A 233,086-nucleotide genomic window follows, 5' to 3' on the forward strand; every position below is an offset into this window, starting at 1 on the left:
GATTTGGGGATTGGCAGAGCTTTGCTGTGCTATGAAGTGTTGCTCCAGGCAAATTTCTTTGGGCACTTCATACCAAAATGTTATGTGTTTCAGTAAGTTATTTAGTGTCAGATTATGACCAAGAAGAAAGGAGCTAGATATTTTCTTTTTAAATAGGTGGTATTAGTCAAGAAAATTATGCATAATACAACCAAGAAGAATTAAAGAATGAAATTGTAATCTGAAGTGAACAGGAGCAATATGTATTATATTCTTCATAATGTGTGTCTCAGGCTGATGTCTGAGATCAAGACCTTGAAGATGATACCTTGGTGTGCAGCCTGAGAGAGTGGTGTTGGCAGTGATGTGCCTTGCAGTTAATTCTCTTCCCTCCCCACTTTGAGACAGAGAAGAAGAATGCATTCATGAACATGGTCTGCTTTTGTTTTGGGAATCCAGAAGATGGGGAAAAGATAAAGAGGAGGACTGGATTGAAGCATACAAGAATTTTAGGAAATGTTGACACCACGAATATTTTAAAAATCCAGAAGAACAGCAAACAGCCTTTGTTTAGTGCAGAGAAGTTTGCTTGTATTAGCATTCAGTGCACCTTTCTGAACTCTGGACACCAGAAAAGGTGAAAAGCAGTCCTTTACCATTTTAAGTCAATGATTGAAAAATATAGCTATTCATGTTTTAAGTATAAAAACAGGTCTTATCTTGCTTATAAAATCTAGAAGAGTCCTTGTACCTATCTTTTCACTTCACCTCCATTTATAGGCAGGGAAGCTATTATGAATGCCTGAAGTACTGCTTAGTTTTTAACTCGGGCTGTTGTACACATGAAGAATTTTCTGTTGCATCATTTCTTCAGTTTATATGTTGGCAGAGAATCTTGTTTTCTCTGAGACACCTTCCCTTCCTGCTATTCCTAAAGATGCATTTTTAAGGAATGAAAACTTCCTTTGTCATAGCATCTGGAGCCATTTTTCCATTCCAGTTATGTTGGTGTTAAACTAATTGCTGATTAGCAGGTATAATGAACAAATGCAACTGTCAGTGTAATAGAAGACAGTTGGGGTTTTGTTTGCTTGTTTTTACGGCACTGATAAAAATCCCATTTCACAATGAAAAGTTAATGAGCATGACTGTTCTTCATTACCTGATATTACTAGGTGCTAAAAACATGGCTTTTGAACATACTACTTTAGTTTGACTAATTATTACTTTAGTTTGACTATAATATTAGAACTCGCTGAAATTTTATGTGAGATGAGAAACAAGATACACCAGGCCTATTTGAAGGTGAAAATTTACCGAAAATTCCCAGGATTTCCCATTTGCTTGTACAAACTCAGCATTCAGAGAAACAGTAGGTGCTTCCCTGCTGATTTTACCAGATACTTGAGTTATTAGACTTATGAAGATGAACTTAACAAAGATGACTACTTTCTTGAACAACGTGTTATTTTAGTTTGAATTGCACAAGGCCGTTCATAGTGGCTTGATTTTTCTGTGGAATTTAGTAGAAGCAGAGCCCACTTCATGCTGTATTTACAAAGTAAGCCCTCTATAAGGTTGGAATGCGTCCATCCAACACCCACAATACCATATTTTTCTTTGAATAAGGTGTCACTGTTTACGTTCACTTTCAGGAAGGGATGGCCAAAAGTTTGACTGACTTCTACAAGGTATATGTAATGCTGTTTGAGGTTTGATTACCTCGGAGTCCCCTATTTGAGCTTCTAGAGTTTTAATCATATTCTTCCTTGCGTATTTTTCTTTAATATCTGAGGGTTTTCATAGTGGTCTGCTCTCTTGTATTCAATGTCTGGGCCAATAGCTGGGGATAAGAACTAGTCTCATTTGCGAATTGTCAGATTTTGCTAGGAAATAACTTCTCAGACCCTGGGAAACGTGTAGACCCCTTCTCCTTTCACACTGCTTCATGGAAGACTGAGACACACACGTGTGTATAAGATATAAAAGAATAGAGAGAGAGAAGGAGAGAGAGGTGTAGAAAAGAACGCAGCCTTCCACAAGGGAATGTATGTATGTGTTACTTGGACTGATTTTTAGCTATATCAAAGCTAGCAGAGAACTAGATGATGATGGAAACTGGTTTCCTTTGCAGACATCGTGATTACTTAACATTCACTGTGGATTCTTTAATATATTAATAGTCTCTTTATCAAAGGACTGAGGAACATCTGTGTAGGGATATTACCTTTCAGCCTCCTGCCTTTCATTCCCCATTTCCACTGCAAGTACTATGGTATGATTGTTTTTTACTTTCATGGGTTGTATTGAAAAAAGAAGCCCATTAACATTTGCAAACACTAAACACATGCTGTTTTGAATCAGCTTTTTGTCAAAATAAATAGCATTCTAGATATGTGTTACGGCTTGCAAAAATCCATGCTTTCTAAATGGTGTTAATATAAAGGGATGGATTACAGGAGGGTTTTTTCCCTGATTGGAGATAATTGATGAGAAGGGTGGCAGCAGGGGGTCTGCTGCAATGGCAGTTGCAGTGCTGTGTTGAGAAGAGTCCAGCTGATCTCTCAACAGGAGTCTGAGGAACCCTGGAGCATCCGGCTGTGTGTGCAGTTCCAGTCATAGCTGGTCAGATATTCCAGGTACCATTTATTTTGGTAAGGCCGAATGGTCTCACAGTGTCTGTACCAGCTTCTTTTACTTAACAAAATGGTGGTTCATCAGTTTTATTGATCAAATTGTTTGCTAATGAACTTTACGGAGCACTTTTGTTAATTGGTACACCCCCATTTGCTATCCTGACTTCATAGAGCTGTCCAAAAGTTGTTCAGGCCTCTTAGGGCATTTATGGAGTCTTTGTTTTCCTGGATAATATTTCTTTCTTCCTCAGAGGCAAAGCCTCCTGAGGCAGGTAGATGACAAGTACATGTTCAGAAGGTTTAAGGTACGCTTAGTGGGGGCTGCATAGGCACTATATGGGTACCTGGCTCCGGTATGGCATGCAAAGCTCCGACCTGGGCGTCCAGCTCAGCTTGCACTAGGAACATGCGAGTGGCGCTGTAGGATTAGTCCACTAACCTGTATACTGAGCAGAGCTTAAGAACACTCTCTAGTTGTCAAGCACCATGCAAAGCTTGAAAGCAAATGAGTGTGCCCCATCTCTTGTACTGAAGCTGCTGCGGAAATGCCATGAGAAGAGGGCAAGAGAGAAGGACATTATCATCTGCTGTGTTCCTGCACTCGCCTAGTTGGGAGAGTCGTGGTGCCTGCTTTCAACATGAAACGTGACATTAAATAGTTCCGGAGCGAGCTCTAATCTGTCTTCTTCCTGCCCTTTTCAGGACACAAGCTGCATCTCTTTAGTTCTACAGGCAACTTGAGGTGAGCCCTGTTTCCTAGCAGGAGGTGTGCAGCATCAAGATGGCACTCTGTGGCTCTCTTTCTTGTGGGGGTCTCTCCCTGTCCGCCAGGCATGGCTGTGCGGGGATGCTGTGCTGTGCTCCTTGCTGAGCAGGTGAAAAGGAGAGGCAGGATGTCCATTAGCCTGTATTTAGTTTCAGACTGAATGGCAACAGTCACCTGAAGGACAGCAGAGCGCTGAGGGTACCTGAGTGGAGAGTGCAGGAGATTCTCGGCTCTTAGCACCTCCGTAAAGGAAGGAATTGAAACCATTGTCCTGACGGCACGGCAGGGTCACTGGTAATGGCTTCGTCCTGGCTTTGGTGGGACTCAAGGTTCACAATGCCAGATTTGGCTGCCACAGAACAGGCATTTTTTGGCTCCTGTTGGAACTTGGGCTGCGCCATGCAAGAATTTTGCCATTCGGTGGGGAAGCCTCCTCTGGAGCCTTTCAAGGGCACCCTCGTAGCGAGGAGCGGCAGCAGCATGCATGGTAGGCTCTTGTGGTGTTGCACCATTGACTGCTGTGCTGCCAGGGTGGTGGTGGGGGTTGGATGATGACACGCACAGCCTGGGATGATTATTTTTTGCTTATCTATTAGTTGCGTGTGATAGTTTGTGTATCATCAGTTACTTTGGAAGGAGTGGCTGCCTTTAGGTTGTGACGTGCTCTCCCCTCCCCCCATGATGGACGGGGGTTTTGTGTCTCTTTCAGCCTGATCCTGTGGGACTGCTCAGCAGCAGTGGTGACAGCGCCTGGCTAAGGCTACACAAGTCTGTTTCCAGTAGATGGCAATAGTTATTTGCATCTGAAATTCTGTGTTTAAAGAAAAGATCTCTGGGGCCAGCTGCTTACAGGGGAAGCTCGCTCTCTCTAGCTGTTCCTCTGTGAAGCTTTTTAGGCAAATGGCACCTGTGCTGTGCTACACCAGCATTGCCTCTGAGCTTGTCAGTGCTGGGCTCTCACCGTGCTGCATCGCTGCTGTAATTCCCACCTAGTGCCCACGGCCTGCTTACCCGCTCTTCTCCACACCGGCTTTCAGCGGGAGCCATGGGGGACGGGGCTGGCACCAACGCACGGCCTCGTCACCAGCGCTGCAAGCAAAGTGCCAGGGCAGAGCAGGACAGGCGGGGACTGTGAGATGCTCAGGGACAGAAATTAAAAAATATAACCCTGCTTTTTACAGTAAGCTACCTGGCTGCTAGATGGCAGGGAAATGTTGCTGCTGCTGTCCCCCATCCCGCCTGAAATTCAGTGATGTTCTCAGTCCTGCCCCCCCCCCGCCCAGGTGCTTCTGGCTCCTTCAGTTGAAACGCCTGTGACAGAGAGGGTCAAGAGAATGGAAATTGAGTTTTTTCATCTTAAAACAGCTGAACTGCCCTTTTTCAGGCTGCATCCCAAGCTATCTCTTCCCACCAGCCCTCAGGCTTCAAACTAGAAGTGGTGGTGCCCTGAGGAGCAGTTGGGAAGGTTAACAGAATGAAAATATTTGCCTCTGGGCATAGTTTTTGGCCAAATGTTTGTCCATGTATGTTGTGTAACACACAGACAGCAAGGCTAGGGATATTGGCAGCACAGGACACACATGTAAGAAATTTGGTGCATCCCAAATGTATCATTTTACTGTGTGCAGGCAGATACTTGATGTAGCCAGCTTTGTGTCGGGGAGAAGTGGCTAAACACCTTAAAATTCATCAAAATGCTTTCTGGATGGGAAAAAGATGCATTTAGGGAAAATAATTCAGCCAGTCAGTGTGTACAGCAATTTAAATGCGAGGGCACAGCACTGGAGGCTACTGGTTTTCCACCCCTTAGGAATGCCCTTCTCCAGATAGTTTCAAAACCCGCCTACATCAGATAATGTCCTGAATTGCTGTTTGTATGATTATGTAGGAGAGCATCTAAAGTGTTAAATAGTTCTTCACCAGCTCTCTGAAAGACTGATATTTTAAGTACTTTATGGCTTTTTCTTAATGCAGCTATGTTCTCAGTACACTTATAAAATCCCTCCTAACAAATAACAGATTGTAAGTCATTCAGTTTTTTGTTGCCTGTGTAATGTCTCCTGAACTAAAAAAGTCAGTTTAAAGCTCGAGCTTTTTGTTTCTCAGTTATACCTCAGGCTGCTGTTAATTGGTGCAGTTACATGTAGCATTTACTTTTACCGATCAAGATTGAAAATATTGCATTGGCCAGCCCTGCTGCCTCCTTCCAGGTGTCCTTGAGAGGACAAGTACCGAGGTACCTGGGGAATTCTTTGGCAAAGGTGATGTACTTTTTAAAATGCATACAATTTTTTTTTTAAATAGGACAGAAAAAAAATACTATTTTTTAAGCTATTCAGTTATACCAATATATTTAACCACAGTGCCACAACGAGGCTTTGTCAGCTATCCTGAGGAGACCAACGTTTCAAGGCAAGCGGGTGCACAAGAGGGACCCAGGGGACGTTCACTGTGCAAACAAGCCCTTGAGGCTCTGGGACTGGGTATCGTGTAGTGCCAGTGTCGTCCAAACCGCCATCCAGCCATCGCTCGTCAAGAACTGCATGTTTCTATGTGCAAAATCAGTATCATCTCCTACACAAGTTATGCCTGATCTGTTCACTAGCCAGATGCAGCTAAAATAAAACAGAGACACTTTACCAGTGAAACAGTGTTTAATATAGTTAAATTACTTAAATAGATTTCAATTTCCATGGGAAATCATAACTGTATCCATTTTTGCAAGATCCAGAGTAAAGAGTGTGTGAATACCCCTCGAAATGATCATGACACACTGTCAACAATCACAGCTAGAGATACTGGGGACTTGAAATTTCATTGACAACACAACTTCATAAGATGAATCAAAAGTTAAGAAGACTGCAGACTTTCGTAAAGCAGAAAGCAAACCTAAAACCGAGTGTATGGCATGAAGGTAATGAAACTCAGTGAGGGGGTAAAAGGGATGGAAGGTGGTGGGGGGGGAGAAAGGCGTAACAGCGTGATGCAACTTAAGTATTTTGCAAACCAGGAAAGATGTAAAGGAGCAAAAGTATAGTACAAGGGCAGACTTGGCAGTTTTACAGAAGTCAATATACTATACTTTTCAGAGATGTTTCCTAGTGGAAGGGAGAAGGAAAGGGGCGATGCCATTTAAGCTCACGTTTAAATGGCTTAATGCTCGGGTTATGCTTAGCAATATAGCAAATTAATTGACAGGCCCATGGATTTTCACTTATTCTCGTTGTCGAGTAGGAAAAAATAAATCACCACCACCGTAGTGCAATCATTAAGCTGTTAGTACTACAATAATTCTGCCCTGAGAAGAGTGGAAAAGAACTTTATTAAATGTCAAAAGATTGGAGTCATTTTTTAGTGCTAGCCAAATTCAATATCAAAACTCTCCCCTCATAGAATATAAAAAATATAGCTTTTTTTAAAATTCTTTTCTTTTTTTTTAATAAAATATCAAGGGATTTTTCTTTAATAGTTAAAAAAGGTACATAAATGATAACAGTGAACTATTCATAAACCCCCCACTAGTCATAAAGATGTCCAACACAGTATCAATGGCACTGTATTTTAAGGTCAACCACCTCATATACACACTTGCCATCATAACCTTTTTTGAAGATCACCTAATTCCTGAAAATTGAAAATCTGTGACTCAGTTTAAGTAAGTGCCTACTACAGGAAAGTCAACTCGATGCTGCAGTACATAGTTCCTTGTAACGTCAAATGGCAGTTATAATATCAGACAACTCTCATATCAGCAGGATTCTATTAAGACCAGCTATGAAAAATGATTTTTTAAAAAGAAAAGTTCAAATGAGCTTATTTTTTTTTCTCTTCTTACAAGAGCTCCTGTTAGAGTTAGTTAGAAGATTTGCTTAGAGCTCTTTTTTGACATGTTTGACTGATACCGTCTCAGTAGCTAAAACTCAAAGGTCCTGTTTCCATTTGTTAAGACGCCACCCTCCGCTTGAATGCTGCATGGAACAACTGTGTGACTACCGCGTTTTGTTTTTTCCTCTTCTTTGGGGTTGTAGATTTTTCTGGATTTTCATTTTAAAATGCATCTGATTCAGCCTGGAAACTCACCTGTTTGTTGTTGGTTGATTGTATAGTGATAATCTGAAAACTGCCAAGTCTGTGTTCAGAGTATTATGCAGAAAAAAAATACACAAAAGTCTACAGGTTATATACACCTCCCACCACACCTTGGTGTGGACAGCCTGCCTTCTGATTTATATATAATTTACAAAATATAGAATTTGGTATATCTGTTAGATCTCCATGTTTTCAATATTACAAAATAAAAAATACAAAAAAACCCACAACAAATTTCAGGGGAGTTCCCCCCACAAAGTGTCTCTTGTTTACATCTAGTCTTAACCATGTAAACCGATATATACCAAAGAAAGAAGAGCACAGAAGACTTTTTAATAAATATGGTTGTAGAGCCATCTTTCTTTATCTCGATCTTCCCCTTCATCAGATGTGCCAGCCCCACTCAGAAGAGCAGTCATTTAGCCATGTAGAAGAAGGGAAAAGAGGGGGCCAGGGCTATAATGTCTTTTCACACTAAAACATTACCGATGCCCTTCTAAAAGGCCTTTTTGTGTGCCGCAACAGTGGGTGTCAATTTTGAAAGCCCATTCAAAACAGCTAATAAAAGCACAGTGGTACACTTCAAATAGCTGGCAGTATGGGATGGAAACATTATGGGAGTGCAAATCCATTCCAAAATAATGCTTTGTAGTGAATCATACATTCCTTCAACCAAGTAAATGTTGTGTTGCGTCAATAAATACTTAAATAGCTTCTTATATCATCCTGTGGTAGCAGCCTTTTTTAAAAATTCCAAATTCATGTCTTATCTGTGAACTCTGTAGTACACATCTTTGGTCGACTTAGCACTCAGCCAGGAACAACTCCAAGGTGGTTTCTTTCGATTGCCTTTCATGATGGGTGGCCAAAGAGTTTGCTGATACCAGCTCTAGAGTCACGGTGTGAAATTTCAACTGCGCTGCGTTTTCAGCTTCACTGCCAAAAAGTGATTCTTCTCTGATTCACAATCTTGTGTAATGCAAATTCCATCTTTGAGTGACGCTGCAATCGGTGCTAACTAATTGGAGGCCCTTCATTTAGAAAGTAGGTGGTCATTTCTCCTTTGCCTTTGACCTTAATGACCCCTCGATATTCCAGCTGATAGTTGTTGGCTGCTAAAACCTGGTACATGTCTGTGGTTACCTGCAGAACAAACAAGAGTAAGCAGATGCTTGTCGTGCCTTCCACACAGTCTTTTCATTTGCTTTTGGAGTAATACACGGACAACATTTAAGTAGGATCAACTATTTTGTTTCTAAGTCAGTTGACTTTTGCATATCAATCACTAACAACTAAAAGGTTGGCACAAGCTGCAGAACAAACACAACCTTTAGAAACTGAGAAACTACAGAAGTCATACACGGTACACAACTGGGGGAAAACCACATTTTTCAAGGAGGTCACAGGGTAAAAAGAAACAAATGAGTCACATTTTTAAAAATGCACCTGGCAGTTCAGTCTACTCTACTCATTATATCACTGGAGTGGTAGTAGGAAAACAGGTTAAACATATTTAAAAAGTCCTCAAAAATGACTTAGAAATTACATAGTGGACGTACAATTTAGAAGGAGTCATTCAGGGGTTTGTTGTTATGAAGGAGGAGGTAGTGGGCAATGAGAAAGACCGAATGAATGGAATAATCTAGCCAGCATCCAAATTCTCTCTGCAGACGCCATTCAAAAATAATCACTTGTGCTGCAGAATAACAGAAGTTTAAAGACCAGATTTCCTGAGATATTTATTTATTACAATGTATTTTCTCACCCTTTTTCAGGTGGCTTTAAATATTTCCATTTCTGGCTTCCTATTGCTGTAACATTGCTGTGCTGATTTGCTTAACTAGAATGAAAATTGTTCACGGACCATCTCATAGGAAAGTTTAAAGGGTGTTGGATAAATATTGATCCAGTTAACTGACAGCTTAATTGGAAAGAAACAGCATGGCTTCCCATCCTGGGTTTTACATCAGTTACTCTATTTTTATATCCCTTCAGTACTTTCTCAAGGAATGACAATCTGTTACTGTGGACATTGGCTCAGCGAAAGCAGGACAGTGGAATTGAATCACTGGAAGGGTCACTGTCTGAAGGCCAAGAAGATGTTTGATTACAAGACAGTTTCCATTAACCCCTTAAACCATCCTCTTTCTCTAGTTATATATCCCCCTCCTGCTGATGCCTGGATCCTTGCTATCCTGACAACACATATGGCATTGTAAACAGAGAAGTGAACTACAGAAGTACACATCTGAATCAAGCCCTTGGACAATAAAACGACCTACAGTTGCATGTAGCCGAACAGCAAAGCCAGCAGCACGAGTGAGTAAGCATCACAGCAGGACTGTGCTCATAGTGCCAATGAGGCACTCGGGGAGGGAAACTCAGCTCAACACTTCCACCCAGAACTAAACTGCAAGTTTTTGACCAAAGGTTGAAAAGTTGGTCAAGATTAAAAGACAAAACTTGATGGTACCACTAGCATTCCCCAGTTGGCTTTTCTTTCAGTGCTGTGTAAGTAAATGTATGACATAAAGGAATAAAATGAAACCAAAATTCCAATTCTAATTAGGTTTCAAAACCCGTAAGTGACACAAAGCTGGTAATGTAAGTTTTCCAGTGAATTCCTTACCTGAATCCTGTCAGGCACACCTGTACTGTCCATTCGGCTGGCTACATTCACCGTGTTGCCCCATATGTCATACTGGGGTTTGCGTGCTCCTATCACCCCAGCTACGACAGGACCTATATTGAGGCCTGGAAGGAGAGGAGAAATCCCACAACACTCAGATCCATCACATGTGAACCACATGAAGCTTGAGGCAAGTTATTTTTCAGACAATAAAAAACATCCTGAGGTTCATTGGTTCTAGCTGTGCTTTACCCTGACATGTAAAGCTACGGCCAAACTGTGGGGAAAGAAACTTTTAAAGAGAAGTTGGCTTCTTTGATCCATTATGCCTGTCTGACTGGCAGCATGGGCTGGATCTGTTCAATCCAGAGCTACTTTCCAGTACCAGATAACAGGATAAGGTTTATTTGCCATCCGGCTGCCAAGCAAACTGCTCAGCTGGGAGTCAGCACACAGCTGCTGCAATGCTGAGTGCCTGTGAGGCAGCAGCCCGGCGGCCTTCCAGAACAAATACCACACTCGACATCCTCACATTTCTTCTCCTTTTCCGTCTCTTTTTATGCCCTGACTTGAAAGACAATTTAATGTCGAAGAATGGCAGAGCTGGGGACCACAGGGGGTGTGGGCAGGGAGCACATTACAGGCAAAATGAGCCCAAGCTCAACCACCGTGTGAGACCATGCTGAGGTAAGAGCTTCTCTGTGCCAAGGTCAGTTGCCCAACTGCTCCTAATTCTCCAGGGAGCTTCAGTAATAATGCTGCTACCCTAACAAAACTGCTCTGATGTTCATAGAGGCCAAAGCGGTCACTAGGCACAAGACAATTAACATCACTGTACAGCTAGGGCAACATCTACGGTTTTTACTCTCCATAAAATCCCCAGCTCAGGATGACCACTACCTATACTTAATCCTGTAAACACAGTGACATTACCTATCTTCATCTGGAAGTTGTTGAACGAATGTTCATTAATGTATTTCATTTGGTCCATTAACCTCATGGCAAAATCAGCCAGAGCTTTGATATGTGTCTTCCCTTCCTTGTCATAAGTGGAATCGTTGAGCCCTGATGCAGCCATATATGTACTGCCGATGGTCTTGATCTTCTCCAGCTGCCGAAATTGGTCTTCACTTATTATCTGTTTCACAAGAGCAAAAAAGTGAATAAACCTTGACAAACACATACATGCTGGTAATGTCCTTGCGACATGTCCTCCCTTGGTACAAGCACTACAAAGTACTGGACGGAGCCTCCACTACTCAAAGTATAGAAAGAAAGGGGATTAGATATTCGGAGGAGCGACAAGGGAATAGAAGGGATTTTAATGTGAAAAAATAAAAAGAATTAGACTTCTAGAGCGAGGAGAAATGGACTATGGCACAAGGATTCAATAAGCCACCTTCCTTCAGGAGCTCAGCAAAGCCCAACTAAACTCATTGATTCAGTGCACTCCTCTGTCCACCCAGATTTTCTGCAACTTACTTCATCAAAATCGGCAATGATCTCGTTGAGCAGTCTCAGACACTCCACCCCTTCATTGTTGGCCTCCAGCTCCACGTAAAACTCTGAGAAGTTGCTTATGGAGGCGAACATGACAGCCACGCACTCACAGGACTGGTAGTACAGTTCATCGTTTCGCCGCTCCTGAGCCAAGAAATGGGCTGCCACATCCTTCGGCAAAATGTTGTGGAGGAGGCGTCTGTTATAGGCCTGCAGCTCCTCCATTTCTTCTTTCTCTTCAGTGGCCTAGTTTAGGAGGGAGAGACAGTGATGTGCTTACTCTTTTGGTAACTGCTCTGGGGAGGGAAAAAAAAGTTGAAAATGAACTTGCAGGGAGGACAGAAACAGAAGAAAGGGGGAAACTGCAAAGGAGGGCAGAGCCAGAGAGATGCAGAAACTTGTGTTTTGCATGGAAGATGGTCCGTCTCTTTGTGTGCACATGTGTATGTAAAAGCAGGCACAGAATAACACCAAAATCCAATGTTGTTATATTTCTGGGCCCTGAATTGGGTAACCTGTACAAGGTCTGTTCCTTTTGGGGAACTCCACCACCATCCTACAATCCATGAAAACACACATTTGGCTTTCCCAGTCAAGCACAACAGGTTTCAGGAGGACAAAGACAGCTCATCATTGCTAAAGTCTGACTGCATGAGTGGCATTGAATTACAATCCTCTCCCTGCACCCCCACAAATGCTCATGTAGCTAAATAAAAGGACCCTCCTTTTCCACAAGGTTTGCTGAGGTGCACTGATGGTCGTGAAGTACAGTTACCATGGAGCCCATGAAACAGGCCAGTTTGACACTCTGGAGAGGACTTTTCACCAGTCGGTAAAGCCCATGTCTCCTGTGGTAGTGGGGGTATGTCTGGGCAAAGGGAAACATGAGGAGGATGGGTTGTCTTGTTTCTGCACTAATGGGTGTGGATTTGGGTTTAATGTTCAGATGGAACCAGAGCTTCAGGAAGGACGTACCTAGGATGTACCTAGGACACCTAGGATGTACCTAGGCCTAGGTGACTAAAATAAAACTAGCATTTAGAGTTCACTAGATTAATCAGACTTCAGAACCAGATTTGATTTCTCTTTGCAGATGTGCACGGTACCAGCATTACCTCAATTCATTGCTTCTGGTTTGTAGGTAAAGGTACAGAGGTGTGTGTACTGATCACCTCTCTCCCCCCCAGTACCTGATGGCAGCAGTATTTTCCCCCTTTGTTTTACTTTTTGCCATTTTGAATATTTCTGAGCAAAGGAAAAAACAGGGTCAGGCAAGGACTGGGGAAGGCGCAGCTGAGACAGAGGTTGCACAGAGCGGTTCAGCTTACGGGAGCCCTGGAGAGCTGTCCTGTGTACAGCACCCTCCACTTCAGCAGAGGCACCAGGCAAAACGTGCAGCCTTTTGAAATGGGTCTTCTTCAAATCTTTTTTTCCAATGACTTTTGTCATTGCTGGAGCCAAAAAAAGGAAAGACTTTCCCGGCACATTTGGGCCTTGGCGTGGACAAATGCAGCTCAGCCATACTCTCCAGCCCTCACTTCGTGAGGGGAGAAGGGATAACCTCCCCACATCCCTCACATACATGTTGGTGAAGGCACAAGCAATACTTGCAAAGCACTTACGACTTTGCTTGTGGGTACTGGTTTCTGAAACAGGACATTTGAAACTGGAAATGAACTTAAACAAGGAAAGACCCTTTAGAAGGTGATATGTGTGGACAGAACAAGGAAAACACTTGGCTCTACCTGGGGAAACGAATGCTTTGGCCAGCTAAGCCCAGACCTGGAACAGGCAAGTCTGCTCATCCCTTCCATTGTTTTACCATTTATAAATGAGGATAACAATGTTTCTCTGCTTCCCAAGAAGCTTTAATTAATTGGTGCTTTCTCAGTGCCTCCTACTCAAACCACTGAGACCTATTATTAGAATGATGTCCTGCCATCCGGAAGGTAAAAAATCTATATAAAACCTGCAGTCCTGTGGTCCCCCAGCTATGAGTCCTGGGCAAAGCTGAGACCTGTCCTGCTTGCTTGAGAATCACATACGATGCCCCAACATCACTCTTGGGCACAAGTAGTGAAAACAGTAACACTGAACTCAGGGACAGGAGCACAGTGTGGCATTATCTGTAGTGTGTTGGTTATCCAGTACTGCTGCCTAGGGGCTAATGAAGGCTGGATATCAAGCCAGTTCCCACTGCTTAACAAGAAAGTGAATGAAAATGCAAATGGGAATCTTTCACACCCCTGAACACAGCAAACTAAAGCTCACTGAACTCTGGGAAACAATTCAGCAGTGAATATGAGCTTATTATATTTACATATCGTGTTATATTACAGGTTCCTGCAACAGTGACAGGCTCAGTTGCCCAAATTCATTAACCTCAATCTTCAGATCTACAGCCCTTTACTGTGGGGACCATCCAAAGTGCATTTACAAAGAAACAAGGGGTTAAAGTAAATAACCAGGATGAGAAGCACTGAGCATGCAAAGTACCAAAGAAAAGCAGAGCATTACTAGTATGCCCAGTTATATACCAGATCCAGATTAAATTCAAACGCACTTTATAACACTCCTCAACTCGACAGTGAATAGCTCAGTCGTTTTATATTAACGCCAATGACTGTGTATTCCTCCAGCACAGCAAACACCCACTAACCTGGAGTTTCCAGAGGAAATCAAGCCTTGCAGTGGATTCCACTTGCTGGGCATGCAAGTACAGTGCCAGGACAAAGACGGTAATGATTACAGGGGTCACAATCTTCAGTGCGACTCGTGTCATCGCTGGAGAGCTGCAGCCAACGAGAGAGCAGAATTTCCCAGTTAGTCTCAGCGTGGAGGAACACAGCTTAGCCACGCTCTGCAGTTTCCACTTTAAGACTAACCAATCTCTGAAGAAAAGGCTTTTTTCTTTCCCCTCAAAGCACATGTTGGTAAAGGGACAAACAATACCTGCAAAAAGCTGAGGACTTTGGCTCATAGGTGGTGGTTTCTAAAGCAAGACTTTGAAATTGGAAATTTAATCCAACTTCTTAAAAAGGGCTAACATCAATATAAAAGCCATTTTTTTAAAGAATGGCCATACATGCTCAGCCACTATGCTTGGCAAAACCGAAATGCTGACAGCTCTTCAGACTGTATTCACTGTGTCTCCTGCACTGGCTTCCCCAGCCTCCTAAGTCTGGAACTGTTCTACCCTTACTGCTTCTCTAATTAGTCACTTCTTAGTGGCCTTTGTTTTATAAGTATTCTATAAGCTGAAAAGAGCACTAAGACACATTCCCATCCCTTCTGACAAGCAAGCAAATAAAAACTGTTAAATCTGAATTACAGAGTTATACAGTATGAAAATATTATTTCGATAAAACTGACTTGTAATTACAAGTAAGCTCTAGAAGATGCTCTATAAAGCAAGTTGACATAAGTCCCACAGGAAAGAGGATGCTCTGAGAGTAGCTATACATAGAAAAGGGCAATACTCAGTCCACTTAGGGCTTTTGCACTGTGTTGCACCAGCTCACAGCAATGCATAGTCAAATACCAGACACTGATGGTGAGTCAACATGCTGATATTGCACCTTGTGAACAGAAAATGCCTACCAACAAAACCCCATAAAAATATTTCATGCCAAAAAGTGACTTACCATGGTAACGTTGCATTTGCAGACACACTGAAAAAAACCACAAACACAGGGTTAGTAGAGTGTTTGGCTCCCTCCAGCACTCGTCCTTCTGTACATCATTCAACAGCACCTCTGCAATGTGGCACCTCTAACACTGTGTGGGGCTATAGCCCTTTTAAAGCAGAAAACTACAAAAAGATGGGGAGGGAAGGAGGTAAAAGGTGGTCTGAGCTACACTCAAAAATCCAGGGTGATGGTGCAACACGGTGAATGTGGTTATAGTATCTAAGAAGCATTAAGAATCAGAGAATCATTTGGGATTTTAATGTCAGTGTGGGATGCTTAGCAAATGCTTGTGCATCCATCACTACTTCATTAGGTCAGGCTGGAAAATTTGATCTAAAGAAGGAAGCTTTGGGCTAATATCTTGGAAGGATAGCTCCTCTCTTCCCCATTTATTGTAGCATGGAGATGCATTTAATTCCTTTAACTCTAGCACTACTCCCTTCTTCTGCAAGTTGCTCGTCTCCAGTGCTGTGCCTAGCTATGGGTACCGCACATGAGTGCACTAAAGAAAACCCTTATGCGGATTGCTATTGCTATTCACAGTACTGCAAAGTACTCGTATGAAGCAGAGCTGCTGGCGAAGATGGAGGGTGTGCTTTTCTTACAGTGAAAGGATGGAAAGGAGCTTTCTGGTAGGTAGTAGCTGTGTGAGTTCCTGACTGATTGATTGCTTAATGCTGCTGGGTTTCTTCTCAAGTGTGGGTGGAGTATTAGGTGGCTGAGAACCATGTACATGGATCTTTTAAAACACTATTTAAATGGAAAGAAAGAGATCAGTGGTAAAATTACTGTAGTGTCATTGATGCAATTACAGCTTTGCAGGCTACTAACGTGATATATCTTTAGCCTGAGAATCTCAGCTGTCTCGAGAGCTTCAGGCCACAGTTTTCTGGGGCTGGAGGGAACCTCTCGCTCCAGAATCAGAGATACAAATCATCAAAATCAAAATAGCCGAGGGAGCCTAACTGGGCATAAAATTAAAAAATAAAAGCATAGTGACTCTCTAACCTTGTTTGTTCCGAGACATTTTCTGCAGCTCTGAGCATGGAATTTCTTCTGACACAGATTTTGCAACCCACCGTTGTCTTGCACACGATCTATTGCATGGCCTCTTGGCCAGCTCCAGCACTGAACATGTGTGCTTGGATATGCACCCATTTTGGGAACCCTGGGGACAGTGACTCCCACACTGAAGGCTGGATCTAGTTAGAGTTGGAGACACTTCCCACATGCAGCATGATTCCCCTACTCCCCTAAATCACTACCTGGCCAAGGATGACTGACTGCCCCCCATTATCACTCTGTCTTACAATGGGAGCATGGCAGATCTGACCCTCTGTACTGAGGCTGCAACTCATTGTGGGTGTTACGCTTGCTCTAAAATATTCAGCAGAGACTACGAAATGCAGCAACCAGTATTTACAATAATGCTTCAAATAAGTGAAAATGCCCAATGCAAGCAGTAATGGCGTTACATTGGTAGGTTGATCCCCCATGGGACAGACATTTCCCGTAGCAGATGGCTCTTTAATTACTGGAAGGTAACACAGAGAGAAGCTTGTTAAATACACTTCCACTCAAGTGTACATTTTTAGCAGGAAAGGTGGTTGATTTTGGGGACAGCTCCCATAGGACAGGAGCATCTCCCTTCTCACAGCCACGATGCCAAGGACAGACAGCTCTCTAAATCACAAACCACAGCTCGAACAGAAATGATGGGCTTGATGAACAAATCACTGGGCAAAGCTCTTTGGGCTCCACTATGCAGGAATTCAACTTAGAAGATCATATCGGTCCATCACATCTTTAAAACCAATGCATTAGTTTTATCTTCTGCATAGGGAAAAGGTAATATGATAGTAGCTCTGTGCATCCAGTGATATTTCATGCGTCACCACGCTGGTGTGTCACTGCAGTCAAGTCTAGCAACTCCCAACATGCTATAATCAGCCTTTCAGTTGCTTGCATGCTGGGTTGGTTTGTACACAGAAGTGTGAAGTGACATCTGCATCACTTATAATTAGTCAAAGTACCATAATGGCTGCAGAGCAGACAGTAATTATGTAGCTACAACAGGCACCCAATTAAAGTAGTATGAGGTCATGTTGTTTTTTTTTTTTAATATCAGCTGGACAATAAGATACATCTCTGAACTATGTGCTACATGCTGAGCTCCCATTTCCCACAACACGCAAATGGACTGCCAGACATTGGGACAATAAATAGCTGTCCATGGAGATCTCTGGACAAAACAAGTATCATTTACTGAGAGATAATATAGCACCACAGAAAGCTATTTCTGGGAAAACATGCTAACCTTCTTCACTTTATTACTGACATTTTGATTGTGAAGTGACGTAATTTATACTCCTAAGTGCTGTAATTTTGCTTAGTGCTTGACTTACTTACAAGAATGAAATGATATTTGGGATATAAAATGCTTTTATTTCTCTAATTGTGTTAGAAAATGCTAAATAACTTCCGCTGTTGGAATACATAACATCTGTAAAAAAAGGAAGGAAACTTCATTCTCCCCACACCTCCACAGAAAGCTCCATGGGGTTTCCTACATAATTTCATTTGCTTGAGTTAACAAAATAATTTAAGTGATTACCACCAATGGCAGTAAAAGCCATACCTCCATTAATTATTACTGGGCACACAGGAATGCTAAAACTATGCAATATTTATGTGAAGGACAGAAGTAACCAGGTGCATCTGGCATCATGACCATCAAGAAATTTGAGCAACCACACAAGCTATTTCATAACATACAAGATAGCACTGGGAAGGACCATGGGAATCGTCTCAACCACTCTCCTGTCCAAGACAGGAGCAACCACAGCTATCATCCTTGACCAATGTTTCACCTAAATTGGTGCTTTCTAGATCTCTGATTGTTCTTTGCTGCTCTGGACTCTCCATTATTGTGAACTGCCTTCTTGCCCCAAACTGGAAAACATATTCCAGGTTAGGCCTTCCCACTCCTGAGTAGAGCAATGGTCTACTTCTCGTGTCTTACAGGCAACTCTCCTTATTATACATCCTAGCATCATATTCACCTTTAGACAACACCATGATTTTATTGACTCACATTCAAGTACAACTGTTGCCTACAAGGGGAAATCATCAAAACAAGTAGTTAACGCAACTCCCAGTGAGAAATGAAACTTGTGGAGGAGGGTGGGTTTGCGGATGTGCCAAATTTCCCTCCCTGGTGTGACCTTCAGGAGAAGAGTAACCGTGTCAGTGGAAGGAGGTTGCCACCATGATTAATGTGTGACCTGGTGATGACAAACTACCTTTTGTAAGTAAAAGGGCAACTGTCTACTCCCACTTAGCCCAGGCCCTTCTGCTGGGAATTGTGCTGAGACAAGCTGTGATACTGGCGTTTCAAATGTGGACATGTGTCCAACAGCAACTGGCAGGAGATCACTAGCCAAACATCAAACACCACCATTCCACCACCCCAACCTGGGTTTGATATACCAGATGTCTGAACATCTCGGTGGTTCATTATCACATCCCTGAGCCAGCTCAAGTTTGTTGGAGTTTTTTTTTTTTCTTTTTTGAGAAAAGATATTTCTATATTGGGACTGTAATACCAGAAGATGTGAGAATGACTAACTACAGCTCCCCATTTCTGGAAGAAAAAGAAATACAGATCCACTCTGATTCCAGTTATATTTTGTTATTAACAGATAGTTCATTAGTCAAGTTCCACATTAAAAAGATCTTAAAGGGACCTGTGTTCTCCTGCTCTTCAGAGGTGGAGAGCAGCATTGACAAAGCCTTTAGTTTACAGCCATGCCTTCTCTGGTATCATGCACTTCCCCTGCTTGCACCACAGCCTCAGCATTCCCATCTACCTAATGCCACACTGAAATCATTGGGTGAAAAAAATTAGGTGAAGATTTCAGAAGTGAAAGGCACTTACTAGGTGTTAGCTGTAACCAGGAGATCTGCATTGTCAAAAAGGTTGACCCCTGGCACTTCCACAATGAGAACATATATAAATTCAATGATTAACATAAGGATCAGTTTTCCAATACAGCTGATCTGAAGGAACACAGAGCAGGCCAGGAGACTCAATAAGACACTGTAGGTAAAGTACTGTATAAAGACAAAAAGGGGAAAAAAAACAGAAGAGAGATGAATGTCAGCTGGATAAATCAAAACTGAAAACAACGGAAACTAAACAGAGGGATAGAAAGGGGTTGGGAGTTATGTAGTTGAGCTTACTGAACGTGTAAACCTGGGGCTGCCTGTGGGATTCTCCCACATTACAGGAGATTTAAGTGTTAAAACTGAGCCGATGGAAAGGAAAACTCTTGCATTCTTCATCAGGCATTATTTGCTTTACACTCAAGAAGCATAGGGCTCGCAGCTGTATACCCAAGGTTGTGATGTAAGTTTGCCCTGGACATGGTTACTGAATTAGCAGAAAGCATCATCCAGTTATGCTGGAATACTTTGTGCTTTAAGGTCAAATTCTGGACTTGAATTCACATATCTGCACAATACACAGGACCAAGGATATTAGCAATTCACACCACCAGGACAGATACCCACTTGAAGCCAATCGGAAAGTATTGCCCCTGCTGATGTGACACACTGAATCCATTGGCAAGATACAGGCTGGACAAACTTCTACCAATGCCCAACACCATGATCGTTTTTTCTGCCAGCAGTTGCAGAAGTGTGCATATGTGTGGTAGTGGAGCCTTCTGCCACACCTGGGTGGTGGGGCAGGAACGTCTGCCAATCTGAGAGCTGAATGTTTAGCCTGCCAGTGCTTTTAAATGCGATTGCAGACTGCAGGTGCCATTTATGGCTCCTGGGAAAGCTAGCATAGATGTAAAACGAAGAGAGGCATGTTATTCAGCTCATCACCTTCCTGCTATCAAATCCGTGAAGATTTAAACTTCCACTCTGTCCGGACAGGCCTATTTCTGGCAGAAAAACTCTATCAGGTACCCGAGGCAATCCATCCTTTCAGTTAGAAGCAAGCCCTAGTTGAAGTAGAAATACACTTATGTTCTGAGCTCATTTATTAATAGTTCATTGTTGATATATTAAATTAGAGAAAATAACTTGCACAGCTTGTAACTTGACTCTTCAGTTTCTAGAAAGTGGGTGGATGTTCCCTGTGGCTGAGGGGTAGGATCCCACCATCTCCTGGAAGCACACTAGGAGCAACAGACAATGCCTGTACCAGATCCAACATCTGCCCTGCAGAGTGCAGAGGAGGGACTGCTCAATTCTTAGCCCACTGACTGGCAGGACCTGGCTCAAGGCTGCCATAGCATCCTCAGTATGCAAAATGGTTGTTCCTCATTGCTTAAAATCCCTCTCTGTCCTGAACCAGCACTCCTGACAAACTCATGATGGGCACAGACTGTTTCTAGGTCTCCGCTGTGCCAGATTTTGCTCCTGGGTCTTTCTGCAGACATACTAAGAGCCTTTGCAGGGTTGAAAGTCCCAGTAATGGTGGTCTCAGAAACCTCACTAAATCAGATAGAGACCGTATTCCTGTTAGGTTAAATGGGAATAGGTTCAGTGGGATATGAGGGCTTTCAGTAGCACCTTGGACATCTGGATGGTAACAGGTCAGCCATAACTCTGTCAGGTCCCCATAAATCCAGATGACCTTGACAAAAATTCTGCCCCCATCCTAAGCAGATTTTTGTCCTTTTCAGTTTCCAGTAGACAACACACGTAATGGCCGTGACCTAAAAACTCAGAGAAAGGTCTTGAATAGCTATGCAAAAAGATTATTTTTTTGGCAAAGTATTCTAGCAGTATGTAAAACATATTTGTTTGGTTTTTTTCCATTAGGAGCTTTTTTTTTTTTTTAAACAAGTTGTTCTGAAGAGGTAGGATCTGCATTTGCAAATTGAAGCGGACCACTATCAGGGCTGCTAACCTGCCTGAAACCAGAACCTACTATACCTAGTGAAAGAATATATAAGCAAAGTTTTTCATCAGGACATAAAACAATGGAGGGAAGGGTTAAATCTATGACTAGACACTGATTTTCAGAGAACTGATTTTCAAGTAACACTGAGCATCCACAAACTCCTTTGATATGACTTGCAGTTCTGCATGCCATTAAGGACTTCATGGAGACACGCCATTTCTCCTGCTACAGGCAGGATACAACAATTATAAAAGCCTACTGATTATTCAGCCCTGAAGGAACTTAAACATTAATGTGGACTCATGACAATAACTTAAGACACTTAAGTTTGTGCATAGTAGCCTGTGTCAGTCCTATAACGTCAGTCAGGAGCAACCTTGCTTTCCTCTGAATCACTGAGATTTATCACACAGGTTTTATAGCCCCTTCTCAGATCAAGCTCTGCAACCCATTTTTTTCAAGCAATACCTCTGGAAAGTTGCAGTTGGGCAAAGGACTGTCACAGAATCCCTGCAAGGTGCCCAGGCTGTAGTTGGAAGTCAGGTTGCTGATAAGGCATATGTCCACCCGGTCAGGAGTGATGTTGTATTCTGCAGCCGTGCAGCTGGCAAGATCCACAGTGCTGCACATGAACTGAAGAAAAAGATGGTATTAAACTCAACGGCATAGACAAGGAGAAGAAAACAAAATAATTTGCATCAATTAAAAAGCCCCTTGGAAATGGCTGTAGCAATGTGCAAAATATGTAAAATGAAATCACTGACTTATGTTTTACTCCATGTGCAATGGCTATGTCTCTTCTCCCCCAAAATATTAATTAATAAAATCCAGGCTGTGCACTCTAGAAGGCTAGTTTCGTGCTCAACTTCACGTACAACTTCATGTCTGAAGGTTCACAGGCAGAGGAGCTGTAGATATTACACATACAAATATATCCCACTGTCTGTGATAAGGTCCTGGTGTTGCTCTATTTCTGCTGATGGGAATTTCTGAGCTGATAACTTTCCCCTGCCATCTCTAAAGCTTCTGCTGTGGGTCCTTCTACAGGGCAGACTTCAGCAGCCAGGCTCAAAGGCCGATGTGCTATGTTATGCTGAGGAAGCAGCAGAGGCCCATTCTGATCTCCTCCACGTGCTGCTCCGTTTGTCCATTTTGCTAATTTTTACACTAAGCAGTTCACAAATGCAAAGAATCACACATTATGCAGAAAAACAAAGCTCCAATTTCTGTGTGGTGCTCAGCAACCCACACCAGCTCTTTGCAGGTGACTATGGGGGAAGGCAGCGGGATGTCGATGCCACTGAGCTAGCGCCTCCCATTCAAGTACCTCACCAGAGCATAAAATTGTTCCTGAATCTCCACTATGTGTATAGGGAAGCTGAGGCAAGAGCAAGTAGTGGTCTGATTTTTAGGTGTTCAGCACTGCCTCAGCTGAGGCCATAACTGAGAGGAGCAAAGGGCCACGTGAAGTCTTTGTAGCTCCCTCCAAGCTCAGGGCTTTAACCCCAGGCCCACCTCTCCTTTTTTTTCTGCCTCTCTTAAAAAATGAAATAGATGTATGCAGGGTAGAGAATATTCAAGTGTTTCAAATTCAGCCTTCAAGTCATTTGTACAAGTGAGAAATCAGCAGCCGCAGGGTCCTAGTGAACGGCCCATTCTCTCCGAGTCTGAAATCAGCAGCGACGTTTGAATGCAAACCTAGAACACCCTGGTCCCAAAAGTGCAACTCAAAGCAAAGTCTTCACAGTCCCTGTTAGGTGATTACTGCACTCGGAGCAGGATGCAGCGCCGTGCAGAAGGCTGGCACAAAGCCTACGCAACACTTAAGTCCCACTCAATATTGTGGGAGTTAAATGACGCATCGGCCTCGTGCTGGCCCTTCACGCAGGGGTACGCTTCAGGCTTGGCTTATGCACTCAGAGCAGAAGCATTTAAAGAATAAGAAAAGAACATGGGCACAAATTGGTGCCAGGCATATAATGGGCTATAGGGATGCAGCTGTCTGGCTCCCATTTCTTTTCTGTGCCTGAAAAGCAAAAGGGAACTGACCTCAGATGCTGTGAGCATTAGGCAGGATTACATTAAACCCAGTGGTTGTAAGGGTTACGATGCTGCAGAGCACCAATAAGAAAACGATGCAGAACCGAGTGGGTCAAAAGGAAATAATGTACATACCATGTTGACAAAGGCAGATAGAAAAACCAGGATAATGGCAAAGACTCCAACTAAGGTACTATTGGTCCTGGACTGTACAATCTTCCTAGAAAGAGTTTGGAGTGGAGCTGGGAAAAGCTGCATGTGGGGGGGAAAAAAAAAAAAAAAGATTAAATAAACATGTAAAATCGTTGCTTGTTTTACAGATTACAACCTGCATTTGAGCTGCCCCCATCCTTCAGCGCAGCATCTGTGCGGATGCTGCACAGGGGTTAGAGAATGGTGATGGAGGATGGCGGCTCCGGGACAAGGGCGAGCAGGAACGCGATCACCTCGTGGCAGCAGGCCGAGCTGGCTCACCAAATCTACTTAGTCCTTCCTAATGGGAATGATGGCTCCTGAGCCGAGATAGCATGGCTTGCAGGGCTATGCTCATCCTGTCGTGAGAAGCAAACCACAAGCCATCTGTAACTGAAATAGCCAGGAGCTCGAGCCTGTAAATTACTGGATCAAAACTTAAAAAAAGCAGAAATGAAAAAACACATGTCATATCCCTTTGATCACAAAGGCATATCATAGGACTTTCTGGTGTCATTTCAGAAACAGACTGTTAAAAAGCCCAGGCTAGTCTTGTGATCTGTCAGACCCTTGGTGAAAGGCGCTAGAGAAATCAGCTCGTCTTGTCTGGTCTATGGCACTTGGCACCACAGACACACAGGGCTAAAAATAACTGCTGGTGAGGACGATCACAGAGCTCCCCTAGACAGACTGTCCCAGTGATTCACTACTATATCAGAGCTAGAAGCTTTCTTCTAATTGCTTTCTGACTGCAGGCCACCAGTATGCTTTGCTTTAGGTGCTGCATTGTATTCTGAGAAGAAACAGCCTCTGTGTTAAAGCGGAGACTAACCAGGCGCCCTTTGCAGCAAGGATCACCCCTCAGCATCGCATGAGGCCTCCTTGCACTGCATTAGCTACAAGAGAAGTCCAGAAGACAATGAAACCGACCCCTTCTCTTCATGCACCACCACTGTCCCAGTGCAAGCTCAGGGCTGGAGCAATGAGAGATGGATGCCAGGAAACCCTTGCACACTGACACCCTCCCGCCGGAGAGCATCGGCCCCACAGTGCCCTTCCCCTCCACGCCATCGCACCCGGGCAGAGGGGCTCTGCTGAAGACTGCCAAAGTTTTTTCCAGAACCCAACTCTCCTTTGCCTACCAGCACGCTGCATGAATAACCAAGCCACTAGAGGGTATTTTTAGAGACACAAAGAAGCTAGCAGCGCAGCAACACGGCACTGCAATTTAACTATGACTAATGTTTCTATTAAAAGTCTTGCTTTTCCCTTTTATCCTTCACTCTTACATCTTCAGAGATGCAACATTTTGTCAGTGCATAGCTTCCCACGCAGCAGTCCTACAACGTAATTACGAAGTGTTTGAACGGCCAAAGCACTGATTAGCTGGTGACTTTTACAGAGGGAGAGAGAGGCTGTGGCAAGAGTTTTGAAGGAGCTGACTTCACCTGCTACCAGCACATGCACAAAAATCCAGCTAACTCCAGGCGAGAGGAGAGCACAAGGAAGGTTCTGTGGGGGATGGGAGGAAAGGGGAAATCAGGGTTATGACTTATTTGCACTGAATGAGGATTCATTGAAATTCACTGAAAACTTATGCAATCCTTCAGGCTCATGTAGCCACTGTAAAACAAAGCAAAACACCTCTCTCTCAGACATAAACCTTGCTGATATAGAAATCCTTGGCTCTGTTGATAAGCCATGAACCAAAATATCTCCTTGCCCTACCATGTCCAGCTGCTTCCATGCAGACATCGGCTAGCAGATCCCTACCAGCGCAGGGATGTGGGAAATGCCATGGGGCTTTCCTCTGCTCTAACCTTTATAGGATTTGGAGGGAGAAAGAGGATTTGTGCTGCATTTAGACAGTTTTCTCACTAGATTAGAGCAGGACAGGTTTTCCTGCCACCCCTTTGTTTAGGCCTCAAGGCCAAACTCTACAAAGGTATGCACGGACCTAACCTCCTTCTGTAATCTCCTGGGAAATCAGGCACCTAAATAAAACCCGGGAGTGCTTTGTTGTGGATCTTGGCTCAAGCCCCTGCTGCCAATGATCCCAAAAAAGCCTGACTTTGAACCAAGCCTGAGATATCAAGCAAAGCTATCAGTGAAAGACACTTAAATTCTAATGAAAACATGTTTTCTTTGTATTAACATTGGTTCTCATTACTTTGCAAACTAGGGAAAATTTTAGGTCAGTAAACAAGTACAGCTGGAAAAAGTCCTGAAGAGGAAACAAATGCCAAAAACCATAGGAGGTCAGGATTGCAATAGAGAGCGCAACGGCACAGCCATGCCGCACGTCTGAGGAACCTCTGCCTTGCGAACAACATTCATGGAGGCTCTATAACACAAGTAACGCTCTCCTCATTTCACAGAGGCAGGTAGAGACCAGGAATACTTGCAGCTTAGAGGACTTCTATGATAGAAATGGGGGACCTGTTTCAGCTCTGACAATTCAGCTCCACTCTAGCAATGTTCCCTCCATCAAAACATCCACAAGAAAAAAGAAAAGAAGATTACTTCCCCTCCCATTCTCCAATAAAATAAAATCCCTTCTGTCCTAGGAAAAGAAGCAGAACATCAGGGTGTTATAGTACAGTGAAAATCCATGCACTGTTGCTGGCTAGCCCATTGGTTTGTACTGTCCAACACCATTTACTCCTCTTAATAAGACTCAAATCTTGCCTAAGTGAAGAACAGGACAAGGTGATGAACTGGCAACTCTAAGCCTGCACATGCACTACTGAGAACAGGGTCTGAAAGAAAGGACGTGATCCATTTGGGCAGCCGAGATTCACGTTTGGGTTGCCACACAAGCTTGAGGTCACTCATTAGCCCTCTTAGAATCCCCATGTACAGAAAAATAACCACAGTGGGAAAAAGGAAATTGGATTGTCCAGTCGATTCCAGTTCATTCTGAATGGAAATGCATAAGTGCTGCTGGAAGACATTATCTCCCAGAAGACAGAGGCTCTGAAAGCATGCAGGTACCAATGAATACAGAAGGGGAAGGTAGGGCACTGTTGTACAGGTGGAAGTTCAAATTTAAAAAGCGATCCAACAAGTAGTAGTGTTACACTGAAAATAATCCACAACCTCCAGTCATTTGCATGACAAAAATACACTAAATAAAAACTGTACTTTGTAATAACAGCTGATCACAGACAGAGGAGTAATATTTCTCCTTTTTGTCTTCTTAAGATATATTGTGGACATGGAAAACTGCTTAGATAATTGCTGTTGTGTTGTGAGACGAAAAAAACTATGAGGTCTTTAAGTTCTGATTTTTCAATTTGTAATAAAAGCCTTTGAGTCATCTTCAAGTACATTAAGATGCTTCTGGAGTAAAAGACAATATCTCCAGGCAACTTGATGTTGCAAGTCCATTTATGTAACTTATTTCATAGTGATTTATTAGTCTATTTAAAAAGTACAGTTTTCAGAGGTATTTCTTCCCCTGCTTGAGAAAAATCCCAGACATTTTAGGAGCATCTAGACCAGCTTTGGGAGGCAAAGAAACAGGTAGGCAAGCTGCACCTATGTAAAGGTACGGAAAAAATTATTTTCTCATAAAGGATAACTTGAAATTTCTCTCATACGTGCTCCCAGGAACATGCAAGAAGTTGACTTCCACACAGCAGTGTAGATACCAGAAGTTAAGGGTTTTAAGAAGAAACACAAACTTGATAAGTTAGTAGCAAAACAGATGTCTGTCAGTGGAGTATTTGCGAAGGGACCCTGGTTCCCATGACCTTAGACTCTATTGGGAAGGAACACCATCTCGCAGTGGCCAAGTCTTCATGGAGCATCAAAGTAAAGAACTGGAACTCTCTTGTTTATTACAGCTGAAGAAACTTGGAAAGCCAAGCTGGCTGTGTTGGCAGTTCCAGGATCAACTTCTAGTCCGTAGAGAATTTTATAGTGGAAGATAATAATGACAGCAAAAGAAAATAAAACATGATCAAGCTGTCCAGAAAGAGCCTGCTGGCCACTGTCAAAGCCAGAGAAGCCAAAACAGGGAAGGAAAATCTCACATGAAAGCTGGAAAGAGGAAAAAAAAAGAGTCACTTATCATGTAACAGCACAGCAAACAGGCAAAAGTTATGCTTATGCTGATATCCTGGGGTGGACACCTGCTTTCCAACTTTGTGTGGAATGAACCATTGATATGTAAAACACATGCTCTCCTATCCCACATCCGAGTGTGAAACAAAACAAACAATGCTGACATCCCCGTGTCTTAAAATTTCATCTAAAGGATCTGCAAAAGTGCCTTTCTTGTGCATATGTGTAAAAATGCTTCCTAGAGCAATATGTGGAGTACAGAAATAAAGTAATACCCCTTAACCAAGAGCTGGGTAAACCCATTGCTTAAAAAACTCTGACTTGAAACACCACAATCTTTAATGACAGGAGCAGGCTGCAGCTACTGGGAGCTGCGGCCATCAGACAGGTAGCTGACAAGCTAGAAGTACCCGTCCCCTAAACAAGCCATCTCATAATCAGATGTTGTCAGCAGAGGCTAATTTGGAGCACTAAAAAAAGGGTAATCAAAAAGGTACTGGAGCTAGAAGGCCCGATATTTTCAATATTTGCAATCTGTGTACAGAAGGCACCGGCCACACTGAATGTTATACATAAGCACCTTGTGGGTCTGGGCCAACATGCTGAAAACTCACTTTTGGAAACACCAGGAGCTTCATAAAATCCCGTTAAATTCTGATGTTAGTCTGAATTCCCTCTGATGTCTTGTGTTTCCAGGGCCTGTGCACTGAGGCAAAGGCAGCCTAAAAACAGTTGCAGGCACCACTGAACAGACCTCTTCTACAGGAATTTGGAAGATCAAGGCAAAGAAAGCAAGACTGAACATCTGCCTAGGGTCACGGGGACTGAAAAATCCTGTGTGCCTTTTAAATTAATCATTAATTAAGATCAGTAATAATATTAAACCAAAAAGCCCAAACCAAACCCAAAACCTTTGAATGAGGACGGAATAAATGAGTGCTGCTGTCAGTGTGTGGAAGCAACCTAAGCCCGTAAAAGCCAGTGGGTGACAAACAGCATTGCGCCTTGAAATCCATCTGGTTGCAAGTCAGCCAGCTCGAATGCTTCAGAGGTCTGGGTCTGCCACAGCTCTTGCCCCAATATGTGCCCAGCACCAGCAGAGCTGGTGTGTTGGTGTGGCTCTGCATGGCTGGCAGTACACTGGGATGTTGCTGCCGGTGGCACTGCAGCATAAGTAGGCTCCAGCACAGCTCTGCACCGCCTTTCCAAGTCCTTTCTGGCTGTGACCAAAAGCTTTCCACATTGGTTGTTAAGTAACTGCTAATCACATTAACTGCTGATACCAGTTTACAAACTAATGACAATGCAGTAGCATCCTCACGTGCGATGGACACGCCACGTATAACCAGGCATCTTTGGGTTCCATTTCCCAGCTCAAGGGACCCAAGCCTTCCTATTAGCACTGTTATTTCTGACTTGTAATTCTCATTGCTGGTAAACAAGCAGGACCAACGGGATGCTGTGCTTATGAACTAGGCTCCCTTTAAAATTGTCATAAGCCCAAGGGAAGCCCCGTGAGTGAGTTGTTAAGTTCAAATATAACCTGAAGCTTCTTTCACTGGGAAGAGTTTGTAGCTCTTATTAAACAAGAAGGCAAAGCTTAATTCTCCAAATCTAACTTTCAAAAATCAAAAAGACATGAAAGGTGCAAGTCTGTCAAGAGCACCCACATTCAACTGTTGAAAATGGCACAGAGAAGATAATTAAAGTGAGGCAAATCATCTGCCTGACATAATCCATCATCCCACTGTTTCTTCTGCAGGAAACATAATGCTACTGACCTATTTTATTCCAGGCTCTGAGGAACAAAGCTGAGCTTGGGCTAAGGAGCCTGAATCTGAACGTATTCCATGTTCAGACACTGCTAGACTGGAAGGATCCCCAAAACTGCAAATACAATCAACTAGCATCAACATTTTAATAGGAATACCTTTGAGTGAAAAAGATGAGCACATCACCCTTCCCAAGGTGCTGACTGCCAATTTACCACAGACTGCCAAGAAGAATTAATATGGTTTTGGATTTCACACAACGTATTTCTTTGCTGATCAAAACCAGTTACAAGAAAGAGCCCACCGAATGCTGGAAGCTCTGTACACTCGTCTGAGGAAGGCTGATATAAACTTCTATATGTTTATGGCTTTTACTTCCCCCCAGGACATTTTTCCTTGATGATATTCTGCTTCTGATTATCTGCCTACTCAAACATGCATATGCAGCAGGGGCCAGTACACAGGCGACTCGGCAGGAAGTTTACAGGGAGGAAGCGAATGGTCAGTGTTTCATTCCACATTGCAAAATGTGTTCTTCTTATATCAATAGGAGAGTGCCTGCAGGGGACTTAATAGACATGCAGATCCACAGAGTGATTACTGAGCTAAAGAGATGCCAACCCTAACATCTGTTTGCAGTTCATTCTGTCTTATCAAAGGCTTTTTCTGTAACCCTTATCACATAGTGTGGAAAGGATGGCTAACAAAACATGCTGTTAGCTGAAGAAACAGATTGCTGATCCAGTTATCTTAGGCAAAGGACTCTACAAAGAAACCACATTACTCACCTTTACACAGGAGTAAATGACTGAAACAAACACCACTGTGGTCAGGATCAGGAAACAGGTCAGGTAAAAACCCAGCATAAATGTAGAGCTGAAATCAAGGAGATATTTTTTTTTAAATGCACACCATATAGAATAGCTACAGCTCTGTCTCCAGAACATGACATTTGTACAAGCTATGACACACTGCATGGGCTTTCCAGTTAGGATAGCAGTAGGACATACGAGGTGCCTTGAATACCAACAGATACTCTGTCCTATTTTGAATTACTCACACAGGCTGCAGAGCAGAGAATACTGCACCTTTTATAGCAATCACCTTCCTGCCGGGGTGACAGCAGAGGGACTGAGAAATACTTCATGTGCTAGAGGAGCTGATAGAACAATTTGTTATGGCAGGTCAGCCTCTGGCTGGCTGTGGGCAGGAGACCCCTGGGAAGGAAAGCGCACTGAGTACTGTAGTGCAGCTGAGTGGGAATAGTCTCAATGGGAATAGCTACCCGTCCTTGCTGTGCACGGGGAATGTCTGTGCTGCGCTATCTTCCGTGCTCTGTCTCGTGCATGGGATGGGAGCAACCCGTGCATGAGGAGAGTCAGGGGAAACAGCCTTAGCTTGGCCAGCTTGAGAGGTTCCTGTTCCTCCCAACTTTGAAGTACAAACAGGACCCCAGGGCCAACGTTGTACTGTGCTTTTTCACGTTTTGATCATGAAGATATTCAACAACAATTTCCCAGTGATTGGTCTCAGTGTGACAGGATAGGCCTCCTCCCAGGAGTTAGCCTTGTTCATAATTTAAAGGAATTATTCTTGTGATGTGACATTGAGGCCAACCACACCAAAGCCAGCTGGTCTCTGTGTTCTCTCATGGCTACCGAGATAATTGTACTTGCTAATTCACTGTTTGAGCCTTTGTGAAATTCATTAAAGCTATTCCTCTTTATCATCATAAATTATCACTGCCATTTTGTCTCTAGTTTCAGATTCAAATTCCATGTTGTGTCTTTCCTGATGCTCTGATGGTGACATACATACACCTGTGGGTTCAGTTGCTGCTTAACTGTTACCTTCAACAAAAGACCAAAACTATGCAATTGGAATACAGCAAAAACAAACCAAAAGGTGAAGGGAAGTTTATCTGGCCTGCAGTGAAAACATGGAATTTTATTTACTCTTGAACCAAATCATCTTTCAGACAGGCCAGGCTGCCTAAGGCCACTTCAGAACTTAGCAAAAAAACCAACCACCACCCTTATGGGCGGCATAGAAGGAGACTGAGCAGCATGACATTTACACCACGCTGCCATAAGGGATTGGCTCCTGCGTAATACAAAGGAGTCAGCCATATGGTTGCCACAGATTAGAAATTGTCAAGTTGTCATTTAAATGTTAAACTGGGTTTTATGGAGACAGCTTAGTGGCTGCTTAGGGAGTTTGATGAGCAACACAAAGGCTGGTAGAGGGCCTCTGCAGGTGTGAAGTCACAGCAGTAATATCCAGAGAGCCAAAGTGTAAGCCCTTGCTAAAACAATTACTCTCAAAGAACATTTTTGGACATAATTAACAATGTGTTAATTGCTGGGATTGATCTAGTTTCAATTTTGAGCCTCTTTCAGCTTCACTTCCAGTTTCCCAAAGCAGATCTGTCTGTTCACACAGTGCATTTGTACTGATGTTATTTTGCTGATTCAATCTTTCTGTGAGCAGATGTGAATGACCTCTTGCCTGGGAGAGTGAATGACCTCAAACATCAGACTATGCGTTGTTTCTGTGACCTTCCAAATATCTGATCTGAACACTACAAACCAATCTCTACTCTGAAAAGATCTGTGGTGTGAACAGAAGTAGAAAGCAGTTGTAATGGCATAAAATAGTACTGGAGCTCTCTTTACACAACTTTTTGTCTTCTTGTAATGAAGATGAATTTGGAGCATTTTCAGAGGTTCTGTGATCTTGTTCTTCAGATTAAAAATGACTAACTCCAAATTTATTTCCAACACAGCAGTGCTCAGTGAATGATATATTATTGCTACTAAATCAGAGCACAGGAAATACCAACATGTTTTAATTTTAAGGGATTTTTTTATGAACTCTTTGAGAAGAAATACCATGTCTGCAGAGCTCACTGCTGGAAAAGATCCAGTGGGTTACACCATGCCTTTCAGACAAAGCATTTCACTGCAGCGGTCCAAGAGCACTGTGCCCCACAGCCCTGAGGAGCTCATGCCACTCTTGCCTGGGGAAAGAAATGACTGCAACCCTTAAACCTGGAGTGAGCTACTCAAAGCTTAGGCATGTGTAGCTCAACTCCCTCTCTACCTTTCTTCTTGCACTGCTGCTCTGAGTCCAGAAGAATAAATGCATGAGAGGTTATGCCTCATCTGTGAAGCAGACCCTGCGACCTCAGTGCTCTGAGCAACGAGGCTGTGATGGGTTTTTCACCTCCCTGTCCCACTGCGTTCAGATAAGAGGACAGCCTAGCCTCGTGTTGTGAATGCGTACTATGCCTTAGTAGGCAATCCTTCCTACTTAGTGATATTTGTTTTCCACAGGCTTATAAACATGCTGAACTGAATTTCCTAAGATGGAGGGAAATGGTAAGAGAAATCACACTGGGAAAACAGAAATCCTCACGTGCCAGTGAGGAGGTTTTAATCTGCACTAGAAATGAGTGAAAACAATAAGCACCACTCATCACTTCAGCATGAATTATTTAAGGATTTTCTCTTCCCCTTGGTGCTCTGAATTCTCAAGAAAAAAAACAAAGAAAAGTAGGCCAGAATAGAGGAGGGGAGCAGATGGGAGCTAAGGGATGAAAAGGTACTCACTGTGGCACGATTATGATTTGAACAAAGCAGATGAAGAGGAAGACTAGGGAGGCACAAGCCACGTAGGCTCCAAACCTGTCATCCACCTGCTTGGAGTACTGCGAAAAATGCAAACAGGGTTATGTTAGTGGGAACTTTGGCTGGCTGCCTTCTCTCCATAAAAACTTCTGACTTGGCTTCCGTTTAGGTCCCTGGAAAGCAGCGCTGGTAGGAAACGACTAACATTACAAACTCTCCTTCTCCCTGGGCAAGCTGTAAGGGCTTGAACAGACCCACAGGCCAGGGAACAAACCCACGCAGCTGGGTGGAGAGAGGATTTGCCATCTGCCCCTTCCATGAGAGGAACAGAAACAGATTAACTGGGACCAGGATTGTAGGTCACTGTCGTCAGACCTAAACTTCTTCCATGGGAAGTTTCCTCCAACCGGTATGAATGTTGCTAATGAGAAAACCTTGTATTTTGTGTAGACGGCTTGGCTCATTCTAATGATAGTGCGAGGATGCTGCGGTTTTCACACAGTCACTCCTTCCAACTACTTGTCAACGTATCGGTCACATGGGAGCTGCATCCAGTTCCCAAAGATGCTTTATTTAGCTTGAAGCATGGTTCTCAGTACAGACGGTCTCAATGTTTGAATCACAAAACAAAAGGTGCTCAGAACAGGTGAACTGCTAATTTCCCTAGCAGTTTTCAGCTATAAAATTGAAGGGAAGGAGTAGGGGGAAATTACATGCTTGAGCTTTTATCCAGTCCCACACTGATTCATTGAATAGCTGTAAATCCTGCAAAGGTCTGCTTTTGCAATAGGTTGTAATTCCTGTCATTGAAAGAGTGTTTCTAAATAAAATGATAAAATAATTACTGCAAACTTATTACTGAAGCTTTTTCCATTGAATAATGAGTTTAACCTGAAGACCACTCAAGTATCCCAAGGATCTGTGCTTGGATTAAAAAAAAGAAAAAACATGACTTTGACTTTCTTTGGGCAACTAAACCCAGCAGTTTATATATAGCTGGGTTTATAACCCTTAATAATAGCATCCAGGTACCTCTGGACTTAAGTGAATTTAACTTTGCAGCCATCTAGAGCTGATGTTGTCTCTATTACATGGACAGAGAAATTGAAATGATCTTTGCCTCACAACAATGATATCTGAAACAAAATCGGGAAGCAATCAGCTATTGGGGAGCCCTAGGTCTGTTACTCCCCTTTCTCACATTTGTGAGATAGAGAACTCTACTTGTTGCTTAAAATGGGCTCCCAAAAATGACCAGAGTATGAATTGCATCCCAATGAACCCTAGTAGTACCTGGGGCTCCCTGGGGGGACAAAGGGTAGGGAGAAGCCCCTCCAGACGTGATTCGGAGCTCAGCCAAGCTGAAGCAGGTTTCTCCAGTGATCTGACGGAGATAAGGGGTGACCGCAATCTCAGTTTGGATGCCTCAAGTCAGAGAAACAAATCTGGCTTATTCTGGATTCCCTTTACAGCTCATCATTGCATATTCATGTGTGTCTGACAGAAACGGCTTGGTTTTCCTGCCCAGTGCTCCCTTCAGATGACCGTGACTTTCTAGGGACACGTATATTAAGGTTTCCATGAAGAAGCACGGATTTTTTAAGACCACAACCCCACCTCCAACACCTAAAACCTAGCTTTACCTGTAGATACAAAAGCTTGACCTTATGCAGGAGAATTAAAACTCATAACAAGCCTGACTAACACGTTGCAACGATTTTTAGACAACATTACCTTTTTCTCCAAGTCAGGCTCCCTGAATGTTAAGAGGAACTTGCGCACGTGCTCAGAACGTAACCGATCAATACTTCTGGCATCGATGGCACGGCCCAGAAACTCATCCACTTCATCTTCTGGGTTCATACTTTCCTGTGTATTCCTGCGGACGTCACGAAAAGGGAGCATAAGAGGACAAGATAATTTCCCCCTCTTCACCATATGTTATCATTTCACTGTATAACAAGCTGGAGGTTAATGGCATTTTGCTTATGACAGCTTCAAGTTGGAAAACAGATTATGAGCTGAGAGGAAAATTATATCGGCTCTAGAGCTCATTGCCATTCCTGAGTCCACCAGTGAAAGGATTTGATTTACTTGCCCTTTTTCTATACTACATCCATCTGTTTTCTTGCCTTGCAGTCTCTTTACCGTCCTTCATTCTCTAAAATTGGTCAGTAGTTTCCTTCCACTAGTCCTCTGACTTATTCTTCCCTGCACTGTCGTGCTGTCGTAGCTGTCAGTGCCTGAACTGGCAAAATGATTTATGTAACCAGTCGTATTTTTTACTTCCCAATAGTAATTTCTGTAAATATTTCTGTGAAAATTTCTGAACTTGAACAATTCTTCATTTTTGAGAAAAAATTGTTCGCAGAATGAACATGTGGGGAAAAAAATGGGGCCTGACACCCCACTGCCTCCCCTTCATGCAGTTATTTATGAGTATAAAGCATAAACCAGACAAAATTTTCTGTTTACAAGATCTTTACTTAACTCAAGGAAAGGTTGCAAAAGAAAAAGACAGCAAAAGAAAAAAAAAAACCAAATTAGATTCTGCTTTCTAAATATGTGGAACAAGATTTCTAAATTGCTTATAATCTTTAGTATCAGTGTGTTTCTGATGCTCAGCTACAGCTTCAGAAAAATGAGGCTGATTTTCAAAAACTTGAAAAAAATAACACTGAAAACTTAATTGCCCTGAGGCATTTTGCACTGAGGATCAGGAAACCTGAAGCACCTCCCCAAACTCTCTAGTTATTTTTAAAATCTAACAGGATTTTAATGACTTGATACTGTCACTTTAATGGCCTGCCTTAAAAATAGCTATAAGCAGATATTAAAAGCTAATCCTGAAGTGCTGTTTTTCTGCTCTGCTTGCATGATTGCCAAGGTTATCCACGGGATATGCCAATAGTTATCCATTGGAATATGCTCCCCACTTGCACTGGGGCATATTCCAGTGGATAACGATTTCTACGTGCAAACCCCATGATGGCACAGCAACTTATGGCTCACGTTCTGTGAGCTTCACCTTAGGCACTCTGGAGAAAAAATCGTGAGGTCTGACAAGCACGATGAAAAGCTACGCTGCTTTATTTTCTCGGTTTTATTTGTACTGCATAACAGTGCATAACGCACAAACACTGTGTTGCAGCCAGCGGGCCCCTACAGCTATGGCTGTGCTGTAAAGTGGAGACTGCTCAAAGCAGCTTACAAACCAGAATGTGACTCTGTTTTAAAAGTTAAAGGTCCCTTTCCAAAAGAAAGGCTCTCCAAAAGCTTTCTGCAAAACTGGACCAGATTTCAAGAAGCCCTCTGTACCCCAACTACCGTGTACCTCTTGCCAAGAGAAAAATAAATCAGGTCCATCTACTCATTTCCATTCCAACTCCCTTCACCCCAGCCAGCAAGTTGAATGTGTCCACACCTCAGCGGGGTCATGACAACACACCATCGGCTTCTATTTAGTGACAATATGGCAATTGCAAACCTAGTTTGTCTCAAGGTCTTATCTCTATTTTAGCCAATCTTAATATTTCAGTGGGGTCGGGGAAAAGAGTTTTTTATTTTTGGGCTTTAGAGTTATTTAATTCCTTGAACTTCATACATTCCACTTTGAAATTAAAAGTGGTTTTGTCCCTAGAAGGACAGGACATTCAATTTACTTCTAGATGCTTCCTTAGAGGCAGAACATCTCCTTGAGCATGCAAGATGCTGCTGCTTATTTTCATTCAGTCCTCACAATGTCTTCTGGACTCATACAAATGAGCAAGGAAATCATTAGGTTTCGTATTTACAGAATGTCTTCCAAGATCCTGCGAGTTATTTACACATTTGGGTCATTCACATTTAGTCATTTCATACCACGTACAAGAGATGCAATACATTTTGCCCTAGAACTGAAGCAAAAGAGTCAGCTCAGCATCTTGGTGAACCTCAGTTAAATTTCAAGTTCCAGTCCAAAAGCGTCACTCAGGAAGATGTGAAGAGAAGAAGAAATTGCCTGCTCAGGCTTTGGCCTCGGCTGCCTCCAGTTTTGTAACAGGTAATGACCTGTTGAGGGTATCTCTAATACTACAGTAACTTCTGTGGTTGCAGATTGTGTAGAAATACTCCTGCAGGTTTTAAATCGCCTTGCTGGGATATTCGCAGTGAGGCAGCCACCTTCACGTAGACTGCAGGGAAGCTTAGTCACCTTGCATATACCTAACTGCTTGAGTGACTTTTGCAGCCAGTTGTACCCAGACTAAATTACTGTACAGCAAGTTTGGGTACATTTGTATAAATGTAATTTTAAATTGAAATACAAAATTTCCCCGTGCTAAGGAGTGCCCTGGAGGCAGTGCCTGTAAGTCAGAGCTGAGGTACTGCCATAGACTAATGAAATTCATATGTGGAAATACTTATTGATATATTGATAGTGTGGTGGGGGAGGGAAAACCAAGGATTTCAGGCTGCCATGAAACGTACAGAAACACCTCTTAAAAGCACTGCTGAGATTTCTCCAAATGCAGCCAACAGAAAATTGTTGCAAGGGACAGGAACAGCGCGAAGAGAGCTTGGAGCAACTTTTGCACTCCGCTTGCAAATGTGAAAGCTAGCAATTAACCCAGAGATGCTGGCTTCAGAGTAATCCAAAAATGTTCTGCTGATTTAATTACTTTCTGCAAATGAAGAGTGTGACCACTGCCAAAACTACACGTACACCATAATTGTAAATGTTTCATGCCTAGATTCAATAACTAAATCTGCATTTAGGCACGTAAGTGTCGGGTCCTGTTTTCAGAGATGTGTGGTGCCTACGTCTTCCTTAACTGTAAGAGAAAAGTATTGATGCTCAGTGTTTCTGCACGTGAAGGCACTGGCTTGAGTGCTTGACATGGTTTAGGTATCTGATTTTAACCAATATCACCATGAACATTTTCTGCTAGAGGGTTTTTTTGGCCAAATCTTTGTTCTTGAGTTAAACAGATTTCTGGATCAAGAGAATCTGAGGCAAGTAGTAGCTTCGTTTGGTGCTGAACAGAACTGCAAAAATCCTGCAATCTATATAATAAGATGGCGTCACACTGAATCAGCACTGTAAATACACAGCTCTTAGCTATTGGCCGTAACAGCTCAAGTAAGCTTTTCAAACTATAGGATGGAGGAGAGACATTATGGTCCTTGGAGCAACAGTGGAGATGCCGTTCCTTGCCAGCTGGGTGACTCTTGTTGTGGACCAACACTGTGGCAGCTGAATTTATGTTTTCTTGCACAAACTATGAGGAGGGATGCTATTTCATTAGGGATACTTGAAATTTCTGTATTCCTAAGAATTATTTTGTTGTAATCTGTTAGCTCTTTTCTGTCCAAAGTATATCTAGCATCAACTGAGTTCCCAGCAGCCGTGGATGCAACAAGAAACCGTGGCGACTCCCCCTAGACACCTTGCAGCACCACGGAAACATCCCAGGATGCAGAGAGCTAAATGTTATGAAAATCAAGTTTGCAGTGAAGGGCAAGGGAAGGAGAGAATGACTTTTAATGTTGCCATGTTCAAACTTATCACTTCCCTTTACTTTTAGGGAGTTGCTCTCAATGCTCAACCACCACAATGTGAATTTTCCCAAAGCCGGATGCTTGAGGCCCACAGAAGCCTTTAGCTTTCCCAGCTTATAGAGGTCCGCTTAGTCCTGACCTGTGAAATTATTCCAAACACCTTCAATACAGGAAATGCTTTTGTTATGTCCAGCTATAGAAGTTAAAAAGTGAACACAGTTGGGTTTTTCTCCTCCAAAAACAATTTTTCAAAATATCATTCTTGTTAAATTGTTATTTTAACTAATTTTTTTTAAAGCTCTATACAAAAAAAATGAAAATGCTACTTTAATGTGGCTGTATTTTAAAGCATGAAAGTCTGAATTTACTTTTTCAAATAAGCTGTCATTTCTGAGTTCATTCTTATATATAGAAATAAGTAATATGTAATAATGAGTAATATAAAATACATACAAATAAACTCAGAAACTATATATATATTTCAATACATACAGAAATTTTTCTTATTGGAGATGTTCAACACTTAGACATACTTCACAGGAAGATTTTGTTCTTGGGATATTTTCAAAGCAGCAAATAGCGAAGAATATTAGGGGCAAGGGGAAGAGCAGCAAAAGCATTTTAATTACAAGCAAGTTAGAACCACATAAACAAATAAATGTTTTGAGGGCAGCGGCAGTTCTGAATGCACATCAGTCAATCCCGTGCCCTCGACTAGCTGTCCCTCCACGAGAAACCTCTAGGGAGTCCAGCCATTATTCTTGGCTGCTGGGCATTAATTTTTGTCTTTTTTTAATATGAGAAAAAAATCCCAAATGTGCAGACGTAACAGGGTATGACAGAAGTAAATTTGCTTACTTGTCCTTGGGGTCCTCAAAACCCTGAAAGAAAGGAAAAGGACACAAGGGTTAGGAAACAGGCTGACCTTGAGAACACAAAGTATCCTGAGAATGGCATTTCGCAGAGGAGTTTTCAGGGTGTTCATTTGTTAGGTGTGGATGGATAGCCTTACCCACCCACAGCAAGATTTTGTGCTGCTGTGTCATCAGGCAGACAGAGCAGTTTTAGAAAAACGCATGCCTTCAGATATAAATTTATGGAAGTGAAGATAAGGGAAATGCTTCAGCTGACTGCTGGCACGCTTTATTTCAGGTGTCTTCTTTTTTGCAGTCACCATTACAAATGATACAATGGAAATTATGCTGATATTATAACTGAGGATGTATTTTACTTGAAACAAAACTCAGAATTATAACATAGGCCAACTATTGTATTCAACAAGGTTGCACCTCTTTATGTCGAGGCTTGGCTAAGAGAGCTGGATGCATTTTGGTTTTCATCTCTTCAGGAGGAACCTCAAGGGCTTCCTTCTCCCCTCACTGCATGCACGCACAAAATATGTTTTCTTGAATAAGATTTCAGGAATTATTTATAATATTTGTAATAGCGAAAATGTTCACAATTCTTTCAGGGCCACCTGAACTGAGTAAGTGTATGTATTTATGGGTCATCCATAGTTTAAGTGGCTAGATGGCCTCAGAGAAAAATATGTATGGAGGAATAATTTTATATGTTTAGCATTAACATACCTAATAGACCAAATTGCATCAAAATGGCCATTTTGCATGGGCTGAGACAAAATCTGCCCTCTGACATCTTGGCTTAAATTTAACTGAAGTCAAGAAAAGTTGTATATTTGACAAGCAGGGTCAAATACTCAGGCACAGAGTTTGTACCCTGTGTTCCAAAACATAAAACAAATGTAGCTGGGAGATAGGAAGAATTCCTTTTGTTTTCCTCCCAGAGACCTCAGGCCAAAACTGCTCAGAGCAAGTGAGGACATTCCAGCTGCTGGACCTGCAGCTGCTACCAGGCTGGGGGCAGCAAACTGAGATCCATCCTGACTGTAAAAAAGGAAAAATCTTTGGGCAAAAGTCTTCCCACAGCCACCTTGTCCACCACCATCAGAAACAAGAATGTTGACTAGATACTAAATGAGAACAGATTTTGCCCTTGCAACTAGTTAGCAATGTGTCGATACAGCGAGAGGCAGAAGTAAAGCCAACACAGTCTCCCTGAACAGCATCAGCTTTGCAAGAGGGAAAAAGTGGGTTTTGTCACTCAGGTCAACAGCCAGGACTGTGATTCACTGAGAGAGCAATTTCCATTTTTAAATACTCCATTTCAGACTAAAACCGCACTTCTAAATAGAAACTGTAACTCCAACTTAACCCATCAGAAATTCAGATAAAGGAAGTCTCTCAGTCCCATGTAACAACCACCAGCAGATCCAGTGGGAAGAATGCTGATTCAAAGTTAGCATGTCCAGTTATCCAAGCCAAAAAAAACCATGTACTTTTTGATTTCACATTAAAGAGTGATGAAGCGATCATTCAACTTTTTGTTGTGTGGCTTTTTTTTTTCCTTTGCTTAATCATTTCACAGTTGTCAGGAATATCTGATTGATTTATTTATTTATCCTCTAAGCAATGCTACAACACAGTGCCAAAACTGAAAGCTCACTGATTAATCATGGAGACAAAATGCTCACTAATTTATCTGGTGTCACAGTCAGTTAGGCTGAAAAAAAAAAGAAAATCAGCTGAACATGAACAGCTACCAGCCAAGAAATAAGGGGAGGGAACCGATGAGAAAACAGCCAGTACTTGCTTATTAGATAGACATCAAGTTCACATTTTCAAGGTTAGCCGCATGGGAACTGGATGACTGACTGCAGTGGGAGAGTCCCCTAAAATGGTCTGATTTTCACGGACAGCTGCGTAACCAATTCATCCCACTGAAATCCTGAAACTAAACACAGATCTCATACTCCTGCCTTCTAGGTGCACCAGTTTGAGGATACAGGCCAACCAGGTCAAGTTACCAAAACACCTCAGCAAGCATATCCTCAAAAAATTCCCCAATATTTCAAGCATGGAAAAATATGTAGGCTGCATATTTAACTGGTCATTTATATGGGTGATCACTTGATCAACATGGAATTTGATTCTCCCCTGCTTCTCTCCCCCAGCAAAACTGTTATAAGGAAAGTCTTTAAAATAATACAGAATTAATTGATCTAGCTTTTCAATTTAAAATACTAAATTGTGCTTGAAACCCTGGAAATTATTCATGCTGGTAGCTCAAAGTAAATTGGTGTTTCAAAATTAAAAACTCAAAAAAGGCATACTTCAGGTAAAGCAAAAAAGGAAATTATTATTACATTTTCTTTCCTGGATCTTCACTTAACGAGGCTAAATATTTAAGAGTGACTTGAACTTCAATTAGAGAGAATCAGCTTAAAATTAAATGTAGTAGGAACCTCTTTAAGTTAAGCAAATTAAATGATTCACTTCAAACGTTCCCAATTCCTACGAAAGATTCTTCAAGTCGAATTGCCAAAAATGGAATTGTTATGGAGAAAGGTCTGCAGGATTATTTTAGGAAAAAAACCTTCAAACACAGCTTCTTAAAAACTGGTCATTTATTACAGGAGATCTTTCTTATTTGCATGGAAAGACTTTGTCAGGATACAGAGCAAATATACCTCTAGGATCTGGCTGTGACCAGAGATTTTCTTCCTTATCCACTAAAGCATCCGTGTCTCAATCACACACCGAGAAGCCTTTTAAGTGGAGGAGATGATTGCACGCACAGGGTCACGCTGCTCGCCCTATTTTGAGTTGGGATGGAAATTTCCCCCTGGGTTTTGGTTAATGTGTTTTCACCTCCTCCTACTTCGTGGGCATGCTTGGTCTTTTGAAAACTCTGCACTTCAATTATTTCCTTCCCCTTGCACGAGGCTTGGGTACTAATGACACATTGGTCTTTTTTCTTCTCCGCAACTGGCAAATAGTTTCGTTTCTTTAGGACTCAGATGCTTCGCTCCAATTAAAGCCCTTTGGCTCAGCATAAGGCTGCTCGCATGAATTGCAATGGTCTGTTACACACAGGATAAACACTAAGCACAATCAATCCTGCAGAAATACACTCTACATGGATTTGCCTTCATTCCTAAAGGACTAACACACTTGTGATCTAGTAGACAAATTTCCAAGCTCAAGCAGGAAAGTGAAATAACGGGGGCTGCTGGTGCGAGCGTGTCTGTAAAGCCACTCTCCAGCATCCCTGATTTCACTTGTCTCTGCTCGCCGCTGGCGGCTGGGTAGCTGGGCTGGGGCTGTACCCAGCCTGCTTGGGTATAGAGCAGGCTTTGAGCTGCACAAAGACATGTCAAGATTGGCATTTCTGCACACACATATACAGAAATTTGAACGCCCAGAAAAAATAGCTGACAAAAATGAGGTGCCTATCGTTTAGGAGAGGGGGAGTAAGGGGATAGGAAGAGAAACAGCCAATTCCTGGAGTTAAGTATATAAATCCCCTCTTGACTGCTTATGCATTTGTGCCCAGCAAACTGAAGCAGTGCCGATGGCTTTCTAGGGTGCTATGAAGAAAAGGCTGGGAATTGTCAGCACGGATGAAAATGGCAAAAGTGGTGATGGCTACAAGAATCAGCCAGATGGGAGTTCACAGGAGTTCAAGAATAGCTCCACAATCATGATGATGAAGTAGCCCTTGTTAAGGCCAAAATTCCTTTTCTCTAGAAGGGAACATAAGGCATGAGATATAGGTCTTACTGCAGCGCAGTACTAATGGACTGCTGCATATTGGACCTCATGCAATTTTTATTCAGTCTCGTTTTAAATATCCCTGATACTAGAGTTTTTCCCCTTCCCCCAGGAGGCTGCATTATTCTGCCACCAGATTGCAAATGTAAAGGTAATAGCATTCAATAATTGCTCTGAGACTAAGACAGTTCTCTCTCTGACTTCAGGAATATTAACCCAAACTTAGCTGAATCAGCTCCCTTAAAGGCACTAGTACCTACCAAAGAACAGTCCTGCTCCTTCTTCTTTTCTACATGAGATTCTTAAAAACCCATATTTTTTATGCCAGGTCAGGTGGCTCTGAATTTACAAGTGCTTACTTTTAATGACTGTCCTCAGTGGGAGTAGACACGTGCAGGAGGAAAAAAAGAGGGAATGTTGTATTACTGCATCTGTCCCTAAGGCTTACTATTTTATGGGGGATATTTTATGAATATCTATTGTGCTAAAAGCTCATATGACTGCCATCTCTCTGCTTGACTTCTAAATTAACTAAGCCCTTTTCTTTGAAGATTAAAACTGATTCCTTAAATAGAATGATAAAGTGTTTGTCAAAGCCATGACAAGCTGACTGCTATACCATAATGCTTCAAATCAAGAACCATTAGAAATAATAATTCTAACTTTGAGAACATTAGCTGCAATTATTAACATATTGTAAATATGCAAAGAAAAGTGGAATAGACTTTACATCCTTTTAACTTTTCACTGAGCTTGAAAAATAAGACAGTAGAGGGGCTGATGAGCTCTATGACCTTCTTAATGGCAACATGGCTGGGAAGCATGATTTCCACCTTAAAAACTTCGCTAACTCCAGCAAAGATTGTAGGAGCAAAAATGACAGAGAAACTAATTTTTCCTGCCTTTTCTTCATCTCTAGAACAAAGTTGAAATGGGACTTACATGATGTTAAAGCAGAAATCGAAAGAACTTTAGAGTTAGGGACAAAATGAGCTTTGTAAGAGGTCAGGCCACCTTGCAAAGCAAGGGTGCTTCACAGAGACAGTGACCATGGAAAACAGAAAAGGAGAGTGACAGGCTGAGAGTGGATGTAGTTAAAAACAAACCTGGTTTGGCCCCAACGCAAAACTAATTACTCACATCTGTTTTCAGCACCGTTATACATTCTGCCTTTGTCCCTGTGGTCAACAAGACAAGGCTACAAAGATAGATGTTGTCAGGTGTAAAAGCAGAAACAAAACTGAAGGACTTCAAAGCACTCAAGCCAGAAATAACGCAATTTCTATACCAGAGTCCAGAAAGAACTGGCACAGAAAATACTAAGCCTGACAGGAAAGATATTTAACAAGCATCTATGTGCAGAAAAACAAACTGGCAGAAAACCAGTTTATGAAACAGATTATATGGTGAGTGTGTCTGCTATAGCTGGAACACAGACTGATGAGCTCCAAAAAGAAAAGCTGAAGTGCTCCCTTTCTGCAGCCCACCCCACTTGATAAACAGACTTTCATTCCTCTGCACTGCTCACAGATGGTGAAACCCTCTACTTTGTTCCACTCAAAATGATTTCGTACACAGCCCCCAGCTGGTAGACCAGACCTGGCCAAACCCATGAATTTATTTGGCCCATCAGATTTATATCTACAGAACATAAGTGGTTGCTTTTGAAATAGGTTTTGTCCCCTTACTTTTAATTAACTTCTGGCTCGGAACTCACACCTCGGAGAAGTGCAGGGTGCTCACACTTCCCAGTTTTCTGTGAACTCTGAATCCAAATTTCTTCAGTTCAAAGGTCACGTTCTCAAGTGAAATGTTATGTGGTTCTCCGCCTCACTTGTGAAGAGTTACCAGAACTTGCAAAACAGAAAAAGACATAAAAATCCTAGAAATGCTCTGAATCAGTTCCTGGCTCCCTAATCTCTGTCCTTTCATCTCTACACTCCAAACAATGATAAACACAACAAAATTCTACAGAAAGTACTGTCAAATAGCCTTCTAATCAAATGCAGACAGATTGAATCCAAGCCTAACCAGTCTTAATTGAAATTGCCCACTGGCACTGGCCGGAGCTGCTCACCCTCTCTGAAAACCAGACCCAAACCTGCTGACCTGCATCCTTTTGTCATTAAAGCTTACTCTCCGCTTTCGGAAGCTTTGGAAATCATTCTGCTAAGTGCCCCAACTCCACCTCTGATGTCCACCTGTGCAACACTGCCACAAACATCAGAGGAAATGTTTCTGTGAATAAAGGGGAATTGGTATCTCTATTTCTGTAGGCTTAATTTAGTCCCACTCAGAAACTGCCTGACACTTTTTAGTAGTGTCTCGATCCAAAACGCCTTTTCCCATGTGACTACGATTTACTCTAGAAAAGGGTATTGAATAGTGGAAAAATTATCAGTGCAAGACTTCCAAGCAAATATTAAACTCTACCTAAGTTTCACAAAAGCAGATCAGCTGTTGCATCTTGCTGACTCTTATCCCTCTTTTAAAGAATTTAATCAAGGATGATTGCAAGCCCTGACCAACTAGAATAAAAGTTAGGTTTGCAGATTAGGATACAAAACTATATGAAGCCTCTGACAATTTGAGCAATGTACAATGTTTATATGGCTCCCGCTTATCTATATAAGATCACATGGAACATGAATCAGGCAAATCCTCTTTTCGGAAGAACCAAAGCAATTATATAGCATAACTGCAGGATAGGATTCTTCCCCTTGCTGTTTGTGAGCTATCTAAACCAAATTGGCTATACAAAACCCAGACTAGACTAACAATTTCCTCCCAGGTCTATAGCAATACGTGGAGATTACAGCAGAAAGGATTGCTCGAGGGTTTCTCCCTGCTTGATTACGAGTTCAGGGGATTCTGCATACTACAATAGTGGCGAAAAAATAGTGGGTCAAATTCTTCTCCATTCGGTGCCCCTGTCCAGCTCCGCTGACGTCAATGTTGCTATTACCAGATTTAGCAGATGATTGCTGGAAAAGAGGATAATGGTGACCTTCAGTTAAATGAAACCTTTAAAAGGAGAGCAAACCCTCGGTGCCTCATTCATGGACTCAAATCCACTTCTCTTTGATGGGGCTGCACTATTGACTGAGGAAAACTTGCCCTACTGAGTTTTATTTTAATTTTTTAATAGTTTCTGATGTTTAAACAGTAGAGTTGGCACAGAACCAGCTATTGTGTCTGCTCCTCTGATGCACCTGTTCCCCAATTTTGATTTCCGAGTAACAAGTAAATCTATTGTAAGGGCAACTTGGAGACATAAAGGGAGGAAGTGAGCTGTATTTGCGATGCAACATGCAGAGAATTGTTTGATTTAGGACAGGGTGAATAGGACAAAGAATTATATTTTATGGTTAAATGGCCAGGCTTGTAAATGAGTGTTGTTTCATTAGAAAGTAAACACCAAGCAATCAAATATCATGTAGAAGACTGTGCAGAGCTCTGAGCAGCGCCACAAGGAATCAGGCAGTGCCTACTTGAAAGAAGAGCTCGTTCTTTATTGCACCGGCCATATCCAGGATGCATTTTTATAACCTTGTCTCACATTTTTAACATCTGCATGCAGTCATATTTCCTACAAGTGTATAATCCCTATTTGATCTTATTTAAATTTTTACTTTGCAACTAACATCGACATCATACAGAATTTCATTGCAAATTAAATGCTTCATTAGTTGTACTCAGACTCATGACAGAAGCATGGTCAGACTGAAATCAGTATTGCAGATCTTCAGGGTTTCCTCTTTCTGTTCCTAAACTTCCTAATGTTAAACCTTTCCAGCAGCTGAAAAAACAAAAGGAAATCTGCCAGGCATCTACCACCGGGCTCAGTAATTACATTAGCCACTCTGCTCACATTTGATTATAAGGACTCAGAGGTACCTGTTTCTGAAGTAAACCTTCCCCAAAGCATGTATCAGTGAAACAAGCTAAGCTGCTCAGGCATACTAGCCAGTGTAAAATAAATACAATAGCTGTATGGTAGCCTTAAGACCCAACAGCAGGACTTTCCACAGCTGAGTAGATCTCATGACACAACTAATGCTTTTTTTTTGGAAGCCAGAGAGCATTAGGCTGTGTCAAGTCTGGTTGTAAGACCTCAAAAATGACCGACGTCTTCTGGGCAGCACTAATAAAACCTCAGTGGGAGTGCTGGGTTCAGTGCGGGCGCTGCCTCTTATCGATGAAATGGCAAGTGCTCAGAGGGGAACAAGAACAACCACTGGGCTGGAAAGCACCAACTAGGGAACAAACTTGATGAGGGAATCGGAGCTGTGCAGAGCCATGGTAATAGTCTTCAAATACAGAGAAGATAACTGTAAAGGAGGGAAAATTAAGCTGTCCTCTATCTACTGTGAATAGCTCACGTAGCACTGTGTTTTAAAATTGAAGTGAGGGAATGTGAAGCGAAACATCAAGAAAAATGTCAAAAAGGATGCCCAGCAAGACTGTGAGATTTCCATCCTTTGAGGTTTTTAAACAAGGGCTAGACAAATATCTGTCAGAAATGTTGCAGGTATAGCTGGCTCCTGTACAAGGGAGGAGATCAATGCCTTGAAGTTCTGTGCAGCCTAGATTGGAAACTTCGTAAAATCTTTATATCTATCTCATATTATTCTTATATTCTTTATTCCCTATAAATTCTCCTAATACAGATTTTTTTATGTTATTGTTTCTATATTTGCAAAGGATTTTGTGATGCCCCTCCAGACTGAAAAGCCCTGAATAAAATAAATAAAATGTTTTCAGGAAAATCAGGAATTCCACAAGCTCCTTATACAGCCTGTTCCTTGCATCTAAGCTTTTTCTTAACCTAGATCTTCCTTGCAGCAAATTAAGATGATTATTTTTAATCCTGCCCTTTGCAGTCATGGAGAATGATTTATCATTATTTTCTGTCCTTACAAACCTTCATGTATTTGAAGACTTTTGTTTCTAATCAGTATTCTCCCTTCTAGACTAAACAAACCCAATACTTCAACACTTCTTCGCAGGTCACACTGTTGAAACTCTCCTAATTTGTAATTTTCTCCACTGGACTATCTCCAGTTCATCCACATTCCCCTAAAAGATTGTAATCCCAAACTGGATGTGGTTTCCCAGCTACGACCTTAATAATGCTGAGCAGGGTAAAAGATGCAAGAGAATCATTTGTCATCTAGAACAGCCGTGTAATTTTGGAAGGTATCAACATTTGCCTTTTTGTTGTTGTTTACAACAAACCTCTTTCAGTTTACAGTCAACTACAATCCCCAAATTGTTTTTTTTTTCAATAGTAGTTTTGTTTTGCTGATGAAAACTGAGACATGAGTATTATTTCCAGAAGTCTAAAATCCATCAATATTTATAAAAGCACTCTGAAATCTATACTGGGAAACACAAAGTATTTCTTAGTGGTGTATAAATATTGTTATAGCTATAAATATACCTGTACTCGCAAATGCTTTCAAGTCTGATTATTTTCGACCCTTTTGCAATGAAAAAGAGACAGTGGGGAGACAAGGCTGGTGTACGGAGACTTGGGGGAACGCTGCTCCTTTGCGTACATCATAAGCAGTACAAAAGTCTGCATTTCCAGAGAGATACAGTCACTGGTCCTGGACTGACCACTTTTGTTTAGGAAACAAGAAAACATGCTGTAAAAAGCAATAAAAATAGAAAGCAGCTGTGCTGCTCCTCTGCTGTGCTCTGGCTCTGTTCATATCTGTATACAGCCACAAAGCTGATCCTGTCCAGGCTTCTCCGCCTGCCCAGGGCGAGCGAGGCAGCCCTCCACCCGCTCCACGCCAGCAGCATCACCCTGTCCAACAACACAGGCTCCCAGGGCCAGGGCTCCAGCAGAGGCTGCAAGCTCAGAGCAAGGCTCTTTGCCCTCCCATGCCATTTGTATCTGATCTTCCTCTGCTGCAGATTTACCAGTTTTTTAGGGGCAGCCACGGACCTGGCAGCCCAACTCAGCACAGTCCCCAGGACCGGCTTTCTCCGGGCAGTGGTTCCACCAGCTAATGGGGGTCAGAATCAGCAATGGGCAACATGGGTGTCTCCCGCTTGCTGCCTCCCCAGAAGCTCTGCACGACAACAAAGGCCACTGCTAAGCAATGGGAGGGGAAAAAGAAGGATTGGGGGTGGTCTGGAAAGCAGACCGGTGCATGAGGGAGATGGAGGGGCTTGTGGGCAGGACGGGATGAGGCGGCACAGTTGCAATCCCAGCTGACTTGGGCCCCAGTTAGCTAGGGTAGGACTAGGAAAATAACTCCAGTCTTCCAGGACACTTTAGATTACTGCTGCATGGACATGTGTAGGATGTTTTGTCTTATTTATATGTGTGTGTAAGTGCCTGAATAAGCTCCTGTGTGCCCAGGGGAACAACTTAGCCCAGAAGCATTGTGGAAAGTCAGCTGGACCCAGCAGAGGTTAAGCTCCAAGCCACAACGTGGAGAGAAGCAGGGACCAAAGACCTCCCCGTGCTGCCGGCCAGGGGAGTTTGCTCCCACACAAACCCCGCCGGATGCACTGCGGATGTGCCCAGACATGGCAGCATGTTGAAATGCCACAACAAAAGAGGAGGGGGGAAAAAAAGGAGTATTTGGCTACCTTTGATACTAATCTGCCTCATCCAGGACTACTGCTAATATATTCTAAGAATAGAGACAGCTACCAGAACCAGCATTCACAGGAAAGAAAAACGACCAAAATAATTCTGTTTTCTATTAAATATAACAGTTCCCTCCCAAAAATGCAATTCAGGGAACTTAATATTCTCTTTCGGGGAACTGTAAGTAGTGCCACAAACAAACTGTCTCTCTTTTTTCTGGAAATATGGTTGTCTTCATAATGCAAAATGTTCTAAGTTTGTGACAAAAACCTATGTCCTTTATAACCATCCATATTACTCCCTACACAAAAATGTATTCATATCTACATATCAATATAATGTAACTGCACATCACTGCAACATTACCTGGCTCCTGCATGAGGACTATCTCACAATTACCCTTATAAACACCTATTCTGAAATTACAGGGGTAAGGAGCTCCAGGTTTTAAAGAGAAAGGCAATGTTGCACTGCCTGCCTTTGGCATCCTACTTTGACTAATCCAACTTTACACGTTCATAGTTTCCAAGAAAAAAGGCTACATACAATTACATGCAAGAGGTCTGGGGGAAAGGTGGGTGATGTGGAACAAAGAGCACATTTTCAGGAGCTTTGAAAGCTGGTGTGGCTTACCAAGATCAATGACATGTCATCCCAGAGGAGCACTGAAAAAAGCCTTTGTAGTTCTGCTCCCCTTGTGTCAGTCTGTATTTTGTATTTCTAAGCAGGCAGTTTGCAGACAGTATGCATGTGCGTGCAGCCAGCAAGCACTGCGCATGCATTTAAGTATGCACAGCATCCATGTAACACAATGTTGGAGATCACAGACAAATAAAGTACTGTACAAAGCTGGATGGTACAGAGAAATGCGTATTTAAACTAGAAGTTAACACAGAGAGAAAGAGTTGAGACAGGAGATGGAGAAATTGTTCCTATGATCTAATCAATAAAATGTCCATCTAGCAGATATTAAAATGGTCTCTAGGCCACGCAGAGCAGCATGTTTTCATTTTGACTAATGCATCTCAAACATAAAGCAGTGGGAAATACTCTGAATAACAGATTTTAAAAAATAGTCCCCAAGAACAACAAAAAGTCTAGCTGAAAATAATACATCAGAATCAGGTTTAAATTGGTTTTCAAGAAATAGCCTGATGCATGCAACATCAGCCTATCAAAAAAGAGCTTAATACAAGAGGCAGTACAGAAGTAGATTGAGTGGAAAAGATTTTCTGAGCTGCTGAATTTATGAAAAGGTAAATACCATTACAGGAAAAGGTTCAAGATAAGGACGGGAAAAAAAAAAGAGAGAAGCTTTTCCTCCTACAAGTGAGGGGCAGTGAAGTTTTTAGAACTCAGTTTGATATTTCAATAAATAATTATGTTTTTCCAACTGAACAACCAGCTAGACACGGCAAACTGTAATTAACACCACGAAGCATAACACCATTTGGCAGGCTTACACCTTGTTTCTGAACAGGAGACTGCAAGAACCCCTTAAGAGCTATTCAAAGAAACTTATAATTATGTGCTAGTGTGATTAGGCTCTTCTAATAATGTCATGCCTATTGAGTGCACCCTATTGAAAAGCCCACAGAAAAAATGCACTGTTCCACTGATCTGTATGCTTATGTCAGAAGCGCTCATTTGGAGATCTGAGAAATGAACGAAACATTACTATGGAGATTAAGAAATTTGGTTTAGCACTGTAAAATAATATTATGATTGAATAATATTAGCACCAACTATTAATAAATGTACCAGCATTTCCCATTAGAAGACACCATATGCAGTTGCTTATAGCTATGCCAAAATTTTTAAGCTGTGGGAGTGAATCTCATTTTAAAAAGTTCTTTGAATACTTTAAGGCTTTGGTGACCTGGAGCAGACCTTTGACTATGGGCAACAAAGTGGGCAACAAATACACACTTTTGACTGTGCATGAAGGGTCAAAACAGCAGTAATAAGGTCATAGAGCAATCGGATTATGCATACGATTATAGAGGTGCTAAATATTTTTATTATTATTACAAACAGCCATTATAATAGAAACTCTCTTGTCTTCATCTTTATTGCAGGAAACAAAGATATCATCTACACCTTTATGTAAAACAAGCCATAAAAGTGCTCTCAGTCCAATTCCGTTGATAACTAGCTCTTGTTCATTTTAATTTAGAAAGACTGAAAGGTATATGCAAGAAATGAAGATGCCTGCTACCTTAGGCCAATTAATCTATGTACTCAAGAAGGTATTCTCGAGAGTTAAACACAGTGGCGTGGTTGCTGGGGACCCATGAGTATACATGGGCATGTAGCTTATAGAAGGTGAACAGCATCCGGCTCTTATAATTTAAGCAAGAAACATTTGCAGGTGCTGAAGTCTGTAATGATCTAGTACAAACGTATGTCAGCTGCTGTTTGAATGCTTGGGTTACTGAGCAATTCTTGTAGATAATCACGTCTTCTCACACAGTCTGGATGAGTTTTCAGAACATGGAACAAGTCAGACAAAAGAGCCTTCTTTGTGCCATTCAGCCTCCCTTCCCCTCTGAAACAACCTTGCGCCTCATCTCACAATCACTCACCTCCAGATGTACCAATTATCATTATTTCTGAAGTCAAAGTAGAATTTACCACCCCCATTTGGAAAATGCCCTCGGGGCTGCAAAAACCTTCAGACAAAGCAGGAAGGGATATATAATGCTGTATTAAGAAGAAAAGAAATTACTGTCCATAAAGCAAGGCATTACCATTCTCTTCATCTCCTTGGAGACCTGGTGAGCTCCAAGGTGGTTATAAAAGGGCCGGTCAACACCCCAGTGTGGTGGGTTATGGCTGATGGAATTGGCACGCTGACGGTTCATCTTCGCTATTGTGGCTTTCTCGTCTTTCTGAAATACAAACAAGAGACAAATGCAGAATAAATTTTGAAAAGTTTACATGGCAGCCATTCTCCAAGCATCTCTCACTTCTGGTCTCTCACTCCAGAAGGTGGTTTTGCACCTTGAACTTTATGAAGTGGCCGCTGATCAGGAGCAGTCCCAGTCCACCATTTCTTTTTCTCCTCATTTTTTAGAACATTTGCCCCTAAGTGGTGCCCACCATTTTACTCTTTTGCTTATTTTGAGTAACCACTACAAGCTGTGTAAACACAGGGAGCATGCCAAAATGGAGACATCTATTTTCTTTTTTAGTAACTGAATCAAACTGAATAATTTCAGATGAGAAATTGCAGTTCCAAGCTGAGACACTACACAGAAGGTCCTCAAAATAACAAAGACTGGTGCATCTGCAAGAGAAACGACACCCAGAGCGATCTGGTTGAAGACCAGGAGCCTTGAAGATCCTTGAAGCTATGGCAATAAAGGACACCTTTCTCTGTAGGTACAAGCAAATAATTTTCCACACTTGCAAGAGCATCTTCCCAGACATGCTAAGAAAAGCATGTAAATCTTGCAAACAACTTAACTGTGTATCTGTTAAGGGTAATGGTATTGCAGAGAGTGACAAAATGGTCTCCTCTACCCTAATGCTAGCTGCAAATTTTATCATTGACACTAACCTTCCTGAAGTTTGGAAAAAGTCTTTGGTTTTATTAGAGCTGGTTTTGAAGCTTGGTCGTAATTGGAGTTTACTGCAAAGTTTGCACAGGATCTGTCGGAAAGGTTTCATTCAAGCTCAACGCCAGTTACAAGAGCACAGAAGTGCAGCATGTAACTAGGCTAAACAACAGGCTGGTTAGTTCCTTATTTTGAATATATTCTCTAGCTAAAAAGATAGGCAGATTTCCACGTGGAACGTGTTCTGCGGACAGACAGGATTTTATTGCACAAGATCAAACCCTTTAATCTTCTCTAGCAAGGGTTGCACTGGAGAACCTCCTTGCTCAGTGAGGACTCTGCGATTTACCTGTACTGACTCAGAAGGCAGAGGGGTGGCAATTATTACATCCTTGCTTAAAACAGACAAACTCTGGAGAGCTTGAAAATTGAGACAGTAGGGGCTGTTACTTGAGAGATAAAACTTTTTCAAGAGAATTGCTGCTTCCATGAGATTACTGAAAAAATTGGACATAGTTAATTTTGGATTTCAGAAAGTGTTCAGACAACTGAATAATTTAAAAAGAAAGCATCAGTTGTTTTAAACTCTAGAATTTTGATTCCAGTGTTGCATGACAATACAGGTAGGTCCACCTCTTTTTTTACCTGGAGTCTGCTTTCCCTACCTATTTATTTTGATTCCTCACTATTCACTGTAACTTGTACCTGTCAGGAGTTTGCAAAATACCTGGTGTTATTTCCATGGTAACCAGAGAGTTAAATGTCAAGTGTTATGCTGCCTTAAATTATTTTTTTTTAAAGAAATTTAAAAAAGCCTCCTAAAATTCAGTGCTGGGGAAAGCTGCCTGATTGACAAGCATGGGAAATCATCATCTCTCTTCTTGCAAAGAAGAGACAGCTACGATGACAACATTTCCCATGAGACCACAAGCTCACCACGCAGGCACCAGACATTGCTGGGAATGTAGTGCTGCAGGCTTCATGGCCACTAGCTGGGGACACGGTGCCACTTGTGACAGGAGCCCCATGCTGGACACCCAACTGGCTCCGTGACAGTAAGTAGCAGTGGTCACTGCAGCCCCGGGCTGCCAGCAAAGATCTTTTTCCACCCAGCCAGGATGACAAGTGTAGGATCTCAAGGAAACTCAGTGGGAGCAAACCTAAGGGAGCTGTCAGCTCCCCGGGATGTTTGCTGAGGAGAACCGTACGTGCTCCCACAGTGCACACCCTCAGGACAGCAAGTGCCTCCCACGTCGCCTCTTCCCCGCATCGAACCCACCACTGTTTCATCTGCAAGAGCTGAAAACTCCATCAGTTGGCACCAGCTGAATTTCACACGAGCAATCATGACAGAGCCACTGGATAACCTCCAGAAGAGCTGTTTTTTAAATGTTTCTAAAAATACACTAATGTGATGCAATGCTGATGTCCAGATTTGAGTTGGTTTGAGGTTTTGTTTTTTAGAAGTCACTGCTCTTTATGGTCTCTGCCATCATTTGTAGCACTTTGGTGTGTTTTTTCAGTTCTGCAATCTTTTTCATAGTTATGCTTCTTTCTTCTATGATGTGATGCCAGAAAACTGGTAGGAAATACAGTTTCATTATCTCCAAGCAAATATATTTTTTTTTCAATAATAGAAGTGACACTGTCAATCCATCTTATTACAACTTAGTGAAGGGTTTTCAACCAAAAGCAATCAAAAAACCTAGATGCTGAAACTAGTCTGGGGACCTATAAAAGCAAAGCTATTTGGTTACATTACAAATGCCTTTTCATCAACAGATGATAAAAGATACATACAGCAGGTTTCCCCCCATGAGTCAGTAAATTTGGTTAGAATTTGAGAAAAGCCTTAATGCCAAAAATCCAACCAGACGTACTAACCCCTCTTAGCCAGTGAGTGATCCTCCTACCTGCTGCTAGTGCTGGTGACTCTGAAGCATCACTTGATTAATTTGAAGGGAATAAAAGACCTCATACATGTTTATTGACACATCTGGCTTGAGGTAAGGGCAGGACAAATGGGTAAATATATAATTCTGAGATCGTTTCTAACCATGAGGTCAGGCACCATAAATTTTCCGTGGCTACATGAACTCTGGCAGTGTTTGCCCCTACCCCCTGTAGAAGGTTTCCACTGGATTGTGAACTATGTTTCAACAAAATTTCCAATCAGATTAAAACACATATATACAAGCATAGTGGATTTTTTGTTTCCCACATTACATACTGTGCTACTATATTATCTTGAACAATAGGACTTTGTTGTTAACATCAATACTTATTCAAAAACATTTTTTTTAAACCTGATATTTTGAAAAGTTGAGCTAATTTATTTTCTGAAAAATCACTTGTTCAGTGGGTGATGATAATAACAAACTCTAAAAATGAAGAACTAGAAGGATCACAGCTCCTCTGCGGAAATTTATGAGGATCCCTCCTCTGTTTCTTCCTGGCTAAGTGACAGCATGAGAACAACTTGCACACAGGGCTACCTAAGGCATAACAAGACTGGAAAGAAGAATAAAGAAAAGGAAGAGATGGTACCTTTCTGTCCTACTCTTTACAGGTACTACCAACAACAGGAGCAGGTGCAAAAGTTTCTGACAGCAATGGGTTTTTCAGGTTTAAAGTGGCTAAACTCCAGAAAGCTGTTGTGGGAACTTTTCAAATCTGGACTCGCAAAGAGACTGTAAATCTTATTCCCAGAGGTTTTATTGTGTTCCCACCACCAGTTCCCACACACTGAGCTACAGTAATGCTATAGCAAAACTGCAGAAATAGCTGGGATTTTCTTATACTTATCAATTGCATCAAGAATGCCTGTTACTTCTTTAGTGTGTGATAGGACTTTCCGACATATTGATCACTATCAGTGCAACAAAGCAGTGAAATCTGAGCATGGGTCAGCCATTTCAGATTCAGCTACATACTATTCTTTAAATTGTCCTGAAGTCCTATTGACATGTGAATGATATTTCTTGCTGTGCTACATGCTCCAAACCATTGCCTTCATAAATCTATGTGAGTGGAACCCTGCCAAGCCGTGATTAAATTTGTTAAATTGAGGAATCATCACATTAGATTGATTTTGTTTTAGGAGAGTCACATGCACAACATTTAAAGGACCATTTTGTTTCTTCAGCTGGATGGAGTTCCAGGACACTATTTAGAAAAGAATGAGAATTGTTTTTCTAGGAGTTATGGCCAAAGTTTTGTTGAGCTGTTTTAAGGCCACCATCAACAATCCTTTCTGAAACTGTTGTGTACCTGTTATTGTTAAAAGAAACACCCATGTTTACTGCAACTGAAAGACATTAGAAAAAAATAAACATTTTTTCAGTGTGCCGACTTTATGGACTCAGCACAGTGTGTTTAGTCAGCAGTATTGCTCATCTGTTGACAGTCACATTTTGTTTCCGCTTGTGTTCAAAGCAAAGCATTTCCCCAGACTTCTGACAATGTTGAGGACAATAAAACTAGCTGTATGCTAATGTGCTGTTAAAATCCTATTCACCTTAAGGTCTGTTTCCCACTCCTCCAAACACATACTTTTCCACCCTTCTCAGAGTAAAGCTTTTATCAATGATTAGAACTGATGAGAAGAGTAGTTGTGATGGTTCTGCAAATTAGTGCACCACCCGATCTCAAAGAAGAGCAGAAAGTTGCCAACAACCACCAAGTGACACGCTCCTGTACAAACTCCAGAAACTTGGGCAGCGCAAGAACTGAGACTATTGGATACTACAACAATAATTAAACTGAGTACGGCAAGAACAGCAAGGATGTGATAGGATAGCAGTAATGACTGGGACAGGCGTTTTGAATAAAATGCAGAAGGACAGATATAAAAGTTGTGGAGGTGGAGGTACAGAGCTGTGTGTTAGGAACGCTACAGTCTGCAGGGTAAACTTAAAAACAAAAAAGCGTAACAAGAACAAAACAAAACCACTCCGTCGAAGGATAAAGACATTGTACTGAGTAATGCTGGGTAGTTCACTACAATGCCTCAGGGTTAAGTTTGGGAATCAGTAAAGATCTGGGTAATAGTATTAGTAATTCTAGCTGATAATTCGCTGTTTATCTGGAAACACAGACTTTCAGATAAAGAAGGAAGAGGCAAAGCCAGTAATGGAGGAAAGGCAAAGATCTCCTTGGAGAATTCCTGTGTTTCTTTCATGTTATGGTATTAAGTATATTAGAAACACATATCCAAATGAATGAGAAAAATACCGAATAAGGACAGAAGTCACTCTGTGTAAGTCACTCTGTATCAATCACACGAGCATAACAGAAATTTGCTACATTACTCTAGAACTGAAGGAACAGATTATTTCTCTTCAGCTAATCACTACTGCCACAGTAGAGGCAAAAGGGAAGAAGGATCATAAGCATAGGGTTATAAATGGAAATCATGACTAAGCTGGAAGCAAAACTTAAGTGTGATGTGCTGAAGTCAGAAGGACAACCTCTACCCCAGATCTGTGCAAAACTGCCAACTGCAATTTCAGTTCTGGTAACAGATACTTTTAATAACTATTTAGTCAGGGATCACGACACAGAACTTGTAGAGCAGCAAATGCTGGGCTTGGATTAACAGCCTTGAGAGCATCCAAGTTTTTCTAAACACAAAAAATACAGTAGCTCTCACTGGCCTTGTTTTTCCATAGAGCATTTGACAGAGTGTGGTGCTGGAGACTAATGGCTAAGACAGATGGGGAATACAAAGCTGGGCAAAGAGCTGGTTTCCAGCGAAATGGGAAGAGATGGTTTTGAATGAGGAAGTATTAGGCGGGATGAAAGTTATCAGTAGAGCTACTGAACGATTAGTCTTGGGGCAGATTTTTTAAAATTTTTTTCTTATCGCATCTGGCACCAAGTGTAGGAATGACAGACTTTGCTAATGAGAGAAGCAGAGGTAGTATTTGATAGATAAGGAAAAAAAGGAATATTAGCACCCGACATTTGAGGACTGACATAGTAGAAACAGGACATGGGACATTCAAGTGTACAAAATGCATGATCATTCACTTAGAGATTACAGTCAGAAACTTCACGTCATTATCAGGAATCACATTAGTTCATCACAGAATAAATATCAGACATCAAGATAATGCAACTATGCAAAAGGTAAAGGTTTCCTTCGACAATCATGAAAATGAAGAGCTTGCTGTGAGAGCTTGTGCTCGTCTCTTCTTCATTGTGAGAAGACATTAGAAAAGTTTGTCTTAGGAGAAAAAAGGCTGAGAGGGAGAGAGGGGATACAATTGCCGTCTGACGGCAGACACCAGACAACCAGAGCAACCAGGCACCAGAGCAACCAGGTTTTAGAGCAGCCCACTGTTAGCACTAATGGGAGCAAACAAATCACAGCAAAAGATTCAACAGACCTTTATGGTGGAGCCTGCTAATTTTATGATAAGAATTACTTTTAAAATATATATATACTTATATGTATGTATATGCATGTATATATATATAGGTTCACATTACAATGAAATGCATGGCACCCTTTGTATCTCACACAGTTAAGACTGTTTTATATTTTAATTATCAAAACCCTAGCTTAAGGAATTGAAAGCAAACACAAGGAAAACAAAATTGGAACTTTGGATCTATGCTTTCAAAAAAACCCATGAAAACTTTTACCTAGGGGAACATAACACTGCAATAATAAAGTCACTCCTGCACTCCTCTGGCGTATTTGAGCACTGCCTTCTTCGCAGGCAAGTGCTCACCCACAAAAGCAGCAGCATCACAGAACAGGGCAAACAGAAAGGTGAAAGTGGATCTGGAGGTAAAGATGAGGAGAGAGAAACCTAAACAGACTGGATTTTAAAACTTTGCAGTTTATTCTCTTTCAATAGAAAGCAACTCTTCTGTGTACCAGATAGAAAACAAGGACTACATTTTCAGCTCTAGGGATGTTATTTAAAGACTGAGTGATCAGAATCTAGCTTTTTTCCCCCCCTAAAACTCAACTAAATATATTCCAGTTAACAGCATCGTTAAGAAGGAAAAAAAACTATTTTCAAAGAAGGAGCTAGTCTGAGTTCCTGGAACAAAAATATTAGATAAATATTCCTCCCATTTACTCTGTGCCAAAGAAATGGCATTAACACCATGAAAAAGTCAAATAAACAAAAAAAGACAGGAAATTCAAAGTTATGGCTCCCCATGGCAACAGTAAGCAGAAAGGGTATGCGACAGATGCCGTTACATTTTATACATTCATTGTAACTCCTGGTATTGTTGGGTTTTGGTGGCTGTGGGACTGATGGACCAAGTATTCAGATAATTCAAGTCTGCCTGTGTGAACTGAGGAATAGCTCAGGCAAACAGTTACTTGGGTCAACTATGCATCTGCTCTCAGGTCAATGCAAATCCTGTGCCTTGTGTGTGAGGATAGCAGGAACCCAGACACGACTCACAGGAACCCATTACTAGGTTAGGTGAACATTTTATGGCCATTACTGGAACAGACTGAACTGAAAACCTGGCTAAATACATCACAAGAAGTCATTAAAATCAAGCTGAAATGGAAGGAAAAAGTGAAGTGCTAGAACTTTGCCTAGCATCAGGCAAAATATTCAAGACTGACTGAGCTGACTATGGGAGAAAGCTTTTCTCACTTCTGACCTTCATATTATGTGAAAATGAGTTTTTAAAGAGGGAGAGAACTCTAAACTATTCACAAAAGGATAGAAAATGGCTGTGGGAGCAAGGAAGTTGCAGCAGTATGAGCAAACCAGGAGCCCCTCAAACTCTAAACACTAATATCCATGACCTTGGGTAGCACTTTCTTTATGTTTCAATTTAGCACAATAATTACATAGGTCATGTGCATGTCCCAATTCTTAGCTAGTCTGGGATGCAGCACGTTAGAGCAGCATTAGAGTAGTGCCTTGAGACTTCAGCTAAGGGCTACATTGTATAACAGTGCTGCAATAAATACATATAAAGCAGTGAAAGAATGAGTGGGGGGAACCCATTTTATTTTACCATGGAAAATCAAGGCACAAAGATGCAAGTCCTCAAAATCTAAGTCTTGAATGGAATCCACATCTCTCCTGAGTCTCTGTCCAGTATCCTAGTGAAAAGACAGCCCTGCGTTCAAAAATGAAGTCAAGTCCCAAGTGCTCTGTGTCTCTGTTTTTGAGTTTTTTGTCTACGCTGGCAAGGAGCAGAATCCTGATCTTAGGTCTTCCTCTTCTCTCCAGAGAAACCTTCAGTTCTCCACAAGAACACGCAGACAACTTGGTGAGTGCATGATTTAAGTCAATATAGCTTCTCCACCCCAGGAGATGGGGCCTGACCAGAAGGGTATTTTGGTTTACGTTCTTAAATCTACCCAGCAAAGAAGAAGTGGTTTAGGTATAAACATCAGCTGGCTTACTGACAGGCAGTGATGCTCAGGAAACAATAATCTTGCACTGCAAGCTCTAATCCTCTTTTGAAGATTGACAATTGTTAATGAGATTTATTTTATGAGCAGATAGAAACCAAAACATCAGCTTCTCTCTTTAGCAGATGATAAGGGATTTTCTTTGAGATTTTTTACACAATATCCATTAAGGAGATTTGAGGCTTCCATTCTCTCAGGAAATGAGGCAATGGTAGCAAAGTATTTCTGTATAGGTGTTATAGTTATTCAAATCAACCATGCTATTGGAACATGTCACAAACACTAATTCATTTAATCTCATGGTAGTCATATTTACAGCTGTGGGAAGGTTTAATTGCTCTTAGATTCAGAAATATTTGAAATGATTTTCAATTCAGGCCAATCTTTATATGCTTGCCCGTACTCTGAATAGTAAAGTAGTGTCTATAGTGCAGAAATTACTTAGAGAAATATTATTGGCTAGGCTCAACTAGATGATCAAAAAGGTCCTTTTCTAATATTACAGTCTACCATTATTTAAAAGAATACAAACTAGTGATAACATCAACCTATTTTCTGTTATTGGCAGTGTCACAACAAGAAGATGTATTGGCTGAAGTCCACTTGAGTTTGACTTGACTCAAGGTCAAGTCAGTAACACCCTAATAGCCTTATTTTGTGCAGCCTGACCTGTGTCATAGCAGTAGGTATGATACCATCCCACTGTCACAGTCATCATCCATCATTACAGTGGGCCCGATTTTCCCATCTTCAGAAACAGAGGCTGAAAAGTAATGAGAACTGCTCTAATCTTTATGTTCATGGCAATATGGTGAGCAGGTGTACAAAAACACCTCTGTCTAATCTGACAGAGAAGATATCTTTGTGGTTTTAATCTATTGCTTTAAGAACTTGTACAAGTATCAAATTTAATTGAAAAAAGTACGTATCTATATTAACAACATTCCTCAAAATGATTTTGAAAACAACTCAGGACAGTTTCTTTGATAGAACTAGAAAGTACTTGGTGCAGAAACCTTATGTAGAAGGTGGCTATGCTCCCTTCTACGCATGTAAAAGTTCAGGAAGAGGAGAGAGAAACAAGAATTTTTCTCACTGAAGGTCAGGTAGTCAACTCACTCATTTATAAGGCTGGTGTTCACTCTACTTTGGTGTGTTGGAGACCATCTAGTTATTAAAAGTATCTAAACATGCATTAGTTTGTTTGGTCTTACCCGTTTCTGGCTGCACCGTACAATTAAGAAGGTCTCAATACTGTGCTCTTTCAGATAAGCATTGCGTTCCCCTCCAAAGCCCAGCTCCACCTCATAGTCTCCATTGAGATAGTTCAGGGTTGCTTTTGTTATGTGGATGCGCCTTGAACAAGACAAAGACAAGCCAGTTTTGTAGGATCTGAAAAGTTATCACCTAAAAAGCCAGTTCCTGTCAGTGACATTTCCATGTACCGGAACAAACAAGCAATAAAACCCAATTTGTTTAGCCATGCCACTACTCTTACAGATGTAGTATGGCAGTTTCATCTATGTCATGGTTTAACCCCAGCCAGCAACTAAGCACCACGCAGCCGCTCACCCTTCCCCCCTCCCAGTGGGATGGGGAGGAGAATAGGGAAAAAAAGTAAAACTTGTGGGTTGAGATAAGAGTAGCTTAATAACTAAAGTAAAATAAAATATAATACAGTACTGACAATAATAATAATAATTGTAATGAAAAGGAATATAACAAAAAAAAGAGAGACAAATAAACCCCAAGAAAAGACAAGTGATGCACAATGCAACTGCTTACCACCCACTGACCGATGCCCGAGCAGCGATCCGCCCCTCCTGGCCAACTCCCCCCAGTTTATATACTGAGCATGATGTTCTATGATATGGAATACCCCTTTGGCTAGTTCAGGTCAGCTGCCCTGGCCGTGCTCCCTCCCAGCTTCTTGCACACCTGCTTGCTGGCACAGCATGGGAAACTGAAAAATCCTTAACTTAGGATAAGCACTACTTAGCAACAACTAAAACATCAGTGTGTTGTCAACATTATTCTCACACTAAATCCAAAACACAGCACTGCACCAGCCACTAAGAAGAAAATTAACTCTATCCCAGCCAAAACCAGGACAATCTATTTTAAAGGAAGCAGGCCAGGAGGCATCTTCTTAAAGAGAGAGGTGTTCACGTTGAGCATCTTACACATCCATTTATAACCACCTCCTTAGACATAAAGCACTCATTCTTTTATTCACTTTGCTCTAACACACAGCAGATTTTTTTTTTTTGGCAAACACAGGCCCTTCACAAGGACGTCTACTCAGCGGACACATGTAATATATACTGCAGCATGTATCTTTTTTGTTGTATCACATTAATCACTGTGGTACAAGAGTACCTTGTAGAGGTATCCTATCAAGTATCATAGTCTTATGCTTTCTTCCAGAGCACAGAAAAGATGGAAAGGCATGTAAAAATTTATCTCACAGAGTCAGCTTGGCAGCAACTCAGTCTTCCGTTGGTCCATACAGCGGTGAAACAAGAACTGATTCTGCTCTCTCACAGGAATGTTTGAAAACAAAAGGCTGGTCTGCAACAACGCTTCATACAATATCCATCAATAGCTGGAATGCTCTCCAGCAAACACTGTTAACATACAGTCACATCTCTTTGTAACCATGACCAGCTCTGCTAGTGTTCATGCAGATCTGCTCATTTCTGCTGTAGCTATCAGCTTTGTTTCACAGAGAAGGAATTCAGTTCTTACCACGGAAGGATATGCCCATCTTGGGATTTTGTAGACTTTCTGTAACCAAAGACATGTAGACATGGAACAGAATAACCTTGCTAACATTTGTACATGCTTAAAACACTACACCCACAGTTCATTTTACAGCAGACATACAGACTCTCTGAACCTCTGTCCCCCATTTCCCCACCTCACTGTGACATCAGACACAAAAGAACACATGGATTAACACGACAGCTTTGATGAAGCAACTTACCCAGCTTTGCCCCCTGCTTCCATGTGGTTGGCTAACGTAACGTCGTTGGACCACACGTCAAACTGCCACTTCCTAAGGCCCAAGACCCCGCAGTGAACTCTCCCACTGTGGATTCCAACCCTCATGTTGACATTTACTCCCGTCACCTCCCGGACTAGTCTGAAAAGAGATACAGGAAAAAAGGACATCACTAAGAACTGTATGGTTGTAGTCAGTGGCAAAAACTTGCACCCAGAACACAAAGATCCATAATGACCCATAAATTATTCATGCATACACATGGTGCTGCTCATCCACATCAACAGGACAACAAAACAAAACCAGACCAGCTGTACTGCTCTTGGATGGTCTGGCTGGCCAAGCAGAGTACTAATTAGAAAGGGGAGCCCTTGGAGTAAATCCATGTACTCTGAACTCATGGTCAAGTTGAGAACTCATTAAAAAAAAAATCTTTGGGGCAGTAAAAGGAATAGAGTGCTGGTCTCTGATTTCCATACCAAAGCTGGACATAACCTGCCAGCATTCAGCCTCATTAAGAGTAATAGCATGTTGCAAAGAGAAAAAGGAAATGATTTCAGAGATCTTAATTTCTCTGTATGGCACCAAGCATCAACTTTTCCACAGATGAAATATGATATGTGTGTGAAATACCCACGGCAGTTGGAAAGCTTGAACGGGGCTTACAGCTGCAGTCAGAGCAGCAAAACCAGAGAACCACATCTATTGCAGTCACTCCAAACAGGCAGCTACAAATACTCAAGCTCTGATTTTAATGAGGTTTTGGATGCTCTGCTCACTCCCGAAATGACTGCTGGAATACTTTGTGGGTTTTGCCCTTTTAGGGCAAAAGTTAACTTCAAGAGCTGTTCACATGGAAAATATATTTAGGAATGTGGGTAGGGGAAAGTTTTGATGAGGTCATCAGAACAACTCTGCTTCTCCTTATTGCTGATCACATCATTCCCAGAATGTCCATGTTTCACAGGCAAATTCACCTACACCAGTCCTTTCCTCTGAGTTGTTAGTTCCTTGCAGCATGAAGTTATACTTTATACCTATCAGATTTCAACCTCTTTGGTTTTCAGGTTCATCTAGTCCTTTCTAGATAACATCCTCTGGACAGGTAAGCCCTCCCAACTTCCTAGCATCAACACAGATCTAGTATTTATGCTTTAGTTATTAATGAAAATGAATGATTAAAGATAGACCAATTCTGGACTCTAGTTCAGAGTTACTCCTCACAGTGTAATATGCCCCTTAAAAGACTGTTCAAGATGACTTCTTGTTGAAACAACTCCTATCCTCTTACAGTTCCTTTTTCCTTACAATCCCTACCTTACATTTCACTATCTACTCGCTGAAGTGACATTCATTATTTTTATTAACAAGCAGCAGAGATTCTCTCGCAGGAAAGGGAAGCTGCATATGGGTAAGGTGCCACAGGCTTACGAACTGAAAGAGCTCCAACCACAACACTTGGGAAAGCAACTGGGGTAATGAAAATGCAGCTGCAGCCATAACCCTTGCAAGAACAACAGCAGCTGCAGTGTGGGTACAGCAGTGGGGAGGGAGGAAGAACATGCTGCACGAGTGCTACAAACCCTACTGCACTCTCTGCCAAGCCACGTTACTGACACAAGACCAAGAAACTTCTCCCAGTAGAGTCGCTGATGAGAAGGTGACTTTCTCCAGACTTTGCAGCAAACGAACAAGTTTGGCTATCCTTTATAGACAAATGAAATATCCTTTGTTACCTTCCTTTTTTTTAGCTCATTTATACCAATGGTACAGTGAATATAATCCTATCTTTCTGATCTGGGGTAACATTCCCTGCTGTTATTGTGCACAGATGAAATCAGCTTACAGGCAGGGCCCAGTGTTGGTGAAGCCTGCAATCAAATGTTCAGTAGATATTTGTTACCTGCAATCAAATGTTCAGTAGCTACTGGTTGCCTTAATTGTGAAACCTCTTATCTTGATCCTTAGGGGAGGAGGAGGTTAGGGGGAAGCAGGGGTAGCGAGAACAGAGTCACCTTCCAGACTTACTAAGAGATAAGATTGTTAAATGCATTCACCATACATCAAGTGGGAAACAAGTTTTAAAGGCTGCTGAAGAGCTATTTGTAAACAAACATTGAGTGCACTTCAGCCCCATGTTTATTTCAAGGTAAGGTGGGTTGCAGTTAATCAATGAAGTCTAGACATCCTGGTGTTACTCAGCCTTGTGGGGGATTACAAAGCAACGTGTCAAGGTCTTTGGATTTCATCAGGCCAACTACTGCAGAAAGTGAGACTTTTCTGGGCAATGTACACAGTATGTTTGTAGGGCTGGTGGCTAAGAGTTGCTGCTTCTCCTGTTTGACAAGACACTTTGTTACCTGCCACTTGATCGTACTTCATGTGGAAGAAATAGCATCCTTTCAAGGGCTACTGAAAACTAGTTACTTGCAACTCCTTTTATTTTGTGTTTTACATACAAACCCCAAAAGGAGACTGGTGCAAAGCAACAGAGTCTAAAACCAGGAAAGTAAATGTAGGAAGTCTTGACAGTGTACACTGTATACAAAGCCAGGGAATGCTGCTGCATACTGCTCTTTGAATGGGGTCTCCTGGGTAAAAACACTGCTTTTCAAACTATGTATCTGTGTTATGAAAATGAGGCTGAAAAGTGTGGGTGTGTATTCATGTCCTTGCAGAAATTCAAATGGTAAGGATGTACTGTATCAAGTTCAGCAAATAGGTAGCTCTAGTTTTTATCAAGATGAAGTGGAAACTCCATCAATTTACTGAACGGAATGAGAGAACTGCATAGAGATCTTTTACTTCTCTGTTGGTACCACTGATACTTTAGAAGATGCTTTCACAAAATACAAAACTAGAAGAGAAGGGAAAAAGAAGCAGAGTCTCTGTGCAGCCCGGATGGTGTAGATATTAAGGTCAGCTCAGTTACCATCCAAGACTGACTGAACTTTGTGCCTAAACTTGCATACACTCAAGATGACCAAATAAATCTTCCCTCCCTGAATTCTGAAAGAATTGGCCTGTGAAAGCTCATGTCCGATGCAAACAATATTCAACATCGTCTGCAATCCTCCAAGTAATATAACTAGATATGGGTCTCATATTTGTTACTCTCTAAAGACAGGAATGGTCTGGACAAACACAGGATTGCTAGTCTGACCTCAGGAGCAGGCAAAGCTTCAGAACAGATTTTAAAAGAAAAAAATAAAGATGGGGAAGTAAGTGGAAATAAAGGAAAAAGCACCATGGATCTGTCCTAGTCTGTGCCAGACCAACTTTATGGTTTTCTTCAATAATTAACTTAACTGAAGTAAGAAAGTCTTGAATCTGACATTTTTGGCATAAGGACACAGGGAGAAGGATTAGTTAAACTAGACAAGACAGACCTTAGCAGAGGAATTGTAAGGTGAGTAAAAAGCTGGTTTAAAGACAGATAAGTGAAGAGTGACTGAAATCCTCTGATTTCACATTCCTGTAATTCACTGGAATCCTCCTTTGGGAATGAGACTTCCAGTAATTACAGTAACCTTCGCCTTTCTCATCAGGAGATTGAGCTCTGATATCCATGTGGCTGTAATGGACTCAAGTGTCTGTCCTTCTGCTGTCAAACCTTTACTGCATTTTGTTTTCTTGATCCAGCTGGTCTCCCTTTTTGCTGGCATCAGTTCCCTGTTTTGGCTACCTTGCTACTAATGTAAGGAAGACCTAACGGGGAAGAGAATCTACTTGCTATTTGTTCTGAAATTCTCCACAGGGAATACGGTACTTACGAGATGGCCTCTATCATATCCATTCCCATTTCAACACAGCAGTGTGCATGGTCAGCTCTTGCTTCTGGCAACCCAGACACACAGTAATAGCAGTCACCCAGAATCTTGATACGTAAACAGTGGTTCTCCTAAAAAAAAAAAAATAATAATAAAGGAGGGAGAAGTATTGAGCTTATACTCATGCTTGCAATAGCTTGCCTTTTAGGGCAGTGAATATTTACAGAAATCCAGTGAACCAGCACAGTATGTCATTCTTGCAACAGGAAAAAAAAAAATCAGAATTATAATAGAAAACTTACAGCTGCTAGCTTATCAAATCTGGCAAAGAGCTCGTTCAGCGTCATGACCAGCTCCTGAGCAGTGCACTGGGAGGCCAGACTTGTGAAACCCTCTATGTCTGCAAAGAGGATGCTTGGGGAAAAAAGAGAAAAAAAAAAAAAAATGAAAGTGTCACAAAATTTGTTGCTGATATTTGTGTAACTACTGGAGTAGAAGTCCAGGGATGGGGAGGCATGTAGGGGTGTCCCAGCCCTATAGCAGCAAGGGATGAGCACCCCTAATGCCACCTTATGATACAGCCTCTATCACACGTAAAACCCTGAGGGGCACGGCCTCATCCCCTCCAGAGATTAGAAAGGGTGAGAAAACCCCACAAAGCGTTTCATCCCCCCACCCCTGCCCCATGTCCAGAAAATTTACAGTGTGCTGGGAGCTGGTGGTGGCATGATAATAGTATCAGCCATCATTAACAACAAGGCACTCCTACACAATGACCAGACTAGCCCAGCTATAAAATCAACACTTACCCATTTTGTTCACGTTCCTCAACCTCTCAGCTCAATAACATCACCTGTATCTTAACTCTGCTGCAGAAAAATCACACTCCTCTGCCCGCTTCCCCTGCTGTCAAAGTGCAGCCACAAAATAAAGTTCCTCTCTAGTGAATAACCTTAACCTGCCTACCACAGCTTTCAGCCCTGCTTTGGTGGTCTGCTTCCACAAAATAAAGTTCCTCCCTAGTGAATAACCTCAACCTGCCTACCACAGCTTTCAGCCCTGCTTTGGTGCTCTGCTTCCACGCATGCACCCCAGCCCCGTGGCTGGCAGCACCCTGCCCTGTACCATGTGCCTGGCAGACACGCTCCTGAAATGTTATAAATGCAAAAAGCCAGTCACGACGGCACCGCGTGCTGCCGAGGCGAAGGCTTGGGTGCAGCAGGGCTGGCTGGCTGGGCCCTAACACACTCGGCTGTCCTGGTGAAGACTTACCGTTGGGCTTTTATGCTCTTCATTCTCTGGAGAAGGAAATCTACACTGATTTACTCTACTCTACTCATCTCCCAGTTGTACATGCTTCTCACTCATTGCTTTTTTTTTTTTTGCTCAGCTTCTAATGAATTACAGGAATGAAACCTCCCATTTGTACCACACCTTCCAGCTGGCTTAGCCCCTGAAACACTACAAAAACATACACCTACGGCGCTCAGGAGCTCCTCTCAGTAAGGCTGCAAGCAGGCATCGCCCAACTTGCTGCCTAACGACAAGCGCGGCCCTTGCCAACTGAGGCAAACCTCTGCTATTGCAACAGGGATACCGAATCACTCCCATCTGCCCAGGATGGACTGGGAAACCCCTCTGAAAGCAGTGTGGACTGTTTTAAAAGCACAATTATTTGAATCACAAGTATTGATAATGATTCTTTGATTTCAATTAATCAATTTTAATGTTGTACTGCAAAGATTTTTTTTTTAAACTGGAAAAAGATTCTGTATCTCATTGATAATTACAAAATTGAAAATATTGATTTGCAATCAAACACAGCCATTATGCTAAATTTAAAACTATTCAGTAAAACAAGCACCAGACTATGTCTATATAGATCTAAGATAAAATGTATATATGCACACACATTTATATAAATATAAAATTCATAAGCTATACTTGTATACTGGAACATTTATCAAGTGATTGATTTCTTCTTTGAAGTTGATTATTGCATCAAGCTGTACTTGAATAGGAAGAGAAATTAAAAGTGTAAATAACAAGCACTTTGGAATTGTTTCTTCTTCGTAAAATAAAACTCCAACATGTTTTAGGCAAATTGCAGAGGCTATGTTTTCAGTTGGAATTCCCTGCAATGTCTTCAGACAGAAAGCAAAGACGACAAAAATATTTTCACAAGCATTTTTTGCAAAAATCCTGAAACACATTTCAATTCTGGCATACTTTTCATATCTTCCTTCCACATTTCAACTCCAATAAATCATCAACCAAACATATTGCATTAAATATTTCTTTGTTAGTCAGACTGAAGCTAAAATGTACAAGAAAAAAGCAAGACAGGAATGCAAGGATGTCTGAATCAAAATATACTTTGCCATTTTCTAACACTTGAGAAAATACACAAAAAATAAATCAAGATTTCACATATTTACAAATAAAAGTAAATCTCCCAAAGAAATACACTTGAAATCAACTGAAACCTTAGAGATGTCTGTATTGCTCACTAAGCAACTTAAGTATGTGTTAATATGTAATATACAAATAGGAAATGTCTCCAGTTCTTGTGGCAGTAACAAAATGTATCTTGTTGCAAGCATGTTCCTCTTCCAGCATGGGGCAAATTGCAAATTCCTCACTTGTGGACATATTCACATTCTTTGCTTCTGTGCATGTTGTAATAGCCATGTGTTATAACAGGAGGAATAAAGAGCAATTGCTGCTCTGACGTTCAGATAAGAATGAGTATATTTGAAAATACTACACAGGGATGCCCTGAGCCTTCTCCTCATGCCTGATTCAGAAAATTAGTGCTAGCATAGTGTCCTAATAAACATGGATGGTTGCTCCAACTGAAGGTTGCTCCCTCCATTCCCCATTACTATCATGCCAGATAAATGGATCAGACATTCCTGGAAGTTAAATCGTGGCAATATTTTCCACCAGGCAAATGAAGTAATCAGCAGAGATCTATGGAGCTATCCTATGCACAGATTTACGCCTTTTCAAATTGAAACTACTTGATTACAACTTTTTCTCAAACTTGTAACCTTCTACGGGTGACCAGCAAATTGCTCCTTGTTCAAATTCAGCAGCTATCTCCTTCATCTTGATCCTTGTCTTGCACTTCCAAGGACAGCACGGTTGCAGCTCCACATGCAGCTCTCTTGCCAAGTTCTAGAAAACTACAATTATAAGCACTACAAAAGGGTTCATTATGAGAACAAAACCTGGAAAGGTTGCATGACGGGAATCAGAAATGCATTCTGCACACAAGCCAGTAGCAATATTGGGAAGTTAACATTGACGCCCCTGTTAGGAAGCCAACGTTTACTACATGAGATGCTTCTCGGAATGAGTGTTTTGTTTGCAGAAAGAGGGATACATGAAACAATTTCCACAAAGCCAGTTTGATAATTTTTGAGAGGGAAGTCAAGGAAAAAGAAGTTTGGTTTTATCTAAAGCAAAGGAATGAATTACCATTTTTTTTTTAGATGCTTCAAGTCTCTTCTCACTCTTGAACATGGACATGATGCTTGGCAATAAGGGGAAGAGCTTCACCTGGCACATGCCTTTTCCTCTTTATATGAAAACCTACTCAGAATTGGTTACAGGTTAAGTCCTTTGCACGACTCAGTTTTTGCACACTTTGTGATTAACATGAAGGTATTTACCTGCACGGTCCATTCCCTCGCCCCTCTTCCATGTCAGCTAACCAAGTAACATATGAACCTCTTGAAGCACCTGAGTATATTCCATTACAGGCCTGAGACAGCTGTGTGACCTGCTCTGCAACCAAACAGCTACACCACTGAGCTATCAGAAGACACTGCCTGGGACACACCAGCTGCAGGGAATGGAAAACCTCATCAGGGTATGGAAAGGACCACATGGGAGATGGCAGAGGACAGAGCAGTGATCTGGGAACTGAAGACAGAGGGGGGAAAGACACATTTGTGGCAGGAGACTGGAGAAAGAACAGCACAAGACTGTCAGAGAAAACAGCCCTTGCAAACAGGAACCCAGCCTGAAGCCTCTCTGTCCTCTGCTCTCAACAGAGAGCTCTGAAAGCCACTAAATCTCATTTTACTCCTCCTGCCTAATCTGTTCCCTGCACACACTCCTGCTAGCACTGCAGCTCCAGCAGCAGAGACAACAACCAGGTTTATTGCTCCCAACCCTGCTAATGACCCGCAAGGGAGGAATGGGGACCCGTGTACGTGGTGCTGTGCCATGCCACTTCTGTTCCTTTTGTTACTAGGCCCAGTAACACTTGAATTCAGCTTTCTGCCTGTAAAATACCCAAAAGCCCAGAAGCAACTAGGAAAAAAGTAGATTTCTCTTACAATAGCCATTAGGGAACAGCACATGATCCTCATCCTGTGTTTAGTCAGAGCTTTTCTTTAAAAATGAAACCCATTATATCTCCTTCAACACTCAACATGCATGCAGTGAGGTTGCGGGAGCAGCTCCCAGTCCTGCTGGTGCATCTTATCCAGAGTAGGAGCCTTAGAGTTTAAACACACAGCTTCCCCACTGCCCTTAGGTCCTCACTCCACATTTCAGTCTTTCATGTCAGACTACCCTTAGCAATGAAAAGATTTGATTAAAGGAAGATGGTGATGGATGATTGTGATGAAGGGCATAACTCAAGCCAACTATTTGTCAGTCTTCAGAGTGCAAGGCATTTCCTTCCTGGTAGGAGCACAATGCCAGTAATAAGCCTTCCTTGTGCCAAAATGTGGGGTGAATGACAGTGGTCAACAAAAGGTCAAATGAAATAATTATTATAGCTATAAAATATCATGAGATAAGTAAGGCAGTGGTTTAGAAGTACTATTAGCTGAAGCTGACTGGAAGGGATTGACCACACAATCTGCAGCCTGGGCGTCAGCAACTATTATCAGCCCTGGGTCCCAGTCCCTTCATCTGGAAGGCTACTGCTTTGTGGAAAAAACAGTTTAGCATGTAATTAAAATGTTGTAATGGCTTCAGAGCTCTTGATGTATTTTCCACTCCGTCACTGCCTTCAGATTTACCATCTGATTGGGTTTTGTCCAGCAGTAACCAGGGTATGACCTCAAAAAAGACAAAAAAATGTTTTATATCTGGGAAAGACAGACAAGAAAAGAGGAGTTATCATTCATTTTATAAGTTTTTTTTTAAAATTATTTCTGTTTAATTTTGGTTGAAAAGTACCACAAATTGTGTTACAGGGTAGAGGTGAATACTTTCCTAAGCTCCTATTTCAGCTGCTATTTCCAGCAAGGACTGGCTCAAGATTTCATAGCTGTACAGGGCAAGCTCAGTTTTGTGCCTGTTGCCCTACGTGGCTCATGACACTGACAGGGAAGAAAGATGAAAAGGATCCTGAGTAGCTTCCAGATCCTGCCATTCTTCCCTCTGCTTAGGGGCCAGCCTAATACCTGCCTGCTCTTGCCCAAGCCCCAGGCAGGGGAGCAGGAAAGGCTGGTACACGGACTGGAGCATCCCTGTGCTGCTGACTCCTGCCGATTCCAAGAGCCCAGGGCTGATGGGCAGCACAGGGCAGGCTGGGCACACAGCTCTAACTGCTGCTGCCACTGGGATGCCAACCTCTGCCTGAGCTTGGGCCCTTATGAAAACCACCACCACCACTGTGGACAGCGAGACCTCCATGAGCAGGATGTCTAGATGCTTTTTGCAGAGTGCTTCACACAGCTGCAAAGGCAGAGTGAGGTGAAATGGAGAGAGCAGCGGCTAAGACGCAGAGCCATGAGGAGAAAATTCCTGAAGTGCTGAGCTCAGCTTTCTCATTTTTCGGTCTGTAGTGCATTCACAGAATAGTTAAGATACACACGGACAGGCAGCTCAGGTACCAGCAGAAGCCTCAGTGCAACACCCCAGAGATCAGCCGTGTGAGCCTGCCCACCTTGGCCTGCTTTCACAGGCGGTGCTCAGGTGCATCCCACTGCACCTTGAGTCCTACCACTGCAGGTCATTTAAAACTAGCTCCTGTAATTCAGATGATCCTTGCTGTGACTGCACTTCTAACGTACCCTGAGGCAGAAGCATCACAGCATCTTTCCTGTGATCTTCTCCTGGCAAAGGAGCAGGTTCTTAGCAAGAGTGCAAGAAGGGGAGAGATCTTGGCAGAAAGCAAAGAACGACGTAAGGAGTAGGAAGAGCTAAGGACAAGGTGGGAAGCTGGAAACCCACATGAGACATTTAAAAACCACACACACCTACAGAGAATGATTTTGAAGTGCAGCCTTAAATGTCTGAAGCTAACAGAGTTATCAAAGGAGGGACACAAAACAGCCAGGTTTCCCTGAAAATGCAGGATTATTCAAAACGCCAAATTAAATCATCAGTGCTTCTAATGTAAAAACAAAAAACCAGTAGTGTTCTATTTCGAGACATGTGCGTGCCATGCACGCCAGCCACAACATAAATCAAGCAAGGCAAGAAACACAAACCCTATCACCATCACAACGGTAATGCCAGTCATGAATATAAACACCATGTGTTACTGGAAACCGAACACCACAGGCACTGCATGGGAAACAGAACAAAACCCCAGACTCGGTGAGCTTTAATGACTTATAAAAAAAGCAAAGTGCATCTGACTGCATGTGAATCAAAGCCATGGTATTTTATTGCAACAAACGCCACCTACAAGAGAAGAAAAAGTTAATGTACCATAATAAAATAATCATTGTTCACTAAATACAAGCATTCACGAGCAAAGGTGTAACAAGAGAAAGCCATTTGCTGTAGACACAGTCTGCCCTTGTCAGTGAATTCACTAGGCTAATTGGTGAGGACAGTGTCTCAGGGTGCTACTGTTATTTTACAACACCATCCACTGCTATTGGTGTTGCATGTCATTAAGTCACGCTATGAACAAGGAAGAAGAAGAAGAAGGATGGATTGTGATGAAGATGACAAAACTCTCACTTGAAGGGCTGGGTCGAGCCCTTAACACCAAACTAGGCTTTCACAGAATCACAGAATGGTTGAGGTTGGAAGGGACCTCTGGAGGTCATCTTGTCCAACCCCCCTACTCAAGCAGGGCCACCTAGAGCTGGTTACCCAAGACCACGTTCAGATGGCTTTTGAGTATCTCCAAGGTGGGAGCATATCTTGAGCAGTTTGGTAAATGAGTCAATTTTCACACTTGGACATCTCTTTAAAACCCAGTTCCCCGCCAGCACTGTAAGCGCAGAAGTTATTTTCCAGCTCCAGTGGCATAAACATAGTATTAAGTTCATCTAGAAGTTCCTAGAATAGACATGGCATCAAGATACACCCAGTCGCTCTTTCCTAGCTATAGCCACTTGGGGATGGGACAACAAGGAGGTGCTCTGTGTGCTCTCTTCTACCCACCCTAGGCACTGTGAGGGACTGAAAGAGCTAACGCCTGTCAATGTCTCAAACATTATAGCAAACGAAGGTATGGTCTGCATAGCAACCAGGGACTTCAGTGAGAAGTCAGTTGGCATGGATGCAGGGGGAATGCCGGAGGGTGCGCGGTCCGGTCCGGTGTTCTGGCAGGCCCTGCACGGCAACGTGGCCAGGGTACACAAGTATTGAGGAAGGGGCTTGCAGCTCCTGGAAGGTCCCTAAGACCACCACCCCAATAAGCCGCACATGCTCAGTAGATAAAGACCATCTGGAACACTACCATGTATGTTGAGAACTGTCTAGAATGAACCCATATAAGTCTTCAAGAAGTGTGACTGAGGGCGGAGATTTTGACTATAAAAGGCACAATTGCAAAGAGCCAGAGTGTGCGCGCCCATCACTGGAGGGTTGCCACGGTTGTCGTCAACACCATGGGATCCAAGGGTGGTGACTATCTCTTTTCTTTCTCCCCCTCTTTTTCCTCTCTTTCCTGTCTTCTCGTGAACATTTTGCTGGAACCCACGCTGCCCACCGTTACGCCTTCCAGAGTTTGGATTGTTCAAATAAAGCATTCAAAGTGATCGTTTGGTGTCATTTCACCTTAATTTAGCCTGGGGGGATCCCAGAACCTCTATGACCCTCTGGTCTGTCCGGTCTGGGTCGTAACGTGCACAAAAAGGATTTCAGCTTCCAGAAACTAAGTGAGAACATCTCATAATGCTCTTTCCCTCCCATTTAATAGCAGCAACAACAGAAGGACAAGTCAAAACAAGCTGAGGACAAGTTCACACCAGTGGCACAGTGACTGCGGTCAGGCAGCATGTCTCGGTAAATGTGAGCACAAATGTGAGCAAGGGCAGCAAAGCCCACCTAAGAAGGGTGACGTGGCCCACACAGATCATCGTGGTGAGTGACAGCCCAGTAACTGGTCCAGCAAAGGCTGCAAGCTATTTCCAGACTAACTCAGGTCTCAACAGCACGTCAGCCTTGCTCTCTAGGGATGTCTATGCGACAGGCTAAAGTCTTAGCCTTAGCAATGCAAAAGATGTTCTCCAGAACAGCAGGACATCAGAGAGACCCGCGGTTAAAGTATTTCCTTTTCCTACAGTCATGGAAAAAAAAACCCCAACAGTAAAAAGATACACTCTCTTTCCTAAACTTATATGGTCATTTCAGAGAAGATCCATTTACCTATTGTTTCAAATGAGCCCTAGCACTTCTGTGACACATCAGCTAGCACAGCTCCCCCTTGGGAAGCGGGACTCCGTCGAGCACCATGACAGTGCTCCATCTTAAGATCAGTCATGCTGCCTCCCACTTGCTCAAGAAGGTGAGAAGGCACGTATGTACACAATGCTGTAATAAGCAAAACAATACTTTAGAGAGAGAGAGAATAACACAAAATAGCAGGAAATACACACAAAACCCCTACAAAACCAAAAGCCCAGAAAACTGTGAGCCTTTTCACCTTTTTCTTTACAGCAAAAGGCAGAAAGCCTCCTGTCCCTCTTCCAAAGTAGCCAAAAATGTAAACCAAACCCACATCCCATATTCGAGAAGAAATTCACTCTGCAAGACCATACCAACTCAAAATGGTGACAGAGTAAGAACTGACAAAGAAGCAGGAGACCAGATGGCTCTCGGAGACACTGGTGGCAACGTGCAGATTGCCATCCACAGGGCCACTGCATGACAACAGCAGGGCTCACTGCAAAGATATAAACTGCAGAACCCTGCCTTTACTTGATTTTCCCATGTTTGCTCTCAAATGAGTGTTACCAGAGGTTAGAACTGCCTGGGGGACTCAGCTGGGAGATGCACATCTCCAGCACAAACTCGCAGCATTTGCGGTTACAGCTCTGTCTGCGTTGGCAATGTGCTCCTGGGAATGCCCTGCTGAGAGCGTCTGACCCTGCTGGCACTCAAGAGCTGCTGAGAAAAATGGCACCATACTTTCCATCATGGTCAGTGCTCCTCACCTTGATGCCTGTGGTCTGTCCTTCACTGTCAATGCAGGAAATGAGAAGAAATTAAGATCCTGAAATCACCAACCAGAAGGGGAAGACTGCACCAGTTATACAGGGAGAAGTTTTCCATGACCTTCCTAGGTTTGCAGTTTACAAGCATGAGTAGCAACTCCAGCTATTGGAACTTAGTTATAGCTAAGCAGCATCAGTACTAATTTTTTATTTTAAACATGAAAAACTTGCTACCCTCTCCCTCTAAACATCTTGAGTTAAAAGATTTTCCTATTTCAGCAGGCTATATTTAACCAGATTAATTCTTCACTGGAAACAGGAGTAATAAATAGCCTTTTGGGAAGAAAAACTATTTGGGGAAGGCAAAACAAATAAAAGATAGCTACGCAGTGGCTACCAGCCAAACTATAGGTGGAGGATGTTATAGACGTCTTTGAGATGAGTGGAAGGAATTTTACTACTCCATCATTGCGAACAAATTAGATGCTGCTGTCAGTTGAACATAAAAAAGAAATCCAAGCAGCCTAAATGAGATTTTGGGTTATTAAGAAGGAGGGACTTCAGATCTTTTTCATGTATCTAAGAAGGTACTGATGGGAATGTGAAAATTTTTCCAATCATTCTGGTCAGGGGAAAAACCATGTAAGTGAGAAAGATGCCAAATGCATTCCAACTCCAAGGAAGTTTAGGAAGGCAAAGTTGAAGGATATACATGGCCTTTTGCAGAAAGGTGCAAAGAAACCATGCATACTGCTGACCCCGACCGTGTGTCTTTGCTTTGGCTCCGAGCAAGCCCAGACTCACCCGGGTCTGCCTGACCAGTGCAAAAGAGCTGGCAGATCTGTCCAAACTGGAGCTGGATCCAGCCCACAGCAAAATAAATCTCAGATTCATTTCTCCCACAAGACAGCCTGAAATCCAGAACTGCATATAAACCAAAAAGGAACAGCCATGTTATTTTCTGGTTTTCAAACTTCAAGCATGCTTTTCGCTTTGAGCATTCCTGCAATCTGTTTTCTGGCATTAGAGCAATCTCTGATGTCAAAATCCTGCCAAAAACCAACAAGAAGGAAGACAGAGCTAAGAGAATTCTGCAAGAAGGAACTGTCCATTACCACCACAGCTGTAGGAGTCCGGCACTATTCCTCCCTGCCCTCCTTTGATAGAACAGCTTGCAAAAGTGACTGAAGCCATAGAAGCAGCACAATAGGAAAGAGAAACAACTAAAAACTTAATTATTAAAACAAAAGACAACCTGTTGCATAGAGGCTGTGTGCCAACAATCAATCACTTGTCAGAGAAGGCAACAGAGTAATAAATTTTGGCACAGTTAACTGTTTCACATGTATATCCTGGGTCAGGCACGTGGGATAGAGATCGAGTAAGTTGCATCTGATCAAGTTTGGGATGCTTTCTGTTATATATTGCTCAGGTCTTTGTCTTTGATGGTGAAAGAATGAGCTCTTCATAGCTGTGCAAACTGCATTCAGTCTGTTCTTCCCTGTGTCATGGATATTCCGTCAAACAATGATGCTTTTGTACTCCCTACCCAAAAATCTGCAGTAATTCTGCATGCAGCAGTCATTTCAACCTAACCTTACTTCTTCCTCACTCTCTCCACTAGCTTCCCAAGTGTCCTGTCCTTTTGTGATCTATTTACTCTGCAATTTCGGTAGGCCAGGGTTTTGCCTCTGGAAAGTCACTACACAATGAAAACATTACAGTAGTATATAAGTGTCATAATTTAAAACATTAAGGAGCAACTATGCCTTTCCTATAGTTATCTCATTTTCCGAAGGACAGTAGGTACCAAAATATGCAGACTGTTTCATGGATAAGCTGAGAATGGACAAGTGATGTGATGTTCTGTATACACAATTACCATTCGTGTGTGGGAGCTTACTAGATCAATAATACTGAAGTGGCCATTTACTGGGAAAACTGATTGCTGAAGAACAGGAACATGAGTCTTACTGCCCTTTTTGGAACAGTCAACATGAGTTGACTCGCTGCCTCCTCATTTCTATACTTTGAAATGTAATCGAGCAGTTGTGTTTTTAAAATGACACCGATGAAACTGTAAAGAGAAATGGACCCAAAGCATATAGACAAACATAATTGGGCACACTTTGCAATGGCCACTTTTCTGAGAAACACCAATGCAACATCAGTGGAGAAGAACTTTAAAATGAAGACATAATCCTTTGTTAGTTATTCTGAAAGGTAAAATGGCTGGCCAAAGAAAATGGTACAGCTCATTAACTGAGGGATCAACTTGTTATTAATTAATAAACAAACCTGATGATAATAAATTTAATAATAAAACACATGATGTTTTCAGTGAGAAGGGCAATTGGCCATAATTTCAGAATTAAGTGAAAAGGAAAAGATCCTGCAGGAAATTGAACTCGTTATCTGGTTATTGTACACTACATTAATATTCCTTACCTGATAAGAACCAGTAATGAATAGATATCCTCAGCTCATGAGTAAAGTTCTACCAACTTTATGAGGGCTACAATTTAACGTTAAGGGGTTTGTTTCCTTTTTAAGATGTGATCTACCATCACATCGCAGTTGATCAATGGCACTTGAGCTGACATCTATCTTTGGTTCCCTTTGGTGACACAGAAAACTCCAGCTGCCATGGAGAAACAATGTAAATATAATGAAATTCTGTACAATCAATATCAGCAGTAAAAACACTCCCCCTTAGAAGGCAGTATAGGTGAGCTCACTAAATGAGTATTTCTATGCAAAGATCATCCCTGAACAGGGAATGTTAAATTCTATGCACCTCTTCAGCCCCTAACATACCTCACATTCCAAATACCTTGCATATGTCCGTTATTTCATAAATAGTAAGCAGTGTTAAATCTACTTTATGGCATTCATATTATATATTGTAATATCAGAAAACATTTACATCACTTTTGTTCTATTACGTTGGTCAAGATACTAGCTATCAAGACACCTTGAGTCTAATCTTTGACAGCCCATCATTTGATTCTGTGATTAGTTACTTAGCTGGCTCTGCCTCAAATTTCTTTCTTATAAAATAAAATGGGCCATTGCATCTCTAGCTTCTTAAGCATATGAAGTCTTCAAACTGGCATTAAGCAATTGTTAAAATGTCATTGGTGCTAGAAAAGCAACAACACACTATTTTGCAGAGACAGCAGTATGGTATATAAAGAAAATATATAAAGGGGCTCAAGGTCATGTGGGAAAACCATGGCAAAGCAGGAATGTGAATCCTGGCCTCATGAGTCCAGGCAACATCCACACAAAACCTACTCCTGAGATGCTGGAGCGGGGAGGGTGGTGAGGCAGGTCTGCCCACTGCATAATGTAAGTCTTTTTAACTTTCTACTGAATCTCCCCTGATTTTTGCAATCAGTGGTTTCTTCTCATAATGAAGCAGGCATATAATTTTAACGTGATTTCAAGAGAATTACTGTAATTGGCACTACCAGAATAATAGATCTGTGTATAAAGAAATGGCTTTTCTCTTGCATTTTCCATTGGAAAAATTAATTTCTGTGTTAATGCATTAAGATATTTCACGAAGCCATTTGCTTGCTACTCTCAATATTCGCAAAATATCATCTCCAAATGAAGTTCCTGTAAACAGTTATTAGTTTACCAGTGAACTAATACTAATAAAATCAATAGAGTCTGACCAGACTTTTTCTATAGCATAGAAAGCCACCTTAGAGACCACTTAAAATATGTATTATGGTAATGTGTCTCAGACCATAAAAATAAGAGGAAAGTTACTGTGTCAGATCCTTCTACATCTATGCAAAACCAGTCTAACTGATTTCTGCTTACTTTCTATGCCATTACAGTAGCAGCAATTTTGGCTTGAAGATTAAAAACAAAAAAATGAAATTAAGTGCCTGGCATTTGAAAGGATGAGTTCAGTTCAGTTCAGAACAGTGGGTGTCACAACTTCAAAACACTTCTGTATAGTCATCTGTTATATATACCATAAAACTAACCGCTACTTCAAGCAAGGAGTGAAACTGGAGACACAGCTTGCTGGTGTCCCAGCTTTACAGTGGCCTTTCACAAAGCCGCATGAAATGGAATTAAAGTGCCATGGAGGACACATACCCTTCTGACGGCTAACACAGCTGGCAATAAAATTGTGGCTAATGAGTCACAGGATAAACAGATTGGGACGTTCCCCATCGGGGATTCGGGGAAGCCAGAGCTAAATTCACTTGCAGAGCATGAAGAAGTTTGAACAAACTGTCTCATGTGAAATGTGTTACAGAGTATATATGTTAACAGCAACACAGCTCCTGTCCCTAGCACAGACGCATTTAGGTTTCTAAACAGATGCCTTGGATTAGAATAATTTGCTCTTCCAGATAGGAATAGCCATGACTGTAGTAAAGCGTTTCTAAAACAACATATCTGTGCTCTCCTTTGGGGGGGCTGTACTATAACTGCACGAATTAACATGGTGCAAGTTTCCAGCGTGAACAGGGCCCGAGGCTGCCAGGCAGATCCGGAGCGATGGAGAGGGAAGCAGAAGGAAACGGAGCACGCAAACAAAACACAAACAGTAAAGATCTTTGAACAAACTAGAATTTGCAAGATACGCACTAAGGCAAATAGCAGCTGTGGTACTTGATGTTTGTGTAGCTGTTTTTAATGCTCCTATAGTTCAGATATCAAGAGATGATTCTCTATTCTTAAGTACCAAGCCACTCTCCGGAAGCCTGAAAATGCTTAGCACAGCTACTCTATTTCTTACATACAACAATAAACAAACTTGCAAAGGAGCTGGATTCTAAAAGCCAGTGCAAAGAAATAAAGAAAGGGGGAAAAAAAAGCAGCAGCCCACACAGCATCAAATGCTGGTAAGCTCAGTGCTAAATAGCAGATGATTCTTACTGAATAACTGCCCTAGATTTTGCAAACAATACAGGGAACAAAAATAGAAACCCATTTACATATTGCTGTTAATAACTTTATTTATAGTGTCACAGCTAGAGCACAATAACTGCAGCCATGGCTTAACTTGAAAGCCATTCACTGTGGAAGAGTCAGACAGAACTGTTTTCTCTATGCAACTGAAAAAAAATCCTGCTGACAACAGCCAGTCACCAGAATCCTTACAAACAGAACCAGAAAAAAAGTTAACAGCAGTCAAAGCTGAAAGCAAATCATCCCCAGGATCCCACTGGCCTCTGCTCCTCCTGGTTACTTCAGACATGCTGTGGTTAATCAAGGACTACTGAGGACAGAAAACCCAGCAGATAAATTTTCACTTCAGTTTGAGCCCCATGATAGCATCTTACAGGAATACTTGACTGGGTTTTTTTGGTGGTTTTGTTTTGTTTTGTTTTGGGTTTTTTGTTTGTTTGGTTTTTTAATTAAGAAATACAGACAAGGCTCAGACTAAGTCAGCAGCTACAATAAAAAAGGATATGTGTCCAGCGTTTAAGAACATCCCTACCGCATCCACGCTGCCTGCTACATGACTATAGCCAAATCTTTACTGGGAGCCCATGTTCCTGCCAGCTAAAATACCACTGGCCTGTCACAACAGACTGGCACATCTTTAAGGAACAGAAATGTACACAGAAATTTGTATCCTTGATTCCTTAGTATTCTGCAAATGCCTGCTGTATATAAGTAAATGGAGTGAGAACGCGAGCAAGAAAACTGTCTCTTAAGACCCTTCGCCTGAGAAGTGAGAAAACATGGATCTGATTTTTCCTCTGCCTGAATCCAGCCTGAACTGGACAATGGGCTATTTTGGATTGGGAATGGGGGTGCCCTCAGGACCTCCTACTGCAGCTGCTCATTACGTATAAAATACTCAGAATAATTAGAGGCAGAGACAGCAAACGCCCCGCTCTGCCCTGCTGATTACGGCACGCTGTGTGACATGGGACAGTGGGATTCAAGCCACTGCTCTGGGGTTTGATTCTTTCATATAAAAAAATGAAACAGAGCTAACAAAAGAGAATGAGGACGCCTTCTTCGGTTTGGGCCCCTCCTAGGAGATGTGGCCTCAAACGCCCTCTGGCACATGGGAAAACCAAATCTGGATAACTTACACCGGCATGTGGGTCAAGCCTCTATGCTCCTGGATGAGCGTGGCATGCCTCATCACTTGTGTCTCTTCAGAGCTTCACTGTCTCTGTGTTTTACCTTCTGCCACCCAGAATGTCAACTGATTTAATTAATTTCTTTGGGTTTTTATTTTAGTGAGGAACAGAAAGATGCCCGTTTGGTGTGGCAGCCCAGCTGAAATGTAGCACTAATTCCCCCTGCAGATACAGCCAGCAGTCACGAGAAGTCCCCAGCACAAAGAGCGCGTGTGTTTGTGCACACTCCCTGCTTGTTCCTTCTGCACAATTCCTTTGCAGCACAGGCACGGCAGAGCCTTCAAGGTCTAGTTGTTAGGACATTTCTGTAATGGGAGCCAGGCATTTCTGAGCTCTAATCAGCCTCGCTACCAAGTCAAATTAAAGAAATCACTGTCAATCTCAGCCTCTCCATTCCCCAGCCCTAACCTCCCCTGTGGGGTCGACTGGTAGCAGTGGATACTTACACAAGAGTTTGTGAGTGTAAGGCACTAAAAAGGCAAGGAGGTGTTTCTAGGCAGTGCCTGTTATCCAGCAAGATGACTTAGAATTTGTTCAGTTATTAGTAATACAATAAATGCTGCGTCTAATATACATAATGGAAAAATAATAAGCTGTGGGACATGACAGACCAACAAAATACAGGTTTTATGATCCTCCACTAGAAATGATTCTTGAATCTGCAGGAAAAATAACCTAAAAAGAGATGAAAGAATACACAAAAGACATTTAAATAAGCCAGTGAATGCATGTATTTAAGCGAAATACACTGATCTAATAAATGCTAATGAATGAAGTCCATATTGGGCTTCTGCATTACCAAAGTGTAGCCCTGGACGATTTTCAGCAGACATGCCATTTTATAGTGGATGAACAAATATTTTCATCCTCCTATGCTGTTCTCAGAATCAGAGGTCCCCCCAAAAATCACACATTTCATCCTTAAACACAGCTTTAGTTTTGTACAGTTGTTTTCCAATACTATTTTCTGTCTTTTTTTTCAGCTGTTTTTAAGCTTTCAGAGAAGATACCATTTTCAATTTACTCCTTCCACCATTACATACTTTCAAGGAAAAGGAGCTCGGGAGGTAAGTCACATCTGCAACTTCAAGGTTTCTGGGCTTTGCAAGAAATTTGTAATCGCTTCTGATTGCAATAAAAAAATTTCATTCAGTTTGTAGCTGAAAATGACAAAGAGTACTGGATCTTAGAAACAGAATACCATTTACCATTTATATTCTGTAACACAACTTTGTCTCTGTGTTAGACCTGTCATCCTAAACTGTGACCTGTTGGCCGCTATTCTGCAGAAGGGAAGATTCTGAAGGAAGAAAGGCAAGGACGACGTGGGTTTTTTCTCCTTTTTAATTGAAACAAAGTAGAACTATTAAATCAAAAGACCTCTTTTTCTCTTGCCTGGAAAGCAAAAGAATCTCACAAAGGGGCTTACAGTAGTTTTGAACGCAATCCAGAACAAAAGGTTCCAAATGAAACAGAATAATTATACTTTTATATATCAGCATTTGGCTTCTGTTGAAGCCTGATCTGTAACTACAATTGCTCAAGTTCCCCTGAGCAGAAGCCAAAGTTTTGTTTGCTTTGTTCTACAAATTGATTCTTATTAGCTCATTCTTTGGAAACAGTCATGGCAGAAAGCAGCAGTGCATTGGTGTGCATGCTCCCAAGATTGGAGGCTCTCCACCAGAACTGCTATGGCACATAACTATCCACTATCTAAAACTGTATGTATCTGTCTTCCATTCTCTCATCTCCTTTCCTCCAGTCATTACTAACAATTGCTAAATTTGCTCCTTGCTTTCTAAGTTTTTTTGGTTTTTCCCGTCTTTTTTGCCTACCTCCCCAGCCCGCAAACATCCCATCAGCTCTGCAACATAGGTCTCTCATCTCCTTCATGGTCCAGGATGTTACAAAGCATCTCTCCAAATTGCTGCTGCATTCAGCGCTGATGTATGGGTCTGCCAGGCCTCGGAGAAATTAAGTAGTTGTCAAAAGAAGGAGAGTTGTCCTAGTAACCTCCTATTAGCAACACATTCCCCACAATGAGTAGGAAATGGAGCCAGTGTATTATCAGACTCTGCAAAGAATCGTGCTTAAAGTAAAAAAAAACCACCCAAACCACCACCAACAAAAAAACCCCAAACAAATGACGTGACATGGTGGATCAACAAACTGTCACTACTATATCTCTGCTGGAAAAATTCCCCACTGCCTCACATATTCAACCTTCCTCTTCATGTGAGAGGGCAAGTTGTGCTTCCAGATGCTCTGCACAGCTACTGATGGGGACAAACAGGCATTTACAGATGATCTTACAACTGAACAAAGCCATGGTCATGCCTTCTGCATGCCACTTACTGGGGAGATCTCTGCAACAGGAGGCTAGGAGAGAATATTTTGCTGATAGTCACACAGATCCAAGTTTCAGAAGTGGTCACTGTACTAGGTTTTTGGGCTTGGGGGTCAGCTCTGTAGAACTGGAGTTGAGGGAGCTGATTTCAAACCCTGATGATTGTCCTATATGTTTAAGGGGTTCATTTAGGAGTTTGGCTCAAATAGGTACATGGTTATTGGTCAAGAACATCCTTAGAATTTCTCAGTGCCTTTGAAAGCCTCAGATATTTGCCAAACACACAAAGATCCCTGCTGGCCATGGTATCAGGGAAGATAATACCTATATTCCTGTATCTTGTTTGCTTTTTAAAACATATCACACATACACTTCTTTCCAATTTCTGAAAACTATTTGCAAACTTCCAAGTCCTCAGAACCTACACAGTCTTACAAATCCTTATTCCCACCATTTAAAATTGTGTGCATCTTTCTAGGCCTTTGTAACAGAAACACAGACACAGAAAAATGTCAATTTTCTAAAAAGAGCACCTCTGTCATTCCACAAGGCCAATGCCCTGCCAACGGTGTGTGTGTGCTGAAATTAATTTAATCTCTTTGGTCTTCTGCTTCCTTTGCTGTTTTGTGCCGTCCTCTGTTGCTTCTCATTTCTGTTAGCTCTGTTTCTGAAGCGACCTGTTCTTAGCCTGGTTTCTTATAGAAACACCATTTATGGAATTATGCAGTCTGCACAGTCAGTACCAGCCTCTCCCTAACTTTTTAACCACTTAGTATCAAGCAAAATTAATAAAAAAGAGTAAGTTTAAAATATATACTATGACTTTCAGTTACTGGAGGACATAGCACATTGCTAACTTGAGTCACAGGATACCAGACCACTCGAGAGCTCTTCTCCACTAATTGGTTTCAGCTTTTGTCTCTTCTTCATCACTTATCTGGTGTCAAAATATTTATACAAACCAGTAAGAACAGATGCACAAATTAGCAACAATTGTTGAGGGATATAAATATAGTATAAGACAAAATAAGTTAATCCATCCCCATCCAAAACTGTGCCTCTGTTTTACAGCTTCTGTAAGAGGGCTTTAAATAGTTTTGCAAAGTTCAGTGCATTACAGAATAAAAAGTTTAACTGATTTTTGCTTTTCAGTCATTATAGTCTAGGGAGGAAGCAAAAGGTAGGATGATTTTAACAAGAACCTCTTCAAATGTTATATAAACTCAATGTTCTTAAAACCACTTTGCATGTTAACTACATGACAAAGTAGTTCGTTAACTGAGATTTAACCACGTCTTTACAAGAGGAAAGCAAGTCTGTACAAGCAAGTCTTTACAAAAGTAAAGTTTTGGTCAGAGAAGACTCAATTTTTCTTGTCAAGGTTACTCCAGAATAGAGAAGACTGGGGGTGGATTAGTTTACTAAGCATAATTTGATGCATTTTTTTACTATAAGTTTGATACATTTGTTTTTACTATCAGGCCAATCAGCAGACTTACATTTTTTAAAAATTTAATTTATTTTTAGTACTATTGAAGAAAAAAGAGAATCCAAATAACCTTGATGAGTTAAAATACTGCTCTGTAAACTTCTTCAGGCACCTTCATTATTCTCTCCAAATTACTATTCACAGTATTTAATCATTAAAACATGTAACACTCTTCAATCCGTCACCCTGTGAGCTTCACAGACCCTTGTGTAAACTCAGAATAGCAGGGTGTGAATTATACATCACAGGCCCTTCCTAATTGCTGATGGCTTGCTGGTGACTGCAGATCTGCAGTCACCTGGCACGCGGCACTTTTGGGATGTTATCTTTATTACAACACACGTGTTTAAGCAATGCATCCAGCGGGGTGCCTTGCAGCCAGTTATTTATCTGTTTTGTTCTTTGGAGGGTACAAGGCTCTCTCATGCCCCTGAAGACACCCGGAGTTCCCAGTAGGGACCAAGATCAAAATATCTTCCCAGTTCAAAAAGAAAGATCTGCAGACAATCAGATGAATACTTAAACAAGTTAGCATGTATTTGTTCTTCTTAAAGGGTGCTGTGCACATGTACAGAGAGGTAGATTTGATAATATATATAAACCCACTCTATTCTTTGGCTTAAAATTTTTCAAGACTGAACCATTGACACACACGTATTGAAAAGAGGGAGTGATCCTGGGCTGAAACACCCCCTTTAATATTAACGGCCAGACTTATTGCACAGCTTTGATGTCAAGTTCAGGTGTAACAATGGCTGCAAAATAAACAAAATCCTTTACACATGGATTTTAGCTTGAATGCCTTTCTCCAAAAGATACTGATTTTTCCTCTCAAAAACAACAAAATGGCTAGGAAGAGTCAAGTGATTAGTGGTAGTAAGAACAGTTCTTTCACCTGGGGGTGAAACCTACTTCCGCACTTCCTAAAAATTATTACTAATGTAAAAAAAAAATCATTGAATTTTCTGGAAAATTAAAAAGCCAAGATTCACTCCAGGCAGACACAGGTGAAGTTCCCAGGAGCTGGCTCTTGACAGGGAAACAGAAGAATTCCCATGTAGATACAATTCACTGCTGTCATTTGGAGAAAGGCATGGGAAGGCTGATCGTTTTGCTCCTACTCACTTTTCTCAGCCTACAGCCTCAACCAGAAGTTACGGCAATTAAATGCAGGGGGCCCCTGAACCCACATGAAATCCACACAGTTTCCCCCCACCTACCTGCAAAAATAACCTTCCACTGCTTGTGAGCATATGCCTCGAACGAAGAAAAGGAGGTAGTGGTCTTGCTAAGACTTGATGCTGAGAAACAACCAATCGATTCATGAACACATTTTGGGAGGAGAACAAAGCTCACGGACTGATGGGGAGAGCAGTACCAGGAAGCAAGACATGGATAAAACCTGCTCTTGGGCTTCCTCCTGCTTAATGCTGCTCTTCCTCACCTTCAAACATAAACCATCAATTTTCATTCTGCCTCCCCCCAAAAAGGGGAGAAGACAAGGAGGGAGACGGATTATACAGTGAATATTAAAAATAGTTACTGCTCCTGCCCTTTCCTGGCAATGAGGCCTTCCACAAAATTAAAGCTATATAAACTTTGGCTGAGACAAGAGATTTGGGGAATCTTTGAAAATATTCATGGAAGAACTGTCAGAAATTTATACATGCCATACTGTAGTTTTATTTATTAAAGATGGTAAAATTAAACTGGTTTCTGCTTAGCTTCAATAACCTCTCATGAAAAAGCATGAAAACAGAATCGGGATGAGTTCCTGAACAAAACCAGCCCATTGGCATAACCACCTCCAAAGGCAACCCACTGTCTGACCCAGGCTTGGTAGGATATGCCTCATTATAAACCCATTTAGCATTTCAAAAGGCACTGTTAGCAAGCCAGAAAAAACAGCCTCATGCCTATACTCATCAACAAGAATATACCACTAAGCAACACATTGCTTTGGCAAGCCACGGCACTAATATGTCCAGTTACAGCTATATCTTGGGAACCCTCCTACTAGCTGCAATCAGAGCTCAGCTTTGCACTACTATTTATATTGATAAAAGTCCTTTAACACCAAGAAACATTAAGCCTAGATGTCCTGTGTGCAAGCACAGTGGGAGGAGGGAGGAAAAAGATGTTTGCTTAGTTGAAATTCTCACAAATTTCATAGCACACAATTACATAGCACCTTGCAATCTAAAAATTTAACACACTTCATAAGCAACTAATTAAGCATCACAACACCAATAAGGCAAAGAGGTTAAGTTGACATGGCTGGTCTGAATATCTTGACACTCAGCCAAAACGCAACTATTTGGTCATTTTTAAGGGGAGAATTTTTTGTGTTAGAATGTAATTAAATGAGAAAATTAGTTAAAAATGTTTTTCGTTTACAAAGCTGAAAGCAAATGGATTGTTTCATTTCTACAAATGGTTTAGTTCAAGTTGTCAAGATGTTTAAAAAACTCTGAGATCAGGTTAATGTTGTTGAGTACATGATTCATAAGAATTGTGTGAAGGGGAGAAGAGAGGAAACTGTCACTTTCACCGCGCTTGGATGCCAGCCCTAAAATAAGCTTCTTGAAACAGTTCATCACAGGAATTTCCATGACAAAGCCAACCTTTATCCCTTCACAGAGGACTTCAAACCTCCTTTTATAGCACACACATTACTATATTTGGCCAAACCTAGATAACATTAAAGCCATTATCATGGCAGTGAGATATTATAAATAGCAATAGTAATGTAAAACATTTAAAATTCTGCCTGGGAAGCATGATAGATAAACAATATTATCTATGCGTATTTTAGGGTTTGTCTATCAGACATAATCTCATTCATGATAACGTGAACTGATTTAGTTACATAATTCACCTTGTTGTTTACCCAAAATTACTTGCATAGTCTTGGGAACTCCTTTCCTGATTGCATTTGACAATAGACTTTATATTTAACACACACATATGTGGGAAAGGTCAAACCACGCTCTGAAGTTCTGGATTTGTCAAAGTTAATTCTCATTCAATAAATCAGGACGGGAAACAGTTTTGTTCTCTGTTAAAAGGTTCTGTTCATTTGCATCAAAAAAGAGTGTATTAACCCCAAACCTCTTCATCTTAGTTTCATCATCACCCTAAATTCTTCAGAAGAACATAATCCTGAAACAAATTTTGTTGCCAAAAATTGACAGGAAATTATATTTTCATTGTGGATAAATTAGTCTCTGAACTTTACTTTCCATAACAATAAGCAGGAGATTATGAACTCATTCACAGGAAGTCCTGATAAGGCTCTAAAAAGATTTGCTTTTACCCATTCAGGTCAGAAAGACCACTGTATTTTGAAAAAAACCCATCATCTTTCCCTGAACAGAGAGATAGCCCACCCTCTAAGAGAAGTGTAACACAGTAAGCAGTATCATGGCAGAACCGCCCCTTATTAAAGGACCATGGCTGTGTTTTACAGATCTACTACTGGCACCTGAGGAAGATGTCTTTTCTACATAGGTTTTAAATTGACTCCTTTTTTCTTAAAAAAAAACCAAAAAAAAGAAGCGGCGTGTAACCTTTTTAAAAAGAAAAAAGAAGCATATAACCTAGTATCTAAAACTAAGCACATCACAGCAGAACTGGTCATTTAAAGACTCCCCATTTTAAAACAGAAAAAAAACCCCCACACAGTAACTTCACATAATTTTAGAATAACATTTTCTGCTGGTAGAGTGGTTTGGGTTTGTTTTTTAATTAAAATTAGATGTGTTCCCAAAAGCCCAGACCCAATCATCCCTGAAAATTAAAATATTTAATCTCGTCTGGAACAGAATTTAGTAAACCACTTCTCCCACACAGAATGTCAAACCAGGCTAAGTGCATGAGGCTGTGCCTCTGCGCCTCCTGAGTTCAAAGGACCAAAGTTAAACCCAGCTGGATGGAAACCTCCAGTGTCAGTGAGGCTCATTATTTCCATGTTGACTGTGAAATCAGTGAGCAACCTCACCCCAAAAAATCCAGTAAAAATGAAGATCTCAGGCTCCAGGCATTACGATGGCAATCAAACTTTTAAATCAACAGCTAAGGAAAATTCCCATCCATTATACTTTCATTTATAATCTACCTTTTTAACTAATGTGGGAGAGTGGGAAAAGAGAATCGCTGGATACAGCTGATGGAGGAGGGAAACTCGCACCTCTGTGCAGACACACAGACCTTCCCACTTCTACGAACTGCGGAGGAAATGCTCCTGCTCATAGATCATCAACAGGAAGCCAGATTCAATGGCTGGGCACAGCACCCTTGCACCGACTTCACATACTTCTCAATTGCCTTGACACAATAACCTTTAGCTCATAGAAACTTGGATCTTATGACATTTTTGAATAGTGACAAAAACAAAACAAAATTGCTTGGAGTGTTCTCATCTCAAAAGCCTCCCCTTGAGCATTTCCCCACAAAAAGTGAAGAGCATGCTTGCTTTTATTCAGCCATTTCATTAATCCACATCATTGAGATGCTACCCCACACCACCAGTGTGTTTCTGTGTGCACATAAATGCTTCAAAATCATCCGCAGTCATTCCCACTAGAGGTGGTTTCAGAGCACCCAGGCAAGAGCAAAGGCTCCATGCTGAACTCCTAGTGTGAAATGAGTCATTTGTTCCAAATCATGTTTCCTTTTTCAATATTCGTACTTAGTTATTCATCTCCCTAAAGTACATGAAGATGAGATGTTCCTAAGTTACCTTCTATTTGCTCTCAGTATATATACTATTTTATTCCTATTTCTTATCTCCCTTTTCCATCCTTTTCCATGATCTCAGTGGGCTTTGATTTAGGACCTGGTAGGCACAGACAACGAAGTCCATACTTTGAGGAAGATATCATTGAAGTTGTTTCCCCTTGCAGGATCTTTTGAGACCTCAGCCTCCCTTTGTACTGGAGACAATCAGCACCTGCAAGGTTCCTAAACACTCATTACCATGAGGAGCAAAGTTAAAATTACTTTTAGGCTGCAGAAGATCATCTATTACAGATGTGTTGGGTTTGTGTGGCGGGGGTTTGTGTAGCAGGGGAGGGGCTACAGGGCTGGCTCCTGTGAGAAGCTGCTAGAAGCTTCCCCAGCTCCAACTTGGACCCGCCTCTGGCCGAGGCCGAGCCCGAGCCCATCAGCGATGGTCGTAGCGCCTCTGTGATAGCATATTTAAGAAGGGGAAAGACTGCTGAAAAGAAGAAGAGCTACAGCGGAGAGAGGAGTGGGATGTGAGAGAAAGAACCATGCAGGCACCGAGGTCAGTAAAGAAGGAGAGTGAAGAGGTGTGCCGGAGCAGAGATTCCCCTGCAGCCCACGGTGAGAGGGCAGGCTGTCCCCCTGCAGCCCATGGAGGTTAAGGCTGGAGCAGAGATTCCCCGCAGCCCGTGGAGGACCCCATGGTGGAGCAGGTGGCTGGGCCCAGAGAAGGCCGTGACTCTACAGGAAAGCCCACGCTGGAGCAGTTCATGGAGCAGTGTGTGGAAAGGACTCGTGTTGTAGAAACTCATGGAGGGCTGACCCCTGTGGGAGGGACCCCACGCTGGAGCAGGGGAAGAGTGTGAGGAGTCCTCCCCCCAAGGAGGAAGGAGCAGCAGAAACAGCGTGTGATGAACTGACGGCAACCCCCATTCCTGTCCCCCTGCGCCCCTGGGGGGAGGAGGTAGAGGAATCGCGAGCAAAGCTGAGCCTGGGAAGAAGGGAGGGGTGGGGGGAAGGTGTGTTTTTAAGATATGGTTCTATTTCTCGTTATCCTACTCTGATTTGAGTGGTAACAAATTAAATTGGTTTACTTTTCCCCAAGTCGGGTCTGTTTTGCCTGCGACCATAAGTGGTGAGTGACCCCTCCCTGTCCTTGTCACGACTCACGAGCCTTTCATTATATTTTCTCCTCCCCATACTGCCTGGGGGGGGAAGGAGTGAGCAAGTGGCTACATGGTGCTTTGTTGCCAGCTGGGCCTAAACCACGACAACGGAAATGTTCATGTTATTCAATAAATATGCAAGATGTGAAAATTAAATGTTTGCAAGCTTCCTGTTAGGTACCCATCAGGACAGTCCAAGGAACGGATTGGTGCATATACCCATTTATGTATGCATGTTTCACCTGTCATGTTACTTCACAGCCATAACTGAAAATCATAGCAAACTGTTTTCTCTTTCTATACTCTGGGTCATGTGTCATTTTTTGTTGTATCTTTTGAGATCTCCATGGCTCCATACCAGCCATTATCTTTGGTCCATTTTTTCCAATCATAATTGTTCCGTCAGATTTCCCTCTCCCTTTAAAATTGTTAATTTGTAAATTTAGTTTATTATTGTTTATTTAGTGATATAGTTAAAATTGCAAATAAGTATCATCCTAAAAAGATAATCACCTTTACTAAGACTTGACTGTACTGAACAACTTTCAAACCTGCAAATAATGACATATGGAAATTGATGTGAAAGACTATAATACCATACTGACTAGTCTCATGTCATATCTAATGAATTGCATTCAGTTTGAATGTCAAGTTGACCTTTGAGTACTGCAAAAAAGTAACTTCTCTATTAAGAAAATTCACAAATGGCATCTATCACAAGAAATTTACACACCTTGAACAAGCTCAGTGCCATTAAGGAAAAAATGAATGTAGAGAAACAAAACCTAATCTAATCTACTGTAGCACATACTCTGCTGAGGGCACTCTGGATGGCCTCTTCCCCCCACTTTCATCACCATATGTATATTCTTTATTTTTCATCACTGAACCATTATTGTCTTTGATATCTGATAATGTCTTTGTCTTCAGTATTGCCAGTGGATCTTTATCTGTTTACTGAGTCACAACCAAAAATATGAAGGGCTGAACTGAAGTCTATCCAAGCCAGCACATAGACTTGCCCTGATTTCAGTGAGTTTTGTATCAGACTCTACATTCAGCAGTGACCAACCTCCTCCCAATTTTCTGCTTGTACATTACCTCTCCCCACTACCCTCAATGCTAAGGAAATGTCTTCAAATGCTTCAGAATTTCATGCGAATTTCATCGCATCAGCTATTGGAGATTATGCAGGCCGCAGTATATTAGAGATGTAAGAAATCCACTTTTATTTGTTGAGCACCAAGTATCAGAAAATTTAATTCACCAACATACTTAAAGCTACATAAGAGAGAAGGCTATGCAAGCAGTTTACAGGAAAGCCTCTTGTTGGAAGGGGAGATGGAGAGGGGAAGAAGGGAAGCTCTCTGTCCCCAGTCCCTGTGCCTCAGTAGAAGTATTTATAGACTGACAGAGCTGGTACACAGTTCCCGGACCTGGCTTAGCAGAGACATAAGTGATCCCCAAAGAGGTCAGGTACAACAGCAGAGGTAAAATGCATCAAGATTAAGTTAAACTTAACTTTGTAACTGCAGCCCATAAAGATATCAAGCAACTAAAGTACTACTTTATTGCCTCTTCCCTGGGAAGTGAACAGTGGGAGCCTGGTGATGTTCAGAAGCTCATGGGGCTGGACTACCCCAGCAACACGGACTGGGTTTGATTTTGCGTGACTTGCCAGAGATTGGATATCGATTTCTTCCGCTCATCCAGGTAGACCAAGGAGCAACATATCGCTGGGTGACTGAGCAGGTGCCAACGGCTGTCAGTAATGGACCCCCCAAACTGGCAGAGACCACTCCACGTGATCTTAACCTCAGCTGGGCTCTGCAATTCACCCCATGGAAAGCATCGCCAATCTTTAACTTGCATCCCATCATGGCTTATCAGAAGGGTGCTTGTAACTGTCAAAAAATTACTAAACCCAAATATACCACCTTCTCAAAACCACTGAGATTCACTCCAGGAAAGAAAGGGGGGGGGGGGGGGGGAATCTAAGGAAAGAGATCAGTTAAAGTTGCTTCTTAAAGGAAGACGTTGCAGGAATGTGGCAATCCTCATCCCGTCCTATAAACAAACTTTCAAAAGTCAACTGGTGACACTTTAGAGTCTTTACACTTATTCTGGATTATGTGTCGCTGTCATCTTTGTCCCTGGGTGTTAAGTGCCAAGCACTGGGAGGGTCCCTCCTCCCCAGCAGCTGGGAGACAGGCTGCTGTTCTTACCTGACATTGTCATGCTTCTGGATGTAGATCTTATGAAACATCATATCTTCCTGTTTGGCATTAATGTCAGCTTTCATCTCCATGGCAACATGTCGAGGAAGTACAGAGAGCAGGAGACGCTCCTGTGGAGTCAGACAGATGAACCAATTAAAACACCTGCTGCCCAGTTAACAAACACACTTTGTTCCTTACTGGGGAGAAATGAGTCATCAGTTTGGTGAGAGATGAGTACAACCAAGCAAAATGGTCTCCATAAACCCAGCAGCTGATCCCCCCAACAAGTCATATGCAATTCTGTCCCAACCCCACAATAAGAATTCAATGATTTTAGAAGAAAAATTATGATTTTTCATCCCATCTGCAGTGTGCTTGTGATTCATGGTTGCCAATTCTTGCAAATGAAGGAGCCATGCAACTGAAAAAGTGCCCGTGCACCATTCTTGGAAGGACTCTGATAAATGATACTGTCTGACCTCTCACACAGCCTTTCCACACCACCCTGAAGTCCTCCTTCACATAACACCAGAGGACTGATTACCCCAACACCCTTGGGCACCATTTAAAATTCCTTCCTTTCCTATCTAATAATCTAAGCACATTCCCCCAACAGGCACAAACCTGTTCTTAGCAGCTAAAAAGTTAATAGGAATGCCCTGACAAAACTAGCACGAAAAGTTAGCCCAACTATACAATGCAGTGTTATACTTCTACACTTAAAACCACTATTAATGCCCAATTGCATTAAGACCTGTAAACTCACCCACTCACCTACAAGAGTATTTTCAATAACCACCTCTGTCATCAACAATTCATGGCTCTCCACCCTCACTTGGCACTTTTATTTACTGATAATAGCCTTAGTGTGACTTTCATAACATTATTTTGTAAGCTGTTCCGTATATATTTTTGCATGCTAGGCAAAAATTAGTTTCATGACAAAATGGTGACTTTCTGGTAATTTTCCTAAAAACTCACACAAAAGCCTGTGCTTGTCATTATTCTAAGTTTGGTGGCAATTTCATGCAGAAGCTATAGAATTTAAATCTGCAGGTAATATGTGCCCCAGGGATGCATTTGTGTATTTCAGGAATCACACCTGAGAAATTCTGCCCAGACCTTCATTTTATTCCCACTCACATCCCTCGCAGTTCAAAAGAAGTTTTTGCTATGGCTGAAGAAGGTGGGGAGCATCTCCTTTGGGATCAGCTCCACTGTGGTCCAACCTGCAGGCAGTGCTCTGGAATAGCTGAAGAATCCCAAAAGCTTGTGCAGCTCTTGTCTTTATTTTTCTTTACCTGCAGTGAGCAGAGGGAAGAAAAGGGCCTTCCTTCCTGATGACACAGACACAACGTGGCGTAAACGAAGGTCCCTAACCTTATCTAACAGCTCATTAATTCTCAACAACACAGGGAACAGTAGGGCTCAAATGCAGTCCTGACTCAGAGGGGTCAGCAATCCTGTACTAATTACTCACGTCACCAAACCTCTTGCCCATACTACAGTTATAGGCACATTCCCGGTTTCTAATTCCTACTTTAATTGAAAGTTCCCCATTTATTTCTTCCTCTAAGGAGAGAGAGGAACTTTGGGGGAACCAGAGGAAGATGAATTGACTGGAAATGTGCTCAGCATGCACTGAGACATTTTATAGTCTGCGGCACTGCCCAGTATTTCCTTTTTTTCCCCTTCAATGTGTACCTTAAAGAGATTGATTCTTGCCTCCAGTCTCTGAAGAGGTAGTAATAACACAGAAGGAGATGTGTTGGAGGGATTTCTATCTCCTCCGCTCAAAACTGCAGCAGTCCTGACAAGATGCTTGTTTTTTAAAGTACTCTCACCTTCACTAGCATACTGTAGGTGCTAACAGTTACATATCCACATTTTTTAAAAAAAAAGATCATGAATCATGCACGTGTCCTCAGGCTTCTGTCAGCTATTAGCATACTCCTTGAGTGCAAAAGCACAACACATTTGTATGCTTTCCAGAGTAACTGTGTATATGCTGTTGTCATTTGCATATTATAAGAGGCATCCTTGAATGTGTGAAAGCTGCTACTTTACGTGTGATTTTACACATCTTCTAAATAACTCGGAGCTTAATGGGAGGTTCAGGGGCACCCACAGGTTTGGAACATTCCCTGTAGACGCACAAGCATGGAGGGATGTTTTTTTTTACTTGCTTGCAAAATAGGGACACATTCAGGGGACTGAGTTTCTCTTACTAGTTTCTCTTACTCCAAGAGAGTTTCATATACATTTCTGGGTAACTTTTGCTTGAGAGCCCCCATCCCTACTCTTCCTGACACCATAGGCACTTGCCAGATTAAATCACCAATATTCTCAAGACACTTGAGATCTCCAGGAGATGAACTAACACCACTCTGAACTATCACCAATCGGGGAATAAGATAGGCTTATCAAGTGAAACAAGTGCATGTAGCACAACATTCCTTCATGCAGCAACTAATTAGGAAGTTGAGCCATGTTACAGAGTTGGGCGATATCTTTATTCTGTTTGTTGGGAGCATCACGATCACCGAAAATAACCTCTGAAGCTAACAGGAGGAGGCTGTACAAGTGCCTTTGTAAAGCACAAGCCATGTTAAAAGACCTTCAAAACAACAAAATCCCTACGTTTTACTTCAAATGGAGCACAGAAATTAAAGTCTCCACTAGACTACAATTTTCATTTTGCTATAATGACTAGAAAGTACTGCAGCCCTCACTGTAAAATCACTTATTATGCACCAGCGAGGTGACTGGGACTGCTGTTTTACAAGTATAACAAGGCAGCATTCTGACCTGATAAAAAAAGCAAGAGCAAATTCATATATAATTCTCACTTCAAAATAAGAGACAAGTATAGTTCCACTGAATTATACATTAAACAAATGCATCCCGAGGAGCACTAGTCTCTAGAATAGGCACAGATGAAAGAGTACAATACAGATTTACATACGTACACAGAGATATATGTATACGTGGGCACACACATCCCTACGATGACTCTGTACTACATAGGAATTTTAACTATTTATGTCATACTCTCCCAAGATGACCTCAAAGCACTACAAATATTTAATGTCTTATGACTATCCATTTGTCCTCAGGTTTAATAACACTGATTTTTCACCACAAGTTAAATGATGCAGAGATGAAAAAGAGAAGGAGAGAACAACTTTTCAGAGACAAAAGACAAACAATGCTAGAAGGAAAACTGTGCAGTCCCAATAACCCATCTCTTACTCAAATCCTAAGTATTTGCTCACTACAGATTGTGGAGAACACCCATTTTTTTATCCAAGAGTATTTTATTCTGGGCAAGCAACAGTGATTCCTGTTATGGCTCTGCCCTAGGTCATCTCAAATAATGAAATCACAAAAAGTCTCTCTTCTGCATTGGACATTCTGGATTTTATTTACTTTATTTACTTTATTTACTTTCTTGCTAATTTTGGGTGCTGGTAGATGCTTAATAAAGGAAAATACACATTCCTTTGCCAGAGATAATCTACCTGCCTTTAATAGAGAACAGCACATAGGAGCACCATCAGATCTCCAGAAACAGGCAAGCAACGATAACAGTGTTGGGCTCTGCAGTTGTCTTTCCCTCCACCCCTGTTTGGAGACTGGCTCTCCCAGATGCAGGATGAGCTGCCCTTATTTGTGTCTGCTGTCACCTCAAGATTATCTCAATGCATTATGCATAGGGATGCATCTGAACTGAACCTGGAGATCAATGTCAGTGCAGGCTGTAGCAGCAAATAATCTTATTAGGAGTCCCCAGCTGCCAGGACCCACAGTTACTGCTGGAAGTACTGGAGGGTACTTCTAAGTGACTGGCTTTGACCCATGTTTTTCTGATGTCCTGGCTTTCTTCTGTACGGTATAGTACTTTCTGGGGAGGGGGAGAAGCAAAAGGCATGAACCTAGGGCATTTGTCAGGGCTTTCTTCATTAACCACTTCTGACAGAGAAGCTCCTAAATCCAGAAAAGCACAAGCATTTGAGCCATGCTGCTAAGGCAGTCTCTCAGCAAGTAGGACAGAGCTGTAATCAATAAGTAAAATGGGGTACTCTCTTGGCTCAATCCTTTCCTCCATCTCAAAGTATGGAAGGAGGAGCGGCTGCTCATTTCATCTTTCTGAGACTACATTCATTACAAAGGAAAAAGGAGCCTTGAGCGTGAATCTCGTTTTCATACATATACTATCAAAATAAAGCATGTGTACACGTTATTTCACAGTAAGGGTTAAACAGTAAGTATGTCAGCCAGAAGTACCTCATGAAACATTGCCAAAAGACAAATCCATAGATGCAGATGGGCTGAGACATGAGGGAAAATTAAGCTATGTTGCCACAGAGATGCACAGACACTCCAGTTGATTCATTCCCCTGACCTCTTCCCCAAACCCACAACCAAGCTCTGAGATATCTCCCAAGGGAAGAGTGGAAGCCCTGTTTCATGATTCATTTCAAATTGGACTGGACAGACCACTACGAGATGTACTGCAGGGCAGAGATGTGTGTTAGCAAGGGAATAGTCAAGCTGCCCCAAAAGGTCTTTTGTATCTAATTCTGAGGACACAAGAGATTCGTTGCAAGAGAACCCATGAATGAATTAGGGGAGCAGATGCATTCGGTACCCTTGACGACTAGGCTGTATGCTGGCAGCAACAGGTCTTTTTATAGCAAAAAAATCAAAGTTGGTGATTAATCTTACTTTTTGAACAAATACAATTCACTTGAGGCCTATAAGGTATACAGAGGTATGCAAGCAGGTAGGAACCTTTGGAAAAGGCAGGAAGAAGACCCTCTTTGGAAGCATCAAGGGACAGTATGTTCTGTGGACCAATTTTTACCTTTCACTTCTGAAACCTGCCTTACAGCTACCTGTTGGCAGTAGCTTTGCTGACAAACACACCACGTTTTGACCTTACAAAGAGGGTCAAGCTGAAGCCTGTGTGTTGCATCTGCATTCGACACGTGGCTCCAATGATGGGTGCAAAAAAACTATGCAGACTCTCTGCGTACTGTGTAATTTTAATCCACAGAGCACAGACCACAGGATTTGTTGATGTCTGCGGAGAAGTCCATCAGAGTATTGGGGAAGAAATACTCCCCTGAGCTCTCTTTCAAACCTTTAAAAATCCTGCCCTCTACCATCAGCCTATTCTTGCTTGGATTAGTCAAGAAACAAGAGGCCTGCAAATTCTATCCTACAGGAACAATTTGCATGCTAATTCTGCTTCAGCAATTTCATTTTTCATTTCCCACTGTTGCTCTTACCTGCTGCTGGTTTTCCCTTTGAGAATGCAGCCTGGCTTGTATGCATTCCCTGGTCTCCTGGAAAGCTTGTCTTTGGGACACCTCTGCTGGGTAGTGGGTACACACGCCTACAATGTTTGTACAGGAGAAGATGAGAACATTGGAGACCAGCTGCAACAAAAGAAAAAAAAAAAAAGGAGAGAAAAAGATTTGGTTACACTTTGGAAGCCTGCCATCAGTAACAAAACACCAGCCAGAACCCAGCCCCTTCCATGACTCCTTAATCCAAGCCACGCTTAAACCTCAAGCTCTTAATTCCAGTGAATTTTACCTCTCTAGTCTTTAAAATATAAAACTTCCATATATGGCCTCAAATATATGTTCTTAACACTGTGTATTACTTCACTGGTAAAAAATACAATTCCACTGGCAATTCTGTTATCTTGCTTTTGGTAATCCAGTATCTTGGAACTACTGTGACAAAAAATCTATCTAAAAAATGCATCATTGCTCTGTCAGCTAAGAGTCAGCTAAGACTCATGCAGACAGATCTGACAGAGGAACACAAATATTTCCATGTTTGTGTACCTACATATCTGGCTTGAAAACATATCAAAGATACATTAAACCATTATTTTGAAATAGTGCTTAAAATACTGAAGGGAAAATGTTGGTATTCACCAGGTTTAAAAGCAACCGAATTTTTTTTTAATCTAGTTCCAACTCAAAATTTTATGTTACTAGAGAAAAAAAATTACTTTTTTTACATTTCTGTGAACAAGACTACAGAAAGAGTTAAGTCGGAAGCATATTTGGACTAGACAAGCATGAAGGAAAAGCTACATCGCTCTTCTGCTTCCACGTGGGTTATGTTTTGTAAGGAAGCAGTCACATAACTTTTGCTGAAAACTAGCATTGTAATTTTTTATTTCCCAACTATTTTTTAATAAAAAGTAAAAAAATAATCCATGCCCATTGGTGGCATTTGGTTAATGCAAAATGTTCAAAACCGCTTCTGATGGTATCATGTAAGCATTTCCCTTGACAGAAGTCAGTCACAGTATAACTTTGAGAGCTGCACAAGCTGTACTGGATCTCCCTTTGAGGACAGACTTACTTGAAACACCTTTGATCTCTTCTAGGGGGAAAGACTGTCAGACCTGCAAGATTCTTAAACATAGGGATCTTTGGTCTATTCCCTAATGGGTCCAAATGTACCCTTCGCCTTTATTACTTTTTTACTGCAGAATAAAAAAAGTAATTTCCAGACCAGCCCATTCCCTGAAAATACAGGGCCAGGCTCTGAAGGGCAGGAGGGGTGCGGGGCACTCCTCAAGCCCTGAGCTCACAGGGGGTGCTCAGGACTCCCCAGACCAACTTGGTCACTGTGCAGGACAGAGGAGCCGCCCCCGTGCAAACATGGACCCACAGCCCAAAGAGTAACAACCTCTCCGAGAAACCCCACTGGGATTACTCTATACTCTTTGACTACATCCATGTGCTAAGGACAGCAACAATTATTTTATTAACAACTCTGCCTTGAAACAGGATTGAGGCAGAAAAACCTCATCTTTCAGCTTAAAACAAGCAATACCTTAAGCTACAGCCAGCTGAGGGACTTCTCTCTGTGGACGGCTGCCAGTAGATGGCAACACTCCAACTTCCCAAGCTCCTGCATCAAAGTGCTGCATTTTGGGCTACGTCCCCGTCCCCGCAGTGAATTCCTGCACTTACGTATCATACGATAACGTGCAGGTTATAGATACCCACTGGTGATTATCATGAATGCCAGCTATATGTATTTGCAGATAACTGGTTTCCAAGGAGGAAACTATTCTCATCCCCTGCAGATTGCTCCCTCCATCCAAAGAGTCCACACTTTGGACAGACACAGGGCTATCGAAGGTGCAGGTCATACACATGAACATGAAATAAGCCCTGATCCTAAACTTACACATTCCTTTCACAATTATATTCTCATTCAGCTCTTTCTATGGCTGGCTGGATCCTGCCAGATCCAAGGTCCTCCATCTCTCCCAGTCAACTTCCACCCAGATCCTGCCCAATTACCCTAACCCAGTGCTGCATCCAATGGGCATTTGATGGTATTTTTTTGCTGATAACGATAATTTTTAAGGATGAAAAATCCCCCCACAGTATAAAAAAAACCACTAATGCTTATTATAATGAAGAAACAGCTTAAAAAGAGAACAGAAATAGAGTTTTCCTAGGAGTTAGTTACTCTGATTCCTGCTCCATGGCTGCACTGATTGTGACTCACAGCCTGTGAACACCACTTCTACAAGCTCAATACAGTTACTATGGGCTCAAAGGGGTTAACACTAAATAGCATCTTTTGCATGGCCAGATTACAGCAAGACTCCCAAATCCTCTCTATTGGAGCTATTCAGTTGCGTGGTAAGCGGAAAATTTGTCAGGGCATAGAAAGCAGTATAAGCATGCATCATATATCTGAAATGGATAAAACTGAAAGCACAGAAGATTTTAACGAAATATGCAGTTTTATTTTTTGATACCAAGAATCTGAGACTTCATTTCACTTACAGTCAATAGCGCAAACCCAAAACAAACTCCCCAAAACAGTGACTCAACTCTTGCACCAAGAACAGGAGACAACATGTGGTTTAGATGGCAGGCAACATATCAGGAGTTAACCAAGCAGAAAAGAGGAACACCTCAGTCCTGAAAACAACGTCTTTTTGGGTATATCTCAGTGTCAACAAAAAGTCCCCCCAGCAGGGCCCACCCATGAAGATACCACTGTTGTGATGATGCCAAGCTGTACAGTTTAAGGCACATGATTCATATTATGATCGAGACCAACATTGTCAAAGGGGAGTACAAAAAACATCATCAGACTTGACATTATTGATAACATTTGTGGAATGCAAAGCAATTTAACTTTTCAGCACTCACTGATGTCATTTTACACAAACCCAAGGGACTTCGCAGACTGATTTACAAGACAGACTCAGATGACCATGCTTCATCAAGTAGAAATAAAAACTATATTGCAATGTAATTTTTAAGTAGCAGGGGACAGACATCTGTATTTATTCTGTTAAGCAGAAGCTCATTTAATTCACAGTATGGCATCTTTGCAACACCCTGAAACATAAGGAGAGAAATTACAGTGCAATGATGAAAGTATCAAAGATCTGCAGAGATTTAAAACTGAAGCTCCTACAATTTGCAGCAACACTTGTTATGTGAGCAAGAGCATTTTGTTCAATATCTGTTCTCAATAATTTTCTTCCCAGGTATTTTAAAACATAATAAAGCAAAAAAAAAGAAAAATATTTCTAATCTCATTAATTTTTTTCCCATAGTCCTCTGTCTTAATAAAATAAATTTATATCCTGTTTGCCAAATGGTACTACTTGCTTATCAGCTTCCTTGCCATTTTGCTATGGTAACCAGCTTCAGTCCCAGGAGGAAAGAGATGATATAGATATTAAAAAACTGATTCCCTAAGCTCCATGGCCTGAAAAGTAAAAACATATTATGGCAACTATTTCAGACAATCTGTGCTTGAAGAGCTGTTCAATGCAATGGGAAAATACGGTTGTCTATTTTGTAGTTGATTTCCTTCCCCTGCCTAGCTAGAGATTTAGACTAAGAAGATTCCTACCCTTCTGATTTTGGAAAATCATAGTTTATAAAAGACTATTTCACTTACATATAACTCCTAGATAAGCTATTAACCTGCCTGCAGTATTTCCGTATTTGAGTATTTCATCAACTAATACGTTTACTCTTACAGTATCTGTGTGTGGCAGAGAAATGTTATTATCCTTGTGTTACGGAGGCAGAGTTCTTTAAAGGTGATTCAGTACCTAAGGAAAAGCTATGTACTATGAGGGGTTTTCAAAAATCACCATGACTTCTTAGTTCCACTGAAATAATAGATCACTCAATCTCAGACAACAAAACAGACCAGACAGTTTCTAGTCACTTTGATTTCATCACACAAACAGAGCACTGCAATGCTTTTGTTGAATCTCCCACAGGAAACCGTTTTCATATTTTTTCCCTTGGTGACTGAAGGAAAAAAAGAGAGAGATGGAAACAGTTTAGTTCCACATGTTCTAGGAGTTACAAAAACCTGGTATTACAAAATCAAAATCAAGAGTTAAATTTGGCCTGACACTATTGTTACAAAATTGATGTTTTGGGCATTTCAGGCCAGGCTGAGGAAGAACCGGGATGGCTCAGTGACCAGGGGAGAGCCTCCAGACGACCACAAGCCGAAAAAAGCATCAGCTTGCATCAATATTGCCACGCTTCTCCTTGCTGTGTTTCTGTTCAATTATTCTTCAAACACCAGATGCTATTCAATATGTAATTAAGAGACAACAACATGCTTAAGAGGGATAGCGTTGAGATAAATTTTGTTAGTTGCCTACCTCTGCCAGAGCAAACAAGGCTGGCTACTGACATGAGAAGGTGGGCCATACTCCTCGGAATATCACCGCTTATTATAAAAATCACAGCTTCTGTTTTTTGCCAAGTTACTCTGCTTTGGTCCACTTCTCTTGCAGAGGCTCAGGGTTATTTCTGTTCTGAGATCACAGCACTATGCTGTGATCCCTGTTAGTTTTCAACGTGACTAATCAATATTTTGTTTTTCTATTTTTCATTTAAATCAAAATCTTTTTTTTGATATTTTCATAAGCCCGATTTTGAAAACAACTACATCTTAAGCTTTTACTGTGGGGCAGTAAAACTGTCACAAGGAGAAGGAAAGCACATACATGGAAATTAAAAAGTCATGCAAAACAATCTAGAGCAAACAACAAACTACGTATCCCTTCCTTCCAGAGTGTGACACTGCTCTGCCTCTGCTTTCCAGCTCTCATGATACTCATCCAGTAGCACATTTTTTTATTAAATCGCTTATCAGTGCAATGGCTAGGTTAAAAGCAGATAACTGAGTTTCTAGACTACATTTCATAGTGGTTGTATACTGAATTGACAAATTGGTCCAATTATTAATTGCAAGGGCAGACACTGAAATTAGCTTTACTTTTGAGAGTTCCTTTTTTTAACTGTGAAAAATTATTATAAAATATTTAATACTTATCTGAAACAATGTAAGAACAAAAATATGATGGACTACAAAATCTCTAACTATTCAAGATATCTCTACAGCACCTATGCATGCAATCCAGAATTGGAAGTACGGATAAATTCTAAAGATAAAAAGCACAAACATTATGAAAAAATGTTGTTATAAGGTATAGCTGGTGCTGTTTTTTAAACACTTTCCCTGAACAGCAATTAACCCTCTATTCCCTCTTTATATACTGCTATCTAATAAAAAAATTGGAGTAGCTACAGAGCCAAAGGCATAATGAAAATTAAAACGAAAGACAACATCAGCTGGCTCCAAGATCAAATTACTCATGTATTTGTGCTGTATATACAACAACATCTTTCATTTCCCAGAGCTACAACTAGCAGAGTACTAAGATAGTAAAAACTTGTAGATTATGCTAGAAAGATAATTAACAGTTAAAGTCATATGGTCTTCTCCCAGTGTTTGGCCAGTAAAGAACAGGATAAGTACTAGTGAAGAAATTAGGAGGAGTTTTTTATTTTAAATGTGACAAGCACTTTTACTGAGTACTTGAAATAACTGCAACAACAAAAGATTACATCAATACACCAGAGTCTAAGAACAAACTTTCTGGAGTTGCTATATAGTGCCTTCCCTCTCTGTTCTGCTGCCTCTGTGCAGCAACCACTTACTTGGATCTCGAGCAGAACAGAAAACTGGTTACAGCCACCATCTTCCAAAGACTTCTCTAAGTGCTCTTTGTGCACACGAGTAGTGCTACTGAAGCCAGGTCTGAAAGTTTAAATGCTTCCCTAAGTCATAGTATAATTTAACTATCCCAAAGTAGCAGAATTTATTAGAGAGTCATGCTCTAGATACACAGTAAATCTCTTCGGTTGACGTTGAGAGCAAAAAATTTCTTTGCAGAAATACTTCTGAAACTTTTTTGCATATTCCTTCTATTTGGGAAGCCTACAAGGAGCAAGAACTGTCTACATTAATCTTTCAACTAGATTCTATATTCAGCGTAAAGTTACTTGCTGAGAGCGAAGCAGTGGTATTTTGGCTGAAAACACTAAAAGAACCCTTATGCCACTTGTGAATGTCTCTGTTCAAGAATTACAGTCAATAAAAACATTACACTGAAGCTATCCATTCTGTAAATATCAGTGACCACCTCACCTTTCCAGCCCCAGCATATGTTGATCTCTTAGATGTGATGCTCTGCTCTCTCAGGGAAAAGCCAAACAAGTATTTCGCCTCACATAAGTTCATTCTTTCTTTAGAATAAAAAATTATTATCTAACTTACCTTTTAAATACATAGTTGCAGGTAGAGACATAATACACTACCCCCTCATCCAGAGCAAAAAATTTAAGATTTTTATATTTTTTCAATTCTTCCAGTTGTTTCAGAGGACATCAAAATGTTTGATGCTGCTTTCTTAATTTAATGCCTCACACCTTATTCTACAACATTTTAATTCATTTACTGCTTGTTGTAATTGCAAACCTTTCGTGCATTCTTTCCCACTGATATTCTTATTGTCATACAGAATACCGTATTTATGATTTGAGTGTTTTATAATTAAAACCTTTAAATCCCGATTTTATTAAAGAACAAAACATTACCAATACAGATGTATTTTTAGTAAGCATCTCAAGAGGAAACATTCCTGCATCAAACTGATAAACTCCACTTCCCTATCACTGTTTTATTAATTAATTTTTCTGCTGGAATTTCAGTGAGATCCTATTTTCTTTGGTTACTGAGAGATAAGGTTAAGAAGACGAGAATATACTGTCCTGACCAAATCTTGGCTTAACATCAGCTAAAAGAAATATTTCTGTGTCTAAATTTTCCTGGAACTCTATCACAATCCCAGCAAAGCGTCCTCTGTATGGTGGCACAGGCTGGTGGGGAGGAAGTGCTGCCCTTTGCTAGCAATAAAATAGTAGGGAAGGAGATTCCTGGGTCTTATCGTCCATCCTCACTGAATCTCCATGGTAGCCAAGTTTCTGTGCATCTTCACACTTAACATGCTTTACGAGCTATGAATCAGCACTGGTTCTCATGCAAGGATCCTTGATGGTGAACCGGATGAAGCAAGCCGACAGCCCATGGCTAAGCGGGAGAGACAGCCGCGTGGGAAGCTGCCACTCCAGGGGAAACATCCAGTGGCCCTTGGATGCAAGAGTGAGACCCTGAAACAACTCAGGGGAAGGCTTCTTCCACTGAAAATGGGACATATCCCCTTTCCTCTCCCCTGTTAACAATTCAACCCCTGCTTTATTATTTAAATTATCACCTCTTAAGTCTTTGCAACCAGACCGTCTCCTTCAACTCCAATGGCTTCTTATCTTAAGAGACGGCACACCAGCCAGATGCCCCTCCTCTGCACAGACAGCTGAGCACAAGCTGCAAGTTTGGCCAGTTTCAGATCTGCTCTGGCAGCCTCCAGAAGGAACAACATGCTAGAAATGGAGGGCTGGGATTGCCACAGCTCTCACAAGCAGTACTGCACAGCGGGTTAGTCGGGGCACATTTAACACTCCAGCTCACTTAACCTGACCCGAGCGAAAATGCGTTTGTACCATGAGTGAACTCATCCCCCTGGAAGTGTGTTTATTTCTGATCCATAGAGGTACCTCTGTGTCAAAGACTTCAGCAACCAAATACAATCTTACTGAAATAAAAGCTCTTCAAACAGGACTTCAAACATTAGGTACATCTCTTTGAGGTCACAAAAGTGGATGAAAGCTCCTAGACGTTCTGTGCATGACTCACAGCTGTCGTTAGGTAAACATCTTCACACACAAAGTATGTCAAGATAATTTTGACAACTGTACAATATTTGCCCAGATGCATGATAGCTTAGGCAATTTAGACAATGACTTTAGTTAAGAAAATTAAGCAAAGCTCTGATATTCCAGCAAAATCAGTTGTTCTGCAAATGATTGTAAGTACGTTTGAGTTTGAGTTGTCTTCATGCCAGTCCCACCTGCCCGCGTGCTCCCAAGGCGGGAGGAGCTGTTCAGATAAGAAGATACAATAAATGTTAATTTAAAAGGTGTGAAGAGAAAACATTGTAATTGAATAGAAGTTGGGTTAAGAAGTCTGGTTATGCTTTTGAGATTCTCCACAATGCCTCTGAAGCTAAAGGAAGCTGTAATCAATGAGGAGAAAGGTCAAGAATGTGCTTGATTCATCTTTTATATCCTCTTTCCTTCCCTATCTGGTGGAGGGGATGCGAGGAAATAAAGCCAAATGTTTAGGTTTTCTATCAGGTCCTCTTAAAATTAGTCCACTACACTGAAACACACATGAAACTCCATTTAATAAATGCTAACTAACTCAACAAGCAAATATATATGCTGATTTCACCCACGATGGGAGCAGGATTTTGTTTACTTTGCTTTTCTGCACTTTTTTTTTTTGGCTCAGGTTGTGCCTGGCAGCCATACTACCTACATGATCTCAGCAGAAGAGACCTCTGCAGCCCATCCTGCAGGATCCCAGTTCTTCACAGTCACCTCCACAGCTGCCACTACCTGCCCTCTCCATCCTCCTGGCAAGGGGTGCTCTGCCTTTCCCAACAGCCTGCATGCTGCCAGCAAACACACTTCACAGAGAAGTACATTCCCAAGAGCTGTGGTTGCTTTCAACGGCTATGAGAAAAAATATCCATACTAAATAAACAAAATCATGAAGATCAACACCCCTCTGCTTCCCCCTCATCACAGTGCACCCTGGTCCTTAGTGTTTCTGGGAATATTTCTGGGAGCCCTGGACTCAGATACAGGCAGTGCATCACCTCTTATCTTCCATAGTCATTTAAGCACAAGCGTCACCACCAGGTCACTGCGAAAACAAAAATATTTATCTAGTTACATGAAAGTCTTATTTATCTGGGAAAAAAGAACGTTCTCCAATTGCTCAGCAGGCAGAAATGAGTGCCCTAAATATGGTCCTTAAGATATAAATCGTTATTTCCCAAGCATTTAGAATGTGTGTTTTTGGGAGGTGGTGAGTTAGGCTGCTTTTGTTTGTTTGTGTGGGACGAAATGTAAAATTGGAGAAAGAATGGAATACAGATGGATATTTTGTTTTGATTTAAAGAAGACCGCCTTTCTTCTTCTGTTGCTGGATTTCAAATCAAGCCAGGGCAGCTTGCCCACAAGCTATGCTCCTTCCTATTAACATCCCTATCCCAAAATCTATTTTTAATAAACAAAACTTACCAAGCACCACTAGCAAAGTTTGAACTCTTGAACTGAAGCAGTGGCTTGCACCAGATGAGGTGAAGGAGCAGCATTCGCAGCACATAGAAAAGATTGTGCACAGCCACCACTAATACACAAGTCAATCTATAAGGGATCTGACTGAATCACAACTGAATACTCTCCTTTAAAAGCTGATGTGCGGTTTTGCCAGCTATTACAGTAAACCAAGCTTACTTCTGAATGAGAGAGGTTGCATACAAGTCCGAGATTCGTTATCATATCTTATGGTCTGGCTGCTTGAGCAGTTGAGCATACTGATCTCTAAACAGATTTGGTTTCAACAACACAAAAACTATCAGGTAGGCAAATTCCCAACCAAATTTTAACTGAGCACAACAGACAGCTTGAAGGCACATTCCTTGGCCTTCAGCTTTGTCATACTGAATTTCAGAAGTCTACAGTAATACAATAAAGATTTTATAGAGAAGCTCTAAAAGACTCTTCAGAATTGTTTATAAAGACAAGTATAAGACAATCTAATGACAATGGTTACGACTAGCTCTGTTTATAATACAAATTACACAACACAATTTAGTCTGCCTTTATTTCATTATACACAACCCTTCTTCTCTCTGCCTTTGGAGCTGCACTACTTCACTCTTGATGTGTCTTTCATTCCGCCTTCTTTATATGATAACTCTCATTACTATCCACCCTGGACTTTCTTCTCAGCTCCCCAGTCCTGTCTTTCCCCAAAACGCACACACAAATGCATGGCCTCATGATTCCAGGATCAAACCAAATGAATATTTTTAAATTAGCCAAGATGAACCTCATTCTTTCCTGATAGCTCCAACAATTTGGTTACTCTGCTACTACATAAGCTTTTCACAGCGTACATTACAGGGCACTGTTTTAATTGCTTTGCAGTAACTGAAGGAAAACATTTCAAGGTATGCTTTCGAAGCATATGTATTGAAAACATTATCCAAGTCCCATACCACAAGACTGCATCATTAATTTCTGTAAGCATTATGAAATGTCAGGAAGCTGGAGTCTTGAATCAAGATGTGCTATAGCCGAAGGTTATTTTTGCTAGGATCTTAAACCTGCTTTTTCTCGTTGTCAACAGTATAAGATGAATATACTGAAAATATTGGCATTACAATACTGTAAAAATTCAAATGTTTAACAGAAACAAAAAAATCAACCTCACTTTGCTGGAGATGCACAGTTTGGAAGAGTCTTTGAATTCTGACAATTGAAATAAGCTGGGTCTGCTGAGAATTGGGCAGGATATAAAGCAAATAAATCCAAATTTCTTTAGCTAGTGGAAAATTTTGAGTCTGTAATTGAGCATGTACTTTTATTCTCCCAAAGATCGTTACCAGAGATTATGCAGCTGAATAGGTTTTCTGAGGTGAACTTAAAATAGACCTAATATCATACTAACCTCCCCAGGAGGATACTGTACACCACAGAATTGGACTTTGAAAAACAGTGAATTATGAATATTTAAAGTAACTTAATCTGAGGAAGACAGACAGAAAAAAACAGGGAGTACTTATTTTCAGAGTTTTTTGTAATATGACAACAAGGCAGCCTAGGACCTAAGAGATCTCACAGACTATGTAGTTCATTCCCCACTTGCCTCTTAAAAAATTGTCATATCCAAAAATTGATACAATTCTGTTGAAGTTTAAAGGGCATTGAATAGCACTACTTGCTTTTGTTATATTATATACAGTATTTCTCTTAATATATCCCCAAGAGACACTTACTTTTCCTGGAGTGGACAGTATTGACCATAGACAAATTAGCTTGCAATCTACTTTCCCTGCCATCTTCATCTGTTGCATCACTGCTTAAATATTTAGTCATGGCATTAGATTTTTCATTTCCAAGAATACAGTACCTGTGCATTTGGCCTTTCCTAGTAAGCTTTTGACAAACCAGCACTTGTATTGTGTGGAGATTTATTAGTATACTTCAAAACAAAATGAGTTTTTGAAAAATACTTCAAATGTGGAAGATAACTGGATAAATAATTGCTTAAAGAGGACAAACATAGCTGAGAGAGGTTTTGCTATCTACTGAAAACCAGGTACAGTTATTGCTTTTATGTCTGGGAAATGAGAGCCACATAAAAACAAATAAAGGATTTATCGAGAGATAATAATAATAAAAAATAGTACAAAACGGTGTAAAATCTTTCAGTATGTGATCAGTTCCATGACTGTGGTTTGAAATCATAGATTGGGTCTTCGTCATGCTACCATAATATGATAGCATTTGTCGGTCTAAATCCAATAGGGAGCTCCTAAGCTGCTTTTGATAGGATAAAGATACTGAATCCAGTTCTCTATTCTTATCAGTTTAACTCTATCAACTTAAGACAGATAGAACTAGAGAAAATGATTAATTATATCTCTAAAATCTTATCTTATCAAACACTTCTTAGTGCTTTATGACAATCAGTCATAAGCAAATATGAGATCCTTTCAAAGGCAAAGCAGGTGGTCCTTGACAGATAGCAGTGGTAACTGATACATCATCTGGTGCACAGAAGGCCCAAACACTCTAATGCGCATCCTGCTGCAGAGCTGGTAAAATAACAGCAAACAGAAGAAAAAGTGAAAGGATGGTGAAAGTCATAATTCCAGATATGCAACGGAAAGCCAGGAAAATACAGAAACAACAGACCAGAACAAAAGACTTAAATGGGTCTTTTCTGCCATTGACTTCCTTCATCCACTGAGGTCTCCAAGACAGTCTTTAAAACTAACCAACTGCTCTTTTGAGAACGTCAAATACCTTCCCTAAACAAAGAGTAAAAAAGTTTCTCAAAATGGTTCCATCAGAAGTTCCAGAAAATAGTCATGTAACTCTTAAGAGACAAACCACAAAATACACCAACTCAGATGTATCTTGTTTACTTACAAATAAAAAACCTCCAAACCCTATTCCTTTTTAAGAAACTATTTCAGAAATTTGTAGCAGAAATCAACTGACAAAACCAACTATTTCAACAATCTGATGCTAAGCCGTTGGCATAATGCCAGGCATCACAAAGAGTACTGACCACAGTTAAGTTTGTCTAATACTTTTGTTATTACCAGAACCTGGGCAGAAATTTCTCATGTGGTTATCTATCAGTTTGTTTGTTGCGTTCATGTTTAACTGAAAAGTTCACAATGTCTATGTAATTTTAGAAAACATACCAAAAAAAAAAGGGGGGGGGAGAAGGGAGAGTGTGGTGGAACCTCAGAAGAGGCAGAATCCAAACCAAACGGGACAGAAGAGGGAAATGGAGATGGAGAAGTAGAGATCAGAACAGAGGGCCAGGACTAGTAAGTTATGGACAGAGAAGCACAAACATCTGCAATTTTTTCTGGAATGATTACACATTTCCTTCTTATAGAAGCTGAAATCAAACCACTATTTTTTTCCCCACTGTTTTTTCTGCCTCAAAAATAACTTCTGCTTAATAACAAACTACACGTACAGTCCCTTTACGTGGCAGGTCTGCAAAGAACCAAATGGTCTCTGTTGCTACAACTTGCTGGCAGAGAATATAAGTATTAAACACTGTGTTTGTCCTGGGACTGCCTTAAACAAGGGAAGTGAATTGCGGCTGCAGAGGCCACCTAAATGCTAAATACTGTTCACCACCTCACAGGCAAGTTCTTATCAGTTTCAAACAAGGCTCAGTAGGCAATCTGTCACATTTCCTAGCATGAGTGCCCACCTTCACAGATTCAATTTGCCCTTAAAATATCACTTTTACAGTTTAATATTGCTACATCTGATTATCAGCACTGAACAGATCAGGAAGAACTATCTTACAAATGGCTGTTTAATTAGTTCAGAGCAAGCTGTGCTCCTTTCAAAGAGAAACTAGTTGAAAAATCAGCACCAAGTTTTATTGGACTTCCAATACGTATTTGATACAAGTGAATACCCAGGACTTGGACTCCATGGAGCATATTTACCCTCCTCACCATTTCCTACCACTACAGATGGGTCAGATGCTAGCATCTAATCATGATTTCATCCAAGTATGCACACATCAGGTCTAAACAACAGGAATTAAAATGCTAGAAGTTATCTATCCACAAGAACTAAGGAAAGGAATTAGAGATCAAAAACATCAGAAACAGGAAAAACAAGGTTGGGTTATTTCCCATGCCTTGCTTTAATTCAAGGAATGTGAGCAGGGTGATTTCTTGGGAGAGGGGAAGGGTAGAGAAAGACAGACCTAAAGAGTACATTGTCCTAAGTCCACCATCCTATATACTATCGTAAAAGCCACTAGAAGTGGAAGTCAATGTAGCTGACACTGAATAGTAAAGAAACTTGGTTGATGATGAAAGTGCCTCTCTGCAAGCATGCCTTCTCGGCTCTGCTCCTGCTTCTCAATTTGAGTGCCTAACATCAGCTCCAGCGTCAAAGGAACAAAAGGTGCACCTGGCAGTAACAGCTTCCACTTTAGGGAGAAAAAGGTTGGCCCTTGGTCTGAATGCAGATGGAAAATGTGCTCAAGTACACTGATTCCTAAAGTGTTTGGAAGCAGTCAAAGATCCCCGACATCGAAAATCGTCTTATTAACAGCAGGTGCAATTCCCTCAGGGGAGGTGAATAACCCTATGCCATGGCATCTCAGTTTTTCCTCAGCTCTGCAGAATTGCCTCAGTCCAACTACAGTTAAATTTCACCCAGCAGGTGTTCAGTCAAGCCCCTTTTTAGCTACTCTGCCTGTAACAGCTGTATCAAACAGAAAACACACATTTCTTCACGCTATCTTATGATTAAAAAGACAAGTAGCCTACATCTCTGCTCATCTAAGTATGTAAGGTTTCTATTTCTGTACTCCAGTGCTCCTTGACATAGCTTATACAATAATCCATCACCAGCAAACACTAGGCAATTAAATACCTTTGGTCCCTCTAAACTATTTCCAGTTTCACCATGCCCAACTTCTGAATACTTGATAGAGGACACCACACAGGAAGCAGAGCAAGGAGATGGACAACGTGGGAACTTACCCTATTCATGAGAAAGGTTTTAGGCAAGTGGACAGTGGTCCCAGACTACTACCTTCACCTCTGTCCTTAATACATACCATAGGCATGTCCATAATATTTTTCAGCAACCACACTTGACACCTGCTCAATGTGCAGAGATCACCACTGATCACGGAATTAATGTTGCTTCTGTACTGTGCTGTGGCTTGAAGCCAGGCTGGTCTGAGGGGATCCCAAGGATGCAAGGCATTGCTAGAGATCCTCCATTACAACTTCCTTTCCCCAGAAGGGGCAGTTCAAAGAATTTACAGGAAAGTCCTTTCTCCTCCTCCAAGGAAGGAGGTTGAATTCTCCAACTCCAAGGTTGAATCCTTGCAACTGCTTACCCAAGGGAGGCTGGATGCCCTTCCTCCCATGGAGAGCAGCTCTGATTTGCAGAACCTCCCTGCTGAGCCAAGAACAGTCTCATTCCAGCTCATGAATTACATCCTAAAGGCCCATCAGCTTTTGAGAAAGGCCAAATTGTGCTGTTGTTGCATCTGCACAACCCAAGCAAGGACAGCAAGAGTACGTAGCTACTTAGACATTGACTCCTACTGTTCTTATTTGAGACGCTGGTCGGGTCCACAAGACTACTATGTCAGACCTTCTCAAAACAGGGCAAACGAACCTCCATCATTGAGTAGCTTATAATTAACAGATGTGTTGCCAGTATGTGCTATCATTTTCCCCACAGTATGATTGCTATATGGGCCTTCAGAGAAACAACAAACATTTGATTAATTCTCTCTGTACCTTTTACCTCATGTAGTCAAGCAGTTTGTGGGAAGACTCATAAAATATTGACACCATCACAAGTACTTTATTCACACAGAACAGAATTTATTTAATCATTGAAGCTATCCCCACTGATTTTTACGACTATCATGGGGTTTTTTATCTTTTAAAGAAACTATTATGTTTCTGAAAATAACTTTTCTTCATATATTCCCCCTTCCACCACAGCCTGCTCTGATCTGTAGGCCCCAACTACACTGTTTTCCACCCATCTGAGTATAATTCTAGTCCTTCTCTATTTGGCAAGGCATACAGAAAATGGAGTTACAGTCCAGACCTCTAGGATTAAGATTCAACCAGGATTTTAGCACTTCTAGGAGACCTCTTATTCACCAGGTATCATTAGACCAGGTCCCCTTCCATTTTTATTTTGGTAAATCAGGCCTTCCTGTCTGTCATTTGGCTATTACTTCCCTTTCTCGCTGTGTGCATTACAGAACCCATTTTTAATTGCTCTGCAACACCTGATTTAAAACCATTTTGTGCGTTTTCAAGGTACGCACATTGGAAATAGCCTCCAGATTCTGTGCTGCAGGACTCAGTCACTAATCCATTTAAGCAGCATGAAGTGATAGGGAAGTCAAATGCAAATTCAACCAGGAGATAAAAAAATTGCTTTTTTCTCCTGGCCCCAGAGGGAAATCAATTTTTGGCATTTGTGCCCACACACTCAAAGATTTTCAGGTGTATAGCTGTCACCAGTTCATTAAGATGCTTTGATGAGGTGGTTTTAGGAGCTGAAACTCTATATCTGTATAAAAAGTTCAATTTCTAAAAGCAGTTTAAACATATGAGCTGCTCCTACAGTAAAGCATGGTGTTTGGGCACCTAAAATCACATGTAATTCATGTACTTTTTTAAATCTCAGAAAATCTTAGTTCTTGTTCCCCTGCAGGTTCTGGCTGAGCAATTACATGAGTTTTGATGGAGACAGGCAATGAGAGGTATTAGCAAACACAGTGAGGGCCACTGTTCAGAAGTGGAGAGGCTGTTGATTTTATTTCCCACTGGAATCTACTGGGAATAAATGAACTACAGGATTCCAGAAGAACAGCTTGTTCTCCAGGCTTTGCTCTGTTCAAACAGGAAAAACATAAGTTATTAAAATACATACACAGAGCACGAGGACTGAAAACCGGCTGTGAGGTCTTTTGCTCTCAAAATCACAAGCTCAACTCTAGACCAGTGCTGGCCAAAGCAAATGCCTTTGTTCTTCTTACTGCTTTACTGCTTTTTGATATTATCCTCATTATTAGCAGTGGCATGTCAGTATTGCTGTCCATATGGCTTTCCTCATCATACCAGCAGAGACTCCCCATATCACAGATGTTTCCATTCAAACCAAGCCTTCATAGTGGTTCCAGCAAGGAAGCTAATGACTGAATAAAGGGTGGCAGTCCACTTCAAACAGGCTCAGTCTTTCAAACCAGCACACAAACCACCATGTATCGTTACCTCTGCTAGACAGGCAAAACTCCAATCCTGATACTTCAGAGGAAGATACTTCAAGAAATCCTGCATCAGACCAATCTATCACTAGAGTAACCCACACAATATTCCTCCAAAATCCCATTACTTCGGTATTGACTCTTCAGCATGAAGGTTAATGTTTCTTTTGCTATCCTAAATGCAACATGTAAGTAGGGGAGGAGGGAGCACTGATCTTAGGCAGTCTTCTTGGTACTTATCTGCTACAATCGCTCCCGCATCTCCAAACTCTAGATTTAGTTTCTGATTTTAGCTGTAGAAAGGATAGAGTTAATTTTGTATCATCAGAAACTGCACTAACAAGTGTTTTATGATTTCCTACTTGATCATTAACCTGTCAAATTCAGCATAATAAACCCTTCACCAGTTTAAGGAAATACAAAAGACTTGTCACGGAGAGAATTTTAAGAACACGACAATCATGTATAAATTAAAAAAAAGTAGTGATGCTACTTTCTACAGCTGGATCCGCAAGAAATAATTTTCCACCTTCACACAGTAAAAGCAACTGCTTCTGCAAGAAGTTTGGGGTTTTTTAATTTCTAGAAACTTTCTGAGCTTTCAGTCTTGCAAAGACCTCATCTGAATCACAGTCACTCAAAGTGACACTTTAATGATTTTCAGGAACCAGGCAATGGTCTGGTATACATTAAGTTTATGATCTATATTTCCTTGTAGTCTATCACAACCTAATAAAACTACGTCAACAAGCGTTAAGGAGGGAGAACTAACACAGTAATTTTCCAGCCACGTTATGCCAGCTCTCTAATGCCAAACTTCTGCTACCAGTGTATCTGCAGAGCCTGCAGAGGCAGTGCATTGAGTATATTGCAATCTAAGCTGTAAGCAAGTTACTGCTGTCCAATTTTCTAATACAGTGTTCAAATGCAAGAGATAATTCCAGGATCTCCACAAGCAGTAGGAGGACAGTATTCCAGGCACAGTTTGCACTCCTGAGTTTGGAAACATCTGCACTATCAGATAAAGAGCCTTTTATAAGCAGTAGCAAGCTAATGAATTTCTCCAAAGTGTAAAGAGAGCCACAGAACAGAGATCCTTAAGTGGTAGCACACTGACAAATGAGGGCTATAATTTTGTGGGAGGAATTTCAGTGTAACTGTTTTTCCCTCACTCAGTTGTTTCTTCTAGTGGCTAGCTCCACTAGCTATAGCTTTCCTAGAAAGAGGGCCAGGAGGCCAGCCAGGGGTTTCAGGCTTCAGGGTCTACCTGACCACTCATCCGAGCCAGGCAATCAGTGCCTGTTCAACATAATCTGCATAGTCTTTTACCAATATCCTCTGCTGGCACAGGATTTAGCACAGCAATCACGCTAAATCACCTGATAGAAACCGTGAGGTTTGGGACCCTGCTGCAGCAATGATATTTTCAGTACCCCAAACACTGTCTTTCTCAAGAGAAAGACATACGTCACAAAAAAAGGTCAGTCCTCAGGACTTAAGAAGAGAGAGTCTTCAAGGGTATCTCAGAAGGCTTCCTCTGCTCCTCATTCTGAATAGCTCATAAACTAAGCCCTTTGGGTATTGATGGAAAGGAGGGCTTCTGGATATGGACTGGGTATCCCCACTAAGCTCATCTTTATACAGCCAACAATTTCACGAGTGAAGCGAGCAGACAATACTTACAGTGGCCTTGTCTGATAGTGATGGACGAGACTGTCCTTTCTCATTCACTCACTTCGCTTGTAGCCCTGCTTGATTTATTTGTAGCAGCAATACGTTAATGTTATCTGACAGCTACTATTAAAGTGTCACAAGCATGTGTATGCAATAACGCAGATGCTGCAGGGAATCCGCTGCAGGCCACTATCTTCCCAGGCACAGAAAGCAAGGGGAGGGAGGGGAAATACCTTATAAAACAGAAATCTTCTACTACTCCCTACTGCTCTTATTCAGAGGGAAAATTGACAGACAGGGGAAAAAACTAAAGAGGCCAAACACATGCAGAAGGCATGGCAACATTCAGACAAAATGAACGCTGCAAGTTTTCCCACCTATGTCCTGGTAATTAAAAAACCCAGCAAAACCAAAACTAAACCCAACCACCCAAAGGGCACCATCCCACTCAGGTACCCAGTACAAGAACCTGGGCAGACTGATGGTAGTGCTGCATTGAGTAGATGGGTGATAATGGGCTGTCAGAATTTTAGGAGACATAAGAAAAATCTTTTCTTTTTAAGCTTCTTTCTTTACAGCAGTGTACAAGTGTGGTAATAAAATGGCATGCATTTGGTTGATGACATTTCCTGCCTCCGTGACCCCTCAAGTACTTACAGATCTATTCTTATAGCACCCTTGAAAACGAAAGATGTTACCCTCATGTCTCATATATACAGAGCAAGCAAAGAATTTGTCCAAGGTCACAGAAGAAAACAGAGGCAAAGTCAGGATTTGCATACAGATTTCTCAAGCACCAGATTGCCCAATACTTGAACAAAAGCATTCACCAGCTTCTTCTCTGTCTCAACCTCTGCAAGAACAGCTATACAGGAAGAACCAAGCAAAATACTCTTGCTACGTCTCTTGAAGTCAGTAGTGTTAAAGAATTTGCCTTAACCATATACTCTACTCTATGAACTCTGAGAAGGGAAAGTGATTCCAGGTCCATAACTCATGAAGGGCTAGAAACACTTGACAGCTGTAAAAATCTCAGATAATGAGAAATAAAGACATTGTGATCTAGAGAACAACAACTTCATAAAAAGAACCAGAGAATTATTTCTGTTCTGCATGAGACAGAGCTTTCTATCTGCAAGTATGAGGGGAACATGTAGGAATCTCACTGGCCCTTTTTCATGGTCTCAATGAAACCGTAAAGCAGTTTGTCCTCAGTATACAAAGGACTATGGATCGGAATGATCACTATGATATTCACTGAAATTCAATGCACCAGGTAACACAGTGTCATTCTGTTAATTTTTCAAGGAACACTGAAAATAGTTTCCAGAAAGACAGTCTGAACTGGGATGTCTGTCAGCTTATCTGCCAAACAAGCACAAACCTCTCAAGACATCTGTCCTCGTAACAAAATTATGTCCCCTCTTTCCCTACTTCAAAAAGTTCTCCCTGCAAAACACTTTCTATCACATAAATAAATAAATAAATAAATAAATAAAATTTAGCCTATCTTCTTGTTGCTTGAGTCAGTTGACCAAGTCAGGTGATGTGGCCTGCTCATGACAAAATGTAGCAACACTAATAATCAGGCAGGGAGTACAAAACAAGGACAAAAAAAGGTGCTGCTCAGTACTTATTGGTGCCTGTGCCACCAGTTTGATGTGGTTTGCTAAAGGGTCTACCACACTGGGTCTACCGAATGTATGGCTGGAAAGATGACTCCATTTTCTCATGTCAGAGTACTCTTAAACCCTTCCTGACGGGACACAGGTGCAGTAGAAGTTTTGCACAACAGTTAGGACAAGCCAAAAGGCTGATTCAAAACATTTACTCAGGAGTCTAGTACCTGTATCAGCAGTGGTTCCTGCAGAAACACAGCAGGGCAGGGAACTAAATCCTCCTGGAAAAACCTGCAGCGTAGTGCACTTCGCTTAGCCACCACCATCGCTGTCCAAGCACCTTTTCTTGTAACTTGGCATGGTCAGCATGATGGCTGATGCTCCCAGGATCAACAGGGAAACAAGCTATAACCTATTAACTACATAATCTACCTTCTCTCCTTCCAATGCCAATATGGTTAAAAAAAAAGTATCGGTCAGATTTGCAGAAGTATTTAGGCCAGATGTGCAGATAAGCAGCTAAACTATTTAGACATACATTAAATCACATTAAGTGCCTATCTGCACCTTTTTAAACTGAGCTTCTTTCCCTTTATCAGATTCATAGTAATTTAATAGGAGCTGATTAGAAATTAAGGTCTCCAGGGCCAACACATAAAGTTTACTTCAGTTCACTCCAAGCCACAAAGCCAGCCATAAACTACTTGTTGCTGTGTGAGCGGAGACCCAGTGCATGCAAAGAGATGCCAGGTGAGTAAACCGGGGAAGTCGGGAGACTCGTGCCATGTGGGACACAAATCGTGAGTGCTGAGCTCTGCAGAGAAACAGAAGATGAGGCTGATGATGGCTATGTTAGTGTGCTGCAGCCCGCTACATGTCAAGCTGTGCCTTGGCTTCGAGTCCCCCTAAGGGGAGAAAAGTGTACTAAAAACAAAGGCCAAATAAAACATGTTTTAATTCTCAGTCATTAAAACCCCAGCTGCAAATATAACTGAAGCATGTTTCTTTTTAAAGAAACAACACAACACTTTCTCCCTCCAGCCCTGTTGACTTCAAAGGATTCAAAAGTAACTTGATGCCACGACTAGAAGCAAAGCTGCCAGTAGGTGCCAACTCCTGCAGTCACAGAGATTTTGAGGTCCCAAATTCTGTTTTGATTCTTTACCTTCAAATGAATTAAAACAATAAAAAGAAATAAGAGAAATAAGATGGGATGCAGTTTCCAACATGGCTATCTGAATGCCCGCAAGTATGACAAGGGCTGTGGGGTGAGTAAATGCACAGAGCCCATCGTTGCAAGACACGATCTTACAAATACTTCCGATATACTCCAGTGAGGACCATCTCACCCCACTGCTGCATGGCTCATCACAAAGGATTTCTTATGTCCCTGTCTCCTCTTTTATTACAGTTTGTGCTACCAGTCTTGATCAAGTTCAGCACTCACAGAAAACAAGCCTGAAACCCCTTTTAAAGTGACTTCTCCAATATGCATATGTCACAGCCCACTGAGTTTAAGTCAGCAGAGCTTTAATCCACAGCTTTGCGCATCGACTTCAGCAGAAACTGAGTTTCTGCATCCACATCACACACACAGGCTTGGGGGGCTCCCTGAATTCAGCTGCAGACACTGGATGGCTTGCCCTCATCCCTAATTTAGCCTCATGAAACCCTTCCCTGACCTGAAGCCACAGGCCAGGGTCCAGGCTGCCCCTGGCAGCCACAGTGAGCTGGCAACTTTAGGAGACTAGAGGCAAAGGGGGACAAGGCACCCACCACACTGCGCTATGTCAATACTGCCAGTCCTTTCCCCTTTGAAAAAATCAACCAGAGTGCAAGTCCCTGCGTTGTCAGTACTGCACCCAGCCTAAGCACTACTGGCACGTCCATGTGCTCAACTACAGAAAACTAACAGTTAGAGGGAACAGGAAGGGAAGGAAAAAATAACACCAAAAAAGGGATTGAGCCCTGTGGCTACCACGTACTTGGATGAAAGACTGATGCCTTGCTTATGCTGATGATGTTCTGGTACAGACTGCACACGAACAAGGCATTCCCGAGCTTTTAATTTATTATGGTGTTCCCAACAAGCACGAACATAAAAGTTACTTTTCAGGCTTTCTTGTCCCTGTGTACTTAAAAGCAATACAGCCACACTGAACCTCCTTGGCTACTGCTGGGTCTGGGGAGAGAAGGATCAATCCAGACAACAGCCCCTCCTTCCTTTCCAGTTCTCCATCAGACAGATGGCAACGTGGGGAGAGGAAAGAAACTGAGGTACGAATGGCTGAGCTGACTCATGCCTTCAAAGTGTCCATTTAAAATGACCAAGTAACTATCCTTTAGGTCAAACCAGAACAAATACAAGTCTGCATATAAAAGTATCTTCCATAAATGCAGATGCTAATCACAAAAGCTTAAATTCAAAAGAAGCACACTCACGGATGCTTGCTGTTCCTGCCAGTGCAACATCCAGGCATCTTGCAATCTTTCAGTTATGGTAATAGGGATAGTAGAGGACTGAGAGCAAACAATCTCGAGGGACAAGGCTGTAATCCAGCCACACTTGGACATGCATCTACACCATTCTCTGGACAAGAGCTGGTGGAATAAATTGGAGTAGTTAAGTGAGAAAAGAAATAATAAAGAAAAGATTTCTTTTATTTTTAGCACGTAATGACAGTACAGAAGACTTCAGCCCAGTTTCCACCTCTGCAGAAGACCTACTATACAACCTACAGCTACTCACATAATATCATCATGTGCCAGAGCTTGGTTGTGGATTATTTTCATTTCATATCCCTTCTCATATTTAATCAGGCTGCTCAGAGAACAGTTTAGAGTTTGTTACTATGCAGCCTCACAGCATCTAGCACAATGCAGCTCCAGTCCTGGTCCTAGGGAGAATAGCTTAATAACAATTTATTACAAACAGCATGGCCCGCCGCTGGCAACATGGAAAGGCTGGTGGAAGGCACAGCATACACAGCGCAATTACTCTTCATGATTTAACCCTGCAGTCCTTTCCCTCAGGCAAAGGCTATCTTAGAGCCTTCAGTGGGAGTTTGGTCAGAGTAAACTGTTAATTTCTAAGAATATAAATCAATGCACTTGCAGCAGCATAAAGAACAGTTGTTTCTTATCATCTGCCTCTAAGACCTCAAGTTGTTCAATCCACTCTACCCCCCAAACCCCAACCAACTTGCTGAGTCACAATATGCAGCCATGAAGGCTATCTTCAAATAGCAACCTGAAGTATTGTTTCTTCCTTCCAGGCCAGCCTTGTCTTCCCCAGAGATGTATTTTCCTATGACAATGAATAAAACCTGTTTTGTTTTGTGTTTTGTTTTAAAGCAATTTGTAAAAAAGAAGCAGTGAAAATAACAAACAGACAATGCCTTTTTCTTTAAATCTTTCCAACATAAAATAGGAAAGCACGCCTAAGGGTTTCCAAGCCAGCAGAGTTTTCTTATTTTGTTTGTTTATTTTAGCAAAAGTAATTCGGAAAGCATGAGAGCAGGACGTACTGGTACCAAGTATGTTATCTCAGCAGTACTGCAATTTCCCATAGCCTACACTATCTGCAGGACCTCTGTTTCTTTCTGGTCATGAATTCAGAAACAATGATAGAGCTGAATAAAATCGTGCGCCTTGATGAACAGTAGAGCGCAGAAATCCTGCATTTGACCAGGGCTTCCTGGCTGGTGCCTGTACAGAAAAAGCTTGGCATGGAAGATGCCTTAAAAACTCAAGTACTTGCTATTCAGAAATCACACAAAACCTGTACTGCCCTGAACCCAACCTTATCATCAGTCTCAAATTTTCCTCACTACCCTTCATCTGCAAAGGGTACAGAGTGTGTTGAGTACATCCACAGGGTATTCACAGGCAGAACAAGTAAGGACCACAGATGATGCAGACAGGCAGAAAGCCATGCGGGTGCCCTAATGATAGTAGTGACCCTCCTAAACGGAGCTCAGGACCCTGTTAATGCAGCCACGTGAATGCTAGCTGGCGCGGGTGGGCTGACATCTGCCTGCAAAACATCCTGCAGGTGTAGCCTAGTTCTCTCTGCCGAGGCCAGAGAGCTCTTCTGCTGTTGCCGGTTCGCAGCTGGCCCTGAGCAGGACACCCTGAACACCGGGAACAAGAAATGTCAGGGTCTGACCAACTGAGCCTCGCCTTCTTCAAAAATCACAGCAATTTCGCATTGACTAGCAGCTCCAGATTGTGAATGAACGGCACACCTGAGAACCTGGTGGGGAAAATCCCACAAGAATTCACTTAGTTTTAAGCTGTAGTAGAAAAATCTGCATTTCCCTAGATCAAGGAAGGGAAAATGTGAGGGGATGAACCTACCATACTCTATCATTGCCCAAGTCTAGAAGACAGCAAGTTAGCAGCAGCACAGTGTGGAGCTCACAGTGTAATTTCCCCCCAGACTACTCTAAACTTGGAATGGGGTTTTTTCCAAATTTATTGCTTCTCTGATTTCATAACAAATTAGCTCCATGTACCATTATAAGAATTGCTTTGCTGTCAGCCCTACAGGCTTAATTTGGGGTCTGGGAAGCAGAGGGCTCTTCCCTTCTCACACATTGTCAACAGCCATACAAGGTTTTGCACACTGAGTTCCACCCACGCTTGTCCTTGTACAACCCCAGTGAAGCCTTTCACAAGGTTGGACAGGTGTAAAATGACAGAACTTGACCTAAAACAACACTAAAAAGACAAAGCTGGGAAAAAAAAAAAAGCTGTTGCTCTGATAGTATATATTAGACTTGAATTGACTAAGAGTTTTCAGTTTGTTTTTTTTTTTTAAAAGAACATCAACGTATCAAATCAGAATGAAGATAACGGAAGGAAAGGGGTAGGAGGAAAGAGAATTGCTGCCAACAGTCAGTGCAATACTACTGTTTTCGCAGAGCATGTGTTCCCTTTAAAAGTGGTCCGATAAGCTAGTGCGACAGCCATCCTGCTACTCAAGCACTGCGAGAATGTAAAATAGATGGTTAGAAATTGGGATCATGGTGTCGCAGGCAATCTTTCACAGATTTATGTAGGAGACTCTTGAATCTAATTATCTTTTTTAATCTCTACTACGCAGATCTCTCACTGATCATAAACACTATGCATCAAACTAGCACAGAAACAGGTCCTGTTGGGTGCCCATTCTAGCTGGGGTAATGCTCATATCGACAGGCAAACAGGAGCAAAGGCTCTATATTAAAATAATCCAAGTTAGACTTGGATTTAGTTGCATACACTAATTGAAAAGATTGCCCCAAAGCTGCAGTAGTCCTAAATATGCTGAGTACGCGTGCAGGCAAGCATGCTGTCACGATGCTAACAGATGATGAATCGGTTTGTGTAGTGAATACATGCAAGTAAGAAGCAGCTGGAAACACATTGTAGCACGTGCTCTATACAAATCTAATCTCCGCTAATATTCCTTGGATTCTAGCTGCTGGCCAGCTGGGTGCCACTGAGTGACAAGTTTGGTATAAATTTCTGTTTGTGACTAAAGGACCAAGGAACTTTAGCTGAAGGGCAGATATTTGAGGAAGGGCCAGCATAGGCTATCCTAAAATAATGTTGTTTGAAGAGGTAGAAACAATACTCTAATCTTCACCTCAAATTTACTCACAGACAGGTTTTTTTGGTTTGAACACTGTCCTCTGGTTTAACTCAGTCTTCTCCCTTTCTCAGTTGTCTCATTTATATACGAAACAGGGTAAACAACTATATTTTAAAATATTCAGCGTTAGTTTTTTTGTAAATAAGAAGCTGCCACTTTCTTTTATTGCCCTGTGTGAGAGAGACTCTCCATTCCTTTGCTAACCCCAGAAGCCCTTCTTCTTACACGTCTAGTTTCAGGTAATTAATTCCCAAGCCTGGCTAACCAGACCTGTATGCAGTATTCCCAACACTGCAAGGTCTCACTCACTATGTGACAGAGCTACTAATCCCCTCTCGTATTGGGAGCACTTCACCGAACGCATCCCAGGGTTGTACTTGTCTTTCACAGCTGCATTACTACAGCAGCTTAGTCATTCTTGGACTGACTCACGCATCATGGTCTTTCTCCTCTTCTGTCATTTCCAACTGATGAAGGCTAAGTGCAGAGCTGAAATTAAACCTAACATGATTTAACAGCTATCAACTGGTAAGACCCTACCTCTAAGAAGAAAGAGTGCACAACTGTAAAACAAGATTTAAGCCCAAGGTTTCCATTTGTCAATTGACATCACAACTGAAATCACCCAGGAGAGCATCCTGACAGTTCACTTAGATGAATTTGCTTTCTCAAATATCCATCTGTATTTGCTATTCTTCAGACCTATGGCATCCTCTCCACTATGATGCACTCATTAAAACTCCTTGCAATTTAATGTACCACTGTTTGCCTGTTTTACAATTTCTTTACTCATTTTCACCCCTCCCTCCATTTGAGCATGCTTAAAACTTGTTTACATTTAGATGTGGCAATTGCACCATTACTTCTCCATATCTCTTAGCAATGGTCCTTTCACCTTTTCTCCCCTTCTCCCTCTCGCCTGCTGTTCAGCAGTATTGTCCCAAGGCAAAACCAGTTATTCCCCTTTAATCCATTCCTAGGTGGTCTTTAACTTAAACCCAGCCTTGGCAGGTGCTGTTCTTTCCTTGCTCTATTTTTATCTGTAAGTATCTTCAGGCAGGCAAAATAAGAAGAACAGAAGTGCTGCAGTTAGGTGGGTAGTTAAATGACGCAGTGCGATGAGGAAAGTCAAAGTTTGTAACACTTCAGAGCCTCATCTGCTGTAACCCAGCACAGAACTGAACCAAGAGGCAGAAACGCTGAGCCAGAGACAGGTGAGGTATTGCTCACAGCTCTGCCACAAGCGTGGTATCATTCCTAGGAAATTATGGGGTACAGGTAGTGTGCTTGTATTGTGTGCAGTTAGAAATTACTGGCTGGCAGTTCACCTCGTGTTTTTGATTATTGCTCAGATCCATTTTTTCTGCTTCTGTAAGGTCAGTTCTAAGAAATAATAAAAACTGATTCACACTAACGAACCTCGAAGCAATCACAGAGCATGGAATCTTTTGGCAGCATCTCTGGAATTAAATATTTACTGGACACATTTCTATTCTAGGGACTTTGCCAAAATGAGAGAGAAGGCATGTGAAGCCAGACTTTTCCAAAGCAAGCATAAAACCTCACACACATAACGCCACACATCCCCCACTGAGAGATCACAGAAACCTGGCTGCCTCGGAGATCATTCATCTGAAAGGAAAAACAAGAGTGGACTGGTAGGCTGGGAGGCACATCAGACAGCCATCTCGGCTGTGGTGTGCCAAGGAATAGCTGATTTGACCCTGCCCCTTGCTCCTTTTTCTCTAGCAAATATTGCTTCTTGCTCCACTGAGGCAGAACTCCAGCAAATGTTTACATTTTTGCATGATTAAGGTAAGGTTTAAAAATACCCTGTTGAAGATTTTACTCTACATGTGATGAGAGCTTGCGATTGCCATCATGCTCTGAAACTAGATGCTTACTTTTGTTATCATCTTCCTTCTCCCATAGCAACCCTTTCCAATCAAGTCATGCTAACTGATCTTGGAAATCAATCAAACTCCTATTATGTTTACATACAATAGACCACCATGACTCACTTTCATTTACAGCCCTTGAGCTCTGAACACTGGTTTAAAACAGGCCACAGATTATTATAATCATGTTTACACAAGAAATATAATACACCAACCTGTCAAAATATTGTCAATATTTATTCCACACAAATTCGTCCCCAAAAACTGAAGCGAAAACTTAATGAAACATTGGAACTGAGGCAGGCTGGGGAAAAGGTAGAAGCAAATATTTGAATCAAACACAAATAATTCATGGATGAAGCTTAAAAAAAGCTGAGTATCAAAGAGAGAGAGTTGTCCCAAATAAATTGGGCAGCTTCACAACAAGTAGTAAGGCACATGAAATGAAAACTTTCATGGGCTATGGAAGACATCAAGACCAAAGAGAAAGGATGGCAGACTGCCCTTAGAGGCAGGAGAGAGAAGTGCAGTGCAAACTTGTGTAACAAGGAAAAAAGGCTACCTACACAGAAAAGCAGCTCTAGCAGCAAGTGAGTAACATGCCTTGCTTTCTAAGGATAAAAAATTAAAACTAGATGGCCAAGCATCATGGCAAGATGAACTATATTTCTATAAAAGTGGAAACTGGGCATGACTTTTTAACTACCACTCCTCAAGGAAAAACGCATGTAGAAAGGGATTACTTTATGCTGAAGGGCGGGAAGGAATCTTTACAAACAGACTAAGCTCATGAAGTGACTCCATGTTTCACCTCTCCTTGAGGAACCATTTTTTCTAATACAGCTGGGAAAAAACAGAGCTGATTTCCGCATCATTCAGTACCTTTTCTGAGAGATTCTGCTCTGTCCTATGCAATGCAAGCTTGGATGGATTTCAGTGGGAGTTAGCAAGTGAAGCTTGCAAACAAAGGTCAGGAAGGAACTCCATGTTATTTTTACCTAATCTTATTTTTCCATGTGAAGTCATCTGGAGCAGTTTTGTTCCTGCTGGAACCCTGCAGTCCATGGGAGTTTCAGGTAATCCATATCTCGAATTAAGCACTGCACAAACAAAAGGGCTGACACATTTGAAAGTTAAAGTCCTTACCTCTTTGCCCAAGTTCCAATATGTATAATGTGCGATGATGCAAAATGAACCTGAAGGGTTCATGAGCCAGCTCCTATTCCTATAGCTAACTTTTTATGGAAATAATCCATACTCTCAGTTTCGAAGCACAACTTCTCTCAGTTGTATGAGTTCCCACTAAAAGTCTCAAATCAGAAAAATCTGACATTAAGATGAATTCAGTGGCTCTCAAAGGCATGTTCAGAACATGAGAACAAATAGAGCATTAACACTACTTACTAGTCATCTCTTATCTTCCTACGGGCTAGATAAGATCTTTTGTTAGGAGTTTGCACGGTACTCACTACATTAAGGTCCTGATCCCTGACTGCACACTTACAGTGTAATAGAAAAATAAGGTCTGTAAGGAACTAGTTAGTAGTCATCTCAGTCCCCACCTAACACAGACAAACACACATTTTGTGGGGATAAGATTGTTTCACAACATCAGTTATTCTTATGGCCATTCTCTGCTGTTACCTTTTCAATTTATCTACAAAAATCCTCTAAAAAACATTGTCTTTTCATTACCAAGTTATTTTAATTGACTTCTAATCTTGTTCCCAGTTTCTCTTTCTAAAATTGTTAGGGTCTTCAATATTTGCACTGACATAAACATGCCTTTTATTGCCAAAAGAGTTTGCAGCACTGAATGCAAACCTTGTGGGTTTTTTACTCCTGCTTAAAGAATACATGCAGAATAGCATCAATTTTTAATTTTTCCTTGTTTAGTTTGCTCCTTAGTATTCAAGTTTGTCCAGATTGTGAGCTAAAGCCTATAAAGAACTGATCAGCAATGGAAGGCAGTTCAATTTTGTGTTGTATCAGATACAAAAATACTTATAGTAGAAGCATACATAATCAACACAAAAACCAATGCAAGTTTGACCAGTATCCAGTAATTGATCATGGATGGTAACAGATACAGTAGAAGGTGCAAGAAACTCTTAAGAGTAAAATTAGGTGATAAACTGCATACAGAAGGAAGCATCTTCCTAACCTCCACCACTTGCCATAACTTATGGTCTGAAGCATAGAAGTTTTTCTCTATAAAGAAAAAAGGGGGAACCTACTGGTAGATATGTTCCAAACCTTGGCTAGGCATTATTTTGTTCAGTTCTCATCACTCATCTACAAAGGGATGCAGCAGAAGTAGAACAGGATCAGTGACAGAAAATGCCTACTAATAATGATGGGAAGCATTATTTGCTGTCCTCTTCCTTGTAATTCTGACATATGTTCTGTTAGATCACTACGACACACTGAGCAGACATGTTCATTCAGCTTCCCACAGTGGAAGCTGTGGGAATAAATATTTTTATTCCCAAAAATATTTTTCCACCCACAAACAATGGTTGTTAATTTAAAATCCTGCAACACACACAAATCAGTCTTGTAACTCTTTGTTCTGTGCCTAGCTTGTGACAAAAATGCATTTCATGTGCCATCATGTCCATTCACCTCATTTTGCCCTAGTCTTCCTTAATCTTCATTAACCTCTACAATTCCCTGTCATATTCAACTACTACCTCTCCTTCATCACATTTTCCCAATTATATGCATAGCATCCGTGGATCACAACATGAAATACTGTACTGAAGTCCCAACCAGTCACTTTGTACAAAAGTAAGTATTCCTAAACCTTTGTTTCCTGTTTCTTGGCAGTATGGTCGAAGTAATCCCACCATTCGGAACATCAGCAACTCAGAGAAGAGGATAATAATGGTAGTGAGTAATTTTACAAGCATATTCTGACCTAGAGGACTCCCCACATGTTATACAGTTATTGACTTCAGAGGAATAGAGAATAATGATGTTTGCAATCCAATATTTAAGGAAATTTGTGCTCTCTGGCATCAGGGCCAGCTGGGTGATGAAAACTTCACTCAGCTTCCCAGTAGTTGGAGATACCTAAAGCATGAAGGAAACATAGGCCTTCAACCTCCTCTTTTCCCTGACAAAGCCTATCCTATGGGTGGAGATGGTGATGAGTGGGGTGCTAAGATGGATACATATTTGGTGAGGGGCTAAACTGAGTTAGACTCTACGTGAGTGGCTAAAATACACAGCAGTATTTCTTCACTGAAAGATAAATTATGCCGAACTTTCCACAACAATTCTGTCAGATACTGACCTCAGGTGTTAAGCTGACCTGGGAACAAAACCTAGGATAGGTTACAGAGCAGTCTTCCCTTTCACTCCCCCACCAGGGAACCCACATCTTCCTATGTGCTATTTCACAACAACATGAGAAGCTTAGACTACTCCTTTTATGCTCTTTATTCCCAAGTGTTGGCCATGGGTGGGCCAGCACTATTTGTGCCCAGCCATCTCCTGGTCACTCTTTATTCCCAAGTGTTGGCCATGGGTGGGCCAGCACTATTTGTGCCCAGCCATCTCCTGGTCACTTCTTCGGCGCATGCCACTTCACTAAATAGCAGCAGGGATGAAAGTGAACATCTCCTTAAAATTCTCATTGCAATACAGATGACAGCTGCTATTCCTCCTGAGGATGAGACAAGTTTTTTGGCCATGTTATTTCTCTCATCTCTTTTAAACTCACACATGTCAGTAGATTTTTTTTCCCCAATAAATCTTCAGTTATACTCTGAAGCTTTTCATTTCAGAGCTGGGTTCAACAATAAGGATGGAGGGTGCCTGTCTGTTTTTGCTTTGCTGCTTAAGTGGTAACGTATTTCAATTACACTGGATTGCCGGGTTCTAAAAGCCCTTTCCTTACAAAATGACAGTACGATACATTACTTCGGCTTCTGAGCCTGGTTCTTAACCACAGTGTGTCCTGCCCACATCCCAGAGCTTTACATCTAAGAAACCATGACAGCCTTCAGTCCTGCAGCTGTTCTTTCTGAGGTTCAGATCTTGGTAAGTGTTCTGGTCTCAGATGAAAGATGATCTGAACACCCTTTTTTTTGACTGTTTTACCAGTACATGGTACTTCAATTTGCAGACTCTTTCATTAGGAAAAGAATATTAAATTAGAGGTGCCAAAGTAGTTTTATGCAGAGGGATTTCTTATAGGAAAAGGAATAAATAAAATTGTAAAGAAATACCTTAATGGGAAATTTGAAGTCTGGTCTATTTTTAAAAATTATCCGTTTATAGCTGTCTATGTTTTCCTTCTCTTGCATTTTTTAGAATTAAGAGGGACATTTGCATAATGGTAAATTTTCAGTGAGATCTAATACAGAAGCACTGTTTGCAAATATTATTAAGATAATAAGCTAGAATTTTATTAGTCTGAACTTTCTCATTTGTTTCTCTGTTTTATTCTTAATCTATTTTTCTATGCAATTTTTCATCCTGAAACTGAAGTATTGCAGATGTGACACCTTTCAGAGTGAATATGCTTAGGAAGTCACAAAAGAAGATGATTAACTGAGTAATAAGCAACTGTGAAAGAACAGAGTGCTAGTCATGCAAATACCCTTTGTAGAGATGGACTTCTTAGCACATGGACCTGAATGTTGGTCTACCTGAAGACAGCATGTGTCACATAGGTTCAAGATTGCATTAGATTAGCAATGCTGCCAAACTCCCAAGAGCTCCTTTTTCAGAGCCTTCAAGCAGTCATTTACCTCCTTTAGATCTGCCATGAAATAAAATTTTACAGGAGTTTTATTCTAGTTATGGCAGTACATAGAAACTTTAAGTAAGAAGTTGTTCATTCTTTTAAGACATCTGTGAGGCAGTGGACAAGTTCACATGACAACACAACAGTGCAGAGATACCTGCGTTATTGCTGGCTCAAGACAATACGTCTGGCATGGCATAGTTCAAAGCCGTGTAAGTCTTAATAACTCTAGTTTAAGATACAGTGAGTTATTAGGTTGCACTAATGCTAATTCTAAGGAGTTCATTAGTCAGTGACATTCAACCTGACTGCAAACAGCCAGCTCAAGTGTCTTTGCACTGAATTTGTTAACACTTTAGGTTGCAAGGTCAACAGAGACAAAGTATGCTTGGATGTGTTTGCAAATGCTGCTATTAAGAGTTCCACCTATGTAGCTAGACTGCCTGCTGGGATCCTCAGCTTCGTCTCCATGTCAAGCTTAACAATTGTAATTTGGGCTCTCCGATGGCCAAAGAACTACTACAGCTCACCCAACTGCCCTTACTACTAATGGAACAAAATGGCCACATTCAGCACACAGCACACAAAACCCCTCAGCTTCTCTTCCACGTCAGACTTCTCCTGTCCTATCTGCACAAGCTTGTCTTATCCACCCTCAACCCATCCACTCCCTCACCTCATTATTTGTTGTGCTTTTCAAACAAACGTTTTTCTGCTTTCCCCTTCTTCTGCTCCTTGCTGCCTCCCACATATAGGCAGACACTTCCCAGAATGAACTGCAAAGCCACGTCACAGGCCTCCTTCAAACCCTCCCCTTCGGACTCTCCATTTTCAGATTTGGTTTGGCTGGCTTCCCTGCAAAGTTTAACACCATGGGAGCACTCAGTATGCTACATGTCCAATAGAGCAAGACTGAAGTGCGTCTGCCCATCATACAGAATAGCCTGACTGTTCCTCACACTCGCCATCCCACCTGTACCCAACTGATGCCTCTTGCCTTGGGTTTCACCTAGAAAATCTTCGGGATGTAGATTCTATTCATTTCTATGTATTTCTTATTAGGAACCATAGCACCTTGTGCTAAGAGCCAAAAATTGGTTAGGTGGGGAAACAAAGCATCTCCTCAAGGTTAAAAGGCTCATCAGTGCCTGAGTAAGGATTAAAAAATCATCTGTTGATGCCCAGTCCAATTGTTCTACCAGAGCAGCACTTTTCCGCTCTTCCACATTGACACCCTTTGGGCAGGAATGAGAGGCAGATGAGGAAATAAAGCTATGTGGGACTCTCCCTTCAACTTCCAAGTCAAGGAACCAAGAAAGATGACTATTGTATCCCTTAAATTCTAGTCCATACTGACTCCCTGACATCTATCATCACTTTAAAAAATGTGAAGACACATACACAGTTTACTAGGAGCATGTGCAACAGCTATTCATTAAACTTTCATATTTTTCAGCTTTTTATGGCCATGGCATGGAATTCTTCTCTTTGTTGGCATCACACACAGAGGAAATACCAGCTCTGGTTCTGTTTTCTGCACAAACAGTGTGATTTTCTTCTACATCACCTAGAATTAACTAATCTCATCACAAAAACGGTGACACTCAAGAGTTATCTTCAGCATCTTAAGCTATAAAACCATAAAAAGATCAGGACTATAACTGACATTCGTATTTCTTAGGCATGTTGTAAAAATAACTTAACTAAGACATTTCAGTTACTCTGAACACATGGCTGATGGTATGTAATTAACTACTCCTTTCTGAAGTTTGGATGCTTTGAAGATCAGCTGAACTCAACTACAAAACTCCCAAGACTAGATAAAGGAATAAAACATTTGCCTATATGACAGTTCCTCCAACTAACAACACCCCAGTGTTCAACAGAAGCGAACTGTAAGGTCTTCTAACATCTCCTGCTTGGACAGTGGCATATGGCAGAGCATCCACCAGTTTGCAGCTTTCTGTAAAATGATAATGATTGCTTAAATTAAGCTGTGGACTGGAATGTGCTAAATGTCAGAAGATGGCACAAACAGAGAGATGCAGGTTATCAGAAGAATGGAAATGACGTTTCCTCACATCTTCAGTGGCAGCACTGATAGGCAGTTTTACAGCTGATCTCTCTTCATACTAAAAAGTCTTAAGCTTAAGTTTTTATCGTTCTCTCCAAGTCAATGAAGTGAATCAACTCAGGCTGTGGTGCCTTCTGGGTTTATATATTCCAGTTTAACACATCTCAAGAACATGAGAAATACTGAGATGCTACAATACTAAATGACATTGCAAAAATGTTCTGATGCTCAGCAAAATCAAGGTCCAGATTTTTAGGCATTAAAAATGTGCTGAAAACAATTCAGAGATCATTGCAAACTTCACCGCATTAAGAATAAAGAAAACCACAATACTACAAGACCCTGTGAGACAGTCATTTATAATTATTAATATTAATAAATTCAGAACTAATAAAACACAGCATAAATTGCAAACAACATAGTTGCTACGATTTTTACTAGCTGTCCTCTATTCCAGCTCTTTATTGCCTCATTGTTCCCACTCTACTTCCAACCTCGTCTGATTTACTTTGAATGAGACCGGCTAAGCCTTGTATTTAACTTAAAGACTTTTTCCTGTAGACAACAAGATAAATCAACCATTTGCAAAGTTATGAGCAGTTTCTTTGATTTATCGCAGTGGCCACAAGCAACTATCATTTAAATAACAGAAGGTCAATATTTACCAATGTTCCCTATAAGAACAACAGCAAAATTGTAATGTTAGAAATAGCATTTAAATTAGGAAACTATTCATTCCTCTTTTATATACCCAAGCCCCATATCTCCACCTCTTTCTTTAAGCACAACAACATGATGTAGTTGATGTATGTTTCATCACATAAAAGGAGTTGAAATGAAGTCAAATATTAATAAAACAATAGAAACTCTGGTACTGGTATATAAATAGGAATATCGTCTGTGTGACACACACAGCAATGCTGTTATTCTACCCAGCATTTGTTGTCCACTGATGCAACAGGAGAACAACAAGGATGATCACAAGGATAGAAAACACATCCTGTAAGAAGTACTACAGTTGCTTGATTTAGGAAAGGGAAGCAAGAGTGATGCAATAATGTATTCTTCAATATATGAAAGGCTACTGCAAAAACGTAAGGAAAATAATCTGTTCTTCATGTCACTCTTAGCCAGAACAAGAATTTAATTGCAAAAAAAGCAGATTATCATCATCATTAGCTTTCTTTTCTTTTTTTTAAGGAATACACACAACTTTCTAAAGGTGAAGATAATTAAGCAGTGAAATAGATTGCCTAGGGAAGATGGGAAATCTCAAACTCCAGAGATGTTACATAATAATTTAGACAGGTCAAAAATGACACAAGCAGATACTTAATCCTTCCATCTTGCTTTTTTAATTATTATTTTATGAGCATGACTTTTTAAATGGCACAGTTTCTTAATAAATACGGTGCATCAATTAACACGTCTCAGGATTATACATTTCAGTTGGCTTATGCTAGGAGAATGAAACAGACTGAACAAATGCTCAAATTATTTTATTTATTAGAAACACTTATTTCCTAATTAAGAGGAAAATGCACTCTTGCTTGTATAACTATGGGATTCAACAGTGTTCCCAAAGAGGCCAAAACTCTCACCAATTTCAATGAGATAGCAGTAATTATGAACATCATCATCTATATAAGGCTTTTTAAAACAAAATCAAAAGAAAAACCAAGCAGAACAATCTCTTGCTTAAGAAGAGAAAATGCACCCTCGTGCTTTGCCAACAGAGGTTGGCGCGGATGATGAGTCCCTGCTCTATGAGACAGAGCAACGTAGTAGCTCCTTTCTACGATGTGCTTATTTTCTTAATTACATTATTCAAAAGGAATTTCATTCCATCTGCTTTATTGGTGACAATTTGCCTGTATTACGGAGTTACCACAAAAGTCAATTACACAAACATAACGGATGTGAAACAATAAGACACACATGCAAAATAAGAATGACTCTATTAGTTTAAATGTTCAGGCTGGTTTTCATGTGCCAATTTCACATTATAGTGAAAAACATGCTCATCTTCCTAACCACATCATTTATAACACTGGTTTTGTTCACTGCTAAAGTATAATCTCTTCAGACACCAAAGCCTTGATAGGCCAGAAGTCATTTATCTGCTTAAAGCAATCTCAGTCCTGCAATTTGGGTTCTGACCGGACTCCGCTTCACCGAGATCTTCATATTTAATCACAGAACATCTAAAATGAGAATTTTATAGCAGCAGGGTCTAAGGACAGAGCTATGGATAAGAAACCCATCTACCTTCCAACTGATAAGTGCTCCCTTTCCATAAAGTTGTAGCAAAGACTTCTATAAAACAGTGGTTCACTCTCATCTAGAAGACTGCGTGCCAAAGTATTCGCTCCATTAAAAGACACTGAAGAACTGAAAAGGATTCAGAAACAGATGACAATGATCAAGGCCATGGGAGGAGATGGGTTGCTCAAAAAAACCCTTCTTTCTCATGGAAAGACTGGAACTGTTTACCTGAAATAAGAAGGTGATTGACGGAAGTATGTACTGTCACAAATAACCAGCAGAATGGATATCAGAATCCTCTATTCTCTCTCATAAATCAAGTTCAATGGGTTATTCAAAAGTTAACCAGGTCCTTAGTAAAGCTTACATAATTGCAAGATGTTAATGATGCTACTGAAGCCAAAGTCTGATCAAGGTTCAAGGAAAAATTGGACCTATCTCTGGACAGTTTTCCAGAGAGGTGTCTAGAAAACAGAGCGGTGGAGGAGTTACATGTCTAACACTTCAGAGTTTATGTTAACCTCTAAGCTATTGGCTTTAACAGGAGCAACTTCCTTGGGCAGATTAACTGCTTTCTTCTGGGTTCTATAAATTGACCTCTGAAGTACCTGGACTGGTTACTGTCAAACAGTCTGCAGATGTAATACCATATGCTGCTTCCTACGCTTTGTTTCCAGAAACAGTGCCCATGGAGACGCTCTGAAAATGCCCACTTACTTGTATTTTTCCTCAAAGAAGAAAGTCTTTCTGTTAAGTTTCCTCAAAAAGCAAGCTGAATCATTACCATTTGAGTAAACCTGTGGTTTAAAATCAATGCAACATTACAATAATCAAATGTTACTCATATTATTTAACCATTAAACAGAAAGTTAAGAAGCTGAAGTTGTAGTAACATCTCCACTGTAAGCGGAGTTCACATGTCAAATGACAGTCTGTTCTACTTTGTGACTAAGTGGTGTTACAACATGTTTGGCCACCAACCTCAAAATTATTAAACCCTCACCACTTATTTCAATGTGGGATACTCAGCTGCATTCAAAACACACTCTTTCCATGAATTTCAAATTGACTTGTGCTGTGTAATGCAAGTGAACTGCAGAAAGATTTTATGTTTTCTACTGGTAGGGAGAAAAAGCCTTTTCCCTCCCTTGCTACCATACAGCAGATTCCTACACTTCGAGATGGAAAGGGTCTTTGAAAGGCAAGCCTGCTGCCTCCATGTAACAAGCAAATGTTACCTTGCTGGTATTAGCAGTAAGCCCTTGATAACTAAGGCTGCGTACGGCTGAATATTATTTTAACTACCCTCATTAATTTAAAAAGAGGTTTTCCATCCTGTGGAATGAACAGATATAATGACAGACCACCTTCTGGGTTGAGTCCTTAAAACCTCACTGCAATAGCTTTTCTGACTGTCCTTCAAAAGAAATTTTAATTCTGCATCAAACTCATCTATTTATCAAAAAGGGATGCTACTTCTTTACTTTAAAGAGAAAGGGAAGAGTAGTGTTAATTTGTAGTACTCCTAATGCACGAACCGTTTGCCCTCTCGGGTGCAATACCGCCACTGAAAAAGCAATGCAAGATGTTATCACTGCAGTAATAAAACCAAGAAAATATTTCACAACAGCAGAGTGCCTTTATCCCAAAGGCTTTGCAGACACCAGTACAGGAATTGCTGCTCTCTGAAATGCAGTACACATACACTCAACCTGGTGCCATTAGACGAACCTGTTGGAAAAGGCTAAGGCAGCTCAACCACACACAGGACAGCAGAGAAGAGGAATTGAAGAACATCGTCTCTCCGAGGGAAATTCCAGTGGAAATTTAGGTAGGTTGAATGCAACCTGGTACTTAACCAGGTCTAACATCTCCCATTATACAACTTTATGAATAAATATACCTTGCCTATTCCACATGCATCAGAACTCCCATTTTTCAATGTTATGGAATATATTGGTCTCATATTTAAATGGACTCAAAGAGAAAGAAACCTTATCCACTTTGAAGGTTGGAAAAAAGTTACTTGAGAGGAAAAAAAACACCCCACAAACTCCTGTAGATGGTAACTGGCCTTTCAAAATTAACTACTGGTATGACTGACAAGCTTTCAAACAGAAAAATGCCAGACAGAAAACTATCCGAGCATCAATATTTCAAAGGATATAAAACATTGTCTTCAGCTGTAAAATACATCCCTCTAAAGCTTTTGTGTATGAATCATTGCTTTTTTGTTTGGTTTACTTGTATTATAACGATGAGCTGGAAGACAGAGGGAGGAGACAGAAAAGCACAAGGGGCTCCTGTCTTACCAGCATGCCCCTAAAAGAGCTCTCACTTCATAAGAAAAGCCCTGGAGAGCCCCCTTCCCTCAAGCTAATCATCCTGGAGAGCTTGTTTCTCTGCAGCCTGTCTGTCCGCGACCAACTGAACAGGATTTACTTTGTGACCCTTTAATCTGTGCAGCCTAAATTGAACCAATGGGGGCTGGCTAAATCATTAAATTAATGAATCATTAAAGTTTGTTCTTTGTAAGAAGCAAGTATCTGAGTAGAAAAGTAACAGTGAGAAAGGTAAGAGCCCTGAAGTGCAGTGGTCTTGTGCTGGCTGCACAATATCTATCATCACAGGACTTTTAGAAATCCAATGCAGATGTTCATATAATGTTTCATACCACTCTCAGTAAGGCCCTGGATAGGTCCCATCTCTCAAAGTCACGTAGGTCAAACTGTATTTATTACTAATTCAGGCTGAGCAGTGCAACAGTATTAACTCCAGCATGAAATACCACAAGCAGCAGATGTCCAGCAACAACTGTTTTCCTACAAATAAACAAACTGGTGTGTTGAATTCTTGAGCAGCATCTAAAGGACACCAAACTTCACCCAGAGACCCAGCAGAGAACTAAAACTAAGCAAAGCATACTGCTGTGAGATGCTGAACTTCCTTATAGGGGCAAAAAATGTCTAAGAAAGTCAAATGAAGTCAAGTTTGTCCTAGAAAGGAGGAGGAGGAGGAGGAGAAGGAAGAAAATATCAATAGATTGAAATTGCTGATTTTATTGAATTTTGTGTAAATAAAGATAAGCTGACGTAAGTACATCATTGTTCACAAAAAAGTTCTCAGAGTCAGTTAAGTAAAAACACTTGAATTACTGCTTTGAGTAGACGTTTTCTACATATACTCATTTCAAGCACTATTCTCTAAAAACAGAGGTATCAGCTTTACAAAAGGTGGGGATTAAAAGACTGAAGAATCAAATTATTCCCTTTGTTTAGAGCAATGTGCTAAACTCCCATTTTTTCCCAGCTGCCATACATAGCTTTCCCATAAAAGGAAACTACTTTGGCTAACTTGAGCTCAGAAGTAAAAAAATCTTTTCAACCCTGACCTGAGAAGTACCTGCAGCAAAACTCTGAAAGAGTGGAAGAGGCTACTCCTGATGATGGGACATCAGCATGGCAGGCTGAGCCACAAAGAAGAGGAGTTTTCAACCAACAGCACTTGGGTGAAAGTGCTGCTCTTACAAAACTGCTCTGGGATTAACTCCACCCACGCAGAGCCTTATTGCATCCAAGAGACTCCAATGCACACAGCGACAGGATTCGCTGCAGCTTCAGCACCTCTAACAAAGTCAGGACCGATTAACCCTACTGATATTCTGTACCTGTGTGCCAGAGGAGATCAGGTTTCTACGCTGTGCCCAGCTTAACCAGTTTGAAACAAGGCAAGCAGAAAGCCCTATTAGTGCTGAGCTACCAGACAAGACCATTAAGTGCTCCTTGTTTTACACTTGGAGGTGCAGGGGATGAAGGACAAGGTTCCGCATGGCTCAGCTTGGACACTTCACTATGCCCGAGTTTATCATGCTATGCAACGGAATAATCCTCACCTCCCGTGGAGGATGGCACGTGCTCCGACATGGTGAGAAACACAGCACATACTAAGCGCTATTGGCAAAGCTCTCTACAATCACTCCCTGCTGATATGGTGTTTGGTACATTCATCGCTCGATACTGAGATGCACTACTATGATTAGTTATCATGAGCAATCTAATGTCACTGGTTAACTATTTTCATGTTTCTGCCCTTACTAAAGCAAATATTTCCTTAAATATAATTCCTGTGTGTATTTTCCACAGTTGTCTTGTGAACAAAGAAAACATTTGTCCACTCAGGAGTGCTTTGCTTTGGCAGGGAAACGATGCAGAGCACTGTTCCTGCTACAAAGCCATCGCACACTACCATCTTTTTCCCTTTTCCTGCAAAAAGTGAGGTGCTGCTCAAAGCATCAGCTGAACAAGCCAGCTCCTCACCATGCACTGTGCATCACTGCCACACACCAACCACAAACACTTTATAGATTTGCCTGCAAATGCTTTCTAGAACCTATGTCCTGCACCAACTCTCTCAGAAATTGCATTGCAATATTTTAACTTACAGTTAGAGGTCAGATGCAAAAGGAGCTTTTTCTGCATCAGTGGTACCAGTATCTCATTTAATACATGGGACTGCTGTTGAGCTAGACTTCCCTCAACAACACTCACGATGCTGGTTTGATTTCCTGAAGCTCCTCTCTTTAAGGACTACGCTAAAGGCAAACTAGTTTGAAAACAGCATGTATTGTATGTGGAATATGGCCAGGAAGAGCAGGAAAGAAACTAAGAAAGAATATCCTCAAGCTAAATGCTAAAGAAAAAATAAACCTATACTTTTTATTTATTTACAATGAAGCCACTCAATTCAGAAAAGACAGATGTCATCCACATTCACAGCCTTAAAAATATATATAAATAAACAGCGTACCTGGCAGCTAAAGTTATTGATTTTCTAATTCCTGTGGGACAATAAATCTAAATAAATTGAATTAGGTACTTTAAAAATACAGACCACTTTGCTCCTTTAAAATCAGCGCAGGGGATAGAAATACAAGCTTTTGATTTCAATTTAATCCTGGTTCAAATAGAAGAGAGATTTTCTATCAAAAAGTACAATATGAGATGTGAAAGCTTCCTGCTGGAAAGCACTGCTAAAGGAAGAGATAGATCCTCTTAATGAAGGTTGTCTTGTATTTGTCTCCCTAAAACAGACATGATCAATAGGCGCAGAATAAAATTGATTGCTGCAGCTCATTTCATTAGGTGAAGCAAATGTCTCCATAGAGATTAAGCATGTCTTTAATGTCTGAAGGTAGTAACATCTGTCTGGTTGAAACCGTGAGCTCTCCGAGGCAAGGTTAAAAAAAAAAAAAACAAAAAACACTAGATTAGTAGTAGCTGCATAATTCTTACTGCTGTCTCCCCCACTCCAAATCACTGAACCCCATATTACAGAAATTATCCTTAGGGCTTTTATCTAATTGACCCTCTGTACTAGCACTGAATGTCACATCCTTCCCTAGCAACAGCTGCTAGACTGAGCAAGGTCTTGTCTATCATGCATATTTCTGCATAGCAGTCATCTGGGAGCTCCAGCAAGAAAGCAGCTGGGAGGACGGGGAAAAGGTGCTCCTGCGCAGCCAAGACAGGAAGGCAAGGAGGAAAGCTGCAAGCTGGAGGAGTACTGGAGGGAGCGTCTGCAGAGCAGCATTTGGCAGTGAAGGAACCCTGCCAGAGGAAGACAAACGGCGAGGAGAGTTATCATGTAAAAGGCTGAGCACAGATTTACTGCAATTACCGCTACGTGTGTGCCCTCTCTGCTTTTCCTCTTGCCTCAGTTGTTTGCACATTGCCAAGCCCCCATTTTAAAAGCAATGCAGCCAAATGGTGAGTAAGAAACCAGTGCAAGGGGATGAGGCAGGCAGGGATGGATGGATGGAGAGAACACAACCCATTTCACTGCACATGAGGAGTCTGACTTGATGAGCTTTGCTGTTGGTTCTTGTTTCCAAAAGGGGTTCTTGGTTACTCTTCTGTTTTCACCAACCACCTCACCTGTGCAAGCAGGAATGTAGAAGGCAGAAGACAAGACGTGTCTGCAATGTGGGAAGTGTTTTGCAGCAGTGTAGATGACTAACAGAGGATCTGAAGCCCTGAGAAACCAATCCCACCATTGTTTCATGTTTTCATTTGGGGAAGGGTAAATAAAAATGCTTCTTGGAAGCCAAACAATAGGAAGGGATTAGAATGAAAAGCAGCTGAGCCAGCATTACCCCTTCATCCTGCATCTTTGCTGAGGTGAGAAATATTATAGGACTCAAGCCACCTGGAATGGCATAATGCAATTTTCTGCCAGCAAGAGCCCCGAGCTGAGGGATTACTCTGAATCCAGGCCCAGATCCTGCTAGAGCTTCCACACAAGCAAAGAGACATAAAATGTTCCCCCACCCATGTTTAAGGAATTGTTTTCATTGTAACTACACTCGCACCATCTGTTTGAGTTGCCTAAACAGTACCATGTGTGCAGTTTGTGCTACCCTCTCTGTACAGATATTTCCATACTCTTGCACAATACACTTGCTGAAAGATGGATGAAAAGAAAGCATAATCCTGCTGAGGCAGCTGCAGGGAAAAATTAGAGAGAGGCATTCGGACTTGGCATGACTTGGGATGTTCATCAAATCATTAAAACATTCTCATCAGCGACTCACAAACACATCCATGTATGCTGGGAAGGTAGGGGCCTGGGAAACAACATTCCCACTTCCCCCACTCCTCCTAAAATTTACATTTCTGTTGTTGTCGACAGACAACAGTTTAAGTCCTGCAAGAGTTCACTAAAAGGTGGTGGGCTCTTCATTACATGCAGACTTTGACTTGAGAAAATTTCGGTCAACTTCTGATACCGGCACTGAAAGAAACATCGCTGTAAATAACTAATTTTTTATATGGTGCCTTTCCAAAGTAAGGCTTGTGAGCACTTCACTCTTTTCATGAAGTTTCCCCTTCCACCTCATTTTGGGGGAATATCAGGGAAGAGAGTTGCTTGCAGTGATGCAGTGGGCCACCAGGAAAACCAGAAACAAAATCCAGGTAGCCTGCATTGCAGTCTAGTCCTCTGCTCATCAGGACACAACATAAGCAACGCTTTACAGTTTCAACAGAATTTCATCTTGGGGTTTCAGGTTTACTTCAAATGAAAACCTTCAGCACCAAGCTGCAGAGAGGCATCCCCCACTCACCCAGCCTACTCTATCTAATAACATACAAATCTGTCCAATACTTAACAAATGTTTAGTCAAAGGTCCTGGAATATGATACAACTTAGGAAACAGGACAGTTTTACAGAAGGTATGATGAGATTTTTTTTTAAAAAAAGCTTAACTAAAGACATATGGCATAGAGAGATTGTATACTTTGAGGAGGAAAGTCTCAAGTCAGCAGCCAAGGTTGCACTGTCACTTTTTTGGACGTAAAGAGAAAGTAAGTAAATTATAGTTGTTCTAAAAAAGAATATGTTCGCTCTTGTATGAAACTTTGGAAAAGCAGGGAACTAGATAATTAGGCTGGTGGCAAACTGGATTGAGAATAAGCCAAATCCTTGTGCACGACAGTCACCAGGCTTTCACACCAAAAAAGGTAGAAACCTTATAAAAATAATCAGGAAATATTACAAAATCAGCACTCTTCTCATTCCTGGTTGTTTTTAAGTCAGTTTTCTCTCTTTGCTTTCAACCCAGAAAAAAATTAATCCCATGAACAATTCTGAAAAACTCCAAACTTTTAGTTGAGCATTTAAGCATGCGGTTCTGGGACAGGTCTCTCCGCGTGCATATGTGGTCTGCCCATGTTCCCTCACTGTTTCAACACCCCATATTCCATTTTTCCTATGCTCCAGTCTATGGAGTAATAAAAACTTAAAACAACCAACCTTTCAGCAAACAGTAAACTCTCTCCATAACTTATGCAGAAGATAACAAAGAAGCTGGCTTGCCTGAAAATTTTCTGAGCCTGCTGTCAGATGTCTAAACATTTAAGTTCCCTCTGAAAAGGTTCTTCAACAGGTCAAATGCACAGTGAAGGGCCCTGAAATAAGATCAAGGTGCAGGCAGACCAGCAATGAAAAAACACAATTTGTACTTAAGCAAAACCCACACAACTGGCATGGAAAGACTAAGAGGGCAACTGTAAGCACCATCCACCCGTTCCTGGGGCTGAGGTTTGTGTCTCCACACTCTCAGACCTGAGAAATTCATGATAAAGATTTTTCTGGGTTGTGACTAATCATCTCCAATGAAAGGAGATATTGGCCAGTCTTGTCTAAACAAACCAGATGAGGCATGTTTAGGAAAGGTGTTAGCTAACGTTTTAAACACCACTTACCACCTACTTTAGGTAAACGATTTAGCTAAAGCAGTTGGTAAACACTGGCCGCTTTCCTAGTCTGGACAGTGGCAGAAGAAGCTGCTTTGTCCAGATTTTTACTCTAGTGGTTTATACTAACAGCTATTTTGCTTTAAACAATTCCTCAAATGGAATAGGCTACGATGTGCATGAGGAATTTTTTCCTCAGGTGTCGCAGGGCTACACTACAGTGTCAGTGGGCACATCCACACCATCCCCCTCCCCACCACCTACCCAGAAGCAATGGTGTAGGCTGCTACAGAGGTGGGATGAAGTAAGGCCATCCTCTAAGTCAAAGCAAGGTTTGTAAATGGAGGTAATATGTTTTATTAAACAGACATAGCAGAAAAAGCAGCTTTCAGGCACACAAACTGTTGTTCTTCACTTCTGTCTCTGCCCTTGGACCATCCCACCTCCAGCAAAATTTCTTCCTCTAATGAGGAGATGAATTGCCCTATTGGTACCTGTTTCTTACTGTTGTCTAGATGACCACCCAGAAGCACTGCCAAGACTGCACCAAGACTTTAGGTATCTAGGGTTTTCAGTATCTACATTTAAATAAAATGAATCTCATACTCTTGACAATTTATTCAAAGGAGACTCACTTATAATGGGACTAACTTTGGTTTCAAAACTGCAGGAAATTACAATAGAGGTGATTGTTTTAGATGTAGTTCTGATTTACAGGGAAGAACCCTCTGAGGGTTCAGAAGGGGAAGGTGACTGATACTGATGTTATCCTCTGAGTATGGGGGGAAACAATAAAAGCAACAGAATGAGGATGATGGACTTAAAAAGGCTTCAGTAAACTCAAGGAACGAGCTGGCTGGGCTCCTGGAACAGAAACTTCAGCAGGAAAACACTGAAAAGCTCCCAGAGGGAAAGGCTGGAAGCAGGACAGTAGACAAGAAGGCATTAGCTCTTTAAAAATCAGAAGTTTTGAAAATCCAACACAGAAAAAACTTCTTATGGCTAAGAATAAATGTAAAATAACAGCAAAGCTCTCCTGTGACAAAATCGGAACCTACGTCACAAGAAGAGCATCACAAGTACCGAGGGACATAAAAGATGAAAAGAGAATATTCTATAAATATATCAGAAGGAAGGTACAGCCCTATTGCTTAATAAGGAAGAAGATAAAATAATTCATGACAGAGAGACTAAAGTAATCCACGCTTTCATTGCTCCACGTCTTCACAAAAAAAGGTTAGCTATGACCAGAAACTTCACACCATTCCAAAAATGAGTCAAAAACACAGACAAGAATAAGGAAAGAAACAGCTAAAAAATGTTAAGACAGGTTAAATGTAGTCAAACCTGCAGTTCTGGTGAAATCCAGTACTGAATTACATCAAAAAAACACAAACCTTTGAACCACTGCCAATCATCTTCAAGAATCTTCTGTGAACATTAAAGACTCAGCAAAGTAGGAAAGTAAAATGTTGCAATTTTCTGTAGAAAATGAAGGCACAGGGCAATAATTACTAGAAGTAGAGGGTGAAAGACCTGGATTAGTTTAGTTTAGGAAAAAGGAAAATGAAAGGAGTGCAGTAACTCTTGATATATGTTAGAGATATTTAAAGAAGACAGCAATTAATTGTTCACATTTACAGAGTAAAAGACAAGTAGTTGGCTCCATTTGCAGAAGAGGAGGTTTATTTAGGTCAGACCCTAGGGAATTTTTCCCTAGGTATGGACAGTTAAGGATGGGAACATGTCCCAGGAGTACTTGTGGAACTGCCCTCACTAAAGATGCTCACGAATAAGAAAACAGCTATCAGGAATGCCTTGGGATATTCAGTTGTGCCACAGAAAAAGGGAAGGAGTCATGAAAAATGAAGCTACATAGTTTCTTGAAGTCCCTTCCAGGGGTACATTGCATTTCTGTGATTCCCTAGGGCTTCAGGAACAAACCCTAGGTGATATTGGGAGGGAGGGGAAAAAGAAAAGAACAAACCAGCAAAAAGCAAAGCCCACCTCCAGGTTGCTGCTAGTCTCTCAACTTCTAGTTCTTTTAGAAAATCTGAAATTACTTTGCAAAAGGATTCAGAAGATTATGTTTTTTTGGGACAGTGATTCAAACCTGAAGCTGTGTTGTAGGTGCTCTGAACTGCCCCCAGAAAAGTCTCCCACTTGCCTCATTAGGGTGAGAAAACAGCCTTCACTGCTAAATCAACCCTCCTGAATACTACTCTCAGCTCCTGATAACAACAACGCATCTTAACAATGTTAACTACTTCACTTGAAAAACAAGCAAAATCCTGCTTGCAATGCAGGATAATATATGCGATCCGTATTAGACATGGACTGCATACATGAAACCAAAGTTCTCTTTCTCTAAGCTATCAGCAGCTTACAGACCCTTGCATTTAATCAACTACTGGAGCTGGGGAAAGGTTTCCTTTGCCTGAGCATCACTGTAGTAACGTGCACTGGCGTGAAGAAGAAAATTTGCACAATGATTGCTACCAGCAGTTTCTGTGCCATAGCTGGGGTGGCCTTTAGAACAACTGAACAGAAACTCATTTTGCCACCAAGAGGAATGACTTGCAAAATATGCTCCAAGATAGCCTTTGATCATTCACCGCATGCCTTGTCTATCAAAGATTCTCATAGTCCGTCCTCCACTTGCAGAACAGCTCTTGTAGTTGATAACCATGGAAGAAAGGACTGCTTTGTAATACTCACACGCTAAGGGCAGAGACAGGCAAAATTAACCGTGCAGATTGTAAGGTGCAGTGCTAAAACATGGTGATTTACCACAGAATAACTCAATTAACAGAGATTTTTTAAAAAAGGAAGAGAGAGGAACACGGATGCTTTGTTTGTTTTGATATAACTAGGGACAAATGGGATAGAAATCAAGGCAAACAGCTACCAGGGCTAGACGCAACAAATTAACCTGCAGGAATAATGTACTGTACGTCAGATAACCATGAGCTTGCTTGTCACATTATTTGGAGTTTCTACAGGCCTCTCAGTATATCCTTGCCCTGAGGTAAACTTGCACCCGCCTACAGAAATACAGCTAGGAAATCAGAAAAGTCTATACTTAAATTCAGCTCTTAAAATTTAGTAGGCATGTTGAGAAGCTAATGTCCTTTTAGCTTTTAACAGTATGACATTCCCAGAGGAGGTAGATGGTGCAATGAAACCAGAAAGGCTATATGGACAGAGATGTGCTGTTTATTATTATCAGCCGGACAACAAAATTTACTGACATACTCTTTGGTGGATGGACTCTAAAGTGAACTTTTTTTTCCCTTCCCAAAATAAGAATGTCACCACAGTGAAGTAAAATTTTTCTCTTGCTTTGTGTGTAATAAAAAAAAGACAAGTGTTTTTGCAGGAGCACGTTCCTGTAACAGGAGGAGATGCATCCATGCAAGACTTTGTACCTTATACTATTACAGTAAAATTACCTGCAACAAGCAAGGCTTCTTGTATCCAAGTAAAGAACAAGCTGCTTACACCACCAGCTCCTGCCTGCACTACTTGTAGGAGTCAGGGATCATCTTTGCTTTGCCCAGGACTAGTAAATGTTTCTAATAATAGCTAAAAAAACCCCTAGTATGGGGGGGAAAGTCTTTGTCTGCTATAACATTTATACTAGTTATACACATTAAAATGTTGGAGAAACATGATCTAGTGATAAGATGAAACTGGCTTGGCAAGAACTGCTGCAAGATTGCGAGGCTGATACAAAGGTATTTTTGAGCAAGCAACTGAAACCAGTCCTCCAATAGCTAGTTTGCTGCTCATGAAATTAATAAGGCATAGAAACAAAAATCTTTGGGGAAATTTAATTTCAGGATTGCTAATGGGGAAAGAAGAACACATTCCAGATGACTGAGGCTTTGGTAAATTTAATGATAACCATGTATTGTAAATATTCTTCTATGAAGCCACACAGCTACAACAGTGTGGTGAATATAGACTGTGTGCCAAGTTTAACATGTTTGGTTTGTATGCACATAGAACATCAAGCTACAAGTAAATCTGCTTTGTGTTCCCTTTCTTCTGACTATTCTTATTGTGAAACACAATGAACTGCAAGAAAAATTGAATTAGAGGCTGACTGGAGATCTGTATCTCATTTTGGATCACTTAAGCTGCATCCCTGGGTTTTTACTATGCTACTCTACAGCTATTACAAATACAACAGATGCCCAATATACTTCCATTGCCATCAGCGGCTCTGCATATTCCTATAGTTGTCCTGAAACACAAATGGTTAGAAAAGCTTCCTGAGGAAGCTCTCCAGTATGTGGTTTGGCTAGAATGAAAAATGGGAATTATAAGCATATGCCTTATGAAACAGCATAACAGAAACCTTAAATTAATCCCTGTAGCAAACTGAATACCTCTGTCAAAGGAGAGAACCAAAACCCAGCAAGGAGCCCCGTTCCTGCAACAGCCATTTACAGTGGCTCCTACCCACCTATACCATTATTTTATCTGTAGTATATTATCTTGAAGAAGTGCCTACCAAGAATTAAGCTCACACTATAGTTTCTTGAACTAGTAAATTTTCACAATTCCCACACAATGTACAAAACCCAGCTGCAGATATTCTGTGGCGACATTAGGCATTAAAGAAAGAAGTCCTACTCATGAAATGTAGTTCAATTCAGTGAGGAATGATGCCCTACAGTCAACACCTTCAGGCTATTCCATATTCTAAAATCAGTGCTAAAAACCCCTCAGGAGGAGAAGGTGATAAATGCTTTCATACACCTTAGGCTGGGACTCCACAAATGTCGTTGTGGGATCCACTGAGGCCATCCCTCAGTAGTGAATCTAGAAAGTTTGCCAGTGCAAAATTAGCCCATGTCACCTTTCCTTCAACAGGCAGCACACAGTGCATGCATCATATCAGCATCACCATGGTGGCTTTGATACTAGAGTATTAGAAGACTTAAAGCCAGATTTACTCTACTATCAATCACAATCTCTGAAAAAGTTGAATTTATAACAAAACTTTTATAAATGCTTTCTGTCATCAAATGACTTCCAAGTAGTTTACACATGTCTAATCTCAGAGGAGTCCTAAAAAGTTTGGGCTAATATAATTCCTGTTTTACAGCTGCATATAAAAAAGCATACCCCAGTGAAGAATTCAACATCATTTCCCCAAATCTGTCAGCTTTGAGTGCCGTAAGTTAACCTTCAAGTCACGCCACTGGGAGATGCAGATGCTCACTAGTTGTAAAGATTCAGTGGTAACAGTTACTTTACTTTGTGTTTCCAAAATAAATGATTGGTTTTGAAAGCTTTCTGTGCATTCCCCAAGATCAGGAAAAAATTAGAAGTGACGCTACAAACAAAATCTAGATGAAGATATTTTCAGTTATGCACTTCACTCACAAGACACATTGCTTATTTTTGCAAAAACCACTTAAGCTGAAGAAGAGACATTACTCTCTGGCTAACACAGTACATAGCAATGCATTAGTGGAGTATTCTCTTCCCTTAAGTTTGAAAAAGTTGATTTCACTAGCAGCGCTGCTCACAGATAGCCCTCTATTGCTTTGGTCTCAAACAATTGCCAGGTCTTTGCAATTTGGAGAGTATTTGGTGGAAAACAGCTGCTAAAAGTTTCTGAAACTGGCAGTTAAAAAACACCTCGGACAAACTTGCCTTCCTCCTACCGCACCCTCTCCTGGAAGCCATGCCACTCGTCCTCAGGCTAGCAGGGTGCTTCCCTGTGGTGACACTTGGCTGAGAAGTCCCATGTCCCTCATGCAGAGCAAGGGAGCGTTATTTCTGGAGAAAGAGCTGCACCAAAGCAGCTTTGCAATGCTCAGAGCAAGCTGCTGAGAGCCTCGGGAGAAAACCGCGGTCCCATCTCATAACCTTATCTTGTTTCTGTGCCACCACAGCATTTTTGGGACACATCCGCCTTCCCCCAGAGGATGCATCTGCACGTAGACCGACAGGGACAAACTCTCACAGTACCAAGGGAGCCACAGGCAACACAACAAATAACTTTGCTTTCAGCTTTCCAGGAACGTGTGAGGGAGGTTTGTGCTTGCTCTGCTGGAAGTTGTGCCACAAACAGGGCTTTCACATGACTGTCTCATGTCCCAGGGAAAAATACTTTTCCTTCTAGTGGATGTCATGGGAACAAATTAAGAGCAAGGATACCACCGCATTCCTCCAACGCTCAGCAGAAGTTAGCTATGAAGAAGCCTCGTGTACCTGGGTTATTGCGATACCCTTACCCTATTGCCAGCAGGTAACTGGGCAGTGAGGTGACAGAGGGACCTTCATTGCACCAGCTAGGATTTTTATCTTGTGAACACAGGGGTTGGTTAGAGGCTGGATGGGATCGTGGCACTTTCCATCACTCTAACACATTTCCCACCTCAAAGGCTCTGGCTACGTGAATTAAACTGTGACTGGAGAGGTGTGCACTGGGAGGTTCTGAGGTGGCTGAGCAGGACCCCAAATCCCACTTCTCACCCTCTCCTTCCCTTATAAGGCCACACCTCATGTGAGGTAAGTGCCAAAGCCTGATTTTCAGTAAACTCAGCTCCTTAAAAGCTCTGTCTAGAAGAAAAGCACACGCAAGTGCAGAAAGTTACCGTATCAGCTGAAGAAGGAAGGGAGACAGCCAAACTTCAGTACGCAGGAAAGACTGATTTACACACCTACACATAACCCCCTGTCTCCTTCTTTTACTGTGGTACCCCCATTCCCCTGCCTCCTGGCAAGGAAGGACCTGCCAGGGCTGGTTCGCAGCAATGGCCACTGGGCGACCACCCACCTTCAGACTGGACAGCCAACTCCTGCTTCTGGTCCTGAGTTTTACCTACCTTATCCTCAGCATGGCATGAATTTGGGTCGCCTTCCTCTACCCAGATGCTGTTTTACGCAACTTCTGGGAGCCTCATAACCTTTGAGACCTCTTCTGCGTTGTCAAATGTGGTAGAAAACCAGTGAGCCAATTTAAATCTATCCTGGTAAGGGAGCGGGGTGAATGCACAGACAGTGTGATCACACAGCCTCATTTCCTTGGAAAACCAGGCTGAAAATCCCAAATATAAACAGAAGAGCTTGTCAAAGTTTTTCCTGGTTTCTAAGATCTACTTCAAGGAGAGTGTTGGGTATGAGGAGGAGCTCCAGGAGCTCCTCCACCCATCCCACACTCAGGGCTATGGCTGAAGCTAAATGCATCTCCTCCCCTCGCCAGCCGTACGGAGGCTGTGTCCCCCTTGGCCTGGCTGAAAACAGAGGGGTCCATGTCCCAGAGGAGACTCTGCACATTAGACAGAAAACGAGCAGACACAGGGAGGGAGCTGACCAGGCCCCTCCTAAGGTACAAAACCACATTCCTTCAGACCCCAAAACCCCAATGTTCTCTCCAAACAGTCAGGGGTTTTTTTTCCGTATATAAATAATCCACTTTCCTTTCCCTTTTTAAAAGTGAAATTCAGAACAAAACCCATCAGTATGTCATGATCCAGCAGGCGCAGAGGGGCTTTCCAGTTTTGCTTTCCCCAGCCCTCCAAGGGCTCTGCAGGGTCGCACCCTCCTCGCCTGTGTCCACTCTCGGCAGAAAAAGGTAAGAAGAAATCCCCAGGGCCCAGGTGAGACCCAACCACCAGCACTGCTGCACCCGCACTCCAGACAGGAATATGCACAAGGCACAACACTGATTTGTTTCTAGTAGTACACAAATGTACTAGAAAAAACTCAAAAGTAACACAGGGTGAAGCTCCAGGCGTTCACAGATTTACAGAAATACAGCCATGCTAGCAGGGCTTCATTCGCTGTTTAAGCATATGCAATCTTGGATCCCCAAACTGTAAGCGTTTTACCGGCATACAACTGACAAAACCACTCAGCCTCTTTTGCAGAAATTTCCAGTCCTCCCATGATGTTCCAATTAGGTCTGCTACTAATAACTGTCAGCTTTGTGAATAATTTCACATAATTCACTTGGGCAGAAATCTTCCCTACAAATCTGCGTCTAAGATTGACGTAACTGACCATTACTCACTTTCACACCATAACGCAGTCACATTTCATCCCATTAACTTTCACCTTCACTGCCCAACAGTGCTGCCCTGGTGACACTTTTCTATGCGTTGAATTACAGTAATACACAGGAACATGTGTAAGTAGGTGGACCCAGAGCAGCAGCTAATCATCTTTGGATCCAATGCAACCTCCTTCACAGCTGAAGGATTTTCTGAAGCCTCTCTTAAGGACCCTCTCCCATACTTTATTCAAGAGAGCATATCCACTTCTTAACTCTGATGTTATCGGAGTCTTTCTTCTTCCTAATACGAGGAAAATGATGAAAAGTTGTTAATCTAGCCTGGACCAGAAAAGCACAGATATTAAAGCATGTTCAGTGCTTCCATAAGCATGACTGGGTGCATATTTAATCTTACTTTTTGCAATAATAGCATTTTTCTCTACTTTCTAATTTACTTTGACTCAGAGGAAATACGTGACGGTCAGCACAGCATGCAAAATTAAATCTTGGCCTAGCAATCAGAGACAAAGCAGTCAACAAAAGCTGAAGAATTTCTTTCATCTTTTGGTTTTTGTTTTAAGAAATGCATCTACTCTGAGTTTTAGATTGGGAAGCTTTTGATCTTGCAGTGCAATGGAAAGGAAACCTCTGCTTGAAGTTTGCAGCTAATGCTCTGTTTGCAGAGGGCAAACTTTCCTTATCAGAGCAGGCACAGGACAGGAGGACCCATCTTTGACAGCAATTTGTAGCTGTGGCCTGGAATATATATCTCTCGTTACCTGCCCTGAACTGTCGCACAGTGGTGCAATATGCTTCTAGTAAGTGGCCACATTCCTTTTCAGAGGTGGGTGAAATGATTCATCTTCTATATATAAACCTGTTGAAGTACAAAATGATGCTGATTTTTTCCTTGCAGTTGTTTTCAACATATGCTTTTCCATTTCACATTATTATGATTCTGAAAGGGTACGTTGAATATTTATCAGACTGAAATACAAGTTAGCTGTGCCATCCCTCATAAATGTAGATTTTAAAAGTTTCTCATCTTTACTGTAAAATTTTGGTGATTCAGAAATAATCTAACATGAGCATTCCTAGAAAAATAATTTCTTCTACCAGTATGTCAAGTCCAGTTTAGTTGTTCAAGGGTTACGGGATTTTTAAAAAAAAAATCCATCTATGTTTATATATAGTAATACATTAGAATATAATGGAATACAGTCAACAAGGTAAATCTCTTTTGTGTATTCTCCACTTGTCTGTAAGCCATCTGCAGCTGGGAAGTTTCATTGTTAGAGGTCCATTAATGAGATCAATACAAGTTATATCCACAAGGGATTAGCTGGCTCATATGCTATTGAAAGACTCTTGGGTTCAGCAAACTGTTTTGGTTCTCACGTGCAGTTATGCCTAACCATGCCCCTCCTTTCCTCCTGTAGCAATCCAAAACCCGGAAATGAAAGCATTCCCGTTTTTCCCCAATATCAACTTTCACACACAAAAAAATCATACAATAAATAGATTCCGAGATTCTAAATTTATCTTCAGTGGATGCTCTGTGAACGACGAGGGGTAGGTAAAAGGGAACAGATCTGGTCCCTGATCTGAAGGAATATCTCTGCCAGATATTTCCTCTCCTGTATTTATTAAGTGACTTTTTCCCTGCTTTCCGTTGTGGCTTGTCTCAGGTTTAGTTATGCATTCATCAGTTTTAGTTTTGGTTCCTGAGCAAGCCCAGCTGCAGTCGCTGTCACCTCGTATCAACAGCATTTAATGGCTCTCTTGTACCCTCTACTCCTACTCAAGAAGTCGTAACTTTTATTTCTGGATAATACTGGGGGCAGGTGAAAAAATAAATTAATAGACAGCAACAATAATTTTAAAGACACTCCCTCCACTTTCATCCCCTTGTGTAAAGAAGCAGAAGGACAATAACCACAGAGCTGCAGAGCACAAGAGTCTGCTTGTTTCTCTGGGGAAGAAAAAAAACATCAAAAACATGTGCATTTGCCATGGAAGAAAGACTGCCTTTCTGGTTGTGTCCGAGCTCACATGACAGATACAAGTTGACATAACGCTGCAGTTATTTATCACACAGCTGTTTAAAGATACCTCTAAATAAAAAATGATAATCACACACAGTACCACAAATCCACCAGACCATGAAAGCTAATATTTACTCAATACTAAATACCTAATGGCCATGCAAGCCTCTGAGGAACCAAATTTGGTTACTGCTTTACTACTTGGAAAGCCAGTGCTTCAGAGAAAATAGATTATTTGGATTTTTTACCAAGCTATTCAGCCTTTACATTTTCCATCAGTCAGTCAGTCACAGCACACAAGTTTTCCATTTTCAGAAATACTGCGCTTTCAGCACTTCAAATGCCAGTAAAATGGATTTTCACCTTTGCATTTAGTTTTGCATTGGTTTAGCACTGATACAGAAACTGGAGAGAGAAAGGGAGAGAAGAACAATGCAGAGCGTGAGCAGAGTCCTGCCTGTGCACCGGGAGGTAAGGAAGGAGCTGAAGGAAAGAAGGGTCCCTTGCTGCACCCTTTGTCCTGCGTACACCCCGCTTTTCCTGCCCTGGTGGCATTTCCTGCCTTGCCTTTGTGAGAGACAGCACAAAGAAGCCTCCATCCACTTTTCATCTGTTTATTTAAGGAATTTAGATAGCCATACTATGGCCCTATATATGCCACATAAGCTTTAATTACTTCTTAAAAAATCTATTGTTAACTGTAGTCTTTATCACTGAGATACAAAAGTGTTACTGAGAGACAGCTTTCCTCTCTGACCAGTTTCTGTACGGGTACAGACACGCTAGTGCAGTGCAGGGCTATGTAAGAAGTCCCGAGCTAGCTTGGGTACCAGAAAAAGTACAAAGAGATCAGAGCAGTTCTTTGCTTGAGCAAATGTCTTGTTTTCCCCTTACCACTTGGCGTTGCTTTGTACAGTAGTGGCAAAACCTGAATTGGAAGAAATTATGATTTACTTGAAGCAGGCAACAATGGAGGCAAACATCTTCAGATACATTATTTGCTCAGTTCCACCCATTATGCAAGGATACACGCTATAAACCGCAGAAAGGAAGAAAGCTGCTTTGGGATGCTGGGAAATACAGTGTCAGTAAATGCAATGGGCTGTATGTGGATAAAACCCACGGAGTTTGTGCATACACAGTTATGTGATCTAAATTACCCATTATTACTCAGGAAAGAGATCTTGGAATCATAACACGGAGTTCTCTGAAAGCGTCAAGTTGAATGCTCGGGGATGGTAAAAGGGAAAAACAATGTCAGAGATGATTACAAAACAAACAGAGAACATCATCTCTCTGCATATAAACTGAAGTTTTGCCCACATCTTCAATACTACGCACAGTTCTAAAATGGATTTGGGATAATTAGAAAAAGACAGGGAGAAGGAAGACATAAATAGCAGAGGTACAAAACAGCTTCTTTACAAGAAAAGATTATCCAGAGGAGGACTTTTCAGCCTGCAAGAGAGATCATTGTGGAGAATATGATTATGGTCTAGTATCATGAATAGCACAGAGATAGTGAGTGGGAACAGCTGTTCTCATGATGCAAGAAGTAGGGGGCACCAAATGAAATGATCAGACAGCTAGCTTAAAATGAGAGGGGCCAATTTTATTTTTTTTATTATACACTACATAATTAAGTTGTGGAACTTATTGCCACAGGATGTTTTGAAAGCCAAAAGCATAAATGGATTAAAAGAAAAGCAATTAGAGAAATTCATGGAAGAAAGGTCCATCATGGGCTATTAAATACAATGATGCAGATACAACCTCTGGCTCAAGTAGTACCCAAACGGACAACTGCCAGAAGCTGGGAAGGAATACTGCTGCTGCTCTACACTGGCCAGTAGCAGATGCTTTGGGAAAAGAGAATGAAGGACCAAGCTATGGTCTGAGTCAGGGTGTTGGATTAGATGGGTCTTTTCTCTGGCCCAGTATAGCTGTTTTGATGCTCTTCTGAAATGGACTAATTTGTCTTTGAGAATCTGATGCTTATTAATATCCAAATTTAATTCCTTCCCTATAATAAGAGGGGGTGACCCAAAATTACCAGAAATATTACAAACAGCAATTATTTAAAGTAATGTAATTACCTATACTTCATAGTTCTGGATTGTCTTTAATCTGGGAATTGCTACATGACTTAAAAGCCACTCAGCTAAACCTACTGCTGCTTCAAAGTTTGTGTCCATGACAAAAGCTTTACACGACACTACAATAATGCTTCTATGTTTAAATTAACAAGAAAAATATCTTGTTAAATGCACAACAGTTATTGCTTGGAGGGAGAGAGATGTATAAAAGCAACAAAAGGGCCCATCTTCTCTCACATATATCAGTATAAACTAAATCAACTGCACTGAATTTCCATAGATCAGCAGTGCCATAGAAGGGCAGGATCACCTCATAAAAGCCATTAAAGACACACTAGATTGTTTCAACAATACAAATTCATGTTTTCATTCTTGTAGGTTTCTCTAAGGGCAGTGTAAAGGTGCAGAAAAATCAATTACTGAAATAATACCTAATCAATAATTCAAGGCCATGCAGAAATGCATATGCACGAGGCTACGCAAATCACTCAACTTCTTGAGTTGTTCTTCTGTTTCTGCTTTAATATTTCCCTAGCATAGTTTTAGCATTCTGAGTTATTCAGCTGGTTAAGGAACAAGATGAAGAAATTTCATCAAAGTGAGATGTGTTCCTCCTCTGCGTTTTCAAAAAACAGGAAAGATGAGATTCAGGTAGGTGGACAGATTTGAAGTGAGCATTTTGCACTAAACCTTTTACAACTTTGTAAGAGTTTTCAACTTTTGAAAAGTGTCCACTCCACTTCTTTCAGACACTCCTCCCAAGACAGGCTGGAGAGGGCCCTGTTCTGATGTATTCCACAAAACATTTGTGGGGGAAAAATACATACAAGCAAAACAAAATGTAACATCACCATGAAAGCATAGCTCTTAAATTCAAGATTCACATTCAAAAGACTTAACATGGTTGGTTTCTAAAGCAAGTCCCTAAAATAAGCTGTAATACATGACACAGCTTAACTTAAAATTGATCTTAACCAATGTAACACTGAAAGTTCTCACAATATAAACATGGTCTCAGCAAAGTGACGGAGGGAGATGAAGGTAGGAGGGAAACGGATGCTACAATGAACATACCCACAAGGTAACATCTTCACTGCCAAAGATGCCGGAGGAGTCCTTGTAAAGCAGACATTCCTGACAGAGGCTGCATTCCAGGTGTTCACTTCTCACTGACACCATCCCACCCCCCTACAGCTTTAACGGGAGAGGGTATTCATCTTCACTCCCCATCCTAAATTGCTGCACAACAAACTGCAGCTCAGCGCTCCTAAATGCCTGTCAGATCCCACCACACACAGCATAGTGTTTTGGTGGTGGGAAAGGAATGATTTTGGGGTGTGTAATCAGCATGTTGCCTCCAATGAGAGGGAAGATGACAAGCAAATGCTAGAAATAGACAACCATTTTAAATGAAAATGGATAATCCTGAAAAAAGGGACGAGAATCCCTTGTTTCCCTGGGCCAGGTGAGTCCCCTCAACGTTGTGCGACAGAATAACTCTCCTTTGCCCACTCCACATCTCATTCTCTTTTCTGCGAAGTGACATGCTCCAGCAGAAATGTGGAAATGTGTCCTACCACCCTGTTTCCTGCATAGAGACGACTTCAACTCCACTGTGCCTGAAAAAGCCATTTCACGTAAAAGGGGCAGCTTAACCCCAACTCCACCTTCTCTGGTTCTTCCACCTGGACTTTAAGGTCTGTGAAGGGATGGCTGCACACACCACTCCTTCGAGAGGGCTTCAAGCTGCAGACCTTAGATGCAAAGAGGAGTATGTGGGCAGGCAGTTCCCAGCCTCCAGAGGAAGGATGCTACTCACACACAACACTATCCATATCTTTTCCTACAGGTAGGAGGTAGATGTCCCATACTCAGCATGACAATGGTGTAGAGCTCATTCTCAGAGGCCTTGCTTCCCAAAGTTACGTGCAGGGGACACTGGGAGCCTAATATGTAACTCTTAATTCCTCTGTGGGCTGAGGTCCTGAAACATTAGGTGCACCTACTCCAAAATATTTTATGGTATCTGTAAGCCAGCATCACTGATTACTTTACTCATGAAAATATTGAAAGCACAATGCTAAAGCAGATAAAGGTCATGGTGCAGAGTTCCCAAGCTCAAAGAAGACATTGTTTGACTTGTTGCTTCATAGTCTAAGCAAACGATCAGAAACACATAAGCTGCATGCCCCACGGCTGCACTGTAAATACGGTTCTGTTGCTAAAATCCCCAATGCCCACAAAGCATCATGTGGTTTCCTGCAGCATCTTCACAGCTAAGAGAGACCAGGTTATCCTTTGTCCTCCTCCTCACGTTGAAAAATCCCTGCATCCAGATCAATACGATTCAAACATAATGAGCCCTTAATGTTGGATGGAAAAGTTGTAGTAAGGGGCCATAGGAAAGGCACACCTTCAGCTTCCACTCCGGCTCTGGGTAAAACAGCTTTCAGTTACCATGGGAACACATCTTCCCGCAGTACCATAATCTCCCATCTACCATGATAAATGCAATCCAGCATCCTGAAACAACTCCTACTTTGAACAGTTCACCCTCTCTTGCAAGGGCATGCAGAGGCATGTATGCACATGCAGGCACAGACTGACAACAGCCTGACTCTTCTGCTTTTCCCCTGGGCCAGGTGTGTGCAAGACAGGCTGCTTTCTTCCACTTCAACTTTCTCAGGCTTGCATCTTTTTCAGATTTGTGACAGATGAAGATAGATAAAGCAAAAGGGATGTTTCAGTAGTTTGATTCCAATCTGATCTTTGGAATAGCTGGGGCTGACTCCTTGCTTTGCCTGATACTTTCTTTCAGGTGAGTCATTTCAGCCTCTCTGTGCCTCAGCTGTTCAGTGCTTTTCCCTTCCAAAGGAGATGGAGGGAAGCATAGCATCTCCTGGCCACAGATGGAAGCTGCCAGAGCCCATCATCCTGTTACATAAACTACTGCAGCATTTGGGGTTTGTGGGTTTTGGGGACTTTGCTTGTTTTGGCCCCACTGACATACATCTGCCTTCAGATCCTGAGCTGGGAACGATGCATGTAGAGACCTGACAGAGCTGATGAAGACAGCCGTGGAAAATAAGTGGCACTTTGAACTACTGGATCCTTGCTGCTACTGGCTGGGATGCACAAATACAATAGAGCCTGAGCTATGCACAAAGTGAGGGAAAAGCTCGAGGAAAACAGTTTATATTTTAACCATCTGACTTCAGCTTAAGGACACCACAACCACAGCTTCTCCGAAGGAAATCAAGGGGGTTAAAATGCTAGCTAAGGAAATGCAGCTTTATAGGCCTTTTTGCACATTCCAACCTTGTTCTTGCAAAGGAGCCTGAAACTTTCCCAACTGACTATCATCATAAGAATATGAATCGTTTTTTTAATCTCTAGACAACTAGGGCAAATTTATGGCATTTGGGAGTAGCGACTATCCTCTGACCATCACGTATTACAGCAAGAATCAATGAAGTATTTAAATCCATACAACCTTCCGCTTTAAACACACATCACGTCCTATTTGGAAACAAGCATGGTTCACCTGGAAGCTTGGAAATGTGTGTTGGGGGCAGGGAGGAGAGGTTATCCATGGCACACTGGATCCAGTTCATTTAGGACTGTACATCACACATTTGACTAAGCCAATTGGTGAGGGACAAGAGATGGCCCATGCTTCCAGTTGTTCACCACAGTGAAACTTTTCATCACGCCAAATTGCAATTAAGTGCATGGACAATTCAAACTGAAAAAGAAGCAATTTCAGGGAATCCTTAAAGAAAATCATTATTCAGTATCACTAATTGTAGTGATTTGTAGCTGATGAGCTATCTGTCTCCGGACCTACAAACACTCAAATTATCAAGCAAGAAACAGTCTGATCCTAGAAAATAAGACAGGAGTACGATGACTGAGGGAAGTTACTTTATCAATAATCAGATGTCAGTATTTAGCACCAATAGTCTATGACCCCTTTTATCTCTGGGCCTCAGAGCACTTTACCAACATTAATTAGCTTTGTGAGATAGCTCTGATACCCATTTTATGGGCACAGAGCAATTATGCCTACTTTATGGGCACACAGCAGTTAAATGGTACTCACAAGGTCAAAGAAGAGTTCCAGTACCCAGCCACCAAATCTGTCCAGCAACTCACTCCAGTAGTAATATATTTAATCCTTTTTTATTAGATCAGTTCCCATGCTTGGGTGGACCATCTGATTGAAGTTTAGAGGATCTGGTATTTCCCACAGGTAGACAGCTAGGAACTGCAAAGCATTCCCCATAGTGTAAATCTACACCAATATCCTACTGAATGGCAAGTCTCAGAACTAGCATTTGAAGCCTTAGAAATCTGATTTTCCTATAATTGCAGTCAATATCAGTATTTAATGGAGAACACCTAACAACATATAGATAACCATAGTCTATTCATTCTGTTCCTCACCTGCAGCCACTAAATAGCATTGAGAGACTATAACCAGTCAACACCACTACAAAACTCAGTTTTGCATAAATGATTGCCAATGCACTGTGGCTGAGAGGAGGCAGGAGAGTTACCATAGCATGAGAAATAAGCCTTAATACAACCTTTCTACTAAAGTGTGGCATAGGCACGAAGACAAGTTCTGCTCAGTCTATCAGCTACAGACAGGTGTTTCCCTCTACCGCAGAGGTGAAAGGGAGCAGTGATCAAGACACTCAAATGCATGGTATTTTCAGTTCTGTCACCAACTCGTGGTGTGACTTTTCATATGCTGCTTTGCCCTTGTGTTTGTTCCTTCTTTAATAAAAACTGAGAGAACAACTGTTTTTCCAAATTCAGCCTCTTCTGCTTTTCAGTTTGGGAGATAAGCTCCCTGGACATTCAGCCACTCAATCATGTACGGAGCTGCATGAATCAAAGACTTCTCTTATTTTGGAAAAGCTGTAATCAAATAATCAAAAATCCTACCCAAAGATGTTCTTTTTTTTCTTTTTGTTGAGATTCACAGACTGCTTTATTAGTATTATTAGCTTCAGATATCCAGATCCCTTTTTAAGATTCAGGTCAATTTAGAGGTAAAGACACCACTTCAAAACAAAACAGAAAATACAGTTTACATCTCCTCTCATGCTGTTTTTCTTCTTAGACAAACCTGAACAAATTTGTGGATTAATCCAACAGCTCCAACTCAAAAGCTGCATTTTCATCATCCTTTTGAACCTGAGAAGTTCACTAACAGTTTCTGCCCACTTTTACCTGTCTACTCACATAGGAAACAAACCAGCATTGAATTAGGTGCATGTGACTTAAGAGCTACTATATAGTTGCACCATGTGGAGATTAAGAGTATTTTAATGCATCACAACTACCCAAAGCTTTCTCAGAATGCCTTAGATTTGTAACATTTTGTAGTTTTAAATACATGACATGCCACAAAACCCCTTCCACAAATACCATCTGCAAGCACTGGCTAAACAACAGGATCTCGGGCACATTTGCAGGCATGCAGAGTACAGAAAGTGCTCTTTAATTGACACATTGGATACTGGATAATAATTGACTGGATACTGTTATAAGAACAGAGCATCTTTTTTTCCTTGCAGTTGCATCCCAGGTTGCTTAAGCCAACAGGGCCGTTCTTCGCACGGGAAGATAATCTGTTTATTTAACCTGCTTAAATTCTGCAAGTGAGTGTGTATTATAACTTCTTTTCTCCTCAACAAATGTATAAATCTATGGTCTAAATACCAGCCAGTTTCTCCCAAAGAGGAAAGTCCCAGAAAGGGGCAAGGCTTGAACACAACCTTTATACAGACATAGTGACAGCCCCTCTTGGTGAAGAGAACAAGCTCAGGAGCTCCTGGAAGCCATCAAGCTTACCAACACCCCCGGAAGAGCGGCTATGAGACCAAAGAGCTGAGGAAAGAAAGGCGAGAAGAAAACCCATGACAGTAAACAAATACCAGTTTCCTTGGGGATGCTCCACTCTTTCCTACCCCTCCTCACTCTCTTTTCATCCTGTGACCACCAGTGACAGCTCAGCTGAGCTGGGCAGGATGGCTCTGGCCTGGTGACACCATGCCATGAGGTTCAAATGCCTTCCCACTGCTCTCACCTGGCACAAGACACCAAACTTGGGTTGCCATTTCCCCCAAATTAGAGAAAGGCAGGGCAGCAGGGAGGCAAAAGGACATACAGGGTGGTGGGCGCTTCCAGGATCTTCCTGTAGCCTGGTGGGTGGAGGGATTTTAGCAGATGAAAGCCATTCCCGGCTCTGCACTGTCATCTTCTACACAGATCATGCACAAACAAGGGAACAAAAGAGATGTGTTTGTTCCAGTTCTATTAGAAACACAAAGACATTGTTTTGGTGGATAATTTGTTTGCTCAGGAAAGCTCAGCTCAATTGCAGGAGCAGGAATTGCTGTGAGGTCCTGCAGCTGATTTAAACAGATAAAGTTAAAAACCCCACATTCAAAATTATGTTGAGCAAGACACAAAGATCATAGGCCTTATTTTTAACATCACAGAGAAGTGACCCTAGTTTGCCTGTGTAACTACCTGACTTTTCTGTGTAAGATAATAGAAATTAAAAGATGAGGCTTCCCCTTAGATTAATTTGCACAGTCACTAACTATGTCCCTTAGATTAATTTGCACAGTCACTAACTATGTTCATAAGCAGCTGCACCCACAACAGATACTCATCTTGCTTGGAAACGGGACTTGCACTAATTCTCCCAAAGTTTTGTTCATGTACAAACAGCACCCACTGGCTTTGCTTTGCCTATCTTGTGGCTTAATCCTTACATGACACATTTTGTATGCATGTCTTACATTGTTTATTTTTTATATTCCAGACTTCCCAGATAAAAATGCATAAAATCTAGAAAAACAAGCACAAACAATTTTTTACAAGTTCTTAGAGCTGTATTCATTTATGAAGAAAAAACAGTCACATCTGTGCTACATAAGATGTGTTGGAAGGCCAAGATACAATTATCTCATTGGTGGTTTAAATATAGCTTTCACCAGAGAGAGTTCATCTTCACCCATGCTGTAAATTGGGTTAATTTTTCAGCATGCCAAGTGGCAATTTGTTCTCTTAACATGAATGGCTTTTGTAACATCAGCTGCAGCTTCACAATATTAACATCTACCCTTTAGAAGAACTCTGAAAAATGAATTATTCACCCTAACTTGAACAACTGGTTCATTCTCAAATCAAGCAAGCAATATTAACCCTAAATTATTCTGCATTAGAGTAAGCAAGAGCTGTCTGAAACAGGGATTAAGTTAGTATTTACTCCACTGAAAGATTAAGCATCTGTTTAGACATACAATCTGTGACAGGTGTTACCTACGAGAGTGAGAAGTGCTGAGCTGTGAATGCGTAAAACTTTGCAAAGGGACTGCTCAGCTAAAAAAGCATGGGCTCAGCCCACATAGGATACAGCAAAGTATGTATTTATTTAAATGAATTGCAAAACTAGTGGTGGAGTAGTTGGCAGGTACTTCCACATACGTAACAGAAAATGATGGAGAGTATGGAGAGACTTCAGCCTGTATCGCTCTGCAAGATAATGGTTGCACCTGGTTAAGTAGTTTACAGGGAAAAAGATCTTTCACATCAACAAATCCCACTCACTGCATTCATGCTGCCAAACACTTCATAGTCACTAAGACTGACCACAAAGAAAAAACCAAACCTCTCCAAATTTTACATTTTTTTGTGGGAGAGATGAGGGAGGGAAGTGGCTGTTTTCTAGTTGCAGAAACACTTGGCATACACTGGTGAAAGAGGCTAGTCTGCATTTCTGACAAGGCAACTTCAAAACAAACTTTTATTAATTTCAGTGAAAGTTGCATGATACAAAAAAAAAATCCCAGAAGTGTTTTCCAATCTTTTTTTCCTCCTGTGGCAACCCAGATTCTAAAACACAATTTTCTAACAGGGACAGATTTTCTTTATGTTTTTCTTGCAGTTGCCATCACTGGGGTAGAAACTATCACTGTTGTGCTTAAAGGATGATTTCTAAACACCATGCTGCTATCACTTGAGTGCCTCAAGACCCTAACTGAAGTCTGGGCTTTGTATCTTCACTGTCAGCAATATCATAGAGAGAAGCTGTGTATGTTCTGTCATATTTACACTTCAAATAGAGGAGAGAGAGTATGATAGGCAGAGAGTGAAGTGATTTGCCTGGAGGTGCAAGCAGAGCGAATATTCAGTACTAGATGTTCAGTGCCCAGTCCAGTGCCTTAGTTGTAGTGGGACTCTCTAATCCAGTGGTGCTGTGAGGTCCAGAGCTACCTCAGTCCTGGTAGACCTCTGAAGGCTATTTTTATAGTCGTCTACTCCTTCGTCAGAACTGCTTCTCGCAGACACAGGAGAGAAGGGCTGTTGTTTGAAGGTTTTGCCTGTCTTTCTCTCCAAAGGACAGATGGCAGCCAGTGTTATAACAACCTCGGTGACAGTGAAATGTGTCCAGGTGTGCCAGTTCTAGATGCCTGTCTCCACTTAGCCATAACTTTTTTGGTCTTTTCTTGTTTTGCTGAAGGTGCACCTTGCAGGTTCTGGTGACAACTAGTTTTGGCTTGGTGGACTTGGAAACCTGCTGATTTCAGGGTGTCCAAATTCTGTATTGAATCAGAATGAGAATTGAACATCTGCCTGCCTCAGGAGATATATGATTTTCTGGGACTGTTCTTATTTTTAACCACATTAGCAATAAATTTCATTAAGTATATAGCCCAGAAAGGCTATGCTTGTGTATATGCAGCTTGCATATATGTTGTCACATTTGCATAGACAAGTGTGACTGTATTCCCTGATGCAGAGTTACAAGTTTTTAATTGTAGCTACATGTTGTTCTTCGAGTGGCAGACTGAATGAGTCTGAGCACTCTGCATTGTGTTTGTAAGTGCCATTTTGTTGGCTCTTTTGGGTGAAATCCTTGCCCTTTGATACTCCTCCAATCTCAAACTGCTACCGAGAGCTGTAAATGCCCTAGTTCCTTTTGTGGCTGCAGCAGGATCCCTCCAGCATAAAAGCTTCAGAGGGCAGTGATTTTATAGGCAGGACTGATGTGATTAGACACATCTATAATCCATAATGCAGTACGGACTCCGAACGGTGCTGTGGCCCATAGGACAGCCTCGCAAGATTACCATAATTCGGAAAGGCCCAAAGGTCTAAGCAGCCAAAGGAGAACACAAGCAGGAGTGCCAACAGGTGACACAAAGTCCCTTTAGCTTGTCCTGTCCTGAGGCTCTGAATTCTGAACCACTCCTCTTTATGGATGTAGAATGAAATCTTGCCCTTATTTCATTCCCAGAATAATGCATAATGCGGCAAAATTACATCAATTTCTTTCCAAAACTGTTGCAAAAGCCTCATCTGTGATAGCAGCTAGAGAGTACATAATTTAAAAAACTCATCCTGTGCACAGAAAAGGCAGGAGTTCATCTTGTGTTAGCACCTTTAAAGTGACTTGTATGACTTCTTACTATTTAATTAACTTAGTGTTTAAGTGCATGGGAGAAATTAAGGTATTTTTCTCTGACACGGCTTTTTTTTTTTCCGTCTTAAGAGCTGGAGTATTATTCACGTGATAAGCTGTAACAAATCTGTAATAAGAAAGATGAATATAGAACAGTTCATTAGTTTCCTTTAAGAGCACCAATACTGTAGATATTTGTTAACTTAGACTGAAAAATGAGTCTTGTGCTCTGTGCAGAGAAGAACAATGTAATCAATCTTGTGCCTTTGTGCAGGGCATTCCTTTCAAAGGCAGCAGAGCGCAGGATCTAGCTATTCTGTGTCCATAGCTATATTTTTTGTTCTTCTCAGGTGTCAGGTGCATCCCCTGGAAATGCCTCTGTATTCAGTGCACATGTTGAATGTGCAGCATGTTGCTTCTCGAAAAGACCATTCCGGTTTTTAATGAAAACAATCTTTTTCATGTGCAACCAGTGATCACATTGGGTATCAGGGACAGATTCAAAGCCTGCACTCTATAACAAATCTAAACAGTGGATTGGGAATTTTAGAAGGCTCAGAAGGGTTTTCCCCTGTGAGAGCCTGTGACAAAGCTGTTCAATAATAATTAAAGGATAATGTTAGAGACCCACAGCTAGTCTTGACAAGATGGTTTTTTTTTTCTTCACACTCTGTGAGCAATTTGAATGTCATTCCTTTCTCCTCTTCAAAAATTGTTTTTATTAGCATTTCCAAAATATACATTATAGGAGACTGTAAACATTACCAGATACCAATCTAGCTGCGATTCGATAAAAACTAAAATTACCATCATCAACAATAAGCAGAGAGACCATAAAAGGGCAACGAAGCAGCGCTGCATATTTGCATAGGGGCAAGGTCAAACGTGAGAGACATCCCAGCCTCTCTGCTGAGGAGGAGGAGGTAACTGAAAGGGTGAGTCACTGGGATTTCATCAGGCTCCAGTGAATGTTTGGAGGGAAATAAAAAAGGCAAAGTACTAGCTCTGCTTAAAAGGGAGCATTTCGCAGGTGGGATGAATGGCCAGTGTGTTATGTCAGGAAAGGTAAATTGTTTGATTTATGAAAGGGGACAGCGTGACTTAATGTACAGGGGAAAGGCCTGTGGGAAGCAGAAAAACTTTGTCATGGGTCATCTTGGTTTTTTCCATTCACTGACTTGATATCCCGGGCAGGCCTTCTGATGCTGCTTTGCAGGGCAGGATGCATGCAGTATGCTCCGTGGATGAAAAGTACCTTGGGTTAATACCCCATGGCACTGCCTGCACCCGCAGTGCTGCAGCAGGCTGGGAAGGGCTGGAGTTTGCAGATAGCATGGCTCTGCCCATGCAGTTCATCTGCTTTGGGACTAGGGACCACATCCTCAGTGAAGGCACAGCTGCAACCCCTGAAACTCTCTAAAGCCGTAAGTTAGGGGTCCTCAAGCTGAACTGCATATGCTGCTAGTGGCATGCAAACCATTTCAAGGCAACATGCAGGATTTTTCCCACCCATGTGCCGTGCCACCTTTGCCACATGTTCTTATGGAGAACATCTGTGTGGGCTCCGCATCCCGCTGTGTGATGTGGAGCCCACTGCCACTGCTGCCCTACTGCTCCCACAGGCTCTTCTCCTGCGATACCTAGGAAGGGCCTGGTGACAAGCGGCTGTGGATGGTGATACTTTTCATTGCAACAAGCACATTCTGAGAGTTGATGTCTCTCCACAGCCAAAGTTTTGAGACACCTGAATTTGAACTAGGGTTTAAAGAAATCTGTTCTGGCATGGGAAGGGGGAGATGCTTTCCTTCATCTTGTTCTTTGCTGTAAAATCACAGCCAGTTTTTCTGCAAGGAGAAGCTGACCCAAGTAGTTACTGCAAAATAAACTACTTTGCAAGAGTAATTTTTAAATTTCATATTCTGAAATGGGTATTGCACTTTAAAACTATACCTCATTCCAGAATAAAGGCTTCCTGTAGATAAATCTTCCAAGAGAGAATAACCCTAGAAATACTGAAATTGGAATAAACAAAAAAAGACAGAGAGGAAAGCTGGGAAAGCAAATGAAACAGACTGAGACAGCAGTCCCTGGCACGAGAAGCCTAATGCTTGGTGGACCATATTCCACTGTTTATGCTCATACTGGTTTGCACTACAAAGTCTGTCAAGCACCCTGTAATACGATGATGAGAAAGAACCATAACAATTGATAACGCAGTTATGTCTCAGCCTGCGATAGGTAACTCATCTTAAACTGCAATTTCATCTTTGTGTGCAGGTGTGCTCACAGATCTCGCTAGCTGGAGGCCCTGTGGGCACATTACCAGTGCTATCTCTTGAATTTGCACTCTCTTTATTTGCTTACTGGATAGCTTGATGGTCTTCAGATAGTGGATTTAAGCTCTTCTTTTTCTGAATATGGGGTAAGAAAAATATTGGGAGAAATGTACGTAAAATGGAATGCAAGGGATGTTTTCAGGTCATCTGTTTACGGCTGATTGATCGCCACTGCTCTTGAGAAATATAGCTACCTGAAGACCTTTTTTATTTATGGGCAACCTCATCACCGCTTAGTTTGTGGCTTTATTTTACTGCACCTGTCTTCCATCCACACACAACTCCTCCCACATGCAATCACAGATACAAAATGGTTCTGTTACACAGGCCCAGATTGCATTGCAAACAGGCTAAAATTAGAGTTCAGCATGGTGCAGATGATTTATAGCTACAGGGCAGTGGTCTATCATTTCATAAGTGTGTCTTGCTGGAGGGGATTTTAATTAGGGAGCAGTTAAGCACACCTTTGCTGCCAGCGGGGACTGTGTGCATGCTGAGCTCTGTAACCCAAAGGAAGGACGGACTTGGACTCCAGGTGCCTGCTCTGATGGCCTTTTAGCATCATAGCCAGAGTGTGAGAGGGCAGAATGGTATCCAAGCAGCTGCACCTACATCAGTGTAACTCACCTTTTACAGTAAGAACCCCATTGCCAGACTCTGCAAACATCGTTTCGTATCCCCAGTGGAGAGCCAGGGATGCTAGGAAAAAGGTTGGAAAATGCACAGCAGCCAATCTGTTTTATGTGTGGTGTGCTCAGATGGTTGCAGGTGGGAGGATCAAACCCGAAGATGCATTACAGAGAGGTTAGAGACTGCGCTTTCCACTCACACAGATGTTCCACATTCCTGATGGGTTTTCCAAGGTCAATAGATTAACTTAACATATTTTCCCAAGACCTAGAAGGAATTACATGTTTAAAATGTGTTCGCTGTCAGTTGCAAGGTCGAGCTAGCCTAGGGGAGACTTTAAAACCGCCACTGCTTGTGATGGACAAGGGGGCTTCATTTTGTAGAGCTGTCAGTATCTGACATCAATTTGTTCTATCACAGGCGATGCCAACAAAAGACAAAAAGTAGAACTTTGAGATTTTTGTTAAATATATGCATATTCAGGGCTCTGGGGAAGATTGTTGTTGATTCAATCTGTTTCTTTCAATTGTTTCAATTGTTTTCCTAGGTTAAATCTGGTTCTTCTGTGCTTGAGTACTGTGCTATAGTAATAATATACTAACTATACTAACAATGAAGACAGGTGATTGATGCTGCCAACTTCCGTTGGATGTCTTACAGAGATCTGCACAAGACTGGTGTTGTTGATGGTTTGCTAACATGAATAGATTTTCTTTAAACACTATAAAACCTTCTAATTAGCTTGTAAATAGAGCACTACATTTTGAATAAGGGAAATGTTAAATAAACCATAATATTTAAACCAGATTTTATTTCTGGCAATTACTCAGACTCTAAAGATAAATTCTCTTTTATTAAATTACAGTAAGGGCCTATTATTGCTAGTCTTTGTGTAAATATATACTTACCTATAGTCAGAGAAAGATGGGCAGAAGAGAACCAGAGAAGGGTGAGGTGTTGTGTCTAAGGAGGCAGGGCTGTTAGGGGACTCTTCTGAAAAAGAGTTTAACTTCAATAATAGTAATCCTTGAAGGTTGTTTGCATTGCTGCTTTGCACTAAATTGATCTCACATTATCAGTCAGCTTTCGGTAACATTAATTCCCCTTCTTCCCAGATGAAGGTGGCTTTGAAAACAGAATGGGTCAGATATAATCCTAATTCTTCCAGACCAGGTCTGGCAGCTGCAGTGTGTTGGCACCAGGTTTGCATCTGCTTCTGTCTCGAAAGAAGCTGGTGCACAACCAGTCCTTCTAACAGAGAAATGGTAGTACCTCAGCTCCCTACAGTTTGTGTAGAGCCTGGTCATACTGGAAATATTGGATTGTTAAATGGGGAAGATGGGACAAGATGTAAAACGTACAGGTGGCTCCATCACATGCTTGGAATACCTTCATTGTCTCCTGTGGAGGAAGACTCTTCCTCTCTTAGAGGTCAGAAATACTTGAATCAGGAAAAAGTCTAAGTGCACGCTTCAGAGACACTTTGGAGAAGATCTTTATTCCTTCTCCCAGCTCCTTAGGGAGGATGAAATGTAAGAATTTGTGGGATGTGGAATTTTTTACAATTGTATCACGTACAAAGTATCAAGTGGGGTTAAGAAGGGAAAGCCTTTGTGCAATAGTGTAATTCCCCTTTCGCAACTCTGATTTCTGAGAAGCCAGTGTACCTGATCTGCCTCTCCACGCTTGTACAGACCCGTGTAGGTGCACAAGTCTGTGTACAAGTCTGGAGGTGTAAATGTGGGGAAGAGGACCTAGCCCTTTTCAGGCTCATTAGATGCTAAATAATGCCTTCGGAACAACCTGTAGTTTCATCAGAGGTTTTGAGGAGGAAAAGGTTGTTCTTGAAAATAATTTCCAAACATATTTCGAAGACATCATATATCTGGAGGTAGGATTATTCCCTGTTTTGTGTAGAGGTAAGTGATCTCAGTTCATTGCACATAAAAGTAGTCTAGCCCTCAAATATAAATATACTCTAAAAAAGCAAGAAAACTGCTTCTACCCCAGTGAGCCCTTAACAAGGCTTCCATATGCTCAAAAAGTTTACCTGTGCAAAGTTGTTACCATCCCTGAGTAATTTTAGATTCACGTACTGTTGTCTATCAATCTTTGCTATCTTAACCAGCTGAAAGGCTTGAAATTAAAAAGAGATTGGTATTAAGGATTTAATTTGGATTAGAAATTGATCTCAAAGAGTCTACTCCAAATACTGTTGAATCTTTACTAAATGAAATAATGATTTTTAACATTAACTTTTCCTTATCTAGAGGTCATCTAGTCAAACAAAAATTTATTTATTAAAACTTCAAATATAAGTTTTCCCTGATATTCAAACAATTTCAATTCTCTAGTTAAAGGATAAACATTCATTTACATGCAACATATAATCACTGGTTTTTGCCCACTCTGGTATAAATATGGTTAACTAGATCACTAGAGCAGCAACTTGTTGAAAATCAAACAAATTTCTCAAAGATGTCAAACAGCATTTTCTAAACAACAAAAAGACCACAGCTTTCATCTCCAAAAGTCACAAACATCACTGGAGAGAGAACTGGACATCTATGACAGAGATAAAGGAGTTTGCTAAGTGTTCAAAAGTTCTTTTGATATGAAAACTGATTGATGATGTTTGACCTTAGGAGTGTGGATCAATCAAAAAATGAAAGCATTTTGAAGGATCCTTTTAAAACCATAGACTCATGAGAAACCATAAGAAGTTTCAGCTGTGGGACTTTTCTGTTTGACATGCAGAAGGTGGTTAAGTTTGCATCCTCATTCAAAGCGACAAGCAGCTACAATATTCCTAATATCTGAATACAATAAGTCAACCTACTTCAAGACAGATAAAACTGACGAAGGTGCAAAAGGAATGAGGCTGCACTAAATTTTTCTGAAGAACATTTATGTTTGAGAACTTCAAAGTTTTTAGAACTTGCGACTTCCAGGTTGTTTTGGTGTCCAAAATATTCACTCCCAAAAGATCACTGTAAGTAGTTCTCCCTATATAAATGATACAACTCAATACAGCAAGCAATGTATACCTGAAATATATTAATTCCTCTAGAGGCCTCATTCAGATAGTTTAAAAGTTCCAGCCAAATCTGTAGGCCACCAAAATAGGATTGGTATTGTTTTTGTAGAGGTAAAAAATTGTTTCAAGGTATTAGAGATCAAAATGAAGATTAATCTGTGCTGAAATATGTGGTACGCTTTCAGAGACCTGCGAAATCTGGATTGGTCTGTTTATTTTCATGCAGGATGTATCTTTTGGTAAAATGGTAACTGCAATGTTAAATTCCTGCTTGCTGGTTTGAGGTTTTAAAGGAGAGGTGTCAATTATTCTTTTATTTATTTAGGAAATACTTCTCTGAACATACCCAAAAAGGAGCTTAAAAGGCACTACTCTGTTTTATGAATTTGAATAAAGAACAGCACGATACAAGATTTATGCTAGCTACACCCAGTAGTAAGATCCTTCTCTTCACCTGATGCTCAGATTACTCTCTCCCCTGCTCATCTTTTTTCCTAGTTTCCCCATTTCTCTGCACTAAGTTTAGCTTCTGCTTACCCTATCTTCAAATGTCCTTTTTCAGTTGGCTCCCCTTTCCTCATAACCTTTTCTTCTTTCTTCTTCACCTTCCTGAGCCAGCAATACCAGTGCATAAGATCTTTCCATGGCTTGAGAAGCACAGCTGACTGGAAAGCTGCTAAAAACTGAGAACGTCACAGGAGCTGAAAACCACAATATCAATACATTTCTATACAGATGGTGTTTTGGACAGTGGGCAATGCAAAATGCTGGGAGTAGATTCTAATCCACTATCTTTCCGTTGGAAAGGATGTAATAATAATGATGGAGCTTGAAGCCATCATTAACCTTTGCCCTCCACTTTCATCCTTCGTTAAAATCATAATAGTCACAATTACCATTGAGCACTGCTTTTAAATGTGGCTATGAACAGGGCTGGTTTATGCTAGTATCATTCTTTGAGGCTAACCACTCTACTCCGGGCTCCTTAAGTTTGACAAAGTTCATTTTTCCTAAGCATTTTCTGGAACTCATCATTGGGGTAAAAATAGTAAAGCGTTATTCTGAGGAGCATTTTTTCCTGCCTGTTAACGTATTTCCTGATAGCTCTGTCTTGTGAAGTTAAACATGCGCTCAGAAAGGAGTCTCTGCCAAAGAAGCTTCCAATAGCTCATCAGTTCGAAGCAGACCTAGTATTCATTTCTTCTGACAAAGTATCGTCCCTGCCTTGAGCAGTCAGGCAGTTTCTTTATCACATGGCATATGAAACATCTGTACAGCAAGGCCAAACTGTTCCTGCTGGGTTCATTATTTTGATAGCTTCCCAGGCAAAATTAACTGCTTTGTCACCATATTCATTTTGACTGCCCCACAGATTAAAACCAGCAGTAATTACTCCCCATCCCTCCAGCGCTTTCCATGGCAGTGGACTGTTTGTTCCCACACTTTATCTTCATGAGGTGTTGTTATGCCACTGCTGATGCAAACAGCTGGTCAGTTTTTATGATGGGTGTATTATCATCTGCTGTTACTGCGCAATCTGTAATACATTTGATTGCCTTCTCTCCTGCCGTCAGCAGACATCTACCCATCGCACAGCCCACACAAACTTTCAATTAGAAATACTTCTGCAAAAATTAGATGATAAAGCATCATGACATAAGATAGACTGAGTAAGAGACAGGTCTTACAATATACAAGACCATATCTGAATAATACATTTAGCCAGATGTTATATGGCCTAATTTTCAGGGATCCTTAATACCACCCACAAGTGAAATGTGAATCAGTGTTTTGCAGAGAAGTCGTTAGCCAGGCCAGGATCTTACTGTACACTACAGGATTATAAAATAACAACAGTGTCTACTGAACTAAGTTATAGCTTAGTATATATGGCTATACTACTAACAGAGGAGAGGTAACTGGGCAACAGGGATCAAAGTAATGACAGGATGCTTCAGTACTTGCTAAAGTTAAAGCTTACTAAATTGTTTTTTATTTCAAATGACTCCATCATTTTGAAGACTCACATGGCAAAGTGCAGAGAGCTCGCTCACCTTGGATGCCGGTCCTAGGAGCTGGCTCCACTTCCCACCTGCAGTCACCATCCTGCACCATCCTAACACTGTACAGGAATGAAGTTCGAGTGAAGTGTTTGCCAGGTACACGCAAGGGAAAGGAGAGGAACGTAGGGAAGCGAGGGATGAATTCTGCAGAGATCAGCCTCACCATATGGTGCACAGCTCATCAGGGCAGCCTAAAAGCTTTACTCAAAGTCAAGCCTACCTAACCAGCTGGGTACCTTTTGTGCCATGGCAAGATTTGAATCAGCATTTCTCAGTCTACCCTGGGGCTCCCCATGTTCTTAGCACTGGGTGACCAGTTCATATGGCTGAGTCAAGGAGCTGAGGATAATTATACCACATAACACCATTTTGTGGATCAATAACTGATTCAAGTAGTGGGTGAAATAGCACAGCAGGACACTGGCTGACAGCCCCAGTGCAGGCCACAGAAAAGGATGCTTTTAGCACAGATTAACTAAAAACATACAAAGGATGAATTTGGCTGAACTCCACTGACATGAGCAGACCTCTATTAAATGAGAATCTGGTTGAATATAGTGAATAGTTATTCGCAGCACACACTTGCAAATTAACAACCCAGAGAGCTACAGAAGCTCCAATAATCCCAGTTTTTAACTTTTTTCCCTTGTTTCCAATCTTGAAATTTCATAGGCAAAGGTCATCAAGAAAACTTTTTAAAAAGTAGCAAATGTCTTTTGCATTTTGAAATTTCCATGGAAACTTTTAATATGTTGCGCAGCACAATATGTTCTTTAAATGCACTAAACTCATGAGAGACTGCACTTTGTCAAGAGAAATGGATAGGCTTGTATTACTGCTGGCAACACACTTAATATAAACAATGTCTTGCACTTTCCTTCAAGTGTGTTTATCCTACGTTTTCCTCTGAAAGAAAATGACCCCACAACATGGAAAAAGGATACCGAATCCCAGCAAGTGGTTTAGGGCTGCCTCATGCAGCAGAATTGCCCAGTGCAATTCTTCTGTGCAGACAAGCTGCAGTACGACTCCAATAGCTGATCTCTGACATTGGTCTGGTGGCCTATTTCTCCCTGGCAATTTGTCCATAAAAAAACCTGGCATTCTTATTAGCAAGGCTGGCCAAGACTTGAGGAAACTGAGGCTGCAGGGCTCATCGTTCCAGGTCAAGGTGAGCACATGTCGTGTCACAGACACCTGGAGACGGTCTCCTTGCTCCAGTCTGTGCCGTTCACGCTGTGTAAATAGAGTTACACTTCACTTGCCAGAGGGGTCGGTCTAATACATGTCACAAACATTAAGAAGAAGTCATTAATATCAATTACAACCACAGCTGCCAAGTACTGGAAAAAGTTTTGCGTAGCTGTAACTGATAATTGTGCAATGCTGTCAAAACCGTATCAGAAACTAGATTATCACACACACCCCAAAAAAGTATCCTGTTCCACCTCATTTTTGTCTTAAATGGTGTGAAGAAATTACAGTTTCCAAAGAAACACGTACTTCTTCCTGATCATCTCTGTCGCGTTTAAACACACACACATTCAGGAATACCAAGGATTATCTGTTTGTTCTCGTACCATACCCACCAGACACAAGATGCATGCTGCGACATACTGCGCTTGTACTTCCACCTACTGTAAATAAGAGAATAAGTTTGCAACATAAAAGATCAATAAAGTTTATAACTAGATATTGCAACCAACTGAATAAATTTAAGCAGTCTATTGTTTGCCACTGATAGAAGAACGTTTAAAACTGACAGGAGAGATGGCTTTTATAGAAGTTATATTCTTAATGCAACTACTATTTGGGGAGGGCTGTAATTAGCACTAGCATTACTTCTTTAAAACCATATTTTTAGTAACCTAGTGAATATTTCTCTGAGTTCTAGTTAGATGGGTGGGGAAGAAAAAAGAGATAAATTAAGGGGGGATAAAAAGGATGCCATCACATCACTAGATCACCACAGAGCTGTCTTCCAGGCACAAGGTGAACCATCAGGACTCTTTCTATCTTGCAAAAAGGCAAAGTTTTAAAATTCACTCCCTTTGAGCCTAATTCTGTTCCTATTTAGGTAAAAGGCAAAGCTCCCATTGACTGCAAGTGGGAGCAGAGCAGGGTCAAAAATGAGTGTTTCTGAAAAATGTTTCCATAAACACAAATCTGGCCTCTTTAATGTTGTGCTCTCGCAGTCACCTGTGGATCATAATGAAGTAACAATACTATGTTTGCACCAAAAGACAGAACCAATGTCAGGAAATTTTCCTATCTAATATATATCATCACAATGAGATCATTCATGGCCTGGGGAATTTACTAGCTAAATAAGCAAAAGCAAAAAAGGTAAAGATTTTCAAGCAAATTGTCCAAAATGGCAGAAGGAGTCTGTGGCAGAACTACCACCACAGATTTCTCCAGCCCTGGAGAACCATGCTTAGTCCTGCTGTGTTCCACCTCCATCAGCATCTTCATGTTCTCTGTATTGATATAAATACTAACAACACTTTCACATTTTTTCCTGGTGAAAACCAGGAAGGCTCCTTTCAGAAAAGAGTTTTGGCACCGAGGCAGAAAAGCGATCTGATAAAAGCTTGGGGAACCCGCTCTTCTCTACACAGACACACCCCGTAAGCTATAAAGACTTCAAGCTGGGGCAGTCAGGACTATTTATACAAATGACAGCTCTGTATTGGATTCTTCAATGCTCTGTCTCACCCACGCAGGCTCAGTTAGTTCAGCTACACTCCCAAAACTACAAGCGTAGATAATACCACACAAGGAAGTAAACAAGAAAAAAATCCATTTAGCTTCTTTGGTGGTAAAAACAAGAGAGGCTCCTAATGAAAAAATGGCAGCAAGAAAGGAAGTTTATAGGGACAGAGTTTTTTTCCATCCAAAGTCTTCAAAGGATAGCGTTGCAAAAGAGGACAGAGTTTAATCATCAAGTCCAGTACTGCAGTTAAGAACATAAATCTACTGAATTTATACCCAAGAGACTTTGTGCCCTCCCTTGCAACGATGTGCCAGTCGATTCCTTGGATGCTTGTTCCTGTTCAGGATTCTCCTTTCTTAAGCAATAAATCCAGTGGGCTTGTGCGCTGGCAGACTCTCAGGTTTAGCACATTTCCAGATACAGCCATGTTTCTGGCTTTTTTTCCTGCTGCCAACGTTCTTGTGCCTCCAACGGAGCCTTTGTAAACATGATGTTAAAAATGGCTTTTGAGACAGTTTCCCCAGGTAAAAATCTTGCTGCACTGATTAAACTGTCAAGCGAGACCGAGGAGTCCATTATAAGACTTTCTCTGTATCAGTACATTAATCTCAGATTTCTCCAGATCAGGTGAATTTTACATCAAAAGAAATGCCAGTAGAGAAAGCTGAACACTTATTCTGGATCCTCTGAGTCTTACTTCTTATGTATTTAAATGGAACAAGGCATGTATATCTATTTCTATCTCTATCATGCAGATACAAGGCATGTATCTCTATCATAGCAACATAAAGGCCGCTAAGTACAAACAATCTGTCTCATGGAATAGTGTATTCCTTTGCATTTTCACCTACCAAAGTTTAATCATTGAATGTTCTGATCTCTCTGATAACAAGTTCCCTGTCTCATTTTGATAAAAATAGCCCAATACAATTTTACACGCTGGCATGTGTTTAGACACAGTGACTAACTGGTCCAAGGAGGCTCTCAGGAACTATTCAGTCCCTTCAGATTCTCCATCAGCACTTGGAACACACACGTTTTCAGCTTACAGCTGTATATAGGAGAGATTAATAGAAAAGCCAATGCCTCACACTTTATTGAAGTACAGTCGTAGGAGTTAGTTATCTGCTTCTCCAGGTGAAAGAGCAGCTTCAATTAAAAATTACTCCCTTCTACTCTTCATCACTTCAGTCCCTTCCATCCTACCGGCTAGTTTTGTTCCTAAAAGAAGTTACCAGCTAAGACTGACCATGCACGGAAGACGGTGCATTTACTGAAAGAAAGATGACAAAGAATGTGCATTTTGCCTTACTTCTCTAGAAACAGCCTTCAACAACTCTAAACCTGGTGGAGACAGGAAAACCAATGGAAAAATAACATACAAAACATGCAGCAGAATGAACCAGAGATCTTTGCAGATTGTATTTGACAGTTCTCTGCATCATATATTCTAACTGTATCACTGTATTGCTGCATGCACACATGCTCCCAATGGTTCACAACTACAGTTTATTAAACCAAAAAATGGATATATTACCTACAGCATTGGCTCAGTGACCAGAATTGTTGGCATTTTGAGGCTGTTGATGGTCTGTACGATAGGAACTGAATCTTAAGTCACTTCCACGCAAATCCACTTGACTTCCTGACTTCAACATCATTGGTAAGAGGAGCACTGAGACACCCTCTGCCACAGTAGTTAAAGGTTTGATCTTGTAAACCTCTTTCCTGAGAAGTAAAACCTCCAGCAGAATATGCTGCTGATGAGCACAGGGAAGCCCGCAGCACTTCTCCACTCAGCTGAGACTCATCCTGTGGAAATAACTCCTCTACTGTACGCCAGAAATTCCATTTCACAACTTTCGATCACAACCAACGCAGTACCATCTAGGCTTTCTTGCAAAAACATGCAGTATTTCTAAGCTTTTGAAGAGAAACAACAGGAGCTAACTGCACCTTAGAAGATTCTTTCTTTACAAGCTACTCCTTTCAGTGCCACACTGCAGAAAATTTAGAAGAGCAGCGCATGATGGGACAACATAGAAGATCTTATCCAAGATATACATGTTGTGGCGAAACCTATAGAATCAGACATGTAATTCCATATTCTTTGATAACAGAGGGTGTTTTTCTTCCTACCCATCCTTCTCCCTTCTCTATATTCAGAATTACAGTGAAACCTATGTTCCCAGTACCATAACCACCACTGTATATCTTTAAAGCTTTAACATATAAAAAGTCTGAGATACACCAACTACTTTCAAAATGACTACAGTGAATTATTCCCCAAACAGGACCAGTCCTGTTTTACGGCCTATGAGCAAATATCAGGATGACCTGTTCACCAAAGCAGATGAAACGTATTAAAATATCCTCATGGTTTTTTCATACCATAATTTTGACCTTTTCATTTTCCAATTACTTCTCTCAGTAACTGAAAAGATTTGTTTTATGATACTCATAATTTAGGGGGCCTTGGCAAGTGTGCACAGTACCTTTCAGCATTGCTGCCAAACAACTTGAGTTAAAGTAATAAATAAAGTCATAACTGTCCTCTGCTGATAAGCAGAATTACCAGCAACACATGCTTTATAGCTTAAGGATAATAGTTATTTGTATAATTTAAGTCCTACCGTCACCTGAGAGAAACGCACACAAAATATAATCATGAAGCAGCAGTGACGTGTTGCACAAACACAGCTAATATTTTTAACTTTATTGCTGTCCTTCCCATTATGATTTGGAAGAACTTTGCTAGTTAGCAATTGCAAGCAATGGTATACTTCATTCAAAGAAAAATGAGGTAGAAGAGCAGTTTTATTATTCATCAGGACACAGCCTACTCCTTTCATACAATTTGTTTTCGTTTCAGCTGCCTGAACTTTGGAAAAGCAAATACTTTAATAAATTGACAGAAGGGCATTGTAGTGTCCTTGACACCTCTGTAAGCCTCATGTCAAGGTCCAATCTTGGACCTGCTTTCTCCCATACAGCTGTATGTACTTCAAGTCACCGGCCCCTTTTTCAGTGTCACATTGTCATCTGAGGGAACAGCATAAAGGATGGAGGAGAAATGCATCAGCAACTATCTGTATACTACCATGACTAGATCTATTTTGCATGCAGTCAGGATGCAAGGACTGGCATTGATTTGTACGATATCATAAAAGACTAAGGCATGAAACAATATGCAGTATTGTGCATATGCTTTGCCCTGCTGAGGTGAGCACAGCCAACCTGGAAGGAACTGCTTTAGAAAAGCTTTACCAAAAGAAGGGTATTACTTGTCTTCAATGCCTCACAAGCCTGACTTGCTGCTTTCCTTTGGCTAACCCGTCTCTGTCTTGCTAGGTGTCCCTGGTTCAAGAAACAGTTCACCCAACTGGGGCTGGTTCCCCTCCTTCAGAGATGCAACGCTTCTTCATCAGCTTTAACCATGTGGATTTTGTGACTTCTCATGCCAGCCAGAAGACCCACCTAATGCAAAAGAGAACAAAGAAGTGCCAGATTGTATCTGCCCTGGCAGAGATGAGCCCGTGGGCCAGCAGCAGGTAGGAAAGCAGCCTGTCCATCATCCCGTCTCCCATCTCCATCTCACAAGGTGCGGGCTAGAGGCAGGGAATGGCAGTCTACGCATGTCGGAGCCTCAGGAGAATCTGAGTTGGCAGGTAGGGAACAGATGACAGTAGAGCCATGGCTACTGCCCCTTTCCCTGTTTGCCAGTCCAAAGAGCTGTAAGTAGGCATGCAGTGTAGCACAGGGACAGTGCAGTGACCTGCCAGTGAAGGCCAGCAGCTCTCTCCTAGGAGGGATTTTAGTTGAATTCTCCATTCCTACTTGCTGACTTGTGGGCGCTGTCTGGCCTCCTCACATACCTCACACATGTGCCAACCATGGCTCCAAGGGGGTAGTCACATCCCCTGTGACTTGTCTTTTTTCTTCCTTCATCACAAGAATACAGTGTCAAGTGGGGAACTCAACAGATGGTGAGAGCTGACCAACCCTCATCAAAGCTGAGAGTTCACATCTGGAAAGGTTTCCGTGTTTTGTTAGAAGATGAATACAGGCATGACCATAAAAGGAGTATTTTTACATCTAAAAAATGTTGCAAGAAGGGGTTCAGATTTTTATTTGCCAATTATGAAGACATTTATTTCAATCTCTAAATTCAGAGCAGAGAGATTTTGCAGCAAAAGGCATGCTATTTCAGTGCCAGAAGGTTCATTTTTCTTCTTCCCAGTGGAACATATTTTTCATCCTGACACTTTCTGAATACAGAAACGTGAAATAGAGAAAGCCTGGAGATCTAGTGAAATTCCATAGGACTGAAGGAGCCACAGCCTCTCCCTGCTGTGTGGCTCCCCCATGAACTGGGGTACACTTATCTCTGTAACCGCCTAGGAGCTTTCCCCAGTATCTTGCCACCACAGAAAACCAACCATTGTAATGAGTTCATTTCTAAGCAACTATTTTAACTGGAGAGAGTAAAAGCACTACGGACAGAAGGGGAAAGATTAACCTATTCACAGAAAGACTTGGTTTTGGGAAAAACAAGTGTTGAAACAGTAGAAGCCATACAGTCTAACAGCACAGGATAGATCTGGGATCTCAAACATAACCTTGATTTGCTGCAGGGCTTCATTTGTCCATGCCTCTATCTCCCCTCACCCATAAAACCAGGATTAAATCTTCCTTTGCAGAACTGTTAAAAATGCATTGCCATTTAGCAGCTGTTCAACATCCTACTTACCTAGTCTTGACACGAAACACCTTTCTCCTAGTTCTCAGAATAAGAAGCAGAGTTGCAAGAGTTGTCAAAGATTCTGCCTCTCCCTGAACATTACCATCTTTAAAAATTATATTAGCACTTTAGGAAATTAATTCCAATTAGCTGGCCTGGCAGGTTGCCTGGAATGGAATATAAACTTAGTTTAGGAGAAATATAGGCATCAGGGAGGGAGGTGATATTTTGCTTTTAAAAATGCATCTCCAGTGAAATCAGGGCAAGAAAGCGGTAAAGCTACACATTTGTCTGGCACTTTTTTGTTGACTTGATGACAATTTTGTTGACTCAGAACTCTGAATTCTGACATCAGCTTGTTACAAAAGAAGCATTTTCAGCCACATGTTATTTTTCTACAGGGATTTGACTCATTCTTCCAAACTTTAATTTAGAATCAATTGTTTGCTGTGTTATTTTCACACATAAAAGGCAACACTGGCTCTTATTACCCCACAGAGATTTTTAAAAGCCAAGAATATAGTTGTGGAATAAGTAGCTCCTTTATTTAGGGAGAGGACAGAGAGGGGGAGGAGAAGCACAAAAACACCTTCAATTGCTCAAGTCACTTAGTTAGCCAAACATCCTAATGCCTTTCTTTTTGTTTCAAAGAGCAATTCTCTAAGCCACTAGGGGTTGCAAGTTCATGCAACTCAAAGGCTAATAAAACCATTTGACTGTCATTTCTGAGTGGGTGGAAGCTCTCTTCTGAATCCATTTGGAAATGAAGCCACCCACACATTTCCATACTTGATAAAGACCATAGGGCAAATGACCACCTGCCAGCAGTGAGCTGGGAAAGGAGGAGGGGAGAAACAGAAAAGAAAAAAATCTTAATACAAGGTTTTCCAAGCTGTATAATTGTCACAATAGGCTAGAAACCAACATTAAACTGCTTTTTATTCCTCAATAAACCTACTGAGCTATGGACAAGTAGGTTTTTCATAAGGATTTTTCTCCACCTCTCAAACAGGGCTCACAACTACACACAGACTTACTATAAAACAGTTCCACAAATTCACGAAGATCAGTATTGTGCCTTTTAAGAGCTATTCCAAGCAAGTTTTTGATCTGTGAATCAGAACCTTGCATGAAAAGGACATGGAGATAATGCTGCTTAGCAAGTCAAGCATCTGCTCCAAGTTGCAACAGTTCACATCATTGATCAATTTTTTATCATGATGAGAAACACGTACTGTCTGGAAACCCACAGTCAGCTGAAGCAACAACATTACACCCATTTGTATGCTGAACTGATAAGGCAGGTGACATCTTCCACAAGTGTGCTGCAGAAGATGCAAGGAAACTTATTTAAAAAAAAAAAAACAAAACAACAAACAACCACCACAAAAATGCATACAAACCTTCCTGGAAATGTAGTGTTCCCCCCTCTGCACTGAGGATCTCAACCCTGACAAGTGTCCTGTGTGCATCAATGCAGTGAACTGCAAATTTGGACTTAATCTAGGTCCTGTGTCTGGCCCAGTGGCCCCTGGCTGCCTTGGCATCCTGGAAGGACTGTCCTGGCATGTCTTTTACTAGAAGCCCCCATCCTACTCTAAAGCCCAGCCTGCTTTAGGCTGAAAACCTGAAATGGTTTCAAGGAAAAATTACTAGAATGATCTGATCTTGAGAACAGATCATAAGGAGCTCATTTACGCAGCTTAACAAAAGCAAGATAGGGAGGCAATTATTCATACGCAGAAAAGAGAACTCATGCCACAGAGCTCTTAGTCATGTAGATAAAGGCAGAACATGATCAGAATGTTTTCCATTGAAATATCCCAATGATCAGAATTTGAGAAACAAGATATTCAAGCTGGAAACAAAAGGCACCTTTTTACCACACAGGTAGTTCCTTATTGTGATGGCTTACAGAGGACAACAGTAATTAACTGTCGTTTAGGACCCACTTTAATCAAGACTGAATATTTTTCATGAAGATCCTTTAATTCATCAGTACACAGCCCAGCTTAAAGCAAGAATTAGTTGGTGGAGTCACACAACATGTCACATACGCGTTAAAACTGTAAGTCTGAACATAACTGTGACAAATGATGAATTAATCTTTGTAGGGCTTTCCCAGCTGGGAGTATGCAGCAAATCAATACAAGTTACTTTGCACAGATACGAAAACAAGCTGTTACCATCCTCAGGCACATTCCCTTCATTGTGGAAGAGATGGCTGCTAAGCAAGGCTGGATGCTTGCACATGCAAGGAAACCTGCCCATACTGCCTTGAGGTGAGGTGGTGGAACTGGACGCATGGTTCCTCTTGCACAGAGCTCTTATTGCTCCTCCACTGCCATCCCCAGAGCAACACACAGTTCTCTTTCCCTGCAGTGGTACCCATAAACATTCAATTTGATTTTGCCAACACGTGATACGGGTTTCTAGACATTCCCCATTTTATAGATTAATTTTTTTTTTTCTTTTCCACAGTCACTCACTAAGCATGGCCACAGCACCTAGTAGAAGGTCAAACAGAGATGTCTCATGTTTCTGAAGGTGAAGACTATTACCTCTATAGTATCAACATCCTGTAGTCAGAACAATGTCTAAAATTTACACCAGGATGCAAAATAGCAAATGCTGGTTTTATATGAAGAGAAAGCCCAGATTTGAAGACTTTGGGCTTTAGAACAAGATTGGTTTTTTGCTTATGTTGTAAAGCTGATTTCTTATAGTAACAGGATATAACAGAACTGGGGCAACCTAGCTTGCTCAAGAAGTAATGACAAAAAATGTAGCATCACTAAAAGATGCTCATTTCTAAATACTGGATAAACCGTACATATCCATGCTATAAGCTAAACATGCCATAGTGGGGTGCATATGCCTTTTATTAGCAGTCATTCGGAATATGCTACACTGAAGTGACTTTGCTGCCGACAAATAATGCACTACTCTTAAACTTTCTGCAATAAAAGCTTTATACCACATTGTTACTAGTTTGTCTCATAAATTTTATTATCTTCAGGATGCTCCTCTTAATAACTCCTTTGAAATTGCAAAAGCTGGCTGAGAGCCAGCCATAGTGACACTGAAATTAAAAGGAAAGATCCCTGAAAGCTGAAACACAGAGCGATACTCATCAAAAACTAAAGCAAAATGTCAGTGTATTTTAGATGTTGACATTTTAAGTAAACCATGACCTTCTCTCTCTGAAAACTTCAATGTAATTGTTATATAGAACAGGTTCCTCATTAAAACTTCAAGAGACATAGTCATTAAAAACTTTAGAGAAAAAACATCCAGCTCATTCAGCATAAGAACATTGCATTTGAAAATTTCTCATGCTTAAATAATATAATTTGGTGGGTCCCCCCACTACACTAGACTACGCACTGTTTTCTGAGGCGTATGCTTGTAACAGCTGAATAATGATGCAGAACCATAGAGGAAATAAATGCCTTCATGTGAACTAGGAGAGGACAGTAGTTATGAAGAAGTGGCTAGGCAGTCAATAAGGTGTGATAAAGACTATATTGCACGTAGGTCCTAATGTAAGGCTGTTCTCTAGGCACTACCAAGATGAAACTTCAAGTGAGGCCATGCAACTTGACAACAGGTAGCAGAGCTCACCACTAAACAAACAAATGGAGAGAAACTGAGAGTCAGAAGACTTAGCCTTTCTTTCTCCTGCTGCTGTTCTGTCACAAAAACAAAACAGAAGTCACAGGATCTCTCCAAGCCCCAGCTTCTTGCCAATGGAAGTCAGAGAAAAAGCATCTCAAGAATGTTTTTTTCTTTTGTGGGACAGAAACGACTCATGCTTGTACCAGTGATGCCAGGCTGAGCAACTTACACAGTTTGTTGAGCATGTGCAAGCAGAGTTACACATGCTTGGGCAGAAACACTAGTTCATTCACTCTTATTTCAGGACATCTCTGCTGAGTTATAGTGAAGCACACAGGAGAAGAATATAACTGGGGGACAGAGAGAAAGTGAGACTGAGTTTTGTTAGGGAGCTCACCAGGGAGGCCAAAGGGAGAAATCCATCTGTCCTCCTCTTACAACTAAGAGCAGAGCATCACCACATGACTCATCTGAAACATTGTGATTCTCCATCAGCAGAGATCAGCAGAGTCTTACAAAACAAGGAAAGCAGTGGATAAGGCTGTGCAAGGCCAGTGGTGTCCAAGCAGACAGAAAAGGGAAGGCTGTTTAGGTTATGCAGAATCTGGTCTCCCATTCACCGCTGTGCGGGGATGACTTTTTAAAATGTGAGGCTCAGGGAACTTCATCTATCTTGAGCTCAGTAACAGAATGATGTCTCACCCCAATTAAAGTAATGCAGGATTGAGAAAGTTTGCCTGTCTTCGATACAATTATCAACCGGGGAGGGAGGGGGAAGATAAATCACCAGAAACAAAGCACTTAACCAATTGTCATTGATGTTCTGAGTGCTTTCCTTCACCTTCCTTCTCTTGATGGGAAAGGTAAAAATTAAGGGTGTGTTTTAGCAACGGTGGAACAGGCTATGAAGAATCTCCCTGCTGAGCAATCCCAATACATACCAGATGTTTGCTAGCCTCAAATTTAAGACAATTCTGATATCCCAATTTTGTCTTTCAAAATTCACGTTCCTATTACTGAGGCTTATGTTCTTACAGCGGCTGTTTAATCCCATCACAGCCAGGGCATCCTGAGGCAGCTGTATGGGTCACATAACTAGTACACATAAGGAAACTGTGGTCAGGGTGGAAAAACAGCTGAAAATGGCTTTGATCAATGTGGACAGGGAGTGAGGATGAAGCAACTGTAAGTGGAGATCAAAATAAAGCTAAGAGGAAAACTGGGATTTCATTCACTGAAGGAAGATGCTGCTTTCTCCTTACCAGTCCAGAAGGGAAGACTCCTTCACGCTGTCTGTGATCCAGTCTAGGATGGGCTTAGAGCTGTACGATTTTCAGGTGTCACAGTGATGACAGTGAAACAAACACAAGAAAGGAAGGCTAAAGAAATAAAGTTGGTCGTAGTAAATATGAACAGCACCTTTATTTAAAGCACCAACTCTACTGTATTTGGTAGACACTAAACACTGGCTTACAGATCTGCTCACACCAGCATCCCAGTGAGCTACCAATGCTGTTAAAATGGAAACCCCACCAGACACCGTAACTGAAACCAGCTTTTTCCTCATGAAGTCTTAGTTTTACATAGCATTTTAGGCCTGAAGCACAGTATAGTGAAAACATCTCTCCAAGTACTTATAATTCAGTAGGTAGAGACTGGAGGAAAAAGCTGGAGAAAATATGCCACAGCTTTTTTCTACCTTCACTGTGAGGTTTGCTTTTTCAGGAAAATGCCTCACACTTGAAGGCAGTGAGGCTGGCTGAAAACCTCAAGATCACAGGAATTATAGAAAATACCGAAAGAGGAGAAGGGGAGAAATGGGACAAAAAACATCACTTGGAGGCTATGCATCATAGAGATGAGACTGTAAAGCCCAGGAGTATAACTAGGATTGCTTCTGCTTTGAAAAATTGTTCAGCTGTATTTCTCATTTCCAAAGAATAAAGATGTCATAACAAGAATTAGAGATTGTCAACAGTAAGAACAACTGAAGGAGGATTCATTTATTTGTTTGTTTGAATGAGACAGAGACAGCACAATCAGATCCGGGAGGCCCTTCTGAGACCTCAGCCTTGGGGGTAACTGGCTTTCAGTCTAGTCTCCAACAGGAGATCCTCACCCTATAGAGTACTGCACATAAATGTAATCCTAATGTGAGGCACAGCTACGAACACAGATATTGCTGCCTATCGATATAAAACATGTAATTCCCCAAGTACTGGAATTAAGGAAGTGGTTTCCTGCGAATCTGCATCTCGGGCTCAGTGATGTCTCACAGCACAAGCTTTGAGCAAAGCTCTTCCCACAGCTGGGACCGTGTCACAGGGCTCTGCCCTGGGCAGATTCTCTAGTGTCCACAGGAAGAAGTTAATCTGTAGTAATACAGTTACCCTTGAGACTTCTACCGCTCTGCAAAATTTGGCTGCGATTGGCCAACGGGTTAAAAAAGGGAGGGGAAAGGAAGAAGGAAGGAAAATATATGCAGAACCAGCTTCATCCTGTATGCTTGTTTCCTATGGAAACAAGGCTAAACCCAACACATTACAAAATGAACACTCAGTTTAGTGCCAGTTATGTTTCAGAGCATAAGATGACAGAGAAGCCTCAAGCAGCAGAAAGTATTTCTCCTTCACTGTCTCAAGCAGGAATCTCTGTAACAATTGCACTGATCCCTTTTTCATGTTGTATTGCATTACGGCAGTGGAATGGGAAGGGGACAAAGGAGGAGAGCAGATGCGACTCAATTCTGAACACACCGTTAGCATAGAGATACCCCAACACTGAAGCGCTGCTAAAGAGCCAGACAAATTAATGATGTCTAACTGGATGGTCTAGATGTTTTTTATTATCATATCTCCTGCGCAGAAGTCATACAGCTTGCTCCTTGCTGATGTGGTTGCCATATATAAACAATGCATAGTACACAAAAGGAAAGGGTAAAAAGAAAATATATGGAGATCTGTATATTTAAGCTTGCCAAATGCTGCCATTTGCCTACATGTACAGTTCTCAGAGCTACGAGAGAACAGGAAAAGCTCAAAATGCCTTTGCATTTCCAAGCATCTGCTCTCTTCTCTGTAGAGTGACTACTCTTTTAATGTCAAGATGAACCAGCATCATTTTAAGTCAGCCGGACACATTCTAACCCAGAAGAAAGGAATTACTTTCCAAGCCCCTCCTAAGTCACTTGCTCTTAGTGCCATGTAAAGCTCTGAATCATCCAACACATATAACTTACTTTTAGAGAGGCAGCTTTGCAGAATAACTTAATTTCTGTTCTTCAGCACCCACAAGAAGCCATCTAAATTATCCACATGCAGAAAGGTAGTAACTTCACCAGGCAGATAACTAAGCTAAACACCAAAGGCTCAAGCACCTTGTGTATGAGCTAAAAGAAAAGTCTGTTAGGTGAAATCAACAGCAGAAGACAGAAGGTATTTAAAAGACCCTCGGCCTATTTCCAGTCAAGTTACTTACCAGCTTAGCAACTGCTTTTTCCAGATCTACCACTTACCTGCTCATCTGCTCAGGATAGAGACCACTATCTACTGCCCGTTTCCCTGGGGCCCAACACAAGGCAGCTTTGCTGGTGGCTTCTTTACACTACCAGAGAGCAGACTCCTGGATCTGCCACTAGACAGATAAAAACACCTTCAGCTTGCATGGAACTGCTTTGTTGCAAAGGAAATCTTGTCCAAGAGCAACAGCCCTTCAGTGCTCTAACAGGGTTGCAAAATCCTCTGAAAGAGGACCTTAGAGTATTGGCCCTTAACACACAGTTCCCAGCACACGAAAAGAAAGGCTCCTCTTCGGCACTGCTAGGAGGGAAATCACAACCTTCATTCAGCCAGCTACTAGGCAATGCCGTGTCATCCTTCTATCTTCCTAGCTTCACCAAACACCATTGAGTTGCAAGCATAACATTTTCCACTGCAAATGACTGATGCTTGACTACAGTCAAGTCTGCCATGACATTTCCAGAAATACTCCTACCTCTTTATTAAGGACTTCAGGGCAGGACACGACCAATCTTCCGGTCATTGGTCAAAAAAACACGTTTCTTGTTGTTTCTTTTTCATAATTTCAGAATTCTTCTCGTTAGACATTATGCTGTACTCCAGAGAGATGTATTCTACCTACCCACCAATCAATAGTTATTCAAGATATTGTCTCAATATCCCCCTTGGAAAGTTAAAGGACACCATTCTGACACACAAACACTGCCAATTAACTACACAGGGCCTTATTTTCCAATAGAAATAGTAATTCACATATTTGCCCAACTCTCACTAAAGATTAAGCTTTTTCTCAGCCAGCCACGCTGTCAAAATGCACAGACATTTGGCTATTCCCAATTTATTCTAGAATTTTACCAAGGAACTGTGTAGCTTTTTTAGTAAGTTTTCACCTGGTCAGACAAAATAAAGACCTGCACAAGCCTCATTTCTTTGCCCAGCAAAACACAGTTTTTAAGAGCAATCCACCAACTCATCTGGTAACAGAGAAGTCATCTGTAAGCCAAGGCCAATCTCTTCATTGCAGCCACCTAGAACTGATAACTTGGGAGTGAGGATAGTCTAGGAGATGAGTGGGACAGTTGTCCACTTAAAACATCTGGATGTAGAAGACAAGCAAGTGCTGATTGTAAAGTGTGTTTATCATAACAAAAGTAACCTCCTTTTCCCCAGGGTGATTTTGAGACAAACAACAGGTCCCTAGCTGGAGCCCGTTCTGAAACACGAAGCCTGAGTTTCCATGTCATCTAACAGGAAGATGTCTTCTTTCTATGGTGACACTTACTCACTAGCTCACACCACCCACGCCACTGCTAGAGAGGACTCTCAGCTCTGCAACAGAGCAGGTTTTCCCCCAAGCATGGATGCAAACAAGCCAAGGTGCTAAAACATTCAGAGGCAGAGAACTGACAAAACCTCCATTCAGGCTGCATACTGCCAGTCTGCTCTGGAGTGCTCAGAGCCCACCTGCTGTCGCTCACGTGCAAACTCATACCTGGAAGCCCATACTTCCCCAAATGCCATGTCAGCCTCTGCCACTTCTGATCCTCTCCACCTAATGTTGAGCACTAGGTTATTTCAGACCACTTCCAATTCCCTCAGGACTCTGTCATCATAAAGAAGTGAAGTCAAGTAAGTAATCACTAGCTGGCATTTCCTTTATCTATGCTCTTTGACATTAAAGGAGACCAGCATGTTTGATAAGCCCTTAGCCCCGATGCAGGCAACTCAGAGAACAGAACCAGATGTTTGGGCTCCTGGCACAGTCACTTAGGGTAACTGGGTATCTCAGAAAGGTGGCACTCCAGACCCTCATGCCATAACAGGGATTCACCTACATTCCACTAACAGGAGGTGTTTTGTACATGAACGTCTCTAAGTCCCCATTTCTCCCTAGCATACAGGTGTTGGAATGAGGGCTGAGCACTGGATGTCTTCATGTAGCTGGACACGAGGCCCTTGCCAAAGAGATGCTTGACTGAGCAGGGTTCACCCTCAAGATTTTTTTGGCATGTGTGTCGAGTGAGGAGGAGGTCATACTGTCCCTGCTCAGCTTTAATTAACAGTTTAGAGTATACAGCCAGGAAGATGAAAGATGCTCTACTCAGTTAAAGAACACTTAAATTTCTTGTACCCACCCCTCTGTACTATCAGGCTGATCTGGACGAACGCACTCCCTATGTGCAGTTGGAAAGCAAACACCATGGGAGCAGAAGGAGAACATGACACCACAGCCCCATGGTTAAAACACTCTCATGGAAGCAGGAGAGCTAAGTGTGAGGTCTCATTCCTAGAAACATAAAACATCTGAAGTGCCCGGAACTACATCTAGGTTCATCCAGCTCTCCTCTCTAGGGATGTGGTTATTGCTATAGCACACGCTGTTGAAACATCAGGACTGAAGCATGCAATTCTGATGAATGATGGCAATAAACTAGGATGTGATGAGTCTTCATCTTTTAAAGGCAGCTCTCTCCACTCTTCTGTAGTGCTATGGATCTTTACATTATTTTAATGAGATGCCGAGATAAAAAACACTCCAAAAGCATTACTGAATACTATTTTCTCCTCTCTCCCCTGCTTCAATATGTCTCATCATTTTGCCAGTGCAAATCTTCTTATTTGATAATCTCTCTAAAACCTTCTGAAACAATTTTAGAAACCTGAGTCAACTGGATGTTGAATTTTGACAAGCTTTTGAGAGAATGAGTTATGCTTAACAAGTGATCCAAAATGGTTGTCTCAAATATTCTGATTTTGAAAAGAAGATTTGGTCTGTAAAAAACAACCTAGATTTTCTTTAGACTTTTTAGCATGTCTGTCTTACCTCAGAGACAGCTGCTCCCTTGTTAGTAGTAGCAGAAGCAAAGGGACAAATAAGGCTTGGTGTAAGCCTTATGACTGATGATTTGCACCACATCTTGCCACAGTTGCCCAGTGAAATGAATCTCTAAGACCAAGTGTGTCATTAAAATCACCTTATAGCTCCAAGGTTGGCACCTGTACATCAGGAGACAGCATGGCTGAGAGACTAAGAAAGCATAAAATCGCCTAGAGCATCTGGTAGAGCATCAGTAGTGCTGTGTGGCTGTTTAGCATGGAAGCAGCATCTCAGTTGTGTTGTCCTGGTTGAGATACACAGGGAAGTTTATGAAATGGCATTTTCACTGAGCATTAAGTTACCAAAAGCCAAACAGACAAATCCCAGAATCCACATGTAAGTAAAATGGATATATTTTACTAGTATATGTGCACGAAGGAAGGAAACTGCGAAGGATATCATGACTTCACCAATTGATAAGCTACACACGCAGTGTGCCTCTCGATGGACTGCTGGGAGTCATCAGGGCATAGGAACTGCAGGCAGACTGATAAGAGCATCGAAGGAGGCTCTTACCATTTGCATTAATGTAATTGGCTGTAGCACAGGGATGGGGACAGAAGATAATCATGGCAGCAGTTTGTTATATTCACTCATTGTTCTTCCTTCTTCTCCCGCAATTAGAGCAACTATACACATAATGCAACGCAAAATTATATCGACTGAATTTAGTCTACTAGCCCCAGCAGACAGTTTCTGTTTAGTATGTTGTCTTTCAACATGCAGCACAATGCAATATCAGAGGCTTAAGATAGATAGCGGTAAACAGCGTGGGCTCATTACAAAGATTCATTACCGATTATGCCATCAGCATTGAGCTCTGGTTTTTCCAAAATGGAACATTTGTTTTCCAGCAAGGGAAGCACAGCTATTTCTGTGGCAGAGTCGTGTTCAAGCATCCTGTTTGTAAACAGGGCCAGAACATGTCAGGTCTCTTTAAATCCAGGATTGGATAAAGTCACTCAGGTTTTGCTGGAAAGATGTATTCCCCTGTTATCTAGGACAGCTCCTGTGTTCTGTCAAGATGCAGGAGTGATGACAAAGTGGCTTGGCAACCATCTTGTCAGAAGCAACAACAAGGAAAGAATAGCACAGCTTAGAAACAAGAGAACAAACACACACCGTTTCCACCACTGTGCCCTTTTCCTCACAAAGGGAGAGAAAGTGCTGTTATCAGGAAGATATTAGAAGGGACCTTGGAAAAAGAGCGCTGCTTAGCCGGCTGGTGGGGATTGTTCTGACCTCATTTGAAGTGTTCAGTGGAATTCTTAATTCTGAGAGTACAGCAAGGAATTCCTAAAAAAAAGCGTAATAACTGATAATCCACAAAAGAGTGAGGAAGGGTCTTTAGCTGAAGTCTTGCATTACAAATCTAATTCTAAAATTTTAAACAAAGCGAGTGCAAAATACACTGACAATTTGGTCTGCAACAGAACAAAGCATCAAACCCTATATATAGTTGGGTGGTTTATAACTTGAGGACTGCCACTAATTCTCCATATGAGTGCCAGACACATCCTTCATCTGCTTATACAACAAAAGAGTCATTATATAGGCAGAGTTTGCTGAAGCTACCATCAAAGTTAAAAACAAATGGAAAAGCTGGGTGCACTTAAGGATAACAACATTCATCACTCATGCTTTCATTGACCTTGCAGCAAGGACTAGAGCTGGTGCTTTTTCGTGATTTCAAAGGAAAGTGTAAGTACCCGTGCATGTAAGAGCCATCTCACTGCACCACAGCATGGGAAAAGGGCCTCTGTCTGTCCGTGCTGGCAGCTCAGAGGTTCCATTTACTGCATTCCTCACCCTTACAAAATGACAGATTATTAGGAAATAAAATACAATCATACACTGAAATTAAGAAGGCCAAAGAAATGACCTGCCCTAATTAAATCTTATGATCAGATCTATTTCAAAAGTGAAGGTTGTTTTTTTTCCAGCTTGCCTAACTCATGCATTCTTCAACAGCCTCTGTTTTGCAAGCCAAAACGCCTTGGATAAGATTTAGTCAGAATCAGTACTATTTAGCAAGGTGCTATTTACCAGTTGTTCTTGCCTTGATAGGTGAGAGGATATAGGTCCTCAATGAGGTGTTTTCAGCTACCTTGTTTCCCCCTTCACATCACTTAATTCCGGATACAAGACAGGGAGAAACAATGAATTTCCCGGTAACTGAACCCTCAAAAGCAAAGTACATCTGTGCCTTAAAGACAGGGGTCTCATCGACCCCATCTAAAGAAATTCAGCCCTGGCAATAAGTTATCAATCCAGAAATATCCCTTTCCACCAGGTGGGATTTACACTCCAGCTTGAAAACTAGCTCCTGCTAAAGGAACAAAGCTTCTGCTTCAGAATGGTTTATTATGGAGCTGAACCTTAATGATCACCACTCAAACATGAAGGCTCAATTCTTATTTCTATCAAAGCTGTTTAAGGGATCCCTATAAGAAGGTCCTGGTTCCCTATCCAGAGAAAAACAAAACCTAAATGCAAGTGGGAATCCAGCATCCTGAAAGAAGCAGCATTTGTTGACTAAATTAATTTCCAAAGTAAAATTCTGGGAGATGGAAACTTTGTCCATGTGTGAAAGATCTGAATGCCTTGGTGATGGTAGTGGGAAACACAGGTTCATCCTTTATTAAAGTCTTGCTGCTTGTCTAGCAGAGTCACCTTGCACTCTGAGCAGCCTGAATCCTCCTGAAAAAAAGAGAGTCTTGGTGATTTGAGGTGAAGAAAGAGACATTCAGGAAAACATGTTACAGTAAATATGTAAAAGCTCTAGCTTAACTGGTGTGGCTAGAACTCAGGGATGCTTTATCCAGACTCCACTAACACAACATATTTTAGAAATCTTAGTAAGCGGAGCTAGCAGTCACTAATAGCTGCAATACACAACTGAATCCAGAAATGATGGACTATTTCCAGTTCTGCCACTGACTAGAAGCACGAAAAAGTCTGAGTGCCAAGGCAGCATCATTAAGACAGCATCAGTATGAGTTACCCATTTTTGCTGCTTTAATACATAGGAAAGATCTGTTTGTAGATTAATAGGAACAATGCTAGCTCGTCTTCCTGCTTGTCCCCAGAAAGCGGCATCTGTTTTTCCTTACTTCATAAACAGAGCTTAAATTTTGCAATACACATCCTCTCAGTTTGTATTACCAAGCAGGTGCATGAATACACCACGCCCAGGATTAAAAGAGAATGACATATTCCAGCCCCCCCAAATATCTGGTTTTGTGCAACTAAAACATACCCCAAATTCCTAATTTAAATAGCTAGGGAAGCAATATAGCAAAAATTTGGGAAAATAGGGATAAAATTAATTTTCTTCTCTATCTCACTCAGTCACCATCTTCTTCATATGTAAATACAGGTTTGTTTTAAACTCACCTCTGGTTCAGTCACCATCCTAGTAAGTTCTTCCCCACACTTCACCAATGCTCTACTTTCTCCCTCTATCACTTAAAGTCATGGTTCACAACTTTTAGGACCTCAGTATGAGCAATTTAGTTTCATTATTGCCACCAGTCTTCAGTGTGAATTATTTTCTGCTAAAAAGTTGTCTAAACCCACAAGCAGCCATCAGAGGAAAAGAAACTTTCAGCTGCAACAAATCTGGTCTGAACAACTACGGATGGCAAAATTGAAAGCTCATTTCTTTCTAGGTAATTGCAACACATTCAACAACCTAAAATTGCACGAAGTAAAGAAAGGCAAGGCATCCTAATGCTGGTTCCTTTTCTCCTTTGCATAGTTCACCCCAGCCTTTCTCTGAGAGAAGGGAAGGCAGCTTGCGATTATGGTGCACAAGCAAAATAAATTGTAAAAGTTCCTTGGGTCAGCCAACAGGGAAGAAAAAGAGACATTGCACAACTACTGCATCCTTCTGCCTCCGTCTAGTGGTGCTTATTCCAGAGGTAAAACCTGGCAAACCAAATCGTTCAGCTCAAGCAGGAAAGCTTCATGGGTTTTGGGACAGAGACCCTCAGCACAGAAAACCTAACAGACTTGTGCTCCAAGATGTGACCTGCGCCAGAGTTTGACATTGGTGAAGTAGAGCCGAAATTCTCAGCTTTGTTAGCAACTGCTGGACGTCCCTAGGCTAGACAGAGAACCACATTAAGCTCAGTGATGGTCAACCTAACAGAAGCAGCAAAGGTACATTATGTCAGGTTTAACTGCTACCAGCTGTACACTACTTCTGCCAGGCTGAAACAGTTTACACTGTCACTCAGTACTGATTAGCAATGTCCTCATTAAATGTATTACAGATGTTTCCAATGTAACTCATTTTTGAGGTGCAGACAAAGCTATAGGACAAAAGGAATACCACTTTCTCCTTTTACACAAAGAAGAAATGGGAACAATTTTAACACAACAGCATAGTATTGTACATTAAGGGCTCAGAGAAATACCTTTAAATTACCTACAGCAGCTTGTCCTCAAATTTTTATAGTCTGGACAAAAAAAAAAAAAAAAAAAAAGACAGAAACAAGCGCTGGGGGAACAAGTGATCCACACAGAAATCCTCCACTATCTTCATAGCAGCTTCTTCAAAGGTAATTTTATCACTAAAACATAGACATTATTAACAGACAATATCTCTAGGGACACCACTCCAAGCTAACAGCAAGACTGGGAGCCTACTCACAGTTTATGGAGTCACTGTACAGGGCACTGTATGAGACACAAAGAAATGAGCCTACATATAATTTTTAACACAGGAGTTGAGCTGCTCCCATCCTACTAAATTCAAGAGAAAAAACCAAAGCATGATTAAAACCATTGAGAAATACAACTACTGCTTAAGCATTCTTCATTGATGGCACCACATGGGAGTCTGGTTAAAAACAACTCAATGCACAGATCAGCATCGCAGATGGAGTTTGCACCTCCTGCTCTTTTCTTCTGGATGGCTGAAGAGGAGCAATGCCAGGTGATAAACACGTTTCAGACACTGGTTTTATGCAAATCCTCTGGAGCCAGGAAACCACCTGCTGGGAGCTCGGTCACACTCACAGAGCTGTTCCAGTTTCTGGTTCTCAGGCACCAGCCCTGCAAACACTGAAAGTGGAGCCTCAGTACACGCCAGCTCTCTATAGAAATTAATCAGCAGTTCCATGAACAAAGGAAGTAAATGTGGTTTCCTACAGATTTGCGGTTTGGTTCTCTGAGATTTAATGAAGTTGTTCATTCAAGCTTTTTTTGCAGTTGGGATATTTATAACGCTTCTTTCTTCTCTGAGGATTCTCCAAATATGGCAGAGGTCAATCTTTCAGTGTTATCATCTGTCTGAATGGGCACTAATGCATGGCGTGTCTTGTCCTCCACCTGCCTAAGTTCACAAGACTTTATCTGAAGTTACTACTGTATCTTTGTCATATTTGGTTGAAAATAACCATCAGATTTGAAAGTTATGGTGAGGAAGGAGGGAAGAGAAAAAGATCATTTGAGCCTCATTTTCTTTGGAAGCCAGGCCAAAAATAGCACAAAACTATTCATATTAACATTTTATACTTTAGATCACTTCCAGCTCTGTAAGCTGGTCCTCTGAATCCCAAGAGCATCCTTTAAGAATGCCCTAGAAATCCATGTTGTGTTGCACTTCTTTCAGCATCTTGTTTCAAATACGCTAATTAGAGTGGAAGCAATTAGAACAAAATTAATTTACCCCTCTATATTTGTTGTTCAAGCTTTCCCCAAATGCTGAAGAAAATTGACAAATACGAAGTCAGCATGCCAAAGAGCTATTTCTAGCTTGTCATGTAAGGTGTGAAGAAATACATGGCATTTGACTGGCTTCTCCTGTCCCTACTGAATTTATGGCTTTAAGGATCAAACTGTCAGAAAGGGTGACTGTCACTGACTGTAAACAGTAATTGCTTCCAACAGCCCATGCGATGATGCTTATATCGCTTTAACTAAGGCATGTTGTCCAGACCAGCTGTAGACTAAAAGAAAACTCCAACTGTTTAACAAAACCAAAAAACTTGGAACTTTAAAAAAAAAAAAAAAATCAAAAGTTAAGGACCAAATCTGTGCCTGAAGTGTTTATTACAACTGTATTTCTGTGTCTACTGGGGTGGCTTGTTTGATGTGCCCTCTCTTATGAGACAGGATGTCTGCTGGGTCAGCCAGACACTAGCCTAGTGGGGTGACATGGGGAAGGAACAGGGTGACCAAAGAGCTCTGTAACCTCCAGGTCACCTCAGTTCCTGACAGCAAGCAGGTCTGGCTAACCTTGGCTTCAAATCTCTACTCCTATTCTGTGACAAGATCAACAGATATTCATCAGTGACTACAACCAGTTAGGATTTTATTTCTAGCCTTACAGATAGAAACCAGAGGAAATGTTCATTCCTGTGACAGCTCAGGTTCAAGGAAAGGCTTGCTGTATCACCGCTAGTACTGATGGGCTTACAGTTCTTCCTGGGGTTTTGTCATCTACACATTTGATAGGTATATCTCTTCTGCTAAACGCTGAGTAGAAGCAGACCCAGGAAAAAAACATACCTACAGAATTTCACTCAATGCATTCTTTCATTTGACAGCAAATCCTTTACAACTGCACTGGGATATACAATCATTTTTGTCTCTCCTGCTTGACCCCATATTGAGAAAACACTCTAGATGCTGTTTGCTTCTGAGATTGTTGTATGAGACAGAGTCAAAAGCCAACCTACAAGATGCAGGACATTATTATTATTATTACTGTTGTTATCATTTCTCTTACTGCGGTTGCAGAAGGAAATGTGACTGGTTGGATGCCGTTTGTTCTGAGCAAAGCCACTTTGGCTGTTACTCATCTCTGTGTTATGTCCCAGCTGCTTGCACACTGTGCTATTATTTCTTTCAGATTTTTCCAGGAACTGAAGTGAAGTTTGATGGATCTACAATTCCCCAACACTTCTTCCTGCCTCCTCTTTTTTAAAAGGCAAGCATTATGTTTGATACTTTCCATTCTTCCACTACCTCAATGACCTCTCAAATATAACCAGTACAGTAACAAAGGGGTTTCAGCTACTTCTTTAAGTGATTCTAGCAGGCCTTCTCCTGACAGCAAATGGGGCTTTTAAGAAAATGGCTCCTACCAACACTGAGAGAAGTACCAATGCTCCAATGCCTGGTGCACAGATTGTCAACCCGAGGGCATGACAAACAGTTTTCTGGCAGTTTCATCAATCTCTTCTCTCATCACATGAGAGGGTCACCAAAGGTTTGAATGTAACACAGGGTCACGTAGTTGCTCCTGAAACAAAAACTCTGAAAATCCAATAGCCTGGAATAAAAGCCTTGTTAACATCCTGATGTGGTGTATCTAGCTCTACCACTCTCACAAAAAGCAGCACAACTTCCCTAGCATGGATGAAACTACATTATTATGAGTACACTTAAAACATTTTATTTATGTACAAAACCACAAGCCTCTCTGTAAAAGGTACTGCATACTGTCTGTGCTGATTTTGGCTGGGATAGAGTTAATTTTCTTCATAGTAGCTATTACCAGGCTATGTTTTGGATTTGTGCTGAAAACAGTGTTGATAATATAGGGATGTTTTAGTTACTGCTGAGTAGTGCTTACACAGAGTCAAGGCCTTATCTGCTTCTCACACCACCCCACCAGTGAGCAGGCTGGGGGTGCACAAGAAGTTGGGAGGGGACACAGCTGGGACAGCTGACCCCAACTGACCAAAGGGATATTCCATACCATATGATGTCATGCTCAGCATATAAAGCTGGGGGAAGAAGGAGGAAGGGGGGGATGTTCAGAGTGATGGTGTTTGTCTTCCCAAGTAACCGTTACGCATGATGGAGCCCTGCTTTCCTGGAGATGGCTGAACACCTGCCTGCCAATGGGAAGTAGTGAATGAATTCCTTGTTTTGCTTTGCTTGCATGCACGGCTTTTGCTTTGCCTATTAAACTGTCTTTATCTCAACCCACGAGTTTTCTCACTTTTACTCTTCTGATTCTCTCCCCCATCCCACCAGGGGGGAGTGAGCAAGCGGCTGTGTGGTGCCTAGCTGCCAGCTGGGGTTAAACCATGACACTGTCACACAACTGAATACAAGCTAAGAGCCATGTTGATATAAGCCATCATCATACTTCAAAATAAATACTCAGCTGCTAGAAATCCCAGGTATAAGCCAAGCCTAACACGCCTCACAGCCAAAAGCAACATTTAAATTATTTGTTTAGGTGGATTGCTTTTTCTTTTAACTGTGACTGTAGACTCCCACAATATTCTTAACACTTGCATTTAAAATGGATATATACATTCTGTGTCCAATTTCATATCTATAAAAGAACAATATAAAACTTCTCAAACTGATTGCAATGAGGCACTTGCAGAAAATTCACACCTAATCTTGCTGTCAGAAGAATAGCAATTTGCCAACTATAATATTTAGGAACTACTCCTCCTCCAGCAGAGGAAGTTTAAAAATATTTATCTCAAAGGGTTCATGAAGTTCTGTACATCCATTCGTGAGTTTGTCCTAGGGGGTAGAATTAGGAGAAGATGAAAATATGAATTGTTTTGTACACGAGTTATCCTGGGCTCATCTAGAACACCTTAGGTTGACAGCAACCTAGTTGGTTTCCCTGGCAACTAGAGATACCTAAACAACCACCAAAGTTTGAGGAAAAGTGCCTAGTACAAAACCATTTGCACAAACAAGAAGCTGTTTTGAAAGACTTGCAAAAAGTCATTGAAGAGGACATTTTGGAATTGTAAGAAATCTGATGTTGCTCTGGCTCTTAGGCAGCCTTGCCTTGATGAGCTATGGAAAAGATATCTAGGAAATGCAAGCCTACTCTTAGTAGGTTTAAAATCCCTCCACAGTTCCCTTGGAAGCAAGGGCTTTTCTCAAAGCCGTGAAAAAAAAAAAAAAAAAAAGGATGCCCACTGCCTCAAACTATTAAATTATTACCTTCTCCCTCACTATGCTTTAAAGAGTACATATAGGTGCCTGGTTCAGGAAGGTTTCTGTGCTCTGGAGCAAGTGCCTAAATGCATCCCCTTAATTAGGTATTTAAATACAGAAAACTCTGTAAGCTTCTTCTCAGCATGTTGTTGCTTGTTTGCATCATCCTGCAACTTCCCTTGTACAAGGAGCCCATGATGCCTACATCTGGGCTTCTGATTCCATTGTGGGGAGCAAACACTTAAGTACCCAAGACTTTCATCCAATTTAATCTTGAGGCATCAGATCAGCTTTCACTTTTGCATCATTCTTTTTCTTGAAAGAATGCAACTGTGTTAAAATACCTTGCTTTTAGGACAGATTCTGATATTTAATTGAGAGATTTCCATAGAGTACTTCTCTTATTCCAATATTTCCTCATTTATTTTACATACTTTGGGTTTAAAATATTCCTGTTCATGGTCCTAAGAACCTTAGTAATTAAACTGTCACAATCCACAACAACAGTGTTTTTCAGTTACACCACAAAGGCAATAAAATACACTAGACACTATCCAAAGCCTGTAAATTCAGTCGTATAGACAGTCCTTTTCTCCTGATAGAAGTTACTCCATTCTTCTGAAAAAGCCCTTAGTAAATAGGTAGTTTTAGGTGAAGGTCCCAAAGGTCAACCTACTTTGGCAGAGATTATTATAGAAAGGACAATTCAGGTAGACTTGACATCCATATGCAACCATTAAGAGATAGAGCCGAAAACAGGAGCTCTAAACTGGGAAATGGCACCTACTGTATTCAGCAGAGTTCCAAATTTCCATCTCATTCTAGTGTACCACTCCTTTGGGAAAACTAATGAACCTCAGAAATAGTAAAGGGTAGGAACTGTCAACAGGAACTATTCTGCTCTGCAGGCTAGCCCAATTTCCTACAAAGGCAATGGAAAGATTCCTAATGGTTTCAAGAGGGAACTAGATCACATTTGCATAATGCATCTGTGTAAGTCTGAAATAACTCCACAGATGTTTACTTCCTCAGCCCGTGCAAGATGCACACTGGCTTAAGAGAATGAAAGCTGTTGCACAGCATCTGCACATGCCCTGTCTGTGTAAGGCTTTCTGCAAGTTTATCAGTTTCAGGTAACTTTAATAAGCAGCCTCACATCTGCCTATATCCTATACAAAGATATTCAGATCAGACTTTACACACATAGAAAAGGTTTCTTCTGCTGTCTGACCCTTTCATTTGATATACCAGAAACAATACTGATACCAGGGACTCCCATCCTTTTTTTTTTTTTCTTTTTTTTTAAGGCTGATCAAACTTAGTCTTTATTTATTTCCTGGTGTATGTTTATATCGCTATAACAAAGGTCACTGAGCCACACAACAATGTTGATAAATATAATTCAAAATTACATTTTTTGACACAGGAGATAAGGAAGGGAAAAAAAAGAGACTCTGAATAGTACAGTCTTTACTAACTAGCTTGTAACTATCTTTCTCCTACAAGGCTAAGAGTGAACAAGCCATCCTGTAAACCAGAAGGAATCATAGGTACTTCCCTATCCCTCCACTGACAGTGGTGAAGTGCCGCCAGCAGTGAAGTGCTGCCAGCTAAAATTTAGTTCTCAATTCCTTTGGAGGAATTCCTTTAGTTCCCAAGTCCTTTGGAGGACTGTTGCCTCCTGACCCTTAGATGCAATGGTGTGGTTGGTGGCAATACACAAACACCTGACAGCAGAATGGTAACTGGGTATAAGTCACCAACAGTAAAGAAATTAAATTTAAATGACATTCAGAAATTCTAGAAAAACCTGCCACTCCACCTCTTATCAGAGGACCTGAGAATACTTTTCAATTAATTTACACTTTAAGGTAAATTAGCAATGTCTCAAATCAGTCAATATTGTTCTTTGATTACAAACATGGAAAATAAATTTGGAAAATAAAGTGAAAAGAGGAGAAGGAACTCAGTCAATGTCGTGGCCACAGAAAAAGAGCCTCATCCAATTTCCCTCCTTGTTCTCTGTAAAGCAAATAGACTGAAAGGAAGGTATGCAGCCTTCACGAAACACTGACAACGTTTATCAAAAAAAATCTTTTAGGAAATTCCCATGCAGTAAAGGTTAGCTTACTGAAATTAATCTCATTTTTCTGGAAAAGTTAACACTACCTCAAATATTCAATTAAGAGCACTGACATGAGATGGAAACATTGTGCAGCATACTCCTTTGGAGTGTGGACTTCACAACTTCTTTCACAATGGGAAGATTAATTGAAGAAGGAAATATTTAAGAGAGCCAAAATGCAAAAGTTTTGGAATAAAAGCAGCCAAGTCGAATGCAAAACAAAAGCAAATTTGACACACAGAGAAAGCAGCAACAGATTACAAGAACATTTTTGTTTACCTCAGCATAAATATTTTTAAAAGCTACTTTATTTTTTAAACATTCAAACATTACTCTATATCTAAAAGTATTGCTCTCCAGACACACTTTCATGTTTCACATGACTTGTAAAAGCTAAACAAGTTAATGAAAGGTAAACAGCTCTAATTGCAGCTTTCAAGCACATGTTCAGAGACTCTCATCAACTCTCTGATATTATTTCACCAGTACAATGTCATTAACTGAAGAATAGGTGTGCTAGTATCTAGCACCAGCTGCCTTTTACACGATGCCAACGTTTTATGTTCTTCAAAGTTCATACTTTTCTAAGCTCAACGGGACCATTACCACCACTGCCAGTGTACCATAAGATAAGACGGACTCTTTTCCCAAACGTAGTAGGACTCGGTACTAATAGGAAAAAGGTTTTACAGTTTTCCTCATTTTACAGATAGGAATCCCTGAGCAATGATGCACCCAATGTAAATCAGTGGCTTAGTGACAGCCAGCCCAAGAGCCACGGTCTCATCCCACATCCCTGTCCACTGTAAGACACAGTTCCTCCTTCCAGGTCTGTAAACCACAATTATTTAAATAAAACCTCCAGTGTCTTCCCTACTCCTATGGACTCTACCTACCTTCTAATTGTGAAGAGAGGCAAATCCAATAATGCAAAAAGATGGTGGCTAGAGGTATCAGGAAGACACACTGGGACAGGAAAGACAGAACCAGGGAAAATTGACAAGGAAAGTAGAGAAGGTGATGACCACTAACCAAAAACATCTGGTTACAGGGAAGGAGTCAGAGCTACTGGAAGCAATAACAACAAGAAAAAAAATAGTGATAGGACACAGCAAAGACACTCCCTTCTCCCTGTATGCAGCAATAGCTTGGCTAAGAGACAGAAGCTGAAAGAATGGACCAGTCTCTTGGACAGAAGGGCGGTAAAAACAGCAGAGAAATAAGGCAAAAAGTTAACTGAATCAACAGAGGAAGTGATGGCAACTCTGTCAAGAAAACAACATGGGATCTGTCAGTGGAAATGCAGACAGTTGTTGTTGGTTGCAGTTGAAAAGCCTTTGCCAAAGGCTATGAAGTTTGTTTCTTTGCAGCGATGACCTAGCTTGGTGAAGACGGCAGCTCAAGCAGCTGACCACCACCATTCTTTAAACAGCAAGGGACCCCAGAGCATGGCATTGGTTTTGATGGGGTTATCCCAGGGATTAACCGGCCCTTCATCACAGCTGTGAGCTGCAGGCTGTGCCTCCCTGAGGCATGGGGAGCTGAAGTCAGAACAAGCTGTTCCTTTTTTGTCTACTTGCAAATGTTTCCTGGTAAAGAGATAACTCAAGTGGGGGCTGCTCTGCGGGAATCTCCAAAGAGTGCCATCCAAGAGGGCTGGGATACATGGCAGAGGGAGGGGTGCTCAGCCAGCTAAGCAACGGCCTTTCTTTCCTAATTACACTTTTTTGCCAAGATGTAATTAGTTTGCCTGCTTTGTCTTCTTCTTGACAGCCTGCTGATCTCACAGTTACTGCCCTGCATGCTGACCTGGCAGGATCTCCTCTCCATCCCTTCCTGGCATACGGGTATTTTTATTTAAAGCCCTTATAGACTAGACAGACTTCACTGAATCAGCAAAACTACTCCTATGATTCTTACTTCTATAACTACCTTATATTTGGGTATAAAAATCCACCCAGCCCTTCTTCCCACACCTACACAAAGGATTTCGTTCCAGCTATGCAGGGAGTAGAAGCTGTAAGTACATATTATCAGCTTTATCCCAGACCCTCTGAAGTCAATGAACTATTAAGCAGTCACTGCAGCAGGACCCGAGTACTTAACTATTAACTAACTGAAATGAACCAACTGTCTTAATGCAGGGTTGCCCTATGTCCAGGTTAGCACCAGGTGAGCTGCTGCAGCACATAGAGTAAGAGCCTGTTACAAAAAGTACTTTGGTCTTCTGAGAATTAGTATTTAAATATTTCCTCTATGATGGCTGCTGAACCAAAGGAAATCCATTATCTTCCAGGTTATGCAGGGTCACAGGTCACGACCAGAGTTATCCAACTTAATATATTTCCATGAAAAATCAGACAAATCAGTCCAATAATGCTACAGGCCAAGAAGGAATTTTTACTGTGGACAAAGACTCCCTGAGACCCACTCGGAGCTCTGAGCTATATGGATTTGCTCCAGCTAGAAAGCAGCCCTTGCAATTTACTCACCCCATCAATACTACACTGAAGTCCTGAAGGAGGTCTCATTTTTTTGCAGATGTAGTATGTGCATCTGGTGCCAAGGGAAAAGAGAGCGCCCTGCCCTGCCACTTCAGCTTTGTAATAGAAACTAAGGGCTCTCCCTCTAGAAGAGCATTTACAAAGCGCTCAAAATTAACACTTGGTTTTTGTCACCCTGCAAAGGGGTACAGAGTTCCCAAGTACTGAGAGGCTCCAGAGATGCAGCTAAGGCCACTGATTTTCCCCCTGCATCTGCTCCTTGCAGGAGTGGTGCTAGTTTGCTCCTGCCAGAGTAAATTCCCTCCCTAAATTTTGTAGCTGACAGCACAGGCACCCCAGAGGCCCTTTCCTTACCGGCTTCTCCCCACACATGTCTTAGATTGCTGATTCTTTAAGGCTGCTTTAGGTTGATTCATTTGCCTCAGAAAGATCGAGCACTGAAGTTTCACCCAGAGCTCACTTCAGCCTCCTCCATGGATTGGCAGGCTTTTATAAAAACAGTAGACAGATGAATGAAAGTGAGCATGGTGGGCTTCTAAATGCACGGTTAGAGAAACAAAATCTACAAATTAAGAGAACCATAATTCTAGTCTGTGCTGAATCACAGATTTTCCTTGGATGTTCTCAGTGCCCCTCCTCCAGAGGTCCTTTGGCCCATCATAGCAGCGAAAGCCTGCATCCTGCGTTCCTGCAGCCAGAGCCCTGGACAACTGGGTTGGTGTTGCAGTAGCTCCCCGATTCACCACCCTGCCTCCTTCAGAAACAATGTGCATCCCCAGATGGCCCAAAATGGAGTAGACATCTCAGATATTCAAAGGGATTTCCTCTCCCTCGTTATCCTGTATCACCTGAGACTGTCCCTGGTGTTGGGCACAGAAGTACTTTAGGTAACTCTCCATCAGCCTGCTGGCCAACTGCCCCCGACTGTGAACAGCTTATTTTACACTCCCAGCTCCAGGTGAGACTACGGACAGGACACATCCCCAGGGACTGGCTTGCACGATACGAAATCTGAAAAGTGCATTTATCTTTGCTACCTTGCCAGTTCTCTGGGCCACATGTTATTAACACAGACGATAAAGCTAGGGGGAGAAAAAAAAAAAGACACTGTGCCCTGCCTCACCTGAGAAACAAAGGTACCATGCCCCAAACCAGCCTTTGCTGGAATTCCCATGCCCGTACCGGTGCAGCAGGTGTGTGCCTAACTGGGGATGTTTGATTATCCCACACTAAGGATTTTTAAAGCCTGTGGGAGCTAGAGTTAAACCCAGTTGCCACCAGTTCCTACTGTGAGCACTTTTTCAGGAACATGCCTACAGAAAAGCAAGTCTGAACCTTTTGGAGAGTTTAAAATAGCTATCAAACAACTTGAGTGAAGCAGGGCTGGTTTGGGGAGTGTTCCTGGCAGGGCTGGGTGAGAAGGCACAGGTTTGCATTTGTACTTTCGACTTCTCTGTTGTAAGTGCGATGCTGCAGGAACTGTGCTGATCATTGTGTGCAGATAAGTTCAGACAGCTTTGCTCTTCCGGGCCCCTTTGCTTCTCCTTAAAGGGGAAATCTCAACTACTTTACTCTAAACCTTCCCACCTGCTGGCAGGCTGTTTCTCACCAGAGGGCATGCATTTTCTAGGATACATAATTTCCCAGATATTCTTGATAGTGGTAACCGCCTGCCTAGCATTCAGATGGATTTCTTTCAGCTCCTGGAACCATATGCTGTGAATATACCGCATGATAGGAAATGGGAATATAAAGGCATGTGGTGTGACAGCTCCTACCCTGAGATACAACTTGGAGACTGAGGTGGGACATCACACATGTGGCATCGGCTGAAAAATCAGAGCAGATTTAACAGATAGAGCAGTTAGCACTGCGAATGCCAGAACTCACAGAGGCTGCTTGCCTCCACCCTTGCATCTTGTGGCCGACCCACTTGCTCCAGATGAAGCTTTTCTGTGGTTTTGGCACTTAGAAAATTTTTGCCTGAGCTGATGCCCCAGTCGTTATTCAGGGGAGCACTGACACCGCAGCCTTTTGCCTCTGATCAGGTGCTCCCCCCACTGCTGGGCTGAGAGTTCCCACGTTCACACCGAAGCCCTGGAGCCCACGCCGGAGGATAGCAGGCACAGGGTACCATCTGAGATGGGGAAGGGAAAGGCACTTTTCAAAAAATAATCTGAACAGACCGATGTGAGCGCCATAGCCTGAGTTAACTTTAGATTTCAAGTGGAAGAGCTGCTGGCGACTTGCCCAGATTCCCTGGCCTGCTGCCTGCCAAGTCCTCAGAGACTATTTTTATCATTATTTATTTATTAATTTTAACTGTCTTGGGGCTGGACCGCAGACAGACGGAATCTAAAAACGCAGACGCTCAACGGAAAGCTAGCTGGGAGGTAGGGGGAGAGGTTAATTATAATATCTGGTCCTGTCCCACTGAAGAGCAAAAAAAAAAAACTTCTAAGAGAGTTTGTGGCTTAACAGGCTTAAATTCTTGCAATTCTTCTAGGCACCACGTTGCCTAGAAAGAGAAGGTGCTGGCTCACCTGGCAGGTACACGTGCCCTTTCCGTACAGACTGGCAGACTGGGCAACAGCTTATGAATTCGGAGAAAGGCCATGGACTAGCAAGAGCAAGAAAACGATGCCATGGAAACTGACAATCCACTGTACCAATACCAAGCAGGAGAGAGCACTTCTAAGGAGCAACCTGAATCAGTAACTGATTCTCCACTACGAATCAGCTTTATCTGCTGGGATACTCTACAAGAAAGGCACTCTGCCTTTTTTTTTTTTTGTCTGCCTGAGACCACCAAATTATACCACACAGGCTGCTTGTAACTAAGCACTCAGTCCAGCTTCTGCTACTAGATACCTAGTGTTTTGCTAGTGCCTTATAGACCTAAAAAGAATTCCTTTCAGTCCTTCCCAACCTGTGCTGGAACCAAGCCAAAGAGGCCATATATCCCATTATAAAGCCCAAACCACGCTCTGCTATTTGGAGAATGCAAATCCAGCCAAAGCCACAAACAAAATGGATTGTTCCAAAATGCATTTCCAGATGGATCGCGATGAATGAAATACAGAACACCTACAAAGAGATTTCCATCTTCAAAAAGAACCAGTGCATCTGATCTCCCTGAAAACCAGGTCTGGGAATGGGAAACTATGGCAAGCGAGACTAATTCTTTCTACAACAGAAATACTTTGCACTCAGACGAATGCTTTCCGCCCACAGACCGTAAAGCATTTTTTCTAAAAGCAAGCACTATTCTGGTTTCACTCAGAATAGCAGAAGCAAGGCATGTAAACCACTCGTCCAGGGTCACACAATACAATATGGTATTGTCAGCTCTTTGACCTTGCTTTTCCAGTGCTTACCTTGCTCTACTGTGCTGCCTGGACAATGTGTTGACAAGACAACAGGCTTTCTGTTCCAACAGAGCCCTGTAAATCACAGCTACCAGTCTGCCCGCATCATGCCTGGGTTTAACTGAATCAGGAGCTGGTGACTGTTGCTAGCACAACACTGATGCAGGAAACCTCATCGTATTTGCACATTAACATCATGAGCCTTGCAAGCATGACACAGCGTAGTGCTGGGAATGCCACGCAGAAATCAGAGATTCACTTTTGATGCTACTGGACAGCCACTCTTCCACAGGACTAGAGCGTGGGTCTCAGTAGTTCACGTGGCTCACAGGACTCTGCATATCCTCTTGGTAGGACATTTCCTTTGGTTTCAGTGGGATTTCTGGATGCAAAAGGATTCACAGGTATAATGATGCTTCAGCACACTGAAAAAGCCAGGATGTCTGTGGATTATCTGACAAATTCGAGGTCTCTCCTTTTTGCACTGATCCAGGCCCGGAATTTGGGTGTCTCCTTAGGCAGGTGGAAATCACAGCCCAAACCACCGTGATGCTATCAGTACAAGATTTTAGCAACACCTTACAGACTATATACAAGTATCCCACTAAAGAAAGTTTTATTTGTAGTCCGAGCCTCACAGCCTATCAAACATAAAGCACAAAATCTTCCTTTCTTCCATTTAGAAGAATACTTTAGCTAGGAAGGCCATTTCCATGAGATATGCACACATTTCAAAAGGTAAATATAGCAGGGCAGGAAAAGAAAAAGGACTGTTTGACTGCTAATGAATCACCCTTGTTGAAAGTTTCCTTTGGGGCGTTCTGCCATCTGAGTCACTCTGCATGCTTTTTAGCTTGGCTTTCTCCTGGCTTCATTCACCTGACATACATCTCTCGTCAGGTTGTAGGGATATACACCTCTGCTTTTGTAATTCTATATGTCATTAGCTGGGCAATGGATGAATATATGGCTATATTTTAAACTCACTGCAAGGGCAATGATTAAGGGGACAAAAGCATTCTTTAAAATGGCATTTTTCTTTCAAGAGTAATCTTGATACAGTCAGAACAGCACTTGTATACCACTCCTCATCTTCAGGAGAACTTTGCTAAACATTAACTAGTTGCTCCTCATATCACTTGTGGCGTGGTCTCTATAAACATGCATTAATTTCCCCATCAGTTTAACAAAGATGAGATTGATAAATTAAAATGAGTTGCTAGAGACCAGAGATTAAATTAAAGACATACATCAGGACCTGGGGCCTCTCGAGCCCTATGATCTGGCCTGTCTGTTAACCGTGGAAGTGTTAACTGCTTTCTCCTCTTTTATTCTGATGCGTTCCAGGTCAGATCCCATTCGTTAGATGCGTTAAATCAGAAATAACCACCTCAAGAGCTGTGTTCTGGCCAGTTTCACTCATACTGAACCCATACACAATTTCACCCATATGAGCACTAACAAGCATGTTATGTGTCCTGCCTTCCCCTGTACCATCTACAACTGTCCTCCTCCCTCTTCCCCAGGTAATTTCAAATCCAGCCAGTTCCCAGATTTGGGTCTCCACATGCCCCAAAAATTCTTGCTGCCACAGCAAACACTTCTTTTGGTGGCTGTGCCAGGCTATGCAGGTTTGTAGCGTGCATTAAACCAGGCCAGAAGATTTCTCTTCTGCTGAGGAGAAATCACATCTGGTACAGCACATCCCCTATCAGGGCTTCCTGCAACAAACTCCCTCAGAGCTCCCCATCTTAATGAAGTTGCCACTCCATCAGCAGCATCTCTCTCTTTCCCTCCATCTAGCCATGGCAGCCTCCACCTCCTCCTTCTGGAAGAAGCCTCAATAGGTAAAACACAATTTCAATAAAAGCATGAGAAGAAAGCTGTGTGAAGCCTACCCTATGCAAAGCCACAAGACCTCAGAGTCAGGATTTGCTTATAACACAAGATCCATCCCCTCCAAGTAACACTTCTTCACTTAACTGCTGACCTGTGCCACTGGGCAAGGCATGCAGAGGGAAAAGGGATCCTGCAGAGTGCTCTGCTTTGCCTGCTGAAGGTTTCCTGACAAGACTAGACACTGTAAAACACCCTGCAAAGAGAAACTGAAATGCACTCGTTCAGCTGTTGCCTGACTCACTCAGAGCCATGCTAACATCCAGCGTGGGTGCGGCTGAAGTGACACACCAGCTTCGTATATTCATGGGTCTGCCTGCTTCTAGCAATTTTGCATGTGCAAGAGGGCACCGTCACCACGCTGCGGGAAGCTCGTGATCTGCAAAGTTAACTTTGCCCAATTCCACAGGCTCGGAGCCTGGAAGAAGAGGTGGTGGCAGCAACACAAAGACAGGGCACAGGAGCCTGCCAGCAGTTTGTGTTAGATTGATACTGACCCTTGGATGATAAAGCTTGCTAGCGGTCTGCTGTGTTTACAGTTATACAGCAGATGGTTCCTTTAAAACAGAAAAGCTCAAGAACAAAACAGGAGGTAGCCCTACCACCGAGTTGTTTGGTGAAAGTTTCCTAGAATTTTTCCATTGTCAGTCCCAGCTGAGAGATGTTTGTTATGGAGAAGTCACACGTGAAAAAGAGCACAAGGACGTGCATGCCAGGAAATGTCAATAAGTGTTATTCCCAACATAAGATCCATGGCAAGACATTCTGGGTCTCATCTTCAGAATACCAGCCTGTCTTTGTTTCTTCCATCCAGCCCCTTGTTCTCTCCTCCCTCCACCCTCTTCTTTGAAGCCTCCTTCAGAAAATTTTGAGCAATCATTACCCGCTCAGCCTGTTGCCATACGCTCACTGCCCCCTTCCAAGAGAGCAGCAGGGCTTGGGGATTATTTGGCCTATTTTGGTGCCCCATCTCTTTGCCATAGCCAAGGCTCTGTGTTTCACCACATCCTACACAACACACTATTAGACTACTAATTCAGCTAGCTTATGAGATTTTGCTCAGCAGGCACCAGATAACACTTCACAATTCATTTTAATTGCAACTTCTTTGTAATGTTTTCCTTTGTTCAAGGGAGAGAAGAAAATTAAAGAATTGGTTGATCTGGTCTATATTATAATACTGGTCCAGATCTAAAGCAATCCTTGCTTTCAAAAGAACAGAAACAAATTTTCTCTAAAAATAACAACCCCAAGTGATGTCTCACAGCTGCCTCTCCTCAGCTCCATGCACCATCCTACTGATCTTCCTGGTTTCTCTTCCAGTCTGCTGCCCCTACCACCTCCATACAGGCTCACAAGCCTCCTCCATCTCACATGTGGTGCTTGCTGTCTCCTCACACACATTCTCTCCTTCACAGCCCATTTTCAGTTTGACCCTCCCCAGAGTCCCACAGACCTAACTCTACCATCCCATATAATATACCGCTTCTTCTCAACAGTGAGCTGCCACTGCCTTCTCTTGCCACGGATGGCACGGAAGGGGGTGGAGAACAGAAGAAAACAGGCAGGCAGTACTGCAAGCACAGAACTGAACAAGGAAGCTGTAGCCCAGCCATTAGCATCCCTAAGTGCTTGCCCTTCACCTGTACAGCACAGACCATGCCTTTCCTCTTCAGGCCAACACATGAAGCATTTTCAATAGTAACCTGTTCCCTTTTGCTCTCCCAGCGTTCAAATTCAAAGCTGTATTCCCATTGAAAATGTTTCTGTTCTTTAACGAAACCCAACAGACTCCTAGCCTCTGAACCTACTGTATTTTCTTTCATTTCTAGCAGAAGTCTGCTGTTCAGAGTGTAGTCAAAGGTGCTGTGAAAATCCTTTCTGCTCTACCACACCAATTTCCACTGCTGATCACATAAGTAATCAGCATACTGTGGTATGCAAGGTTTGTCAGGCAGCTCATGCCTATTCAAGTGCAGCTACATCCAGAAGCTTGACTGAATGGTAGGAAATACAGAAGCCCACAGCTTATTATTTACTCTGTAGAAGTGACTAGAGGCAAGAGGAGGCAGTCACACCGTTTAGTCAATGAAAAGCACTCTTTAGGAAGATTTTAGATGCCTAAATTCAGAAGACCCACTTGGGAGCTTTCAGAGGTCTGAGGCGTCCAATGCTGAGGCACTACAGGAAAGAGTGGCTTTGGAAACTTTGTTTCAGAGGTTAACTAACCCAAGAGATGCAAGAAGAAGGTTTTACCCCTTTCCCCAGGCCTCTCCTCCCCTCCCTCGTTACTGAGGCTGGAAAGCCAAGGACCCCAGGAATCCATACACATTCCCCTTGTGCCACAAGGTAGATGGGTCAAAGCAGCTGTCTCACAGGTTCACTGTGACAAGTATTAGATGCTCCACAACATACCAAAATCCACTTTCGTTCAGCACCACGTCCCCACCATAATCAAGACAGACAGACACCCTCTGTGTGCACTTATCCAGGAGGATCAGATCACTGTCCTCATCACGCTCCTCAAACACCTCGGCATGGAGAGGGATTCTGCTGGCTCAAGGGGCTGATCAAACGAACAAAACCTTGGATCAGACACACGATCACTGCAGAGGGCTAGAATACAGTCTCCCAGACTCAAAGCAAGGGAATGCTCATGAACACAGCTGTTTGAAAAAAATCTCACTGTTCCATGTGCTTTTCCCTTAGGACAAGTTATTCTGGTCTGAAAAAAAATGTCGGTTTTAGAAAAAGTAGCAAAGTTCAAACAAAGCCCAGCCACCATTTTCTATACCACAGTTTCATAAAACCCTTTAAGGCAGATGCTAACATACAGCTGTGCATGCAACAGCCACAGAAACGCTGTGAACAAGAACCAGTTCAGAGCACAGTTATGGAAAGAGGTGCCGGCGCAGCTTCCTTGGCCACTGCTAACAATGCTGTTTTGTTCTTCCATAAAGCTGTTTTGTTTAGGGCCCTCTTTGGAAATTCCATGACGACACACATGTGAAGCGCCAGCAGAGACACATGTGGTCCTCCAGGACTGTTTTCACCATGGTTAATATTCCACCCCCCAAGACCGCCTCAACCACGGTCTGTTCCATATGTTCATTACTTCATGAGCAGGGATATACAGGCCTGTCCACATACAGTTTGTGTCTGCCTGTCCCCGCTCCTCCCAAAAGTCACCAAGCACTTCTGTGGCAGCTGCTTTTCGTCAATTTTGGAGCTGGCTTTGAAGGCAGCTGCAATGATGAGGCTCGCACACTCTTTGTGAACTCCACCCACCTTTGTAAATCACACGAGCCAGTGGTCCTGATGACACACAATCATGGCTCGATGAACACTTCTGTTACAGAAACATTTAGCAGCATAACAATGTAGGACCTCAGCACAAGAAAGTTAGGAAACACTTGAGTATTAATGCCAGCCAAGTAAAAGCCACCCCATTTCCTCAGCAAAACAGCACTTGACCCACATTATCTAGAAAGCAATAGCTTGCTTGTTGCTCTGTGCAAACCCTATTTAAAAAGAAAGAAAAACTGACCTACATTTGAACTGTCTCAATAATCAGTGGTGCATAAGAAAAAGGCTCCCGAAGTAACACCATTAACCCAGTGTATCATCTTCAATGGAGGGGTTCTCTAAGGCAATTTTTCTTTTGCAGGGACTAATGCTGAACTTTTTCTTCTTGCCTACAGCATCCACTCAGAGTAAAGCTGGTTACTCCATACTCCTGTCCAGAGCAATCCTGCCCCATGAAAAAAAAAAGCTTCCACCTCAAAAATATATTTCATAAACTTCCAGCTTCCTATTAAGAGACATATTAGGAGACACTGTAAAGATATTACTTGTCAGGCATTCAAAAAACAAACCTAGATGGGTGGTCCATGGTGCAAGGTGCTCTGCTGCAATAAGGAAAGCCATACAAGGAGGCCTGCACCAAAACTTCGTGATCAAATTAACATGCCCCACCTACACTTCCATGCCCTCCTCTCATTGTCAGTGACTTGTAAGGTCTCTTCTAGTACTTTAACCCCTTACTTTTTTATAATCATTGAGTATTCAACTGCAAGTTTGTTTTGCCAGACCTTTCCTATCCAGTCTCATTTTAAAAATCTTTTGGAACAGTTAATATTCTGGTTAAGAATCACATCATGTAACTCCATATATATGGAGTTTATACATATGCCATCTATACTCCAGCATACACACTCCAGAGAGTCACCACTGGTCACAAATAAACACTGGACATGACAGATATTTTAAGGTCCCTGTCACTGTGATACCTAAGTCAAAAAGATGGATAACAGGAGAACTACTCTGCAATTGCCGAACCAGCATGTTCCTTTGCCAGGCAATGCCACTTGCAGTGCAGTTCATCAGAAACCAGCCCAATGTTCTGCTGAAAAGAGGTCAGAAATTGAGAGTGACAAAGCATGTCAGGGAGAGATGGTGCTGGAGGTCTGTGAGGCCCAACTGCAGCACGTTGGGCAAGTCATGGCCTGATTTGCTAGAAATAGGTATTGTTTCCTCTGCAGCACTGGTAGCAGGAACAGGCAGGTGGGCCAGGCTAGGCAGCAGAAGAAAGAGGCAGAAGGCCAAGGTAAGCCTGAAGCAAATTAAATATCAGAAGGCAGCAGGTTCCTTTGAGACTGCTTGGTTGCTCTTTTGGCAGAGGAGGAAAGCAAGCCATTAAAGAGGCAGAATACACCCGTGTTGACTTCATTTGCAGCACTAATTGCCATGCACGTGCACTAATTGCCCTCACATGAAATGCAAGGGAGCAGGCACTACTTGAACCCCATGCAGTAGGTGAGGCTTCTAAAGTAATGCTTGTTGGATCACGCTCTCACTATACGCTCCACTCATACCAAAGCAAAATGGAGGGAATTGGAGCAGTGTCCTTTTTTAATAAAGTTATCCATTGCAGTTTATTTAGAGACCAAAGAGGAAACTTTCAACCAGACCGCCAGAGACATTCAAGACATTAACAAAGTTTGGAGCTTCTTACCAAGGTAAGAGGAGGTAACAGCCACTGAAACAAACTGTTCTCTGCTGTCACTTTGGAGCACAGGGCAAAGGAGATCTACTCTGCAGCTGCAGGTATCTTATGCAACTGTCTCTCCTTTTGTCAGTAAGCAACACCATTTGATTGCTGTCAGTGAAAGCTGATGGCTGCCAGGGCTCATCCTAGCTACCTGCACAGGTAAAGTGCACCAGAAAAACAAGCACCAGCAGCAGGAACACAGAGCTGCACCGCCTGGGGCCTTCTCTTGTAGCTGTTCATATCATTGAGGAGATGAAAGCAAGGAAACAGGAGAGGAAGGGTGGGCTGCAGCAGGTGGAAAGACCATGCTTGGCCATCCTCTCTCCTGTTAGGGTTTCCTGGAAATAGGGCTTTATGCCCTTCCCTCCAGCAAAGTCTGAAAGCAGCATATGTCCCTATCAGGATGTTGTCCTTAACATCCTTCAGCTGCACCTATGTTTGCTCCTAGCTCCTTGACACTGTTTTCTCACTAGATGATACCCGCTCCTCTGATCTGCCAGCTCAGGTGCATATGTGCACTTCCCAGACTATTTTGGTCCAAATAAATGACTAACTTTGGTTGAGTTGGGCTGAAACCAGGCTGGGAGCAAAAAACACTTCAGTTACTGAGTTTGACTGTCTACTTTAGCAGCGGTACCTGCCAAAGACACATGACCAAAACTCTGGAAAACCAGAGCCTCAGTGATCCATTACCACATGGGTGAAGAGGAGGAAAATGCACCTCTCACTACTAAGGTTTTTTTACAGTATTTCTTCTCAAGGTTTTTTTCCCAGGACCTACAGAAGAGTCAGGCTGGGGAGAGAGACAGGAGACTCTGCAGACACATCTTCCACCAGCATCTCTCTGAAAAATGTGCACTGCAGGGTGCCTAGTACAAGACAGATGCCTTTCAGTAATGTGAGGATTGATCAGTGTAAATCAGTCACTATTGTTCTACACCAGCTGTCCCTTCATACAGAAAAGCCCCAAGAGGAGTTAAAAGCACTTTGCAAGCAGCCAGAGGGAAAAAGGTATTTTTGGTGATAGGCAGAACACATTTAGATTCCAACTCATTTCTTGTGGTGCTAAATAAAAACCAGACAAGGCAACAAGGATTTAGGGTATGGTTTGAACAGAGGTAAGATTCCTGTTAGATCTGGCTGGGATAGGGAATAGCAGAGGGAGAAGGAGGTATCCTGGCCATTAAGATTCAAAAGTTGTTTAACTTGGCCCAGGAAACTGCAGCCCTGCCTAAGGCCACTGTTTGTGCAGAAGGCACCTTTCAGGTTTTTTTCCTCTTTACTGAAAGGAAATCAACACTTTCTCCCACTCTGCCCAGACCCAAACGCTAAGTTTCCACCAGCAAGCCAATGTTACAATGCCACCCATTTGAACAGAGCACAATATTTCTTTGATAATCTTCAGCAGGAGATTTGGCGGGCAGGGAGCTGTCAGCATCTCCCCCCATGAAGTTTTACATGCAGTGGATGTGCTCACATTGCGGCAAGACACTGGCTGAACAGCACATGCAGTATTGCAAATGGCTTAAACAGAAGACCTGATGGAAACCAAAGGAGCTTCTCCCAGGAAAGACACATCACCTGCCACTTCAGCGTTTAACAACCTGGGATCCTAGACCTACATCTTATTACAGTATATTGGCCTGGTCACAGCTGCTAAGGAACTGGCAATGAAAAGGTTTACTCTCAGCCCCAAGCAAGAGGTTAGGCTCTGAAAGCAGATCATTTCTCTGCGAGGGATGAGTCGCGAGCAGTCATATCAAGGAGACACTCGTGACCAGGCTCCTCAGAAGCAGCTTTGGTAACAGGGCCAAGGGCTGGCTAAACATGACAGATAAGCTCCTCTCTTGACTCTGTCCTTATCGCAACTGGCCCCAGCCCTTGCCAAGGGGGTAAGCACGTAGCACAGAGGGTGCCACTATCTCTTCTAATAGAAAATGGCATATATGGGCAATGCACTAAGTTAATAATATAAAGTACTCCTAACTTACACAAGCTACAGTCTTACCCTGGAGATACTACAGTAAAGATTGGTCTGTTCAGAAAAGTTCATCAAAATAAATTGAAGCAAATTATTTAAACCTGTGTGAACACTCCTCTTAACAAGTGTGACTTTAGTTTGCATTCCCTCTGGAAGTTAATTAAATTAACTAGGTCCATTTGCATCTAAAATAGAAGAGTAAGGTGATTTCAGCAGTGGACTACAGTCTCTATATAGTGGGCTCTATATTGTGGTTTAACTAATCCACCTGGGCTTACCTTTCCTAGACATCGTTACTTGGACAAAGCTTTAGTGTCATGACTACAGCCAGATACTCATTATCTACATTAGGGAAGAAGGAAAACAAAAAAATAAATGCAGTCTCCTAACTTTCTCTAAAGAGAGATGAAAATATTTTCAGGAAATACTTCCTTAAGTATTTATTCACAGTCATTTTGACCATGGCTGCAAAAAGCATACACTTTTAAGAGCCCGCAGAGCAGCCCTGGAGTGCTAACAAGTTAACTATGTACACCTATCCTAACAGCTGAGAAGGACTAGGCACTGAAAGGGAAGTCAGCTGTGAAAGGACACTTAACCTTCAAGCTTATTGCTTGTACTGCAGTGCTTTCAAGAAGGCCTCATTCAGGAATGAGACCCAGCTGTGCCAGATGTCATACAAATGTACTGTTTGTGACAAATAGAGAACTGCAGGCTTTGGGTGGGGCGGGAACTAAAGGTAGGTGAAACAAGGAAACCAAGAGCTAGTTTCAGCTATGAGCAGCCAGAGAGCTCTAGTCACGGACATCTCTTCTTTACTATCTGCTCCTACTCAGGGCTGTGCTTGCTTGTTTGCTTAAAAAAACCCAACAAAACAAACAAGAAAGCACATCAGTACCTTTGTGACCCCAAAGAGCACATATACTAAGGAGGGTTTTTTTCAGATGGATCTGTGATTAGTACCTGCCACAAATGGTTTAGGCTGACTTGGTCTTGTCTTGGTGCAATGGGATGGCGTAGCTGACCTCTGGAAGCATCCTTCAACCATATCATCTCTGGTTTTGTAGCTTTCAAAAGTTATCAGTACATCTGTCATACCAGGGAGGTGACACTTGCTCCAGCACACCAACACGACTAAGAAGATACAAGCCTGAGCTTTATTCCCTCATTTTTCTAGCTTGTCAACAGCCTTGCAAATTTCTCAGATATGATAGTAAAACCCACATATGCACAGCAGCTATTTGGTGGTGTACTGCTAAAGAGTCCAGAATAGAAATGGAGCAAAGAAAAATGCCATATTCAACATCAATTAAGAAGGCAAGAACATAATTACCCAGTACAAAATCTGAGCATGATGTCAGAGCCTGTTCACAAACTAACATGACCATCTGTGTTATGTTTTAAGTAGATGCCGCCACCTTGAGCAGGAAAATACCCCCAATATGTTCCATCACAGAGTGTTATAATCCTGTCTTACTAAGAGGGGAGAGGCAAAAAAGTACTGGTTCAGTTCACCTTCAGTTCAAAGATCACTGCGGATTGCTTTTTCAACTGACAAATACTGTGCAATTCAGCATTTAAACTTTTTTTTTCCTCCATACCATCTGAACAAAAGAAATCACTAAGTGTAAGAGAAGAATTGTTCAGCGAGTAGTATTAAACGAGCTCAGTAGTCCTTCCTGGCTTTAAGATCCAGGGAGTTCACCACACAATAGCAGTTCCCACACTAGTAACCTACTTCACATTTAACGGTTTTAAAGACTGCAGTTAGCTTTTATCATGAGTGAGACTGACATTTTAATTACAGAGTCTCTCACCACACTGCAGAGTATCCTCCTTTCCTAGTACTGCACAGCATTTCTTCCTTTCCCTTATGAGATTACTAGTAACCATCTGCCCCCAAAAAATCCCATTCAGTTGGAAACATCTTCATTAATAACCTATCCCTTGGTCCACCCGTTTGTGCAATTCCGTGCATAAATACCCACACATTAAGCAAGAATACACACAAAGCTGCTGTTGGGTACCTCCCAGCAAACGGAAACAGTTCATCACTCAGCAAGAACGTTTGAGTAGCTCTGTCACCTGTGGGCTGACCAGCAAACTACCGTTTTTAGAAATACTGATTTGAATAGTCCCTTACCACAATGCTAGCTCTAAGAATTCAGTTTTCAGAGTCTGAGGGAGACACAGATCAGTGCTTGTAGCATTCAGTCTAGAGCAGGGAATAAAGGGAAGGAGCCATGGCTTTTTCTGGAGGGGAAAATACAGCCAGGGAACTGTCTGCATTAGCAATGTTTTATGACAGATTCTTGCAAGCAATGTCATAGCCTTTTCTTTTGACTATGAAGTGAGACAGAATGTCTTATACAGGCCGCAAACATGTTTAAGGAATAAACAGTTTGCGTAAGTTGCTGCTTTGAGAGATCAATTTCTAATGTCTGGGGGAAAAAGAAAAAAGAGAACACAAACCTTTCTTCATTTATATTCCCCTTCTGTTGCATCAGCACAGTCCTTTGTTTACTGTCTGCAAAGATGCACTCTGATACTAGTGGAATGTGTATGTTAAATTTGTAGAGCAGCTTTAATCCCCAACTCAACTTCCCAAAAGCAAAGTTTCCCAGGAAAAGGGAGGATGATAGCCAAGCACAGCAGTACCATAAAGGCCCAATTCATAGTAAAAAAATTTTATGGATGTTGCATGGATGTGTGAAACTTCTCATGAAAAGGAAAGGAAGTTTAATATTTCATCTGAAAACTCATCACTCAAACTGCAGAAGCCGTCCAGCTAGAGGAATTAAAAACAAAATCGGGGCAGGATTGAGGATGCTTTGAAATATACTTCTCTTCTGGTATTTCTGCTGCTGTGAAGTAGGAGAAGCCACAAATGATGACCATACAGTGCACACTGGATTTGCTTGATGCTGTTACTACAGACAGTCTGGATAACATCTTAAACACACAAACATGATTTGTGTTCTTGATGTCTGGGGAAAAGAGTAAGGATACATTGTAATTGCATTAGTGACTTATAAATATGAAGAAAAAAGTACATAAAGGTATTTTATTTGCAGAACAAAGAATATAGAAAATAGAATGAAACTTTCTATAGTGAATGCTGTAACAAAAATCCTACTCAGCATCAGTGAGGCTAGCCTGGCACTAGAAACAATACTGTTGGTGATGCCAACACTGTCCATGAATTCTTAAACTGTGGGGTCTCTGACCATTTGTAAACACATCATCTTTGTGGTGCAAAACTGACTGTGTCTGGCTGAAGCAGTTCACAAGCTTGTCTAACTACTAGGCTTCCGATGGGAGAAGGGCTTCCTGAATGTTCAAACACAAGGTTGAAAGCAGAAGGCAGAGCTTTAAATTGTGTTCAGTTCATTTCTCCAAGTGTCAGAACAAGACCATCTCATGCTAAATTCTACTGCAGATCTGTTCAACGATGCCATTCCTGTACCTGCCAGCGATGAAGCTGGCAACACTTATCACCACAGTAAAACATCAAGTACAGATTTCCTTAGGAGTCGTCCAGTTACATGTGCTGAAAAAGCATTTTGACTCTTGTCTTGGCCTGACAGCCATTTTATATGCGATCTTATTAAGTGCTAGAAAATTCAAGCTTTCCTATGACAAGGTGAGAACATTTTGGAGTTCAGGAGACAAATATTAACATTCTTGTCTGTTTCTCACACCCCCTCATAACTAGATTATCCTCTTTAATATCTTTGGGGTTGTGTTTTTTCATTCACATGAGATTTCCCCTTGGGTTTTTACCTAGCCTGAGGACTCCATAATAATGAATCAAATTAAATTTCTGGCAGCAGCAGGATACATCTCAGGTAAAGACAAAAAAAATTTTTTTTTTTTTTTAAAGTATCATCAATGTCAAAACAAAAAGAAGAAAGAGCATCCCTTGGATGCAAGATATCACAAGTTCAGATCACTAGGCTAAACTTCAGAAGGAGGGAAGGAACTAATACCAAGTATATCCCACATCAAAACACAGGACTCACAGGAGAAGAAAAAAGTCACACAGCAGTTATACAGGAACCCCACCCACTTCCCAGAAGCTGTGAATCTTCACATTCCTTGCACACACTTTGTCACTGTCCTACCCCTCTGGGCCATGAAAAAAAACCATGTAGCACATCATGAAATCATGTAGCAGCTGGAAGGCTTGGGGGAGACTCTGGTGCACTCCAGCTCCCTCCGCACTACATTTTCTGGGTACAGATTACCTGTGCAAGATGCCACGTAAATCCTACCGTATAAAGCAGACGGCAAGATAAAGCTTGCCCAAGGCTAGCAAAACTTGGAGCCCTGTCTTCTACCTCCCCAAACAAAAGCAGGTATTTTCTCTGAACCGCACCCACCTGCATGGGGTTGGGGGGGCGAGGGGGGGGGGTGGAGGGGGAAGAGAAAAAAAAAAAAGAAAAGAGGAAGACAGGAACTTTTCAAAGCACGGGTTCTCAGAAGCCACTACCAGCTACAGGGTGGACCACTTTACCACACACATGGAAGCTGCTGTCAAAATAATTTCAATTTTTACCTCTCGGTGTTTCAGCTGCTGCTGGAGATTTTTCATTGCATCTTCTACCAGGACTTAAGGAAAGTTCTTTTAGTTTGATTAGAAAATGAGAGTAATATCCAGTACCAAAATATGAGGACAAAACCAGCTATTCCCAAAAGACTGTAACTATTCCAACTACTGCAATGGCCAAAAAGTTAGCAATTGTTCCAATTTGCTTAAAAGACTGAAGGGGAGCTATGGTGCATTACTGAAAGATTAGCTAATCAAACACAAATTGAATGCATTTGGAGAACAGTCTGGTGCCCAAAGTTCACATTCCAGCTGGGCAGAGTCCCAGTCCTCTTCTACCCCAGACCTTGGCAGTGCTGCCCAAGCGACAGCAAACCCGGAGCAAAAGGGCATTTAGGAAGCGCTGAGCTGATTCAGGCTCTGAGAGGGCACAACCAGTTCCAGCGAGCCTTTAGCACTAGGATAATCAGCATTTTGTTTCCACTGCCATTCAGGTTTATAAATCATCTGAATGCAGTTAATCACAAAAGACCATGTAAATAAGACGTCCTGCCTTGGACAGGTCTCTGACAGAGTATAGGGGTCACATTGGTGTCAAACCAAGCCATAGAGCCCAGGACACTGAAGGACAAGTCAATGACTGCTTTGTAAGATTAGAGCATGGAAAGCTATCCTTCTGCCTCACGCATCTCAATTAATCCCACCATTTTGCTGAAATATCTTCACCTCTCCATGAATAAACAGAACTAGTACACCCTGCCTTTTGAAGCATGTCATAAAAATGCCTAGAAGGACAAGCCTTTTGCTAGAATTAGTGCATCTGGCAGAGCAACGCACCTAAATCATCCCCATCAGGTTTCGTCTTCAATTCACCGAGATCCAAGCCAGCTATAAGACTGCAATTGCTACCACAAGGCTGAGAGAAATAAGTCAAATGGGTCAGTTTACCGAGACAACGAACCTATTAAGAATCCAGGAACACAGAGAAATTAGACGCGCAGCACTCAAACACTATTACACTAACGGTTTTTGATACCAGTGAACATTACAGTGAAATATCAAACTAATACAGGCTGGTGGGAAGGAGGATAAAGCAAGGGGGGTAGATTAGGAGGTAGCAGGATCATAGGGTAATTTAGGAGAGCAGAAAAACAGATATGCCTTTGTAAACCTCAAGCAACACATGCATTCCCAAGTGATACAGACAATATTCCTACAAAGGACTAATTGATATACAATACCTCAGAGATTTAGTTAATTACTTCTGTTACAGAATTACACTAGGGAGGCAACTGTCAATGCAACAGTTACTGAATATTTTGGGTTGCCATTTTTTCCCCTGAACAAAAGACCAGAAATCATCAATTTTTACTAACTTCAGTCAAACTCCTGCTCAGGCAGATTCTTCAGTTGTTAGCAGCGCTGGAGCACATCTTACTGTATGAGAGCTCTACTGATATCAATGTTTATGCAGAACAGGACATTACGTGCTGTTTGAGGCACATGGTATCTGGCCCCATGTGGCCGAGTGCCTTAAAATCACATCCTAAATGAACATTACTCAAATTTATTTTCCAGGTGGACAAAAGTAAAACAGGCAGCAAACAACCATAAGCAAAGTGACGTACAGATCTATCTGCATCTCAGGTAGTTCATCTCTCCTTTATGAATAAAGGCCACTCGAAGACAATGAAGGCTTGACACACTTCTGAGAATCTGTTAGTCTTGAAATCAGTCATCACCTACATATCTTAAGCATGCTGAGGCTGAGATGGAACATACAGTACTATTCCTCCTGCTATGTGACTAGCTTCTCATTGAATGCCATTTAAATTGCATCTAAAAAGTATCTTTATGAGATGCTAGAAGATATCCACAAGACTCAGGTTGATATCCTATTACAGTAAGAAGTTGGTTTTAGCCCTGCTAGGGTGACAGTTTATTTAGGGAAAGGAAAAAGAGAGACTGCACATGTTTTCATACCAACATCTTCCTAGAAATGATTAAACTGAAATGTTGCACTTTCGAGAGAGCCACCATGCAGCTGTGGATCAATCACGTACCATTAACGTGGACTGACAGGGAGAAAGGCCAACATATACACAGTTCTCAGAAGTGAAGGATGAGGAGTACTAATGTAATGTTGTTATGATGGAGGCGTACGGAAAGGGGCCGAGCAAGAAGGAGCTCAACATCAGGAGCCTTGAATCAGAGTGCCATAAACAAGAGCCATGTGCTGGGGCAGCTGTTCAGAACTGTGCTATCAGAGATCCTTTGCAGAAGGTTTGCAGTAGTATTTGGGGAGGAAAGAGATCAGAGCATTTCAGTTTCTCTTTCGATGGTGTCTCTTACTGGCACAAGCCAAAAAAAAAAAAAAGTATTTATCTTTCCCAGTGTTCTGTTTTCGTGGTACCTTAACAGTCACCCACTCACACTGAGTTAATAAACTACAAAGGCTTAACTGTATCCTTGAACAAGGAACCTCAGAAAGTTACAATAAAACAGGTTTGGATGGGAAAACAGGAGTAAATCTAACCTCAGTCCACGGGTTGGTTTGATGTTTGTATATGGCATTCTTATCCCTTACCCCTGGTCCCCCACCCACTCCCACACACAATCCCCATCCCTTTTTAAGTCTGATTCAGAGCCCAATAAACTCTGTTGTGAAACTCCCTGTCCCTTAGCCCCAGTCTTACAAAAATGCCAGTGCTTACTCAAGACTATCTGCACTGAGGGCAGCTGGTCTACTCACATGACTTCAGTTAAGCATCTGCATATCATACACTCCAAGTTCTTCCCATGCATCTGTACAAGTTTGTGGGTCAGCTAGGTAGTTCGTTTCTACCGGAACATAAAATAAATCTCAGTATCATCTTTGTTGTGAAGGCAAGAGAGTTTATTGATAAATAGTCTATTTCTTTCTCAGTTGAGTATTAGATAGTCCCATTCGCATATAAAGTACTTCTCAGATGAATCTTGGAGTTGAATGTGTTTTCAGAGCCCAAAAGTGCATCACAACCAACACATAGAAAAGGCTGGCCTAAAAAGAGAGGAAGATAGACTTGTGTGCATTGAAACACATTTGTAATCCAAACTGTCCCAGAATAACACAAGGACACAAACCTGAAGACAAATGCAGTCATCCCCTCCCCAATAACTCTGAAAGCAGTGCCTCTAGAATTAATTGATCATAGGTGCACAAAAAAAAAAAAAAAAACCCAAAACTTTTAAGCAATCAAGAATTGTAGTTGGCTGAGTGTCATACATTTAATGTTCTCTGCTTCCAGCAGCAGTTTTTGGATGTGAGTAAATTCTCAAACACATGATTTCTTTTTTTCCCCTCCCTCAGCATTGGATAACTTTTGAATATAATGCAATAATTTGTATTAATTAGCATTTTTTTGTTCCAATCAAACATCAGTTCAAGAAGCCAAGATCATTGCCTCCACCCAATCAGACTCACAGAGGTACCAAGTATACCTGCTGCTTGTGCTAGGGGTGCTCGGGGCACTCTTTTGAAAGACAGACCCAAGATTCTTCCAGATAGCAAATAGAAGTCAGAGCCTACTTTCAAAGTCCAGTGACCCCAGAAAAATTATTTAAAAAGCAGCTCAGTTAAGACTGAACAATTACAACTACCTTTATTCCTGTCACCTTACAGATTCAGAAATAGTGGATTGCCTTAACCCTTTCATGAAGCCTGACTAGCATAGCCTCGGACCAGAGAGTTTGGTGACAGAGAAGTCCAGTAGTGGTAGGAAAAGGTAATTCAGACAATGAAATCATGCATCTTCAACAAGGGAATCCAACAAGTTGCCTTTCTCCCAAAAGGGACCTACAACCAAGAATTTCACTCTCTTGAGAAAGAGGAGCAGCAAAGTTTTTAACGGGCTCCTGAGCCTCATAAAAGTGCTCAGGAGTCTACACAAGAATCACCCAGCTTTGAACGTTAGTGGATCATAACGAGTTTATGAATTTTCCTGGCTTGGAAAAAACTGGGAGAAGATTAAAAGAAAAAAGCCCCCACAAAGAAGAACTCACTTAAGTATTATGGTTAAAAATGCCATGAAAAAGGGAGGAAAGGGGATACACGTCCTAACCAGCCTTTCTTCTGTGACTGCCGTGGATAAAGAACCATCTGGTCACGTAGTCACAAATGCATTCACATCCACTCCTGCTCCGCAAAACCCAGGCTGATGTGACTGCCAGCGTGAAGTCACTGAAAACAACTTAACCCACTCTTCTCAATTTATCTGGTCGTTGTCTACCTTTGCCCCTGTTAGTTTGAAGGGGGGAAAATAGGGCTTGCGTGCATCAGTGGGGCAGAGCTGAACACAACAGATTTCCATGGCAACGAGATACAGCCCCAGTGAGGAAGGCCTGTTAATAGCTGTGAGGCGATGTGCTTGGCAGAAACAGATTTCTCTATCAGACAGCCAGAGATAGCAGCTCATGTTCATACGCAAACGTGCAAAGAATCTAATTCTTGGCCTTGTACAACCCCACTGAATTCAGCCAGAGCTACGCCAACGTAGACGACAGCAAGATAGAGACCGGCATTTGATGTTAGTAAGAAAAATAAATAGGCAATATGGAGAGACACTCTGCCTTTGAAAACAAAGTAAGAGTACTCCTAAGACATTCCTCATTAACTGAACATTTATTGTCAAACTGCAGGAAAACCCAGTGCTAGTATGAAAGGGAAAGCAACTGTGTAATGCACAGATTTGTGCATACTGTACCATCAGCTACTGCCCGTGCTTTTACCTTCGACAAGTGCACATCTATACACAAGCCCAACCTCTTACAAATAACCCTGCTGCATTTGGAAAGGGAGGGAGCTGTAACTATCCCAAATTTTCTACTGAGGGAGTCAATCATTTGGCCTTTGTGATTTAGGCTTCTTCCCATTAAAATACAGTTACCAACACTTTCCAACCTAACGATATTTTATGCACTCGTTAGTATCCTCCAAACTCAGCTTTGCTCTGAACAGACTGCTAAGTCTTCTGGCCATAATCATGACAAGCTTTGCCTTCATATGTAACAATACAGTCTCCAAATACACTGAATTCAATAGGACAAGTCTCAGTTTATAAAGTTAAGAGCACGCACAAGGCTTTGCAGGACCAGAGCCCTAGCAAGGAAGAGCTGAGGCCATTAGCAAACTTTTCCAAGTCAAGCAGAAAAACAGCAACTGTCCTGCTCACAGTGTATGCTCTACTGGAAATGCACAAAAAGCCATTTATATCAAGCATAAGAAAAATATGCCATGTACAGTTTATAAAAATATCTGTAACAAACTAAGAACAAAGCCAGAAACTGTCCAACCAGGCTTAACTGGGCAGGGGGGGAGAAAAGAGTAATTTCACGGGCTATTTTGTAGAGCAGAGCAGCGACAGCCCCGTCCTACCGAAGTTTTATTTAAGCCCTACCACTTTTCCTGACACTGCAATAGGTGGAACTCAAAACAACTCAGAAGTAAGACTCAAGACAGGCACTGCAAGTGCAAGGCTTTATTTTGTATTACGTGATAGGGCTGTAAAGCTACCAAACACTTGATTTTAATAAACAATCCCCGGTTACATACAAGCGTCAGGGCTGACTCTGTGACAGGCTCATCCTTGTTCAGAGTCCTGTTCATCAGAAGGATGACGATTACCACATAGCTACAACATTTTAAGTCAATGGTTTCCTGATTGCCAAGGTGCCTGGTAAGCTTAAAGTACATGAGCCCCAAGGCTGCTTGCTTTACTTGAAAAGAAGAGTGGTGCCTTGTATTGCTGTTGTTTATACAGACATGGTAATTAAAAAATGCACTGTAATGCATTTGATAATAGTCTTATTGTTTCCGTGAACTGAACTGCTCCAGTTAAACATGGTATCACAGCTAAATAATAATCTGCATTTTTTTTTTTTTTAACTTTTTTTTTCTGGCTGTATATGAATTCTGGGCTTCTTCACCATAGATATTTCCAGCACACCTCAGAGCAAAACACCTTCCTGCTAAACCAAAAGCTTACTCTACGTTCCTGTTGAGCACGCTCTCCAATGCCTTAGCAAGCACTGCGCTGACACCAAACCCAGACTCGAGAGTGACACATGAGGATAACCCTCTAGCTGATAAAAACGGCAAGACTTTCCACACATTTCTCAGTAACACGGCAGCACGCGCAGATACCATTCCACAGGTGTGCTTAGCACAGAGCTGTTTACATTAAACACAACTGAAGGGCATTAGCAGGGCTGGCTGGCAGTGCTGGAGCAGCGGTCACGGGAAACCAGTAAGGCACATTTCTTAAACATTTAGAGCCTTAATGAAAAGCAGCAACAAGGAAACACCACAGCTATACAAGAAGCAAGATTACAGGCTAGCCACCACGTTGTACAACATCCCATCTTGTGGCAGGTAACCTAGGGGTTCGATAGAAAGCCCTGTCAGCCTTCCAGCAACGGGCAGGCCTGTGGAAGTCAGACAACCCCATTTTCCTCACCCTTCAACGTGGCGGGCAGGTGGGGGCTACCAAGCACACACCCGAACCGACTCAGGGCTCGCCTACCTGCTTCAGGAGGAACTTATCCTCCGCGTTGATCTTGAGGGAGACGGCCAGGTGGATGGCAGAGAGCACCACCCCACTGATGACTGCGGCCCTCATCCGCACCGGCAGCAGCGTGTAGATGCTGTAGATAAAGAAGACAGTCCACCAGATGCCCTCTGAGGCGCTCCTGGGCCACACCAGCAGAACCCCTACCACTTGCACTGCCAGAATCACCAGGATGACAGAGTAGCACGCCAACCACATATGGTCCTGGTGGAAGTCGTTGCGGTTGCACACCATGCACAGCACCACCATCAGCAGGATGGCCAGAGAGAGCACCACGACGTAGGATACCTCATAGTGGCCGTGCGCGGCATGGAAGATCAGCATGACCACACAAACCAGCACTAGCACGGCCATGAGCATGGTGAGGCTGCTCTGGTTGAGCCGGAAGAAGTAGCGCTGATAGAGGCGCTCCAGTTTCTCCGACTGGAACTTCTTGGACCTGAAGATTTGCAGCACGCTGCTGCAACAGCTGCCCATGGAGAAGGCCACCTCGGAGTCCCCCTCGTCCCCGTCCTCCTCCTCCAGCTCCTCAATCTTGGCCTTGATGCGTCTCTCCTCCAGCCCCAGCTCCACAGACCGGGGCCGTACCTCCCCTTGCTCCCCCAGCTGCCGGGGGCTGGCATTGTTGGGGGCAGCGGGGGAATCACCACCGGGTGGGTGGCGGGACCGGTGACGTCGGCTGTCGTCACCATGCTCCTGCCAGGCAGATTTGGACCTAAAGCTCATCATCCTGCAGCCGCTCTCCCCACGGCTCTGGCTCGCCTGGGGCTCGTAGTCTTCCTCGCTCCTCCACCTGCTCGACATGCGGGAGGCCTTCTTGCCCGAGGACCTGTTGGGAGGCGGCGGGTAGGAGTAGCCATTGGCCCGGGCCTCCGCTTCGCCCCAGGCCGAGCGGTGCTGTTCGGTGCCTGCCCAGGGCGCAGGGCCGCCGAAGCCCGGGGGGCTGACGCTGTTGGACCGGGACATGCCCTGAGGGAAGGGGCAGCGGGTGAGGCGACAACCGCTGGGCAGGTGCAGGGGGCTCCCCCACCACAGGGCACGACCACCTGGGAGAAAACCCCAAAAGACAGAAGGGGAAGGGGAAAAAAAGACCAAAAAAAAAAAAAAAAAAAAGGCAAAACCCTCAAACGCCCCCAAAGTCTCCGGAGCGGCCAGGCGTCCCCCAGAGCCAAGGTCTCCCCGGCGGGACCCTCAGGGCAGCGCGGCGGTGGCGGGCGCCATCGCCGGCCCCGGTGCTTCGACACCCCCGAGCGAGCTTGGCACCGCCGGGGCCGGAACGCCTCCGCCTCACGGCAGCTCGCCCTCAGCCGAGCCGCGGCGGCCGCAGGGGCTCCGGGCGCCGCGGGGGAGCCGCATCGCAGCGCGCCGCGCCGGCCCGGCACCCGCCGCTCGGGGCCGGGCGCAGGGCGGGCGGGCGGCGGCACCGGCCGCCCCGCGGGGAGGCGGGCGGCTTTGCCGCGGGTCGGTCGGCGGGGAGGGCACGGAGGCTCAGGCTCGTAGGGCCGCGGCAGCCGGCGGGAGCATCCCCTGCCGGGGGGGCCCTGGGCGCAGCGGGGCTGCCCGGGGCGGGCCGGGCTGCGGCGGCGGCGCCCCTGCCTCGCCTCGCCTCCCAGCGGCGGCAGCAGAGCCCCAGCGGCAAGACAGGGCCGGCAGCAGGCGCCCTGCTCATGCACACGGCCGCCGCCGCTGCAGCTGCCGCTCCCGCTACGCCGCGGTGCCTTCGGGCGGCGGAGCGCCTCTTCCACGGGCACCGGGGAAGCGGGAGAAACGAGCAAATCTAAAGGGAAAGGAAAAAAAAGAAAGAAAAAAGGCGGGGGTTCGGCGATCCCTCCCCGCGCTGTCAGAGGAACGGAGCAGCAGCGGCGTCGGCGCAGGGCTACGGGCAGCAGTGGCCCCGCGCGCGCCTCTGTCAGGGACGGTGGCGGCGGCAGCGGCGGCGGCCTCTCCCGGCCCCGCGCCTCTTTGTACTCCCCATTCAACCGGGCGCCGGCCGGCGCCGGCCCCCGCCACCGCCCCCTGCCGGCCCCCATTGGCGCGCCCCCCGCTGCCGCCCGCCGCCATTGGTCGCCGCCGCCAGCCGGCCCGCCAATGCGCGCGGCCGATGGGCGGGCCGCCGCGGAGCGGCCGTTAACTCCTTCGGCGCGCCGCGCCGGCCGTTGGCGCCTCCCGAGGGCGCTCCCTGAGGCGGCACCCCGGCCTGGCTGAGGTGCTTCCCAAGGGATCGCACCTACTGCCGGTCCCACCCGCCAGCGTGCGGCTGGGTTTTGCCAGTCCCCGCCATAACAGGAGGCAAACGGGGTTATCTCCATGTTCTGCCTCATCTTCAAGGCTGTGGGCTCTTCTGTGGTAGCTTTCCCTGGAGGAAGGGGGGAAAGGGAAACTGCCTCCTGCTCAAGATGACAGAAACGTCAACATCGAGCACCGGTGACCAAAACACTGGTGAACAGAGGAAGGTAAAGCCCCAAAGAAACCTCTCCCAACCTCGGTACCTATTACTGGACCTACTACTAACACAGCAGTTAAGGCTAAAATATGAATACAGGCTTTTTTGTTTTTTTTTTAAACCACCTAAATTACAGCCCACATCTTCATCTGACAGTGTTGTGACATGGTCTTACTGGAGGGTATATTCTGTAACCTGGTTAGCCAGACTGGTCGGGGGGCACGGGGAGGATACCACAGCAGTTCCCAACAAGTTTCAAACACCAGACTCCTCTACAATGTTCTTTCAACTGATCACTTTCTGCAGATGTAAGTTAGCCAATTAATGATTTACAGTGTTTTGAAGGTAAACATCATATGTACTAAGAATAATATTATCACTTGATGTTCTGTATCATGTGTTATTAAAAACAAACTGTCAAATCAGATAACTGCTTAGCTTAAGTAGCTGAAACTGGTAACTGTCTAGATGTTTGTCCAAACATCGAAAATCCCTGCTCACAAGTAGCCCTTAGTAGTAGTGCTGAAGCTGTAGTTATCAAGGGACAGAGATAAGGCAAGGTTTGTCGAGAGGTAGCATTGGTGGATACAGTTGGAAAAAACAGATAACCTTCCAAACAGAAGCCCTTCGCGTGTCCTTTACACTTGCAAGTAACTCCACAAACTACAGCAGTTTAGGTCTTTCTGCATTTCAGTGAAGGTTTGTAAAATCATATGCTGAATTTTCATCAGCTGCTTCCGCAGAGTATCTTTTACTTACCAGGAATACACAGTTGAAGATTTGCACTAAAAAAATGCATGCAACTATTACAGTGGTGCTCACTTATGTTGCATTTTCCTGCTGGATGCTACATACTGCCGCTGACCAAGATTGCATTCACAGTTCCCTTTCCATGAGGAGACATTTTTATATATAAATACTACTGTCTTTCAGATGGAATTTATCTTTTCTTGGGATATTATACAACGCTGTCACTATCCATACACTAGAGTAGAACAAAACTCAAGAATTCTGTGGTTGGTTACTCTGGCTGCACAGTGCCTGAAGTCTAGGGATAAAGACAGTGAAATGATTCTTCAGTGAGTGGTAAATTGAGACAGGTCTTTTTGTTTTGTACACAAAGTCCCACTTTGGAGTTCTTCTCTCAAAGCCAGCAGAAAAACATCTCACTTTTTCACAAAAATGTGCAACTGGAAAATCAAGTAAAGGGAGAAAGATGACCCACAACAACTTAATGTTTAAAATTAATTCTGCTTGACAGAAAATGACTAAGTAGGTATGTGTAAGAACCAGGCACATTCCAGATCCAACATCAACATCTTACTACATTTAGTTCTGGATATCAACAAAACATTGCTCAGGTAATGGGCCAAATAATTTTAAGGTTCTTAATGTTTCACCACTGGGACTAAGTCAGGTCTTACTTAGCTTTTCCATCATGATAGCCTCTGGAAGCCTGAATCCAAGGCAGGATTCCACTGTACAGTAAGCTATAGCCCCTTCTCCAGAAATTTTATGT

The 233,086-nt window shown here is 41.9% G+C and overlaps 1 protein-coding gene across 1 annotated transcript; it reads right to left on the bottom strand.

Annotated features, from left to right (window-relative positions):
* Positions 1–6,022: 6,022 nt before the first annotated feature.
* On the bottom strand, positions 6,023–230,187 carry ADCY5 (adenylate cyclase 5). Its single transcript, XM_050899524.1, has 21 exons — positions 229,080–230,187; positions 100,167–100,316; positions 94,879–95,000; positions 67,730–67,841; positions 67,431–67,558; positions 63,640–63,798; positions 61,868–62,009; positions 52,439–52,579; positions 39,306–39,328; positions 34,644–34,788; positions 32,892–32,989; positions 30,069–30,156; positions 23,384–23,500; positions 21,677–21,841; positions 19,226–19,401; positions 15,244–15,270; positions 14,259–14,391; positions 11,582–11,845; positions 11,033–11,237; positions 10,100–10,224; positions 6,023–8,613 (listed from the first exon to the last, which is right to left on the bottom strand). The coding sequence occupies exons 1-21, from the start codon at positions 230,088–230,090 to the stop codon at positions 8,485–8,487; spliced, it is 3,660 nt and encodes a 1,219-aa protein (XP_050755481.1). The 5' UTR covers positions 230,091–230,187; the 3' UTR covers positions 6,023–8,484.
* Between the last annotated feature and the right edge of the window lie 2,899 nt (positions 230,188–233,086).

The sequence above is a fragment of the Gymnogyps californianus genome, chromosome 7, assembly GCF_018139145.2.
Source record: "Gymnogyps californianus isolate 813 chromosome 7, ASM1813914v2, whole genome shotgun sequence".
Classification (NCBI taxonomy): domain Eukaryota; kingdom Metazoa; phylum Chordata; class Aves; order Accipitriformes; family Cathartidae; genus Gymnogyps; species Gymnogyps californianus.

What these genes read in the sequence shown, in the direction of transcription:
- ADCY5 (XM_050899524.1), bottom strand. Translation starts at nt 230,090, where the DNA reads ATGTCCCGGTCCAACAGCGTCAGCCCCCCGGGCTTCGGCGGCCCTGCG. An exon ending in CCAAGGAGATGAAGAGAATG is followed by an intron (nt 39,329 to 52,438) that starts GTAATGCCTTGC and finishes CCTTTCTTTCAG; the next exon opens with GGTTTTGAGGACCCCAAGGA. An exon ending in GTGTGCCTGACAGGATTCAG is followed by an intron (nt 8,614 to 10,099) that starts GTAAGGAATTCA and finishes TTTGTTCTGCAG; the next exon opens with GTAACCACAGACATGTACCA.